Genomic DNA, 237062 nt, shown 5'->3' with positions numbered 1-237062 from the left:
CTTGTTCAATCCAGGTTATAGAATCATAGAAGGTTAGGGTTGGAAGGGGGTCATTTAGTCCAACCCCCTGCTTGAAGCAGGACCAATCCCCAATTTTTGCCCCAGATCCCTAAATGGCCCCCTCAAGGATTGAACTCACAACCCTGGGTTTAGCAGGTCAATGCTCAAACCACTGAGCTATCTCGGTTCGGGCTCCTACCTGGGAGTGCTGTGGCCAGTAAGTTTCTGTCAATCTCCTGGTCAGACGGGAATCCAGTTAATTGGAGCCACATGTCTATGGTGCTTCTCATGCCCTGCGTCCCAGGAAGCTCTCCAGAACAATAAAATTAACAGCTCGAATGATTATGTGCGAGCCAGGTGAAATTGGCCTATGTTAAGCTTGAGTTTAAGCCCTGAGCGTGTGTTGGCCTCGGGGGCTGCCAGAGGCCAGGATTCCAGATCTGAAGGATGTAGCAGCTGTAAAAGTTCTGTAGCCGGGATGGGGGCGGGGAGGGGCTGATCCTTGGGAGTCCCCAGGGAGCCGAGTGTCAGTGACTCGCACAGAGAGCTCAGGCTCACCCTGGTGATCGCAAGTCACCCCTGGAAATGCCCTCAGAGGGCCCAGGGTCTCCAGCATAGCCTCTAGCTCTGGGTGCTTCAGCAGCTCAAGGGTAGGTGTGCCCCCTCCCCGGTGAGTGTGTGTGACAGGTGCCCCTCTGTCTGCAACCGAGCTGTGTCCGCAGATGCTCTGGGTCCAGTCCCTGGCATGTCAGCAAAGCGAACGTTCTCTCTGAGTGCTGACCTGCATGTAGCCCTGGCTGGGGGTGGAACCTGGTCCTGGGGAAGGCTCCTGCCTGGCTTTTGGAAGAACATGGAGATGAGCTGCTCGGATTCCTAAATCATTCAGTTCTTCTGGACCTTTCTGGCCCCCAGGAAGATCAGGGGTTATTTGCCCTTGGAAGCAAAGGGCTCCTTCCTCATTTCCCCTTGTCGTTCTCCGCAGCCAGACCCCAGGACGACCCTTTCTGCTGCACAGGTGAGGCCTAGGAGTCCTGAGGGAGCCTCTCACCTCTCCATGGACCCTGAGACGTCCCTTCCCCCACAACACCAGTCTCCAGTCCTGTCTGGGGAGCACCGCGGGGCCCCTCCTGAGCAGGAGGCTTCATGGCACTGTCCAAACACACTGGAAGAGACAGTCCCTGCCCTGCGGACCAGACACACCGGGGCTGGGGGGTGACTTGCCAAGGTCTTGTGCAAGGTCAGCGGCAGCCCTGCCCCCTGGAGCGCGCTACGTCTCAGTCAGCAAGACACCCGTCTTGGCAATTGAACCTCAGGTGCGCCTGTGACCCTGGTGCATCCTTTAAGTGGCTTCCATGGTTGGCTTCCTGGCATCAGCTTTCGGTTTGGGGTGCAGAACCGCCCCCCCCTTTTTTTTTAAACAAAAGCATGAGTGTCCTTTTCAACAGGCCTGTCTCCCCTCGGCTGGGATGCTCCGGCGTATCCTGCAGGTGTGTCCGGTTCTCTGGAGCGTGCCTCCTTGGGCTGCCCTGCTTCCCTCGCAGTTCAGGGCTTGGGCCTGTTCCTCTGACACGCTGTTAGCAGCTGTGTCATTCCGTTCTGCTTTGCGTCTTCCTCTCTGATACCCTGGCTTGTCCTTGACCATGCGTGATGGTGAGTTACAGCAGCCAAGTCCAACTGGATTTTGTGAGATTTTAACATGCAGCTTGCTCATTCCTTGCAATTCCATTTACTTACCTCCCTTGCAGACCCAGAAAAGTGAAGCTCCCTGGCAGCATGAATGCTGATTCCCGTGATAGTGGCTGGTTTCCGTATCGCGGCTCCAGTGTGTTCACATCCAACTCGCTGCACAACAAAAATCTTAGGACACGATACTGTGTAAATGCTCCGCCAAACAAAGTGACACCTAGTCAGGGTCTTAATGGGCTTCCTAAAGTGCTCAGGAGCAGGAGGGTTTTGGTTTGATTCAGAAATCCCTGCACTCAGGCTTGGCAAATATATCGTGAAACCATAGAATCATAGAATATCAGGGTTGGAAGGGACCCCAGAAGGTCATCTAGTCCAACCCCCTGCTCAAAGCAGGACCAATTCCCAGTTAAATCATCCCAGCCAGGGCTTTGTCAAGCCTGACCTTAAAAACCTCTAAGGAAGGAGATTCTACCACCTCCCTAGGTAACGCATTCCAGTGTTTCACCACCCTCTTAGTGAAAAAGTTTTTCCTAATATCCAATCTAAACCTCCCCCACTGCAACTTGAGACCATTACTCCTCGTTCTGTATCCATAGATGGGGAAAGTGGCAATGAAATTATTGCATTAGACCGTTAATGCTTGGAGACTGTGGCTTTCAAATGGGACGAGGGACAGTATTATCCAGTGGTTACAGCAGGGGGATATTAGGTAGCTCTCCTGGGGGTTGTATTCTTGCAGCTGATTGGCTGTATGGGCTTGATTAAATCACATTGCTGCTCCATGCCTCAGTTTCCCCACCTGCAAGATGTGGGTAATACTTGCTTATCCCCCTCATTGTGTGTGAGGGTTAATTAATGTTTGAAGAGCTCTTTAAAGGGGAGAAGCACTGTGCCAGAACTGCAAGAACACTCCCTCCTGGCCTCATCTCCTGCTTTTTGGAGAGCGGAGGAAGGCTAAGCCATAATTGTCAAGTTTCTGACAGCTCAGGTAATGCAAGGTTTGAGATCCATTAGAGAGTCTGTAATTATTTATAGGGAGAGAAAATCCTGCATTGTAAAATCAGATAGCATAGCAAATAAATGCTCTGGTGATGGAGAGAGGGTTCTTCAAAAATAAAGTAATTTATAATCACAGATACCCAGCAGTGCAGCATCTCCGCACTTTAATCTTGGCTCTCTGGCCCTGATCCTGCAATCATATCCTAGTGCAGGATTGGGACCTCTCTTTGTGCCCCTTAGGCAGAAGAAGATCCATGTCACAGGGTCACCTGGGTAAATTCTAGTCCCCATTGACTTCATTAGCGGTTACACCAATGTTCCCGAGAGCAAGATTTGCTCAATAGATGCTAGAGCTAGACATAAGCCAGCTGGGTCATCACTTCCATCTCCTGACTAACGCAGGACTGTCCTCTGTCCTGATCCCCCCTAAACTGCATCTGACCCGACAGCTCTCCCAGTGACCCTCTTTGAAAGCCAGTGGGAGCTGGTCTCTTTGAACAACCTGAGCCATCCCTTTTCAATGTGGGGTCGAGCATTGTTTTGTCTTGGCATCGATCTGTAGCAACCGTCTAAGAGCTCGTGTGTGAGCTCCATGTACTACGAATAGTTGGCGTGCCCTGGGATAACTCCCCACTGTCTAGTTCCATGGCTTCATTAGTGATTGTCAAGAGCTTTGAGCATGTTATGCAGAGCATAGACGGTCTTCTCTTTGGGGCAGGAACCACGTCATCTGTGCCTTTATACAGCGGCCAGCACAACCCTGCCCTGCTTAAGGGTTCGAGGAGCTGCTGCAATAGCAAACGCAGGTTTTTCCACTTTGAAAAGACGTTGAGCTTAGCAAAACACACGGCACGGCAGCGAAGAAATCTCTGCCTCGGGGGTGCCCTGCAGTCTGTTTGCTGCAAATGCCATTCCCAGCAGCCAAGCTGTTGCTTCTTAAACACTAGGCACCTTCTGGCTGTTGTGGTTTTTTAAAAAACTGAACAAAACAAAACAACACCGTTGCTTGTACCTCCCTCCCCGCCAGCCAGTGACTGTCTGGTCAATTCTGCCCTCCCTGCCCATGCTCCCAATGCCATAACGTACGCTAGGCGAATAATAAACACGATCTGCAGCCAGATCACAGCTCCACCAGCCAACGAGGCTTTTCAGAGCCCAGCATGGCTGGCTTGCAGCTCTTGCCAATCGTGCCACTTAGGCCTGTCACTGTGGCTAAAGTTTCTGGTTGTAGGTTTTGTTTTTTTGCTGCTGCCCAGAGCTAGGGTACTTGAGGGCATTGTCCCTGTGCCCTGAGGGGAAGAGAAAAGGGCAGGGGGTAGGACTTAAAAGGGACCCAAGCAGTGTCTGACATAGTAAGTGGCAAAGATCCCACGCACTGTATGTAATGCAAGCCTTCCTCCCCCTCCTGCCTTTGGGCTCAGCTGGACCCCGCTGCGTTCCCAGCCACCTCTGCTTCATGAGAGGAACACCTGCTTCACTTCCAGTTTTGGTAGAAATTAGAGGAAATTGTAACATCCTTTGGGGAACAGACCAGGGCCCATGTAGCCCTGCCTCCTCTCACCAAGAGGGGCCATTCCCAGCGGCTTCAGAGAAAGTGCAAGAACCCTGCACTAACGGAATAACCTGCCCCCAGGGGAAGTTTCTTCCTAACCTCTGTCCATCAGGGGTTGACGAGAAACAGGAGTGTTTGTATCAACTCAAAACTCGTGTGTGTTTGTTTTTAAATCCTCAGTATTAAAGCTCTGGATGTTCTCATTATCCATATAAATCTCCAGTTCTTTTTGGACTCTTGCTCAGGTCTTGGTCTCAATGACATCTTGTGGCGGTGAGTTCCAAAGGCTAATCAGGTGTTGTGTAACTCTAAAAAAGCAGGGAACATGGCGGCATCCTGAAGGTCACAGATTCTGACATGTTCCCCTCCCGATAACTCCCTGTTCAGGAGGAACCTCGAGCTGCCTGGCATGAAGCAGGAGGGGCAGCGTGGAGGCCTGTAGGCCGTCCCCGGCCATGTAGTTCCACCACGTGGCCCGTGGCTACTTTCCTGTTTAATTCAGAAGGGCATCCCTCCTGGGGCAGGCGCCCGCACTGGTCTGAACGGAGGCGGGCAGGACGGCCCCTCGCTGGCTGGGGACGTGGTGCTCACCGGGACCTGCCCCTGTGTGTTGGTTTCAGGTGGCCCCCCCAACTTCCTCCAGGAGACACCCCCACAGGCAGGACCGAGGTGCCTGATCCGCTCTGCCCGCTGCTGGGGGCGGGGGCAGCAAGCTGGGGTGGGGCCCAGGAACCCCCCCCCCCTTGTGAGCCCAGGGTCAGCCCCCTCCTGAGGCAGCCCTGGCCCTCCAGGCAGCTCCCCGACTCTGCTCCCTCGGGAAGAGCCCCCCAGTGTCCACAGCGTGGGGGGCCCCGGGGGGCACCCAGAGTTCCCCCCCCCCAGGCTGCTCTCCTGCATCCCTGCCCTACCCCGCGGGGTGCAGGCCGGGGGCGCTGATGGGCCACCAGGGGCGCGAGCCGCGGGCGGGCCGGGGGGGGGCGGGGGGCAGGAGAACCAGCTGCTCTGCTCCGCTCCCCCCCCGGCCCGCCCCTCCTCGGGCGCGCGCGCGCGCTCCCCAGGCCCCAGCGCCCTCTCCGGAGCGAGCGGCGGCGGCGGGCGGGCGCGCGCGCGGGGAGAATGTTGCCCGGCGCGGGGGCGGCTGCCCGGCGGAGCGGCCGGCCAGGTGAGCGGGGGCCGGGCCATGCCCGGGGCTGGGGGGGGCTGCTGCGGCTCCGCTTGCTGCACCCCCCCCCCCCCGGCCCCAGCCGCAGCTGTGCAGAGGGCGAGGCGCTGGAAAGCGCGGCGCGGGTTCGTTAATTAAACTAATGAGCCCCAGGGAGAGGTCTCCGGGGGGGGGGCGGGCGCGTGCACAGACGGGACGGGGGGGGGGGCAGAATAGTTTGTTGCAGCCGCAGCAAAAGTTGAGGCAGCCTGAGACCCGAGCCCCCAGCGCCCGCCCGCCCCTCCGCAGGCTCCCGGGGCTTCGCTCGACGTCCCTGGGGGAGCCGGGGCGCAAGCCCCGACTGCAGGTGGGAAATGCCCCCCCCGGGCCGCGGGCTTCCGCCTGCAGAGCCCGGGCGGCAGGGCCGGGGGTGGGTCGGGCTGCGGAGCCCGGGTGGTTCCGTGGGACGCTTCCGACTCTGCTTTCCAGCCATTTGCTCGGGCATGACCCCCGAAAACACGGGGATGGAGCTGGAGAAAGAGGCCTGATTCTGCTTCCTCGTAGGCTGGTGTAAACCAGGAGATGGAGCTGCTCCACCTGGAGTCAAAGGTGTCAGAGCGAGTGAGGACGGGACACCGGAATCGGGTCCGTTGTTTGCAAGTGGCTGTCCGCAAGGCAGCCCTTTGGAGGCATCGGGTTGTTTTCCTGCTTTGCTGTTGCTTCCTCTTTTGTTTGCGCCTTGCCGCTGGAAATGTCCAAGGTTCCCAGGAAACTGGAGTTTGGGGGCGTCTGGCCCCCTTCACGCTCCCCAGCTCCTTCCACTCCTAACCCTGCAAACTTTCACTCCTCTAAGGCAACACAAACTCTTGCGATCTCAGCATATTTGAATGAATCCAGTCTCCTTGAAGATCACGGTTGGGTTGCTTGGTCTTTTATTTGTGTGTGTGTGTGATGCAAGTGCGGGGAGATAAAACTTTACTTTTTCTTTTAAAAAGTGTGAATTTGGCAGAGAAACCTGCTTTGAAGATCTTAAAAGAAAACGGGGTTCTTTAAACCCCCTTTCTTGTTGCCATGGGTGAGTAATTCATTTCAAGAACCATTTATCTTGGGAAAAGGGCGGTTCGTTGGTGACATCTGTGCAGTCTGGATTTTATTGCTGTGATAATAACTCCCATGTCCTGGGACATATTAGCAAAGTTGTCAGCCTGCTGCAGTAAGTGTGCAAAGTCATGTAATCTACGCACCCTGCAGTTCGGTGGCTGGCTGGGAGGGTGCTCCCAGTGGTAGATTTCATTCAGTAGTGGAATGGTTTATGTAGAAAATCAAGCCTCAGCTTTCTGGCTCTCTCCACAAGGGGTACTCAGCTTTTAAAGGAAAAGCCTTTTGGTGAGTCCTCATGAAAGCATTTTCTGTGAGTGCTTTGGGTAACGAGTGGGGCATTGCTTCAGCCTGCGTAGGAGTGGATTTCCCATTATGAAACAAATGTAATTCTAGCATGTTAATGTCAGTGATCAGCAATTACTTAGTCCCCAGAGTGTCACTCCTGTCCGGACGATTTCTGACCCTCTTGTCCTCCGATATGTTGTTCAGGTCATTTTATTACTCACTTGATAGCTGCATAGTTACTACTGTGAATTTTCCTGGGGATTGTGCGAGTGGTAGGGCTGGAAATCTTTTCCTGAATAGTAAATCGTAAGTATCTTAAAAAGAAGCTACGTGTCTGATTTATCTTTGGCAGAACACCCGAGCTGAACTGTCAGCACTTAATGCCAAACGTATTAGAGTCAAACGGGGAAAAATGAGTCCGTTCCCTGAGTCTGAAAACAGAGCTTGATGGGGTTGTGCAGCTGATTTCTCCCCCCCCCCCTTTTTTTTTTTTCAGAGACAGAAGTTCAAACTTAAATGCATCTGCTTTTACCAAGCAAAATGGGGTGAAGTCTCTGGTTCTGGGTTGAAGTGAGGTCTCTAGGCCTGGTTTCCCGGCATGGGAGGCTGTGTTAGAGGGCTTATGGGGAGTCACTCACCCCAGGCAGAGGGTTAGCAAAATGCCGGTGCACCACTTAATGCCTCTAATAACCTGAGCCTGCCAAGTTTTATGCCTGTGCTTAACCTAACGCACCAGGCATCACCCCTCTGAAGCTGCTGGGGCTGGCCGCATTGCGTAAAGTTAGCACGTCAGAAAGTCTTTGCAGGATTGGATCACTGGAAATTTACATAATGTATCGGTCTGGTGCTTGGTGTCTGCACAGGGTTAATTTCACCCTAGGTACTGATCTGAGCATCTAAGTGTGTGGTTTGGATAGTCTGTATAAGCTTCCATGTTTGCAAATGGCGCGCTCTCTTAAAATAGCCCTGCGCGGCTGGAAGCTGGTGCAAGATGTAAGAGGCATGAAACAGATGAGTCTGTGTCCTCGGTTTCCAGCTTGATTGAGTGTTTCTTCACCAAATAACATCAGTAAATCGCACAATCATTTTTTTTTTTTGAGTGGCTGCAGGTGCTTTCAGATGGAGCCATCCAGCCAAGTGGTGGCTCTTGGAGCAATCTGTTCTGTTTGTCTAGCACAGTGCTGTGGGATACTGAGAACAGAACAGTAAGTATGTTTACTGTGAAATGTAACTCTCTGGATGATAAAATTTGAATGTCCTGCCTTGAATACCACTGAATTGAGCAATGGGCTCAGGGCATTTTGTTTTCTGTACATATATTTAAAATAAATTCTCTTATGCTTTCAAATAGGAGAAAAAATAGGTCTTCAGGATGAAATTTTATAGGATAGTTAAATTACGCTGGCCTATAATTAGTAGGTGAGGATGCACTTGCAAAAAATGGCAAAGCTGTTGCAATTGCATCCTGACGCACTGGCCTTAGCACTCCTCAGCTCCTTCACCAGCTCAAGTGATGGTTTTGCGCTGGCAAGGTTTTTAACTCCAGATGTTCAGAAATCGTGAGCTCCAGAAATGCTGGGTGGCCGGGTTCTTGTTTCCTTCTAATTGCTGAGCCTGTAGCAGGTCATGCTTTTCTCAAGCTTTTCTCTGCGGCCACAAGGGCCAGAAATGTCCTTTTACAATGAAATCTGAGATTCTCCCATAACCACATGACTCCTGGATTTGGGGCTTTGACACCAAATATTTTGAGACCCTCTAAAATCATGACCGCTTCGTAAGAAGCAGAAGCTATGAGCAAAATTCCCGTTCATATTGGTGGGAGCAGTATTGTGCTTTAAAGGTTAAACACATTGATGGGGAGGTCCTATATTTATTGCCTTTAGGGGCAAATTCTTTGTGTGGCTTGCCTCTCTCCCCCCTTGCATTTGGCCCTTTCATTTCGAAGCAGCTGTTTTATGCCATGTCCAGCCTGTCTTGTGTAGGTTCCGTTGTTTGTCATCATACAACACGTGAGCGCGTTAGGGTTGTTTTGTTTTGAACAAAGGCGATCAGCGTGCAATGCAGTTAAACTTGGAGAGCTGGTCCTGCTTTTCCCTCTGCATCCGAACCGCCCAGTTCAGTCCATGAGGAGCAGAACAACTGGGGATTTTCCCTGCCCCCTTATTTTGGATGGCTTCCGCCCGTAAACTGACTCTCAAGGGTCTTGTGCAGAGCTAAATAATAACCAGCAGCAGAAAGGAGGACAAAAATGGCCAAGTACAGTCTGAGGAGGCTGGTTTAGGAGGCAGTTGCAAAGGAGGAGGCTCTTGCACCTGCCGTGGTTATCAGGACCAGGAATGTGGTGGTGTTGCGCTCCCAAGCCCAGGGGGCGTTTTGAGATGGGAGGTTTATTTAGCTTAGGATCAAACAGACAGACTAATAAGCTGGCACAAGCCCTATGGCTGCCCTGTCCTTTAGGAACACACAGAAGTCTGCTGCTACAACCAGAGCTAGTCCCTTTGACCCCCTCCACAGACCGTCAGTCCTTAAAGGGGCAGGGCACAGGTCACTTTAACCTGACATTCCCTGACGGGTGCTGTCCTCGCTCGGATCGGTGTGCCCGCTTGGGGATCTGCACAGGCAGGGGGATCCGACTGTAGGATCGGGGCCTGGGTGCCAAATCCAGCAAAGCTGGGGGTGGGGATCTGGGTTCGGATTTGCAGACTCGAGCTATTGTGTCCTGCGGTTGAATCTTGGTGAACCAAAAGGGAAACCTTTTCAGCAAAAGATGGTGATAGACCATTGGTTAACCGGTGGGAGAACTGCAGCTGGGAGGATGGATTTATTTATATTGCCCTGCAGTGCTCTCCTGAGGCTGCCCAGTTTGGATGGCGATAATGTGGGCGTGTGGGTGCCCCCCTGTAAGCTTGGGATGTCTTCGTCTTCTTTCCCAACCTCCTTCCTTCCTGGGAGAGCTTTCCATAACTGTAGCCAGCAAAGCTCTAGCCACTGGGCCCAGTTCTGCTCCCACAGAAAGTTTTGCCATGTATTTCTGTGGGGTTAGGATCAGGCCCTCAGTCAGCGGAACCTGAGCGCATGTGCTTCATGTCAGTAGTTCCCGCAGAATGGGCTGAATGTCCCACTCAGGTGCAGAGTGTTTAAGCATGTGCCTAAAGTTAAGCATGGGCTTAAGTGCTTTGCTCAATGGGAGCCTTCGTTACTAATCCCTTCCCTGCCCTGCGCCCCCACGTGGGGAGCCTCTCTCCGTTGTTGTAGAGGGAAGATACGAGACACCAGATTCAGAGACTCGGTGTATTTGTGCTGGCAGGAATTAGCGTAAATACTGCAGTTTAACCGAACAATAATAAACAGCTTGAATAGACACGTCTCATTTAAATCTCTGCTGGGCTTTCCTGCCCTGCCCTCTGATCGCTCTAGTTGGTGGTGGTTTGCGTTGTTTTCTTGCTGCCTTCCAGTCCTGCAGCAGCCCATCAAAATCTCCTCTCGGAATTTTTCAGACATGACCTCAGGGCAAAAGATGTTTCTGTTGCCACGGTGCAAGGAGTGTGTTATCTCGGCAGGTTGGCTTCCTGAGGGCGAAGGGGGCTGGCCTTTGAGACCAAAGGCCTTTGTGTTGCTACAGCATGGGCAGCTGCAGCGCGGACTTCTCCTTCCCAGCACGAGCCAGTCCTTCCCCAGCGTGAGCGCCCCGGGGCTGGCGCGCGGTTCTGTCTGTTGTCCAATCCGGCCTTGGCCTGTCTGCTGAGGCCGCCAACAAGGGGTTAGCATGTGGGGTTCCTCACCCGCGCAGTTCAGGAATGGTGCGTTACGGGATCGATTGGCTAGAATTCTGAGCCTGACCCACGACTCCTGCAGTTCCTTGCAGTGCCAGCCGCTCTCCCACACTACACTGCAAATGTTTCCCACACCAGGATGAGCCTGCAGGTGGTGCAGAGGCCCCTGGGATGCCCAGCCGCAGTGCGCCATGCTTTTTGGGATACAGCTGCTGCTGTGTGGACACGGGCAACGTAACTGGAGCTGGTCCAGGTGGCACAGTGTGAATGCGCTCTACCGAAATGGGAGCTTTGATTTCGTGGCACTGGTGTGTCTTCTGTGCGTAGATCCGCACTAAGGTGCAGCCGGATTCTGCTCTCCAGCATGTAGGTGTAATTCCGGAGTAACCGCACTGAAGGTGATAGTTTACTTCTCCCTGTTTATTCCCACACACCTGAGATAGGGTTTGAACTGACAACTCAGGCATTGTGAGGCTTAATTCTTAAGGTGAAACTCTGGCCCCCTTGAAGTCAGCGGCAAAACTCCCACTGACTTCAGTAGGGCCTGGATTGCTCCCTAAATGGTTGAATTAATGTTTTGCTAAGGGGTTCTCATTATGAAGTATTCATAAAGGCACTAATGAAAGACAGCAAGTAGCAAACACACAAAATGAACACGCTTGCTGCTACCTTATTGCCTGCAAAGGAACACTGGATGCTGTGGCTATAATTTGAAATATAGCTACCCTATGAGAGAGATCTTAATTTCCTGGATTCTTTCCTTCTTTTGCTTTTAATTTATTCTTGCAGCCCTGCGGATATATCTATATTTTAAAAGTGTCCGATGTACTGTAAGCCTGCCTCTGAGTAAACAAAGCCATGTGTTCAAAGCTTTTCTACGCTGGACTGAAACCCCGTGGCAGCGTTGCTTTGCGTTGCCTTTTGCTTTGATTTGCTTTTAGTTCTGAAAATTCACTCATGTCTCAACGCATGATTTCTTGGTTTTTCTGAACTAACGAAGAGTCCCATAGAGCTGGTTTTCCGGCACTGCCGCCCTTTGGCGTTTCCACACCTTGAGCCCACTGTTCCACGGCTCTTAATCATTCCATGGCAAAGTAAAAAATGCAAAATGTGCCGCCTGGAGAGGAGGAACAAAGCCCACAAGGTTCTCTTTGTCAAGTTAGAAATAACATTGTGATATACAAAGGCTGTTTCTTTGCCTGATGTTTTTAGATTGGGTCCAAAATAGTGTGGTGGTTTATATGTCAAGTAGCCCCTCGCAGGAATCGATCTGTGCTCTCCAGGAGATTTGGTCAATGGCTGCATGGTAACAAGTGCTCGTTTTTGTTTTTACAGGCACCACAACAATTTACTTGCGAGTCATTTTAAAAAAAAAAAAATCTATTTTGAAGGAGCCTCCTGGAGCCTTGGGAGGTTGCAAAGGCCAGCTGTAGAGACATGCTGAAATGACTGTCTTGCTCTGCGTAATTCCTCATTCATGTGTACCTGCAAGAAAGCTTGCCTCGAATGCTCACAGCAGGATGCCACAGAGGCAGTACTTGCCTCTCTGAATTTGCTTCGTCCATATTCATGTGTTGCAATTTTTTCCAAGTCCCAATGATCTCCTTGTGTTTCTCCCTCGTACCTGTAGCTTCCAGACCTGAACTTTCTGACATTAGCAGGCCCTGGTGTAATGGCACTGTCCAGATGGTCCAATATCCCACTTCAGGCCACACGAGGACAGACAATGGTCCTTCCAGGCTTGTATCCTGCTTTCTGGCACATCAACACAGGCCAGTAGTCGCAGCCGGACAGGATGCTTGTGCTGCATGACGCAGAAGAGACCCAAACTCTTTCAACGCTCCTCTGTGTGCAATTAAGCAAGAATTCATTTTCCAGAATCCCATGGGCCTCACAGGCTCAGTATGTGGGAGGAAGGGTCTGTACTTGCTCTATGGGGCCTCTCATGCTAAAAGAGAGGAAGGAAGGTGCGGTCATTAGACCTCTATCCTGGGGCTTAGGGGACTTGGGTTCAGTTCCCTGTTCTTTCAGTGTGACCTTGGGCTAGTCTCTGTGTGCCTCAGTTCCCCGTCTGCGTAATAGCACTGCCCTGCCTGACGGGGTTGTGTAAAGATTTGGAGATGCTACAGGACCGGGGGCAGCTGTTGTGTAGCCCAGTGGGGCTGGGGGTTGCCTGGTGCTACCACAATGCAACCGACACACAATAGAGAAATGATTGAAGGCGCATACATCGCTGCGAGCATCCTCCGCTCTCCTCGTTTGTTTGGCAAGTCCCATCGGGGCAGGAGGTGGGCAAGGGAGAGGAAGTTTGGAACAGTTGCAATAATAGTAACTTGGGTCCTGCACGGTGGGTTGCTGCCATTCGCATCCCAGCTCTTTGCACAACGGAGACAGGGGAGCAGGTCACGAAACCTCTTCTAAAAACAAAGTTAAAACTCCATGGCAGCTGCGCAGCCCAAGCAGCGGTGAGGCTGGTACCAGCCAGGGGCATCTCTGGGAAAGGCAGAAAGGAAGGGGCAGTTTGCTAAACTGGAGATCAGCCTGGAACTTTAAACTGCATTGGAACAGATTTGCTCTTGTTTGCAAAGGGGAATGTTCCCAAGTCTCGATTTCCCTGCCCTAATTATGGGAACTTTGTTAAAATTAGTTGATAAAAAGATCACTGGGAAATTGCAAGGGAAAATTTTCTAGGTTAAGTTTTAATGTTAATCTATTCCCGCCGCGCCTCCCCCGCTCCGGCCCCGCTGTGTCTATCTCGGTGCTGAGAGCTGCTGCTTCGGTATGAATGTATAAGAAGGCTCATGTAACCCTGATGATGCAGTGGTGGTATGTGAAGGCAAAAGTGTATATGCTATTTCCTGTAGAAAACAGCGGGGTTCCTTTTACCGACGGGGCTTGGAGGAATTAAACCAAACTAGATTTTGCTCAATTTGGCTCCATGGTCAGTCTTTAATTTTGTACTTCACAGGGAATGGAATTTGGATCTGAAGTGATGCTTGTTTTATTCACAAGGAGGGGTGGAGGGCAGAGAGGAGGGAAAGCCGGTTAGGGACGGCAAAAAGACATGGATACTTTTTTGTTCTGTAAGTCTTAATTTGCTGAGCAAGCTGACTGGTGCATTTTCCTGCCCTGGCTGCCAATTTATTAAGGCCAGTCTGGCCAAGCTGTTCCCAACAATTTGGGGCACTTCAGTTTTTATGTCTTCAGGGTGCCTGGATTTCAAGGGGTGGGTGCTCAGCATCTTCTGGAAAAGCCATGTGGCCCCCCAAAATCACTTTTTGGAAACCCTCAACCTCGGTTCCTCCTTTATCAGAGGTTGGGGATGGAGAACGGGCAGCTCCCTGGCAGGACACAGCATACGGTGCTGCGAGTGAGCACCTCTCTCTGGCACCTCTCTCTGTCAGACAGTAGTGTAGCCCCCGGAGGCAGCAGGTCAGTGTCTCTGGCTGTATTCTGGTCCCCAGACAGCTTCTGCGGTGTCAGCTCTTACGAGCGGAGCAGGGTTGAAACTGGCCAGTGTTGTGATGGGAGGTTTATAAGGAAAACCTCTTGTTACTGCAGGAAGAGATGTTGGGGTTTGAGTAGGGGACGTCTTTCCCGCTGCATCAGTGCTGAAGGGAAAGTTTCAGGTCCGTTTTAGGGGATGCTCTATTGCTGACTGTCACCTGGGAACACTTAGGTTCCCTGTGTGTTTTTCCTAAGAGCAGGGTGTTAACTCTGAGTGCACCCCCCTCCCACCACACTGCACCTGCCCGAAGCAGGGATCTTTGGACATTCAGAGACCTGGCTGGGGGTTTGTCAGGACTTGCTCTGTCCTGTCTGTGCTAATTGGCTGCCTGCTCTGACTATCACCCCATCTTCAGTCCACACCTGCCCCTCTTCCTTTCTTCTCCCCTGCCTGCCCCCGTCATCCCTTGTGTCTGCGTGTGTGTGTCTGTCTGTCCGGTTTCAGAGTAGCAGCTGTGTTGGTCTGTATCCACAAAAAGAAAAGGAGGACTTGTGGCACCTTAGAGACTAACCAATTTATTTATCAATCATGGTTTAACAGAATTCCTTCAGGCAGTGGTGTCTGTCCCAGCATCAGCAACCCCTCTGGGTGGCGCTTCCCACTTGAGTGTCCCTCCTTGCTCCCTGCTTGGAAGGAGAGAAGCTCCCTGGAAGGAGTGTAGGGTGAAGAGGTCAGTTCACAGGCTAGATGTCGAGGAGGACTCTGAGCATTTAACAAGGGTGAGAAAAATCAGCCCTGCAGAGCCCTAGCAGCCTTGTCAGGGGCGGTAACTGATCATCCAGCAATAGACGCAGGCACAGCTGAGCTTCATTAAGCCACAGGCCTTTCTGTGAAGCAGAAGTTCTGTTGAAGGGGTAAAGGTGAGTTAGGTTGAAAAGGGCTGCAGTGGTTTGGGGCTCCCTGGTCACAGTTGCTCTGCTAATTAGCATTTCATGTGATCACTAAATCCTGGGAACTTTCAGAGAGTTCCAAAGTCTTGATTTTCATGATCTTAATTATTGTGGATGAGAACGTACAGCATGTATAAATAAAATGAATAGGGGGGAGACTGGTGCAAGGGGAGAGGTGGTCTCTTCAGGAGCAAAGTCTCCCTTAGGGCTTTATAGAGCAAACCAGCACCTTAAATTCAGTCCAGGGTCACAGAGTGCTGCCACGAAGGGTGTGTCTGCACTGTGAACCCTGGGCCGTTTAGCCTTGCTAGAAGCATCTGGGAGGGGGAGCATGGCCCTGCTAAGAGCTTCATCGTTCGCCTTGGTGAAAAGCAGCGGCAAGGGGTCAGCATCTGCATCGACCCTCTTCTAAGGGGCTCAGGCCCTCGAGTTGCAGCTGATCCTCTCTTGGAATCAACCACCTTGTAGAGGACGTCGCTGCTTCATTCTCCTTGGCTCCTGTCCGGTGGGGAAACCAGCATGATTGCTACAGGGGTGACCGAACGGCACAGTGTCTTCCTCACACGCTGTATGAAGAGGTGGGTGCTGAGGTCACGGAATGGCAGCCTCGTGGGTCATCTTCAGCCATCCTTGGCAGGGCACCACGGCTTGTTTTCTGTGCGTTGCACAGGACGGGTCCCTACTCACCATTTCCCTCTGAATGGGCTGGCTTGACGGTGCTGCAGTCCAAAGCCTTTTCCTCAGGGCACCAGGGTTACTTCCTTGACTTGTATGAAAAACGCCATTGTGACCATGTCAGTCAATAACCATGAATGCTCAGGACTTGGTCTTTACATCTCCTCTGAAAGACAGTACCTGCAGTTAGCCCTTCCTTCACTGCTGGGCTTTGGCTCAGTTGGGATTTAGACATTACCGCTCTTCCCGGGCACCAGAACAACCCCTAGGGCCATCGACTCCAACGCAAAAGGGCCGACTGCTGAGCCATCTTCCATCCAAGCACGGATCTAGCCTGACCTCGCTGAGCTCATGAGTTGTGACAGGATCGTGGCCGGAAGTGCCCTGGCTGGAGGCCGTGAAATGACAGAGTTTTTGTTGCTGTAATTGCATGCAGTCTCCATGCCCGACAAACATGCACGTGATCTCGGGGGGTTGCACGAGTGATTTAAAGTTCTGGATGTGAACCTGTCTCAGTGGCCCCAACCACATAACTGCCCTTGGGTTTTTGAGGCTGTGAGTAATTACTGGCACCTGACGTTGCAGAGAGCTCGGGCATGTTGTTCCCTGGATGACTTTGCTTCTGTAATTCGTTGAAAGCACAGGTTGTAATTAATGGGGGTGTGTCTCAAACGAGAATTCCTTGCATGTTAGCAAGAGAAATAATTGAAGGCAAAGTACCACTCCTGCATACGTCACTGCGAGCATCCTCCACACTCTCCTTGCTTAATCAGCAAGTCACGTCAAGGGAAAAAGCTGGAAGGTGGGTAAGAAGGAGGAAGGAGTGGAACTGTAGCAATTAGAGGCGTAAAAAACCCATTCCCCTGTCAGGGCAGAGTGGAGTTCCTCACCAGAAGGGTGTGTCTGGTATACAGAACTGATAGGAGGGGTGCTCTGGGCTGAGACTGGGAATGTGGGTTCAACTCTTTGTGTGACCTCGGGCAGGTCATTTCATCTCTCTGTGACTCAGTTCCCTCTTCCCCCCGCCCCCACCGCACCTCCCAGCCTTTGCCTGTCTTGACTGTGAGCTCTATGGGGCCAAGATGTTCTCACACTGTGTCTGGGCAATGTCCAGCCAATGGGGCCCTGAGCTCAGTGGGGGCTTCTAGGCGCTACTGTGATACACATTGTTCACAGCTGTGACAGCCAGAAGGGGCCACTACAGTGACCTTGTCTGAACTCCCACCTTGCAGGAGCAGAGACTCTTGGCTGGTGATTTCAAACACCAGTTATGGGCTTGATGCAGATTTACATCGTAGCTTGTAGAAAGCCATCCTGGTGTGATTTAAAGACTTCACGTGATGGAGAATCCGCCATGGCCCTAGGACAGCTAGCTCAGTGGTAGTAACCCTCACTTTTAATAACATGTTCCTTCTCTCTGGTCTCAGTGTGTCTGGCTTCAGCTTCAAGCCACAGGATCTTGTTCTGCCTTTTTCTGCTAGAGTAAAGAGCCCACTGCCATCCGAAATCTCTTCCCCAGGTAGGTACGGGCAGGCCACGATCTTGTCCAAGAGAAGCTTAAACCAATAGACGGAGCTGCTTAAGCCTCTAATTCTAAAGCAGGTTTCCCAGACCTGGACTCGTTCTTATAGCTCTTTTCTGAACCCTTTCCAGTTTGTCAACTTCCTCTGTGAATTACGCAAGGACCTGGACGCTGTATCCAGTAATGGTCTGGCTAGTGCTGTGCCCAGGGGTGACATCACTTCCCTGCTCCTGTCTGACATGCTTGTACATCCGACAACTGCTTTTGCCCTCTTAGTTGCAGCATCGCAGTGGGAGTGCATGTTCAATTGGGTGATCTACCGTGACCCGGATTCCTCTGCAGTGTTCCTGGATCCCAGCGCAGTCCCATTCTGGAAGTGTGGTCTCCAGTCTTTGTTCCTAGACGGGTGACCTTGCATTGGCTGTATTCAAATGAGCCGCCTTATGAAGCAATGCAGGTCGCTCTGTATAAGTGACATGGCCCTGGTGCTATTACCATTCCGCTGATCTTTATGTCCTCTGCATATTTTGCCAGCCATGATTTCCTATTTTCTTCCAAGATATTGAATAACTTCAGGCCAAGAACAGATCCCCGAGGGGGGAAGATTTCCCATTTACAATGACTCTGAGATCTACCAGTTAACCATTTAAAATCCATTTATTATAATCACTACCTCTTTTATATAGTGCATTTCATCAGTAGATCAATGTTATCTTCATTTTTATAGCGGGGAAGTGGTGGGGGGGAACTGAGGTACAGAATGGCAAGGTGGCACAGTTACCCAGCAGGCAGAGTTGGGAGTAGAACCTGGTCTCCGGCATCCCAGATCCGTTGTGCTATCCACTAGGCCACACTCATAGAATCATAGAATATCTGGGTGGGAAGGGACCTCAGGAGGTCATCTAGTCCAACTCCCTGCTCAAAGCAGGACCAATCCCCAACTAATCATCCCAGCCAGGGCTTTGTCAAGCCTGACCTTCAAAACTTCTAAGGAAGGAGATTCCACCACCTCCCTAGGTAACGCATTCCAGTGTTTCACCACCCTCCTAGTGAAAAAGTTTTTCCTAATATCCAACCTAAACCTCCCCCACTGCAACTTGAGACCATTACTCCTCCTTCTGTCATCTGCCACCACTGAGAATAGTCTAGAACCATCCTCTCTGGAACCACCTCTCAGGTAGTTGAAAGCAGCTATCAAATCCCCCCTCATTCTTCTCTTCTGCAGACTAAACAATCCCAGTTCCCTCAGCCTCTCCTCATAAGTCATGTGTTCCAGACCCCTAATCATTTTTGTTGCCCTCCGCTGGACGCTTTCCAATTTTTCCACATCCTTCTTGTAGTGTGGGGCCCAAAACTGGACACAGTACTCCAGATGAGGCCTCACCAATGTTGAATAGAGGGGAACGATCATGTCCCTCGATCTGCTGGCAATGCCCCTACTTATACATCCCAAAATGCCATTGGCCTTCTTGGCAACAAGGGCACACTGACTCATATTCAGCTTCTCGTCCACTGTAACCCCTAGGTCCTTTTCTGCAGAACTGCTGCCGAGCCATTTGGTCCCTAGTCTGTAGTCGTGCATGGGATTCTTCTGTCCTAAGTGCAGGACTCTGCACTTGTCCTTGTTGAACCTCATCAGATTTCTTTTGGCCCAAACCTCTAATTTGTCTAGGTCCCTCTGTATCCTATCCCTACCCTCCAGTGTGTCTGCCTCTCCTCCCAGTTTAGTGTCATCTGCAAACTTGCTGAGGGTGCAATCCATGCCATCCTCCAGATCATTTATGAAGATATTGAACAAAACTGGCCCGAGGACTGACCCTAGGGGCACTCCCCTTGATACCGGCTGCCAACTAGACATGGAGCCACTGATCACTACCCGTTGAGCCTGACAATCTAGCCAACTTTCTATCCACCTTATCGTCCATTCATCCAGCCCATACTTCTTTAACTTACTGGCAAGAATACTGTGGGAGACCGTGTCAAAAGCTTTGCTAAAGTCAAGGAATAACACGTCCACTGCTTTCCCCTCGTCCACAGAGCCAGTTATCTTGGTGTTTTGTTTTTTTTTAAAGCATATGAAATATTTAGTTACATTTGTGATCAGACATACACAAGTTCCGGAAAGGAAAATGCTTCACACACAAAACAGATCTTTTGTTTTTTGCCACATAGCCATTAGTCATAATGAAGGTAAATAACGCACAAGAGGAATTGACCTCTCCTCATAGAAGGCAATTAAGTTAGTCAGGCATGACTTGCCCTTGGTGAATCCATGCTGACTGTTCCTGATCATTTTCCTCTCCTCTAAGTGCTTCAGAATGGATTCCTTGAGGACCTGCTCCATGATTTTTCCAGGGACTGAGGTGAGGCTGACTGGCCTGTAGTGCCCAGGATCCTCCTCCTTCCCTTTTTTAAAGATGGGCACTACATTAGCCTTTTTCCAGTCATCTGGGACCTCCCCTGATCACCATGAGTTTTCAAAGATAACACTGCCAATGTTTATTTGACAAGGGTTCTGCATGGTTGTTTTCGTGCAGGACTAAGTCAAATGCCTTCCAGGAGTCGAAGTAACTTGTGTCGACAGTGACCTTCATCGACTGAATTTGTGATCTCATCAACCTCCCAAAACAGTAATTACCAATGGAGGGGAATTTATTCCCCAGGGCCTGTTTAGTTCTTGTTCCCTTTGCTGAGCGTGCCAGGAAAGATGCTGATGGTTCTTGTGATGTGATCTTGTCTTGTGTGTGCTTGGAAATAGAACAAAGACCCAGCACCTCATTAGTTCACATAGCCACCAAGCCGCCATGAGTTGGGAACCAGTCGGGTAGCTGTGTACTCCAGCTCTCTGCTCCTTTGCCCACAGAAGCCAAGTGCCTTTTAACAGGTTATTTATTTATTTGGAAAGGGAACAACTGCATTGGTGTGGTGCTGGATTTGCTTGGGCTGTCTGATTCAAATCCTCCTTTTGAAGTAGTAACACTTCTTCCCATTAACGTTTGTCATCTGTTCTCCAGGCTGCTTGCGCCCGCCCACGTCTCATCTCTCCAAGAAACCCCCTGCTCCCAGAGAGAGCGACACACTTGCTGTTTGTTTTGGGCAGGAGAGCAGCTACTTTGCATTTGTTTGAACTGCTGGAAGCATTTGCAGCACAGAAGATTTACTGTTTGTTCTATGGTTGAAGTTTCTTTTGATGGACTCTGAAATGCTTAAAAATAAATAAAACCCCAGCAAAACCCTCCTTCCTCAGCCTGTTGCTTACATAGCACATGCCAGGAATGAGTGCAAATGCTAGCCCAGTCATGACCTCTTGGGTCCTTTTGAATATGTTGTCCTGTTTAGCCTGGGTTCAGGAATTCATGCTCTGGAGCTGGCTTCCAAGACTTGTTCGTCATTTCCCATATTAATAAATATTGTTGCCCCTTTGAGGAGTGGTAGCAGATTTCAGGGCCTTGCTGGTCGACTTCCCATTAGAGAAGAAATTAGTGAGGCAGAGTGTGGGTGTGCTTTAATGTAACTCGCTATGCTAGTCCTGGAACAGAGATGGTCACAAACAGCATGCAAGCATCCCTTCTTTCAGGAATCTCAGTCCAAAACACTAACACCCAGTTTCTAGGGAGCAAGAATTGACTCTGATTAGAGAGATTAAGCGGGAGAGTCAACTCTCCTATGGTTTTCAACAGCTCCTCCCAACAAGGTCTTCATCACAGAACTGAGAACGATGCTGGATTTTTTCCAAAGACTACCCACGGCTCACACACTAAGAAAAGAACATGTAAGACTGTAACATCTTCTGCCATGACAAGTTCGTTGCCCGAGAGGCTAGCTGGAGTTTGAGCCTGTGGGTGTCCCCAGTCAGAATACAAGTTGGTGATAGGATGCGGTTTTGTTTATTTACAAAGAATGTCCCAAGTCCCATGTTTCTGAACTCAGAGGGAATCAAACAGCAGGAAATGGCTTCTTTGGCTCACCTCACCAAAATACGCTTTTCAGCTTGTACCCCTGTCCCAAAACCTCTCCCCAGCTTTCTTCCAGGGTCAGCCACATGCTGTTAGCTGCTCCGTCAGACCGGGTCTCTCACTCAGTCTGTTCTTGTCTGATCGCACGTGCTGCGAGGTTTCTCTTGCCCTGCACACCCGCCCCCGCCCCAGCACTGCTCTGCCAAAAGCTCCTGTGTGCGTTCACACCCCGGTTTGTCTGCGGTGGGGGCTGATGTCTATCGTTATGTTTTATTGAGGGGTGAGATCGAAACTACCAATCTCAGTGGGGCTTTAGCTCAACCCATAACAAGGTTTCACTTGGCTCATAATGATACTTTGTCAGGGGTTCTCAAACTTAATTCCACTGCGACCCCCTTCTGAAAACAAAAATTACAGTACTACAGGACACCAGTTGTGGGGGGCGGGGGGAGGGACCGAAGCCTCAGCTCTCCCTAGTCCTGCTGCCCCAGGTGGAGGGGCCAAAGCCCGAGCCCCACTGCCAAGGATGGTGGGGTCAAAGCTGAAGTCTAAGGGCGTTAGCTTGAGGCAGGGGGCCTGTAACCCGAGCCCCGCTACCCAGGGCTGAAGCCCTTGGACTTCGGCTCTGGGCAGTGAGGGGTGGGCTTTGGCCCCGGGCCTCAGCAAGTCTAAGCCAACCCTGGCGACCCCATTAAAACGGGACGGTGACCCACTTTGGGGTCCCGACCCACAGTTTGAGAACCGCTGCTTTACGCTTTGCAAAGCGATTTCCGTCATACAACCCTCAATGAATGTGCATTATGCCCATGGGGGTGGGAGCTTCAGGGGAGCTTGAAGGAGTTAGGCACCAATTCCCATTGTCTTTCCATGGGATTTAAGCACCTAAAACTTTTAGGCTCCTTTGAAAATCCCAGCTGAGTCAGTAAGTATAAGTAGCTCCTGGTTACAAGGCTGCGGGTTGGGGGGACCATAGAGGAGAAGTGACTTGCCCATGGTGACACACCTAGACAAGTGGCAGAGCCAGGAATGGGACCCGGGAGGTCTGACTTCCCAGTCCAGCGAAATGCCTATTTAAACAGAAATGTTCTTTGACTCATGGAGTGCAAAGGGCTGTTGGAGGGCCTGGACAGAACAGCTGCAATGCAGAGGAGCGTCAGGAGCCACCGTGACGGGTGCTGTTGGGAGACCCTGGGCGGCTAAAAGAAAAGGAGGACTTGTGGCACCTTAGAGACTAACCAATTTATTTGAGCAGAAGCTTTCCTGAGCTACAGCTCACTTCATCAGATGTCTTTTTTCATGTAGTTGATAGATTTCCACTCCATACCGCTAAATGCAGTGCCTTGCATAATGACAGGTTTCAGAGTAGCAGCCGTGTTAGTCTGTAGCTCACGAAAGCTTAGGCTCAAAACCTGTCATTATGCCTGGGTAGCCAGGGTTTCTGTCTGAATAGCTGCAATGCTGAGAGAATCGGGGTGCTCAGGAGGCAGAGAAGAGCAGAATCTCCCATGTTCCTGGGGAAGAGGAGCTTTTTCCTTCCTGCAGAGAACAGGTGTGTTTTCAGCCAAATGCCTGTCTAGGTTAAATCTGTGTGCTGCGTAGTTCATAGCTCCAGGCAGCTCAGCTGACTGGCTGATTTGCATCCTGAGAGCTTTAGGGTAGTTCGCTCTCCCTCTGTCTCCCTGGCCAGCAGGGTTTTTCTGCTAGCTGTCCATCTCTGGCTGACGCTGATAAAGCAGAGGTGTGGGCTGGACTAGCCCACTTCATCCAGCCGCAGCAGGAGAGCTCAGCTTTAGAAAATACAGTAGCACTTCCCCCAGAGACGTCCAAAGAAGCCATCCTGAGAGCCGCGAGCAGGCCGCTGAGTGAGCGAATGCTGCAAAGGGGGCTTGTTAGCAACGCCCGCAATCCAAGCGGGTGCCTGGCTATTTCCGCCTGTTGTGATGAGCTCTCAAGGACTGTGAACGGCTGCAGTGCGAGGACGCACAAGTGACTCACGGAGTTGGGCTGAGCAGGAGGGCACCGACTGGAAGGGCACCAGTAAAAGTCAGGGGCACAGAACAATACACACAGAGACGAGAGGGAGCTCCCCATCTGAGTAGGGAAACAATCGAGGGCCAGGGGTTCTCACCCCGCGGGCCGCTTGCGGCCCAATCAGCACACCGCCAGGCCCATGGGACGTCTTCCGGCCCGTACAGGTAGTGTACCTATCGGTTGAGAACCACTGGTCTGGGGGACCGGAACTGTGTGCCATTGGGCGTCCCTCTCAAGCCCTGGACTCTGAAATGAGGGACATCGGGGTTTTTTTATTGAATGCACTATTTTACTAAATATATAGAGATCTATGGGTACAAGCGAGCCTGAGACTTCCAATTATTAGTCACCTGTTCTGAGATTATGCTTGGCCTATGCAGAGAAACTCAAAATGCAGCCGAAATGCTCAAAGGAGACCACATGAGGAGAGCTGTCCCCGTCCTGTTTCTGCCCCCCCTTTTCACCATTCTCCCGTTTGGTGCTGAAAAGCAGAGGCAACTGAAATCATTAGTCCCTCACTTGAAAATCTTGGGCCTGGAGAAGAAGTCTGCTCTACTGGCTCACCCTGACAACTAGACCAGGTGGGACTTGTAAGCTCCAATGTAGGCGTTCTAACCCGTACATCTCTCTCTCGGCGAAGGGATGTAGGGACAGGGACCGAGGAAGTCCTGTATGTAGCGTCTTCAGAAACAGCCAAGCACAGAAAAGCTCCGGTTGGTGTGTGTGTGTGGTGTTTGAGTTAGCAATAGGGACAGACTCCAGGACGGGGGGAAGTTTAGGTCATATATCGTGTGTGTTTATGCGGTGACCTTGGGGTAGCTCACTGACCAGTGGCTATTGTGTTGTTATTTATTGAGTTCTGACAGCGTGCTCACCGTTGCACAAACCTAGAGCAAGATACTATCCCCACCCCAGGGACCTTGTCCCACTGGTGCAAATCCCAAGGTCCTTCCTCAAGCAGAACTCCCACTAACGTCCATGGAAGTCTGGCCGGAGGGCAGCAGTGGATCAGGGTATTAGGATTTGAGTGCGTGGGAGCCAGTGGGATTGCACTTTGTCTGGTGTGGCGCGTGTGTCAGGCTCTGAAAACACGGCACGTCTTGGTGGGGCGCCCGGTGGGAAGCAGAGGGGGCTGCGCTTGCCGCTGGAACTCCTTCCTGGATGTTTTATTATCTGCTCCGGGTTGGATTTTCTAAGCACTTGGTACTGAGCGAACTCAGCTGCACTCCCGTTGACTTCAGAGGGAGCGCAGCGAGGCCGCTGCAGAGCGCACCTGAAAAACCCAGCCCAGTCTCTCCGAACAGGCTCATCTGATCTGTGTGTGTCGGGGGGAGAGGAGCGTGTGGGCGCCTTCCTGCCTGCAGGAAATCATCACTCACTGGCAAAGTTTATTAAACACTTATAAAGTTAATGCCGGCACTTGGTTTCTGGCAGTGTCGGCTCTCAGCCTGGTGTGAAGAGGGACTGGCTCTGGGGGGGGGAGTATGTGCATTCAAATCATTAGCTCTGTTTTAGTCCATTCTTCCCCAAAGTTCACAGCTGTTCCTAAACGCAGGCTGTGTGTGTGCAGAACGTGTGAGTAAGGTGCATTCTCTTCCGTCTTCCCTCCCTTCAAGGACGCAGTGGCAGTCAGAGCAGCCCCTCTGCGGCAATCCGGCAGAGCGCCCTTTTTCATCCCATCCCAGAGGTTCAGTTATGGGCTCTGGGGGTGAGACTCTTGTGCCGGGATAAACCAGGACTCAGGAGAGCTTCAAGGCAGATTGAAAGCTGTGACGACTGGGGGCGAAAGCAGGCAGAGCGAGAAGAAACTTAGAGGATGAATTCAGGCCTTCTCTGAGGGGGAAAGGCAGAGCTACCAAGTGACGCTGCCATGGCTTGCTGTGTTTGCAGCAGGCTGAGGAGTGGGCAAGGAGCCCTAGAAAGGGAAGGGTCTTTGCAGAGTTACTCACAAACGCAGGAGAAGCTAGAAAACCATCGCCTTGGGGTTGGGTGTCGCCTGGGCCCTCGCAGTGACCAAGGGAGACGTTCTCCAGGACGTCACTAGACGTTCTGGTCTCCTGTCCTGCAGCGTGGCGGTTGGCTGAGAGGCAGTTAAAGGGCGGGTCATGCTGATCTTGGAGCTCTCGCTCCGGGGAGAGGGTGGAAATGTCGAACCTGCCAGGATGGAAGTTTGAGCCGTGCTGAGAGCTCTGCCGTGATGGACGGAGAGGCCGGGGGGGGTTGTTCCTCCATACGTGCTCGGGAGCAGGGCCACAGTCTCTCTCGTTGTTGCCCCTTGCTCCCAACAAACTGGTAAATCTGTACCCGGCAGCTTGACCCGCTGGACCAACGTTCTAAAGAAGGCAGGTTTGCTCGGTTATTAAGCGGCGCATCTCCAGTGGGTGCTGTACCTGAGCTCCAGACTCAGCCTTGCCCTCGGGTCCCGGGGCTGCCGCGGAGTGGCGTACGCGCGTTTCCGCTCTGCCGTTAATGGGCCGGAGGGGCGGCCGTGTCATGGGGCTCGCTCTGCCCGCACAGCAGCCTTCCTGCCTTCGCCACCGCGTCTGTGCATCCGCCCCTCCCGCGCGGGCAAGCTGGGTTTGCAGCAGTGCATTCTGGGAACGTCTGGGCCGCTGACCCACAGGGCCCAGAGGACTCTGGGGTTCCCTCCGGCGCCGGCCACATACATGTGATTAGGGCCTTGTGCCCACGGCATGCTAGCCCAGATACAGCAACGGTAACTGTCGGCCAGGCCAGGCCAGCTGCAGTGCTTGTTAGCCAGGCCCTGCGCAGACGCACACGGTGCCTGACCCTGGTTCCCTCGGTCCCCAGGTGCAGTGTGGACAGAGCTTTGGCCTGGACCGATCCCCAGGTGCTTTGTCTTGCTCGGAGCCAGCTCCCAATGGTTGGGGTGTCTTCTGTGACCTTTCTTCCGGGGGGGCTTCCATGTGGACGGGTGCCAGCTGTGGGGTTAGCTTGCTAGGGGCCCTTCTTCCCTGGATGCTGCTGCTGCATTGGCCGCGTGTTTGCAGTGGCTTGTGAAGGCTTTGCTTCCTGCTCTCTCTCTTCTACAGTCCAGCTGCTCGGAGAGATGGGAGGATTCATAACCTTGTGAGTGTGCTGTCCCAGCCTGTGTGCTGGTGGCCTCAATGTCGCATCCCACCAGAGCGCCTAATTCACTCCGTGAGCCGCATTGCAAATGCACAGCCCCTTGGAAAGGCCCACAGGCCGGCACGCTGCAGCTGTGCGTGCAAAACCCTATAAGCAGCCTCACTCCACACTTTCGAGAAGTATTAGGAACTGCTTTGGGTTTATTTCTGAGCATCGTTATGAAAGGGCTTTAGGGGATTAAAGGACACTCAGATTAATCTTTGCTCGGAGAGGCAGAGTTTGCTGAATGGGCAGTTCTGAAGCCTCGGAGATGTGGCATGCGTGGAAGGTTGAGGCAGGCTTCTCTACGGGTCACCACAGCTGCATCTCAGCTGGGAAGCTAGATTAGGGCTAGAGGGCTGAGATGGTGTGTGGGGCAAGGAAGAGCCTGTCAGGAGCAGTTCCCAGGCTGATAACGTCCCTCTTTGGGGCCGATCCTTCAGGTCACAACCAGCAGCTTGGTGCAGTTTGTGCCACTTGAACGACATGTCCCTGCTCATTCCTGGTCCGAAGCAGGTAAATAACAAACAGATGTAGCGACTGTCCCACTCCCCTCTGGGAAGCCCGTCAGCAGAGTACGGTACCGAGTATCTTCACCGGAGCCAGTTTGCTATAATGACGAGAGGGATGGTTTTAAAGAAAATGTAAATACAGCATCTCCATAAGCCAGTTGATTGATGCTTGCTTCTGAATTTTAGCAAACAGCAAAGGGGGGAGTGGTACCTAGTGGTTGGAGCAGAGGCTTGGGAGCCCGCACTCCTACGTTGACTTGTTGGGTGACCTTGGGCAAGTTGATTCACATCTTTGTGCTGTTCATTTCATCGTTCATTTGTGAAATGGGGCTGAAGCTCCACTCTCTGGGGGGTGGGGACAGGCGTTTGGGAATCCTCTGGCTGAATGGGCCAGAGGGGAGCTGAGTGTTATGGATCCAGGGTTGTCGCAATTACTCCATGCACCCAGCAAGGGGCGCCGAAGAGCTCACAGTGTAATGGACAAGCCGGACACTGGGTGGGAGGGGAACCAGAGGCAGAGAGATGGAAAGGGACTTGCCCAAGGTCGCACAGCAGGGCAGTGGCAGAGCCAGGGATAAAACCCAGGTGTTTGGAGAAAACAGACCTAGCTCAGCTACCAAGGACAGCCCACTGGTCCTCCCAAATTCCCTGCTCCATCACTGATGCCATGGCTGACCTTGGGTAAGTCTCCTAGTTGCTCTGGGCCTCAGTTTCTCATCTGTACAGTGGGACAGAACACTGTTCTACCTCCTGGGGAGCTGTGCGGATAAACAGTCAGGCTTGTGAGGCTCAGCTATTACGGTGATGGGTGCCGGGCATGTACCGTAGGCAGCTGGCCTGCCCTGGGGCACGTGGGGACAGAGGCGCAGGGCCGAAGCTGTCTGAAGAGGGGCAAGTGCTGTGAGCCCTGGCTACGTGGCAGTGAAGCCTTGACACTAGGAGATCTTCCCTCTGGAACAGTCACTAGCATGTGTTTGGACACACTTAGAAACTGGCGATGCAGCAGATGGCCTGGTGGCGACGCGTTCTTGCCGGCGGGTGGGTCGGCGCCCGGGAAGGAGCTGGGCCAGGAGCAGAGGCAGTGGCCTGCCGCCACGTGGGTGCATTATCCATTTCCCCTCTTCCCCCCCCCCCGCCCTTTCCTGGGACATGTGAGATGGGACGGAGCTGAGCTTGCTGGGCTGGAGGGTGACGCCTGGTTTCAGTAGAATGGCTGGCTGATTGCAGCTGGGGCTGGATTCAGGCCACCCGGGGATGTGAGCAGGGAGACCCAGGAGCAGCAGCAGGGGCCCTTGGGAGCAGCTGGCATCTTCCCTTCCAAGCTGCGGTGTAGCCACACAGAGTCCCCTGCTGGGTAGGACTGGTAGGATTAATGCCCTCTTGAGTTGCTCGGAACAGTTTCCTTCCGAGTATGTGTCCGAGGCTCTTGGCAGACTCCGGCAGGTGTTGCAGGGTCGGTCGCTCACCGGTCACGTGTTTAATCTTTTCTTCCTGACCACGAGGTCTAGAACTCGACTTTCTCTTCTAAATGGATGCTGAAATTGTGCTGGAGTTGGAGCTGTAGGTGTGGACCTGCGGTGCCTTTGTCTTAATCCATCCCTGGCCATGCTCCCTTTTAATACAGGTGTGTGCCCCCTGCTGGGACCCAGTGGTTCCTGGTCCCAGAAAGCAGTGCTCCATCTGGATGTGACCCAGGGCAGAGAATCTTCGATTTGCTTCTCTCGTCCTTGGAAGCGGAGAGCAAACCGCGGGAGAAGCAAGTAATTCCCAGTTGCTCTTCATGCCTTCGGCTAGGGATATCACGTGGTGCTGCGTAGCACCTTTCATCCCAGGGGCTGTCAGAGGTAAGCCTGTGTCCTTGTGTCCCATCTCTGGAGCCCGCCATGATAATTTCCATGTTGCTACCAAAGCCAAATTTACGCTAGGAATAAAGAGTGTGTGTGTGTGGTTTTTTTTTTTAAAGGGGTGGGGAAAAAAGAAACTAAAATACCCTGGGTCAGAACTTCTGCAAGGAGAGCAGGGCTATGGTTATAGCAGGGGACTGGGAGTCAGGATTCCTGGGTCCGATTCCTACCCCTGCGAGGAGGAGGAGCCCAGTGGTTAGAGCTGGGGACTGTGCTGGACAGAACTCCTGGGTGACCTTGAGTGAGTCACCACTTCACCTTTCTGTGACTCAGTTTCCCTTTGTGCAAAATGAGGAGGTGAATACATGCCTCTTTCCCAGGGGAGGGTTATTTGTGAGGATCCATTAATACCCGCAAAGCAGGACATGATCTTCAGATGAGAGGAGCTATAGAGAAGGGCAAGTTCGAGCAACAGATGGTCTAAGGTCTGTAGAAACCCAGCAGCCACTTTCTCCTGGGGATGCTCATGGGGCAGGCTGTTTTAATCACGGAGAGCATGTTGGGTTTGTAAGTACCCACACACGCTGGGGAAGAAATCTGGGCATTTCAGCCAGCAAGCTGGGCTTTTCTCTAGCAGTAAAAACCCCACATCTGTGCGTGGGAGAGAAGACACATGAAATTGGCCAATTCCTATCAGTGCGAAAACACTTTTTAAAAAACAGGTTTCAGAGTAGCAGCCATGTTAGTCTGTATTCGCAAAAAGAAAAGGAGGACTTGTGGCACCTTAGAGACTAACCAATTTATTTGAGCATGAGCTTTCGTGAGCTACAGCATCCGATGAAGTGAGCTGTAGCTCACGAAAGCTCATGCTCAAATAAATTGGTTAGTCTCTAAGGTGCCACAAGTCCTCCTTTTCTTTTTTAAAAAAAGTTTCTGGTTCCCAATCGTCCGAACCATTAGGAGAAATTCGACTTTTCCTCTTGTAAGCAAAGGCCCCTGGGGCAATACTGGTCCCGTGCAGCCCTTCCTTTACGCCTCCACTGAGCTCAGAAACAGTATGCGGGGAGCAGCAGTTTTCATCACCGTCTGATACCTAAGTTCTGAAGTCGCTTTGTTTGCCAGGAGCCCCGTTTCCACGTGATCCCAGGCAAAGCTAGTGTTCACCCAGTTAGCTCTTCAGTAACAGTGGGGGGAGGGGTAGCTCAGTGGTTTGAGCGTTGATTGTGAGTTCAACCCTTGAGGGGGCCATTTAGGGTTCTGGGGCAAAAACTGGGGATTGGTCCTGCTTTGAGCAGGGGGTTGGACTAGATGACTCCTGAGGTCCCTTCGCACCCTGAGATTCTATGATTCTAACAGAGATAAAAGTGCCCTGGGGAGTAAGAAGGCAGCTGATCTGCGTGTGGGGCAGGACAGATAGAGCGACAGGCCGAAGTCGAGTTTCCATTCAGCACGTACTCTTTGGGGCAAAGGCAGCTGAGTGGGGCCCTGGCTTGAGAGAAATTGCTGACCTAGACTCTTTAAAAACGGTCAAAACCGTTCCAGTGCTAATTAGAAAATGGAGCATAAAACTCATTTTGGGGGGGGATGCTCGGAACTGATTGAAGGGAGACGGAGCCTGACTGCAGGACTCACGGGGTGCTCGGAATTCGCGCACAGCGGCAGCGTTCCCGAATCCGAGACCGAGGTGCCTGGCGTGGTGTTCGGAGAGCAGGTCCGGCTTGCCCAGTGCCAGAACTCTGCCTCGCCAAGCGCTGATGGCGGGGCTAAGTGCCAGGAAGGACGATGCTTTGCCCCGAGAGCCTTGCTGGGTGCGCAGGCTGGGAGCTGGCTCTCGGAAGGACGGTTGTGTGAGTGGAGGCTGCAGAGACACTGCTGTGTTGTTCTTGGGGCTCCGGCCGTGCGGGGAAAGCAGTGAAGCCACGAAGCTGGCAGCCTGTGGCGGGGCCTCTCTGCTTTCTGGGCGAGGAAACCATGCCAGGAACGCGCTGGGTTTGTCCGCACCCTGACGCCTGCGACTTCCAATTCATTGCAGGCTGGTGCGTGCCAGGTGACCCTCCGACCTCTCCTCTCTGAGCCCCCTTTATGAGCCAGGTGAAGAGGGGGATTGTGCAGCCCGGGCTGCGAGGCCAGGTTGGGAAGGAGCTGGACAAGGAACAGACGAAGTGGAGACAGAGGCCCGGTTGTGGGGCTCTGTCCCAACCTGCTGCCTGCTCCTAAGTACAGGAAAACTCTTGTGAGCAGGCTTGTTTGCGGGGATCAGGACCAAGAGGCTTCTGTGGAGAATTTGGCCTCTCTCTAGTTTCTGGTCCCACAGCAGCTGCTGTGATCCCATGTCAATAGATAGATAAACAAAGTGAAGCCTTCCTGACCTGCCCCAGAAATGGCACAGACCCTCGTCTGTGTAGGAAGCTTAGCCCCCAGGCGAGAGGGAGTGGCGCTGGAGAATCTGAGGGCTGCGTTTGTCTCTGTGGCTACATGTTTCCACTTCGGTCAGCCTGGCGGGACATGTCAGAGAGGGGGAAACCACTGGGGTAAAGCACTGCTTGGACCTGGCCCCGTTCCCTCTGCAGGAGCTGGAAAAGTGGAGTGACCACACGCGCACCCCCTCTCCAGCCTGTTGTATCGGTGAGAGGGTGGGGGTGCAGGGTGGGATGGGGGTCCTGGCTGCAGGCTTGGTCCTTTGCATTCAGGTAACTTGGAAACCAGGAGGGTTTTTCAGTCTCTTGCTAATGAGACAGCTGGTGTGCTTTGAGCGCTGCTCACCACCCTCTGGCTGGTCCCTTGTGCCCCTCCCCATCATATACACAGGCTGTAAGCTCTCTGGGGCTGTTTCCAGTCTGTGCAGCTCCTAGCGCGGTCGTTCGTCATAACCCCTGGCTCTGGGGAAGCATTTCAGAGGTGTTGTCCTTGCTGACATGCCGAGGTCACCCAGCCGGTCAGTGGTAGAGCCAGGAGTCGAGCCCAGCTCTCCTGAGTTGCAGTCCAGCGCACGACCCACTTGGCCATGTCGTCTCCTTTGCTAACCCCCACGGGGCCTCCCGGCCTCAAGGTGCTACCGCAGAACAGATTCTGGCTGTGCCAGGGCTTGGCAGGATCGGGCCCTTCTGCGTCCATGTGATTTTCCCTACTGGCAGCTCTGGGGACTGACGCTTCTGGGCCGCCCCTGGGCATGGGCACCAGCAGGGCAAGCTTCTCCCAGACACGGGCACTGCCCCACTGATGTCTCGCCCCTGTGTGCCTCTCTGAGCCCCATCCGCTCCTTGGCGTCTCAGCTGGGGCCACCAGCCAGTCTCTGTTTGTGAGGCCAAGTTACTTTTGAGAGATGACGACTTGCCTGCTGGGCACCGGACCTTTAAAACGGGGCCCCGAGCTGACGTCATCCCTGCGGAATCGAAGCCTGGTCCTGCCGGATGCTGGAGCCGTCGGCTCTGGTTGAAGGCAGCCGGTGCAGGGAAGGCTGACCATGCAGGAGGGGTGGGTTTGTTTCCTGGCTCTGCCCCAGGCTCCCCATGTCCCATTTAGGTCCCCATTTCGCAAAGCACTCAAGCCTGCCAACAAATCCCTTTTAAGGTTCTGCTTAAAGTGAAGCATGTGCTTAGATGCTTTGCCGACTTGGGGCCTTAATCTCTTGGTCTCCGTTCCCCAGCTGTACGGTGAATTGACAGTCCCTCCTCTTGTCTGCCTACCCTGCAGGGTCACCAGGGGAATGACTAGCTCACTAGACACCCGTTCTGTGTGCTGCACAATGGGATCTGGATCTTGCCAGGGTGCTGCAATGAGGGTGCACAGCACCTGGCAGGATCCGGCTCTTGGGCCAGGCTTGAATGTGGCCTGCAGCCACTCTGGACCTGTAGCATCTCCAGGCTTCCTTTTTCCCCCCGGTGGCTGTGATGCTCAGATTCCCCTGTATTCACTCAAAGAAAAGGAGGACTTGTGGCACCTTAGAGACTAACAAATTTATTATTCACTCAGCTACTCTGGCCCTGACCGTTGTGCACTCATCCAGGGATTGGCAAAACCTTTCCTGAAATCCTGAGCCATGGGGCATCTTGGGGTAAGTCTGCACTGCAATTAGCCACCTGCAGTTGGTCTGTGCCAGCTAATTTGCGGGCTTAGGGGCTGTTTAATTGCTGTGTTGACATTGGGGCTTCTGCTGCAGCCTGAGCTCTGGGTCCCTCCCAGCTCACAGGATCCTGGAGCGATGGTAGGAACATTAGGGAGGTGGGTTTAGCTGCCTGCACCCACTGAGAACACGTTAGGGAGGTGGATTTAAAAAAGAAAAAATCAAATTAAGATTTGTAGCAAGTGATTAAACTGGTGCCTTTAGCTGTGTTTATGGACACGCCAAAAGTAAATCGGCTCCTAGACTGAATAAATATTTTGCTCAGGCAGGCGAGATTTTCAGTTCATCTGTCTTAGAAAGACTTGAAGCGAGAGGGGAATTGATTTTCTCCAGCTTGAACAAAGCAAGCGGCTCTGAGAACTAGCCAGCTCGTGACGTCCCATTATCCGTTATAATGGGGAAAAAGCAGCTGGGAAATCATTGAAGAGAAAATGAAAAGGAAGGTGCCTTGTGCAGCTAAGCACAAGTCCTCCCCTTCCCCTGGCCTCTTTCCAGGTGTCTCCTTCTGAGAGTTTGCTGGTGCTGCATCTCCTGGGAATTCTCTGGTGGGGCTTTACCAGTCCTGATGCGTAACCTCAGGAGAGTGTTTGGTAAGGCTGGCTGAGGCTGTCCATTAGCCCCTGCCCTGAGGAGCAGTTGTGGGGGTTCCACCTCGGAGACACTTCCTGAGAAAAAGAAAAGAGCCCGGGGCGACTGGTCCCAGTGATATGTTCCCTGCAGACCTGCTCTGGGGCTCTTCCCAGCCGCCCCATGTGGTGTCCCATCGGTGTGCTTTGGTCATAAGAACAGCCAGACAGGGTCAGACCAAGGGTCCATCCAGCCCAGTGTCTGGTCTGCCGACCGTGGCCAATGCCAGGTGCCCCAGAAGGAATGGACAGAACAGGGAATCATCACGTGATCCATCCCCTGTCACCCATTCCCGGCTCCTGGCAAACAGAGGCTAGGGACGCCATCCCTGCCCATCCTGGCTAACAGCCATTGATGGGCCTATTCTCCATGAATTTATCTAGTTCTTTTTTGAACCCTGTTATAGTCTTCCTCTGGCAAGGAGTTCCACAGGTTGACTGCGTTGTGTGTGCAGGGGAAAAACTTTTTTGTTTGTTCCTTTTGTCATGCCCTGGAGCGTCCTCTCTCAGTGGTGTGAAGGAGCTCAGAACTACAGCAGACAGTTCTGCAGAAGGCCTCCTGTTAACACACAACTTACTGCCAGGATGCGTCCTCTGCTGGTGAGGAACACGTAACCCCTCCCTATGGGGAAAGCTGCTGAAAAGCTGAGCTCTGTTCCCAGACCTGCTGGGGGACTCTGGGCAAGTCTCTTTTCCCTCCCAACCTGTGTGTGGCGTGCACGTTGTCTCCAGGGTTGTGTTTGTACAGCACCTAGCGTGGTGTGGCCCCAGTCTCAGTTGTGGCCTCTTGGTGCTCTCTGGAATGAAGGGAATTTGGGGTGCCGAAGCAAAGTCCCAAGGTTTCCCTTCTTCCTGGGATGTAACTGGGGACATACGTGTAACCAACGCCCACTCGGCAAGATGCTCTGTCCCCTTCGAGAGGGGTGTGGGCCTGTCACCGCCTCGGCTAACAGATGGATCTTTTCGCTCTGGCAGTGGACTCTCAAGTGGCAGCATCCCAAAGGTCCCGTGTTTTCTCCATCTGCCCGTGACCCGGCCAGGTGTGCGGCGTTCCATACAGGTTGTTACATCTGAGAACTGGTTAAATACTTCTCTGGTCTGCCAGGGCCTCGGGGTAGCCGATCCCACATCTGTACTGCAGCGTCTTGGGTACTTTGCATGGTGGATGCTGACCGAGCGGGTGCAGGGCTGGCTCATGGGGTGATGCTGACCTGGATGCACTTGTGTGCTGGTGACTCGGCTATTTCCAGTAATCGAGGGCGTGTGGGGAGGGGGAAGGTTGGAGGATTTGTTTCCAGTCACTAAAGTCATGGATCACAAGCTGCTTCAGACTCAACTGCTTTGGTGGAGACCAGTTGGGTCCAGTGCCCCTCCCGGTGTGCGCTTGTAAATGGTGCGTTTAAAAGGTTCTTGCCCTGGCACTAGGTTGTTCCAGAGTAGGATTCCCGTTCAAACTGATAGTAAATTCCAGCCAGCGCTCGGTATTTTCAGACATCCGTTACCACTAAGACAAGGGCGTAGTGCTACCCCTTCACAGTAAGGGCTGTCAGGTCGGCATTAAGTATGGGCAAAGGCTCGTTAACTGCAAGCACCCACAGGAATTCCAGGGCTGCCCGGTGTCTTTGGTTAACCTGTGAGCTGTTAATCAATCCCCAAAGAAATGCTGTTTTTTAAGTACACAGGCAGTTTCTTTCTCCTCCTTTCCCAAGCTGTCCATACCCAAGGCCCTTTAAGGACAGGGTCAGAGGAATTAAATACATTGTTATCACCATTGTTGTCTGTCATAGTTAAAGCATGTCAATTACCACAACCATCTTCAACTTTCTTCTCCTGCTGTCTGCGAGCTTTGATCCCGTAGTATGGGAGTGGATGGGGAATGATCTTGTGCTCCCAGCGTCCTCTGCCCGTGTTCCACTTCCAAAGTACCCCAGCGAATTAATTGGCTTGATGGTTCTGTATCATTTGCTTTGTAGAGATGATGCAGGACCAGCTGCAGGAATGATGCAGGGTGAAATTCTCCAGCCTGAATTATGCAGGAGGTTAAACTGCATGATCATAGTGGTCCCTTATGGCCTTAAAAATGAGGACTCGGTGCTCACTGATTTCTGTTCTTTTGAGTTGTGAATGGAGTTAGTTGCAATATTGGTGGTCGGGCTGCCAAATTTTAAACAATGCCAGCCGCTTTCCGTTTGCAGGGTTTGAAACCGGCCGACCTTCCTGTGATTTGAGGTTTTTGTTTTAGCAGAATGTTGGCTTGAAGATTTTCATTTTGAAGCCCTCCCCTTCCTTCTCCCTTTTTAAGTTTCCTTTTTCGCCACTGAAAAAAGGGGCAAGCGAAAGGAGAAGGGATAAGCTGGGAAAAAACCCACTAACATTTTGTTGAAAAAATGGAAAATTTAAAAAGAAAACAAGGTCAAACATTTGTGCTAATGTCTGAATTCGCAAGGAGAGCTCTGTTTTCCAGGGAACACGTTTATTGTCACAAAACGTTGACCGGCTCATGGTGACTGACTTGCTATTAAAGGTAGACACTGCTGTGGGCGGTTCCAGTGTGGCTCTCCCAGATTGCCCCAGAACAGTCCAACTGCAGAAGGGAACAAGACTCCGGCATGTGAGTCGTCAGCCCCGTTTTCATGGCACGTGGGTTTTCACACCCAGAGTGCTCACCCATCCCGCCCCTGCACCGATCCACCATCTCAGGTGCCGTGGCACGGATAGCGCTTGTTTCTTGCATGCTTCAAGTTGCCATAGGGTGACAGTGAATGCTGAAATCTCCAGGGCACTTTGGAGCCCAAATGCCATTTTTGCTCACTTCTTTGCCTTAAAATCCGTCTGTTCCAGAGCTGGGATCTATGGGAAGTTTAGCCTGGGCCTGATGCTGAGTCCTGTGCACGTGAGGAGAGGAGTTTGCAAGGCTGCGTATTCTGTAACTTGCTTGCTGCTGTCTGGGCTCCCTCCCCAGTGCTTTAGAGCTCTTCTTATCCACCCTTTGGAGGCTGAAGTTTGTTGTATTTGAGCCTCTGAGCTCACCTCATGCGTTATGAAATCACGAGACTTTGCAAACAGTTGATGCTGTTTCTTTGCCTCCTGGCCTTTGAGCCTGTCAGGAATCAGGCAGTCAAGCTTTCCTCCGTAACCCCAAGGGCTGGAAATGTGCTGCTTTTTGTAAAGGAAAGCTGAGAGTCTCATGCAATCACCTAACTCCAGCAACAGGGGTTTTAAGAGAAACCTTGAACAGCAGGAGTCTTGGGATAAAATCACAGGAGTTGGCAACATGTGGCTCGGTTTGCTTTCAACCACAGGGTCCCGTCTGCCAACCCTATCGGGTGTGCAAGGCTGCAGCAGTTCCACTCGAGACAAGTCCTTATCTGATACCTGGTGAGGTTCATGTCCTTTATTACTTGAATTTTGGGAGCACCAAATGGCCCCAACCAGGACCAATACCCCAGTGTCCTGGGTACCCCATGGAAAAGTATTGGTATTGGTACCCAAAAGTATTGGTACCCAATAGAAAAGGTGGGGGAGTAGCACTGTATGTAAGGGAGCAGTATGACTGCTCAGAGCTCCGGTACGAAACTGCAGAAAAACCTGAGTGTCTCTGGATTAAGTTTAGAAGTGTGTGCAACAAGAGTGATGTAGTGGTGGGAGTCTGCTATAGACCACCGGACCAGGGGGATGAGGTAGATGAGGCTTTCTTCCGGCAGCTCACGGAAGCTACTAGATCGCATGCCCTGATTCTCATGGGTGACTTTAATTTTCCTGATATCTGCTGGGAGAGCAATACAGCGGTGCATAGACAATCCAGGAAGTTTTTGGAAAGCGTAGGGGACAATTTCCTGGTGCAAGTGCTAGAGGAGCCAACTAGGGGGGGCGCTTTTCTTGACCTGCTGCTCACAAACCGGGTAGAATTAGTGGGGGAAGCAAAAGTGGATGGGAATCTGGAAGGCAGTGACCATGAGTTGGTTGAGTTCAGGATCCTGACGCAGGGAAGAAAGGTAAGCAGCAGGATACGGACCCTGGACTTCAGGAAAGCAGACTTCGACTCCCTCAGGGAACGGATGGCCAGGATCCCCTGGGGGACTAACTTGAAGGGGAAAGGAGTCCAGGAGAGCTGGCTGTATTTCAAGGAATCCCTGTTGAGGTTACAGGGACAAACCATTCCGATGAGTCGAAAGAATAGTAAATATGGCAGGCGACCAGCTTGGCTTAATGGTGAAATCCTAGCGGATCTTAAACATAAAAAAGAAGCTTACAAGAAGTGTAAGGTTGGACATATGACCAGGGAAGAGTATAAAAATATTGCTCGGGCATGTAGGAATGATATCAGGAGGGCCAAATCGCACCTGGAGCTGCAGCTAGCCAGAGATGTCAAGAGTAACAAGAAGGGTTTCTTCAGGTATGTTGGCAACAAGAAGAAAGCCAAGGAAAGTGTGGGCCCCTTAATGAATGAGGGAGGCAACCTAGTGACAGAGGATGTGGAAAAAGCTAATGTACTCGATGCTTTTTTTGCCTCGGTTTTCACTAACAAGGTCAGCTCCCAGACTGCTGCGCTGGGCATCACAAAATGGGGAGTAGATGGCCAGCCCTCTGTGGAGATAGAGGTGGTTAGGGACTATTTAGAAAAACTGGACGTGCACAAGTCCATGGGGCCGGACGAGTTGCATCCGAGAGTGCTGAAGGAATTGGCGGCTGTGATTGCAGAGCCATTGGCCATTATCTTTGAAAACTCGTGGCGAACCGGGGAAGTCCCGGATGACTGGAAAAAGGCTAATGTAGTGCCAATCTTTAAAAAAGGGAAGAAGGAGGATCCTGGGAACTACAGGCCAGTCAGCCTCACCTCAGTCCCTGGAAAAATCATGGAGCAGGTCCTCAAAGAATCAATCCTGAAGCACTTGCATGAGAGGAAAGTGATCAGGAACAGCCAGCATGGATTCACCAAGGGAAGGTCATGCCTGACTAATCTAATCGCCTTTTATGATGAGATTACTGGTTCTGTGGATGAAGGGAAAGCAGTGGATGTATTGTTTCTTGACTTTAGCAAAGCTTTTGACACGGTCTCCCACAGTATTCTTGTCAGCAACTTAAGGAAGTATGGGCTGGATGAATGCACTATAAGGTGGGTAGAAAGCTGGCTAGATTGTCGGGCTCAACGGGTAGTGATCAATGGCTCCATGTCTAGTTGGCAGCCGGTGTCAAGTGGAGTGCCCCAAGGGTCGGTCCTGGGGCCGGTTTTGTTCAATATCTTCATAAATGATCTGGAGGATGGTGTGGATTGCACCCTCAGCAAATTTGCGGATGATACTAAACTGGGAGGAGTGGTAGATACGCTGGAGGGGAGGGATAGGATACAGAAGGACCTAGACAAATTGGAGGATTGGGCCAAAAGAAATCTGATGAGGTTCAATAAGGATAAGTGCAGGGTCCTGCACTTAGGACAGATGAACCCAATGCACAGCTACAGACTAGGGACCGAATGGCTAGGCAGCAGTTCTGCGGAAAAGGACCTAGGGGTGACAGTGGATGAGAAGCTGGATATGAGTCAGCAGTGTGCCCTTGTTGCCAAGAAGGCCAATGGCATTTTGGGATGTATAAGTAGGGGCATAGCCAGCAGATCGAGGGACGTGATCGTTCCCCTCTATTCGACATTGGTGAGGCCTCATCTGGAGTACTGTGTCCAGTTTTGGGCCCCACACTACAAGAAGGATGTGGATAAATTGGAGAGAGTCCAGCGAAGGGCAACAAAAGTGATTAGGGGTCTGGAACACATGACTTATGAGGAGAGGCTGAGGGAGCTGGGATTGTTTAGCCTGCAGAAGAGAAGAATGAGGGGGGATTTGATAGCTGCTTTCAACTACCTGAAAGGGGGTTCCAAAGAGGATGGTTCTAGACTGTTCTCAATGGTAGCAGATGAGAGAACGAGGAGTAATGGTCTCAAGTTGCAGTGGGGGAGGTTTAGATTGGATATTAGGAAAAACTTTTTCACTAAGAGGGTGGTGAAACACTGGAATGCGTTACCTAGGGAGGTGGTAGAATCTCCTTCCTTAGAGGTTTTTAAGGTCAGGCTTGACAAAGCCCTGGCTGGGATGATTTAACTGGGAATTGGTCCTGCTTCGAGTAGGGGGTTGGACTAGATGACCTTCTGGGGTCCCTTCCAACCCTGATATTCTATGATTCTATGACACGTAGGGAGAGGTGGTCCCACCCCCAAAGAAGATCCTTGTCCTGTGAAATAATGCATGTTATTTCCCAATAGAAAAGCCTTGTGTCTGTGGTGCGTCTGAGCAGCTAAAATCGGAGTTGTGCGTCTAACGCTTTGGTGCTGTCGGATGTGCTTATGGATCCACTTCTCGTGGACAGGCTTTGCCAGAGCCACCGGGCAGTGTCTGCTGAGTGAGATGTTACAGAAGCAACCGTGCGTGGCCGTTCAGTGCTCTGTGTGGGCCGGAACGTGCCGGCATCTCTGGAAACAGGTGCATCCATCGTGCAGCTGACAGGCAGGTCTGTGCCGTTGTTTCTGGTCTGGAATGTTACCTGCCCGTCTGGCTGTGCCGGCCGTTCCCCTGTTCCGTTCTCTCCCCCGAGTGCCGTGCGTGCGGATCGGGCGAGGTTTAAGTTCGGGCTGACTCCGATCTCAGACTGGGTGGCCTGAAAAGCAGCTGAAAGCTTAGGGAGCGACTGGGAGTAGTGAGTGACTGTGCCCAGCAGGGGTTTGCAGAGTGAGTTCTGTCCATGTGGTGCTAAAAAAAAGCCACAAGATGAGCAAAATTATCGACTGAGTCACAAATAATTCACCCGCCGCTTTAGTCACCAGCGGATTCTAACCCGGCATTAAGTGTGCTGCTGAGGGTGCATAACCTGAATTCTAATCGTGTTAAACTGACGTGACTGAAGGAAATAAAGGGCTGCTCTGCCGTCCGCAGCTCCAGCTGGATCATCGGGCTCCATGTACGACCTGCTGCCGCTGGATGCTCAATTAACGATGATCCTTAACGAGGAGCGCTGATTAACAGCACCGGAGGAGGCATTGTCAGGAGCCGAGGTGCGGCCCTTAAATAGGGGAGGGATGGTTAGGCAGGGGGTGTACTGCCAGCCCGGCTTAGTGTTGTCCTGCTGTTCCCTCGCGCGCCCCCCTCTGTCTGTGTCCGCCTGTCTCTTGTCGTTCGATGCGGGCTCTTTGGGGTGGGGACCGTCTTTCCGTGTGTGTATGTGTGCACGGTGCCCAGCACGGGGAGGTGCCCGTCCCCACCCGAGGAGCTGCTGTGACGTCAATCATTGAGTTCTGAATCCGAAGGGTGAAGGTGGGTTCTGGATTTCTAGACAAATGCTTTTCCTGCTTGAAGGAGAGGAGTGGGATAAGTGGGGAGGGGGGTGGGATAAGTGGGGAGGGGGCTGTCTGGCAGTCAGGGCTCCTCCGTTCTCCTCCTGCCTCGGGGAGGGCTGCGTGGTCCACAGCTAGAGCGAGGAACGGGTAATCGTGGTGTTCGGGTTCTAGTCCCGGCTCTGGGAGGGGAGTGAGCGGGGCGGGGGGATCAGGACTCCTGGGTTCTAGTCCCGGCTCTGGGAGGGGAGTGAGCGGGGCGGGGGGATCAGGACTCCTGGGTTCTAGTCCCGGCTCTGGGAGGGGAGTGAGCGGGGCGGGGGGATCAGGACTCCTGGGTTCTAGTCCCGGCTCTGCTATTGGCAGAGCAGCGGCTGGTACTCAGGACTCCTGGGTCGCTCCCCCACCCTGCCGGCACCTCCTGCTGTGACTGCAGGAGGGTCCCTCCGCTCCCTGTCGTGGGGCTGCACAGCGGTTATACGAGTTGCCCCTCCTCCTGGGGAGCACATTGTGGGCTGCTTGAGTTGCTTCCCCACTCTGAGGAGGAAGGAGAGATTATTGCTCAGGTGTCAACAAATGGCGGCAGCTGAGACGGTCCGTGGCCCCCCCCAGACCCCACTTTCAGTGAACCCGCGTACCCAGCACTCCGCAGGTGGGAGAGCGTCGTGCCAGGAATAGCTCACGTGGGCCTGGCAGGAGTGGGGGCGAGAACGAAACCCACCACAGGCTCGGAGAGGGCCCAGAGGCTGAGTGCAGGGGCGGCCCCGCCGCTTGGGGGTGCTGGGCGCTCACCGGAGAATGAGACCACGACGGCTGCAAGAGCACGTGGGAGGGAATCGGCTCCGTCCACATTTGCTGACAGGGACCGTCTTCCGCCCCTGGGGAGGGACCAGTTGGCGCCTGATCACGTGGAGGGATCCCCTCTTCACCCTGTTTGCTGCCATGTGTCCTGGCTGTGAGGGCTGCTGGGAAACCAGAATTCCGCTTGGCGGGAGATTTCAAGGTCTCAGTGTTGGATTTTGTCCTGCAGCAGGACGGCACTGAGAGCTTTCGATGGTTCTGGTTAAAAACTCTTTCTTTCCCTCCCAGGATAGCCCAGCGGCGAGGGCGCTCCCCTGCGAGGTGGCTGAGCCAGGATCAAGCCCCTGCCACAAATCCAGCAGAGCATGGGCTTGACCCTGGTTCTCCTGCATCCCCGGTGAGTGCCCTAGACAGTCCTGGGCTGGGTTTGTCTCTCTTCCACCTCCCACCCCGGAATTCCATCCCGAGAAACCTTCCCGGGGGAAGCTGAGTTGAAACCGAGGCTTTTCCACGAAGAATTTCAACTTTGAGGAATTGGCATTTTGGATTTTAAACATTTTTTTTGTTGAAAAATTCCTGACTAGCTCTTATGGTTAGTTTTCTGTTGGTTCTGTGGTTAAAGTAGGAAACTGGGAGCCAGGACTCCTGGGTGCTGTTCGTAATGCTTCGGCAAGGAGTGAGGTCTTGTGGTTACAATAAGAGGCCAGGGAGTCCGAGCTCCCGGATTTTATTGCCAGCTCTGTAAAAGGACCATGCTCAAGTGGCTAGAGCCAGGGGGCTGAGAGTCCGGATGCCTGGGTTCTGTCCTGTCTTCTGGTCAAATATTCTCTGCGTGATGCTGGGTGAGTTGCTTTCCCTCTCTGTGTCTGTTTCCCCATAGAAGTGACAACACCCCTTTCACAAAGGTATTGGGAGATTTAGTAAATGAATGTTTAAAGTGCTTTGAGATCCAGGGATTGCTGGTAATTTGGAAAGGAGACATATTAATATTATTGTCTGCTTCATTATTAGTGACATTTCACTAACCTCCCAGCCGTTCCTTAGCTTTGCTTCATGGCCACTTGCTTCTGATGCTTAAGATCCAGGGAGTTCCTCATAGCTCTGCTCCATTCAGAACTTTGTAACCCACCTGAACCAGCAGAAGCTCCCGGGATAACTTTGCGGTGGAGCTGAGCGGTGTTGTCCCTGGAATTGGGAGTGTCTGCGTTTGATACATCGGGCTGCAGCATGAAGCTGTTCTTGTCGCTTTTTACCCAGTTCCGATGAAGACTAGTTACTCCTAAGAAGTCCCTTTTGATTGATAATTTTGTAAGTTTTATTGTTTGTAAGTGGAAGTGCTTGGGGTTAAATGTAGGACAGGTCAGAATGTTCCATTAGAAATGTGTTTTGATGAAAAATGACTTTTTCATCCAAATTGAAATTTTGCAGACAATATCCATTTTCTATGACATGTTCCGATTTTCTTGAAGGCTTCCCCCTCCCTGAAACCTCCCCCCCCCCCCGCCGCTTTTGCTGGTTGAAAACTGTTTTGTTTTGTTTTGATGGAAACATAAAAACTTTTGAAGAAAAATTTCAGTGAAACCAAAAACAGTTTTGGTTTTTCATTGTTTTTTTTTTTTTTTTTTCTTTTGGCAGCTGTCGTAAAAAGCTTTCTGAAAAATTCCTGGCAGAGGCAAGTGCTGAGTAGGCCCCTGGGAACCCCAGGGATGGGGCATTGTATAAAACCCTGAGCAGAGTAGGTTCAGGTCATCCCAGGAACGGGATTTTTCTAAGTACCTCTTCAGCACGGTCGGCAGCCCAGCCAAAACGAACAGCTCACGGATGGGGCTGGGCGCCTCTGCCAGCCGCCTGTCGCTCCAGGCAGGAAACCCTGTTGGTGAGCGATAGGAGGAGAAAGAGGCACAGGGTGTAGCTTGTAAAACCATGCTCTGAGATACGTGCCCCAGCAGCCCAGAGGGTGAGTGCTCCCAGCATCGCTGTTGTTTGTGGGAAGGAAGAGGCAACAGCTGGGTCTGTTCGGATGCGGGTGCGGAATGGCTCTAAGAGGCCAGTTTGAATGCAGCCTGGGTTGGGAGGCACCAGGAACCACGATGGTCTGTCTTGACGGCTGTTCGATGCCCTCAATGTGGGATGGAGCCGTGGGTTTGATGCGGTCGGTAGCCAGCAGGTGGGACTGGTGCAAAGCTCCTGGCTCCATGGGTTGAGATGGCCCCTCTAGGTCAGGACTGAGGCGTGTGGGCTGCTGCCCATATCTTCCCTGTCCTGGGGCTCATGAGGGTCTTTCGTTCTTAGCACACACAGCACGGCCTCCATGGTGCCTTGCTTTGGGTCTAACGGAGGCTGCTGTCTCTGTGACCCCCATTCTGACCCCTCCAGCGCCAGCCGGAGCTGCTCTTGCGTGCCAAGAGACCCCCGGCTCTGCAGCTGGTGGCTCTAACAGGCTCTTGTCCACTCTGGTGCCTCAGCAGGGAGAGGGACCTGCAGGGCAGGGTCATCTGCTGACTCGCGATATCCACAGACAGCCCCGTTCAGCCTGGCGGCCGGGGGACTACAGCGGGCCCAGAATAATTTCTGCTCTGTGGCCCCGTTGCTCCTGTCTCCTGCGTTGAACCGTTGGTGACGGTGTCTCCTGGTCTCTGATCCCAGCTTTAAGAGCTTCCTTATTCCGCTTGTCTCTGCGGCGTGTCAGAGGGGCTGTCTCCGGGCAGGGAGGAGTCCGAAAAGGCCGGTTTGTGTGGCTGACTCGTTGCAGCGTTTTCAGGCTTGGCCTTCGAGTGTTTTCCTAATGACAACGTCCTTCTTGCCCCCCCATGCCTGGCACCGCAGACAGCCCTTGGCCTCTGGGCTCTGCTTGAGGCTCCCCATTAGCCCCTTCTGCCTTTTGGGGGCCTCCTGCCCGTGACTCGGGCATGGCTAATCAGGGCAGTGCTGCAGCCAATCCAGCCACGCACTCACCCGCCCTGGGCACGCTGCAGAGAGGAGTCCATGGGCGGCCCCTGTTCAGCCTGGCCTCTCCTTGTGAGGGAGAAGAGGGGCCTGTAGAGTGCAGTGCTCCTTAGACGCGAGGCTCTCTTTGGGGGCGTCTCCGTGGGACTGCCTGCCTGTCTCCCTCCCGTGTGTATGCTCCCATGCGCCCTTCCGAAGCTCAGCTCCCTGCCAGAGCGGAGGAGCCCCAGATCGGCCAGTACGTTAGCTTTCAACTCCATTGGCGCTTCCCCTCTCAAAACAGAAATGGGGGGGCTCCACACATTACTCCCACCCACCCCCCCTTCCCCACCAGTCTCCCCCCAGCCCAGACAGCAGGAAATCCCCCTGCAAGCCGCTGCGGCGGTTCTGGGTTTGGTGAAACGTTTGCAGCCCAGAGCTGATTGAGTGGCGACCTCTCACCATGGGGCACCTGGCGTTGGGGCTGGGCAGCCCCTGGGATTCCCAGCTGGGATTTCTGCCTGTAGCGCACACATCAGATGCAGTTTACATGATTGTTTCTTGGCTGCCTGCGCCCATTCTTGTCTGTGCAGGTGGCATGGTGCCCACTAATGAGCTGGTGCAGACCCTTGGCTCAGGCAGGCCCTGCTGCCCGGTGACAGTGCATCCCAGGACAGGGAGCAGGGCTTCTGAGCAACCTGCCAGGGGCTATGCTCTGGCCGCTTCACCTCCATCCCATTGTGTTTCCAGGTGCCTGTCACATGTGATGCATGGACTGTAATCTATTTGCTGTCCCAGCATTCAGGCTGCTACATCCTGCACTTAGCTGGGGCGAACAGCTGATGGGCAGCTTACAGCAGTATATCGGAAAGGCTCTTTCCTCTGTTGTGTCCAGATGGCATGGACTGTCCCCGAATATCCTTTCTCCATCGTCACTAACTGGGAGCATCCGGGTGTGTCTGCGTGAGCCGCTCTCGCCCTTCGGTCTGAATCGTGCACAATCCAACATCTGTCACTTCCCAGACATCACACATGCTGGGCTGGGCAGTGCTTAATTTGTGCCAGGGCTGAGGCCCGGCCCCTCTGGGCCTGGCAGTTCAGAGCCCCGCCCCCCTTTCATTACAAATGACGCTCTGGGGCTGGGGGAAGAAAGAGGAGGTAACAGCCTGCTTTCCCGTCAGCGTGGTAGTGTCCTGCGGTGACCAAGGGGAGCTGAGCCTAGCTGGGCTCTGCAGGGCTCCAGGCAAACCAGAAACTCCCAACAAAGCCCAGATGAACCAGGCAAGCTGCCTTGGGTTTGCACAGACCCAGAAACGTTGCTGCGTTTCAGGACAAAAGCATGAACTCCGGGGACGTTTGCTTCTCTTGGCACAGCCACTGGCAGAGCAGAGTGCTGGTTTATGCACTGAGGTCAGCCCTTCCTTCACCCAGGAGGCTCCGGGGGTTCTGAACCTGGCCAGACGCCCTGGGGGGAGCCGAGTGGATCCCCACACCAGGCAAAGTCTCCAGGCAGGGGCAGTCCGCTCGGGAGCGTGCCGTAGCTAAGCCATGGAGCAGCACAGAGCTGTGATGGCCCCACCCTACTCAGCAGGTTTTACTGTCTCCTCTGGAGACGCTTTGCAAGTGTTCAGTGGGACGGGCTCAGCTGGTTCCTGCGTGTGGATTTAGTCCTGCAAACAGCCTGGCGACATGCCTCGAGCCCCCCCTTGCTCACTGCACCCCTCAGTTGCACTTGGCCGGCCGTTGTCATTGCCAAGCCATTGGGTCACTGGCCAAACACGAATCGGCAGCAAGCAGGTGTGGGCTATGGCACTGCACTCCCTGGCAAGGCTTCCTGGCATTCCCTGTTTAATTAACCGGTGCAAACGAGTTGGCAAGATGTGTGTAGACTCTTTCACTGGGACAGGCTCTTTAAAGGCTCTTCAGCCAGGAGGCGAGGAAATGAGAATCATTTAGTGTTGGAAATCCACCAGGTCAACAAGGCTGTGCATGGAGACTTGGCGTGCAGGGCATAAACCGGGCTCTTCGGGGTAGTATTATGGTAGGTCCTACAAGTTCCAGACCCCGTTGTGCCAAATGCTGTACGCACACGGGCTGAGACAGGCCCTGCTCCATGGAGCTCACCGTTTAACAGACAAGCCAGGCAGAGGGCGGAGAGGAACGAGGCACAGAGAGGGGAAGAAGTGACTTCTCAGGGTCACCCAGCCGGTCAGGGCCAGAGCTGGGAACTGAATCCAGATCTTCTGCTCACTAGGTCACACTGCCTTTCAGAGTAACCAAGTGCACTGACTAGTGAGCAGGGCACGGCATGTATGGGGCTGTGGGATCCAGTCGGGGCCCAAAAAAGGCCAGCTTTCAGAGGAGAGGGAGTGTGTCTAGGATCCATGGAGCTACAATGGGAAGCAGGTAATACTAATAAGCAGGATGAAGTTGAGCAGAGCAAAAAATGTCAATTGGTTCTTGGTAACTCTCCTACTATAATAGCTCCCAGGTCCTGTGTTCTCCCTGAACCCTGCCGAAATCTGAGATTGTGGTGGCAGAGTTGGGGTTAAGTTACAGATCGGCTGAGAGTTTCTCGGCGCTGCAGGCTCACCAGTCTGGCGCGGCAGGAAGCGGCTGAGAAAAGCGGGATGGTAGGTGTGCTCAATGCCGCCTTTTTGTAGCGAATGCCCGCACGTTTTCTGTGGCAGGGAGACAAGCAGCTTTTCATGAATATGGTCCTTTCAGACAGGAAAGCTGAACTGCTAGAGCTCGTTAAACAACGTGATGAGTGCTGCCCAAACTCAAATCCCGGAGCCGCGACCTGGGTTGCTAGTTAATACTGGCTTCCTTTTGGCCTTGCTTTAGCTCAGGTTTTCCAGTTTAATTTGGACACTCATGCTTTTCCTCTTATGCAGGCAGCCTTTGCCAGCGTAGCTATTCCTTGTTCTAGCAAGTGATATGTTACGACCATAAAAAAAGGGGATGGGTAGAGCCAACCCCCGAAGGGAGTTAGAACTACGAGGGCCTGTCCTCGGGCCGGTTTTGTTCAATATCTTCATAAATGGTCTGGAGGATGGCGTGGATTGCACCCTCAGCAAGTTTGCAGATGACACTAAACTGGGAGGAGAGGTAGATACGCTGGAGGGGAGGGATAGGATACAGAAGGACCGAGATAAATTAGAGGATTGGGCCAAAAGAAATCTGATGAGGTTCAACAAGGACAAGTGCAGAGTCCTGCACTTGGGACGGAAGAATGCCACGCACTGCTACAGACGAGGGACCAAATGGCTCGGCAGCAGTTCTGCAGAAAAGGACCTAGGGGTTACAGTGGACGAGAAGTTGGATATGAGTCAGCGGTGTGCCCTTGTTGCCAAGAAGGCCAATGGCATTTTGGGATGTATAAGTAGGGGCATTGCCAGCAGATCGAGGGACGTGATCGTTCCCCTCTATTCGACATTGGTGAGGCCTCATCTGGAGTACTGTGTCCAGTTTTGGGCCCCACACTACAAGAAGGATGTGGAAAAATTGGAAAGCGTCCAGCGGAGGGCAACAAAAATGATTAGGGGTCTGGAACACATGACTTATGAGGCGAGGCTGAGGGAACTGGGATTGTTTAGTCTACGGAAGAGAAGAATGAGGGGGGATTTGATAGCTGCTTTCAACTACCTGAAAGGGGGTTCCAAAGAGGATGGATCTAGGCTGTTCTCAGTGGTAGCAGATGACAGAAAAAGTAGTAATGGTCTCAAGTTGCAGTGGGGGAGGTTTAGGTTGGATATTAGGAAAAACTTTTTCACTAAGAGGGTGGTGAAACACTGGAATGCGTTACCTAGGGAGGTGGTGGAATCTCCTTCCTTAGAAGTTTTTAAGATCAGGCTTGACAAAGCCCTGGCTGGGATGATTTAGTTGGTGTTGGTCCTGCTTTGAGCAGGGTGTTGGACTAGATGACTTCCTGAGGTCCCTTCCAACCCTGATATTCTGTGATTTGATTCTATGATTTGGAAGTAATGGGGAAAGCTGAGACAATACGGTAAGCACAGAAGATTAATTCAGGCTAGAACGATTTTACTGATTAAATTAAGGTTTTTAATCCCTCCCCTTCCTTTTATCCTCTAGCCAAAGAGCAATGTATAAATTTATTAGCCCACATCCAGGAGACACTGAAAGACGTGGACAATTAATTATCATCTGCCCCGTTTAATTTCCCTGCCTGTTGGTACAAACAGTACAAAGACCAGTTGGCTTTTAAAGTGAGTTAGAAATGAATTGAGGCAAAGGGGCAGCGTTCCTGCTGTGTGATTTCACCAGACGTTGGGGCGGAGGGATTGTGTAGATTTGACATTAGATTCTCGGGGCGTCGAAAAGTCCCAGAAGCACCGAAGAGGTGCTCGGTGTGACCTGGGAGCCAGTGGGTTGTGAGAGGAGAACTGAGGCCCTGGAGGTTTTAATAGCACTGTGATGACTGAAGCGGTGCAGCGTTTCACCGTGCTGGGACGAAGGGTCTGCTGTCTGACGGAGGGTGACACGCATCCCAGGGCAGGGGGCCAGCGCTGGCCTCCGCACCAGGTTTTCTAGATATTAAATAAATATTCCCATTCTTGTTCTCCCTGCCAACCCCAAAATCCACATCCTCCCTCCCTGACAGCTGCTCCATGTGTCTGTACTTTGTCACCTCCTGGGGCGAACAGGGGCAGTCGATCGTTGATTTCCAACTCTTTTTAGAATTTCAAAATCTCCAGTCGCATCTGCTCAAAATCCTTGTTACAACCCTCTGGAAACTCACAAGTTCCCAGGTTCTGGGGTGCGCTGTGTCGGGGATCAGGGGAGGTTATGGCGGGGGTGCTGTGCCAGGGAGCAGGGGAGGTTATGCGGGGGGACACCGTGCTGGGGAGCAGGGTGGGTTATGGGAGAGCTGTGCAGGGGAGCAAGCGGGAGTTGTGGGGGGGCATGTCCAGGAGCATGCAGGGGTCGTGCAGGGGGCCATGCCGGGGAGCACGTGCCTGTTTGATTGGCTCTCTGCAGCGAGAGTGGCTGCATGACTCCTCAGAGACCTGAAGGATTCAGTCATGGTCTAGAAGGTTTAATAATTCCACTAGATATGCACAAACACCATCACTGGCTTAAGCAAATCCCCCCCCTCGGGGCCTGGCCGCCAGCCAGCGAACATTAGCAGCCTTCATGGGGTACGTGAGCCAGCCAGTGCCAGAGTATCAGAAGCAGCAGAGTTCTCGCGCTCCAGGGTGAGCGAGAGTCATTCAGGTGACCGTGAGGCTCCCAGGTTGTGGATGATAAAAGCAGCGGGTGGGGTGGAATTAGCCCATTGCTGAAATATTTATTGCCCCAGGAAGCAAGTAAGAAGCCAGCAGTAACCTCCCCAGGGGGCACATTTATAAATCAGACATTGTCTCTAGTCTGGAAAATGTTTCCTGCGATTGGCTTGCGTGAAACAGACCTGCAGGGGAAAGCAGAGAGTCTGTTGTTCCAAAGACGTTTGCATCAGAGTTTCTAGGGCCATGTTTCAGAGGTGGTCTCTTGAATGATGCTTTGTTGTTGTAAGACAAGTAGCACGGCTTAAAGCCCCTTGCAGATCAAGGTGCTAGGTGCTGCATGTTATGCTCACCGTATACGTGCAGCGAAATTATGAAAACCCAAAACCACACTAGCTGGAAGGAGGCAATGTAACGACTTTGTCAGACTTCAGAACAGTAACAGAAAACCCCAAAACAGAGAGAGATGAAGCAGGCTGCTCCCTAAAGCAGAGAGGCACAACTCTCCCCACCTTCTAGACTGTCTGGCTGTGACTGAGTCTGATCACACGCAATCAGGACTAGGAATACCCCTACAAATTATGGTGCTAGCTTGTAATTTCAACACAGTTTTTTTCATACACCAGGTTCATAGACTTCAAGGCTAGAAGGGACCATTGTGATCATTCTAGTCTGACCTCCTGCACATGGCAGGCCACAGAACCTCACCCACCCACTCCTGTGATAGGCCCATAGAGCAAGAGACAGTACCTGCCCCAGAGAGTTTGCAATCGACGAGGCAGACAAAAGCATGGGAGAAAGGAAGTTTTATTATCCTCATCTGTAAAAAAAAAAAAAAAAAAAAAAAAAAAGGGGAACTGCTGCATAAAGAGATGAAGAACCAGGTTCAGGAAAGCACCCAAGCGTGTGCTTAAAGCGATTCTCTGATTCCAGACCTCTGAGACTTGCACTGGGTCACACAGGGAGTCTGGCAGAGTGTGAAATTCTCTGACCTCTGTATGGCACCAGCCCTGACGCTCATGTTGATTCCTTCTGGTCTTGAACTCCATGAGCCAATGACCCGTCCGGCTGGGAGGGATGAAGATTTGTTGCCGCTTTTTGGCCTTCTAAAGCTGATGAATATCCTGCCGCCCAGTTCAGCCAGTTGGATCTTGATGTCGATCCAACTGGTTTATAAATAGCTTGGCAGCTTGCTGGTGGCACGTCACAGAGAGATAACAATAGTGGGCTGGAGGGAGTGGCCACAGAAGTGGCTTGATACCTCGTCCTGCGGCTGTCACCTGCGGGGCTGACCTCTAGGTGATGACTCAAAGAGGAAATGCTGTGAGAATGTGCTGCTCTCCCTCATGAATAACTAATGCAGAAGTTCACTTTGTCTCCTCGCGGCTGCTATAGGGATGGCAAAAACTGGGCCGCACAAGAATAAGAGGGCAGTGTGGTCCATTGTACAGACCCCCTGGGCTGGGAATCAGGAGAGCTGAGTTCTGTTCTCTGCTGGCTGACTCTGGGCATGTCGCTCACATGTCCCCTCCACCTTTGTCTATTTGATCTGTTTAAATGGTTAGCTCTCTGTCTCTTTCTCTATGTTTGTACAGGCCCAGCGTGACGGGGGCCCCAATCTCTGTGCAGCGCCTTGTACCTGGGCTCCCCAATCTCAGCAGGGTCCTTTAGGCACTACCATAATTTAAATAATACAGATTTTCAGCATGACACCAAGAAGGTGTGAAAACTTGTCTGGTGAATCAGTAAATAACAGGTAAAGTGAATAAAACCCATTCAAAGGGAGATGATGTAACTTCTGTCTATTCGGAGGCTACGCAAAGAAAAAGGGGGGGAAGTCCCTCTGTTAGTGAAAGTAGCGTGTCTGCGTAGGAGAGTGCCACCTCTCCCTTGGCTTGGGCAAACGAGTACTCGTTTAATGGGAGGCATTTGATAAATATCCCACATTTCTTTCAACGAAGACCAATAGGCGTTGTTGCAGCCCTCATTGCTCGTGGCCACTCCGGTTAACGGCTTGGTTGTAAGGGAGGATGAGGAGTCCAGCAATAAGGATCAAGGATTTAGCACAAGTGATCTCTGTGGCGTATGTTTGAATTTTGCTGTGTAGACCTACCCTGAGGGAAGCAAACTGCAGGCCTGCTTTCTGTTCTGAGCTCAACCTCCACTCCCCCGCCCTGCTGTCTGATCTAGCCAGCATTTCTGCGTTCTGACTCCTGAACAGAGTTGTCGGAAGCCCCTAAGTGAAGTAGGAGCCCTAAACCCCTTGGGCTTTTGAAAATCTGTTTGTCTATGGCTCCCCTTTCCCTTCCCCCACTCCTTTTGCCTTGTGTAGCTTGTAAGCTCTTGAGGGCAAGGACTGACTCTTAGCCACGTACAGTATCTAGCACAATGGGGCCCTGATCTGCAGCGAAGCCTCCTGGCGTTATCGTGATACGACCCATAACTTCTGCGGCCCGCTGCTCCTGGTGGCTTGGAACAGATCTGCAGACAGCCCAACCCGGGTGCTTTAATCCCGCGCTCCCGTGCTGGCTCTCGCTTGTGTTTTCTGCCCGTGGGATCCCAGCTGGGCCATTGTGACACCGATCGGTGCCTGTGGAGGAGGGCCTGGTGTTTTGAGGCTTGTTGCCTTTTGTGTCTGTTTAGCAGGGATGGGAAGGGAGAGGAGGGAGGGTCGGACTATGGAGCTATCTGCTGGAGGCGGTGGAGGAGCAAGTGCATCCATTGGGATGGAAGACACTAAATTCTCTGTCATCTCCACTCCCAGTAAACTCATTGTCTTTTCACACTGACGAAAACCCCAGGCCCTTGCTAGGCTGGTAGCTAAACAACGCACCGGACATCAGCTTCCTGTGTCATCCAGCTTATTCGTTCCCTCGACGCCCTGCCCTTCTCTGAACACCCTGAGCTATTGCAGCCTCCTTTGTGTGGTGGGGTGGCCCCTCTGGCGAAGGAGAGCCCCCAGGTTAGAGACTGGCCTACTCTGCCATAGATCCAAACTCTAGCTGATGGGGGCTTGGAGGAAAATTGCCCTGGGAGGTAAATTAGCTCATAACTGCAGAGCTTCTTGCACCTTGCTCTGAACCGTGCGAGACTGGCCCCTCGGATTCCGGAGAGAGAAGCAGCGATCCAGTCCACTCAGTGTTTTCCTTCGGTCTCCCTCAGCCCCTCGAAGGACGCACCAGCCTCCTAGATGGTTTCAAACAACTTGCCTGCCCAACAAAAAAATCTTGATCCAAAGTAATTAAATTCCTTGGTTGAGTGATGCCAGAGCTGGCCCTCTTTTGAGGGCACTCTAAGCTCTGGTGACACCTGCTTGCATTTATAGCACTGGGCTAAAGATAGTAACAAGCCCAGCAGAGAGATTGGGGCCCGTACAGTATAGTAGTTCAGATGCTGGTTACTAATTGCCTCGCAGGAAGCATTTTTCACAAGTTTCTTTCATAGGGAAAGATAAGCAAAGACTTTGATTTAGCTCATTTTTTTACTGCTGAACGAAGCGGCTCTTTGATCACGTTGGGTTGAGGCTCCTAACAAGCCTCTGTGTTTGTATTATGGGGCTGTCAGAGCAGTGACATGACAGTGTGTCCTCTGCACAGCTCAAACAAAATGAATTATTTCTTTCACTCTCTCTTTGTACCGTCTTCGGGAAAAACGATTGCTCCCGGGATTAGCAGATGGGCTTGTCAGCCAGCAAAGTATCCGTAAACTCGAAGATTAGATGCTGCCCAGCACGGAGCGCGGAATCCGGTCGCTCACCAAGGCTGAAGTAAAGGGCTAGTGGGGAGCATTGCCGGTAGAGCCTGGAAGCAGATTGCTTCACCAGTTTATTTTCTTGCATTCATATGAACATATTTTCCTGAAAACGACGAGATTTTATGAAGCCTGGCAAATGTGGGATTCTTTTCATTTGTCATGTGGCTTTTGAGCTAGAGTCAGATTTCTCAGGCATTTCTGTGCAACCGTTGTTGTTATTCTTTATTTGTATTATTGTAGTGCCCCGGAGCCAGTCATGGACCAGGACCCCCCTGCGCTAGGCGCTGTACAAGCAGAACAAAAAGGCAGTGCCTGTCCCAACGAGCCTACAATCTCAGTATAAGATGAGGAAACAGAAAGATATGGACAGGGAACGGCAAGATAATATTGTCTGACCAGACCAGATAGATGCAGGATGCGGGTAGGGGTTTGACACACAAGCAGAGGGAACGGCGTGATGGCAGCAAAAGCCATGAGGGATGAAAACATAGGGCCAGATCCTCTGCAGGTGTAAATTGTTTTAGTTCCACAAGAAGTTGCACCCCCTGAGGAGCTGGCCTTTTCGCTTTTTTTTAAACGGAAGCTGAGATTCTCACGGCATCACTTGTCTCCAGGAGCTGGGGCCTTCAGGGAAAATACCAACTATCGCGAGAGTTGGCAACACCAGGAAGGCATTTAGGTGGATGTTTAATTCCTGTTGAAAATGGTGGGATTAGGCACCTGGTTTAAGTGAAGCATGTGCAAAATAATTGTGAAAATGAGTATAAAAAAGATTAGCCTTTTAATATAGAAACAATCAAAAATCTGTTTTTAACATACTTGTTGGATAATGATTTTCTCTCCCCACAGACTGTTAACCTTTTTGAGCCCATATTTGATACATTTGCTCATGGAAGTTGTGACTTCAGCAGGGAAAGGGTTACGATTTTTCAGTTTGATTCTGCTTTCCATACTGTTGGGGCGGGGGATTAGTTGTATTTAATCCTTCTTTGCCTCACTGAGGAAAGCATTAGTGTAGCAGGTAATTTGCTGGAAGGGCGAATATGTGCTGGAATTTATGCTGAGAGGCACAAAAGTGTCTCAAGCTGCTACATCAGTTACAGTCCCCGGATCCTGCAAAGGAATCCACACGTGCACAAGGGATGTCACCCACTCTCACGATTTTATTGGATGTTTCAGGGTGTTTGGTGTTTTCCTTGAAGTCAGAGCTCCGGGAGTCATGAGATAACAGGACGCTCTCAGCTTTACTGTTTGTAGGTTTCTAGACCGCATGGTTATAGGGAGAAACTTGGAAACACGAACCCTAAAGGCTCAGAAATCAGAAGGCAAGTCTAAATAATGCAAAATCTCTTTTACTGTTGTTTTTATCATCATTTTGGGGGCCTGATTCGCAATTTTTGAACACTTGCGGCTGGCGATAGTGCACAAGTCTCTGCCTAAACGGGTTCCTTTGCCATCTGAAAGTTTGTAATCTTTGCAACCTGCAATCCAGTTATCCAGAGGTTCATTTGGAAGATCAGTTTTGGTTTGGTTTTGTGAATACATCTTTTTTAATAAAGCATGGATTTATTGTTAAGAGAAGGATTCTAAATGCAATGAGGACTTAAATAAATTCCGGCATAAATATCTGTACCGGATCCAGTTTGGAACGGGATGTTAAACGACATGCTTTGTAGCATTACATATTTAATTTTGGTTTTATCTGTTTGTACTACAGTAGCACCTAGGTGCCCCAATCTACCTGTGCCAGGCAGCACGACAGACCCAGTCCCTGTCCCAAAGAGCTTGCGTTCTAAGTAGACAGGGTGGGAGGGCACAGGAGGGGAAGGGACTTGCCCTGGGTCACTCACTAGGTCTGTGGTGGAGCTGGGGTTAGTCTGTGGAGCTCCTCATGTGCTTGACAGTTATAAAGTTGCATTTGGGGAAGGAGCGACAGCAACAAATTAATTCCTAAAAATGTTCCCCTGCGAGCATACACCTGGCCCTTCAGGCCCCAAATTGGATTCCTTCCAGTGACCCTGCTCACGGTTCCTGTTACGAGCAAGGATCATGATGCCCTGGCATCGATAGTGGCCCCAGCCTCGGTCAGCAATTTGCACGACTGGGAGAGCGGCTGCTGCTCTGTTGATGGGATCACTGTTGTATTCATGGTGATTCCATGGGCGGCGAATGGTTGATGCTGCTGCTTTTCGGAGCCGGCAGTCCTTAGTTGGTAACGGCTGCTTGTTTCCAAGTGATGCTGACCCTTGTCTACAGTTACAAGCGACACATGTGGTGGAAATCGTAGAACTGTTTCAAATGTGGCACTCGCGTTTGTGTGGGCTGGAAAGTCAGTACGGTACACGCCGCCCTGTCCCCACTTTCACGGACTCACAGGTGGCAGAGCGCAGTGTCTTGTGCTTAACAGGTGTGTCACGGCACTTCTGAGACAACGTTATTTCTAGTAAATGTTGGGGCTTTTTGCTAGCTAGAAAATAGAAGCTGTTTGTCCTGTTCATATGGGCGCGCTCTTGGCTTGGCTTTGCCTCTCTTTAAACGGGTACAGCACAAAAAAATAGCTTAGTCCAGGCTTCATTTAGTAAGGAGGGTTCGTTGCCTCTCCTTTTGAAGTAAGACTTTTAAAGTCCAATGTGAGGCTCTCGCTCTGATTCCGGCAAACACAGAATCCAGGAATATACTGACATCATCTCCAAAGTGCCCAGAGAGAGAGCACTCGGCGCGTCCAATGCTTCATCGGTCTAAATTTGTGTCCTTGAGGCATATGTTTGCCTGTATTTTCTTGAGAGGAAAATAGTTCTGGCAGGTTCACTAAGGATACAGGGTGTTGACATGGATTCCAGGGGCTGCTCTGCTGTATTTTAATGGAAACTATTCTGTAACTTAATTGGAAACAAGAGCAGCTCTGTGGGAACACGTGCCATGGCCGCAGTGTCTCCTGCGAGTAATTTATAATAAATGTCACCACTGCCTTGGGCTCGCTCAGTCAGGGGATGAGGCTGCTCACGGCATGGGCCAGACCATTCCCCAAGTGCCCAGAGGTGCTGGGTGCCTGGGGCCTGCTATTCAGAGGCGCTGAGCACCTGCAACTCCAGCTGAAGCTAATGGGAGCTGCAGGAGCTCCTCACTTCTGGCGGGGAGGTGGGAGTGGAAACAGGCTCCATTTGTCTCATGGTGAGCATCCAGAAGTCATTGACCGCCTCCAAAGTTGTTGGCCTTGGGCCTGATTCTGATCTCCTTTACACCAGTGTAAATCTGGAGTAACCCCATCAAAATCAACAGCGGTAGGCTAGACTGTCCAAATCACCGATGTTTAGGGACTGAGATCAGGCCCTGAGTGCAATGGGAACTGTGCCCCTGGGTTGTAGAAGACTGAAAGGACGATGACTAATGGATGTTTGTGTTCACTGAGTATCTTTATCTATGCTGAGGTTTTATAGTGCCACCCATCACCGTAGTATCTGGCCGTCCAGTGTAAAATCAGTAACAATGGCAAAGTCCCTAGTGGATGTCTCCTTTTTCAGGGTAAGACTTCTGGGTAGGGTAGGTTTTTTTCTGGGGGTGGGGAGGAGGTAAGGGGGCATCAGGGTAGGGATTCAGGGTGAAAGGGGGCATCAGGCTTGGGTTTGGAGGTAGAAGTGGTGTCGGGGCTGGGGTCCAGGGGAGTCAGGGTTGAGATGTGGGTCGGAAGGGGTGTTTTTCTGGTGAGTCTTTTATGGCGGAAAGGCTTTTTCAAAGAGGGAGGTTTTATAATGTGTTCTGCAGGCGGTTTTGCCTGGTCTCGTCTGCGGGTTTGTTCTCACAAAGCTCCCTTCCTTTTGGGGGTGATTCTGTAGGCTTTAAACCTGACCCAGAGGTACTATTCAAGTTGTCTGCTTTAGGCGATGGAGGCTCCCCGGGGCTGGAGTTGCATGGGAGAACTCAGCCCCTTGTAGGACATGGCCTCACAGTCACAGTGCTCGGCATCCAGCGGCTCCTGTTGTGCCCCTTATGGAGAGTCTCCGGATGTGCTGAGCCCTGGTGAACGTGTGGCCCTCAGTGGCCAGGCTCATGAGGAGAGCCGCTAAAGAGATTGCGGGGATTACTGTGAATGGGACACTGAGAAGAGCAGATTCCTAGAACTTAAAAAAAAAAAAAATTAAAAATCCCTTGTCATGTGTTTGTGTCAGGCTAATTATTTCTGGATTTATGCGTGGGTCGCCGTGAAGGTCATGCTTTATTATACTGACCAGAGCCAACTCGGCATCCAGAGGAGGAGGCCCTGCCATCTCCCAAGCGGTGTCAGGATTTAATTTCAGGGGGATTTTCAAACCTGTTTGTAGCGACTGAGAAGAGCCTTGAAGGAGCAGCGTGGCCAAAGCATGCACAGTGGCTGCATCAGGTTGCATGCCTCTAATCTATTTTGAGAGGCCGGTGGTACAGACAGTGGGGAGCTGCCCGATGCCATCAATTGTAAAAACATGACAGCAATCAAAGGATTCTTCCAGCAGAACCCCCGGGATCGGTTGCCCCCTGGCCACATAGGCGGTGGCCTGACCGTTCTTCCCAAAAGTGTGTCTTTGCCATGTGCTGTGCCCCTGTCTGAGGGGAACGCTGCTGATTCCCGCTGGGCCCTAAATTATATCTGCGTGCGATGGGCTAGCTTGCTTGGGTGATCAGTGGAGCAAGGGCTTTCCGGCAGATCCTTGAGTTATTCTGTGCCTCGGTTTCTCCCTGGTACGATGTGGATAATAGCCTGCCCTGCAGGGGGGTTGTGAGGTGCCCAGATGCTGTGGTGACAGGGGTCTGTGAGCCCCTCAGATAGAGAGTTTAAGGTCCCAGTTCAGCAAAACAGCTAAGCAGGTGCTGAGCCCCACTGATTCAAACTCGTGTTCAGGTGCGTTGGTGAACTGGGGCTTGGGTACATCTGTGTTGCCAAAAAAGCCAACAACCCTATTCCATGGCAGCGAGTCTCCGAGACAGGGTCTGCACCCTCAGGTCCATGCAACGGTGCGAAAAATCGCCAGGTATTCATTCCCACCCGGGCGCCTCCGTGGGTTTCAGAGCCCGAACGGGAACGTCCACGCTGCTGTTTTTAGTGCCACAACACAAGCCCCACCGGCCTGGGCTCTGAGTCTCTTTCCGCGGGTGTTTTCTTGCAGTGTGGACACAGGGACTTGCCCCAGGTCGTTAAAGCAGAGCTGGGACTGACTCCAGAACTCCCCGGGACCTTAACCTCAACCTGTGGCCTTCCCTACTGCTTAGCCCGAGGTATGGAGAGAGACCACAGCAGCATGATCCCGCTCTAGGCCAGCTGCACTGACAGTTACGAGCCTCCACTGCGGGGTTACTGTGACCAGTTCAGCACAGTTCTTATGCTCCTCGTCTGCTGGAGTCCTTAGCAACTGATCCTGAGTGTAGGGAAAAGAGCCACGGAAGAAGTAACATAGGCTGGTTCTATTTCATTTCCCCCCAGCTGACAAATCCGGTGTGGTCAGGGAGTATCTTTCCTACTCCAGAGACAGCGAGAGAGCCGCCTCCTCTCTTCCGTCTGGTCTAGCGGGTGGCAGGCTCATTCTCTGCCTGCTGGCAAGCCTGATCGGGGGGACAGGTTTTCTGCGCGGCGTTTGCTGGCCACGGCCGAGATGAACAAGGGCTGAGCAAGACTGAAGTAGATGCCCTGGAGTTCTGGGAGAAAGATGCCGAACAACAGCGGCTTTTGCCACCTTCCCCTGTGGGTGTAAAGGTGCTCGGGAGGGGTTTACGGAGGTGACGTGACTTTGAGGCATGGTTGGCATCGGATTTTTGCCCCCGTGTAGCTGCCGGTGCAATCCCCGAGTGTAAACTCACTGCCCTGGTGCAGAAGGGGGCTGGCACCTGCGCCGCCTACTCTGCTTTGAAACCCTCAACCCTGGGGCACAGCACTGCAGCCCTGTGCTCGTGTGTAACCAAGACAGTTCAGGGTGCAGTGGGTTGCTCTGCTCTGTCCTTTGTGCTGATATACACAAACTGGCAAGGATCTTGCGACGCCTGCCCTAAAAGTACTGTCCCGCGCTGTTCCCTGTCTGCAGTCTGCATGGCCGAGGCCAAAGGGAACAACAGCCGGATGATGAATCTTCCTCTTCTCCATCTCTCTGATTCTGCCTTTTGCTGCGGTGCTACCATTTTCAGCTGAATCCGTTTGGACTAACTGTCAAACTCTCTGCACACACATTGGCTCTTGCTTCCCCTCCCTGCTGGATGCGAGAGAGACTTGTGTGTTTCCAGGATCTGTCAGTGTTCAGGCAAGATCCGTGTTCCCCGGCCTCATAACAAGTTGCCAGAGGAAATAATGGAGCTAATTTAGTGATGCCGGAACAGGCCATTCCACGCACAGGACAGCGCCCCTTTACCAAACCCACTTTTCCCTCATTTATGATTGTAAAACAGAAGTAAAGTCCTACACACTCTGCCTGGCCTTTTACCGCATCCTTTACGCTCTCGCTCTTTACCCTGCTCCCCCTGGTCCCTGCTGGTCCTTGGTGAAGCTCGTTAAGCAGCTAGGACTCAGTTCTCTACTGCTCCACTGTCTACACCAGTGCAAAGTACTCCCAGAGCGGAATGGGTCAGGTTTGGTGTCGCTCTGGGGTACCAGGGCATGGTGACTGGCCTGGGTTGGGGCCCAGTGGCAGCCTCCACCCCATGTAATAACCCAGATTTGGGTAGAGGCTCCCAGCATTACCAGTATGGATGCTGCTCTGGTTGTTGCATGCAGAAGAATGCGCATGGAGCTGGCCTCCTAACAGAATAAGTGAGACCTCCAAAGCACCAAGGAAGTTATCAGAAGAGGTGAAAAAATTAACCCCCCGCCACCCCAGTGAGTATCCTTCTGGCCTGCTGTGGTTTGTCCTGAGTTAATGCAGAAGACAGCCCACATCATGCTGGTTTTCTGTTGATGCAGAACATAAATAGCCCTGGCACATTAACAACGTGAGATTCACAACCGAGAGTTGGCGATGGTCCCCAGCTGATAGCCACACAGGCATGTCTCAGGACTGCGTTCTGCTCTGTTCCTTGGTGGGGAGAGTTCAACATGTGGGGGAATGTCTGCTTGGAATCACAAAGGTCGTTTACGGATAGGATTTGGCCTGTGATAGTCCTAGGTCTGCAAAGGAGCCACCGCAAACCCCCAGTGCCTTTCTCAGATCTGCCTTGTTGTTTTTAATTTTGGAAAGCTCAGTTAGTGGAACTGGACTCTAATCTCGATTGTCAAGTAACATCTCTTATATTATTGACAATTTATCAGACAAGCTTAGAAAGGGGGGAAAGATGATATGGTTAGATTTAGAAGGAGGGGATAAATATGTCACAACACACGCTGTATTTGTAAATAAAGTCTGTTGCTGTGAATTTTAGCCTCCCACAGAAGGGGAAAGTCTATTTAGGTGGAGGACTGTCTGTTTGTTTGTCACTTGTGGAATCATTGGACACAATCAAGTTTCCTGCTACAGCAAGTCTGATTGTAGTCAAGATTGTTCTGTTTGAAGAAAGGGGGAAAAAAACAGTCCCTCAGCATGGAACTCGGAGGTCTAACGTCTTAATAAACCAGGTTGGTGACTTAGGCCAGTGCAACAGAGTCCCAGCCTGTTTCCCTCTGGGCAATCCTCCTGACCCCAGTTCTCGTGGTTAGAAACCTTCTGCTTGTGAGTGAGTTGTACCCTCTTTGAGCATTTAACCAGGTGTCTGTCCAGAGAGGAGCATTACTTATTTGTATCATGGTAGCGCTTAGGGGCCCGAGTCATGGACAGGACCCCTTTGGGCTAGGCCCTGGACACACCCAAAACACAACATCGCTCTCTGTCCCAAGGAGCTCGAAGGGGTACAAGGATGGCCCAGGCACTGTTGGGCTTGTTGACTCTCCATTGAATCCCAGGACCAGAGAATCCCAAATCTTGTTCGCTGTCGTGGGATGGGGAGAAGACCCCGGCAGAGGGGTGAGGTGACAGCCAGTGTGGTGCATCTTAGGTGATTGCAGACAAAGTCCCGTGTGAATGGCCAAAGGACGAGGAGCAGAGTGAGCTGATGGCTCCTGGGCTGCCAAGCCGCTACCTCCCATGTGCCGGCTTTGGGCCTGGGCTGCTGCTGCCGGATGGGGGAAGGGCCCTTGGGGAAGGGCTCGGGCCAGGCTGCCAAGTCGGGGACGGGAGCAGTCCAGCCAAGAGCTCAGCAGAGGGTTTGCGCCCAGCGCCCAGAACGTCTCTGGAGCGGGGAAAGTGGCGCCTGGATCTTCCATGTGCTGGGCTGTCCTAGGGGAAGCGTGGGCAGTCCTGGCTGCCCGGTGACCTCCCCGCCCTAGAGCCTGCGGACGGGGGCCAAACTGAGTGTGGTTCAAAGCAGACCCTGCGCCTCGGTCCTGCTGTGGTGCCTATCCCTCAGTCTCGGGAGTGCTGGGAGCTGTCACAGTAGCTCTGCGTTCGGGGCCCTGTAGCAGCAATCAGCGTTTTCCGGCCAGGACCTCAGAGCCGGTGCAGGGAGCTTCCCATCTACGCTCTCTTACGGAGCTGATGGCAGGTGCATTCTCCCCATTCTTGGCTCAAGGTAATTGCTACAGTTACAGCCGCGTGCCAGTTGGCACCTGCTCTCCCATGTGATGTTCAGGGCTTTAGGGAAACTTGAGGCACCGAACTTTCACTGTTTGCCCGGGGCTTTGTTCGCAGCTTGCTGTTAACAGCTGATTTAGTGGTGATCGAACCGTGTCCAAGTGCTCCTTGCAATATGAGACACATGTCAGAAATTCTCCCTGGGAGTCTGTTGTCGGGGCGTCTCCTCTCCTAACTCTCTTGCCTCATATAGGAGGAGCGGGGTGCCGGGAAGCACCCAGGCAGGGAAACCGGTCTGTTCGGTGCCATTCAGGTAAGAGCCTTGTAGTGCATTAGATTAATGATGCGAAGTATCGCCTTTTTAAAGCCATTTGTCCTGAACGAAGCTGGGATGAATTTGCTGGAAATCTATCTGTCGTAACTGCACTAAAAGCTACTCCTTAAGTAAAGTGATTGTAAAAAGAAATGGCCGGATCCTTTGCAGTGTCAGTAAGAAAAGCTCCCAAAGTAGCGTTTAATATGGATTTTCTGTTCTGATGGACTTTAGCATTGGGGGGTTTACGGTGGCTTCTGCTGAACTGTAAGCATGTGTCTGTTCTATCAAGAAGAATACATGTTTCTACTGTGTATATAGAAGTTAAGATATTCTAGTACTTCCACAGTGCTTTAGTACCAGGCTTTACATCTTCAAAGTGCTATAAAAATATCAGCTAATTACTTGCTATATGCAAACCGCTTTTAATGGGAATACTTGATGAGCTATAACTGTGATTTACTTCACAAAGCACAAACTGTGAGCCAACAATAATATGAAACCGTTTGGGTTGCATTCATTAGGATTTTTCTTGGTTTGTTGTATATTCCTGGCTTCCTTGTGAGTCTTTGTAAATACAAATATGTTTAAAATTCAGATGCCAAAGGTTTTGTCAGAAGACTCAATCTGGATCATTTTGATTCAATCCCAAATAATGAAAATCAGTCCTAGTTGTTACTAAATTATGTCTGGACTTAAACCACGTGATTTAAACTCCTAGCCATTTTAGCCAGGACTTCGGCGTTTAGCTAAAGCCTGTTGTGTTTGTCCCATGCTTCTTGTCAGAGCTGAATGCTGGAGTAGAATTGGTTTCAAAGTTACTAGTCGTTTGTGGGCCAGATCCTCAGCTGGTGTAAATCAGCACCACTACATTGACTCGAGCTGAGTTATGCCAATTTGCACCAACGATGTGGCCCACTGTTTGTAATTAGCCCGAACTGAGTACCGCAAAATGCCCTCGTGAGGCATGAATAGATGCATCGGATTCTGCACAGATTAAAGAAAGACGAATGTGTCTTCACGCTAGATGGGGCAGTCAGCTTTCAGTGCACGGGGCAATGAGCCTTACACGTGTCGGCATGCACCTCCAGAAAGTGGCTGGAATAAAGCCTTTGCTTGAGAAGGAAGATGACCACAGTTCATGAGAACCTGACCGGATGCTCCAGGGTTTTGTCCGGTAACAGGCCTTCCCTTCCAGGGACACTGAGTGAGATGCAGTCCAGGGAGATCGATTCTTTTAACACATTTGTCCTTTGATCATCTGTGTGTTACTTTCTTGGTGCCTCGGCTCATGTTCATGGCGGGGTGGTTGCCGTGGATCTTCTGTCTAGCACCAGCGATGGGATTGTGTGGTCAAGATTTGAAGCAGGTTAGTATGAAAGCGTCTCTTTGCTGCCTTAGTGCTTGATGCACTGAATAGAAATATGGGGTCCTTGTCATCCTTAACACCATGCACAAGCTGGAACCCACCCTCCGGTGCTCTAGTATTTTCCCTGCCGTTAAATGGGAAAGCCAGCAGAGAGGTTAAGTGACTTGCCTGAGGTGATCCAAAATCAGAGCTGGGTGAGGAATTCAGAAGTTCTCAGCTCCCTGGTGTGCACTCGGGCAGTAAAGCCAGAGAACTTTCTCTAGGATCGTTTCCAGAAGCTGAGTCTGCATCAAAAGTATATTGAGGAACTCTCACTGTTTCTGGGATGACTCTGCTTTGCTCATGCCGATTCAGAGGGACGTTCTGCCACCCGTGGTACTGGAGGGGTGCGACTTCCTATTTGAATGATTTATTATTGGTTTGACCTAGGCGCTCTATTGTGCTTGGAACCAGATTTTCAGGTTCTTGGCAGCCACTCACAGGAGTAGCTAGTCCAAGGAATTCCACTCCTACCTAAGCGCTGAAATAAAGGCCAGGCTTTCCAACGGGCACCCGATGAGCTGAGCTCTCCGGAAAATCTGGCCACTTGCTTAACAGCCTAAATGAGAGCGGCGCCCTCTCGAAAACTGGCCCATGGAGCAGGCCAGTCTCCACCCCAGAGCCGCAGCCTATGCCAGGACACATGAGCGGACGAGGGCAGGAGCCGTGAATCTGCACTAGCAAAAGCCAGCTGCCTAATTCAGCGCTGGTTTGGCTCCAGCGAGGGGAGCAACGGAGGAATCAGTCGCTGGTGCTGAATTTTGCAGCCGATTATTGCTGCTGCAGTCCAGGGCCTGGACTTCACCTTGCTCCGGCTTTCGGCTGCTTTCATCTGCTCCCACCCTTGGTTTTGCTCCTGAGGTTAGGAGCTGTCATCTGCTTCCCTCCTGAGGCCGGTTGCAGCCAGGGGGGAAAAGTCAGGAAAAGAGACTGTGTTTATCCACAGAGCAGGGCCAGCAGGGCGGGGGGTGGTGCCAGCTGCCCCACTGCCCATATACCTGCAAGGACAAGCTGGGGGTGGGCACGGAGACTTTCCTGGGCCTTCCTGCTGGGAGTCACAGCGAGGGGCAGGTTAGCCTTGCGCGTGGCTGCGTGGAACCTCTGCTGATAGATTGGCCTGGCCTCCACCATTCCACACCCAGCCCTCACGGGGTGGAGGTGTCCGTTCACCACCAAGCTGGCGGGGGGGATTCAAACTGGTGACCTAGATGGGAACGAGAGCTCGTTTCTGCTGACTTCGTTTAGGAAGGATGGGCTTGTGCTTAAAGCACTGGACTGGGACTTGGGAGATTGGGTTCCGGTTCTGCCACAGCCCCCTGTGTGACCTTGGTCATGTCACTTCATCTCTCTGGACCTTTGCTCCCCCTGTGTGAAATGGGGTTGTCACTTGGTTGGGGCCGCTAACAGCACTGCTGAATATGCTGTGGCTTCCATTCTCAGGGCTGAAGCTGCCCTGACTCCAAAACTCCTGAGAGGATAAAGATGAAACCGTCCCAGTCTGTGTCTCTAGAAAATCAACCACAAATTGGAGTTGGCCTGTACGCCCGCTGCAGCCCGTATGCTGAAATGCAGATGATGAATGCTCTAACCTGCTGTTCCATAGTCATCAAGTTCCGTACATTTCACCCCCCATTAAGTCCCAAATCAATATGACTGGGATTTTCAGCTTCAGGTTGATTTGGCAACTCTCTGGTGGCATCGTAATGGCCCATCGGGGTAATTTAACCCCTGTGTCTGTCTCATACGGTTGGACAAAGATGTTGTGAATCTAGTGAGTCAATTAGGCTTGATAATAGGAGAATGTCCAGAACCAAGAGGGGGAGTTGGGTGAAATCCACTGTGTGTGTTCTTCGTAGGACGGGGCTGGGCAAAATGCAGTGCAGCGCCCCAGCAAAGCTAGTGCAGTTTCGTGATGCTTCTGAGGAAGCTTTGGGAGCGTGCTATGGTGCCTCACCCACTTATGTGACCTGAATTTCCAAAAATAATCCCCCGCTGGGCCTGGCTTAGTAACTCGGAGTTAATGCGGCCGAGCGGGACGCCTGGGGGCTTGTTCTGTGCCTGCTTGGGCCCGCTCCGACAGGAGCGTGGTGAAGAGCCGCGCTCGTTGCAGGGTTGCATGTGCTGATACAGGCACCCTATATAGCATCCTTCACCCAGAGATCCCAGCACGCTTTGGAAACTTTAACAGAGCCTCACGACTCCCCTGCTGGGTAGGGAATTGTTGTGATGTGCATTTAAAAAGGGGGTAAACTGAGGCACAAGATGCTACAGTGACTAGTCCCATGATCAGAGGTTGAAACTCACTCCTGCCTAGAACTAGGCTGAGGCACAACTTAAGCCACCGAAATAAGGCTCCAAGCTTCAGTCCCGTCTAGACCCTGTGTGCAGGGGAGAATTTCGCTCTCAGTAGATAAGCAACAGAGGCGGGAATACAGCCCAGGAGTCCTGCCACCTTGGTCCCACGTACAAAACACACATGGAGGATAAGTCATGATGTTGGGTGGGTGAGAATGTGAACCTCTCTGGGGCTAAACACAGCCTGCTCTCCGGTGGCCTCAGGCAGTTCAAATCCAGGCTCGTGTTCACTCGTGTTCAATGGCTAGGTCGGAGGTCGCTTGAGCATCTGAAAATTCAGATCCCAGACCTAGGAGAGATTTAACTCCATACCTTTCCCCTTAATGTCCATCTGGCTGCTCCGTGGGGGGAGGATGAGCTCTGCAGTTGAGCACTGTCTATAAAATAGTCCATTTCTTCATTTTAGATGTTTAATGCCTCCGGTTCTAAATTCTCTCTCGCATTTGTCCCTGCATTACACCCTGTTGCGATGTGTGCTTCTGGAGTTATTTAAAGAAGAGAGAGAGAGAGACCCGAGGTTATGGACTGTGATACAAGGCTATAAAAATGGCCGTAAAATGATAAACTAGCTGCTACTACGGCATGAAGACTTCCCTGCCTCATGGTTTCTTACTGTATTCAGGGTCTGGAGATGAAGATGTACCATGGAAATCAGCCAAGATGCTGGTGGGGGTTGTAATTCTGCGTTCTTGACTCGGCCTAGCTAATCCAGCTTCAAACAGCAGTGAGGACATAGCAGCTTGCGTGCCAGCCCAGGCTGCGACCTGGAGTTAAAGCTGACGTGCTGTACCCTCACTGGGTTAGCTAACAGCAGTTAAGAACACAGCTTTGTTTGCAGTGGGGATGTAGCCTGAGTCACAATGAGATTTAGGCTCCTAAGTCACTTAGGCACTTTTTGAAAACTTTATCCTTTGTCTGCTTCCATTTCCCAGCTCAGGCTCCCTGAGCAAAGCACAGCAGTTCTCATTCCTTCGGTTTATTTCTTGCTGCCCCCTGGAGCTCTAACTGTGTCTCTGTCTTCCAGGCTCCTGCTGTACCCTCTCCTAGATTTTAAGGCAAGGAGGGATTGTTCCGATCACATAGTCTGACCCAGGCTGGAGAATTGCACCCAAGGGGAGAATATTTATCCCTCTTATTACAAATGGGGAAACTGAGGCTCCAAGAGATGAAGTGACTTTGCCAAGGTCACATAGGGAGTCTGTGGCAGAGCCAGATCTCCTGAGTCCCCAGCCAGTGCCTTAGCAGCAAGACTCACTGTCCTCACTTTGCCTCCCCCCCCCCCCCCCCGGCAGAGGTGGGGCTTTCCCTTCCCTGCCCTGTCCATGTTGGCAGCTCAGACCTGGCTGTTCACCAGGCTTCTGCCCCTCATCACACTGCGGGCATTGGCTCATGTGTGCTGGGCAGCCCAGCACCTGCCCCTGGTGCTTTCTCACAGCCTCACCCGTAAATGCCCCGCGGGCGTCACTCTGAGGAGAGAGACTCATGGGAGCACTTAGTGCCTCACTGCCAAGATCTCTGGTGGCATGACGGTCCAGTGACTCTGACCTTCTTTTATTTCAGAGAGATTTAGACATCTGTCAGGGAGCTTTTCATAGCTGTCAGGAGACCGTGCCCCTGTCTTGCCATCTGTGGAGCTAGGGAGGCAATTTCTGGTCTCCTGGGGACCAAAACCCATCGGCTCCAGGGGGGAAAACGCATCTGTCCGCTCTGCGCCAATGTGGAGCTTTTGCTGCCCGCCTGTGACCAGATCTGTCGGTCGACCTGGAATGGTGGCTAAAGTCTCGTGTGTAAAAGCTGTTCCATAGGAATTGCTGGAGGCCCGTCTAGCCCAGTCCTGTCTCCCGTGGCAGCTGCTTCAGAGGCAGGTGTAAGACACCCTGCGGGAGGCAGCCTTTGGATAACCTGCACCCAGAGTAAACTTTTTCCTACCCCCCCATTAGCCAGAGGTTTGTGCCCTGTCTCGGCCTCTGTGCATCGTGTAGCTACAGGCATCGACAAATGCAGAAGCTGACACCGGCAAGCGGCTGTTTAAAGATTGGTGGTGGGAGGGGGGTGAGTAGTGGAAACCACACCTGTTGCACTCAAGCAACCACTGATCTTATTAAGAATCAACTGAAGTTGCAGATCCCCTTGTAAAGTTGTCTCCTGCTGTGAGCCAAGGCCCCCCAAACCCCTCCAGAGGAGAAGGGTGGTCTAGTGGGTTAGGACACTGGGCGGGGCTCCAGCGACCCGCATTCAAATCCTGACTCAGCCACAGATGTCCTGTCTGACCTTGGGCAAATCACTCAATCTACTCTGTGCCTCAGTTTCCCTTCTGTGTACTGGGGATGCTATCTGCCTACCTCACGTGGCGTCGGCGAGGATACACTCCAGTAGTGATTGAGAGGGGCTCAGATATGGGGATGGGAAGTGCCTGGACAGTTCTCTTTTTGGGCCCAGCGAATGCATGTAGAGGACTGAAGGGGTGCACTCTGGCTGGGGTGAATTTCACCTATTTCAGCCAAGCAGTCGGCAGCTGTGAAAACACGAGTCTCCGGAGCTAATCCGTGGGCCCAGATGGGCAACTAATCACCGAATTACAGAGCCGACGCCTGAGGAGCGGAACGAACACGGGAGGCACTGGAGAAGTTAAGTGAATGAGATAGGCGAGCATACGGCTGGAGCAGGCGTTTTCAGTCTTGTAACGAGAGCCGTGACGGGGAGCTGTGCTCTAATCAAGGCAACAGCGGGGCCTTTTTTTAAGACCAGTGAGATTGTTGAGATATTTAGTCCGGATAACGTTCCAATTTTAGCTTGGCTGCCCTGGCTGCAATCATGGTGAAAATACCCAGAACGGTAAAAGGAGGGCATTGGAGAGAGAGACACACACACACACACACACATACACGTACGTCTTGCCACGGCTGCTGTGTCGGGACATGTGAGGCTGGGCTGCTCTGTCCCCTCAAGGTTCACTGGTGTGTTGTCATGCATCCGTCAGGCCCAGATTCCAGACCCTCGTCTCCTCAGAGTTTGTCTTGCTTTGTTGCTGCTTTGTTTCGGCTGAGGCTGGAGGGAGAGGGCTGGGATGCTGGTCCCACGCCGCGGTGGGCTGCAGGGAGCAGCAGGAAAAGGCCCTGTAGTCCCCAAAGCGCTAAACTGCCACTCGAGAGACCTGGGTTCAGTTTCCAGCTCTGCCACAGACTTTCACCTTGGGTGACCTTGGACACGTGACTCCATCTACCGTGTGCCTCTCAGTTCGCCGTCTGTGTCCAAGCTCACAGAGGGCTGTGAAGATCAGATCCAGCAGTGATTCACAGGGACTCGGCCCCCGTCGTGCTGACAGCTGTATCATCAGTAGCACTGTGCCGGGGGCCAGGAACAAGCTGGGGAGATTGACAAATCCCAGAGCTCAGTCCGGTGTGTGTTGTCTGACCCATGGCCATGGCACCGTGGGGCATCTGCACAGCTGCCGTAGCCGGGTGGTCAGCGAAGGGCTGGGGGGGGGGGGGGGGGGAGGAGCTGTTTCTACAAGGGGGCAGGACTCTGAAGCCCCTGCTGCCCAGGAAGGTGCAGAGGGTGTGCCCAGAGAACGCCAGCATGCAAACAGCGAGCGGTGCTCGCAGCTGGGGGTGCGAGCTGACTCCCCCTCTGCAGGTGCTGTTCCCCAGTGTGTGAAATTCAACCTGGGCATAGGGCCCACCAAAGGCCTAGATACCACTCAGGTGCCACCCAGGCTCTCAGAATAGGGCATAGGTGGTTATCGTGCCTAGACCCCGTGCTTGCCGTCTGCCTGGGAGGGATTTCAGGATTTGCCGCACAGGAACCTCGCCTCCACCTTTCTTACGAGCCTGGCAGAGTTACTAACGGCCCGGCTCTGAAAATTCGCCCCCAGAGGCTTCCTGGCAGTGCCCCTCCGAGACCTTGTGTAGTTAGTTCCCGCCTCCCCGGCCTGTTCTGCCACGGTTGTGTTCTCTTGCTTTGCCTTCAAAAACCAGAGGCAATGGGAGGGAAAAGCGACGAACTGGAGAAAGGGTCACATGAAAAATAAAAAGGGGGGGCAAAAAAAAAAGGTTAAAAAAACAACCCCACCCAAACCCTAAGAGTCCCTCTGAAAGGAATCAGAGGCAGAAAGCGAGAGCTTGTCCTGTGTAAATCAGAGAAATGCACCCGGAGTGGATCCTTTTCAATCACTTGTCACAGTCCCTCTTTCTGCCCTGTCCTTCTCTCTGCTGGCTGCTCCTGGGTGTACAAGCAGAGGCAAGCAGCAAATCCCAGACGTGTTTGCTGGCTGCTGGGTCAGTCGATAATGCCTACCTGCCTCTCAAGCACCTCTGAGCATCCCAGTGCAGCTGGCACCATGGGTTATCGTGCATTGTGGTTAGGTACCGTACATTGCAGGATTCCAGAGTTGGCAGAGCAACGGTTTTGTTGTTTAACTCCTTGCTCTTGCAGCAGGAAAACTCCGTTCCACAGCACCTATGGCAATCACAAGTGTTCAAAACCCATGAGTCAAAAATCACGAGACTGGCTTAAAAATCGTGAGTTGTTTTTTTTTTAAATTACATTGTGGGTTCTTTTATTTTGAGCCTTTGGAGGAGGTCACGGTTTAGTTTTCCTCCACCAGGGGTAGGTACTTAAGGGAAGACCCACAATGCCACGAGACTCGTGATAGACTCATGAGAGATGACTGTGACGAAGCAGGACTGTTCTTAATGTTTCCTCTGAATAGTGTGGGGGTGCCTCAGTTTCCCCTAGGCAGTTCTTAAGTATATAGGGGGTGGGGTGTGTGATCATTGCAGAGCCCTAGAGGGCAGGTGTGTGCAGGGGTCTGGACACAGAGAATGGCCGACACCCTGTTTCCTGGCAACTGATGGCCTGGGCCTTCCCTCTCTGCAAGGTGAGAGCTAAAGAGTTGGAGAACAAAGGAATCAGGTGACCTCCTGGCCCGGGGAAAGGGACAAAGCCCAGAGGAGGAGGGGCTGGAGGGTGAGTCAGTTTGGGGCTGGCTGGGACATGGAGTGAAGTCTCCCATAGTATTCTTGTCACCAAGTTAAGGAAGTATGGGCTGGATGAATGCACTATAAGGTGGGTAGAAAGCTGGCTAGATTGTCGGGCTCAACGGGTAGTGATCAATGGCTCCATGTCTAGTTGGCAGCCGGTATCAAGTGGAGTGCCCCAAGGGTAGGTCCTGGGGCCGGTTTTGTTCAATATCTTCATAAATGATCTGGAGGATGGTGTGGATTGCACTCTCAGCAAATTTGCAGATGATACTAAACTGGGAGGAGTGGTAGATACGCTGGAGGGGAGGGATAGGATACAGAAGGACCTAGACCAATTGGAAGATTGGGCCAAAAGGAATCTGATGAGGTTCAATAAGGATAAGTGCAGGGTCCTGCACTTAGGACGGAAGAACCCAATGCACAGCTACAGACTAGGGACCGAATGGCTAGGCAGCAGTTCTGCGGAAAAGGACCTAGGGGTGACAGTGGACGAGAAGCTGGATATGAGTCAGCAGTGTGCCCTTGTTGCCAAGAAGGCCAATGGCATTTTGGGATGTATAAGTAGGGGCATAGCGAGCAGATCGAGGGACGTGATCGTTCCCCTCTATTCGACATTGGTGAGGCCTCATCTGGAGTACTGTGTCCAGTTTTGGGCCCCACACTTCAAGAAGGATGTGGATAAATTGGAAAGAGTCCAGCGAAGGGCAACAAAAATGATTAGGGGACTGGAACACATGAGTTATGAGGAGAGGCTGAGGGAGCTGGGATTGTTTAGCCTGCAGAAGAGAAGAATGAGGGGGGATTTGATAGCTGCTTTCAACTACCTGAAAGGGGGTTCCAAAGAGGATGGCTCTAGACTGTTCTCAATGGTAGCAGATGAGAGAACGAGGAGTAATGGTCTCAAGTTGCAGTGGGGGAGGTTTAGATTGGATATTAGGAAAAACTTTTTCACTAAGAGGGTGGTGAAACACTGGAATGCGTTACCTAGGGAGGTGGTAGAATCTCCTTCCTTAGAGGTTTTTAAGGTCAGGCTTGACAAAGCCCTGGCTGGGATGATTTAACTGGGAATTGGTCCTGCTTTGAGCAGGGGGTTGGACTAGATGACCTTCTGGGGTCCCTTCCAACCCTGATATTCTATGATTCTATGATTCTAAGTGCAGATGGGATTGTCTGGCTCACTGCCCCCCAAAATGGACCCAGCTGAGGGGTCCGGTTCTCTGCACCTACAAGCTCTGTGTTAGACCATGTTCCTGTCATCTAATAAACCTTCTGTTTTACTGGCTGGCTGAGAGTCCCGTCTGACTGTGGAGTTGGGGGGCAGGACCCTCTGGCTTCCCCAGGAGCCCCGCCTGGGCGGACTTGCTGTGGGAAGCGCACGGAGGGGCAGAGGATGCTGAATGCTCCGAGGTCAGACCCAGGAAGGTGGAAGCTGGGTGAGCTGTGTGTCCTGCAGACAGGCTGCTCACAGAAAGGAGACTTCCCCAGAGTCCTGCCTGGCTTCATGGGGAGCAGTTCTAGAGCATCGCCCAGGGACTCCGTGACAATGACAAATGCTCTTTCCAACTTCACGAGCAAGAGTCTGAAAAAATTAGCCTAGCGGTGGGCTCCTGAGTCCCTCCACCAAAATAAGTGGCCCGATTTTTAGCAGTGCCACATACCCACCAGTTCCCATTCACTCCAGGGTGCAGCGGTTTTCAAAACACAGCCGCCTGTGTAGCTGGGTAAATAAGGATTTAGGGATTACGAGCCTGCCCGATTGTATCACTTGAACGGTACAGCTGTAGTGAAGCCGGTACAATGCTTCTGTAGACAAGACCTCCCTGGGCCCAAAGCAGGTACCAGAAGCCAGCGTGTCCGCTGTGTCCAGCGGAACAGCAAAGCTCCAGGCCTCTCCAAGCACCATAGCTCATTCTACAGCTCGAGAGCCGCCCAGGCTTCCTCTGGAGTTTGTTGTGATTGAGATATATCAGGGCCTGGGCCTGGGAATATTGGGAAAGCTCTGAAGTGGGCTAATGATGGATAACTCCCCCCGCCCCCATCGCCCACACCATAAGGTTGATTGTATTGTGGAGTGGCATTACAGTACGGTTCTAATTATTGTTCCGTGTCACTATTATTGTTCCGTATCACTAATTCATCTAACCATGTTCTGTTCTGTGAAGGTTTTTATACCACCCTTAGCGCCGTCGTTTCTGAGAACGTTTCCGTCGTGCATTAAGTGACCGGAAGGACCTCAAGTGACTGATGTCAGTCACTTCTCTCCGCTCTGCCCAGGGGAGAAGTGGGGGAGCAGCCTGCTGTTTGGGGTTTTATTTTGGGGGCAGTGATGTGGGCACCATGCTGTGTGTGTGAGCGAAAGCTGGTCGGAGCAGCGCGCCTGTCGCTTGGAGAGGATGGTGCTGCAAGGTTGGATGGTTCTTGGTCTCTACAGACGTTCGTCTCCTGTCTCACACTGGTCCCTGGGAAAGCACCGTGTCCGTGCTGCGGACAGCTCTCCTGTGCCTGGAGCGTGGGGTTGTCCACCATGTTCCTTGTCCTGGAGCTTCAGATGATCTTAGCTTTGGAGATAAAGGCCAAGACCTTGCCCGTGACTTGCTGGTCCCTGGAGGGCTGGCCTAGGGGGCGTAGAGCAGGTGGACGTGCTGCGATGTTCTGTACCGGTTGGGCTCCCTGGGGGCGATGGCTTCGTGCCCAGGTGTAGCGCGTTGCTGGAAGCTGACTGGAGCTCTCTGAGTCACCGTTGGCTCAGGGTGAATGCAGCCACTTCCCTGCAGGCCTCAGGCTGCAGATGGCCCATCCCCTGCCACTTGTGCCTCCCCGCAGCCTAGTTCACCATTGCCGCCTTGTGCCATTGCGTCTGCCAGCAGGCAGTGTGACGTGCTGCCGAGTCAGGACGATGGTGTTTCACGCTTGCTTTGCCCTAGCATGAACCACAGTGTGTGCTGCACAGTGACGCTGAGCAAGGCCAGTGGCCATGCCCCATGTTCTCCCGTCCCCATTATTGCCAAGGGACACGTGCTTTGTTATCTCCTGTTTGTCCAGACGACTCCTTCCCTGGCATTGGGAGGCCGCTTCGAACAGGGTGGTTCAGGACGGTCACCCAGCCGTGTACAGACCAGGATTAATTGAGAGGTCGTCTTTTACCAAGGTCGTCTTCTACCTTGATTAATGGGCCTCCTTGGTCCTCTCTCCCAGTATCTTCACACGAGCTTTTCCTATTCCACTAGGGCCGTGTTAACTGCCTCGGCTTTACTGCTGCCCTGCTCCTTCCCCTGCAGCCATGACTAGCTCAGGATGCTGCACCCCTGCTCCTCCATTGGAGGTGTGAGTCCAGTCACGTCCGCATGGAGACGTGTTGGCTGCTGCTGCTTCCTTGGATTTCCCCTTTGCAGCCTGCTGTGACTTCATGACGGTGCATGAGATAGAAACATAGGCTCTATGTTTGTACAGCACCTAGCACATGCCTGGACTCCTAGGTGCTAACACAGTACAGAAAATAATAATAATAATAATTTGGGCATTAAGTCTCATAGCACATGTACTACAGACCCTGGCTCCTGGAGTCATGGGAGTACACCGGCTCTCAGCCTTCATTTCACTAGCTTTTATACTTGCAAAGGAAGGCTGGAAAATGTGATTCGAGTGTCACCGATGTGGCAACATCTGCCTGAGTTTGCAGAGAGCCTGAGACAATTGCTCTGAACTGTGTAGTGCATTTCAAGAGGGTGTTAACTCCAAGACCGCTGCTCTGGGGGGTGCTGGCAACCCCAACCCAGTAGAGGACTGTGTGAGTGGCAGTAGGGGGAGAGTGCGGTGGGCATAGCCCCCACTCCAGCAGGGACAAGCAGCTGGTGGGTACATGCTGCCTCCCACACCCCCTGCTGCCATTCCTGCTGCTTTCCCTGGGGTTCTCGTGTTGCTGCCCTGGCCTCTTGGGGTGGGAAGCCCCTGCCACTCCTAGTGGAGGGTGGGACAACGGGGTGGGGTCTTGGGGGAGTGACTCTGTCCCAAGGGGTTCCAAGGCCCCCTATTGCCATTTGCCAGACCTGGTCCCAGCCTTGCCCACCCTGCTCCCTTTCCAGCAAGCTAGGCACACTTACAACTTTTGCCATCTCAGGGGGAAAAGGAGAGTGTTTGCTCCCTCTTGAGGCTGCTGGGAGGTGCTGCGCCCTTGCAAGGGAAGAGCTGCTGGACGGGCGCTCGGGATGGGACGGCCCAGACCGTGGGTTCGGTCAGTGCCTTTCTCTTGCTGCTCCTCCCAGGGTTTTTAAGCTATTTCACCAGTGCAGCGGTTGCTGGGAGTCTTTCCAGCTGAGCGGGGCGTGAGCCGTGCCAGCCAGAGCCGCCGGAGGGGCTCAACGTCTCTGAAAACCTGGCTCTGCCGGCGTCCCAGGGTGGGCTCTGGAAAAGGGAGCCCCACAGAGCGTGTGGGGTTGGCGAGGGCGTAGGGGAGGTCATGGGTCTCTTTGTCAGTCACCTCCTCTCCCCCTTCCCCTGCTCCGAGAGGCCTAGAGAAGCGTTTCGGAGCAGAGGGAGTCGGTGCAGGGGTCGCTGGGGGACAGGCTCAGGCCTGGGTCGTACAGGAAGTCGGATGAGATGGCCTGGAACTCTGTGACCCTGACAGGAGACACCCCGGCTCTGCAGATAGGGTGGGGGAGGCCTCTAGACCAGGGGGCCGGGCAGGGCAGGGCAGCCTCTGACCTGCGCTGGTCACCGCGAGAGCTCGCTAACGGGACACAGCGCCGCCGGGCTCAGGGCTCCTGGGTTAGCAGCACTGCCCGGCGGAGGGCTCCTGAATGGGCCCAGTAAGGGGTGTCGTCCTGGGCCTGTATTAACAGCACCGCTACTGCTCGGTGCTTACAAAAACACCGTCCTCACCTGTGCCAGGTGGAGCTCGCCCCCCTGGTGACGGGACTGTTCCCAGGACTCCAGGGATGGGAGCAGGTGACTCGAAACCAGGCCTGCTGGGAGTTGAAGGCCAGGGGGGTCCAGTTCTCTGGGGCTCCCAAGCAGTGAGGTCTCTGCAAGGGGCCTGGGGAAGGCTCGGCAGCAGGGTCTGACAGGGATCTGGAGCCCAGCTGGGAGGGCTGAAAAGGACTGTAGGGCGGGCGGGTGGGGAAGCCCTGATAAAGCGCTAGGAAGCCTCTCTGAGCCTAGTGGCAGCTGCTGACGTGGCTCGCTGGGGATATGAGGGCTGGATGGTTCTGTGGAGTGTTTGATGGGGGTAAACAACACCCACAAGGGGAGAAGTGTGGCAGAAACACCAGCTGCCGTGGTTTGTTTGAGGCAAAATGGAAGGAAACTGAGGCAGGGCCTGGAGCCAGACCTGGGAAGCCCTGCTACAAGTATCTTTCAGCAAAGGGCTTTTAAGAGCCTTCAGCCTCACAACCCCGCCACTGACTGGGTAACACAGTGTCCCTGTTCGGTGAAGGGGCTTGTCCGAGTGCCCCAGGTTAGATTCAGGACATAGCCAGGAACAGAGCCTGGAGGTCATGGACTAAAGGCTAGAAACTGAAGCAATCCCCGGCTCTGGGAGGGAGTGGGGTCTGGTGGATTAGAGCAGGAGGGGCTAGGAGCCAGGACTCCTGGGTTCACTCCCCGGCTCTGGGAGGGAGTGGGGTCTAGTGGGTTAGTTTGGGGGGGGGGGGGCTGGGAGGCAGGAGTTCTGGGTTCTGGCTCTGTGTCAGAAAGGGGAATGGGGTCTAGTGGGTTAGAGCGGGAGGCTGGGACCAAGTGTGTTAGGCGCTGTACAATCCTAGAATAATAGACAGCCCTTGTCCAAAGGAGCGTGCAGCCTAAGCAGACAAGATGGACAAAGGGCAGGGAAAGGGATAGAACATGCAAGGAGAAATACAAACTTACGTTCAACCTGAAGTGACAGGAATCCCCGATTCTCTGTCACATCCAGGAGGTCAGACTAGATGATCAGAATGGGCCCTTCTGGCCTTTAGTTGGATGAATCTAAGTGCCCGGTTCTGTGCTCTGACCACTAGACCCCCCCCGGGCTGAGTAGCTGCTGCTGAGCCAGTCGATCCCATATAACGCTTCCTGGTCTCAGGCACGAGCTTGTCTAGTAGGATGCAGGGACCTGCCTCGTGTCCCACAGACAGTAGCAGAACCCCTCTGTCCAGCTGGTCTTTGCGCTCCCCCCGAGGTGTCTCAGGCTGTCTGTACAGTGTGAGTGATAAACACCAGCTGGGGCTCTATCTTTCTCACCTTTTCGGGGCCCGCCTTTCAAGGGTGGCAAATGTTCCACGGGCCCCCAAACTGGGGTGCAGCCGAGCTGCTCCCTCAGTGCTGGCACATCTCGGAGGGCACCATTTTTCATTGTCACAGCACCACTGGGTGAACGAGCTCCTCCCTGGGAGCGGTTTCCCGGCTCCCCCTCAACTATCCTGTGCAGGGCTAGCTCCTGCCGACCCCCCAGACACGGGGATGCCTGCGGACCGAAGATGATTTCAAGCTCCACCAAACATGGCCAAAGTACCCCAAAAAACCAACCCCCAGCTCAGCCCAGTGTTTGAGTTGAAAGGGGGAAAGACCACACACGGCACAGAAGCGTGTGGTGGGGGCGGCCATCCTTCTATTTAAAGGGGCCTCCAAGTCGGAGCTGCAAATCTTACCTTTTGGCACCTCCACAGTGTCAGAGGCGGCATTGGGGACGTAAGGGCCAAATGGAAGGGTTTGGGCTGGCAGGTGCGATTAGCTGTGAGTGCAAAGCAGTGCCCCACAAAAGAGGAAGCTGTGATGGGCGTGAGGGTGGGTGAAGAACCCCCCATTTAGCACAGGCAAGTAAACGATGTCCTTGCAGTGGACGCTGAGCTGGCTTCAGGCAGGAGCCTCTTGTACTCTGCTTGCTCCCTGGGAGAGATTAGCTACTCGCCTCCAGAAAGCCAGAGGACACCGGCCATCCCTGGGGAGCTTAGAGGTCTGTCATTCACACCAGGATTGTTGCTGGTGTCAGGGAACTTTAGGGAAGTTCCGTCTTTCCCCATCCCAAGCCCATTGTATCCTCCCGGAAATGCACAGCTACCCACAGCTTATGCATTAGGTAATGCCTCATGCCTAATGCCAACTCCCTGAGCTGTGAAGGCTGTTCCTGTTGCTTTGGGAGCCTCTGCCGTACCCCTTCTCCTTAGACCCAACTCAGAGCGAGACCCTAGGCAGGCAGAGAAGCCAGGCAGGTGTGTGACCTAAACCTGCCTTGTCAGTGCAAGGTAATTCCCACCTTGCCTGGACTCAGTCCCTTTAAAATCCAAGCACCCGCTCACTGGGGGTGGGGGTTGTGCTTCCTCCCGTAGATATGAAACGACCGCTGAGCCTGCCCCACTCTGCTGAGAACAGGACCCACCTGGCCGAGACGGCGGGGAGCCAGTCGGAGCAGCGCACGAAGCGGGAGAAGAAGCACCAGTCGTTCACGCTGTGCGAGGTCTGTAACATCCAGCTCAATTCGCCTGCCCAGGCGCAGATACACTACAATGGAAAATCCCACCAGAAACGCCTCAAGCAGCTCAACAAAGGGAAGATGCCGACGGGCCAAGGTGAGGGGTCGGCCGGCAGGGCTACCGGCAGGGCAGCTGGAGCCCGGGGGCGCTGGGAAGGGCTTGCCTCTGTCGCCCGGCCCCTGTCCTTATGGGCGTAAGTTGGAGTGACGAACGGCCCGGTTGCGTGGCTGGGGTTGCTGCCCTGGACTCCGACTGCTGTTGCATATAAAAACCTACCGTCTCGGCCATCGCCAGCCTGCCCCAACAAATCCAGCCAATCAGGGGGTGGGAGTTAGGGGGATACCCCAAGCCCCCAGATAAAGGAGCGTCTCCGCCTCCTATTGGACGCCGGTCGCTCGCTAGGATCTCTGAACCCAGATGTCTCGGTGACCGTGCGGCCTGAGTTTGCCGCTCTTCGGTGTCCGCGTGCTGTTCCCGTGCGTACACGAACGCGGTCGCCAGCCACTCTGGTTTGGTTTGGGTGCCTTTTGCGCAGCTGCTGGAACTAGAGGTGCTGTGGGGGCTGCCGCGCCCCCTGGCTGGACGTGGTTTCCATCATATCCAGGGTTGAGCGTTTGGTTCACTGGCTCTCAGCCCCCCCACTGAACACATTGGCCCAGCACCTCTGGCCTTTTGTGCACAGGAATGGCCATGCCGGCCGCCCTGGGGGATGGTGTAGCTGTTACGTGGCCAGGTTGCCCTGTTTGGATTCGGACAGTCTCCTCCCCTGGCGACAGGGCTACCTGTTTAGTGGCGTCATTTTATGATCTAGTTTCCCAGCACACCCATCTTTTGTAACTACCTCATGCCGGTTACCTTCGGCTGGCGAAACTCATTCCGTGTTGGTGCTAAGGGTGAAGGGTCAGTTTTCACAAGCACCGACATCACTGTCACAGGCAGGTTGGCCCTTGAAGGGGAAATGGGCCCCACTCCCCCGTGACACGACCTATTTGCTGCACCAGGTGGGGAGAAATGAATTGTCAAGCGAGAGCTGGTCCTGTGACAAACCTGGGTGCTGCATAGCCATCCCTGGCCAGGAGGGGACACTCGAGAGGTGCCTGACCCTGCTTAAATGTCCCTTTTCAAAAGCGAAAAGTCAGTGGAAGTCATTGGAAATCAATAGGACCTAGGTGCTTCTGAAAAGTTTCTCCTGCAATCCTTCTGCCCAGGGGTTTTGGAAGTGGTGACCTTAATAAAGCACCGTGAGGTACTGTGCAGTATTCACACAATGCTAAACGTAGATCCCTTAAATCCACCACAGCTGTCTTTTATGTTAAATTCTTTGCCATTTGTACTTTTCTGCTGCTCCATTTGGCTGTGCGTCGTCAGGGCTCAGCATGGTGTTTGCACTGACGGGTCAGTGGACTGCTGACGGGTCATTGGTGAAATGTGTGCCGTTGTCTGTTGTTAGCTCATTTGGAGTCTCATGGTAAGCAAATAGTGATTTGTGACCTGCTGTGACATTGTCACTTGATATGTTTATACCATAAACTGCTCAGTTAAAAGCCAAGAGGTAATCTTTCCATTTAATTCAAACAGCTCTGCACCTGTGTTAGACCCAGGGCTATCAGGGAGTTCATGTTTTCCATTTTTGCTTCCTGTATTTATTGCCAAATTCACAGCTGCATAACTTATCTTAGCTGGCAGCCATCATGCTTGTCCTGAATAGAACTTGGTGGGCATTGCTCTTTCACTTCTCCATGTCCAGATAGCCACTGGGTTGTGCTTAGTACATCTGATTTGGTGCCATATGGTACTGTGATGTAAAGTCCTTCGCAGAGAATTCCCATCGTGTGCAGCAGCTCCTCGTACAGTCCCAGTCAGACGGTGCATGGAGGTGTTCTGGTTTTCCACCTAGAATTCTTCTATCAAACTCTTGTACGGTTGGGTCACTTCGTGTTTCTCATTTTGTTTTGCGAATGGGGAGCACCTCAGTTCTCTTCAAAGGCCTTTTCCTGCTGCTCCTCGCTTTCGCTAGACCATAAAATGCATCCATTGACGCGAAGCTCTTCACCAGAGCCCTTGTTTCACATTTACCCAGTGTGTTTGCAACTTCCTGCCCATTTTTCCGCAGTTTCTCTGTAAGGCCTGTTTCTGCCTCCGCTGATTTCAATGAAACCGCTTACAGCCAAAACCAACCAGTTGCATTTCATAGAATCATAGAATATCAGGGTTGGAAGGGACCTCAGGAGGTCATCTAGACCAACCCCCTGCACAAAGCAGGACCAATCCCCAATTAAATCATCCCAGCCAGGGCTTTGTCAAGCCTGACCTTAAAAACTTCTAAGGAAGGAGATTCTACCACCTCCCTAGGTAACGCATTCCAGTGTTTCACCACCCTCCTAGTGAAAAAGTTTTTCCTAATATCCAACCTAAACCTCCCCCACTGCAACTTGAGACCATTACTCCTTGTCCTGTCCTCTTCTACCACTGAGAATAGTCTAAAACCATCCTCTCTGGAACCACCTCTCAGGTAGTTGAAAGCAGCTATCAAATCCCCCCTCATTCTTCTCTTCTGCAGACTAAACAATCCCAGTTCCCTCAGCCTCTCCTCATAAGTCATGTGTTCCAGACCCCTAATCATTTTTGTTGCCCTTCGCTGGACTCTTTCCAATTTATCCACATCCTTCTTGTAGTGTGGGGCCCAAAACTGGACACAGTACTCACCAATGTCGAATAGAGGGGGACGATCACGTCCCTCGATCTGCTCGCTATGCCCCTACTTATACATCCCAAAATGCCATTGGCCTTCTTGGCAACAAGGGCACACTGCTGCCTCATATCCAGCTTCTCGTCCACTGCACCCCAGGTCCTTTTCCGCAGAACTGCTGCCTAGCCATTCGGTCCCTAGTCTGTAGCTGTGCATTGGGTTCTTCCGTCCTAAGTGCAGGACCCTGCACTTATCCTTACTGAACCTCATCAGATTTCTTTTGGCCCAATCCTCCAATTTGTCTAGGTCCCTCTGTATCCTATCCCTGCCCTGCAGCGTATCTACCACTCCTCCTAGTTTAGTATCATCCGCAAATTTGCTGAGAGTGCAATCCACACCATTCTCCAGATCATTTATGAAGATATTGAACAAAACCGGCCCCAGGACCGACCCCTGGGGCACTCCACTTGACACCGGCTGCCAACTAGACATGGAGCCTTTGATCACTACCCGTTGAGCCCGACAATCTAGCCAGCTTTCTACCCACCTTATAGTGCATTCATCCAGCCCATACTTCTTTAACTTGCTGACAAGAATACTGTGGGAGACCGTGTCAAAAGCTTTGCTAAAGTCAAGAAACAATACATCCACTGCTTTCCCTTCATCCACAGAACCAGTAATCTCATCATAGAAGGTGATTAGATTAGTCAGGCATGACCTTCCCTTGGTGAATCCATGCTGACTGTTCCTGATCACTTTCCTCTCATGTAAGTGCTTCAGGATTGATTCTTTGAGGACCTGCTCCATGATTTTTCCAGGGACTGAGGTGAGGCTGACTGGCCTGTAGTTCCCAGGATCCTCCTTCTTCCCTTTTTTAAAGATTGGCACTACATTAGCCTTTTTCCAGTCATCCGGGACTTCCCCCATTCGCCACGAGTTTTCAAAGATAATGGCCAATGGCTCTGCAATCACAGCTGCCAATTCCTTTAGCACTGTCGGATGCAACTCGTCCGGCCCCATGGACTTGTGCACGTCCAGCTTTTCTAAATAGTCCCTAACCGCCTCTATCTCCACAGAGGGCTGGCCATCTATTCCCCATGTTGTGATGCCCAGCGCAGCAGTCTGGGAGCTGACCTTGTTCGTGAAGACAGAGGCAAAAAAAGCATTGAGTACATTAGCTTTTTCCACATCCTCTGTCACTAGGTTGCCTCCCTCATTCATTAAGGGGCCCACACTTTCCTTGGCTTTCTTCTTGTTGCCAACATACCTGAAGAAACCCTTCTTGTTACTCTTGACATCTCTTGCTAGCTGCAGCTCCAGGTGCGATTTGTCCCTCCTGATTTCATTCCTACATGCCCGAGCAATATTTTTATACTCTTCCCTGGTCATATGTCCAACCTTCCACTTCTTGTAAGCTTCTTTTTTATGTTTAAGATCCGCTAGGATTTCACCATTAAGCCAAGCTGGTCGCCTGCCATATTTACTATTCTTTCGACTCATCGGGATGGTTTGTCCCTGTAACCTCAACAGGGATTCCTTGAAATACAGCCAGCTCTCCTGGACTCCTTTCCCCTTCATGTTAGTCCCCCAGGGGATCTTACCCATCTGTTCCCTGAGGGAGTCGAAGTCTGCTTTCCTGAAGTCCAGGGTCCGTATCCTGCTGCTGTCCCTTCTGCCTTGTGTCAGGATCCTGAACTCAACCAACTCATGGTCACTGCCTTCCAGATTCCCATCCACTTTTGCTTCCCCCACTAATTTTTCCCGGTTTGTGAGCAGCAGGTCAAGAAAAGCTCCCCCCCTAGCTGGCTCCTCTAGCACTTGCACCAGGAAATTGTCCCCTACGCTTTCCAAAAACTTCCTGGATTGTCTATGCACCGCTTTCTGTTGAGGAAGAAGGGGGATGTTTAGCTTGTCGCTCCGGCGTATGGGTTGAAAGTTCTGTGCGTCCTGTTTGTTTGTACGAGCCGCAGTTCAGATCAGGGCCCCATTGTGCTCGGAGCTTATGGACACATAGTCCTGACTTAGCTCTTTTATTCTAAAGCTTTTCATCTTTATGTCTCAAAGTGCTTTCCAACGGAGGGTCAGGATCATTACCCTCATTTTACAGATGGGGAGAATGAGGCACGGAGACTTTGATTTGCCCTAGGTCACTGAGCAGGCCTGTAGCAGAGCCAAGAATTGAACCCAGGTCTCATGAGTTCCAGTCCACTGCATTATCCATGCAGCCATGTTACCTCTCAAATATGCCGAGTGTTTCGTGGGCAGTGTTTTCAAGCTGCCTGTTGAAATGGAACCTCTTTAGAAAGTTTGTTGTTTTTAAGCAGCTTCTCTTTTTGGAGGTCCAAGTTCCTGGAATTGTTTGTTGTCTAACTAGTATAAAAGGTTTCAGAGGAGCAGCCGTGTTAGTCTGTATCCGCAAAAAGAACAGGAGGACTTGTGACACCTTAGAGACTAACACGTTTATTTGACCATAAGCTTTCGTGAGCTACAGCTCACTGATCGCTGTCTGCTTCACAAGAAAACATGGAGTATCCTCCCGGCATGCAAGGTCACGTGTCCACTGGATACTTCTGCTACCAGCAGTTCGCAGTGGTGCAGAATTGCATATTAACCAATTGCCAGTTTGCAACATAAATAAGTGAATACATTTCCCTGCCCCTGGACAGAGCCCCTGCTTAAATACAGTCAGCTTGATCATTCAGAGTCTTCATCTTTGATTTCCTGGCTGGAGGCAGGGACGTGCCCAGCATCACCCCACCGGTAACTGACAGAGCTGGGAACAGAACCTAGGTCTGACTCCTAACCACTGGGCAGTGCTGTCTCTCCACACCTCTCTCCTGTCTCAGCAGCTGTTCTCAGGAGTTCTCACGGTGGCTGTGATATGTCAGTGTGGGGAGGGCGCCTTCTTCCCGGCCAAGTGGTGTTCCTTGGCGATAATAAATACAGATCAGTGGCTTTTTCCGGGTGGGAGGTAGGAGCCATTAGTTCTGCATGAAGCTTCGAGGCTGCTCGTTGGCGGGGGGCTCGGTTCCCTTCAGTACTGTGCCTTGAGCTGGTCACCCTGGGCTCGGAGGCTGGCGCTGCCGGTTGAACATGTAATGTACGTTCCGTCCTGCAGGGGGTGCTGCACCAGGAGCCCCCAATCGCCTCCCTTTCTCCCCAGCCTAGACACTGCCGGGGCAGGCTCGGGGCCGTGCCTGAATGGGCTGGGCTAGAGATGGGGTCCTACCAAATCGTCACGGAGGCTCACTGGGAGGGACTGGCTGGGAGAGGGAGTAGCCGGTGGGAGCCCCCTGCTCAGCATGTTGATCCACAAAGGCTCTGAACCTGCTCCGGTCCTGTTGCTTGTGTGGTAGCGGCTCACGGTCCCAGGTTCCGGTCCGTCTCATCCCTCCACGCAAGCAGGGTCGGAGTGGGTTCCCTTTGCCTGGTCTGGGGATGCATTGAAGATTCAGGGCTGTCAGCTCCGTGCCAGACGCATTTGATACGTTTCGATAGAACTGCAGTGGGAATGGCGCGGTTCTGCTGTGCTCTCCGCGCCCACTGGGCCCCCCACACCAGACCTCGCTCCAGATGCTCTACGAACCCTCCGTTGGTGCTGCTGTACCTGTCGGGGCTCACCTCCACCGTGCAGCTTGAAAGCAGAGTGTGGAAAAATCTGGAAACCAGTGCAGTGCAAAATGCTCCTTCTTCTCTGCCAGACATCAGGCCAGATCCCCAGGTGGTGTAAACTGACGTCAGTGGAGTGACACAGATTCACATGAGCTGAGGAAGTGGCCGTCTGCACTTAAACTGAAGAGTCCAGTGCTGCAAAGGGCTCTGATCCTGTGCTGTGCTGGGTACCACCCAGAACGCGAGCTGGACTCAATGGGATGCAAGCCAGTTGCAGGGTTAGGCTGGACAGCACTAAATTGCCCTCGAGATCAAATCCTTCCTGGTGTGTTCACAGTGCCCAGAGCTGGTGTCTGATTGGTAAAGGGTGCAGGGCCTGGTCGACAGTGAAAGGACTCCTTCTGGAGAGGTGAGATCAGGCTGAGGGGGAGCTGTAAGGAGACGAGATGATGGCCCTTTGGGAGAGGGCCCAACACAAGGCGTGAGAGCCCCTTAGGTCTTCAGACGAAGGCTCAAGAGGGATTTGAACGGTTCTTACACCTGGTGAACTTCACCCAGTGCAATTCCATAAGAAATGAGCGAACTCGAATGCAGCTTGTTTGTTAAAGTATCGAAATCAGAGGGCTTTAAAAAGAGAGAATAAATTATATAAAATAATATGAAGTTGGATAGAGACTGAAAGTTCTTCTGGGCCAGAATTGTATCCTGGCAGACAGCTTGTCTGCAGCTAAATCAAAGGTAGCTTTTATGGTTCCTGATAGATTTTTCTCATGATCTCCCTCTGGCTTCTGGGATTAATTCCACAAAGGCTCTAATCACTTACGTTGTGCAGCAGAGAGCCGTGGAAAGAATATCTCGGCAAACAGATACAATAATCAGCACTGTTACTATTTATTAACTGCACCCAAAAGTATCCCAGCGAAATCAAATGATCAGTCACTGGGGATTTCCTTGTCGGGTAAACCCTGGATTTTTTGCTGTCTGACATTGGATTTCAATGCAGGAAGAAGCTGGGAAGTTGGAATGAGGGACGTTTTCGTTCCTAGGCTGCTGTTTCAAATCCAGCCTGGGTTAAAGTGACTTGTGCTCTTCAGTGCTGTTGCAAGTCCCATCCATTTTTATTTGGGTGGCTAGAAGCCCCAGCCAAGAGCAGGGCCCTGTTGTGCGAGGTGCTGTACAAACACCATGCGAGAGACAGTCTTGCTGCCAAGGAGCTTCCAGTCTAACTCGATAAGACAGACAAAGGACAGGAGGGGAAACTGAAACGGTCACAACTGACTGGTCACAACACAACCCAGCTCTCCCGTTACCCGTTCAGTGCCCTCACCGCTCGACCGCACGTTGCTACTGGACGATGGCTCTTACATGACTGATGAAAACCAACTTGGTGGGTCTCAGAGCAGTGCCTATATCTGTGTTGCCCAAAGTGCCACATGCAAGGAGAGATTCTCGGGTCTACTCTGTGCAGGTCAGACTGGCGACCCCAACGGTCCTGTCTGGCCTTAGACTCTATGAATAACTGGCAGTTTGTCAGCAGGGTTAGCAGAGAGGCTGGGGACTGAACAGGCCACAGAAACGGAGCTCCTTTCCGAAGCCTAGACGGGCTCCACCTGCGTCGGCGCTGGGGGCTGTACGTTTGGGAAGGCTCTGTTGGTTCTGGGCAGAATGCACCGTCTGTATGGGTAGAGAGACCTCCAGTCCCCAGAGCTGTCGATGTGACCCCGAAAAGGGGGGAGAACCTGTGAAGAAGCAATCGGATTAGATTGGTATCCAGTCGCTGCTGTAATTCACGGCCCTGCCCTGTGTCCATGGCGAGGACTGATTTCCACGGGGTGGTAACGTACTTGGATGCCTGGAGCTTGGCACATTCCAGAGGAATGTTTTTTCCATCCCATTCGGGCAGGTTTCGGGAAGTTGATGCCGTAAAGAGGAAAATATTAGGAAAATCCTTTGTGCATTTCGATTCCTAGTTGCTGTTTCTCTCCTGCGAACATTCAGGGGATCTTGCTATAGAGACCCCTTGTTGAGGTGTTGGTAACATTTATCTGTGCTGCACTTTGGCTTGGGTCTCTCATCAAGCGTTCACGACTCCCAAGGACTTGCCCTGTTAACTATCTGACAAAGGCACGTATACGGCCCCCTTCACCATAGCACAACTCACCCCATCAGGCAGGGCAGGGCTACTGCTCCCATTTCACAGATAGGGAACGGAGGCATGGAGAGACTAGGTGACTTTTCCAGAGTCACACAGGGAGTCTGTGGCAGAGTAGGGGATTGAAGCCTGGCCTCCCATAGCCCAGGACAATGTGCTAACCCCAGTGTGCCTGGGAGAGCGAGCATGGCGCAAACCATGGGTGTGGATATTCTAACTGTGCATTGAACTGTCACTCTCGTCTGTTCACCCTGCCGGTGATCTGAGCTTTTCCAGCATTGGGCTCCCCATATCACAGCATCCTGTCTGCCCAAGCAGTGTAGCCAACTTCCATTGCAGGGTGCTGCCCCGAGTCCAGCTCCGGCATCCTCTGCCTCTCGTTATCTCCTGGAAGGAAGGCCGTTCAGTCAAACACCAGCTCTGGTTCGGGCAGCGAAAGCTTCTGCTTCAGCCGCCTGCTTTTCTGCGCTGGCCTGGGGGTGGCAGCAGTACCCTGCACGCCGTGACCCGACGGCGCTCGCTGAGATCCCAGCCCGGATGCAATTGTACAAATGATGCCGATGCTAATGTGATTTGTTGTAAACAGTTCAAAGTACGAAAATTGCATGCTCCAGCTGGGATTTCAGAGCCTGTATCCTGCCCTGAACCGAGAGCTAATCGGAAAGACGGTGTTTTCCCAGCAAAGCGGTACGCAAAGAATAAAAGATGCTGGGTCTGATCTATTTTTTTTTTTCCATTGCTCTGTGCCATCGTTTATACCCCTGCACTGTGGATGCATGTGAAATACGGCTCTGACACCCACTCTGCAGTGGTGTGAATGATGGTACAAGACGCAGGGGAGTGGAGAGTCAGGCCCACTGCATGTTTCCTCCTTCTCTGCACAATGAGCCATCGACAGGTTGGAGGTGCAGTGCCGAGCAGCCCCTTGCAAACAGATCCCCCACACATGCTGCCCTCACGTTTCAGACCTAGCATTCCAGCCGCCTGGAGTTTCCAGCAGAGCCAGAATTTACTCCCTTGCTGTTTTTGGCTCCTGAAATACAGTCCCTTTTGCCAGTGTCCCAGAAAAGTCATGGGATCTAAGCAGCCGTTGCGGCCGAGTTCCCAAAGCAGCCGTCCCTTGGGCCCTGTCAGCTCCCATCTTGCTGGAATGCAGCGAGACGGAGCATTCTCATCTCCCGGCCCTTCCACTCAGATGCAAAATGACGTGAACTTGTCCTGTCTCCCTCAGCTTGGATATTGGAGGTAACAAATAACAACCTTTACTCTGAGCCGTTGGAATAAGGCCCTGTCCAGTGTCTTTTCCAATTCCAGGAGTGCCCTCTCTCTGTCTCCTACCTGACGCTCTGCTGGCATTGCCCACTTCCAGCCCCCTGAGAATCCGTCCGAGCAGTTAGCACCTGCATTGGGGCATGCTTCTTGCTCTTCTCAAAGCTGATGCTAGGTTGGGACAGATAGACGCAGATCCCCAACTGGTGTAAATCAGTATAGCAGCTTGTCAATGCTCCTCGACACAGCTGCTCCCTCTTGCCCCCTTCGGGGTCTGGCCACAGGCATCATAAAGCCCCTGGGTGCTTTGGAATCAGATTCTTCCCCGACCAGATTTGCCCCCGGCTGTGTCTAGGCATGGAGCCGGAGACAGGCCCCACCGCGCTAGCTCGGATTGAACTGGTGCGCGAACAATAGAAGGTCACCCCAGCAGCACGCGCCACCCGAGGACGTACCCCGGGTCTCGGCCGGGATCGTGCCCTCCTGCAGTGGGCTTGTACGACTCCATCTTGGGTCTGCAATCCCCAAACGCCCCGGCAGGGTCGACTCACCAGGTAGGTGACCTGAGTCCCATGTACAGATCTTCCAGGTGAGCCCCTTCAATTCACGTCCCCTCTGCCCCCCCCAAGATCCAAGGCTGCTGCGGTCTCCTGGGGGGGAAATTCCTCCCCGCCTATGCAAAGGCACTGGAAGGGCCCAGCCTTGCTTCCCAGAGCTCGTGGCATCTCCGCTCCCTTTTAATGCTGTTTCCTGACGTGCCCCACGGAAATACAGCCTGGAACTTACTTGCCCTTGACAAAGGGAAAGAGGTGGGGTTTCTCCAATTAGCTGTCAAAGTGTCTGCCAGGGCTCATTTGCAGGGCAGCAGAGTTGAGATGAGTGAAGAAATCCATGTGATGGCTCGGGTCATTGTTGCTCTGCACTAACGGTCGTGGGCCATTGGATACTGTGCGTATAAAACGAGCCCCCATGACGCTCCGGCTACCACACTAGTTCCAGGAGTGGGATGGGGGCTCATGCCTGGCCAAATTCTGTATGTGGAATAACAATCTTCTGTTCTATTGTATTGTTCTCTCAGCACTCACCAGGGGACCAGCAGATTCCAAAGCTCAGTGTGTTGCCGGCAGACTGAGTGCTGAGCTCTTTTGGAAATTCAGCCATTTATTTAGGTGCCCCGGGGAATATAATCTCTTTGGAAAATCTACCTGCCTATGAACCTGAGGGCAGGCACAGCCCCAAATCCCACTCTGCTCTTGCATGCTGGGCTTCTGCAGGTGCCTGCTGAGTTGGTGACGTGCCCAAGTTTTGGAGGCGAGAATCCAAAATGCCTCAGCAAAGGACGGAGGCTGGATTTCTGGGGGAAGGGGGGCTGGTAACGCCTTAGGCAGCCTTGTCACTCTGGATCAGGGATGCAGCTTGGCGAGGAAAGATCTTCGTGTGTTTAAGGCACTGGACAGGGACTCAGGAGATCTGGGCTCAACAACTTGTTCTGCTCCTGGCCTCAGGAAAGTCACTTAATCTCTCAGGGTAAATCCTGGTCTGGGGGTCCCGGGCTTGTGGACTCAAGTGTTTCCAATCCGGCACTTGAGTGTCCACACAGCATTGGAAACCTTGGGTTATAATCGTGGGATCTGCGTCTGAGCCTCGTCTCGTGTGACTGTGGCCCCAAAGGCAGCAGTGACCATGTCCCTCTTTGGGATTAGGTCACTTTAGTTATTACCTACCAACAAGAGCAATGCCAACATACTGGTTTTATTCCCTCTATGTACAGCCAGTGAATTGCCTTTAATAGACAGCAGGGGCTTCATGTGCTCTAACTGGCTGTGATCAAACCCAGTGTGTTGATTTAAACAATAGGCAAAGATACAGGATTGCAAACTAAGAGGTAAATGAGGCCTTCCAGGCGCACACGATTTGCCATTCAAACAGCGTCCTTAAAATCTGTAATACTTCCCGCGTGTGCCCTGGCTGCCGGACTGGGGAAATATCGGCGATGCTGGGCGAGCAGAAGGTCCGCTCCCCCTGCTGATCTAAAGTTACAGTGACGGACCAGAGTCGATCCATTTACCAGCCCCCCCCCGGAAGTCCAGGGTTCACATACAGTTGGACCCAGAGCCAAATCAACCCTGGTTTGGGTTTCTCAGAATCCCAACCAGCCCTGAGAAAACCCTGGGCTGGATAGTCGGCGTGTGAATGGGAACTTTTACAGAGCTCAGGGGGTGCTGGGCTCTGGGTTTGGTTTGGGTTTGTCTGTACTAACAAGCCTGCTCCAACTCACATTAGAATCAAAGGAGAGACGCCCATTGGCTTGAGTGGGGGTTGCATCTGTTCCTTCTACAGCCCATTGCAGCCAGGAATCTCAACAGCGCTTTGCAGACATTAATGAAGCCACAAATAAACCCCTTCCCTTGGCCTGAAATTCCCATTCTGGGCTCTGCCCTGTGACCTTGGCTCTCTGGCTCAGCCTAGTTCTCCAGGGAGTCAGGTGGGAACGTACCAATACAGCCAAACCCGCAGTGCAGACAGAGCTCTCAGGGATCAGCCCCCTGCACTGAACTTCCTGGGAAAGGAGCCCGGTCATGTGTTCTGGGACTTGCTGGGCTCTGCCATGTGACAGCCTGGAGCCGCACCACAGAAAGATCCAAATGGGTTTTGTCGTGTTCCTGTGCAGGGAGAGAGGTGCAGGAACCTGATGTGACAGATCCTTGCTGATGTTTGGAAACCCATCTTCTGAGATGCCAATAGCCCAAGCCCAACTGAGCAAGGACAAAGGTGCAAATGCATCCGGTGAGGCTTCAGTAGGGAAAATTAGCTTCTCTGGCTTCCCCCGATTCCCACAATAAGTTATTGCTTTCCTGCTTTTGGGACTTGTTTGAGAAATTTGGCAGGACACGCAAAGGGTACAGCTGGCCTCTGAGACATGCTTGCAGCGCTCATTTGCCTGGCCTGGCTGAGTGAGTTTGTGATTATGATGTCTGCTGACAGGTTTAGTTAGAGATACCAAGGCAAAAAGAACAGTTGGGAACCTAAAGGCTGATGAATGGGGATAGGGCAGCGGGGTCTCCGAGGGGACTGGGCTTCCTAGACCAAGTGAAGCTGCCGCATGATCCTTTTGTAAATTCCTCCTTAAAACGTACCTCTTCCCTGATGGCTACGGATCCCCCTTCACCCCCCCATCCAGCACTGGTTGGCAAGCAGCTCGCTGTGACTTCTGCTCAGCTCTGTTCACTTTGTCACCTTGGCCGCCCCATCCTACCCCTTCCTCCCGCCTGTCTGGTAGTGTGTGAGTGCGCCAGGCCGGGGAAAGTCATTGGAGAGGAAGGATGGTGCAGCCTGGGAACGGGGAGACCGGCTCTGTCGCAGGACTGGCTGTGTGTCCGTGAGCCAGTCACGTGGAGTGTCTGGGCCAGAGATGTCCAGGCACCAGACTCCTGGTGGGTTCAGTGGGCATTAAGTGCCTAAATACCTTCAAAAATCCATTCCTCTGGGCCGCAGGTCATCTGTGAATGATGGAGATAAGAGCATTTCCCTACTGCCTTGGGTGGCGGGGGGGGGGGTTGTGAGGACAAATACACTGACAATTATGAGGCTCCGATTCTACAGTAATTGGGGCCCATTAAGTACCTACGGCAGGTAGGTTTGTTGCGGTTTGTCTGCATGGAGCCCTGCACAGTCCTTGGCTGGTATTCCGAATGCTACTGCAACCCAGTTAAGAGGAGTAGGTTATTCCTCGCACACTGAACAGGGAGGTCTTCCCATTTAGACTCGATTCCCTCGAGCCCCGTCTCTGGGTGAGGGTGGAGAAAGCAATGGTCATTATCCCCAGCTGAGGCCCAGAGAAGCTGTGGTGGAGCTGAGAATGAAACCCAGGCATCCTGACTCCAGGTCATACACTTTAACCAGATCCCTCGCGCCTTTCAGGTAACATTTCGCCACAAGCTGCTGCTCTTCTGTGCGTAAGTTACTGGTTGGGCTGGTTTCCAGCAGCACCCCTTACGTGTGAATGCACGGCCAGGCCCAGCTCTCGTTCAGAAGACAGAGATGGGGTGGGGAGAAGAGGCACAGGAAAGTAGTCAAGTAGCCATGTTTTCAAAGGTATTTAGGCATCTAATTCTACAGATAGATGCTTCCTGGGGTTAATAGTGAGAGTGCCCCCTGAGTCTTAAGGGGTCTTTAATATACTCCAGGCTTGCCCGATGCAGCACCTTGTGCTATGCGTCATCAGTACTGTTATGTAAACCAGTTTGGAGCACGAGTCCCCATGGCTCGTATTTTAAGCTGCTGTAAACTTGGTGAAGGACAAATGTACAGAATTCTGCTGCTCCAATAGATTTGGCTGCTCCATTCAACTGCAAGCAAAGACATCTGAAAATAACCTTCCAGGTTGGATTGGAACAGCCCAGAATCTCTGCAGGAGAAATGGATGTTCTCTCACAGTATGTTTTCCTTTCTGTTTCTTATGTGGGATTTCTTCCTTTCCTGGTTGTTATGTGCAGTATGGTAGCACCTGGTGGCTCTCAGTGAGATGAGACCCCATTGTGTGGGGTGCTGTGTACACACGCACACGACATAGCTACTCTGCAATCAGAGGTGTGATGGGCTTGTGTAGGCTAGCTTTAACCCATTAACTTCTATTGATGCATGAAAGCAAATTGTTGTTGGAGAGGGAACCTCTCCACAAACTGTTACTGGAAAATCAGACTGGAATCAAAATGCTCTTTGGGGGAGACCCCTCTGCAGAAGGCCAGGGTAAGCCCAACAGGCCACTCAGGACCCAATTAGCCCATGGGCGTTACGCTGGACCTCTGCTCAGGGTGTGTTTTGCTCTCTAACGCCCCCCGCAGATGCTCCATGAATTTTGCAAACCCTAATAAAAGTCCTGTCCTTTATTTCTGATGAATTAATAAATGCATCGTAATTTGTCGTCCATTTTATTATTGCAGAGTGATTTTCAGATGTACAAAAATATACATTGATTAGCTATTGACGTGTGCTGGGAGGTTCTTCCTGTAAACTGGGTTGCACAGGAGATCGGCCCCTCTTTCTCTGTGCATATGGATTTCAGCTTAATCATTTCAGAGGCTTTTACGGTACAGATTAGTTCATAAACTGTCTTTGGCATTTAAATGTGTTGGCCAAGGAAGATGAAGTGAAGTTACCAGCTGCCGCTTACCGCCAGCGTAGTTTGGGCAGGCTGAACAGGGCATGATGGGCTAGATGCTAGCAGGTTCTGTGCACAGGTGACTGCCTGAAAACTCCCATGAAGTGTGATCAAATCCTGCCTTTCACCAAGCTCCACCCATGTGAGGTGTTCCACAGAGCATCCCAGAGCGGGATCTAAGGAGAAAGGAGCCAGTCCAGCATGCCACAGCTCCCTAGAGACCTGAGCTAACCCGGTGCGGATGATTTATGCTCCTGGCAGGATGATCCCACAGTGGCTGTATCTGGCCACGATGCCTGGTTTCTGTGATACCAGCTGTCGGTGCTGTGGCCATTGGTGATGATCAAAAACATCACGAACAGTGAAAGAAGCAAGAGGAAGGAGGTCTTGGGGTGCAGGCCTTGGCCTGTGAGGCTGGCAGAGCTGGGTTCAGATCCTGGTGCAGCCACGGCTTCCCTCCGATGAGTCCTTTCACCTGTCTGCGTCTCCCTTCCCCATCTGTAAAATGGGGCTAAAAAGAGTGCTGTGGTATTTGGTGTTTGTCTTACAGCTTCAGCTGCTGGAGGCATATGCTGAGCCAGGGATCTTGGCTTTCAGCTGGAAAAGAAGAAGTTTCTAGCCCTTGTGGTTATGGAGTAAACCTTAAACTGGAGCGTGCCCTAAAGGCTCAGCCTAGAAGGTCCCTCTCCCCCTCCACCCCCTAAAACAAAGTTTGGGTTTTTAATCTTTTTTCAAGCCTTTCTCATGATTGTTTGAGAGACTGACTCATGATTTAACTTTGTGTTTGTCCGATGTGTCTATTTAGACACAAAGCGCTTATAGTCTCTTATGATGTGGGTGAGCAGCAGCTAGCGCAGGGGGCCCTGGTTTCGGTTGGGGTCTCGAGATGCTGTTGTCATAGACAATAATTAATAAGTAAAAGGGTCCATTTCCTTCAGTGAATGAAACGGTAAGGAGTGGTGTGATTTCCTGATGCAGAATAACGTCCCTTTGAAACGAATCTGCACTGTACCCTCTTGTAAAGTGAAATCCACTCTGCTCTATACGAAGCTGCTGGCTAGGAATGAATAAAAGCAAATCACTCTAGGGATGCTGAGAAATACCAGGAAAAGCTCTTCCTAACTTGATTACAGAACTGAAAGTGACACGGAAGGTGACAAGCAACCGTAAATACCGAGATGGGAAAAAATACAGCTATGCGAATGCAGGAGGGATGCAGATCCTTTTAAGGACTGATCGTTGTCGGAAACAGTTCAGTGCATGTAAATATGGAATCGCGGCATTTCTGCCGAGTCCTTTGCTACCTCCGTCTTTAGGCGGAATTCCCTAAAATATGGGGAATAAAGGGGAAAGTCACTGGCAGTCATTCGTGACTGAGGAGGGAGCAAAGGCTAATCTGTTAGCACTGGGGTGTATTTGAAAGGAAAAGAATAAAAACAGGTCTGCAGGTGTGCCGCCCAGCAGAGACAGCAGATGGAAAGAGACAACTGGTGTCATTCAGATCTTCCCAGACTGAGGCAAGAATCAAAAGCCCAGCAAGCTGTGACAGGTCTGAGAGCTCCCGGAAGAGTCTGGTCTCACTACAGCAACACTCCCTTGTGACAGGAAATGTTTGTATCGCTGCCTCTGATTCCAGAGAGGAGGCGATCGCTCACAGCCCCGCCATGAAGTCTCTGAAATATCATCTCCACCTGGAGAATCTGAGGAGGCGGGGTTGGGCTTTGGGTTTTTGGGTCCCCCCGGCACATGGTGGAGAACACGCTGCTCTGGGAGTTGTTAGGAGGAGGGCAGCGTGGGATTACAGGAAGTGAAAGTTACTGGGCATGTGGGTTCCATTCCCAGCCCTGCTGTTGACTCACTCTGTGACCCTGAACCAGCTGAATTCATGGTGCCTCTGGCTTGCCTGTCAAACGGCTCTGATCATTTCCTGCCTTGCAGAGATGCGGGGAGTCTCAACCTCACATTGCAAAGTGCTTGGAGATTTCTGGGGGGAGTGAGCTCTGCCTGATCCTCAGGTCTTGTCACGGGTTTGGAAGAACGGATGGTTTTAGGTGAAGAAGGCAGCACCTGCTCCAAGGCAAATTGCTTAAATCTTTGTGTCCGATACTGTGCTGAAAGGGGCCACATAGGTGCCTGTACATTCATCAGTGCATCTTCAGAAAATAGAGGTTTTCTATTTGCCTGTGCCGAACTCCCTGGGGAGCCTTCAGAAATGTGCATCGCAAATAACCTAACAATAAAATAGGTACACTCCATCAGTATTGACATTTTCTCAGGGCCCTATCAAGATTTATAGACTCGAGAGAGAACTATTGATCCAGGAGAAGCAGAGGCTGATCTGTGCTTTGTTAAGGTACATGACATAACAGAAAGTTTTCCCAATACCTGGGAATCCATTCTAGACTGTTGCTGAGGTTGCAGGGAAGGGTGGATGAGTCCAACTGGCTAATGCACCCACCTGCTCCCTAAATGTACTGCGCCCTCAGGACAGAGAGGGTATGTCTAGAGGAAGACAAAAGGGTCAAGATTTAATCAAGGTGAGCTAACCTTGACCTAAACCCAAATTTTTCATAGTCTAGCTGCAAGGAAACCCCTCATGTCTTGAGTTTGCTGGTGGAGGTGGAGAGCGATACCTGTGTCCACACTAGGAGAAAGGTCAGGGTTAGCTACAACAGGTTAGCTAACCTCGGCCACTCTTCCTAGTCTAAATATTCCCACTGCGGGCAGGTCATTGTGGTGGAAATCTCCATTTGTACCCACCTGAGCCTGCTGGTCCCCAGCTTTGTAGCTTGTCCTTAACCCCGTGCAACACACTGCCGAATCAGAGCAGTTGCGTTTTAGTCTCTGCCCCAAAGAACTTATAGTCTAAACAGACCAGACAAAGGGCGGGCGGACATGCAGAGGTGGAGGGTGTGGGGAAGAAGCTTGTCCGAGGTCACTCAGACCCTGGGTCTCCTGAGTTCCCAGTGCAGTGCCTTCATCCGCTGGACCAAACTGGCTGCTCCCTCTGTCCTCTTTCCTACGTGTTTTGGGCTGTGCCCTTCAGAGGGGAGGAAGGCAAGCGGTAGTAAAAAACCAAAACACAAACTAGGGCGGGGGTAGGCGAAAAGGCCGAGTGACTTGGAGACGCACGAGCAGAGATTTGTGGGTAGTGTAAAGCTGTCACTGTGAGTTAGGCCTGGCTAGTTAACCTGTTTCATGCGCACAGACAGCAAGTCGTAAGCAATCTAGAGTTTCTGTCTGAGGAGATGCTCTGTCCTGGCCATGCTTTCTGTCCCTTTTCTCGGGGTGATCTCTCCTCTCGTGACGTGACGCTATCGCAGCATCTTTTTGCAGAGGGGAGAAAAGTGGGTCCCATTGGCTGGGGAGCTCACACCGACACAGTGTGTGGGAGCCTGGTGTCCTGTCGCCCCATAGCTGGGGCTTGCAAAGAGGAAATGTTTAGCTGGAGGGGCCCTGTCTTAGGTGGCCCTTGACTGTAGTATCTGAGCCTCACAGTCGTTACTACCTTTGTCCCCACAGCCCCCATGAGGGCAGGCAGTGCAGCTATGCCAGCTTCACGGTGCTGGGCAAGTGACTGGCCCAAGGTCTGTCTGGGGCAGAGTAGGAACTTGACCTTGGGTCTCCAGAGTCTCAAGCTAGTGCCGTCCCCACTGGGCCTTCCTTCTCCTTCCGACACACCTCATGTTGCAATGACTATTGTTAATGGGTTTTTTTAAACTAATGAGGGCAGGGAATATCCTCCTGTGTCTTTGCCCATGCCTGGCACAGTGGGCCCCAGTCCTGCCACGTCAGCAGCAGCAATCCACCTTTATAAAGATCCTTGCAAACTCAAATGCTGGCAGTACCCTTGGGAAGTAATCCGCCCATTTTACAGATAAGGGGAGTCAACGTGCACAGGGGATGTGACTTGCATAGGTTCACACAGCAAGTTAGCTTCAGCTAAATTGAAATAAGCCTGGTTTTAACTGAATTAGGTGTGTCCCCGTGGCCTTTTGAACAGGTCCAGTGAAACCAGTTTAAAGTCACATTTGTGAGGCTTTGTCTACACAGAGATTTGCACTGGGGTAATGAAAGAGGGGAGTTGAAACCGATTTGGTTAAATCAGTGCACGCCCCTGTTTGGATGGGCACTCTTATTTTGGTTTGAGCATGGCTTATTGCCGTTTAAGATAAACTGAAATAAAAACGTCCACATGTGAGGTTTGCATCAGTTTAACTAAACTGATTTAATTAAACTGGTGCAAGTTTTCTGCATGTAGACAAGTCCTGACGCTTCCAGACACTTGACTGCCACCGAGAGCGATGCTTCTGCCTGCCTTGGGGGAGGGAGGCTCCTGGAGCCATCTCTGAGTTACGGGATCCCAGGGGAGGTTGTAGTGGGGAAGGGAACTAACTGCCTGCTGAGCTTGTGAGCAGATTCACCAGTAGGGGAAGATGAAAACAAAGTTCCCAATTTATAAGTTAGTTCAAGTCCTTTTCCTTGGGGCTGGCTTTATTAACACTCCTAGGTCCCAAAATAGAGCAAAGCAACTCAAAAGCACTTGGTAACAACCACAGCATCCGGCTGGTGTGATGCCTGGCTGGGTTGTTAGCAATGGGGATTGACTCTGAAACCTCTGATCTAAAAGCACAGACAGCTACTTCCTGAGCTAAAAGGCCCTGCTCCATCAGATGTGTATCTGCACAGAAAGCAAATACTGAGTACTAACGAGCTCTTTACTCAAACAGGGAAAGGCAGAACAGGACCCAGCAGCTGGAAGCTGAAGCCAGACGAATTCCAGTTAGAAATAAGGCAGCGGTTTGTAACCGGGCGGGTGACTGACCACTGGAACAAGCTCCTCAGGGCACTGGTGGGTTCCCCATCTCCTGAGGTCTGCAGACCCAGACTGGTTCCTTTCTGGATGATGCTTTAGCCAGACACAGGTTACTGGGCTCAGGACAGGGGGAACTGGGTGAATGTAATGGCCTGTGATACACAGGTCAGACTAGCTGATCTAATGGTCCCTCCTGGCCGTAAACGCTACGAATCTGAGCAATCCAGGCTCATCAACCTCTCTATGTGGCCCAGCCAGGACTAGAGGTGCACAGAGCACCCCACGCAGCAGGTACGGGCCACAGCAGGTGGGAGGGAATGGGACTGGACAGGCCCTGCCCTTGCAGCCGCTTTCCCTTTCCATATATAGCCACATTCCAGATCAGCCATGTGCTAGGAAGGGCAGCCGTGCTGGGAGCTCCTCTCTGCCTTGTCACGCCCACCACCCAGCGTGGGTCCGAGAATGGCAGCAGCTCCTGCCACACTCAAGGGATCGTGGTGTTGGACAACGTCCGCATTTGGCACCTTGTGACGGGGCTGCTGCTCCCTGCCTGGGATTTGTCCCTGCTGCGTTATCACAGTGCTTTTGAATAGCCCCGGCTCCCACTCCGAATGTAGGGCTGTACCTTTGTGTCTTTAGAGGCAGGTGACAGCTGCTGTCTGTGTTTCCAGGGAGATACGCAGCTGGGATGTGATGGGTAGCGGTGCCGTGCACTCTTGACCAAACATCTTATTCATCCTCCCCGGGGTCCGGAGGGGAGGGGGGGTTTTCTGCCCAGTGGCCCTGTCAGCTGCTTGTTCTGCTTGCGTAGGAAGTGGCAGGGCAGCGCGTGCCCTGTTGACTCACCCTCTGAAAGGCAAGGAGGAGGCTCTCATTGGACAAACCAGAGATGAGAAAGTGGGAGCGTTTCCTTGTGTGGGTTTGGCTTCTCTGCAGCTAGAGAATGGCCCCAGTACCATAGTCCCCCTCAGCAATCTGCTACATGCATCAAACTAAGCCAGCACTGCTCCCAGAGGCAACAGCAGCCCAGCTGAAGGTTAACTACGGTGTCTCGTGGTCTGCCCACCTTGTGTTCTCCTCCCCCGAACCGGCAGGTGCTCTCCGCACCATTTGTGTGACAGCAGCATCCAGGAGGCCTCGGCGCGCTGCACAGTCATAACTAATAAGATCTACTGGGGATGAAAATACTGAAGTTCAGGGGCTCTCCGATCGGAGTGATTCATAACAAAGCCTCTGGTTTCTCCCCCTGGGTGGCCACTCCTCCATCATGGAGTGGAGTTCAGAAATGTGTCTTCTGCTGTGACAGGGGGTATGGGAAATGTTGAGAACCACTGATCTAATAGACATGGTCGTGTGTCATGTGCAGAGTACCAGGACCGAGACCCTTGTTTTTCATGTGCATTTGGACATGGGGTAGGGGAGGCAGTCGCGTTTCATGTGCAGTATAACATGGCAGAGACAGTCGCCTTCCATTGGCACCTTTTAGCAGGCTCCATGTTCTACTTTACCAAACACTGTCTGTATCTGTTGGCCTGCACAGACTGGTTTTTAAGGTCAGGGCTTGACAAAGCCCTGGCTGGGATGATTTAGTGGGGGATTGGTCCTGCTTTGAGCAGGGGGTTGGACTAGATGACCTCCTGAGGTCCCTTCCAGCCCTGAGATTCTAGGATCAGACCCCTCAGTCTTTGACTTGTTTCCTGCTTCTCATGGATGCGCTGAAGCTGAGACCAGAGGCTTCCTTGTCCTTCAGCGAGCTGGATTCCTTGGCACTTGGAAAGAACGCTCCCTCGTCCCCTTCTCCCCACCAGCTGGTCTGTCATTGTGACCTTCAGCCCCATATTTTTATTTAAAATGTGTCTGCTGACTTCTATGCCTCAGCTGCTCCCCTGAATTATCCCCTCCTGGGTGTAAACATGCTCTCTCGTAACAAATCCAGCGTGAGCCATCTGAGCCAGAAATGCTGCTTATTTTGATTTTGTGATACAGTAATCCATGTAAGAGGATTGCAGTTCTTCCATATTCTCTCTTTCTGCCAGGACTAGGAAAACTGTCTTTTGGATCCTAATTTGGGTCCCTAGGACCCATCAGCATTTGGGCAGGAGGAGGGGGCAAGCAGATGTCCCTTCCATTCACCTCCTGCCGTTCAGTCCCATACCAGCAAAGTGCACGAATTGGTTATTTGAGGCTTCCTGCTGGGATCACTTTTAGTGAAGGACCATGTGCATGGTCCAGCCATGACCCTGGGTTGCTTGCACCCTGCATTCGTGACCTTTGTATTTTTGCTGGCATGAGAGGTTTCAAGACTTGCTCTTATCCATGTTTAAGCTGCAATTTATACACAGTGACCATAGTTGGGCAGTTGATAACACATTGCTGCTCGTTCGTGTAACTGGAAGCGTAACCACATGACGTACTGACTTGTATCTCTTCAGTGTCCTACCTTATCCGGGTTCATTGTGTCTACACTCAGGCGTGCCGTTAGCTTTCTTCTGTAATGAATCTGTAGCATTTGGAGGTTATCAAAGCAGAATTGCTGTGTAATTAGAGTGTAATTAATCACTGTATTATCAAATGTAGCCTAACTTTGTTTTCCGTCCTTTTTCTCCCGATGATTTCTATGACTGCGCTCTTTGGTATTGTCCTGCCCACAATGTGGTTCTGCTACGGGGTTTGTGTAGCACCGGACACGCCCAGACAGGGGAGGGACAGCCCCCCTTGCCTCAGGACCTTTACTGTGTTTATCCTCAACACCCCCCTGTGAGGTACGGCGGATGACCCGTGCCTGGCAATAGTGGTGGGGCAGAGTGAGGGCAGCCGACTTCAGCAGTGTTACTGAGCATGCTCAGTACAAGCCAAGCAGCAAAGAGTGGGAGGGATGTGACCCCCACATGCTCCCCCTCTTTATTATCCCCACTGTACAGTATGGGAAACTGAGGCACAGAGGGTAAATGACTTCCCAGCGTCTCACATGGTGTCTGTGGTGGAGCCGGGAATTGAACTTGGGTTCCGGGCTGGTGCCCGAACAACTGAACTATCCTTTCTGTTATCTCTAGGCCCCTCTGGCAGCTCCAATATCTCCTCTCCTGAGTCGCAAACTTCCATTTGCCGGCAGGGGGCCAGGGTCTGATCTCACTGACCCTGGTGTCTGCTAGAGTCCTACTGACTTTACAGCCCAGTGACCCAGTTCTGAGTGTGGACACTGAAATCACGCAGTGTTCGCCCTGCATGCACTAAATCCTCCACTGCACACCCAGGGTTAAGCCTTTTCTAGTGCAGTGCATCAGCAGGGGGTGTCCGGGTGGGGAAAGGGAGTGAACTCAGGACTACGGCGTGCTGTTGACACCACCGAACCAGACCCCGAGGAGAGGAGAGCTGCTGAAAGCTGCTATGCATCCCCCCCCCCCCCCGTCCCCACTCTCAGCTCCCATGACAACAGGCAGCCGGGTGCAGATGGGTTAGCAGCTGTGCACACAGCTGTATGCTGATGCCATATAGGTGCATCCACTTGCATTTTCTTCAATCAGCCGGCAGCCCAGTTTTACTTCGGGGGGGATGCGGAGGGGGCAGAGCCATTGTCCCTGCACCGTTTGACACAGAGAGAGCAGCCTTCCCCCTGCCCCGCTGCGACTGAATGTGGCGCTCAGCTGTGCCTGGCTAGCCAGCCGCCGCTTCCGAGGTGCAAGCAGGAGGGACAGATGTACAACCCGGGAAGCGCTCCAGGTTCACAGCACAAGGGTCCCAACAACGGCCGTGCTGAAAGCAGCGTCCTGCTGTCTGCAACACTGACCCCAGGAGCCATCGGGAGGCCTCCTGGGAGGTGACTGAGTGGGGCAGTCCAGCTCCCGGAAACGCCGTCTGTTTAAATAGCGTAAGAGAGAGAACAAGGAGTCCTTGTGGCACCTTAGACTAACACATTTATTTCAGCATAAGCTTTCGTGGGCGACAGCTCACTTCATCGGATGCATGCAGTGGAAAATGCAGAGTGGCCAGCTGCCTACGCTCTCAGAGCTTCACATGGCGTGTAGCCACAGGGAGGGTTTGCTGCAGCAGCAGCTTGGCCTAATGCTTGTCTGTTTGTATTTCATGCCCCCCCATGGGAGACCCCCTAAGAGGCATCCAGGTGCATTGGCACCTGCTGCCCTCGGGTCCATGAGTACAAGGGCCGAGCCTCCAGTACTGGATCTGCCAGTAGGAGAGTGCTACCAGCGTGACCGCACGGTTCTGCCTGCCGGCTCCCAGGCCCATCCTGTGCCATTGTCCTGTCTGGTCTCGAGGGGGCACCTGCTTCAGGCCATGAATTCACAGGCTGGCAACAAGGTTCTTGCAGGTGAAGGGGGCAGCCACATACGCCCTTCACCCTGGACCTGCTAGGGGGCTGTGACATAATGGCCTTTGGGGGCGACCTATTTACAGATATCAAGCACCGCAGCCCAGCAACCATAGGACCGGGCTGTTGATGCTCAGGCTCATTCTGAGTGGAGGCTGCTTGGACTAGGACGAAGCATTAAGTCTCCACTGGCCACGTTGCTGTATTAATGACGAGACCAGCTGCCATCTGCTCCATTTAAACCACATTACGCTTGGCTGCTCGTGTTCTGCAGAATCTGCCAAGGCAGCCCTGAGCTGGGCAAAATGTAGGGAGCCGTGATTTAAAAGTTAGCTTACTGCAGCTGCTCCTCTTCCAAGTGAGAAACGAAGCCAGGACGCCAGTGCCGCTGAGCTCCTGAGTGACCTCTTCACGTGGTTGGGCAATGTTAATTAAATTGGCGATAAGTCTGCAGTGCGTGGAGGGGGAGGGGGCATCTGGCTTGTCCCATCCTGGGCACACAAGGGCTTTGTTCTGTCCAGAGCAGCATAGGTAGCCATTTTGGGTGGCCTGCCTGCTGCAATCATGGAATCATAGAATATCAGGGTTGGAAGGGACCTCAGGAGGTCATCTAGTCCAACCCCCTGCTCAAAGCAGGACCAATCCCCAATTAAATCATCCCAGCCAGGGCTTTGTCAAGCCTGACCTTAAAAACTTCTGAGGAAGGAGATTCCACCACCTCCCTAGGTAACGCATTCCAGTGTTTCACCACCCTCCTAGAGAAAAAGTTTTTCCTAATATCCAACCTAAACCTCCCCCACTGCAACTTGAGACCATTACTCCTTGTCCTGTCCTCTTCCACCACTGAGAACAGTCTAGAACCATCCTCTCTGGAACCACCTCTCAGGTAGCTGAAAGCAGCTATCAAATCCCCCCTCATTCTTCTCTTCTGCAGACTAAACAATCCCAGTTCCCTCAGCCTCTCCTCATAAGTCATGTGTTCCAGACCCCTAATAATTTTTGTTGCCCTTCACTGGACTCGCTCCAATGTATCCACATCCTTCTTGTAGTGTGGGGCCCAAAACTGGACACAGTACTCCAGATGAGGCCTCACCAATGTCGAATAGAGGGGAACGATCACATCCCTCGATCTGCTCGCTATGCCCCTACTTATACATCCCAAAATGCCATTGGCCTTCTTGGCAACAAGGGCACACTGCTGACTCATATCCAGCTTCTCGTCCACTGTCACCCCTAGGTCCTTTTCCGTAGAACTGCTGCCTAGCCATTCGGTCCCTAGTCTGTAGCTGTGCATTGGGTTCTTCCGTCCTAAGTGCAGGACCCTGCACTTATCCTTATTGAACCTCATCAGATTTCTTTTGGCCCAATCCTCCAATTTGACTAGGTCCCTCTGTATCCTATCCCTGCCCTGCAGCGTATCTACCACTCCTCCCAGTTTAGTATCCTCCGCAAATTTGCTGAGAGTGCAAACCACACTATCCTCCAGATCATTTATGAAGATATTGAACAAAACCGGCCCCAGGACCGACCCCTGGGGCACTCCACTTGACACCGGCTGCCAACTAGACATGGAGCCATTGATCACTACCCGTTGAGCCCGACAATCTAGCCAGCTTTCTACCCACCTTATAGTGCATCCATCCAGCCCATACTTCTTTAACTTGCTGACAAGAATACTGTGGGAGACCGTGTCAAAAGCTTTGCTAAAGTCAAGAAACAATACATCCACTGCTTTCCCTTCATCCACAGAACCAGTAATCTCATCATAGAAGGCGATTAGATTAGTCAGGCATGACCTTCCCTTGGTGAATCCATGCTGGCTGTTCCTGATCACTTTCCTCTCATGCAAGTGCTTCAGGATTGATTCTTTGAGGACCTGCTCCATGATTTTTCCAGGGACTGAGGTGAGGCTGACTGGCCTGTAGTTCCCAGGATCCTCCTTCTTCCCTTTTTTAAAGATTGGCACTACATTAGCCTTTCTCCAGTCGTCCGGGACTTCCCCCGTTCGCCACGAGTTTTCAAAGATAATGGCCAATGGCTCTGCAATCACAGCTGCCAATTCCTTCAGCACTCTCGGATGCAACTCGTCCGGCCCCATGGACTTGTGCACATCCAGCTTTTCTAAATAGTCCCTAACCACCTCTTTCTCTACAGAGGGCTGGCCATCTACTCCCCATGTTGTGATGCCCAGCGCAGCAGCCTGGGAGCTGACCTTGTTAGTGAAGACAGAGGCAAAAAAAGCATTGAGTACATTAGCTTTTTCCACATCCTCTGTCACTAGGTTGCCTCCCTCATTCATTAAGGGGCCCACACTTTCCTTGGCTTTCTTCTTGTTGCCAACATACCTGAAGAAACCCTTCTTGTTACTCTTGACATCTCTTGCTAGCTGCAGCTCCAGGTGCGATTTGTCCTTCCTGATTTCATTCCTACATGCCCGAGCAATATTTTTATAGTCTTCCCTGGTCATCTCCTCCTTGAGGGGACTTCTCTAGCAGCCGAGATGTCCTAGCCGAGATCAGGCCCCATTGTGCTAGGCGCAGTCTGTACCCATAGCGATGCTTTGGCCCTGCCTCAGAGGGCCGACGGTCTGAATGGGAGGGGGTGCGAGGGGACGGGGCTCGCCCCAGGTCCCTTCCAAGGCCAGTGGAAGAGCTGGGATTAGACACTGATCCTGAGTCCTAAGCCTGTGCTCTGCCTACTAGATCTGCTGCCTTCCTCCTTTCCTGGCTCTTGTGAATGAGTGAAAGTGTCCCCCAACCTTTCCTTCACTTCTCCCAGTTCCAGCCTCTTCTCCCTCCCCCTCTCTAGGTTTTCCTACCATGCCCCTGGCCATAGTGTCCAAGTCCCATACAAACCAATCTTCCCGGTAGTCACCCAAAGCGCCAGCGTCTTCTCTGCCCCCACACCCAGACAAGCAAGACACTGTTGTTTTTCACCCTGCCTCATTCCTTCCCTCTTGGCCCCTCCATACGATGCTGTTGATACAAGTGCCTTCTCCTTGGGAGCCTCTCTGCCTCCATCAACACTTAGATTGTCAGCTGTTTGGGGGTGGGGTCCTTTTGTTCTGTGTTTGTACAGCACCAAGCGTGGTGGGGTCCTGGTCCGTGACTGGAGCTGCCTGCTTCCACCGTAATACAGATTGTAATCGCCTTCCTCGCTTACCTGGGCCTCTTCCTTTATTCCTCCTTTTGTGAGCAAGTTCACACCGTCTAACTGCAGGCTGCCTCCCCGTTCCCAGGAGCGTTGGAATTGCCGGTCCTGATCAGCCGCCATCCATGTAGTCCAGGCTCCCGTCCCCAACAGCGGCTAGTCCAAACAGCTTCACAGGAAGCTTCAAGAAACCCCTGCAGAGACGCTGTTCCTCTGGCCGAGGAACCGGCTTGTGTCAATACTTTTACTCAGGGGACTCATCACTTCAGTAATGGACTGCAACCGGCCCCGCAGCTGTAACCCATGACGCTTCCCCAAAACATTTCGCAAGGGACACTAGCAGCCCAGCTCTCGATTCAGTAGGACGCTAAGTGTGACTAACTTCCCTTGTAGGATCCTTTCCAGCCCTAGCCTACAGGTTTCTGGTGGAATATTTCCCACTCCCCTCCCATTCAGCCTTCGCCCTCGGCTCCGCGGCTGGCAGACGCTGTCCTGATGCTGCTCATTTAGGGGGAGCTGGCAGAAGAGCTGCTACCCCCCGCCGGCGACCGAGGAGGGAATGCGAGCGGCGTGGCAGGAACACGGGTGTCCGCTGCAGCTATGGATTCTTGGGACGACTTGCCCTGGGAATCGCCACAGCGGGCAGCCGCTCTCCCCACGGGGCGCTGGCCGGCCGAGCCAGGGCAAAGGGGAGGCTGACTGTGTCATGGCTTTCGGTGGCCCTGGTTTAAAGGCAGCGTCGGTCATTTTGTCACAGACCAGCCGCACAAAAGACCCTGTCTTCTCTCTGTGCAGCTCCACAACTTCCCTTCACGCTCCTCTGGGGGAGCTGAAATCCCCTTTGGGGGATGTCTCAATTCAGTTCCTTACAACAGCTGGACAGTATCGTCAATGATAAAACCCACAAAGGTGTCTCTCCCTCTCTCTCACACGCATCCTCCTTAAAAATAAAACCTCTCCTCCTTTAACAGTCACTTTTGCAGTGGAATGCCACATGCATTCCACTGCAAATGCATATGGAGCCTCAAGTTTGCCATGGCTCCTTCCTGCCCCCTGCACTAGATCTGCCCTCCTGGCCACCCAGCTCTTTCCTCCGCGCCATGGGGGTTGGAAGCAATGAAAGTTTCGCAAGACGGTCATCCTGCGGTTTGTGAGAAGGAGAAACCTAACCCAGCTGTTGCCTTGGCCCTACTGGCCAGTAGGCATAGGCAGGCCCTGGAGAACTCTGGCCCTCCAGAAACTGGTGGGCAAAGCTGTCCTGGCACCCTCCAAGTGTTGAACCAAGGCCGATCCTGCTGTGAGAACCAGCCCCCCAGCCCTGGTGTTACCCCTGGTTAATTAAACAGAAAGTAATCAGCCCGGCAGTTACCATGCGAACCCCTTCACTCAAGCAGATACTGGCCAATGTGTGGGATTTGAATAACTGACCCTTGAAATCTGTTAAGGGCGGATGTGATAATAATGACTGCTAATTACACACACTTAGATAGCAGTAATTTATCTTCACCGTGGTTATGCATGTGACATTCCACTGCAAAAGTGACTGTTAAAGGAGGAGAGGTTTTATTTTTAAGGAGGATGCATGTGAGAGAGAGGGAGACACACCTTTGTGGGTTTTATTATTGATCATAACGTCCAGCTGTTATAAGGAACTGGATTGAGACATATGGTATATCTGGGGTAACTGGACAAAGCGATAGGGACCTATTCCAGTAGCAGAGAGATTTGAAACCTCTAGACTGTGTTTCATTCTATATTGCATGTGACCCTCTTTTATTTTGATCAGCAAGGCACACTGCACCAGAAGCCGCAGGCGCTGCCCCGAGGTTGTGCATTAACACAACTTGGTCATAATGCAGATGACCATACAAGGGCCGAGGCAGCTGGAGAGTCAGGTCCCTCGAGCTTTTAAAAAAAATAATCCAAAGTTTGAGATTGCCCGGTGTGGCCCCTGGAGCAGCAGCGACTGGGTAGGGTCGAGGGGTGAAGCTATGAAGCAAACGAGCGAGTGCCTCTCGTCAAACACTTTGCAAGACGGGAGCTTCCTGAGCGGAGGCTTCGCAGGGGGATTTTGCCACAAGCCAGAGCCATGCCCTGCTCTCCTAGACATAAATACCTGGGGGTGTGATCCAGGCTAAGGCGCCGGGGAGGAACTGCTCAACGTCTTTCATGTGTCACAGCTGCCTAGCACTTAACTAGAAGGCTTAAGCAAGATAATACGTTTGCCTTAGGCAGTGGCGGTGTGTCCCACCTCTCTGGAGGGATAAACACGAGTTAAATGTGCACTGTGTATGCTCAGACACCGCAGAGATGACAATTGTAACAGGGTGCTTGGAGGGCTGGGTGGCCTAGTGCTTGGCGCACCTGACGGCCAGCCCCTTGGCTCCCTGGCAGCGGGGCCTCAGTCCATAAGGAGCTGTGGCAGGGGGTATCTGGGTGGGTGGATGGGTAAATGGCACTCTTTAAGGGCCTGATTTGCCTCTCACATAGGCCACCTCAACACCAGTTTAACTCCATTCATTCCCCTGGAGTTGGCCCCTGTGTAAATCTGATCAGTCAGGCCTAAGTGATTAGGTACAGCTGGGCTGGAATGGGAGACGGGGAGCGAAGTCCTGACAGGGACCCAGTGAAACGAATAAAAGAGAAGAAAACCTCCAGGCAGCCCCACTTGCTGCTGCCAGGGGAGAGGGTCCTGGGCTCCTGTCGGACTCCTAGAACATTGTAGGGGACCGGGGTGCCTAGGGGTAGATCAGCGTGGCTCAGGGATAGACCCACTGCAGCCAGAGGCCGTCATCCTCTTCAGTACTGAGGCGCTCCAGACCCCAGCACGGACCATTTCCACCTGCTTCAAGGAGATGGCGCGTGGCATCCTGGGAGCTGTGGTCATTTGCATTAAAGAGAATGGCAGCCGCAGCCTGCTGCATTTTATGGTCTTGCTGTGGAAGGATTCGATGCTCCTAGGAAGCGGAAGGGGGAGAGAAAGTAAATCAGTTTTGCAAATGTCACGTCAATGCAGCAGCTCTCAAATGGGACTGGAGGGAGCTCAGAGGAGAGCAATGAGAAAGGGCAAAGGCCTGGAAAAACTATCCTATGAAGAGAGACTGAAAAACTTGGGATTGAAAGGAGACTTATAAGAGGGGCCATGATAAAAGTATATAAAGTAATGATTGGTCTAGAACAGGGAGATCTGGAGTTTCTGTTCTCCCTGTCTCGTAACACAAGAACATTCCATTAAATTGAAAGGGGGGGAGAGAATTCAAAACTGATAAAAGATAGACTTTTTCACACAACGTGGGATTAGACTCTGGAACTTACTGCCACAAGAAACCATTGAGGCCAAGAATTTAGCAAGATTCCAAAAGGGAATTATTGTTTATAGGCATCAAGATCGTTCAGAGGTGTCCTAGTAAACGACAATAAAATACCTGGAAGGTATATTAGACCTCATGCCTCAAGGTTAAGCCAATCTCTAATATTAGAGACCAGGGTGAGATCTCTGTGGAGGGCAGATTATCCCACATCAGCGACTGCAGGGTTCTTACACCTTCCTCTGAAGCATCAGACTGGAAATAAGGCATACATTTGTAATGGTGGGAGTAATTAACCGTGGGAACAGTTTACCCAGGGTCGTGGTGGATTCTTCATCACTGACCATTTTTAATCCGAGATGGGGTGTTTTTCTACAAGCTCTGCTCTAGGAATTATTTGGGGGAAATTTCTGTGGCCAGGGTTACACGGGGCCAGACTAGATGATCACCGTGGTCCTGTTTTGGCCTTGGAATCTGTGCATCTGGCTGTCAGAGATGGGCTACTGGAGTAGAGAGACGTTGGGTCTGATCTTATCTGCAGTTCCTGTTTTTATGAATTCTCGAGGCAGTAAATCACCGCAGCATCTTGGAGTCTCAGGATTTAAAAGAAAGCAACAGGTTCTCTGCCCAGCACACAGATACCCTGGGCTCGGTTTTGTGTGAAGGTTTTTATCATGCACTTAGGCACATCTCTATTTTCAAATTGGGCTCAGCTGGTTCTTGGACTGGAGGAACTGGATGCGATGCTCTAGCTTGTGTTATGCAGGAGTCCAGATTGGATGATCTGATGCACACTTCTGGCCTTAAAATCGATGAAACTCATGAAGAGATGTTCTCCGTGTATAAACGGGGTCTTTGCCACTTTGCTCTGAATTCCTCTTCTCTCGTCCCCTGGGTCCTTGCGTCTAATAGTAATCTGCTGCCCAAGGGGGCGATTTACCTCATTTGTCCCAGTCCTGCCACCAGATGAGTGACCTGCCACCTGTTCCAATTCTACCAAGCCACGAGCTTTCCGTGGGTGGCAGCTGGTGCACGTAGAACATGATTCTGAGCCCACTGAAGTTGGTGCAGAGACTCCAGTTGGCTTTTATGGCTAGGATCGGGCCCAGCGTACTTCCCAAATTCGACTTTCTGAAAAATGTTTGGTTTGGGTCAGAAATAACGTTCAAATCATCCTGTTCCCAAGTGGAAAACCTGCAGCGTTTCAAGGTGTTCTGCGTGTGTTTTTCTTCCTTCCTCAGTTAAACCGGATGTGTTTCAGAAAATTAGAAAAGATTTTTTTTAAAATACAGTAGAACCTCAGAGTTACAAACACCAGAGTTATGAACTCACCAGACAACCACACATCTCATTTGGAACCGGAAGTATGGACTCAGCCAGCAGCAGAGACCCCCCCCCCCAAAGCAAATACAATACTGTGTTAAATGTAAAGTACTAAAAAAATAAAGGGAAAGCAGCGTTTTTCTTCTGTATAATAAATTTTTAAAGCTGCATTAAGTCAACGTTCAGCTGTAAATTTGAGAGAACAACCAGAACATTTTGTTCAGAGTTACAAACATTTCTGAGTTACAAACAACCTCCATCCCTGAGGGGGTTCATAACTCTGAGGTTCTACGGTATGTGATTTTCTTTTTTGAGGTTTCTAATTTGATGTGAAATTCCCATCCCTTCGCCTCATAATTAGTTAAATATGTCCGTTTCTTCACTCCATTCGCAAGCCTCTTCTGATTCCCTGGCCACCTTCTTTAACCTTCTCCTTTGAAGGATTTTCTTTCTGCGAGGATCTGATTAAACAATAGCAGATGAAACAGGCCAGATTTCATTGGGCCAATTCCATGGTGCTGCTAAAATGTACACTAGCTGAGGATCTGGGCCCCCCGCATAGCTTGTCTTAAAGTGGTCCCTGGAGTGTACTAACTAGTTGTCTGATTTTCACTCAGTCCTCTGGTTGATCTCAATGAGAGCCACAGGTGCTCAACACTTCTGAAGGCCGGGTACTGCATGCCGTTGAGAGAGAAGACTCCCTCCCTGAAATGGAAATTGTTTATCCAGGACCCTAGTCCTGGCAGACTTCTTGCAAGCGTCTTGCATCTTATACTCACACAGAGGAGCTCATTCATAGCAGAGGAATGTTTGAGCAGGATAATATATTGAGCAGCCGCTGTCTTTCAGCAACCTGCCACACATCCTGTAACCTCTCAGGTGCATTACTAGAGGGAGTTGAGGGGCATCTATCTGATACCAAGGAGATGAATGCCTCTATTTAAAATCCCAAGACTCAAGGACATTAGTCTCCTGCTTGACGTTACTATTCTGTATTTTAAACCCAAGCAGACATAATGGTAACTTTGTTATTAAATCTCTGAGAAAATGAGTTTTTTAAAATGAGGGATAAAAAAGTTTCCTTTTCCCCCAAAATCACAGAAAAAGGATGTTTTAACTGCTTTCCTCACCAAAAAAAGAACAGAAAAAGTTCTTAACTTTTTAGTAGATTCTCTCATATTGCTAAAGGCTGAGACTTCTCATAAGAATCCCAATTAATGGGTGGGTGGGTGGGGGAGGGGGCATTGTTCTCCACTCCTAAAATAGGTCAGATTCTAAGAACAATAATTCTCAAAAAGGAACCCTGAGCGTTCTTGAAAAACCAGAGTAAATAACCAACAATGGCATGACCAGACCAGACCATCCCTTCATGAAGAAAATTGAGGCTAAATGTCACCTTCCCAGCAGGACATTCTCCCATCTGGTACCTGGCGTCATGTCAAAACTCAGCATTAAACAAAAGACCTTTCTTTGCCCTAAGACTGTTGCCAGCGATAGTCCAACTCTTCACTTCACAACTAAACCCACCATTAACTTTCCTCGTGCAATTTGCTTCTCGTAGCTGAGAATCCCCTTTTCAACCAACGTAAATCAGTAAGGAATTCTGCTTTTACTTGCAAAAAGGGAATGTCCCCCATTTCCCTCTCAGTTTATAACTTTAATTCTTAGTTCATAAATGTAATTAATCTAACATTAATATAGTGCCTTTCACCCCAATTCACTTTTCACTGGGGTTACCGTGGCCACCTCTGGGGTGAAACATGACAAGTGTTTAACCGCTCACAGCAACACTGTGAGGGCCTGATCCAATGCCAGTTGAAGTCCATGCAAGTCTTTCCATTGATTTCAGTGGGATTTGGCTCAAGCTTCCATTTACCAGAGGAAGAAATGCTGCTCTTAAAACTGCGGGGAGAATTTAAGGAGGCAGAATGTAATGACACAGTCTGGAAGTTTGGACAGCAGCCCTAGCACCTAGTGAAGCTTTCAGACTGCAAACCCTGGAGACGGGGAAGGATTATCTGTCTTCTAAGTATGGAGCCCAGTGGGATGAGGCTGCAACCCCTATTTGAGGCACTGCTGTAATATAAATAATTCTATTACTAATTATAATAATAACCAGAACATTAATAGCCATAAGTGATCTGGTGGTGCGGAGCACGGGTCTACTCGAAGGGGAAAGGACTTGGTCATAGGACATTTATTAAAACATTCAAAAACTCAAAGCCCCATCAATCTACAAACCCCAGGAGGTGCCTGAGGGAGAAAGGGGAGTTGGCAGGGCTGCTGGGAATCAAGGCAGCTTGGTCCTTCATTTTCTGTGTGGGAAACCCCCAGAGGGGGGAAACCCAACCCTTAATACATGTTATCTTAAAAACACTTGGTCTACACTGCAGCAGGAAAGGTCACCGTCTGGCTTCCTGGCCTTTCAGTGATCAAAGACTGTAGCATTTTGTCCCACGCCTGAGTCGTTTTGCTTATGACTGAGCTTCCAATTACAGAGGCAGAGGAAAAGCTATACGGGTCTTTCAGGTTTATTAATTTTGATGCTATCGAACATCTTTCGCTCCTCAATTATACCCTAATTCTTCAAACAACAAAATTCGCCTGGAGGGGGACCAGTGAACCTGAGTAAGCTGTGGGCCGGGTATTTTCCCCCCTCCCCTCTTCTTTGCTCCTGCATTTGCAAGTTCTTTGCAGAATCTAAGGGTCTGCAGTTAACATTGGCCAGATTTCCTGCCTGAAGGTGCATTTGAAAAGTAAGGACTCAGGGTAGAAGCCTGACCCTGTTGAAGTCAATTTCAAAACTCACCTTGACTTCAGTAGAGCCAGAATTTCACCCCAGAGTCTTGAGCCTCTCATGCTTGTCCTTATTCTGCTGACGTCACTGGGACTGCTCATGGAAGGAGGAGTACTCCCTGTGAGCAGGGTACCAGCACCTACCCCTGCGGGTCTTTGACCTGCCCCATTGTATGCTTGTGTTGCAGTACGTGCCCAAGGGAGCCCCACAGGGCATAGCAAAGGGCACCTGCTCCACTTGTTTATCTGCTTCCGAGAGGGGCCGTGCTGCACACGCCGGCTGCTCGTCACCGCCGTGCAGTCAAGGAGAGCCCCAATCTGCAGCACGCTCCGTGCAGTGGGTGCTGGTTTAGTATTCCCTGCGCTTAGCCTGGGGATGGGTTATCTGCTGTGGTGGTACGTCTCCAGGTGCGTTCACCACGTATGTGACCATCGGGGGGACAATTAGGAGGCCAGATAGAGTTGTGCAAAACGTGACTTTCATTCAAAGGGCTGTGGGCAGCTGTGCACCCCAGTGCAACTCCACAGCCGTCCGTGGGGGTCACTGAGGGCCTGCGGAATTGAAAGTCATTAAGAATTCATATGCCTCCCAGCCTGTCTTCCCACTGTAGTGACAGTCGCCGGTCAGTCTCGTGCAAGGGGTGCATTGTTCTCACGCACTGCTTTGCTGGACTGGCTCCCCCAGCACGGCTAGCCCCTCGCCCCCAGTGTGAGAATTGGGGAAGAGGCGAATGCTCGTGCCGGACCCAGCAGTTCTCTGGCTGCAGATATGTCTCCATTTCAAGCTGGGGTGTAATTCCCAGCCCAAGGAGCCATACCTTTGTTTGCTCTGGTTGAGCTGGTGCACTAAAAACAGGATAGCCACGACGGTCGAAGGACCCGTCCGAGACACTAGGCGCATTCTCGGGGCCGCTAGCCTCTCCCGCTGCTCACGCCGTGGTAGCTATTTTGTGGCTCGGTCACAACTAGTTATGTCTCCTTGAGCTGCAGTTCATACCTCCAGCTCAGAGTGCAGACGCGGCCTTCATGACAGCAGTGCTGTCCGCTGAGTCGCAGAGACACGTGGCTAGCGATGAGCAAAGAGGCACCATTTCATTTCATCCAAAAATTCCCTGACATTTTAAAGAACCGTTCCATTGCTGCCTTCCCCCCAGCCCCATTTTGTCTGAATTTTGCTTGCCTGGATTTCAGGCTCCTCCGTAACAGGCGCACTAAGGCAAGCTAGAAAAGCAGTGAGGTTTGGGGGTGTTTTTGCAAGTGCTTATCGCAATCCAAAAATTCCCCTCTTCCGGAATGCAGACAGTAAGCTGCAACATATTTGCTAGGCGGGGAAGAGCTGCGAATCTCACTGATGCTGATCAGCTAAAACCTGTACTACTCCTCCTCCATTACTTGTTATCCTGTCTCCCCTGCACTGCCCCGGCTCCCTTGTTTGCTGCCTCTGTAATGTTATGGTAGCATCTCCAGGTGGGGCTGTTAGACATAGCCTTCCAAGTTCCTTTCCTTAGTGTGTGAGCAAGTTTTGACTCTTGCGAAGACATGGGCCCAGATCCCAGGGGAATTAGGCACCTAAATAATTTTGGGGATCTGAGCTGTTGTGTTACCTTTTTTGTGAGGAGGCAGCTTTGGGGGAGAGGAAGCTGCATGGGTAGTGAAGGGTTTGTTCTCCGCCCTGGGACGCAGTTAGTTCTGGAAGCACAGCTGCTGCCTGGGACCTGGGGATGGACTGAGATTTTTGGGAGACGGGCTCACTGCTTTTGCTGTTGGACTGTCTTGTTCCAAGACTGGTGCACGTGGGTAAATAGAGCAAGTTATACTAAGAATGTGCCCAAACTCTGCATGAATGAGTTCTCCTTCCCCGGGACGCCAACCTGCAAGGCCTTGGACATCTGCCATGGCTGGGCAAGGCTGGCGCCAGTAGAAGGGGCAACAATAATAACTATCTCAAACTGTTACCTGCAAGAGGCTTATTTCTGCAGCTGGTCCTTAGGGTCCAGCCCCTTCAATGCAACCTTGTCCTATTATGATCTCCCCTTCCGAAGTGCACACGGGATACCCTTGAATCCATTTGAAGCACATTCAGTCAATTCCAATCAGGCACGCCCTGGCACAAGAGAGGAGCTATCTATCTAGGTATGAAATATCTCAGGAGACCAGCCATTCAGTGAATGGCCACAGCCAAAAAGCAAGTCCATACTCAATGCCAAAGCTATAGCCTAAAACTATAAAACTTACTAGAAGTCACATCTAGGATGGCGATGAAAATCCATGGCGGTAGCCGAGTGTGGGTTTGCAACCTTTGTCCCAGTGGATACCCGACTCCAAGGCTGCGTGCTCGCTTAAGGAGGAGGGGAGAGAAATACCATCTGCCAGAGTTGTGGGGTGAAATGCAATGGCCTGTGATAGGCAGGAGTCAGACTAGGTAATGGATTGTCACCCTGAGCGTCACAGCCCCCTGGCGGTTAGGAACAGGTCCAGGGCGGGACGCCACCACCACTTCCTTTGTGGCTGGATGGGAGGAAGTTCCACTGTAATCTCGGGTAAGGCAGAGTCACAGCACGGAAAAGCTGAAGAAACCACAGGGCTGTAAAGCCATAATCGCCCTTCTGGCCTTAAAATCTGTGACTCTCCAGTGTCCTCTTTCAGCTTTAGCGTTTGCTTACATTAGTCACTGCCAAACTGCTGATGACATGAAGCAAGGTAATCTTAAACTTAAATAGCCCAACAAGGACCTGGTAACAGGCCGTCAGGGGCCAGCTGTCAATGGCCGATTAGCAAGTATCCAGTCTAAATTTACTGTCACTATTGTGAAACCAATACCATGGGCGTGTACAGACGCGCACACAGGAGCCTGTAAACGGTTTTCTGATTCAGTCCTGGGGCAGGTCTAGCTCTTAACGCTTTTTACAGCGAAACCCAGTTCCCTGCAAAACAGGCAGGGGGAGCATGAATGATCCTGAAGTTAAGACCAATAGCGGCCTGTGTTTTAATATGTCAAGATCGGTCCGCAGCGCTTGATAATCAAGGCTGCCTTAGTCAGCATGTGTCAGTGCGATGCACTGATGCTCAGTGTGCTCTTGCATTCATTCCGCAGCAATTAGTTGCCATGAACTCTAGTTACAGAGCTTGGATTTGCCATCTGAACTTGCTGACGGTTCCCGAATATCAGCTGGATGTCTGCTTGATTTAAAGAAAAGAGAAAGCCCAGAGACACCCAAACTGAACTGCACTGTGCTAAATGTTTCTAGTGGCTTCAGGCATTTTACAAAATGTAATAATTTCAGCGTTTGCATTAAAATGTGACCTGTTCTAAATGAAGCTGCGTGTATCCATGGATGCCCTCTGAAAAGAGTTTGCCTTCTTGTTGGTTGGTTGTTTTTGTTTTTAAACTGAAAGAGGCAAATTTTTACCAAACTCTCCCAATTATCTGATCTTCCAAAAAAAAAAAAAAAAAGTCTTAGATCTTCTCTCGTGCTTTTCATTCATAGATCACAAAGCATTTTGTTGCAAAAGATGAGTGTCATTATCCCATTTTACAGATGGAAACTGGTGAAAGGAAATACTTTTTCGATGCCATGCATAATTAGACAGTGGAATTAATTGCCACTGGGAGTTGTTGAGTCCAAGAACGAAGCAAGATTGAAAAAGGGTCAAGACGTTCATATGGATAGCGAGACTATCTGGAGTTACCATAAGCAATACTAACAAAAATGTGGAAGGAATATTAAATCTTGTTCTTCAGGGCTGAAGCCAGTCTCTGTTAAAGACCAAGATGAGATGTAATGTGGGGGGCAGATTTCCCCCATCAGCTACTGCAGGGTTCACCTTCCTCTGAAACATCTGGTGCTGGTCACTGCTGGAGACGGGCTGGACCAGAAGAAACTCAGGTCTGTTTCATTCTGGCTAGGCCTGTGTTTTTAAACGGTGGCACAATGTGGGGAGAAAGGACTTGCTCAAGGGCACCTGGCAGCTCAGTGGCAGAGCCAAGAGTAGACTCCAGTTCTCCTGTCTCCTCATCTTGCCCACCAGCCCATGCGGTGATTCATGCCTCTGATTCATGCCCTTTTCCAATTTGCCCTTAGATGCGCCCTCAGGGGCCCACTGAAGTGTCTGGGTCTGCAGCAGAGAACAGAACCAGGCCCCAAGTGGCCATGATGAGCTAGACACTAGGCAGAGTGTGATGTATCAGAACACTGTGCCCTGGGAACAGATCCCTGCTGCTCTGAAGGACAATCGTTTCTAATTATCTCTAGGTAGGTTAATTGATACCCACTCATGTCTGGCTTTAATCCCCTTTCTGGTTAGCGGGGAATCGTGTGCCACAAAGACACTGGTAATCAGGCAAGCCTTAGCGAGCTGGAGAGGGACTCAGGGCGGAATTGAATGAAGGCTCCAAGATCAGGTTTGCTTTGGGGACTTTGGGCGTTGCCTTGGTGGGCACAAATGCGCCTCGAGGGGTTCGAAGGGGATGAAGCCGTGAATCTGAGCCACGTTGCACAATCACCCTACCAACAGCGTGCATGGAAGTGTGTGTGTGTGTCTGGAAGAGCTGCTGGCGACCCTGCCAGGGCACCGGAGTCTGGGAAAACGGTCCCAGTCTGAGCTGTGGCCAGTCCCTTCAGTACCAGGTTTACGTTCGGGCTCGGTGGGTGGATTGCGCTGCCCGCAGATCCTCACAGCTTTTTGCCCCTGTCGCTGGTGTCTAGCTGGGGGTACTAGCCAGCCAGCTGCTCCGGGGGTCGCTGGGTAGCGTTGCCAGCAGTTGTCTCATGGAGTTGTCTGCAGACACTAATAATAATCATCGTCCGGCTCAGCCTTTGAGCCCAAACCCCTCCTCTTGGCTCCTGTCCCTGCCTTTCCTCTCTTCGACCCTGAGCACATCTGGCTGGCAGATGGGGAGCGGCGAGGGGGACACCTGCTGTTGTTCCTCATCTTATCTTTGCAGCAACTTTTGGATGCAGCCTTTCAAACAGAGGGGAGGGAGGAAGCGACGGGGCCTTGGATGATGGCGGGCAGCCAGCGTCCTCTGTGTGTGCGGTGGATGCAGGGTGCAAATGTCGGCAAAGGCTCCCAGCAGGCAGTTTGGAACCACTGGCCCGGCGCAGTGGTGGGGCTTAGAAATTAGTCCTGAGCAGGTCTCAACCCCAGTGTGCCAGGCGCTGCGCAAACACAGTGCCCCAGTGAGTGCACAGGCGAAGCCCGACATCCTGCAAATTCCCCTGGGCTTCATGTTGCCCCCCGCGAGTAATCCCACCGCGCTCGCCACAGCACGGAAGCAGTTGTGGGGTCAGGAGACTGGTTTGGCCTCATTTGCATTCTGCTGTGGGAGAACCTGAACCCAAATCGTTCCTGGGCTCTTGAGCAGAGACAGCATCGCCAGCCCCAACTGTTCAAAAATCACCAGATTGGTTTTAAAACCATGAGTAGGGCTCAGTGCTTGTCGTGGAGGTCGCGGATTCTGTGACTTCCTGCGACCGCCGTGACGTCTGCAGCAGCGTGTGTGGCTGACCCCAGGGCTGCCCAAGCAGTTGGCCCCGGAGCCAGCCACTCTGGCCGCTGCTGGAATGGCTCTGCAGCCAGCCGCTCGGGTGACCCCGCAGCCAGTCGCTGCTGGAGCGGTCCGAGCCCCGGGGCCAGCCGTGCTGGCCGCTACTCTGGTGGCCCTGGGCAGCAGGCCCTGGGGACTGCCTGATCAGTGGCCAATGTGGCTGTCTGTGGGGACTGCCGGAGCAGCGGTCCCAGGGTGGCCAAAGCAGCTGCTGGTCCGCCAGGGCTCCCCCCATGGTGACAGCCGGAGCAGCCACTAGCCCCCCAGGGCTCTCCCCTGGCAGCGGGCCCCCCGAAGCCCACCACCACCGCTGGTGCCAGGAGCCCCCCCCGGCAGCGCACCCCCACCCAAGACTCAATCAGGGGCATTTATGGTATCAGTCACGGGCTGTGATTTTTTTGTTTCCTGCCTGTGACCTGTTCATGACTAAATCGTAGCCTTAGGCATGAGATTCTGTGAAAACAATAGATGTGGTGTTCTTTTATTTGCCTTCTGCTCTTTGAGCCTTTACGGGGTCCTGGGGTCACATTTTGAAGCTTTTTCCACAGCCACACGAGGGCTGGAAATGTACCTTTTCTTTAAGAACACAGGCTGGAATCATCACAGATCCACTTGACTCCAGGAGCTGGGGCTTTAAAGAAAACAGCCAGTCTCAGGAGACTCATGACTCTTGGCAACACTGCAGAGAGCAGGGAGCAAAGCTTAGCAGGTGACTCTGGAACCTGCCCACCTGCCCCTGGCCGCTCCATCGTGCCCTCCCGGAGCGACACTAGCCCCCAGAGAGGAGGACGTTCTGGTCGCTAGCAGGGGGCGAGGAACTGAGCGACTCCTGGGGGTGCGTCTGTTTCCCGCTCAAAGTTTCTTTGCTTTGGCAGCCTCGGGGTTGACTTTGAGCCAGCCTTGGAGCGAGAAGGGCGCTCGTGTGTTCTCTCCTCCTGGGAAGGGAACGAAGAGAGCGCGAGCGAGCCTGCGAGCGAGCCTGCGAGAGGGAGAGGGCGGGGGGGGCATTCTCACTCCAGATCCTCTGATCCCCCCCTCCCATCCAATTTTCATGTTAATACCTCATCTCTGGGTGCTGGGACCTCAGCTGGGAGAGGCTACAGTTGTTACTTTGCCATCTGTGCTTCTGATTGGGCTAAGGAAGGGCCAGTAAATACGGGAGCGTGGCGTTTCCCTCCTCAGGGCAGGGCTCGGTAGGGCATTAAGCTTTTAATTGAGGTTTAAGTGGCTCCGTCCGGGGAAGGCGCACGGCTCTGGAGCAGGCGGCTGCTGGCAGTCCATGCAGCCGCATTCACACGCGCAGGGGGAGACCAGCGGCGAGCGGGCAGCGCAGCCAAAGCAAAATGCTTTTAGGTAAGTGAAATGCAACTTTCCTTCCCTCGTGCTTCCCACAACGGGCAGCCTGCGCTGTGGCCTTTTGGGTCACGGCGACGTGAAAGCTGGGCCGCCCCCTCCCCAGGTCCCTGTCGCAGTCGGCTTTCTAATCAGCGGGAAGTGGGAAAGCTGTTCGCTCCGATCGTGCGGCAGCTGGAAAATCGCGGGTGGGTTTAGAGGGAAGCTTCTCGTGGGTGCGTGTTACGCAGAGATCACAAAAGCTCGCAGCGAGCACTGGGGGGGCGGGTGTTTGGCCAGTTTTGCAGCAATGATGGCAAAGAAATTGAACTAGGACGAGCGCCACGAAGGGATACCTGCGAATGGTTCGGGAAAGTCCAGGCTGCTAACATCCCAGGTGCACTCCTCTGTGCAGAGACGGCGCAGCCTTTAATCACCCAGCCACCTGCAACGGGCTTTTATAGAGTCCCCTGAGCCCAGAAACATGAAATCCAATCAAGGTGCAAGTTGTAAAAACTGTCCTGTTTCCTCCCGATCTGAGGCCAGTTCAGCTCAGATTACGGACCCCGGAGTGTGTTTCCCCTTGTGAGCTTGGCCAAAGGCTTGAGGGTCAGTGCAAAAGATCCTGATATGAACTATTGTGCTGTCAGGAAAGAGCCGAGCAGACTCACGGAACTTCCTGGCTTGGAAATGGTGCCTTGTTCTAGGAGCATGATCCCTGACTATCCTCTGCCTAATGAAACCTGTCGGATCCTCCCTGAACCCCTCGATCAGCACCGTGCAGTCCTAAACGGCGTTTACAAGCCAAGTGGATTCATATCCTTCCCCATTTCCATCCCTCGAGAACCCATTTGAACGGCGGTTGTATCTTTGTACTTAGAACCAGTTCAGTCTTGCATCAGTACACGCTCAGAATGGTCGGCCTCCCCCAACCATACGCGCGCCCCCTGTTTCTTCACCTCCCAGCTTTTGAATCTTAATCACCGGTGGCTTTCAAGCTGAGCTTGATTCACTGCAGCCTATTGATTTTTCCCAGGGCTACGAGAAACAGGTTGCATGCTGACGTGAGCTTTATTTCGTCCTCTCTTTTCATTTGGGGGTCAGCTTTTACTTTGGCGCATCCTCCTGTGTCTGTTTTGCTTGCCTGGAAGATGAGGCCAGTGCGCTGGGCTCTTCATATGAAATGAGGTTTGGTGGGGGAGAAGACAAGGCAACGGCTTTGAGGAAAACACAGTTAAAAAGCTTGCAAGAAGCTCTGCTGATCCTGGTTAGTTGGTGTTTTCTGGCTGCAGAAGGCTCATTGAGTCAAGCTGCAGCAGCAAATAAAGTGTAACTGGAACGCTTGTGTACAGTAGGAGCCGTGGTTCTGTGCTTTGAGTATTATCATTGTCAACTTTCTACCGTGCCGTTAAATGACACAGCTTGCCATTTGCATTTCACGCCCATGTCTTACGCTGTTGTTTTTGTCGTCAGTGTTATGGATGTCTGTACAGCTGGGATCTATAGGATGGTTCCTGCTCTCTCTCTCTTTATGTGTGTGTGTGTATATATACTGTATATTTATAGATTATTACTATATCACCTACATGGGCATGTTTATGTCTGTGAGTGTTTTATAAGACGGTTGCGTCCAAGGAAACACGGATGGTATTAAGCTGGCACATCTGGCTGGGTTTTTTTAACTACGGCATTGCTTGTCAGCTGCCTTCCATAGATCACTTTCATTTTTTTAATCATTTGAAAAACAATCCATCTTTGATGAGCTGTCTTTCCCTGTGTTTCTGGAACAAGTAACAGTTCTCAGGATATTTATCTAGGATATTTGTTAGTCAAAGCAGGTTTTAAAAAATATAGCTTACCTTTACCTTTGTTGCTTAAAATATGTAACTAATGTTCTGAAATCTCGACGTTTTTATTTTTTAAACTTCAAAATACAAACTATTCTGTGTTCTGGCACATGATAACACGCTTCCTCTGGATATTTTCCCTTATTCGCCACCACCTGCCTGTTCTACTCTCTATTTCCTTTGCCTCTCTAATTTTTCAGTATTCCACCTCAAATGACAAAACAATGAGAATAATTTTACTCCAGAAAATTTCTTACCAGAGGGCACTGTGCAATAAAGTAATGTATCCTATCAATGCCTGGTAGTTTAATGGAACCCTTTGTATAGTATTGCATTCCACTGGGGTACCCTGACATTTTGGAGAAAAGTCCAGGACTGCAAAGGTTTTGTTAGCATATATTCTGTTGGCCATATTTATTCAAGTTTTGTTTACTTCCTGACATGTGTAAAGTGTCCTCCTCTTCTGAAGCAGTGTTTTAAAGCACACAGAGGGAGAGTGAAGCCTCTAAACCAGAATGTTCTGAATATCTAAAGGATTTGAATAAAAAAATTCTATTTTCCTAGGACATTTTAGGGCTAAAGTGCTAGCATGTGGAGTTAAAAGCTGGCCATGAAAGTTCTTAATTAGCCAAAGTGACGAGTAACTTTGTATTAATGCATGGGTTCTGCAAGGTTCTCCACCAGTGCGTCAATTATTAGCTGCATTGTAATTAAGGCTTTTGAATCCTATATGAGGCTTTGTCGTTGTTACCACTTTGTCAAATTGTCGTACTTCCACCGAAGTCAAAGGCCTGGCGACTGTTTACACTAGCTGTGGGTCTGCCCCGCTTACTCTTTTTGATTTTTGTCTTGACTGCTGCAGGCAGGAACCCTCAACAGGTTTTTTAATTTGTGTTTGTTTTCTTAATAGAATGAATATGAAATAAAACGCACCCAAAGTCAGAAAAACTTTAAATTCTCTTACGGCTCAAAATGATGCTGAGCCCCGTTGTCTCGGGCCATGCAGACATGTGGGCTGATGGCCCCACGCTAGCTGCTGAATGAGTTGTGTTGCCGTGCAGGTGCTAAAGCTGATGGCTTGTGATGAAGACCTTTGCAGCAGCACTGTGCCTCGAGGGACTTGAGTGCATCTCGTTGAGTCCAGTGGGGCTACCCACGTGCTGACAGGCAGGCATCTCCTTACGGGCCTGGCTGAAATGTCCCTTGAAGTCAACATTGGCTCGGGCACTTTGGCTTTGGGCAGGTCTACACTTCAAACGCTGCAGCCGTGCAACCATACCACTGTGGCACTTTAGGGACGTGTACCTGGGATTAGCCTGGATTCAGCAGCCACTGGCCAGCAGCTGGCATTAGCGGAGCCAGTGTAGACAAGGGAGGCCGCAGCTTGCAGTTCAGCGAACCACCTCGGTCTCGAGCAGGGGTGGGCTCGACTGATGCAAAGTGAAACGTTGCCTGTTTGCACTGCGGGTTTGCAATGGTGCAGCTGCCCCGGTCGCTGGACTCCCGCTGTAGAAGTGGCCTGGAAAAGCCGGCAGTAGAACGGGAGTGTCTAGGAGTATGGTTGAGGGCAGCACTGTCCCTTTGTGACGGGGTCAGTCGGAGACTGCTGGCGTGTGGTAGCAGGAAGCCGCGTTGTAAATTGCCGGGAGGTGTCATGCTCGGGTTCTGAAGACATTTGGGGTTTACTGATTCATATTTTATTTGGCTGCTTTTAATTGGCTGGGTACTAATGCTTTCTGTTCTCTCCAGAAGAGTAATGTCTCATTAAACCAATAATCTTCCTATCCATCTGCAAAAGGGCCTGCAGTTATAACGCTTTCTCGGGAACATCTTTATGTGTGGATGCCGCAAAAACCAACCACCACTATTATCTCCCCACAAACGGCTTCTGTTCTTACTTCTCCATTATTAACTACTTTCAAAACCTGGGGATGTTGCTCTTCTGTCATTGCCAGGATTTAATGGAGGAAAGAATTAATCTGGATGCATTCTCAGCATAATGTCAAATGCATCATTTTCCATCCCACTTCAGTTGCGGGATTTGGTTTTCAGGGTCTCTTCATCAAATGCTGGAACCTTGCTTTTTCTGGTATTCTTTGGGGTGAATTTCCCTAGCAGTTACTTTTATCAGAGGGGGCTAACTCTTGGAAAGGTCTTGGGGGAACATCTATTTTCTAATTTCAGCACTCAGCTGTCTTAAAAGACTGTGCTAGTGAGTCTATTGAACCACATTTCCTCTGCGGGCAGCCCCTTTCATAGATTTTTAACATCAGGGGCAGGGCGGGATCACTTTCGACTCTTGTATAGCCCAAGCCAGAGGATTTCACCCAGGGATTCCTGCATCAAGCCCATATCTTCTGGTTGAGCTAGAGCAATCTTGATTTAAAGATGCCAAGTGATGGATAATAATGGATTTCTAATAATAAGTATTTCAAGCAAACCTGAAAGTTGTTGAAATTTTTAATCAATTGTGCTCCTGATAGCAAATTGAAGAGCCCTCTCCCACTGTTCCCCGTACTTCAAGAACTAGCTGAAGCAATCTCAGAACTGTTAACAATTATCTTTCAGAATTCAGGGAGAATGGGTGAGGCCCGAGAGGACCGGAGAAGGGCAAACATAGTTCCTATCTTTAAGAAGGGGAACAAGGAGGACCTGGGGAATTATAGACCCTACTTTGATACCTGGAAAGATACTGGAACAAATTATTCAACAATCAGTTTGTGGGCACCTAGAGGATTATAGGGTGATAAGGAATAGCCAACATGGATTTGTCAAGAACAAATCATGCCAAACCAAACTAATTTCCTTCTTTGGCACGGTTACTGGCCTGATGGGTAGGAGGAAGTAATGGGCATGATATGGCTTGATTTTAGTAAGGCCGTTGATGCAGTCCCACATGGCATTCTCATAAGCAAGCTCAGAAAATGTGGTCTAGATGAAATTGTGCACAGCTGGTTGAAAGACCAGACTCAAAGTGTAGTTAGCAATGGTTTGCAATCAAACTGGTATCTAGTGGGGTCCAGCAGGGGTCAGTCTTGGGTCTGGTACCATTCAATATTTTCATTAATGACTTGGATAATAGAGTGGGGAATATGCAGATGACACCAAGTTGGGAGTGGTGGCAAACGCTTTGGAGGACTGGATTAGAATTCAAAACGATTTTGGCAAATTGAAGAATTGGCCTGAATTCAACAAGGTGAAATTCAAAAAAGTCAAGTGCCACGTACTTCTCTTGGAAGGAAAAAATCAAATGCACAGCTACAAACTGGGGACTAACTGGCTAATTGGTTGTACTGCTGAAAAGGATCTAGGACAGGGATCTCAAACTCAAATCACCACAAGGGCCACATGAGGACGAGTACATTGGCCCGAGGGCCACACCACTGACACCCCTCCCCCCGCTGGCCCCGGCCCTTCCCCCACTCCACCCCTTCCCTAACCCTATTCCAACCCTTTCCCCAAAGTCCCCACCCCAACTCTGCCCCCTTCCTGCCCCTATTCCAACCCCTTACCCAAATCTCTGCCTCTTCTCTGCCTCCTCCCCTGAGCGCGCGGGTCCCCGCTCCTCCCACCTCCCTCCTGGAAAGTGCTAAGCACCGCCAAACAGCTGTTTGGCTGCGGGAAGCGCCTGGAAGTAGGCAGAGGAGCGGGAACGTGGCGCGCTGGGGGGGAAGGGAGGCAGTAGGGGAGGGGAGCTTTGCAGCCGCAGGAAATAATGCCAGGGCGGGGAGCTTGGTGGGCCGCAGCAAATAACTCCGTGGGCCGTCTGTTTGAGACACCTGATATAGTGCATCACAAATTGGATCTGAATCACCAATGGGTGATCTCATTCTGGGGTGTATTAACAGGAGCGTTGTAGGTTAGACACGGGAGGTAATTGTTTCACTTTGCTCTGCTCTGGTGAGGTCTCAGCTGGAGTTCTGTGTCTAGTTCTGGGTGCCCCACTTCAGGAAAGATGTGGACAAAATGGAGGGAGTCCAGAGCTGAGCAACAAAAATGATCCAAAGCTTAGAAAACCTGATCTGGGAGGAAAAAACTGGGCATGTTTAGTCTTGAGAAAAGCAGGCTGAGGGGGACCTGATCACAGTCTGCAGACATGCAAAGGGCTGGTGTAGAGAGAACGGGGGATTGTCTAGGTTTACATGGTCCTGTCTCAGCGCAGGGGGCTGGATTTGACGGCTTCTTGATGTTCCTTTCAGCCCCACATTTCTGTGATTGTCTCATAACGCTCTTAGGCAGGGCCGGATTAACGCAGGGGCTTTAGGGGCTGCAGCCCAGGGCCTCAGGCTAAGGGGGACCTCAATCCTGGAGCCTCTGCCAGTCGATTGCGATCTCTGGGCTGCTAAAAGTCCAGCGGCGCAGCAGGGCTCAGGCAGGCTGCCTGCATGCCGTGGCCCCAAGCCACTCCCGGAAGTGGCTGGCTGCTGGCACATCTCTGCAGCCCCTGAGAGTGTGGGGGAGGCGGCGCCGCATGCTGACCCCACCCCCACTACCATCCCTACAGCATGCGGGCATGGGCAGTGCATGGAGACATGCTGTCCCCCTTCCCCCCAGGGGCGCGCAGAGATGTGCCAGCAGCCGGCCACTTCCGGGAGCAGCGTGGGACCATGGCATGTAGGCAGGCAGCCTGCCTGAGCCCTACTGCACTGCTGGCTGGGAGCCGCCTGTGGTAAGTGCCTCCTGGCCGGAGCCTGCACCTCGCACCCCCTCCTGCACTCTAACCCCCTGCCCCAGGTCAGAATCCCCTCCTGCACCAAACTCCCTCCCAGAGCCCGCACCCCTCACCCTCTCCTTCACCCCAACACTCTGCCCCAGCCTGGAGCCCCCTCCTGCACCCAAACTCCCTCCCAGAAAGAAACTAATAAAACAGTTGTTCTAAGGTAAGAAGTAGGCTATTTTGAATGAATTGAACTATATTATATATGTTTTAAGACTGAAATGTAACCACAGAATGGCTTTATGTTGATTAAAAGGCAAGTTTAGTATAGTGTTAATAGCCACAATGCCGTAATTGTGATCATTTTGTTGTAAATTAGGAAAAAGACTTGTATACAGGGGCCCCACACAATCTAATAGCCCTGGGCCCATAGGAGAGTTAATCCGGCCCTGCTCCTAGGTGGGTTCATTTCATCATCCATCCATGATTGTTAAATCTGTAACTAATAACTGGAATTGTGCATTGAATAGATCTCTTGGATTCTTTTGCCTCTTCAGAGCTAGATGGTAGGAAAGTGAGTCTTGTTATGTGTTTGTCTGTCTTAGGCGGATATGTTAGTACAGTTGGGGGGTGAGGGGGGTTACAATGAAATATTAGAACTAGAAATCTCATTAAATAATAATGACAAATGTGTATTTGATTCCAAGCATGGACCATGGCCTGTCTAGCTCTGGGGCAAACTTAGAGGAGTGGTATATAATTGCGCAGCCATTACAAGCCCCATTTTCAAGGCTCTGTGAAAAGTGGCTCTAGGCCAGTGGTTCCCAAACTTGTTCCACCGCTTGTGCAGGGAAAGCCCCTGCCGGGCCGGGCCAGTTTATTTACCTGCCGCGTCCGCAGGTTTGGCCGATCGCGGCGCCCAGTGGCCGCGGTTCGCTGCTCCAGGCCAGTGGGGGCTGCAGGAAGTGGTGCGGGCCGAGGGACGTACTGGCAGCCGCTTCCAGCAGCTCCCATTGGCCTGGAGCAGCGAACCGCGGCCACTGGGCGCCGCGATCGGCCAAACCTGCGGACGCGGCAGGTAAACAAACTGGCCCGGCTGCCAGGGGCTTTCCCTGAACAAATGATGGAACAAGTTTGGGAACCACTGATCTAGGCAGAAACTTGATGAAAAATTCCAAAAGCGAAGAGCAGTTGACTGTTTTACAAGTCAGAGGGAGAACCGAGCTGGGTTCCCTGGGTCTGAAGGTCTTTTCCGCCCTCTGGAACTCTCAACCCTGAAACGGACTCTCAAAGCCACCTTGTGGTCCTCCTTCAAATTCCTCCTTCAGTCTCTTCTCTGCTGTGATGCCTCGACAGCCCTGGACAATGGCTAGGCAGCTGGTTATCTATGACCATTGCTTTTCATACTGACCAGTATCATCTCATGATTTTCTTGAGCTACCCCTGCTGTGGGAAGGGACTGCCTCTTTAATTGTATGTTTGTACAGCGCCTGGCACAATGGAGCTCTGACTTCCAGACGTGACCGTAATACAGATAAATATTTTAAAATGAAATTTCTGCAGGCTGGTGCCCCAGGTCATTGTGTGCCGCCGTATCTGAAGTCTGAGCTGATGATTGGAAGCAATTCTAATTTTTCTGTTTGTCCCCCCTCCCCTGTAAGCCTCTGTGGTTGGTTTGTTTGTTCAAAAAGAACTTACCCGGAATGCTTTTCCTAGGCACAGTGCGGGATTCAAGGGTCACTGTTGTGTCTGGTTCTGGTGATTGGGTTACTAAAGGCCTCCATCAGGACCAGGGTCCCTTTGTGCTGGGCGCTGTCTAGACACACAGCGTAGGTGTCAGCCCTTCGCCAAAGAGCTTCCAGCCTAAATCGACACAGAAGGAGAAGAAACGCAGGCAGTTATTAGAAGAGCTGGGAACAGAACCCAGGCCTCCGGATGCCTAGCTCTCTGTGTTAACCACTAGACCACTCTGCTTCTGCAATTCGCCTCGGACTTGAGTGCGACAAGTATCTAGGCCGGTTGATGGTTTAGGGTGGACGACGTCAGAGTGTCACCGTTCTGCCGGTAAGGCACAGAATGATGCTCTGTTCTAAATGTCTGTTCCCGTACATACACGCCTCTGAGGCTGCCTGTGTCCACGTCCACTTGCATGAACCGTGTTCCACCATAACCAGAGCACTTGCCTGCCCTCTGGCTGAGAGCAGGGCAGGTCCACGGTGGGCCGATATTAAGCGAAGAAGAGATTGACATTCCGTCATTGTAGTGCACGCTACAGTCCCATGTCACTAAGTGCAGCTATATATGGTCCTGGCTTGTTCTGCGTGTCCTCTTGCCCGGTCATCTTTCCCCGTCGGCATGGGGTGTGTTGTGGGGGAGGGAGTTTTTTCTTTATTTGCTTTAAATATCTGGGCCATTTTGGAAGTCTCGCACCTGAAGCAGCTCCTTAGTGCTGGGCCATTGCCAGGCCGTACGGGGTCGCGTCCTGGTGCGAATTGCACCCTGCCCTCCAGATAACTAAATGGTAGTGTGTAAATGGGGCTGATCCTCCGCTAGTTTCCACCAGTGTAAATTGGGAGTGCCTTGAAGTCAATGGAGCTACGCTGCTAGGACACTGGCCCGAGAGGTGAACGGATGGTGTACACGTACCTAGAGCACATGCCATGGACAGGGCACCTTGTCATTCAATACTGTTACTTGCCAAAGGTGCTAGACCAGTAAAAACAAAACCGCTCACCGGTGCTTTGTCCGTACACCCCGCATGTAAATAATGAGACAGATAGAGATTAAGAGCAAATTTTCATCATCTGTCTCTAAATGTGCACAGACAGGTTTTCACACTCAAGGTTTAGTCCATGCAAATTTGCTTGGGTTTGCATGCAGTATATTCCATTCCCCAGTGCAGTCTGCATGCATGTCCCCCTTCCCCTGCAGTTAGTGAAGAGGGAATTGCAGAGGCTGCATTGGCCCCTCTCTGGACAGTCAGAAACACTGAGCTAAACCTTGTTCTAAATCCACTTGTCTCTTTGTGTGTGTGCCCCTAACCTCTTCAGAGAGACTCACTATGGTCTAGTGGGTGGGGCAATGGCCTGGGCATCAAGAGATTTGCGTTCTGTTCTTGGCTCTGACCCTGACCTGCTGTGTGACTGTGGGGAAGCCACTTCCTCTGGTTGTGCCTCAGTTTCCCCTCCCACTCAGTCTCGTCTAAACCTCTTTGGGGAAACGACTGTCTAACTGCTTAGCACCAGCGCCTTTGGGTACTACAGCAATAGAAGCAATGAAGAACAATAGTAGGTAATTGAGAAGGCACTGCAGCAAGAGATCGGTGCGCTCGCGCAGGCCAAAGTGGTGGGAGGGAAAGGAACCTGCTTAATTTGCTCTGAATCAGTTGTTTCACCGGAACGGTGAAAGAATCACAATTTAAATTTCTTTCCTCCCTTTTCATTTCCGTCAATTATTCTTTGGCTGTAACAAATTGGACTCGGTTAGAATTTATAAATTAAAAAGAGCCGGGAACAGAGGCTGAACTGATCGGGGGATTGTTTTCTCTTCTTTCATGAAACATTCCTTCCCCTCCACAAAGGAAAAAAAAGAAGGGGGGAGGGGTGATGAGGAGGGGAGAGAGCCTGCCTCAGGGTGTAAAGGAGACAGAATTAGGATTTGACAGTTACCTCCTCCTTCCTGACTCTGCCCCAGGTCAGGATTAACCATGCGTCTTTCCTCTGTTGAGAAGCTAGTTACCCGCCACAAAGTTGCATTCCTCTGAGGAGACAAGTCAGATCTTTGCTCCAGTGGTTTGTGTGAATTCAGGGAATGAAGGCTGTCCAGGATGAAATCCCAGAGAACTCCTGGTCACCTTGAAAGGTCACCAGGCCACCTTGAAAACACAGGAACTCCAAGCCCTTCCCAGGTGCAGGGGGGTGGGGGGGATTGATTTTAGGGATGCATTTCTCAAAGCCAATTTCCAACTAATTAGCTGGTGGTTGAAATGGCCGTGGTTACAAATTAAGATGTGCAATCAAAAAGTGGCATTCTCAGTGCTTTATTCTGCACTTTGAGAGAGGAAACTCCTACATCTAGAGAGATTTGAGCTGATTTTTGCTTTTTTGTCATCATTTTTTGGCTATATTATTCCTAAATATGATTTGCTCTATAATGCTCCTCCCTAGCTGCAGGGGCAGCAAAGGCAGCGAATTGCCTTGCAATAGCCCGTAAGGTGTTGTGAGGCTGGGAATAAGATAGAAGTGGGAGGAAGTGCAGGGGAGGACATGATCTGATTCAACAAAAACTTCCCTTGTTGCTGGGCTGCACCGCAAGGACTGTACATCCTGGCTCCAGCTCAGTGAACGATGAAGTGCTAGGACAGGCGAATATGATTCAGTCCTCTAGCAATGTCCGGGTTTGGGTGGGAGGAGGAGGGGTTCAGAAGGCCCCTCTGGCATTCTGCGAAGCATCATGAGATCACAGCCGAGTCAGGACAGGAGTTGCTTGAAAAGTCTGGGCATTTCAGTAAATAGAAGAACTCCCCAGTCCCTCCTCCTCCTTCCCGCTGGCCCATGCTTTGGCGACCCTTGGAGGAGATGGCTGAGTGGGTCGGAGCTTGGGAGAGCTGACTCTCAACGGGACATTTCTCGTCCTGCTGCCTGCACAGGCCCTGGGCTTTGGCGCAGAGCAGTACTGCCAGGAGGCAGGTTAATCACATACACAGTGACTGGGATGCTCCGAAACAGCCTGGGAGCTGCGGTCGCGGGTGGCGGACTCTGTGGGTCTGGTGCTAGGGAGGCAACGAGCTAACCAGGCCGCTTGCCCAGTAACCTCTCTCCGAGGAGCTTATCTGGTTCCCGTCACCATAGGATCTGAGCCTCTCTACTGTCTTTGTCCTGCTGACAGGGAGTGGCGGTAATTCCTCATCTGTAAAATGGGGCTGAGACCTAGCGCAAGTGACTGGCCCAGGGCCACACCCAGAGTCTGGTGGAGCAGGGAACTCACCCTGGGTCTCCCCAGTCTCAGACCACAGCCCTAACCACTGCTCTGCCCTTCCTCCGCCAGGCGCCAGCAGCTCCTCCCTTGTAACAGCTGGCACGGGCTTGTTGTGTCGGCAGAATGAAAAGGGCTTTGACTCCAGCAAAGGGCTCCCGCCGCGCTGCGCGTCTGGGCACTGTGTGCGCAATAGCTGCCAGCATTTTTACCCCCAAAAGACACCGCGTTGGGTGCTGTCTCCCGCGTGGGTGGGGACTCCCTTCACAAGCCAGCTGCCTGCCCGCCTCCTCCCACCCTTCCTAACACGCCACGACTGGGTTCCGAGGGCTGCCAGGACCGAGCGACCCAGCCGAGGAAGTTCCAAAGTGGGCGGTGGCATTTGGGGCTCCTGCCGGTCTCGAGCATGTCCCGGGGGGCTTTCCCTGGCTCAGATTTGATTTTGGAACACAGCCTTCCTGTCGCCAGCTGCGGGGTGGCTTGGTAGAAATCCTCCAAGCTGGGCACTCTGGAGCCACTGGCAGCCATGCTCACGCCTTCCCCTCTTCCCAGAGAGCCGCTGGCGCAAAATGTAAACTAGCTCCCGCAGAAGAGCACGTGGATCTCTGCGCCACTCGTTATCCCTCATTCGTGCCCAGACAACAGAGGCATCTTGTGCCCGATCCCAACAGAGAGACATGTCGGCCACAGTTGGCGATGTTATGCCGTGAGGCGGTGTTATGTATTACTTTGCTTGCCGCGTGCTCGTGTCACAAGGGTTTGGGTGCGTAGGACCATAGACGCCGCCAGTCTGGATCAGGCCCCAGCACCATCTGCTCCAGCATCCTGCCTCTGACAGTGGCCAGTACCAGGCAGTTCAGTCGAAGGAGGCAGTTGTGGGATAATCTGCCCTCCAGGGGGGGTCTTGCCCTGGTCTCTAATACATATTGGCTGAAGCCCTGTAGCACGAGGTCTCATATCCCTTTCAAAAATGTTGTTGTAATTAATGGTAAGAACTGTGGATGTTTTTATTATCCATATAAATGCCCAGTACCTTTCAGAATCTTTTTGAGTTCTTGGACTCAACAACTTCCTGTGGTACTGAGTTCTGCAGCCCATGCTGGGCGAAGTTGTGTTTCCTTCTATCGATTTTTCATCTCTCACCATTTAATTTTGCTGGGTGTCCCATTCTCATGTTACAGTTCAGGGGGAACCGAAAGTCCCAATCTCCCTTAGTATCTCCACCCCTCTGAATACACCCCATGGTCCCACTCCAGTTATTTACCCAATAAACTTGGCTCATCAGCACGTGGGATTTTCTGACCCTTTGTCTCCCCGCAGTGGAACAGAGGTGGAAGCCCAGCTGGTAACAAGGCATTTATGATTATTTATTATTTATTATTATTCCCATAGCACCTAGGAGCCCCAGTCCTGGATCAGGACCCCATCGTGCCAGGCGCTGTACCCCTAGTCTGTAGGAACCCTGTGGGCTTAAGAGAGGGGTGGGAGGGCAGTACAGCTTTCCCAGCACTACAGAGCCGCCTTTCTGATGCCCCCGTGTTTGTTCCATCTGTTAACGGAGGTGGCTAAGTACAGACCATCAGAGACCCTGACCCAAAACAACCAGCTGCCAGATAAAATATGCAGGCAGAGCACATCATTAAATTCAGCGCCGCCGGAGCCTACAGGGCCAGCCCTTGAGAGACCACCAGGGGCCTGCCAGCTCTTCTCTCCCGCTCCCCAGTGCGGCTTGACCCAGGCCTCTTGGCCAGGGGCAGAGGAAGCAGAGAATCCGTGTCAACGCAGCCTGTGTTTGAGGCTGAGCGCTCTTTGCATCAGCTTGACAGAACAGAGCCAGGCGGCCCCGTGGCCATACTGGGCTGCTCCTGCAATTCTGGGTCACTGGCTCTGCCCTTTGGAAAAACCCCTGCAAGGGAAACGAGTGGGGACTGCACATGGGTTTGGGGAGAGACGAACACTGCTCCGCTCAGCAGACCTTCCCCTGGGTTGTGATCCCCACGTGGGGCCTCTTCTTGCTGTGGTTTGGGGGTGCGGGGAGGCTCTGTCGTGCTGGGGTGTCGGGGAATCAAGAATTCTGATTGGGCTGCGGCGGGGTGCAGAGGATGCGTTCCAGCTGGGGACTGGAGCGTGTAATGTCCGCTGAGGAGGGGCTCTCTACTCCATGCGTGTCACGTCGGGTTATGTCGATCGCAGGGCGCCTCCGACCCAGAAAGGAAAGAAGGGTGACAGCAAAGAAAAAGAGAGAGGGTTTAACTCATTCAGGAAATAAAGGGAAACATGACTTCCATTAACGGCTTCAGAAAGAGGCACCTTTCTGGCATCGCCGCCTCCGAGTCTTCAAAAGCCAGGAGACTTTGTAAAAAAATAATACTTTGTTTGGGGTTCTTCCTTTTGCCATCTGGATTTTGAACCTTTCGGTCACACTCAGATCACGTTTGCGGGAGGGTGTTTTTCCCTCTGCAACGACAAGGGCTAGAAAGTAGAACTGGTTGGGAGTTTTCTGACACCTGTTGTTTGTTTGTTTGTTTGTTTGTTTGTTTGTTTTTTAAATCGGGGCGGGGGGTTTGAAAACGTCCCATTTTGACACTTTGTAAAAATCAAAACGTTTCATGCCACAAAGACTTTCTGTACAGACATTTGCCATGTTCTGTTCGAATTTTTTAAAAATAAAAAGGTTGAAATCCAAACAAAACAGTTCAGATTTATTGAAATAAAATATTGTGATTGGCGTAAGATGGAGAAAAAAAATTCAGATTTTGTGAAAAATTTTGAGATTTGGACTTTTTGTCCCAATTCAGGATAGGAAAAAATGTTGAAACCTCAAAATTTTTTGTAGGGCAGGAAATTTGTCACAAGATATCATGACTCCAGGAGCTGGGGCTTTTAGAGAGACACCAGATATTGTGAAACTTGTGAGATCTAGCAACCCTGGGTGACAATCTGGCCCCATTTGGAATCAATGGCCAAACTCTCATTGACTTCAGCAGGGCCAGAATTTCACTCCTTGCATTTGTTTCACAGTAAATCTATGTGCTAGAGATGGCATCTTCCTATCTCCGCCATAAGATCCCTTCTAGGGTATAACCGTGTCCCAGGATGGGTAGTGTAAACGCCGGTCATTGTCTCTGTGCCGTTTCTGAGAACGCTGTTCCGCGAGATTCAGGTCATTCTCACTGTGAACTGGGAAGAATCCCTCTGTGCTATCTGTAACCTTGAGCCTGTGTGGACAGCTGAGAGGGCTTCTGGGCTCGAGTCCTGCCTGGAGCTACAGAGCAGGTAGGCCAGCAGGTATTTCTCGGTGATGGGAGCGATTTACCAAAGAACCAGCTCCTCTAAACCGTATCGCACGAAGGGAGCAGGAGGAGGCTGACGGGAGGAAGCATTCGCTGCCAAGAGGGGGTTCTGCAGGCTGAGAGGATGGCAGTGCCATGTGCATGTCTGCGTCCCTCCTCTGAATTGTGAAAGGCTGGGAATTCCTAGGGACAGGGAACATTTCCGATATGGAAAAACACAGGATTTGTTATTAAAACTGTCTATCACCAGAGCTTGGGGAGGAGCAGTTTACTCTGCAAACTATCCAACATCCAAACACCCTCCAATTAGGGTAAAAGGATGCTTTGGCCAAGAGCTGTTTAGAAACCCTGTCAGCTTGAAGCGATCTGTACGTGGCAGGTCCGTCCTATGAAAAGATGGCTCCTACTTGTCCCCGCACGCCTCTTTATTTCCCCTTTCTCCTTTCCAACCAGCAGCAGGGGGGGATGTCCTGTGGATAAGGCACTGGACTGGGGATGCCACAGACTCCCTGTGTGACCTTGGGGCAGTCACTTAGTCTCTCTCTGCCTCAATTCCTCAGCTGTAAAATGGGGATGGTACTTCCCTACATTAGCGGAGTGCTGGATGGATAAATACATCCCAGGTTATGTAGTTCTTGGATACTAGGGGAACAGGAGCCAGGGCATTTCTTTAGCTCTTCCAAAGCATCCAGTGCCCCTTTAACTACCAAGGTAAGTGGCCAGATTTTCAAAAGAGCCCAGCACCCAACATGCCTGCTGAAAGTCTGGCCCCAGAGATGGGGGCTGAGCCCTTGGAAATCAGGTTGCTCAGCACCTCTTGGAAGTGTTCAGGACCTTCTGACTCAGGCCCCGGAGGAGCAGTGCCCTTGGTTCCTGATCAGACATGGAAGGAAATGCCGTAGTAAACCATGTTTATTGTGCTGAATCTTAACTTGGCTCCTGTGCCCCAAATGCCCTTGCCTTCCTGGTGAGGGCTAATTGGGAACCTCTCTGAGCAACTCATGTTCCTGCTCTGTAGAGCATGTGACGGTGCTGAAACCCAATCGGTGATAACAAGGGGGAGCAGCCGGAGGCCTAGCTAGAAACACAAATCTCCCACGGCCAATTCGCTAGCTAATCTCAGGGCTTCCCTTTTAGCAGTTGTGGTCTCCGAATGGAGACAAGTTTAAATTACAGGTGCACTTCTGAGAAGGCTGCTAAGAATCCTGCTGCTGTCCCAAGGAGACCTGCGGCCCATCTGTTGTTAGAATGATTTATGACATGTAGAGTGCCCAGAAATGTGGCAGGCATGTTACAGAATGGAGAGACGAAGGTCCCTGCCCCAAACAGCTCACAGTGAGGTAGGAGATGTAACGTGACAAGAAGGGGCATGGGAAGGAACACGGAGAGGTTGCAGCAAGAAGATCGCATCGAAATTCAGTTTAAGCGCATACACCCCTTGGTGAGTCGACCGGATGTTAATGGTTTGGGGTGTTGCTGCTGGGGTCATTCTGGAGTGCGTGAGTCTTGCTGAGGGGTTGGGATGTTGACTGGGGGCTGCTGGGTAAACAAAAAGGTCCGGAGTTGTCCCAGGGTTTTGGAGGGGATAGAAGTTCTCCTGCGTCGGGGCACGAGCCCATATCTCTCTATTGATGGCCAGGAAGAAATTTCCCCTGAGAGCGAGTTACCCTGTAACGGCAGGGTTTCTTGCACCTTCCTCTGAAGTAGCGCTGGGCCTAGATGGACCCTATAGCAATTGCTATGTGCTGTTTGCCCACCAATTCTGCATGTTTTCAGTAGGGTCTCCCCTAAGATCTGGTACCCTATTAGCCACCACTTCCCTCCCACCCTCCAGTGGAATGCACAGTAGCCTGCAGGACTGAATGTGGCTAATATCATTTTCCAGATCCCAGGGAAAATGTAAGCAGTTCCCACTTCCTGGCTAGACCAGGCTGCTCCATCCCTGGCAGTGGGTCCTAGTGGAAGGAGGTTCAGTGCAAGGACAGGGAGAGCGGAGATGAATCTTTCCTGCTGTCTGTTGGAAACTGGGTTAGCCTTTTGCGCTTCCGGACGCCTCTATTTCCCGGTAGGGTCCTCTGGACATTTCTGTTCATTAGCCCTGGAGCCAAATGATCTTTCAAGTTCTAATGTGGGCTCCTGTGAGACTGGAGGAGGAGAGCGCTTGGTGCAGCGAAAGTGATTCAAAAGACCAAGTCCTCTCTCTCACTTGCCTGAGCGCATCTTCCAAGCCCCCGTCTTTGGTTTCATCTCAGGGCCCGGTAGTGCGAGGCGGGAGCTAAGGTATCCGGGCGAGAACATTCTGGGACAAGGCGTCTCTTGCCAGCCTGTCTCAGATCTTTAAAAAACCCTCAGAGAGAGGAATTCGCTCTCCAGGCTGGCAGCCTTCCCCTCCCCGTTCCAAGGGCTAGCTTCCGCCAGATACAATACAGCTCCTAATCCAGCACATTCCACCCAAGTCCCTGCCCCACCTCCCTTCATCTAATTCTGGCTCCACACCAGGAACAGGTGAAGCAGGAGGCGAGAGCCACGTCTCTGCACCCCACAGGGGCTGGACAAGATGGGGCCGGGCAGCGGGGAGGTAAAAGCAGGTACATGCAGGCTCCTCTCCTGAAGGGTAAGCCCTGGGGGTGTGTGTGTGGGGGGGTGTAAATCCCTCCAGCTGTTAACGTTCCAGAGCGGTCAGGCGTCCTCACACGGGAGCGGGTCCCCCTCCAACCATCCAGGCAGGAGAAGAGAACGTTCCGGGTCCTTTGCCCTCGGGGGCAGGCCTGTGCCACACCGCACCCCGCCATTCCCCTATGCCCAGTGCCCTCCCGCTCCGAGACTGCCCCCCCACGCACCGCTCACCACGACTGTCCAGTGCCCTGCACACCACCGCCACTACCCACAGTCATCATGTTTTACCTGTCCGGGTGTCGGCACGCTGGTCTAGCTCTCCTTAGTGCAGACGCAGTCGTATCGGTATATTATGATTATTATTTACTTACCACGTGTATCACAGCAGCACCTAGCAGCCCCAATGGACCAGGACCCCCTGTGCAGAGCTATACACCCTCTGCCCCGCCCAAGAAACCCTATTCCTTGCCCCAAAGAGCTTACAGCCTCGGTAGGAGCTTTACACCAGTATAGCTAAACCTAAATGGGAAGGAGAATAATATCTCCTGGTAAAAGGCACGTTTAGGCTGGTGTAACTGCATCCGCACCAGCATCGTGCCTGTTATAACGATTTTGGTAACAAACCACCTCCCCTACCCCACTTAGCTGTAGTGGGACAAAAACTGTCTGTGGGCCAAGCCTAAACCTCTCTCCTTCAGAGCCGTGAAGCTGGGAGAAACATAAATGAGTGAAGTTTACAAATTATAGGCAGTGCTGGCAGCATCAATAGTTAAGGTTGGCAGTAGTTAAGGTTGCCTAACGGTTTCCATGATAAGCCCCTGTTTTGTGTTGCCTCTAATGTGATGGAAGATTTTTGATGTCTCCTGAAATTACGTTGCAGAATTTTTCATCCCAAGAGGGGATACTCTTGAGCTATTGCTCTATCGAGAGCGTCTCCAGCAAGAGAGATGTGGCAGACCTGCCCATGATACAGTGTGATCTTATGGTATTATAGAGCCATAGGACTGACTTAATTGTTTAAAGGGGGAGTCAAGCTGGGAGAGGTAATATCTTCTCTGCACCAACTTCTGTTGGTGAGAGAGACAAGCTTCCACGCTTGCACAGAGCACTTCTTCAGGTCTCAAGGGGCAGTGTCGTTTTCAAAATTGTGCATGGTAGTTTTTTGCTCACCGACAGACAGACCCTTACCACATTAAAACTTCCTTTTGACCCACCATTGTTTGTACCACAAAACCAGACTAGTCTGTTTCATTTTGACTTGTGAGTCAGTATCTATAATAGTTGGGGGGGAAATAGGCTAGTTTCAATCATCAGCTGATCCATTTCTGTTATCTGGCATCAGCTGGGGCTGGCCTCAGTGAGAGCCAGGATACTGGACCTAAGGGATTTTGGGTCTGCTCCAGGCTGGCCATTCCTTGTTCCACTTTCCACTTTCCATGTCCCATGTTTCCCTTTTGGGTTCAGGTTGCCAACAGCGATGCCATGTTTGGATTGCAAACGCTGCAGGAGGATGTATGGTCTGGTCTTGTTTTGTTTTGTTGGGTGTTTGTTTTTTAAAATAAACGTCCATCCTTTGGAATTTACAAATGAACAGTTAATGGAAACCTTTGGATTGCTTTCTTCTGCTGAGGTTTTTCTGACGCATCCAGCACTGTAGCTCCAGCCTCATACAAAAATCGGGGAGGGGGAGGGAGAGGGGGAAATGAGACCTGCCTGCGTTGAGGTTAAAAGCCGTTTCCTTTAGGTGAGATTTGTTTTCGGCTGGGGAAGGGGGCAGGAGTCTGTTTTTGAAGGCGTATAGACGATGCAGGGATGGGTAGTTCTGTAAAGCAGAGGAGCCCAGGGTTCGATTCCTACCTCTGCCGCAGGCTCCCTGTGGGACCATGGTCGCCAAGCTCGGAGCTGGGTTTCTCCAAAGAGCTCATTGCCCAGCTAGACACCCCGGGGGAGCCGCTTCGTTTATGACTGCTTTATACAGGAGCTGACCGCCTCTCCAAGGGGCCCATGGCGTCTCTGGGGACCCTCCCTTTGTCTGTCTTGTAAACTCCTCAGGCCTGGCGCTGCCTCTTACCATGTGCAGCAGCTGGCATACTCTCAGCTGGGCTGTCTGGGTGCTCTCACGTTGCACATCATTAATCCAAATAGCAGCTCACAGTGTGGGCGATGCCTCAGCCTGAAAGGGGTTTTTTTTTGGAAGGAGGTCAGGCCTGTGGCTTGGGGGGGAAATAAATCACCTGGGGAGAGACAGGCCCCTCCAGTAAATCCCCCCTCCCACCAGCCCCCCCTTTCCCCATCCAGCCCTGGCCACCGCTAGTGGCCACTGCAGCTGCTGGCAGCTGAGAGCATCTGAGCAGGCAGAGAGTCCACAGAGCAAGATGGCTGCTCCCATGTCCCAGTGAGTGTGTGCAGGGCTGCAGGGCTTTGTCTCCACACATCCCTGCCTCTCCCGGGGCACCGCTTCCTTGGGGCAGGGGGGGCTGGGCTTGGCAGCAGCCTGCAGGGTTCTGCCCCTGATGCCTTGGGAAGTCGCTGGCTTGGGGCGGTGGGGGGCGTAATTTTTGGTTTACAAGTGGTGGGGGGCTGGTTTGATTGTTATTTTCTCTATTTAAAAAAAAAAATCCGGGAGGTTTGCAAGCCCGCCCCCCCCCCATCCCAAATCCTATGGCAGCTTTTCAATGGTACGTATCTGGGGGGCTGGCTATGCAGGGGGGTGGCTGTGGGGGAGGATGTTGCTCTTCTCTAAGCAGTTATCCAAACCTGGTCAGAGATCAGGAGCCAGGTGGGTATGTCAGCGGTGTGTTTGTAATCTGGCCTTTGGCTGGGGTCTTTGAGGCGTGGATGTCAGGAGAGGGGCTTATTGTCTTCAAAATACATCTGCCCAAACCTCTCTCCAGCCAGGCGAAATGGGGGGGATGCCCCAGAGGGGATGGGAAAGAATTTGGTCACTTTCCCCCCCAGACACACACACCAGCCTCATCTGAGAAGGAAACATGGCTTTTGATTATCTGCCTAGTTCACAGCTGTAAGGGGAGTGAGCAGACCTGGAGTTCGCCCACACCAGCTGCTCCGGATCCAGGAAATGCAGGACGAGCTGCTGCTTTTCACTGCACCTTGCCCACCCCTCGCTTTCTCCGAGCGCTTTCACTTTAGCAAGGAAATGGTTGGATGCATTTTTACCCATGTTTTAGCCCAGGTCCCCCCCCACCGTCCCCCAGCTCTGTGCATTGGAGAGGCAAATTCTTCGGCTGATCCTTGCCTTTGGGATGGGCAGTCCTGAACATATTTTTGACTCTTTTTTAGGCTAGTCCTTTTTAAAAAAAAAAACAAAACAACCTGCTTGATGCTCTTTGTAGAGGGTGAGAGGCTGTGAAGTCAGTTTGTTTGTTTTGGAGTTTGGGAGAGAGCAGAGAAAATGGAAGGTTTTATTGTGATCCGTGATTATTGTGTGTATTACGGTAGCACAGAATTCTCGAGATCCTCAGGACTGTAGCAGCTCAGGTCCCTCTGTGTAGGGAGATACCTGGGGCTGGAGGTTCTAGTGTTGGGGGCTCAGCTGCCCCCATTCTTCTTATGTCACTTGTTCCCCCACGGAAGCTCTGCTGAGTGCTCCCAGGGAGGCTATGGAAGCGGGTCGATGCATTCGCACCCCCTGTGAGTTCAGAGAGCTAGTCATGGCCCATGCTACCATCCCAGGGAAGGCGCAGGTGGGGGTGGACGCTGGGGCAGACTAGCGGGGGGAATGGATGGGACCCAGTGCTCTGGGAGCTAAGCGAGTTTGAGGGACCCTGAGCCATCTCACGTGCTCTGAAGAGGATCAGGGTCTTTGGGGTGGAGAGACTTACCATGACTGCCCGAGTGTTAGTACGGTGAGCAGTGACGTTCCCTGTTGGGTAAGCGGCGGTTAGGGGGAGCGTGGGCTGTTGTGGGGACTGTGAGCGGGGCTGTGTCCTAGGACCCAAGACCTTCTCTTGCTGGGCTACCGGCCCCCACTCTGCTGGGTCTTTCCTCCCCTGCATCCCGTGCAAAAGCTGTGTCCCACTCAGGGAAGAGGAGTTACCTGGCACAGCACCTGGGGGATGGTTGGGAGCGGCTGCTTCTCAAGGAGAGTCTTGGTGAGGCCGCCAGGCAGCTGGAGACAGGAGACCTGGTGGAGCTTCCCCAGGCGCTGTCTGACTGGCAGTGGCCGAGGAGACATTTAGCAAGAAGCTTTTGGCTTTGACCCTTAGACAGGCAGGGCCATCATGGCCTCCCAGGAGGGGACATTTCTCTCTCCTTCCCAGGGGAGCTGAGGGTGAGGCTCTTGGGCTTAAGCTGGGCAGGAAGGCTGCAAGCTTTGCAAAAGAGCCTCTCGCTTTTGGAACCTTTTTCCTGGGTGCTCGCAGCTGCACCAGGCAGAGGAGGGGACAGGAGCTGCCCCAAGGAACCCTCAGTCTTGGAAGAAAACAGAATGGCTACATTAGATTTAAAAGGAAATCAACCTTCATGCTTCAAGGCACGAATACCCTGCAGTGGGGAGGAAACCTCCCCTCTGGGCAGGTGGGCCCAGTATCGGGTTTCTCTTTCCTTCCTCGGAAGCATCTGATGCTGACTGCTGTCAGAGACAGGCTCTTGGACTAGATGGACTCTCGTATGCTCCAGTCTGGCAGATCCTTTGCTCCTGCTTTAGCACCTGCTCCAAAGCTCAGTGAAGTCCGTGGAAAGGCTCCTGGCTTTCGTGGGCTTCGGATCAGGCCCTGAGAGGGGACAGTTCCACGTGCCAAATGCATCTAGGTGCAAGACAGGTAAATATTGTTCCTGGTACAGTTGGTGGGTGGGCAATTGCAGGAGGCATGTGCTTGTGTGGGAGGGTTTTGAACAGGGAAGAGTACCAAGGGTTAGGAGCTTTCTCCCCAGCATGAGGGGCTGTTAAGTAGCAGAGTCCAAATTCTGCTCTGCCTCCTGCCCAGAACATCCACACAGGCTTCCAGGTGGCCTTGAGGCCAGCATGGGTAAAGATGGGGCAGAACATGACAGATCAGGTCCCTTGGCCTGCCGGAGTAGAACAGCGTGAAAGTTTCCTTTGGGTTGAATGTTTTTGGCCGGCTGGAATGGCCACGTGTTGAGACCTGGGTCTCACCCATAGCATAGGTGGACTAACGGTGCTTAGCAGGTGCATGGCTCTTCACAGACATCCTCCCATACCCCAAAGGGAGGCAGGGAAGTACCATTCTCACCATGCTACAGATAGGGGAAACTGAGGCAGGTTTGCTAAGTGAGGTGAGGTCACAATGGGGAGGAAGTGACATTGCCAACATTGGAACCCAGGAACTCCTGACTCCCGGTCCGGTGCTCATCCCACTTGCCCACACCTCTGTTCACCCCTTCCCTGTCCGCGCAGGTTCTGCTGTAGCTAAGTCCGTTCCGAGTGTCCGTGCGGCTGGGTGACAACTCACCTTTGCTGGGGGATGCCCTGCGCCTCTCTGGCATGCTCAGCTGTGGCTGTCTTCCAGTGTACTTCCCCCCCCTCGGCTGGGCTGAACTGGTTACATGTGCTCGGAGAGCAGAGACCAGTGGAGTGTTACAAAGAACAGATTTGATGAACAGGGTGATTACGGGGGGAAATTTAGAGTACTCGGAGCCTTGGCACAATTGGCTGCCATCGGGAAATGCTTCTGTGCCAGAAGCCCCTAGGAACCGTGGCAATTCGAGGGCGAGTCTGTGGGCAAGTCACAGCCCTTTGTGTTTCAGACAGGAAATGGTTGAAGAAATATACTGACATGGGAAAAGACTTGCTAGTTCGGTGTTGGCTTAGGATTTCAGAGGTCCGGTGGGCGGGAGTGCGAAGAACCCATAAACCAAGGGGAGGCTGCAGTGCCCGGCCTAGTGTCTCCTGGAGCAGCATTCTCACTGGAGCCAAGGAGAAACCGAAACCCGCACAGCATCGAGTGGGGCTTGGAAGGGGATGGGGGGGCCGCACAGTCCATAGCAGAGGCCAGCGTGCATGATTGTGGCACAGATGCTATGTTCCATCCAGTAGGAAGTGGAGCTTTGGGGCACGCCCTCTCTCTGCTGCTGGAGACTCTCCCCTGCTTTCCTCTCCTGTGGGCTCAGGTTTGGAGGCAGGGCTTGCCGGTTTGATGAAAATGTTAATTATAGTAACGTCAGTTCCCTTCTCTCCTTCGTTCCCCCCATGCCCTTTTCCCCTGTAGTGCCCCATGCTGCTTCCTTTCTCATTGTAATGAAGTAAAGTCAGCACCCAGTGAGGGGTGTTAATGGGTGGGATAACCTGCCTTTTGGGAAATCCTAGGAGCAGATTCACCCGCTAGCCACAAGGCGTCCTTTGCAAGGGTGTCAGTGGGAAATGAGGACTGTAGACCATTGCATAGAAGACTTTCCTTGTCACACTTGTACTTCCTTATCCCTTTCTTGAGCTGTCTGTAAAATCCCAGCACTGCAGAAGCGAGCCGCGTCTGGGCCATCCACAGAGGTGGGAACTAAATGCATTTGCTAGGGCTTCGGAGTTGCCTTTGACTTGCTCGCATGTCATAACCTAGGCCCATCGCCCAGAACTGTGAACAGCTGTAACGCTCGTCACTGCCGTGCATGTGGTGGGAAGCCTCCAAAGGCGCTGGGGCAGGGTGTGCCCAGTAGGGACGGGAGAATGCCGAGGGGGGGCTGATGCAAAGGGGATAAAGGGAGGAGCAGCTGGATTGTTTGGGCTTCCAGACATGCTTTGTTCAAGGGCCCGTTTTCATGGCAATGAGAACCAGCCATTGGGCTGCATTATCTCATGACCTGGTGGGAGGGGGGCATTACATGAACTTCCTACTGCTGGGTGAGGCTCCACGGTTAATAGCAACACTGGGGGCACCCACATGGGCCAGCCCATGGAGTTTTAACCCCTGGGTTACCTAACCTGGCTCAGAGGGGTGTAGACAATTTGCTGGAACCTTTCCATGTGCTCACGCTCTTGCCATTATTACCCTGAGCTGCTGGTGATGGCAGCCAAGGGAACAGATGGGGTGGAGGAGGCTAGCAGAGATGAAGCCCTGGTAGCCTGCACCTTGCCCTCGCAAAGCATGCTCTGGGCCAGGGTATGACCCCTCGCCTCGCCACCTCTGGATGGTGAAGGGGAGGGTCTGTTGGCCAGGGAGGACAGAAGCGTAAAGGAATCTCTCTGAGTGGTCGGCCTGTCCAATGGCGGCTGACACTCAGTTGGGCGCTCTCTGCGGTCGTTTAGTGCCGCCGTAACCCGGCGTTAAAGACAAGAATAAGTAATGAGCGAAGACAAAGGTTTGCCAGCGCCCTAATCCCTCTCCCCTTGTCTCTTTCATCTCCAGTCGAACCAGGAAAGTGGTACTAGACCTTCCTTACTAAATTAAATGTAGAGGCTGCTCCTCCAAGGGAAAATTCAGTTCATCCATAGTGTTTGATTTCCCAACCACAGCAGTATGGTGCCTCCAGGGAAAAAGCCAGCCGGGGAAACTTCCAATTCCAACAAAAAGTGCAAGCGCTATTTCAATGAGCACTGGAAGGAGGAATTTACGTGGCTGGAGTTTGACTATGAAAGGAAACTCATGTTTTGCATAGAGTGTCGCCAGGCACTGGTGAAGAATAAACATGGCAAAGCGGAGAATGCCTTTACCGTGGGCACGGATAACTTCCAGCGCCATGCCTTGCTGCGGCACGTCACCTCTGGAGCTCACCGCCAGGCGCTGGCGGTTAACAGAGAGCAGCTGGCTTTTGAAGCTCGCGTCCATAACCACCAAGAGCTGCGCTCCGTCATCAAGGTGGACGTGAACCCCGCCAAGATCGCTGTCCTCACCACCGTGTACTGGATGGCTAAGGAGGAGATCCCAGACGAGAAGTGCTCCTCCCTGCTTGAGTTCCAGAAGTTCAATCTCTGCCAGGCGTTGCTGACCTCGGAGCACAATGACTGTTACCACCCCAGCAGCGTCAAAGAGATGCAGGTGTGTGTCTGAGCCGGGCACTGTTCGGTTGTGTTTTCTGTCCTTGTGCTTGATCGCAATGGCTTTGGGCTGCCCCCCTGCTGGCGACATGCCCACCAGTAAAGACACCTTAATGCCCCCAGTTCAGCAAAGGCCTGACACCCATCTCCAGCAAAGCACCTGGGACCCAGTTTGGGAAAAGCATCCCTGTACACAAAAGCTCTTTGCCTGTCCTTTACCTAATCAGTGGGACAGGAGCATGTACTTAAAGTTTTTAAAGCATTCCGGAATCAGAGCCATAAGCACATGCTCCAGTCCCACTGGACGTGTCCCTAAGTGCTTTGCTGAACCAGGGCCTAAGAGCCACCTTTTAACAGGGAGCCTCCTGTCTTAAAAAACTACTTGAAGGTGTCCACCATGTAGGTTCTGGTATAATTTTATGGACCGTTAATCATGATGCCTGGCACTCTTACTGTGCTCTATGTTCTCCTAGTGCTCTGCCGGCGTTACTTAATCAGTCCTCACCAAACTCACTGGGAAGTGGGTAAGTAGTAGTGTGGCCCCATTCTACAAGTGGGGAATCTGAGGCACTGGCAAGTTAATGCAACTGCACAAGGCCACTCAGCTGTTCAGGGCCTGCAAAAGGCCTCGGCTTATTTGGTGCACAGGTCTTGTTCGCTGGCCTCTTGCAAACGGGTGAATTCCCCCTTGGGGAATAGTGGCAGAGTCGGGACAAGAACCTATGAGTTGCTTGGGGTCACCTGTTGGCTCAGTCCATTAAGCCATGTGGCCTCTTGGTCTACACTAAACCTTCACATAAAACCACTTGCAACTGGCGATCCTTCCTTGGTGTTCCTTTGGTGTGGAGGCTCAAGACAAGTTTCTCAGTATTAAAAATTGATGCAACATCTTGTTGGTGTCGACAGCTAATTAGGCAACGAGGGCATTCCTAGGAGTTCGTAGAAAGTGATAGAGTCCATCAAAGACTGGCCTTTGTCAATAAACAGGGAGTTTTGCATTCGTTCACATGCGTTTAGTGTACATGGGCAGCCAGTGGACTTTAGAAGGAAGTGCAAAGAATCCATTTTTAAAATCGGAGACATTTTTTTTCCTCCCTCCTGTTTGAATGTGCCAGATTTCACAGTAAATTAATGATGAATATTTTAATGATAAAAACCTCAAGAGATCAATTAGCATACCAGAGCACCGTGGGGGGTTTTTGTCCTTTTTTTACCCTAAACTGGGTGATCAGGAAGATCAAGTTGAAGGCAAAGAGTTCAGAGAGGATTTTCTTAATTTTACAAATGTTTCATGCCTGTTAAAATCAAATTAATTTGTAGTGAATTTTGGCTGTTTGCCAGTCATTTAGCTAAATAAAGAACCCTATTTTACTGCAGCTAAACTAACCCACTAATTAGATTTCTCAGCCTCTAATGGTACTTGCAGCATTTGGGGGGAAAAAAGGATGTTTTTTTTCAAATCAGTGGTATTTTAATGAAAAGGGTCAAATAGAATTAAGGAGAAAAAGACAACATGAAGTTTCATGGCTTCTTCAGCATGTGATTTGTTTTTAAAGCATGAGAGTAACTGATGAAATTATAACAAAATAAAAAAGCAGGTCTTAGGTATGTTAATTATACTCTAACGAGGATGAGATTCAGGAGTCACTATGTAGGGTAAGGGGGGAGATTCAGGAATGCATTCCTATTTGGGATCCCACCTAAGCAGGTGCTTAATGTTAAGCATGTGTTTATGGCTGATTGAAATCAATGGGACTTAAGCACAAGCCTAAAGTAAAGTATTTGCTCAGGTGCTTTCCTGAACAGGAGTGTTAGCCTGAGTTTTCAAATACCATTTTATCAAAACGAGCAGCAAGTTCCCTTATTTAAAAAAAGGAAACCAATTTGGAACAGAGACTTCAATTTCCTGTATGTTTGTTCAGCAGCAAGCACAAAGCGGCCCTGCCTAGTTGAATCCTGTGGGCACTCTCACGGTATAGATATTAATGAATAATACTGCCGTATTTTATAGTAATTGGCAAGAACAGCGCTGTATCAGTGCAGCGGATCTTGGGTCTGATTTACCTCTCTGACGCTGGCATGAAAGGAGAACAAGGCCTAAAGAGACAGTAGAGTAGGATACAGTCGCTTTTATTTTTTTTAAATAAAGGTTGCCTGGATAATTGTCCTCGTAGTTTCCATGTAAAAGATTCTGCTCGATGCTGCTCTGTCACCCCAGTGTAAAAATCCGGAGGGAGTCCTGTGGAGTTACTTCAAATTTAGGCCTCAGTTCAGGAAAGCTCATCTATTCAGGGGGGGAGTTTAAGCATGTGCTTCTCTTTGAGCATGTGTTTCAGAGTAAAATTTTCAAATGTGCCTAAGTCTCACTGACTTCCATCGACTCCTAAGTGACCTAGGAACCAAAAGGTAACATTCTGAAAGCATCTAAGTCCCATTTCCAAAAGTGATCTAGGCACTTAGGAGCCTAAGTCTCACTGAAAGTCAGTGGGGTTTAGGCCCCTAAATCACTTAAGCCACAATTTTAAAGCAATTTAGGCACCTAGCTCCCTTTAAACATCTGGATCTTGGAGCAACATTTTTTAAAAAGTGCCCAAGTACCATTGATTTTCATTGACTCCTAAGCCACTTCTGTGCTTTTGAAAATGGGATTTAGGCTAAGTCATTTGGGTACATTTTGAAAATTTGACCACAAGTCTCATGGAAAGTCAATGGGACTTAAAGTTAAGCCCGTGTTGAAATGCTGTCCTGAGTCAGGGCTCTACACTGGGTTAAGTGAGATCAGAGTCAGGACACCTTGCAGCTTTTAGGGGTATTTTTAAGCATGGTTCGAAATTCATTTTAATTTCTTTTTTCCCCCTGCCCACCCCGATGCTGCTTCGTTAACTGGCTCAGGCAGCGATCGTTAAAGTCCTTCACAATGAGGACAGGCACAAGATGAAAGCCTCGCCATTCGTTGGGCTGGTGGTGGACGAGATGGTCGACATTTTGGAGCACAGGAACCTGGTCATGTTTACAACCACCATCTCCCCGTGCGACGGGCAGACCTCCATCACATTCCTGGGCAGCTTTGAGCTGCCAGCTGGGGAGGCCTACACTGTGGCGGACAAAGCGGTCGAGGTGATGCACTCTTTTGGCGTTCCCACCATGAAGATCACGTGGCTCAGCTCTGAAAGCTCTTTCCTGATGGCCGATAGGCTGAATGGGGTGGGGACCAAGCTGAAGTCCATCTGTCCTCTTCTCACTGAGATGCACTGCATGTCCCACAGGAGCTCCCTGCTGCCAGCTGAGAGTGTTGTAAATATCGAGTATGTCCGTAAATACGAGACCACGGTGGATGCTGTCTACCGACTCTACTCCAACTTCAAAGGGGAGAGCAACAGCCTCCAGGAGCTGCAGAGTGTCCTGGATCTATGCGAGATAGACCTGGAGGGCCCCAAGACCATCCACTGGACTTCCATCTTCCCAGCTGTGGAGGCAATTGACTCCTCATGGCCTACGTTGGTGCTTCTTCTGGAGAGTGAGTCGCAGAGGTCCCCCGTGGCGTTTGGCCTCTGCGAAGAGCTCAAGAAGTTCCAGTTCGTGGCTTTCACAAAGATCCTCCTGGATGTCCTCCCCGTCTTCCAGAAGCTGAGTCGGTTCCCCCAGATTGAGGACTTCGATCTCTCCATCCTGAAGCCCATCGTCTCTGCCACCGCCACCACCCTGCAAGCCCAGAAGACCACAAGCGGCCAGAATTTCCAGGAGTTCCTCAACGAGATAAATGAGCATCCTCGAGAGGACCAGGAAGATGAGAGCCGTTTCTACTACAAGGGGGTGGAGCTTGCCAGCTGCTCCAAGTTGCACCTGAAGAACTTTGAGCACTTGAAGGAGACCTACCTCGAGAGCGTGCGGGGCAACTTGCTGGATAGGTTCCCTAGCCACGTTCTTGAGGCTGTCAACTCCTTCTCCGCCATCTTTAACCCCAAGTGCTACCCCCAGTCTTTGGATGATATCGGCAGCTATGGCATCACCGAACTGAACTTCCTCTTGCAGGCTTATTCCCGGGTGGTGGTGAGTGAAAGGGCACTGAACGATTTCCCTCTTTTCAAACGGATAGTGTTCAGCCTCAGCCAGTTATCCTTCAAGGACCTGTGCATCAAGCTGGTTTACAGCCATTCCGAAATGCACGAGCTCTTCCCGGACTTTGCTGTCCTGGCTGCCATTGCTCTGGTCTTGCCTCTTGGCTCGGTGCTCTATGAGAAGATCAACCGGGGCCGGGAACTCATGAAACGCAGCCAGTGGCGCTATGCGAAGGACTCCAGCCTGTCCAACTTCATGAAAATCGCTATAGATGGGCCCACCATTAACGAGTTTGACTTTGCGTTAGCCATCGAGTATTACGAAAGTCTGAGAGAATCCGATTTCATCATGGCACAGGTTAAATAAGATGAAAACCAAGCCACCTTTTGGGGTGATCAACTGTGAAAATACGAAATATTTTTGACTCCAAGATGAAGTTACCCTGCTGATAGGGTGTGAGGCCTTACATTTAAGCAAGAATATCTAAGGGTTGAGTTTTGTTTTGTTCTCATTATTACGATTTTCCCTTCGCTTTACCACTCTCATCTCTTCCATCATTTCCGATCAGCCAGCCACACAAACGCGCTACAGAATCTAGGGCTAAGTGTGGAATGTTGCAAGAGTATTCTGTTCAGCGCCGGGAACTTTTGAGCAAGTCCTATTGTGAAGCAGGACAAGGGAGCTTTTTCTTAAATTCATTTCGGTCCTGCTATCTCAAAAGAAATTTGATTGAATTAGCTGAAATGTTTAATATCCATTTTTCCTGCTGGTTTTAGCCACACTATTAAATTTCAAATTGTGTTTAGATTCACTTTATCTTTCCTTCAAAAAAAAAATCTCATATCTTGAGCTCAAACATAATGTTGCTTACGCACACCGTTCCTGGCAGCTTTCTCTTGATGTTCTGTTCTGCAAAAAATATCCAATTTTTTCTCTTTGGAGCCTAGAGAATGAACACTGAAGAGACAGCATATCTTTCTGGGTCCGTCACACATCTCATCATGCCTAGCAGTGTCTTGTTAAAATTCCTTGCACTGAGCACAAAATATTTTTAGTGTTGGAATCAGCTCATGATCCTTACAAATTCAAGTAATTTGGAGAGTGATTTTGTAATCACCAAGGAAATAGAAACTTTTAAATGAATCCTTGTGTATATATGTTTGTGTGTGTATATATATATATATATATAAATTTATATAAATATAGATATATATTAAATAAATATATCTTCACTTTCCTAGTGTTAAAGTACAAAGATATCTAAAAGGACTTTGGTTTTTTGTTTTTTTTTTTTGGTGCAACGACAGAATAAATTATATACAAGGGTCCAAAAAAGTAATAAACAGTGAATTCCTGGTCTTTTCAGAACAGTGCATTGTCCCTAACCTTTCCGTTGTAGTCTAAGCCTTCTGCAATCTTACAACCAAAGAAAAGGTCCTTTAACATCTACCTTATGGACAAACTTGAGTTTTGTTTCTATTGATTTTTTTTTTTAAACGTTCCCTCGCCTTGGAGCGAGTGACATTGGGACAGTCAAGTGTAAGATGGCTCCTCTGTTAGTATGGGGTCGGTACACAAGTTTTTAACCTTTGTAACCATGTCCGGATAGAGTCTATGTTGCATGGCATGTGTCCTCTTTGTTAATTACATGGGCTTATGTTTGTTTTTACCTTATTTGCGGTGTTTTTCTTAGTTTGGGGGAGGGAAGGGGGAGAAGACCCTTATTACTGGTTTTAATTTGCAATAAAGTCAAAACATTCATCTAAAGTATCACGTCATTTTAATGCTTGTGCACCCTGACAGCTGTGCTCGTTTAGCAAAGGGTTTGGGCATTATTAGCTGTACTAGGAGGTCAGAAATCCCCCAAGTCTCCAGGTTCCCATGCTGAGCAGCACCGTCCCTGTTACCACCAGGCAGAACCAAGCCTCATTTCATGCATCAGGGCACGTTTTCCCACTAAGGATCCAGAGCCCAGTGAAGACGGTGGGAGTCTATCCACTGACTTCAGTAGACTTTGGATCAAGCCTGAATTCCCAGTGTTAGTGGGTGACGCCTGATGCTTCCCCAGTGTCGTTCCTGGGGGTCCAGACCTGACATTGTCCCCAGGAGCGTCTCTCCATTGCCACCCCCTGTACTTGTGTTTAGTGGGGTGTTTCTCCTCCAGGAGTTTGGGGGCTGGAGGTGTAGCTCCAGGTACATCTACACTGCGGGTGCTGCAGAGGGACAGCCACGGTGCTGCAGCTTCGTCACTCTAGCGTAGACACTTGCTAACGCGACGGAAGGGGGATTTCCATTGCTGTGGTCAGGCCACCCCCTCGAGAGGTTGCTGGGTCCGTCGACCCAGCTGCGTCTACAGTGGGGCTTCGCCACACTTTGCCACACAGGGTGCAAAATTTTTCACACCCCTGAGTGATGTAAGTTGTAGGTGTAGACCAGGCCGAAGAATCCAGCTCTCGCCACTGCATTAGGCCAAATTCAGTCCGAGAGCGAATGAGTGTAACTGCGCTGACTGCAATAGACTTGCACCACTTTGTACGTAGCCCCATTTGCTCCTCGGTGCCCACTGTGCAGTAATAAATCAGCGACCCGGTCTTGCTGAGATGCTGATGATCTGTGTCAGGGATCAGCACTACACTGGGTTATGCACCGTTCTCCCTTACAATGAAAGCAAGCCTTTAAATCTGCTTCTGTTGCCGTGCTGTCCATCCCACGCACCGCACAAACAAGGGGACTTCAAAACGGCCAATCTGAAAGTCACCTGACTTACCTGAAGAAGAGCTCTGTGTGAGCTTGAAATCTCATGTCTCTCACCAACAGAAGTTGGTGCAATAAAATATATCGCCTCCCCCCACCCCATCTCACTAAATTCCCTGGGACCAAAAGCAGCTGCTACAATGCTCCATGCTTGTAAAGTAAATCCAGCAAGTAAAACCCTTCAGACCGCACTCTCCTTTTCATGTTTTGCTTCGTTATTATGTGTATTCCAGCAGCACCAAGAGGCCTCTGCTGAAATCAGGGATGCATTGTGCTAGTCAGTGAACAGACGTTTAGGAAAAGAAAGTCCCTGCCCTGAAGAGTTTGTAACTAAAACGAAGACACAGGCTGGGTGACAAGAAATGTAGTGATGTTGAGAGACACAATTCATCTTGCAGTCTCCTTAGACTTACGACTTTTGGCTACAGAAATAAGTTGTTTCCACCATAATAAATATTCTTGGGTTCTAACCAGGTTTGAATTTACAGTCACAATCCTTGGGTTACTCCAGATGGTGACAATGGTTCGGTGTAATGCTTTCACTCCAGAGTCCTTCACTGCCTTACATATGGTCTGACTCATCAGGGATGCGCTATATGCCGATGGAGCAGGGCAGTTCATTGCCATCCCTGTCTGTCTTTTTCTGCTCCTATATTTATACCCCACTGATCACCACACTACAGTATCTGAATGCCTTAAATATTATCCTCACCTGACAGATGGGGAAACTGAGGCCCAGCAAGATGTAGTGACTGGCTCAAGGCCACAGAGTCTGTGGCAAAGCCAGTGGCTGAACCCAGATTTCTTGAGTCCCAGTTCAGTGTCTTAACCACAAAACCACCCTTCCCTTCCCTTCCCTTCATCTCTCTCTTAGAGTAAATGAAGCAAACACTTCAAGGTGCCATCAGTGATTATTATAACAAGTACAGCTGTGGGGCCTGTGTAGTTCCAATTATTATCCCTAAAGCTGGCACAGTTCTGCCCCTTGACTTCTGCCTCTCTCCCTAGGTATTTCTCCAGCAAGCTGGTAAAGGCATTTCCTAGGGAAGCGTTTGCTCTTCTGAGAATGTATGGCCTGGTATTCCATCTGTCACTATCCGCCTCTTCTCAGAGCGGGGAACCTTCAGGATAGCTCGTGAACACACGAGCTAAAGGAGAGTAGGGGGCCTTGGTGAACTTTATTGCATATATGTGGAAGCGAGGTTTGCGTTTAACAGATTGAAAATCAGGGGCTCGCTCTGCCGGTGGAGCGAAACGTGACAAAAAACAATGCCATCTGAGAGCTGGAAAGTGTTTTGAGGTTCACTGTGTACCCCACTTCCTGGATTCCGGCCACCCGCCTGCTCTGGTGGAACATGCACCATCAATTGGTCTCTGTATCTTCTGAAAAGGTTATTCTGAAAAGTGACTCTGCAGAAGTGATGGCTCCAGATCAGAACTGAACAGCTTAGAGGCAAAAAGACCACGATTGGGTCCCTAACTTACCTCTGCCTATTCTTCAAACTCACCCAAGGATCCGACAGTCTGTTTGCGTCCTGTGGGAGTCACAGGTCGTGGCCAGCGAGAAAGACGCTGCTGGCTCATATTCTTCCTCCGTTATACCCACACAACCCACTGAGTCCACATTCTGGTTGCAGAGTCATCACTAAGGGTGACATGTGACCTGCCTGCTCTTCATTATTGATGACGATGCATGAAAAAGGAATTTCCTAAGTTGACTTCAGCTCTCAATGTGGAATTTGCAGATGTGGCAGCTGGGTGGGTGGGAAGGGAAGTCTCTTACTTCTAAACTCATTGGATTTTATATGAGTGGCAAGACGCAATAAAACACCAGGGTAATTGTCAGAGCAGAAGAGCATGTTCTTGGGTTGCGTAGATGCATGGAAAGCCATTTGTCTGGAATAATGAAACCAAGGATTTCAATCTTCAGTGCATGTTGAAAGGGGTGATTGAGTTAGCCATGTCCCCAGCCCTGTTCTTTGTTATAGCTGTTAATATCAACTAGATTGCAGCTGTATTTTGGTGGATAGAGCTGCGGGATCATAAGTGATTTTGCACTGAATGTTCAGATCTTGGCATGAGCTCATCTCACTGACCAGACTTTGCTACCATTTGTTTTCTCTCTAAAATGCGTAGGTGAGGGAAGAGAGCAGCTGTTACTCGGTCTTTAAGGAGTGGAGAAGGGGGAGTCATATGGAGTATTAGCAGAATAGAATTTACTCCAAGTATCAGCCACAGATGTGGGGAGAGGGGTTGTTCCACATGGCTTCGGAATGGATACCCAGTGCCCCATCATTGCAGGGAAGATCTCTGCTTTGAGAAACCGGCGCATCTTTTGGTCCCAATCCTGCAGTGAGCTGGGCAGTGAAGTTAGTGGCAGGATATGGGCCTTCTGGTGGGCCTCCACCGGAGCCAACCCCGTTGCCTGTGATGGTGGTGGAATGTTGGAATATTGGCCCCAAACAGCTGTTGTGTAGGGGAGTGTGACTTCGCTGAGCTGGGCACAGCCCCAGCCTGCGGACCCCAGCTCTGAGGAGGAATCTGTGACTTGTCAGGAACCCCCAGGAAGTTGCAATCTGCTGACTGTTGCTAAAAATGCAGTGGGTTGCACTGTTGATCATCTGGGCCAAACCCTGAGAAGCTCAGCGCCCTTTCAGGTGCTCAGGTCCTTTCACAGCACAATGGCAGCCATGCGCCGTCTCATGCTTTGACCCCCCAGCCTGTGGGGAGTGGGGACAGAAAACCATTCCCAAAGGTCTGATTAAAGTAGTTGAAGTGACATTCAGTTCAAGCTACTAGAGGGCAGAGATTTTAAATCCTGGGGTAGAGAATTGGAGAGACAACAGACATCGTTGGGAGCGTCTAGAGAACGAGAGAACCGGATTGTTTCCGTGTAAATAAACTGCTGCTGTCCCCACATGCCGTGGGTAGAGGCTGTGCCAACTGTTGCTCATGGCAGCAGTGGGTCCATGAAAATGTGTCCTCGAAATTCTGAGACGAGTAAGCCCCCCGGATTGACGCTCATGCGGTAGGGCGCAGGTCTTAGCGAGTCACGAGTGCACGGGCAGGATGGTCCGCAGGGCGGCTGCTACACTGATCTGTTGGAAAAGGAGCATGGGGGGAAATAACGTGCAGGAACGAATGTGGTCTGCGGGAAAAGTGCTGGCCAGAGAGCTCCAGGACCTGGAGCCTTTCCTGATTGTGCTGCGTGGCCAGCAGCAGCATGTGCTTCCTGCACGCTGGCCCCGAGTGAGCCAAGTCACTCCGTTTGAGAATGGTCGGGAAGGTGGCTTTGAATAACCAGCAAGTTTCAGAAAACGTTTGAATTGCTCCCAGGCTGATTCCCAAGCGGGCGGAGGGTAATTACCCATTGGAACAACTTCCCGAGGGACGTGGGCAATCCTCCGTTGCTCGGAGTCCATAAGTCAAATCTGGAGTCCTTTCCGACACCCGGGCGGGAGGGCGAAGAGCCGTGATGCAATGGGGACAGGAATTCCTGGGGCAGGGCTCTGGCCTGCGCTATGCACAAAGTCAGACGAGGTGATCACAGTGGTCCCTTCCAGCCGTCAGGTCTGTGGATCTGTGCGAGTGCAGGCCCCCCTCGGCGGGAGGAGCATGATTTCCAAAGTTGGGAGCCTAAGGCAGACCACAGGTAGGATCTCAGGTCGGCTCAGAGGCTCTCCAAGATTCTCCCCTGGAAGGTGCTTTGCTAGTTAGGTGTATAGCACTGTGTTTGCGACCTATGTGCAAAGTTGGGCAATGCTGCCTTTTGGGCTCAAGCAGGAAAATTTGGGCTCATTCTCTGGCTTCTCTGCCTCAGCTGCTGGGGCCTCGGCTTAGAATTTCAGCACATCACTAGTCAGCGAAATACTTAAGCCCACTGACTTCAATGGTGCTGAAGTTGGTGCGTAAGTGCTTTCCTGAACTGGAGCCCAAGGGCAGGGGGCCTGGTATTTATCCAGCAAGCGGTGGGTTCTCTGCCGAACCAGAAAGCAAACCAAGGCCTGAATGTCACTCCTGCACCAACCTGCACTGAGCCAGTGGGAAACAGGGCGATCTTTATCTCGGAGGATCCTGTATCTACGCCCTTCATCAGCAAAACGTCCCACTCCTCTGAATGAAGCTCTGGGCTCTGCCATTTTTGCCAAAGCAAATCATTTTAATGGCGTGTCTGATTAGTAACCGCAAATACGGCCCCCCGCTGCTGCCGGCATCTCGCCCCCAGCGAAGGTAGGGCAGAGCCGGCATTGCGAGCGAGGAAGTTGTGCAGGAGGGTGACCTTGTTGAAGGCAGCCCGAGGACAGGAGCTGGGGAGTGCCAATTTGCCGGTGTTTAGGGGCTGGTCTGCAGTCAGGAAGCTGCTTGTAGCTACCCCAGCATGCCCCCCCGCTGCAGGGCGTGGAGCGGTTCACACCGTCGCTGCTTGGCACCAGAGCAGTGTACCAGCATTCGAGGTTGGTGCTGGCGTAACGATAGCCGCCTAGATGCAATGCTGCAAATTGTCCTTCCGGTTGACGGGAGCTGCTGGGTTCCTGGAGGGCAGCGGTTCGTTGAGGGGTTAGGAATGAGCAAACCCCTCTGAAGCCGGGGACGTTCCCCTGCAATGCAAATCCCATTCCAGGTGGAAGTGAGCCCTCCAGCCCCTCCCCCATTACTGAGCCGACCAACGCTGTGCCATGGCTCCATCACCATGCTATAGAAGCCCAGTTCCTGTGATGACGGGTCAAATCCCTACACACAGGGTGTTTCCTGCTGGGGCTGGGTCCCTTCCTGTAACAACCTGCTTAATAAAGAAAGATCCAAAGGTTGACGGTGGTCCCTGTTCACAGAGGGAATGTACGCTTAGCCTAATGCAGGGGTTGGAAGTTAGGACGTCTGCATCCTACACCTGTGTGACCGAGGATGTGGGTTTTCAGCTGGGAAGGTCACGACTGCCCTGCCCTTCCCCTATTGTGAAGGGGAAGGAGGTCCCAGCTAGATAGAAACGGGTGAGGGAGATGTCTCAGGATGAAAAAGGTCAAGAACTACTGTTTTAAGAGCAGCTTGGGCCTCAGTTTCCCTTTCTGGGGGTAGATAACGCTTCCCTGCCTCTCTTGCATGTTGTGAGGCTCTGCCAGCCAATGTCTGGCAGCTCACGAAGCGTGGGAAATTATTCCCATGTTTACAGCTGTGCTCACTCCTGTTATTCCAATCCCGGCAGTTTTTCCGCTCCGACAAGCGTCCCCCTCGCCTCCCTTTTTTAGATGGGGGGGACGCATTGTTACAGGTTTTATTGTCGTCTTTCGTAACCTTTCCGAGGCCAAACCGGGACGGCATGGAGTGGAAGCTGTGAGGCAAGCTGTCTAGCTGGATCATCAGCTCAGGTCTTTCTGTGAGGCTCCAGGTTACAGACACATGGTGATACAGGAGAGAGACAATTCGTCTTGCAATCTGCTTGGACTTCTAAGCACTGGGTGCAGAAACAAGCGGCTTCCACCCTGAGAAATAGGCTTGATTGCACAGTCACAATCTGTGGGTTACACCAAATGGTGACAGTGGTTCTGAGTAACCTGTTCACTCCCGAATCCTTCTCTCTCTAGTTATGCATACTGCACCAGATATGACGTATGGCATTTGGGGGGTACGTTATCTGCAGATGGATCAGGGTGGTCTGTTGCCATCTCTGTCTGTCCTTTTCTCCAGCTGCATTTATACCCCACTTGTCACCACAGTACAGTATCTGAATGCCTCTAATAATCCCCTCTGGGCAGTTAGGGAAACTGAGGCTCGGAGAGGTGACGTGACTTACCCAAGGACACGGAGCAAGTCAGTGGCAGAGCAGGTAGAAGAAACCAAGAGTGCTGGCTCAAACCACTGTGCTCTAACCACTAGATAACACTGCTCTGTGCAGCATGAGTAATATGGCCTGTTGATCAGCCTGACAGACTCAAGGGGAGAGACAGAGAATCTTGTGTGGAAGATGCTGCACTGAGATCGGGGAGGAAGTCTGGAGTCTGTTCCTAGCTCTGCCACAGACTTGCTGTGTGACCTTGGACAAGTCCCTTAACTCTGTGTGGCTCAGTTCCCAGCTCTGCAAAATGGGGATAAGAATATTCATACTCAGCTTTTCTCCCACTGTTTGTCTGCCTTGGACGGCTTGAGGGTGAGGGACAATCTCGTATGTATTTGTATCACACCCAGCACAATGAGGTCTTGATCTAGGGTAGGTCTAGTGTACTAAGAATCACCTAGGTACCAGTCCCCCTCCGGGAAACGAGAACCAAGTCCCTGATTCAGCCAAGCACAGAAGCCCAGGCTTAAGGTTCAGCACAAACGTAAGTGTTGCCCGTCGTTATTGCTCGCAGACAGAACGTGCCTGTTACTGTGGGTTTTCCCAGGGAGTTCTTTTCTGAAAATTGTCCCCACCAAACCATGCGACTGTCTGTAGCTTAGTTACGAGCACTCTTCTTGTGGCAATAACGACGCTCCCGGCCCCACACGTCAGGGGCACCGAGCTAGCAGCCGCCACGTTTCACCAGCGCTGCAGAGCTGCAGTCACTGATTAGCTCGTTAACCGTCGACAGAGGCAGAGCCAATTCACCGGCATCATTCCTCACCAGGTGAATGTCAACGTTCTTTACAAATAACAAAGCAGAAAAAAAAACATTTCGAAGTTTACAGACAAAGGTGAGCAGATGCCCTCGCAGCCCAGTCCCGAATCCAGTCACACTGATGCTGCTTTCTGGTCTAGTATTATAATAGCATGTAAAAGGGTGGGATGCGGGGGCCTCCCTAGGGGGCACCGATCCGGCCGGATGCTGTGCCACGCCAGCTCAGACGATGCGATGCAGAAATACCGTTTCACGCCCCAGAACATTCATTATGTGCCGTTCACCCATTTTTTGCTGGGTTTTGCCTTTTTCTTCTCTCCTTTCCATTTATTTATTTATTTGTTTGTTTATTTTTAAGCTGTTTCCCAGATTTCCCTCCTGGGTGACTTTGGAATTAATTCAATCAATGCACGCCTGATGAAGCAAACTGTAATTTTTACCCTGGAGTTAGAACTGGCTCAGGGATAGCGCCTATAAAGAGAAAGAAATGAATATGTGCATTCTCCCAGAAAGAGGTCACTTTTGCCTGGAGGGCCAGTGTGTCACGCTTTTTATTCTGAAATTCAACAATCTTGCGAACTTGGAATTTCAGATTTTCCTCTTGGCTCCCCAATACGCCAGGCTGTTGCCAGTGAGGAATCTGAAATACATGGAAAGAACGGCCGGTGTCAGGTGAAGGCCCTGGTTTGGCAGAACAATTAGGCACATGCTTAAGTGCGTTTCTGAACAGGCATGGGATGCTGGAGTGGAGTCTTCGGGTCTGAAGTGACTCTGGAGGGGGAGTACGAAAGACACAAGTGAAATCCTGGCCCGGCTGAAGTCAATGGGTGTTTTGCCGTTAATTTCACCGGGGCCAGGATCTCACCAATGAGATTTAAATGCCTCGCTGCCACTTGTGCCTTTGAGGAGCGCCCCCGCGCCTGCTGCCGTCCCAGTAATAATGGAGAGGCAGTGGGTAGAGATGTGGGTCTTGTTCCCAGCTCACGTGCTAGCCTGCTGGGGAACCTCGGGTGAAGCGTTTCATGTCTTTGTGCCTGTGTTTTTCCCAGCTGTAAAATGGGGATAGCGTTACTGCCCTCCTCCGGAAAGCGCTGGGAGATAGTGGATGAGCCGTGATCTATGAGAACATGGGGTGGGGGGTGGTGGTCTAGTTACTGCACGTTCTGCTCCGTCACATTTCTTTCGGGTGAGGGAAAAGGTTTGTGTTCCTGTAGCAGGCCCAGAGCTTCTCCGCGGCCTTACAGGTTGGAGAAGTAGCCCAATGCGTCTTCTTTGAAATGGGGCGACCAAAGCTGAACGCGGTGTTCAAAACCCACCTCCTTTCTCTGGAAGGACCAGACTTTTTGCAAGCAGAGCTGCAAAGATAAGACCTCGTCCAGACCCCACTGTTAAGCTTCTGATGAGCCTCCATGCTGTCAGTCATAGTTCTGCTGTTATGCAAATACAGCAGCCGTGCCAAGCTCATTGTATGGCTCTGTTAATGGCATGGCTGTGATTCTGGAGATTCATTTAAAGCCACTGGAATCTCTTTAGAACAGAAATGTGTCTTGTTATATTGGAATGTCTCTGAACTCTCTGAGCGTCTTTGTGTGATTTAAAGCTGGTTGTCAGCTCCTGCCTCCCCTCTAGTTATCTGTGGCCCGGCCCGGGGACGATGCAGCCAGCTTGATTCGCTGTATCTCAGCGAGCACGCGGGGCAGGACAGCGCTCGTAACGTTTTCACTTCTGCAGTGAACGGTGGGGTTTATGGCAACAATAAACGTAGCACTCCACGGTAACAAGCCAGCATGCCTTCATCAGCTGAGGAGTTTTCAAAGTTATCGTCCAAGAAGCATTGGAGACAGGAGGCCTAAAATAAACTAACCCTAAAGGGGAAAGGTAGACGCTGCGTTTTCCTGCCGAGAGGGTCAGTGGGTACTTATTCCTTGATAAGCAAGATGGGCACATGGGAATTTCCATAGCGGAACAGGTCCATGGTCCAGTCACTTCAGTCCCTGCTCTCTGACAGTGGCCGGCACCAGCTGGGGAGAGGAAGGTGCAAGATCCCCTGCTGGGCAGTTATGGAGTGACCTGCCCAAAAGGGGAAATTTCTTCCTAATCCCCACCCAGGGGTCGATTGGGGAGAGCAACAGTGTTCTTCCAAGCTCTGCCCACAAAATAAGCTCCACCCAAAGAGCCAGCACTCCCAGGAGCCTGTGCAGATGTTCAGAATAGGGCTGAATGGGCATCCCTGCTCAGCTTGGAGGGCGGCATCCTCTCCTGCCGTGTCCAGACTGGCTGTGCAGTCTCGGGGGGCTCCCCTGCAGCCTCTCTGCAGCGGCTCTTCCAGCTGATAGCCTGGAACGGAGGCCTCAGCCCCTTCACCGAGGGCCCCTGAACTCACTTGAATGTGTCTCTGCCAACCTCCTCCTCTCCCACACTGGACCATGTGGGACCAGAGCAGGGATCCTGTCCAAGGTGCAAAGGGCTCCCCACACAGCCCCATAGGTGGGGGGTGTATGTGGGGTGGGGTGCCTTGGCCTGGCTCCACACCCTGCGGGGAACGCTTTGCCCAAGGGACTCCCCAGCACTGAGCCTGGAGGGGCCCCCTGTGTGTTTAGGAGAGTGAAGTTCCCAGGTTGCTTTGACCGAGCCCTGCCCGCCTCACCCCTTGGCATCAGGGAGCCGGATCCTGGCTAACGATGTGACCCCTCTTTGCTGCCAGAGCAGCTCGGGTGTTTGAAGGGACCTTGCAAAGGGGGGGCCTGAGAATCATCTCTGCACAGGGGGGCTCCCCTGGTGGCATCAGGGCTGTACATCTGCCCTGCTCACCACCGCTGGCCTAGGGCGCAGCTCAGGGACGTGGCAGGAGAGAACTGTGTGATCGCTGTTATCGGGCCTCCAGGGAAGCAGAGCGATGTTAGAGCAGCCCTGACGCTGCTCTGACTTACAGCAGCCAGGGCAGAGGGCGGGAAGACGTCATCTCAGCCCATGCCCCCAGCACAGCAGCCACGGCACTGAGGCTCAGGCCCAGCAGCTCTGTTACATCAGTTGTCCATAACTCCTGGGGTCAGTTCCCTTAGCTCATCTGCACAGAGTTGGGAAATCCGGGCTCCTTAAAGTCTTCATGCCCCTTCCCCTTTCGTGCTCAAACCCAGGTGCTCTCTGGGCTGAGCAGCCACACAAGGAATAAGTGGAATTACCAGCCCTGCTCCAGCTGTATTCACAGCAAAGCCTCCCACCAGGGTGGCATGGGGAGGTCCCGTGCACTGTGCCTTAAGCCGCACTCAGAACCTCCGCCTTACAGCTGCTGAAAAGGAACGAAAGTAGCAGGCGAAGCAAAGGGAGGAAAAGCAGATTCAATGGGTGAGGGGCAGTGACTTTGATTTTGATGCCATGTGACATTCGTCTTTCAGCTCAGATCTGGTTATTGAAATCCAGTTTCTGCTCAGGTTCCAGAAGAGCCTCTGGCTGCTTAGAACCTATTCGGTTTTCCCCAGTTCCTACAAAAAAATTTTTATTTACTTTAGATTATTTTTAGATCACACACCAGTGCTCACCGTTAATTTGCTGGGGAGGGCGTGCAGCAGCCTGGGGAGCTGGTTCGTGGGGCTCGGGATGTGGCTGTTTCTATTATGGACGCTAATAACCCATCAGGGAGGGCTGGTGGGGAGAGGCAGCGGGCGCACACCATCAGCTGTATTTCTAACCCTAGCTAGTGACGGAGGAGAACTGAGGCTGTTCCCCAGTGCCTAAAGCTCAGATGAGGCATTCAAAATCCACTGGAAGTCAAACTCCTTTGACAATCTTAGCATAACCTCCTAGCCAGGGGACATATACCTCCCTCCTCCTCTGTGACTCGCGAGTCTAGCTACTGCCTCTGCATCTCCATTGCTTTTCTTACCGTGTTGGCTCTAGAGTTTTAAGTGTCCGTGTGCTCGGAGTTGGATAAGACTCAAAAGAAGTCCAGGTCCCCGCCCCAAGCAGCCTACAATCAGAGGCCCCAGCCTGCATAGGGTCTGCGAGAGCACTCCCCTGTGCCTACTCAGAATCCCCTTGGAGGGGGAGAGGCCCCAGGATTTCGCGGTGGGCATTGTGAAGGTTACTAGAGCTAGGTGGGAAAACTGGGATTTTAACATGAGAAACTTAAAACAAAAAGACCGTGGTTTGAAATGTTTCCGTTTCCCTGGGGGACACTTTGAACCAATTCAAGGCACAAAAATTCCCTCTTCATGTCAGTATCATGTAATTTCATGTATTTAAAACAAAACGCCAAAACACCATTTTAATTCAAAGTTTCAGAGTCTGCATTTGCCCTTTTCCAGGTGATTTAATTAAGAAAAATCTCAACGTTATGTCTCCTTCCCTCGCTGTGTAGGACCATCTGGGCACAGCAGCCCCCTCCTAGCATCGCTGTCTATTCCTGGGCGACCCCTACACCCGCCACTGGACATCAAGCACTTCCTGACCTTTAGACTCAATGGGACGTCCCCGCTCAACCTGTTCCCCAACTTCAACACGGTGAGTTATTGCGGGGCTCAAAGACCTTTCAGGCTGGAATGGGGGAGATCTGTGCTTCCGCATCTGAAACACAGCAGCCCACGGGTGCGGGGGGGGCGGGATGCCAGCAAGGACAGACAACCCGTCCCTGCTCACAACGTAACCCCGTCAAGTGCTTCCCATGTTCAGGGAGTGGGGAAGGAATATTCCAAAAATGAGGGTGTGGTGAAAAGGAGCACGTTGGCCAGGGAATAACTGTTCGTTGGGCCATGATGCCAGTCGCTCTAGGTGAGCACAGATGGACTCAGGGCATCACTCCTGGGAGATGCTGGGAATCTGGCTTTGGAGGGAGCTGGGCTCCCTTCCCGGCAGGGTTTGGCCTCTGGGCACCCGCTGTTTTCAGAAGCACTAAACTCCCACAGTTTGGGCCAGATTGACAGTCCAGCAGCTCCTGCCAAGAGCAATGGGAGCTGGACCCTTGTGAAAGCCTGACCCCCACATGAATACACACTTGGCTGAATCAGATACCTGGGTGCCCAGACCGAAGGTGCCCGTTTGCCTTTACCCGTGACTGGCAAAGTTCTGTGCCAGATGGTATTGAATGGGTCCCAGAAAGGGCAACAGGCAGCATGACTTGTTCACGGTCACAGAGCACATTAATGGCAGAGCAGGGGACAGAACCCAGATCTCCTGTGTCCCAACTCAGTGCCCTACCCACTGAGCCAGGCTGCCTTGTTCTCATTAATCCCATCGTCCTGTAAATCCCTTCTCGTGCAGAGCCCTTATTGTTCTGTTCGCTACCAATCACAGGCTCACCACTCTCCGCACCAGCCCGCTAATTTCCTGGGTTGCCAAAGGGGTCTTCTGAGCGAGACACTGCCCCCGCCAGTTTGTGCACTTGTCACTCTTAGCCGGAAGGGTCGCACGTTTGCAAAACTCTGGATGAGAGGGCTCAGTGGGTCCATTGCTGCAGAGGGAGGCGGGCTCTGACGCTGACCAAGGAGACACACATCTTTTGAAACAGGGATGCAGCCGAGATCAATCCCACAAGGCTCCATTCATCTCTATTATAAACAGACGTTTTTAAAATGCTTCATTTCGACCAAAATCAATTGGGTTTTGCTCCCAGAATCAATCGCAATAAAGTAGCTTTGGAGAGTAATTTTATGAGTTTAAACACAGAAAAGAGCATCTAAGGGTACAAGGAATCCGTCAGCTGTCATCTATCCAGGTTTTGTTGTCAGTCCTGCTTTGCTCATTGCATAATGTCTCTTGTTAGCTTACTAATGTCAAGGTCAATCTGCAGGCGAGCCCTGGCCTCGGTTATGTGATACTTATATAATAATGTCTCAGGCTTCTAATCTCCTCCTCCTTTGCCCCTTAACCATCAGGGAATTTCAGGGGCCTCTTCCGGTAGCTGGTTGCAAAAAATTTCATTTAAACCTTTTTTCCATTGGAAAATGGCTTTTTCAACTAAATGGAGATTTTCACATTTCTCTCCCCGCACCCTCCCAGCACAAGGTTGGTTTTAAATTTTTGGATTTCATATGAAAATTTTCAATTACACATTTTTTTGTCAAAAACTATTATTATTTTTTCATTAAAACTTTTCGGGGGGGGAATAATTTGCCAGCCAGCTGTAAGGAAGAATCTGGACTGGTGTTTGCAGTGATGGCCCATGGGATTCAATGGGGATGCAGCATGTGAATGGACGCCCATAGGGCAGCTGAGAAAGTGAGTCGATGGTGCTTGGAGGACAGCATGAAAGAGAGCCAATCCCAATTTTGCATCCTCCATTGGAGACTCTGTCCTGACTTGCTGGGAGACGGACTTGACCTGTCCTAGTAGGTCTTTCACATCTCTGACTTGATGGAATAGTAGACGTTAGAAATACAAAGACTTGGTGAATCACCTCTTTGAAGAGGAAACGTTGTGGTCTAACGGGCTGAGTACAGAGACAGAAGACCTGAGATCTGTTCCGGACTCTGCCCCGGTTTGCTGGGTGAACATGGGCAAGTCAGTTAGAACAAACTTTGCAAACATGTCGGCCAAAAGGGGAATGACTCCAGGGCTGTGCTCTGTCCCGTGCTATGCAGGAGGTCAGACTAGATCATCACAGTGGTTCCTTCGGGCTGTGTAACCTATTAAAGTTACTCACTGAAATCTTCACTTCCCCGGGAGCTCTGAGTGCTCAGCACAGCTGAAAATGAAGCTGCACTCGTGTGGCTACTTAGGCACCTTTAGGCCTCTGATTTTGAGAACACGAGTGGATTCTGAACCTCACTGTGCCTCATTCCCCCTCTCCTAGGCAGAGGGGGCGACACTGACTGTCCTCTTGTAAATTACTTTACTTCTATGCTATGGAAGTGCAGGTGATTATTGCTGCTTATTTAGGGGAAGATTTTCAAAGATGTTGGGGGGGGGGTAGGCTCCCAACTCCCACTAACTTTGGGATTCAAGCCCCAAACTCCCATGGACTCCTTAAAATCCCAGCTTTAGCCCCTCTCTCTCCGGGGCTAGAATGCCGGGTTACAGTAGAAGATGGTTTTGCTGATGCTATTAACAGCCATTTTTGCCCATGTTCCTTTTCTGAGCAATCAGAGCCAGCAGCTAAACTGACCCAGTCTGTTCCTTATGCTCCTTGGCTGGCCCTCCCACCTCCCCCAGGCACGTGTCCTGTTGTCATGTTGTTGTTTTGTTTTTAAATGAAACTTTTGAAAATTCCTTTCCCCTGTGTTTGCTTGAAACACCATCTCCGCCTGCAGCATGAGCCGGTGACATTCCACTGCCCTTCTGGCAGGAAGGTCTTTGGTGGTGGGCTCACCTCTGCGAGGTCCCTTCGCTCAGCAGAGACAGTTGCTCCAAACCTGGCTGAGATAGGATCACACTAAGCTCTTGAGCAGTTTGCCATGTGTGTGCGTATTTGTGCAGGGGCTTTCCTGGTCTCGTTGAAAGTCTGCAGAGCCTCAGGGGGAAACAAGGACTCACGATCAGCTCTGCTTCTGACCCCAAGATGTTTTCATGCGAGTCCTGCCAGGAGTAGGTTGAGGGAGAAGGGCGTAAGTAGCTCTAAGCACAGTGGGAACCTGTGATAAAGCTGTCTGCGCTCAATGGAAATCTTACAGCACTGGGGGACCCGTTCAAATCCAGCCCTGGCTGGGAGTTGGTGAAAGTCGTTCCCACCTGACCTGTGGCTGATGGGGCTGTAGTGACTCAGCTCCCCTGGCCCTTTGGAGAGGGTCTCTCCGAGGCAGGGATCAGGACTAGCAGGAGCACGCCCTCTCTCCGCCTGCTTTGTCCCTCCTCTGTGCAACGAGGAGTCCAGGCTGCAGGGACCTCAGCTCACCCCCGGACCCAGCACCGTACTCACTACAGAACAGAATGGTGGAAAATCTTCTGCGCCATCCAGCAGGAGGAAATTGTTCCAGGGAGGAAGGAGCTAGCCTCTGGAGCAGGCCTACCAGAAACAGCAGCCGGGTTCCCGGCTCAGCAAGGCTGAGCCTTCAGCTTGGGCAGGGGTCAGATTTAAAGGGATTTTCAGCCCTTTTCTGGGTCAGGTTCATGCCAGTGCAGAGACTCAGCGTAGGGCCTACGAGATCCTCCAGGCTGGATCCCGGGAGGTGCGGTGCATTCTGGCCTCGATCCAGCAAAGCTCTTAAGCATACCCTGAACTTGGAGCAGTTTTCTGCCCAGCACCTCGCAGGCTCGAGCCCTTACGTGGGATTTAAGTGGCGCGTCAGCCTAGTGCTGCCGCAGCACATGGGATGGCTTCCATGCCTCCTGCAGTTACTGCTTACCCGGACCAGACGTGTCCGCTGCAGGGCGCGTAGACCCCTATTGAGTAATCTGCTCCTCCGGGCCTGACAGAAGGTGTCACAGACTTCAGCTGCTTCTGTGTGGAAGCGTCCAATGTGATAGTCCTTGGGCCAGGCAGGGGGGATCCTTGTTACCTCCTCCTTGGGCTGCCCTTAAACAGCCCCGCTCCCTCCATGCGTGGGGGAGGTTGAGGAAGTGAGTGGAGCGACAGGACCTACGTTTGGAACCGGCCTGGCTTCCTGGAGTGGCTGAGACGTCCCAGCTGCAGAGCAGCATCTGATGAAGCCCTCAGGCTGGCATTGCAGGAGTTGAGGCAGGTCCTGGTCGCAGCAGGAATAAGGAGGAATTTGGCCACACGGAGGAAGTGGGGGATGAAGCACCGACCGGGGGGGGGGAGGGGGCAGAAAGTTCAGAGGCCCCAAAAAGGCAGGCGGCTTTACAGAGGATGACAGCAAAGGCCTTTTCTTGGAGGGCAGCTGGACTCCAGCTCCATTTATTGCTTCGTTGCACCAGGGGAAGTCAGCCTGGTGTTCCCTTATCTCCCTTTCCCATCTAATCTGCCATGCCGACAGCTCAGCGAGTCCATCTGGCTGCTGAGCCTCAAGTATACGCTAAGGGAAGAAAGAAAAGCTGTTCGTCCTTTAGATTTCAGATTTCCAGCTACACTGGGTCATATTCAGAGTTGGTGCAAGGAGAGAGCAACTCCACCCGTGTCAGTGAACTTGCACCTTCTGACCCCAAGCCCATGTGCTGGCCCTGCTCCAGCCCAGGAAATGTTCTGTAATAGTCACCCCCACCCCACTGGAACAGCGTCGAGGGAGAGTTGCTTGTTACCGCAGAGCTGAATCCTTTGCATGCTGGGCAGGTCACAAGACTCTCATGAACCCAGCAGATGTTCTACTGTGGAGCAAAGCAAATCTTGCCGAGCTGTGCGCTCTTGCTCCTTAGAGCAAAAACCCAGTATAATAAAGAGACAGTGGATCGTGTTCAGGAGGCACTCTCTGGCTGTGACTGCATTGAGTTCCCCAAAATCTAACAGTGTCTTGCAAAACCACAATACCAGAAGGCACAGTCCAAACTGACGTTGTCCCTCTGAATTCCCATTTCTGACCTCGGTGGCTGGCAGGAAGTTCAACGAGGAGATCTCTATTTATATCAAGAGGAACATCCCGGGGATAAATTGAGTAATTTGAGTCAATAGGAATTGACTATAAAGCAGAGACATTTGCTCTCTGGATGCACTGTACCCAGAATCGCCTCTCTGCTTTCATGTGAGTTCTCTCTGGAGATGGGGACAGAAGACTCCTGATGCATTCCAATTAATTCTGCTGGAATCTGTAAATGAAAATCACGTCAGACCAGACACTCCTGAGCCCTGGGAATTGGTACGTACGCTCTCAATGCAGAGATCCGTCAGCAGAGCTGTATTTAGCATAGGCCAGGAGAAGTACATGGTGTCACATTTTACTTTTCCAAAGGTGTTCTTGGTGCCACAGAGAATAGACTGTAGGGGGTACAATCCAGCACTCATCTGTGGGAGGAGACTAGCCAGGGTTATGCCAGGGCTTTTCCAGTCCAATGTCTGTGGCTGCAGAAGTTGGAAGAAAGTTTTTTTTAAGTAGAAGCACAAGAATTCTCAGGTGGCATCAAAGTGTCGGAACCATTCAGCGTCACCCACCGAAAGGAGTCGTTTTGTGCTTCTAGCAAAGTTCTCTGTGTGCTAAAAACACAGTTCTCTGCCGATCTGCCTGATGGAACAAAGATGCAGAGACAGAGTGTCATTCGATATCTGCAGTGCAGGCGGGTGACTGGAGCAGACCGGCTCCACAGAACAGCTATGCACTGCATGGCCCACTGCCGAACGCCTTTTCAAAACTCAACATTAGATTTGACTTTTGAATACAAGAAATGGTGAGGGGTGAAACAGCTATGAAACCCTCAGCATCTGCAGCTGCAATAATTCTTGGCTGTAGAGTGGAGCGTTGTTCCAGGGGTCTAGGAGCCAGGACTCCTGGGTTCACTTCCCCGCTCTGACTCTGAGGAGGGAAGTCACTTTACTTCTCTGTACCTCAGTTTCTCCATCTGTGACATGGGGATCATTCTGGCCGGCCTGCTTCCCCAGGGCGTTGCACGGACGAGCGAAGGAGCGTTTGCACAGCGAAGTGATAGTGCTAGATGTGAGTTAAGTGTTTATTGTTGTGAAGGAGCCGAACGGTGGGGATGGCCTAGTGGTTAGAGTGCGAGGCCAGGTCCAGTTCCCTGGACTAGTCCCTCAGTCCCCCATCTGTAAAATGAGGATGACCAGCACTGCCCTGCCTCACAGGAGGGTTGGGGAGGATCAATGCGTATAACAGATTGTGAAATGCTCAGAGCCTCAGTACTAGAGGCCATGTGACTAGTGTAAGTCGATAGAGGGAAGGGACAGATGGCATCCCATCGTACATATGGGACTTACTGCTGCAAACAGCTTCATGTAACCCGAGAGCAGGACCTGTGTCCCGGCATTCTGGGAAATCTTTGCATATCTGTGTCCAGAACAATTAAATGAGCTGGCAAGAGACATCAGTTGGGTCTGATCTCACTCAGCGTTGGATGGGACGTGGCAGTGGCTGCAGGGATGGCCGAGGCAGTGGTTTCATGCCGCGCTTTCCAAACTTCATGTCTGGAAACAAGGTCTCTTGAAACGGGGTGGAAGCTCCCTTGCCCCAAGCATGTTTTCCCTTTGGAGTTAGCCAGTTCAGCGCTGCTCCCCGGGCCCAGTGCAGGGGCAGAATGGGTTCTTGCCGTGAGCCCCACATTAGAGATGACGGGTCGTGTGGGAACACCCTCCCTACAGGTGTTACTCCCTACAGATGAATGGTGGTGGGAGCAGCAGCCAGTGAACGCACAGCGCTCAGAGGTACTTGCCAGCAGGGAGAGGAGAGGAAGCCACCCCTAGGAGCCTCAAACTTAAGAGCTCCGTGTGCTGGAGTGCTCAAAAGAGCTAATGTGATCCTGGGATGCATAACCAGGTGAATGTTGGCTGGGTGGAGAGAGGTTATTTAACCTCTGTGTTCAGCACTGGTGCGACCGCTGCTGGAACCCTGTGTCCAGTTCTGGTGCCCACGATTCGAGAAGGAGGTTGATAAATTGGAGAGGGGTCAGAAAAGCGCCACGAGAATAAGAAAACCTGCCTTACAGCGATAGACTCAAAGAGCTCAGTCTATGTATCTGAACAAAGAGGAGGGGTGAGTTGATTACCGTCTATAAGCACCTATCTGGGGAACAAATAAGTAATAATGGGCTCGTCACTCTAGCAGAGGAAGGTCTAACGTGATCCAATGGCTGCGAGTTGAAACTAGACAAATTCAGACTGAAAGTAATGCTGAAAATTTGAACAGTGAGAGTAACGACCCAGGGGTCGTGGAGGATCCTCCGTCACTGTCCGTTTTTAAATCAAGAGTAGCTGTTTTTCTGAAAGCTCTGCTCTAGGGATTAGTCTGGGGATGTTCTGGGGCCAGACTAGATGATCCCAATGATCCGGCCTTGCAATCTAGCAATCTATGAATCAAACCACTTAACAAACTCTTAAGTACCCACAGGAGCCTGGATGTTGTTGCCACCATTCTACAGATGGGGCAGTCCAAAGCCAAGGGGTTAACAGGTCTGATCTGGAGCGGTCCTGAGTAGCCGCAGCTGGTATCAGTGGCAGTTGTGGGTGCTTATCTCCTCTGAAATCCAGCTCCCTGCACAGTACAAGGCGTGTTCAGGCTCCTTTAACCTGGCTGTAAGTAATCCACACTGGGCTCTTCTACACAAGAGCAGATTTTGCAAGTGACTTGCCCCGGGACACATAGGAAATCATTGTCAGAACTGGGAGTGGAACCCAAGAGTCCTACCCCCTTGTGCCTCTGTATAACAGAACTTTACTGCAGGGTCATTTATTAGTCATGTCTCATATGACATAGATCCAGTGAGGCAGGGAGTTCCCTGGTGGGACGTGTAGGAGACTGTGTGTCTTAAGGAATGGAACGGAAAGCTCAGGCGAATATCTGTTGTCCAGCCGATACTCAGAGCTGCCAAGAGCCCTGTGGCTTCCCCAAAGATGTCTGGGAATGTGAAGTAATGACTTTGGGATGTGCCACTCCTCTGTTACTCTGAAAGAACCCAGCCAGTGAGGGCAGAAGATCACGTGATGGGAAGACACCAGAAAAGAGCATGATGATGAAGTGGTTGTAGAACAGTGTGAAGACCCAATCTGCTGGGAAACGGGCCGTCCGTTTCATCTCCTTAAACAAGTAGTTTAAGAATCCATCTGGGGAAGGGGTAACTTTTCTTTAATTGCCCCTTCATGGCTGCAGACTGGGGCTTCAAAGGGTTAGAGAGGCAGCTAGGGCACATCCCCAGATGCTGAATGAATTCATGATGAACTAGCGCAATTAAAGAGAATATGAACTGAATAAAAATTGATTGGACAGTTAAAATGTCCTGTGGTTTTGACATTAATGGAGGATACTTTATAGGAAGAGTCCAAAATGGAAAGTGAAGCTTTCTGAGAGGCTGTAATTTAGTGTTAATTAATAGGCGTGTAAACCTCTAGCACGTAGCATCAAGGACCCTTGATCATTAAAATACCAAATTGTCTAGTACCCTTTTGTCTCTGTGGTGTGGAGCCTGCATTCTCATCACCGCCCCCTCAGAAGGTTCAGTGTAGTAATAAAGAGCCAATCAGATCTGTTCTCCCCATGGGTTGGATTTTTTCCCCCTTTGCTATTAATCCATCTGATTTAAATAGTTGAACAATCTTTAACAAGTGCCCGCAGAGCCTGTCTCTCAGCTGCTCTGCTGGTCTCAATGAGTGTAGCTCTGTTGGAGTCGATGGAAAAATGCCCATTTAAACCCACTGGGAGTCTGGCCCAAAGCTTGACCAGGCATCAAAATCTGGTACTTTTATAATAAAAATAATAATCATTTGCCCACCTTCCGGCCCCAAGTCTCCATGTATCTATCAGGCATTGATGAATTTCCACAGCTCAGCTCTTCTCTGAGGCAGGGCAGTGTCACTATCCCCATTTTACAGTGGGGGAAACTGAGGCACAGATAGAGGAAGTGACTTGCAGCAGATCAGTGGAAGAGCTGGGAATAGAACCCAGGAGTCCTGGTGCCCAGTTTGGAGCATTAACCACAAAACCATCCCTCCTTCCATACATATGGCAGGACATATGTGTGATGCCTGCAGCTGGCTGAACTTTTGTCATTAAAAGGTTGTGGTGTTTTTCCCCTCCAAACAATGGCATTTTGAACAATTCAAAAATTTTCTGTGCAAATGCTTGGCTTGCTCAAAATGTTCCTATTTTTCATCAGAATGAAACAAAAAAATTTGAGCTGAATTTTAAAAATTCAGTGTCCTGTTTTCAGTTTTCCCGTATTTCTGCTTTTCCAGTGAAAAAAGGAGTGGAAAGGGGGGGAAGAGCGACAGCAACAAATTTTGGGTTACGTTTCAATGGAAAAATGAAATATGACAGCAAAAAACTTCCCCCGGAATAACAATATTTTGCTTCTCTCTAAAGAAAAACACAAAAAACTTCACAAAAAACTAGGTATATTTCAGCCACCCTAGTAACAACCTCCGAACTGTGTCTAGGTCCGTTCCGTGTTTAACAGAGGCTTGGACACTACACTCTCATATGGGCATGTTACAGTGATGGGAGAGAAGAATCTGTTTCATTCACAGTCTCTTAAATATTCCCCATTTTCCGCCAGCCAGTGCAAGGCCAGCAGGCACACTCGTGCGCTCGCACATTCATGCTTTTGGAGCCAACCTTTTCTACTGGTGGAAGATCTTGAGGCCATGTCTCGACTCCGTCACTTCGGTACTGTCTCTGCAGCTGGGCCGGTGTAGCGCAGGCTTTTCCTACAGAAGGGGTTTCTCCACCCCTGGAGTGAATCCGCCTTTCCGAGGTAGCTAGAGAATCCTTCTGCTGACCCAGCCACCTTTACAGAAGGGGTCGGGCCGACCTAAATATGGCTCTGAGGGTGCGACATTTTTCCAGGGCGTGTGTCACATTCCTGGGACGCGCCTAAATGTCTGTGAAATCCTCGGCTGTGATTTGTGGTTCTCATGGTAGCAGCTAGAGCCTCCAACTGAGATCAGGGCCCCCTGGGGCTGGGTGCCGCACAGCCCCATCGTGAGAGACGGGCCCTGCCCTCAGGAGCTCGCAGTCCTACTGGACCAGGCAGTGGAAGGATTATTACATTTTTCCAGCTGAAGAACTGGGGCAGAGAGAGGTTCTGTGAATTGCCTAATCAATGGCAGGGAACTCAGAGCTCAGGAGTCCCAGTCCAATGCCTCAACCCAAGCCCATCCTTCCTCCCTGAGTTAATTATGGGCACTGCTGCCTAGAACCACCAAACCCAAGAAATATCTGCTACCTTCCTGAACTTCCCACCCATGGCATCTTCTTAGATCTGTAAATTCCACTCCACCTTCCTCCTGACATCTCCAGTTCTTGGCTCCCTCCTGAGCTGCTAGACATGGGGGATGAGCTCCTTAAATGCAGAAGAGCGGCAGCTACCAGTTAAAATGCTGGGGAGCCATTCCGGCAAGGGAACAGCATGAACACAGCACCTTGATGCAGCACTGCACGGAGGAGAGAGATTCCTCCTTGTTTGCACTGTGGGGGTGCTGCTGTGAGCGGACGGCAATGTTTGTTGTCAGAGGTGGAGCCGCGTCTTTGTCATCGCTAGAGGCCTCTGGTTCCCCCATCACAACCCAAATGCCTCTTCATTTATATTCCAGATAAGTGAGTAAAATTTCATCGCAAACAGGCACTTCATTAATCACTCGATGTTACCATTCTGTTCACTCCTGGAATGGAATTTGGGGTCTTGATAATGGCTCTGTTGTCCAGGCATGTGCCCTGAAGACTGATGCACCTGTCTCTGCTACTAAATAGCTTTGCAGAGAAATATGATCGCCTAAAAACCCAAGGTTCCACTGACAGCAGGACACAGATAAGATAATCTTCCTATGCCTCCAGGTAGCGGAACAATCCTTGCATTATAGATTACAGCGTCACTCCAACAAAGAGATTATTCTTATTTTTCCCCCTTTTGCATTTTGCTTAAAACAATTATGGCTTTCGAATAGGTTTACCACGCCGGCTGAGGCATAAAATGACGCTGAGCGTCAGGGAGAGACAGACCCACTGGGGGCTGTCGTTGGTCTGTGTGCGCCTGCCTCATCTCAGAACCTCTGCCCTTTGATGAATCGTCTCAGAAAGACACAGCCCATTACAAATAGCCGGAGTTCTTCTCGTTCTGTGCAGAGCAAGCGCCCTGTGGAATACCCGGGGCGAGGGGATTCCTCGGCCAATAAAAAAATGTTACCGAATAATTGTGATAATAGTTTGATACAGCATGAAAAGTAAATGACTTCTTATAGTGCAGGCCCCAATGGAGATTGGCTGGTGCTAGGCGCTTTCCTTACCCGTAGAGGGAGCCAGTGCCTGACAAGTCAGACAAGGGGGGGAAAGGGTCACTACCCCCATTCTACAGATAGGGACCTGAAGCACAGAGAGATTGTGAGCTGGCCCAGAGCACATCTGGGGGGATTCCCCTCCCTGTACATTGTTCCTGGCATGTGAGCAATTCAGCCTAGATCCCAATGGCAGCAACCTGTCGAAGTGCTCCCAAAATTGGCGGCCCAGCGAATACGTTAGCTGTGGGCTGGGCAGCTGACTAGGCATCAGAGCAGGGAATTTTCAGGGTTCCTTGTTCTGAGCTCCACCCCAGTCGGTGGGTCTGCATCTCGTAGGATGTCACAACGACACCTCATTGTGAGGAGAGTGACGTGTTGTCACGAGGGTGAGATTCGCTGCAGTGCAGAGGGCAAAGCACAAGGTACAGGTGCTGTGTAAACCCTGTAGTGCTTAGGTCTTCTGCTGGCCTTGCATGGGGGTGAATTTTATTCACTGATTAACAGCAAACAAAGGGTTAATGACTGGCGACTCGTTTTTATCACCTCCGAGTCTAAACACTGAGACCCTATTTCAGTGGCTGAGGTTCCAGCTAAGTCACCTGGCAGTGCACCTGTTTCATTGGGCTGATGAGGAGGGGCAGCTGGGGACCTCAAATTAAAACCGATAATTTGCCATCCACGACATTGACATCTGTTGTGAACGGAGAAGGGATCAGAGAGGAGGGAGAATCTGAGAGCTTCCTGGATCTCTCCCTGAACAGTTAGCCTGGGGGACTAGGTGCCAGGACTCCTGGGTTCTATTCCTGGCACTGCTACTAACTTGCTCTGTGTCCGTGAGGAAAACTCACTCTTGGTGTTTCTGTTTGCCCCCTCTGTAAAAGGGGCGGTTATGATTCCCAGCTCTCAGAGGCATTGAGATCTGTGGGTGAAATGATGAGAAAGAGGAATTATTTCTCCCTGGTACTGGGGAAGGGGTCGAGTTACTCAAGAGCCAGGAGAAGGCAGGAAAGCTCCAGAGGCTGGGGGAGAGGAAATATTGTCACCCCTCTGCTGAGCAAATGCAGATCGTGGGGCCCTGCAGGTTGGTTTCCGATGGAGAGACACCAGTGATGCAAAGTCTGCACGTTTTCTTAGTGTAACTTGCTTTATTTACACCGTGTGCATCAGTCCTTCAGCAAAGGTGGTCACAAACAGCATGCAGGCACAGCCGCTCTCTCTGAAATCTTGGGCCAACACCAGGGCCCGGTTCCCCAAGAGCAAGAATTGGCTCTAGTTGGAGAGACTGAGGCAGAGACCAAAGTCTCCTGCTGCTTGCTACAGCTCCTCTGAAAGAATGAATTGACATTGCAAAATGAACAACGAGGCAGCATTTCTTCTAAGGCTGCACGCAGCTGGCAGGCGAAGAAAAAGATCTTGCGAGACTGTGTAACAGCGCCCTCTTGGGGCTCCTGCTGTAACAATATGATAAGAGGTAGCAACATTCGGGCTGCCGGGCAGAACCTCATGGTGTGTTGGACATCGGGGGCTGGGGACAAGTCTGGATTCTGCCCGGACAACACCTGGAGGACAGCACGTGCCAGGAGCTGCATGCTCTAGGTGTTGGCAGGGCCCGTCAGCAGTAGCCGAGGAAGGAAAGGATTCAAAGCACAGTATTAAGTATTAAACACCGAGTAACCACGTGCCCTCCCTCCCTCCCCTTCCAGATGGATCCCGTGCAGAAGGCCGTGATCAATCACACCTTTGGTGTCCCCTCCCCGCTCAAGAAGAAGCAGTTCATCTCTTGCAACATCTGCCACCTCCGATTCAACTCCGCGGTAAGCTGTGTCTGGAAGGGGTGGGGCGGGCAGTGCCGAGGGAGAGGGGGCTTAGCAGCCGGATGGTCGAGACAAGGAAGGAACAGGCTCCTTCCCAAAATGGGACAGTGGGCCAGACCCTCCATTGCCAGCAGCTTACATGGGGTACAGCCGAGGAGGGGGCTGTCCGGAGCCGTAGCTGTCCCAGCCCAGGAGCTCTGGCGGCTGCTGCAGCAGCAGCTGGCTATGGCTGCCCCAACATCAGCTGGGCCTCTTTGTGCTCGCCCTGCCTGCCCCGAGGTGCCCATTGTGCTGGGGGCTTCAGGGAGGGTGGTTTAGTGGGCGGGTCACTGGACCAGGACTCTGGGGACCTTGCTGCAGTTCTTGGCTCTGCCACAGAATCCCCATGTGACCTTGGGCAAGTCTCCGCCTCTACTTTGTGCCTCAGTTCCCAATCCGTGAAATGGGGATAATATGCCCTGATCTCCCAGAGGGTGCTGGGGGGATAAAACCCATTAGTGATGGTGAGTGCTCGCCTGAGGTATGACGATGTGGGTCAGCTGAGTATCTAGATAGGGAGGAGCCAGCTCTGCTGTCTATACGTGCAGGGGGTATTTCCAGTCCGACCTTGCAGAAAGTTTCTGCTTCCTTTGCACCGTTGAGAGTAGGTCATCCAGAAAGAAAGCAGAAGGCTGGGGGTGTTGGGGGGTGTTCCTCAGGACATAGGGAAGCCCCAGGGGATTTCTCTTGTCTTTCAAAGGGAGTTTGAATAAAAAAATGTCCTGATGCCTAGGCCAGTCCCCCTAAGGCTAAGGCCTTGTCTATACTAGACAAATACAGCAGAAGCCCAATAGTGCTTAGGTGAGCAGCTGGCCCTTGTGGGTGGGTTTCACACACAGAGGAACAGCAAATGGAGGAGCTCTTGACATGCACCGGTTTCATTAAATCAATTTAAAAATGGATCTAGTGACATTGGGGCAAAGCCCAGCCTAATGTACATACATATAAACCACTTTCCCCTGTGCTCATATTGATTTTGCGGCATCTGACACAAGCCAGGTCACCACAGAGTTAAACAAATTGAAGTGCATCTGCATTAGGCGTTTGCACTGATTTGACTAATTGAGTTTTAAATCCATTTCATCAAACCGGTTCAAGTTTGCTAGTCGAGACAAGGCCCAGCAGAGCTCTCTGAACAGGCTGGGAACGTTGTCAGAACTCCAGTGCTTAACTCCCCGCTGGGCCAGCCCCCTGCTCCCCAGCGCACCAAGCAAGGGCATGTCTGGGTTACTTAACCCCACACGCATAGTTTTAGATACAATTACAAACTGTGAACGTGCTTGCAGAGGAGTCGCTCCCATTTATAGCTTGGGTGAATTTGCCCTGTAGCATGGAAACTGGCCTGGGTTAAGTCCCCTGCACCGCAAGGGAGATCGGTCCAGGAGTTCCTCCCAAAATAGGGTTGGTCATCATGACCTTGTGTCTTTGCGTCATGCCCCCCGTCCACCCTGGGAAGGGCAGGTTCGGCCTCGGGTATGTCTCATCACAGCCAGCCCCCTGCAGCGGGAAAGCCCTGCAGCATTCAATGGCTTCCCTAGCTTTAATGGGAGGAGGTGTTGCCTAGTGGTTTGAGCAGAGGACTGAGACATGGGAGACCTGAGTTCTATTCCCAGCTCTGGCACAGGCCCGCTGGGTGACCTTGGGCAAGTCACTGCATCCCTTTGTGCCTCGGTTTCCCCATCTGTAAAATTGAGACCGTGATGTTGCCCTCCTTTACAGAGTTTGAGATCCACTGATGAAAGAAGTTAATTATTTATTATTATGGAAGGGCAGCAAGTTGTAAAGCCAGCCTCTCTCCCTTTCCGCCGCCCCCTCTCTGATACGCAGTGCCGTCAGAGGTCTCATTTTCGCAGCCACGTTCCAAGGCACGGACACAGCTTGCACATACCCTGCACACGTGGTGCTGCAGGTGGATTTACCCCTCTCTGCTGCCCTCCAAGTTGCTCGGCACCGCACCCTGCCCCCTTCTGGTTCTTTCACCCCGTGCGGCTCCATGAGGCCGACTGGCAGCTGCGCCCTCCCTCTCTAGACACTGGAAATGCCACGTCTGATCCTTTGTCTTTCCGCTGCTCTTCATTTCGCTCAGGTCCGCTCCGGCTGCCTCGCTTCTTGGCTTGCACCCTTAAGCTTCTTTATCAGCCCGTGCAGTTCGTATGTGTTCCTCGGGAGCTGAATGTAATCTTTGCCGCCCTGGCTCTGCAGAGCTCTGATGTGCTGGATGGGTTGCTTGGGGTTTTTTTTAGCTTTTTCTTCCAAATCAATCAAACATCTTGTCGAGGGGAGGAAGGTCACTTTCATTCGTCCCCTGCAGTAATGAATTGTACCCAGCCGATCTCTTGGGGGGGGGAGCTGATTAGAAGTTTAAAAGGAAATTCTCAGTCAGATCAGATGCTGCAGAAGTTGGGTGGATCCCCAGCAGACAGAGGTGAGGTTCTCTGCTCTGGGACACTTGGGAGGCCAGACTAGATCCGGCCTTACTGTCTATGGCCAGCTGAGATCTGCTCTGCAACCTTCCATGAAGAGGTGACTGACGGTGGCACCGGCCCAGCTCTTAACTCTCATTCCAGTCGAATCTCTTTGCCCTGTCTCAGGGTTGTAATGGTCGTTGTGTACAGAGGGCCGAATCCCAGTGTGTCATTCTCGGCCCTGGATGGGCTCCACACTCCTCGCCGCAGTCTCCAGGGTGTTGATAGGAGCCTTGCACAGAGGTCAAGGGATAGAATAAGGCCCTGAGGGAGTAATTAACCTAGCAGGAATCATGGCATTGTCCCATTCAGACCGTGTTGCCAACCCTGGCGGATTTATCAGGAGTCTTGCAATATGTGGTATTTTAGTGCCTGGAATTAGAGGATTATGGGAAAATTTCATCTTGGAACTAGGACCCTAGGCTGTGGAAAACCCAGAAGGCAAAGAATCAGCACCTGGTGTTTATCGTCTTTTCGAATCTCATGATCTTTAACCCAATCTCATGATTTTTGTGCGCTTGATGCTGGGCGTCATTCACCAAGGGCACCTGGGCGGCTGCAGGCCACTGCTGTGCTGCCATTCATTTCTCCTCCTTCCCCATCCTCCTTTTTCCAGTTTCTCCCTCTTCCATGTCTCTATATGTCTGCTCTGTTCTTCCTTCTGCATTTCCCTTTCTTCAGCAGCTCCCCATCTGCCCCTGCTCCTGTGGGCCTTTCCCCTGCTCCCTGTTTGCTGAAATGATCACCTGCAGGCTTTCAGTGAAAACTGCTCAGCAGGTTACTCTCTCCAGCACCCAGACACCCAGATCCAAACCCCAAATAAATCTGTTTTACTCTGTATGAAGCTTGTACAGGGTAAACTCATAAGTTGTCTGCCCTCTCTAACACTGATAGAGAGATATGCACAGCTGTTTGCTCCCCCAAGTATTAATCACTTACTCTGGCTTTACTAATAAACAAAAGTTATTTTATTAAGTATAAAAAGTAGGATTTAAGTGGTTCCAAGTAATAACAGACAGAACAAAGTAAGTCACAAAGCAAAATAAAACAAAACACGCAAGTCTAAGCCTAATATATTAAGAAACTGAATATAGGTAAATCTCACCCTCAGAGATGTTCCAATAAGCTTCTTTCACAGACTAGACTCCTTCCTAGTCTGGGCCCAATCCTTTCCCCGGTACAGTCCTTGTTAGTTCCAGCAGACATCTCAGGTGGTAAGCAGGGGCTTTCTCATGACTGGAAGCCTCTTTGTCCTGTTCCACCCCTTTTTATAGCTTTGGCACAAAACGGGAATCTTTTGTCTTTGGGTCCCCACCCCTCCTTCTAAAGGGAAAAGCACCAGGTTTAAGATGGATTCCAGTATCAGGTGACATGGTCACATGTCCTGCAAGACCCCAGCCTCCATTCTCCCTGGGCTGGCCCACACGTACCCAGGAAGGTTTGCAAGTAAACAAAGCCATGTACAGGTCACTGATTCTGACACACCCTTAATGGCTTCCACTTAATAGGTTTACCTCAGTGATACACGTTTGTCTCTTATTCTCCTGACTCCAGACCTAGTAATAACACATGCAAACAAATGGGGTGACCACACTCTGTAGATCACAAGCTTTGTAATGAGACCTTCCAAGAGACCCTTTGCATAAAGCATATTCCAGTTGCATCATATTCACAGTCATCAGCATATTTCCATAAAACATACAGAGTGCAACGTCACAGTGGGAACTGGAGTCAGACTGGTTTAACCCCCCCATGTGGACGCTCTTAGTTCTGTGTAAGGGCCTTTGTCCCGCTTAGTTTACATGGCTTGGGAAGGGGTTTGAGGTAAACTGAGAAAAAGACACAGTTGTTCTGGGATAAGTGTATCCCTTGTGGGGAGTGAAACCGGGGTAGCTACATCAGTGTAACTGTACCCTTCCCCTGTAGACAAGCCCTTCAAAGCCAGGTTAATCTCCTAAACTCTGCAAACAAAACTCTATTTATTTTTAAAAGCATCTGTCAAACTCTAACTGCAGCCTGTGTGCTCAAAAGCTAAGTGTCCCCTCTGCCGACCCATACCAGTGTCTCCTCCCCCCGTGCAATATTTAGATCTCATGCATGACAAGCACCCGACCAAACAAATATTTATTTGCTGGTTGCAAAGGCAGGGGGACGCCATAGTAATCTCCCTGCCGGTGTGGCTGGAGAATTGAGCCTCTGGCCAGCACCCGAAGTGGGTTAATGAGCAGCCACATGGCTCCTGCGCCTACAGAGAGAGCAATTAGCCTCTTTATACTTTGCTCCTGCTAGTTGAGGCTCAGTAATCATGCTAGCGCGCTTGCTCCTTCCCTTCTCCAAACGGAGGAATAGGGCAGGAGGCTATAGGGGAAACCACTGTTTCTTGGCTTTACTGAAAGCCATGATGGTTCCACAGTGTTTGGGCAGGGCCTCATGGTGCCAGGAGAGAAGGTGATTGTTGGAGGGCAGGGGAAGAAAGTTAATTGCAGAAAGAGGTGATTTGTCACCAAGAAATCACCAGATCCTCCATCTAGTGTCTTACATGCAGGGAAGCCCAGCGACTCCCAAAATGAATGGCCGACTTTCTGTCTCAGGACTTCGGTAGCCCCTCATCCCCATAGGCTGGGAGAGCCTGGCGGATCACCCCGATGGTGTCCTGTTCACTAGACCACCCTCCCTGCTGTAAAGGCCGCGAATCTGACCCCCTGGCTCTCACTGCATGGTGCCTTGCTCCACGATTAGTCCCATAGTCAGTGTGAGGGAAGGGAGCAGCATAGACCCCGAAAGGATTTGGGCAGCATGAAACGCAACACCCCAGAGCTAGTGTGACAAAGGGAGATCGCTAAGAAAACGCCAGTCCTTCCACGCCTCCTTGTGCTTTGCTGCAGATGACCTCAAGGCAGAGAACGAGGCCAGTCGGTAGCTTTCCTGGCGCATTTCTGAGGAGGAGTTTGATGCACTCAGCTCAGCGATCAGCCGCTGGAACAGGCCACACAGACACAAGGATGTGGATAGTCCCTGCTAGCCTGGGAACCTGCACAGCTCCGCCTCTTCCAGAGGAGAAATGCAGCCCCCAGCTACAAACCCTGCAGGAGGCTGGCTCAGAACAGAGTCCCAGTTCAACTTGTCTGTGTCCTCAGTCGGCCTCATCACCGAGTAACTGGGAACATGCAGGAATCGGCTGCCGTGTAACTCACAGGGCATGTTCTACTGGCTAATGCAGGGTCAGCCTGTTAGCCCCAAATGCAAACGCTTGTGCTCTGTCCCACTCGTACACACTCATGCCCACTATCTTTCTGTCTCACTATCCCAAACGCTCACGCGCATCTCACGTGCGCACGTGCTTCTTGTCTCTCCGGCACTGTTGTCCCGGCACTTGTTCTGTCTCCCACTCGTTTCTTTCACACCTGGGCTGTCTGTCACTCACACGCGTACTCTCCTGCCCTTCCCACCCCTTCTCGCCAAGGCCACATCTGGAGTGAAATCACCTCGCAGTTTACGCTGTAACGCTGGTTCGATTTCTGCACAGGATGGCAAAGCGCTGGGAGCCCTAGTTAAACTCCAACTCAGCCCTGACCAAATTCCGTTACCTGATGGAGCATCTTCGTATTTGCTTCCTGGTGTGAGCCTGGTGGGTTTTCATCCACGTATCCTGCCATCGATTCTGAATTCGGACACCCTCATTTCTCTCCCCTTAAAGGGGGGATTGGAGGGTCTGGTTCTACCTTGTAAGTTCTAGCAGCCTAAATTGGCGTCCAGAATTGCCAGGCAACTTAACCTGCCTTGCTCTGCTACAGTGTCTTGATTCTTTTGGGATTTAGTTTCCATAAATTGCTAAATTGTGGTTGCTTTTGGTGACAACACTGCCTTGTCCCCAACTGCTAAGGACACAAATGTTTAGGGCTATTATCTTTTGTGTATGTTTTTATCAGGACCGTGCAGGCATGCACCCACTGCTGTGCACTTCATTATTCAATGTTCACTGGGAGAAAGAAGACGGTGAATGGAAATTGCATGTTAGAGGCCTGTTAGGTTACAATGGGAGATGTGTCCTACCCGCGAATGTTTTTTTCCTAACAGCAGGAAATTTATTGTGTGTTTCTGAAGTCAGACATTTTGCCTGAAAGCGTCTTTTGAAAGTGACTTGGCTCATTTAATCAGCAAAGAGCCCTTATCTCAGCCTTGCAATGCAGCGATGTTGAAGCAAAATGATACCTCGGCTTGGATCGATTTGTATGCAAAGCAATTCAATGAAAGGCTGAAACCAGAGCTTTGCAACACACTCCCCCCCAAAATCTCACCTTGGTGGAGGTCTCTGGCTCTGGGGAGGCCAAATGATTTCAGGGCACCGTGTTCTTCTGGCAGCAGATGCTGGTCGGCACCCGCAGATGTAACAGATCCTCCTTCTCCACCTGTAGTCACTCACATCTATGTCCATCCCAGGCGGCTGGCTCTGCCCCTGGGCTCCGTTTGGGTCGGACTGGGCAGGGCTGAGTCGGCTGGTGTTATTTATTCACTAGTTTGTATCATGGTAGCACCTGAAGACTCCTGCCCCAAATTGCTCAGGGTCTAAATCAACAAGCCAGACACAAGGGTGGTTGGGCGGGGAAACAGCAACACAGCTAGGGGAAGAGTCACACAGCAGGTCAGGGTCAGGGACAGAGCTGAGAATAGAGCCCAGTGCCCTGCCCCTAGACCATGCTGTGTGTGTCCCTGTCCTCTCTGCAGTTCTATGTCACAGTGCTCCATAGGAAATCTCCCCCCCCCCATGCCTCCCGGGACTTGCTTTGGGTTTCAGGTTTACACCATGGGCTCATCCAGAAACCCAGAGCTCCATGGGGGTCCCTTGAAATCCACTTGCCTCTGGGCTGCGCCTCAAACCGCCAGCCCCCAAACGGGCTGGCCCGTCCTGGGAACCTGGCCGGAGTGGGAGGATTGGAGTGGAAGCTGAGGCCGGGCTGGGTGGAGATATTACGGCCAGCACAGGATCCAGCCATGGGTTAATGGACTCTCCCTGAGCACAGACACCACCCCCAGGGGCAGAGGGAGCCCGCGCGGGCGGGGACTAGGCTGGGCTCATCTGGAGCAGGTTAGGTATCCCGAAGGACTGTCCAGAGCCTGAGGTTTGGAGAGATGCTCGGTCTAAGCTGCACTGCACCAGCAGCCAGCTCCCCTTCCTCCTGAGCCCCCGTGAGGAGCAGCTCAATGGATAAAAGCCAGGTGGTCAATCTGTTTAGCATATGCAGATTGAGAGGTGACTGGATCAGTGTGTAAGGAGCTTCCCAGGAGCAAACGCCAGGTTCTACAGAGCTCTTGAGTCTAGCCAAGAAAGGCAGACCAGACCACAGGCTGGGAGCTGGAGCCAGACAAATTCCAGTTAGGAATTCGGTACCATCTTTTAACCAGTTGGAACAACGTCCCCGCAGTGGTGAGTTCCCTGTCTCCAGGGGTTTGCAGATCCGGACTGGCACCTTTCTAGCAGATGCTTTAGTCAAATACACGTTACTTGGTTCAATGCAGGGGGAACTGGGTGAAATGTAATGGCCTGTGATGTGCAGGAGGCCAAACCAGCCCATCGCAGTGGTCCCTTGTGGTCTTCAACTCTGTGTATCTATGCAAATGAGGCATGGGACTGGAGAAAGAGGATCACCTTATCACATGGTGACTGGCCCCTTGAAGAGGGGGCAGGGTCCAGTGCACCTGGGCCGCCTAAAGGCAGACAGACATGCCCAGCTGCCTTCCCATAAGCCCCGCTGGGCAGCCCGCACTCAGCCACAGATGCTTCGTCACTACGTCGGTTTAGGCCCCGATTCAACAAAGAATCCCCACTCAGTGAAGCACTTAAATCCCGTTGACTTGGATGCTGTTCTGAGTCTGGGGCCAGGACTGTAAACTCTTCATGGCAGGTCCTGCCCTGCACAGGGGGTCTGAGCTGCACTTCACACTAAGTGGCCCAGTCTCAGCTGCGGCCTCCCAGTGCTACTGGCAAATAAATACAAGAGGGAAGGTTCTAGGAACACTCGTTTGCCTCTGCAATTAGCTGTTCCCCAGCTAATCACCAGGAGAGAAACCCTCACCCACACCCCCAGTGTGACTTTTTCCTTCCCTACTTTATGCTACTCTTTCATCTCCCTCTCCTTTTTCCTTCTGTCTCATGAGAGTCTGGTGTAAACTTGTGACCAGGGAGAGGCAGCTAAATGCAATGCCTTAGACAGCCTGATGCTGGTACGAGTTTGCCAGGTCTTGGAGTGGCTGATCAGAGCGGGTGCTGGGCCTGGGTTTCTCCAGAAGAGAGACTGCACCAGAGACCGAGGTTGTATTTTTTCTCTTTGCTGTTCTTTTCTCTCCCCTAACAAACTTCTAATTAGACGGGGGCTCACCTACCTACAGAGATAAAATGGCTCTAATTAGACGTTTGCAAAGCGCGTTAAGGCTCCTGAGCTGCAGAAGAACAAGGGATCCTTGCTGTTGGTCTCAGAGCAGCCTTTCCTTTCCTTCATCCCCCTCCTCCCCAGCCCTGTCTGTCTGTCTGTCTGTCCCTTCGTACATTGTTGCAGCATTGCGTGTGCTCTGACTTGACCTCTCCCTGGTCCCTTCCCTAGAACCAGGCGGAGGCGCATTACAAAGGCCACAAACACGCCCGGAGACTCAAAGCCATAGAAGCTGTGAAGAACAAACAGAAAACAGCAGTGGCCACCAGCCGGGACATCCCAGCAGACTTCCCTGCCACCCTGGACGTCAGCGGGGATCCCCACAGCACAGGTATGGCCATAGCCGCCCTCCCTGGCCCCGGACACCAGAAAGGGGATTTCCTGCACCCCTGGCTCTCGGCCGTCAGCTTGTACCAAACAGTTGCTCTTAGGGAGTAGGAGGTGGCCGAGTCTGTGCATCCCCTGCAGTAATAATTCCCCTGGGACGAACAGCAGCATGATACTCTTCACGTAGCTCGATAAGGAACTGCGCTGCTCTCCAGATATCAATTAACATCATGCTGGCATGGGTCAGAAACAACATCTGCCTGGCGACTGACAGCACCATGAGCAAGCAGGAGGCCAACAGGGTTGGGAACAGGCTGCAGGGCTCCTCCTTGCTTGGAGACTGGTTTGCCTGGGTCATTAGCTGTGACCCCTGTATGTGGGGAGCTGGGACAGCAGTCTGGCTCCCGGTCCACTGGTGTCTGTGTCCCGGCCTGCCCCTTGGGGGCACCTGTGGGGCCATCTACACTGCTGCTGGGGGTGTGACTGTGAGCCGGGTAGCCCTATGCCCGCTAGCCATGACTCTAGTGTGCTAAATGTAGCAGGGTAGCCATGGGGGCACAAGCTAGGCCCCCCAAGTACCAGCCTGCCCAAGGCTCTGGGTCTGTGTTCGGGCAGCCAGCCCAGCTGTCTTCAGCGCACTAGCTGGATCTAGCGTGTGTACATCTGTCCATGCCAGAAGTGACACCTCCAGGTGCGGTGTAGAATCACCCTAAGCCCAAACCCCCTCCCCACTCGCAGCGCTGATTGTCACCCAGCTGGTGGCCTGGCGATATATACCACAATCTCTACTGCAGTAGGCCAGGGGCCGGCTCCAGTCAGTGTCCCCCACTGCGGATGTGTCACACATTTCGCTCATCCCTCCCCCATCTTAGCCGGAAGGGTGAGAATAAGGGTTGCAAATGAGCAGACAAAGGGGGAAAGGCCCAGATCAGCCTTTAAAAGGGGGGGTCTGTCATCGTAACTGACAACTCTATTGTTAATTACCTGGCCTTCCTCAGACATCATGAAGGGCTGATTAAGCCCTGAACCGGTGCCAGTTATTTACAGTGGCCTCGCTCTGGGAAGCCATTGATTGTTAGGGGCTAATCAGGCTAAAGAGGGTCCTGATTAGTAATGCAATAAACTCCAGGTCATAAATGCACCCACTGCAAGGATGGCCAGAGCAAGTGGCACTTTCTTCCCTCCTGGTGCCTGAGTGTCGAGATCGCTTTCCTGTCCATGAATTGGAGCAGTAGAAACAGCCCAGCTGGGCTCCGTGTACTCCGTGTTGTTGTTCGTGGTAGCACCCAGCTGAGGATCAGGTCCCGTGGTGCTGGATGCAGTACAGATGTGAAGAAAGAGACAGTACGTGCCCCAGAGTCCGAACAGGGAGAAGATGCAGGTGGAGGGTGGGAACAGAGAAGGTGATGGGAGTACAAGACAGGGAGAGCTAATCGTCTGTTGGAGACAAAGGCTGGACTCGAGATGAAGGCACTGGTTTGGACTCTGATGATGTGGGTTCAGTTCCTGGCTCCTGTGTGATGCCGGGTGAGTCTCTCTAGGCTGCAGGCCCGTCTATAAACACTGCTGCCTTTGTCACTACGTCAGTTTAGGCCCCGATTCAACAAAGAATCCCCACTCAGTGAAGCACTTAAATCCCGTTGACTTGGACGCTGTTCTGAGTCTGGGGCCAGGACTGTAAACTCTTCATGGCAGGGCCTGCCCTGCACAGGGGGTCTGAGCTGCACTTCGCACAAAGTGGCCCAGTCTCAGCTGTGGCCTCCCGGTGCTACTGGCAAATAAATACAAGAGGGAAGGTTCTAGGAGCACTCGTTTGCCTCTGCAATAGCTGGTCCCCAGCTAATCACCAGGAGAGAAACATTCATCCCTTCCCATCTTTGGTTGAGGGGAGACACATGGAGCTGAGGAAGAGCTCTGTGTAAACGCAAAAGCTTCTCTCGCATCAACAGAAGTTGGTCCAATAAAAGCTCTGACCTCCCCCACCTTCTCTCTCTAATAGTCACTTGACAGACAGGCGGCCTTTCTTCAGAGCAGCTTTCACCTGCACCCAGGAGAAATTAATTATGATCTCAGGAAAGCACCGATTTCACTTGCTTGCAAAGAAGCTGGCGAGGGTCCCATTGTACCTTTCTGTTGAGGCACAAAGCAACGCACCCCGTTTGATCTGATTCAAAGGGTGGCTTTTTGAACCAGAGATAGCTGCTGTAGCAAAGGATGCATTTGCTGCTCCTGCTTGAACTCAGCATGCCAGATAACAGCTGAGTTATCCCACTAGGGCTCTTCCTTTCGTGTTGGAGGGAAGAGGCCGATAGAACAAGTGTCTCTCCCTGGAGCCAAGGAGGGATTGGAGCTAATCATGGCTTTTATGCCGCGGCCGGTTCTGATGAGCCGCAGATAAAAAGCGCTAATGGGAAAGGCCCTGGGTAAATCAGGATCCGTGAGGCAGGACCAGAGCATGGCTGTGATGTCATGGTGGGGCGGGGGCCTCGTCGCTCTTTGGAAGCCAGGAATTCTTTTCAAGAAAGGAAAACTTTCCCTTCTGTCTCTTTTGCTAGTTCAAGCCAACGGCCTCCTGGGGCTGAAGGAGCCGGACGCTGAGCGTAGCAGCCTCATGCTGACGCCCACCTCGGAGGAGTCCTCAGCCGAGCTGTCCGGCAGCGTCCCAGCCCTGGTCTCCCCGCCTGTTTCGGAGCTGTCAGAGGGCCCTTCGGATGCCGCCAGTGTGGCCTCTTTGCCAGCGCCGGGAGCTGAGACGCCAGCCACTGAATCGAGCAGCAGCGTCGGCTCAGCCCCTGACCGAGAAAAGGAAGGGAAGAAAAGCAAGCAGCACCTCTACTGCCCCACCTGCAAAGTGACGGTGAACTCGGCATCCCAGCTGGAGGCTCATAACACAGGTAAGGGACTCAGCCACTAGGCCGTGCCCTGGCCTCCCATGTGCCCCGTGCTAGCGAGGGCCCTGTGGCGATACTTTCCCATAGCTTAAGGACTCCTGGGTTCTCTTCTGAGCTGTGTGAGGAAGTACAGCCCGGTGGTTAGACCAGGGGAGACTGGAAGTCAGAACTCCTGGGTTTAATGGTTAGAACAAGGGGGACTGAGAGCTAGGACTCCTGGGTTCTATGCCTGGCTCTGGGAGGGGAATGTGGTCTAGTGGTTGGACCAGAGCACTCCTAGATTCTGTACTTGATTCTGCCACTGACTGACAGTGTGACCTCAAGCAAGTCATTTACCTCTGTGACTCAACTGTAAACTGTACAAACAGAGCCATACAAACCTTGCAGGGGAATCGTGAGGGGTAATTAATATTGCTTTAATTAGAAGGGGTAAATTAAGGTGCTTTGCAGATAGTGGTGTTGGTATATCTAGCTCATGCCTGCAGGGGTGGATTTTAGCAAGGTCGAACGCTCTCCTGTTGTTCATGTCACTTAATTAAAGACATTTTCAGATACGGTTAATCAAGTAATTGGAGGATATTTGATACTCCAGAGTCGTTTTCCTGTAAGTTAATTTTCCGAAGTGACTTGGGCTCCAAAGTGTCTAAGCCACTTTTGAAAATAGAACTTTGGCTCCTAAGTCTAGTAGGGGCTTTTGAAAATCCCCCCCTCCATTTCTTCCCCTCCCCCACCCAAACCAGACACTTGCTCACATTTTTGTGTTTGCAAATTATGCACATCAGAAAAGACCACGACTCCGTGAAGCTGGGGAGGATTGTACATTCTGGGGGGCAGGGACAAGCTTTTGGTCCTGTGTTTGTCCCACCCCTAGTGCAATGGATTCCTGATCCGTGCCTGGGCTCTGAGGGGCTGCAGTAATACAAACAATAATAAAACATTGCCTGCGGAAGAAGCATGATTCCAACATTAGCAAAAGCTTCTTGTGCCTCAATTTAGGAGCAATTATCACCCACCTGGGGCACAGGTCGGGGGCTGTGAGCAGTAATTAGTTAACGCCTGTAAAGCAATTTGAATGTGAAAAATAAGCCCTGTTATAATGTTCCTTTCTGCTCTAGTATGTGGGAGGCTGAGAGCTGCGGATAGACACACACAGCATTAGGCATGCAGCTTTCCAGTTGGCATACGGCAAATTAGCCTCTTTCCGAATGCAGAAGAGTGGCAACAGACCTAGCCATGCTGCTAGTTTGGGGGCTGCCATCAGTGACCCTGTCTAATCTCTAGAATTACTTGGGGTTGAAAAATAACGCGGAATAAGATCACATTTACTGGGGTAGCCAGCGAGTGTTGGTTTGTTCCTTCACAGCTGCACTCCTCTGTAGCAATGGTGACACCTAGTGGCTTTTGAATCCCCTGCAGCTCCATGCACCTCTCTGAAATTTTTCTTCATGTGATGCTTAGAAACAACTACCCTGCAAACGAAATAGAAAAAACAAAGAACTACACCTGGGTTTAAAAGAGAGGGGCCCCCAAATTCAGTGAAAGTTGGAAATTAAATCGTCCAGCCCAGCGAACCCTCTGAAACACAGCCAGATTCTGCCATGGCAGTGCTCAGGAGCAGGAAGGTCAGCTAAGGACAGTGGCTCAGCTTAGCTGCAGACATGTCCTTTTGCTTTTGTCAGCTCAGCTTACAAATGTAGGAGCTGATTTGAGGAAAAAGAACCAACCAACAAACAAAATGTTCAGGGTTTTTTTTACTGCTATAGCAGAGAAGCCGGGCACAGAGTCAGTGGAGTGTCAGGTTCCTAGTTGGGAGCTTAACAGTAAAAAAAGGTGGGGAGTTGCTTTCCTGTTTATTTCATTTCAGTTGTTTATGGGGGGGTCTCTCTGAAAGGATTCGCACTCCCTAAGGTTTACCCCACTCCAGATGGCTGAACATGGTCTTTATAGGGGTTTGAGCAGGGGAAACTGGGAGCTAGGATTCCTGGGTTCTCTTCCCAGCTCTGAGTGGGGTGTGCAGAGTGCCTAGAGAAAGCGGGGGAATGGGAGTCAGGACTCCTGGGCTCTATCCCTGATTCTACCACTGACCTACTCTGTGACCTTGGGCATTGCTCCTCTGCTAGGCTACTGACAGCCACTTCCATGTACCTCCCTAGGCCACAGTTAATGCCGACACACTCCGTGATGCGCCCTAGTAAATGCTTGAAAGTGCAGTTTTGCCAAAGCTCTTTGTGGAGGGATATTCTCTGGCAACTAGCTGGACTGGCTGAGACATCCAGCAAGCCTCCGAGACTGGGGAAACCACATAGGGAAGGTCTTGAGAGCAAGCCAGCATGCCCTTCGGTTGAGTCAGTTTTCGCTGCTTGAGCAATAAATAAAAAGTCCCGGTCGAGGGTTTCTACGATGCCTCTCTGGAACTCTAGAAACGTAGGGGAAGGGGGGAAATGCTGCCGGGGGAGACATGGAATGTGCAGGATCTGCTGAGAAATCGTTCTGGAATAGAAATCACTGCCTGCAAAGAGGCAGCGTGGCCGAGTGGTGAGGGTATTGGATAGGGTTCTGTTCCCAGCTCTGACCTTGGACAAGGCCTACTCTGTGCCTCAGTTTCCCCACCCATAACATGGGGTAATGGTACTGCCCTTTTCGGTAAAGCGCTTTGAGATCTGTGAGGGAAGGCCTTGACAGAAGAGCTACTGAGCAGCCCTGCCTCTGGAGCAGGCATGTCCACACAGCCCAGCCCATTCTGGGGCCAGACCTGTGCTTTCTGCATGCGCAGGCCTCGCCTGCTTGGAGCCAGGTCCCACTAGCTCAGTCCGTGGCAGCTGTACCCGGTCAGCCGAAAGGGCAGAGCTGAAAAGAGACAGGGGTTGCCTGCCCCGGGGCCGTGCTGAGCTGGTCCCAGCTGCAGCCGGGAGTCACACACGCACCCTGGGCCGAGCCAGTAGGAGCCCCCTGGAGCTAGCCCGAGTTAGGAATCACTCTGTGTAGATCTTACATTCCTCTCCCCTCTGGGAGCATTGCTGAGCTTGGCTCACTCCCCCCCCCCCCCCCCCGGTTCTGATTTTTTAGTCCCGCCAGCTCTTGAGCTCTTGGCAGATCTCCTGTTTTATGTAAAACCTGCAGCATGCGGTGTCTGAAGGCCGGTGAAGCCCTTAGTCTAGCGTGAGGGAGAGCTCAGACCGCAGGCTGGTGGACGTCACGCAGAGGACACTCAGCAGAGACCCAGTCTCTTTGGGGCCTGGAATCATCCCCTTCAAAGCCAGCCCCGTCTTCTCCTATTACACATGCCCAAGATCAAAGCAGGCTCAGTGCTTCTGTCCAGAACCTGAGCCCCAGGAGGATGCGAGAGCTTTGCCTAATGGCTCAGAGATTGGGCCCGGGAAGGAATGCTGAGCTAGCCAGCGCTGTGACCGCCGACACCTGGGGGAGCGAGAGATCCCAGAAACGACCTCTGCTCATAGTGACTCTGACACCACATGCTGGGCACCAGGTGTCAGGCTGCAAGGCACAGGGGGCAGAGAGATGCCCTTGTGCAGGGAGGAGAGCCCAAGAGACAATTTCCTCTGGCTCCTAGACCTCCCTTAGAGCCAGATCCTCCAGCAATTCCAGTTCAGACTCTTATACTGTCAGGGATTATAAACTGGCCCTAGAGGTTTTGCTCTGAGCTTGGCCGTGGAACATCACACGGGAGGTTCGGATTCTGGGCTTTGGCAGCTGTTTTACTAGCTTGCTCTGAAGTTCTGCTCCTGGGTGATGTCTAATGGGTGGATTTCTCATTAAGGGACAAACGTCCGAGCTCTGAGAACAGGGATTGTTTGTGCTTTCCCTGGCAGCCGCCAGCTAAGTGCTGCGAGCCACTGGGCTTCAGAGTCAGGAGACCCGACTCCTATCCTGGCTCAGTCACCGACCCATTGTGTGACCTTGTGCAAGCCCCTTTCCTGCTCCGTGCCTCAGTTTCCCCTCCCACCCCGTGTCTGTTGTGATTATTTAGTCTGTAAACTCTTCAAGCCAAGGGCCATCTCTCACTACGTGTATTGGGGCCCCAGTGTCAGCTGGGGCCAGTACCTGCTAATTGAATGCAAATAGTAGTGACAAACACTGCCGGCTGCCTGCCAGAAAGTGACTAGAAGCAGGAAACTAAATCTGAACAATGAGCAGGACAGAAATAACAGCTTCCCAGCGGGTGGAAAACCCCTACGATTGATTAAATTAACCACATGAGATGGCGCTAATGTAACACCAGAGCTCGAGTCCTACCGGCACGCTCTGAGAGGCCGGTCTGGCACTTTTGGGGGAGCCAGAATAGTGGAGTGCGACACTTCTGGTCGTTGTGTTCCCCCAGCACTCACCCACTGTATAACACCCTGGCAAAGAGTCTGGCGTCCCCCTCTAGAATCGAGTCCATGGAGGGGAACAGCCTACCACTGCTACCAGCGAGGGGAGTTAGTCCTGTAGCAGGGGTCTATGTTCCTCAGTCCGTACAGGGAGAGCGGGTGGGGTGGGGAGAGTCTTACATGAGTAACGCCGCAAGCAGCAAGATTTCCAAATGCGTCTTGCGCCTCCTCCGGAATACTGCGTTTTTCAGCGGTGTCTTAATCCAAACGCGGGCCGCGTGATCCCTTTGCTGAGGGTCTGTCGTTTTTCCTCTGCCATCCAGGGGCCAAGCACAAGTCTATGCTGGAGGGTCAGACCACCCAGATGCGGCGGGGCCGGGGCAAGGTCATCCCCAGGGCGGGGCACAAGTCCAAAAGAATTGGCAACAAGGGCAGCGTCCACATCCAGAACAAGGCATTCCGTTGCCAAGTGTGCGAGATCTACGTCAACTCGGAGACCCAGCTCAAACAGGTGATACCTCCAGCTCTCCCACCTGCGGGGAGGGGGGGGCTTTCTCCTTGGCCTCTCCCCTCGCTGGGCAGGGGCACGGGGTCAGTCTCAGCACCCAAGCCCCTGAGGTTTTCATGAGTGCCAGGGGGTGGGGAGGGTCCTGCCCCACAGCCCCCCAAAACATCCTTAGGGGGTCGCTTGGCAGGATGATCCGTGCGCTCCCAGATCCCCCAGAAAAAAGCCCCCACTGCAGATGGCACCTTGCAAAGCGCAGTTCTGTGGTGCAGTGGGGGGGCGACGAATCCCTTTGCCTGGGCCCGGTTGCTCCTCCCCTCCAGGGGAAGAGAACAACACTTGCTGTTTTCATGAGGTTTGCAGAGCCGGGGTGGAGGGGCTGGGTGGCTGGGGATTAGGAGATGGAGAGACGCAGGGATCAGACGATGGAGTGAAATAGGTGCCTGGCACAGCTCCAGATAAGTCAATGTATGTATATTCAGTAGTGCCTTGTTCAGAAAGAAGCTGCCAGGTGGGTAACCCAGGGCCCAAGGTATTGAGAAAAGCCATTCTGGGAGCAGGGGTCTTCCGTGGAACACAAATGCCCCATGCGAACCATCTCTTCACCTCTCGTGACTAGACCGTGCACAGAGGTTTATTTCCATGTATATTTGCTACTGGCTGCAAGCTAAGGGACTCGATTGTGGAGCTCAACCACTAACGACTGATGCTCTTCGCTCCAGAGGTCTCGGGTTCCGTTCCTGCAGATGATCAAACAAGGACCATCGTTATACATACATGCAAATTCCAGAACCCTAGAGACTGAAGCAAAGGCTGCATTTCGTAATTACCGCGAGCGAGCTGAATTCCCAGGCGGAGAGCGTGGCTTTGCAGGGTCACTTCGCATGCAGTGGGTTTGTTTGCTGTCCGCGTGTGTGACTCTGTTTTCCATCTGCAGCATGTGAGCAGCAGGAGACACAGAGACAGGCTTGCTGGGAAGCCACCCAAGCCAAAATACAGCCCGTTCAACAAGCTCCAGAAGAACGCTGTCCTCGCAGTGAGTATTCTGAAGGTATCTGTCTCCCAGAAGCCCTCTGGCCATGGTGCCTGTCTGAAATGTTGCTCACACTGTTTGTCAGCTCATGGGATTTTATCACGAGGCCTGTGATATGTGGTGGTTTCTGTTTTCAAAGCCCCAGCTCCAGGAGTCCTCTGATTATGTCAGAATCTCAGCTTTCATTGAACAAAACAGTGAGTTTCTAGCCCTCGTGAATGTGGAGGGAAGGTTGGAAGGGAGATTCTTACAGTCTCTGATACCACAAAGCAAAGAAGAAGAACTCAGTGTTTTTTATTTTTAAAAGAGGATGATATTTACCTGAATCCCATGGTTTCTAGGGGGGCTGACTCACAATTTTTAAATGCTTGGGGTTGGCAGTGTTTTTGTTCAGCTCATGCCAAGTTCCAGGGTTCGTTCACAGAGTCACGAGTCTGGTCTGCAGTGCAGCCGCGGCTAGTCCTGTCCCAGTGACATAGCGCTAACAATCGGCTATGCTGGGCCTTGTTTTCTGCTTCCTGTCCCGAGGGGGGAAATTGATGCTTTGATGGTCATTTCTCAGGTAGGTTCAAGCCCAGACTCCCTGGCCGCATCGGTGCTGTGCTCTGATGCCATATACAGAAAAGGGTTCTGCTAACACTTACTAATAGTTTTGTACAGAGCCATTCTCGAGCCCCCTACTCCCAGCTGATTAGCTGCTTTAAGACCAGTCCTGGCCTGTCTGCCCTGTGAGCTGCCACCAGATCAGTTCTTGACAAATGGCTTTAGAAGGGTTGCTTTGGTGGGGAGACAGGGCCTGAGTGGGGAGAGGAGTAATTCCAAGTGCACACCGACCCCTGGCTGGAAACAAAACCTGGGACACTTGAACTCCGGCGCATCAGGGGTCACTGAGATCCGGGAAGAATTCTCAGCATCTTCCTAGGACGCAAAGTGCTCCATAGTTTCCTGGTCTCCCAGATCAGCAGTATCCTGTCTGCGCAGGGAGACAGGATGAAATGCTTTTGGAGGTATCCTGCGGCCGCATGTCAAGTCCTTTCAAGGACAAACCTGATACTGGCGGCTCCTTGACCCGATGGATTCCCACCTCAGTATTAAAGGAAATAGCTACCTAGATGGACAGGGGTTTAAGGCCAGAGGGAACAATTAGGATTGTGTAATACTCTGACCTCCTGGATAGCCCAGGCCAACAGCCCCACCCAAGGATCCCTGCCATGAACTTCAAAGGGGAAGCTAGAGTAGATCTGTGAGAAAGGCCTCTGGCTATCAGCTGTGAACCTCCCTGCACAGGTGCAAGCTTCGTGGCTCTCTCTACTATGTAGGAAACGTAGGATGGAGGCTCAAGTTGAGTCCCCAGAGTCACCATTGTGGATGGATTCTGGGTTGGGGTTAGTGGTCTGCATTCGTCTGGCCCAAAGACCAAGTCCAGGATCCACTGAAAGCCAGAAGATTCAAAACTGAGACCTAGAAATATGCCTCCCTCCGACACACAATGAATGACTGGCCTATGGAACTCATGTCCACATGATATCATTGAGGTCAGGAGCCTAGCTGGATTCCTCTGAAGGTGCAGGCTCTGGACTAGAAGAGTCCTTGGTCTGATCCCCTGGGGCAGTTCCTATGAAATAGAAACTGGGTGACTATTGGACCCCTGTCTCCGTGCCCACATGCCTGTTATCAGACTAACCCTGAGCCCAGGGCTGGCTGCTCCACTCCCCCGCAGAGCCGGCGATGCCAGGATCTCTCCCCTCCTGCACCAAGTGGTTCACGTGCTTTGTCTCTTTTTCTCTCTCTCTCTCCCCCTCCTACAGTCCAAGCTGGCTTTGCAGAAGCACCTCACCAAAACCTTGGCCACCCGCTTCCTCCCGAGCCCCCTCACCACGGCAGCCATGTGCGCCATGCCTGGCCCACTCACCCTCAGACCAGCCACCGCCCTCTTCCAGGCCCCGCTCCTTGGACCAGCGCTCTTCCGAACCCCGCCAGGCCACGTCCGCACCACGCCCGGCCCCATCGTCTTCGCGCCCTACTAGAGCCTCGCGCCCTCCAAGGCTCCGTCTCTCCCGGACGTGGCGAAGAGCCCGGGGAGCTATGCAGCAAGGGGCAGCACTACTGGACAGGGCTCTGTTCCGATTGAAGGCAAATGATTCTTTGTAACCGTTGATCGGCGGTCAGGGGGGTTCTTTCACTCCCAGCGGGTTCTCACTGGGCTAGGAGATTCCCCATCTGACTGCTCTGCCAGGCCTGGCTGTGCCCCCGTTACCCACGCCCAGTGCCCCAGTCGGTTCTGCCACCCACTCAGTAGCTCTCCAAAAACACAGCTCCATGTCTGGTTTGATTGGATTCAGTTAAAGGGACAGTGCCAGGATCCCCCAGGCCCATTGATGCCCATGGCCAGCGGGTGCCCCTCTTTGGCTAGTGAGTTTTTCATTCATCCCCTTCCCAGTGATTCATTTAAACCAAACCAGGGAAGGGGCCTGGCTGACCCTCTGGAAAGGGAGGGCCTTTCTCTCAGACTTGCTGGTTCAGAGCCAGCCCAGGTTCCTGGCGACCCCCAGATCATAGGCCCTGCTGGAAGGAGTCTGTGGTGGATCTCAGGCCAGTTTCCAGTGGGAGAAACCTCCCCAGCACAAATTCCACCTGTAGCAGGGAGGACACAGCCTAAGCCCTGCGTGGGACATGAGGCACGTAGGCAGAGAGCCGCGTGGTGGAAGATTGCCCTTCCTACTGCCTGAGCCATCCTGGATCTGAGGATGCAGGGAGTGTTACTCTCCAGCTCCTCTGGTCGGGTCCATTTCAGCAGCAGGAAATCCAGAGGGAAAATTAACAAAAACAGACACCGGCAAACAGGGACAGCGTTTTCCCATAGAACAAACAGTTGAACCCCGGGGCTCCTTGGCAGCAGAGACCCCTTTGCTGCTCACTTCAGAAAACACATTATCATCCAATGACGGAAGTGCAGCGGAGGGCCACTCAAATTGGATAGGAGTGTTTGTCTAGAGCAGTGGTTTTTAACCTTTTTTTAATTTGCGGACCCCTTTGGAAATGAGATATAGTCTGAGGATCCCCAGGGGTCCGTGGACCACAGGTTGAAAACCACAGGTCAAGTGGTTAAACAACAGGACTTCTGGATTCTCCTCCCAGACCTGGGACAGGGTGTAAGAACAGGACGTGATGAATCAGGACACCTGGGTTCCATTACCAGTTCAGCTAAGGCCTGGAGTCAACTGGTTAGAGAACGGCCCTTCTCCTTGGCATCTATTCCCAACTCTGCCATTCACTCCCTTGCACCACGGTGCTTCACCTCTTAGTGCCTCAGTTTCCCCCAATTAAGCAGGGGATAGCTCTGTCCCTACCTCGCAGGGAGGCTGAGTGAAGGTTCATAAAGCATGTTGTCCTTCCATAGCGCCTTTCCTTGGAGAGCTGCAAAGCATTCCTACTGTTAACAGGCCAGCAGACACAATCCAGTCACCCAGCCCCCTTGAAACTAGGAGCTTCCAAGGAAACTGGGAGGATTCCCTGTTCGTTCAGCCCGACAGCCCAGAATCAAAGAGCAGGTTCGTTTAACAAGCCCGTGGCGTTGTCCCTCTTATATTCTGAGTGCAGCTTGCAGACCGTGGGGCTCCAGGGCCCACGCTAGGCGTTACGGGAGCAATGGGTTTGTTTTTCGCTGTGTTAAAAGACGGCGCGAGGACCTGGTCTGAACAGTCACCGAGCCGCTCTGGGCTCCGTAGCGCGCTGTAAATAGAAATATGCAGGAAGGTTGCGACCCGCACGGACCTTGTGCCGGAGTGACCCCCCGTCCCGATCTATGCAAATCCGAACGGAGCAGCCCGTCGTCGTGGTAGCCGGGCTGCGTCCAGCGGCGGTGCCCGCTCTGTCTGCACAGCGAGGAATGTTGGTCGGAGCAGAAACTGAACCACGCACCTCTGTGAGAGAGCCCCCTGCTCCCCACTGCACAGGCTGTGGGCCCCCAGCGGAGCTGCCCTCCGATTTGGGCAGCTCGCAGTCCCCACGCACAAGCACACCTGTCCGATGACTGAACTTGAACACACCAGCTGTGTGGCAGGAGGCGTTTGGGCAGCACAGGGAGGATCCTGCCGCTCCCCCGAAAAACCCCCCACCACTGGAGGCTGAACACGGTTTCCAAACACCATGGGGCCGTGAGATTGTCACTTCCCCAGAGCTCAGGGGCAGTCCCTGGGTGCTTTGGGCAATACGGGTCTGTGTGTTTCATGTCCCCGATCCACAGAGGAGGTGGGTCGGTTATAGCTCAAGCCGGAGCATTGTGCTTTCAGTGCTGGAGGTCCCCAGTGCAAGGCCTGATGGTGCTGTCCCACAACCCCCTCCCCCTTGGCGTGGTCACCAGCGGGGTTTGACCTGGGGCCGACAGCACCACAATGCAGATTCCTACCGCTTGAACGGGCAGTAGTAGTGGGTTGTTATCCCCTATAGGCCCAGCCCACTAGAGGGGGCTGTGCTAAGAGCTCGGACAGCGTATTACAGGAGCGCACTACAGGGGGACATGGCAGCTCTCAACACGTGAGATATGCCGGGGAGACTGTTCTCCCCCTCCCCGCTTGGGCGTGCGTGGAGCTGGTGCAGGATAGACTGGCCTGCCTGGGGTAAACCAGTCAGGCCTTGGGGCTGAGAACTGGGAGAGCCAGCCCTGGGGCTGGGGGGAGGGGCACATTTTGATGCCAGTTTTTCTGGGCACCTGAAGGTGAAACCTTGGGGGGTTCTTTTTGGGGGGTTTAAATGTGTCCTACGGAGCTTTGCAATAACCCCCAGTGCCAGCCAGCTGTAGGGGACCAGCTCCATCCCTTACAGCCTCAGGGTGGGCGAATCCTCCGCTAGGCGTCCACAAGGGAACGGAGCCCCGGTGGGGGCTAGACCCCCCCCAGATCACAGGAGCCCCTTTCATAAATCCCATTGCGGGGGCGGGGGCTGGTGGTGGGATGCCACTGGGCAACCCGGCCCCTCACGAAGCTTTAGATGGGGAGAGGGAGGGATCTGGACACCTCTGTGTGATGCCGGTCATCCCCTAATGCCATCAGCCCCCAGGTAACCTGGGACTTGCCCTGGCGCCGGCTGTCCAGCCCCGCAGCAGCCTCTCCTCCATCTGCCTCTAGTTGGGTTCGCTCCCTCCCGCCACCATCCAGCTCCAGTCTCCTCCGCGGGGCCGCAGCACCTGCTGTCTCTTGTGCAGTGGTCGTTTTAGGAATTCAGGAAGCACAAAGCTTTAGCCACGGCCCCCACTCCACCCTGAGAGACTCCGGTCGCTTTCCCCAGAGTCAAACCTGCCCTCAGCCCAGCGGCGGGCTCATGATACACGAGGACACTTCGCACTTTAACCCCTTGAAAGCCATTCCTTCCCGTCACATCCATCCTGCAACGGGCTGCTTCAGAGCACTCTACCGTCTCCCTCACCTCCGGACCCCCGCACGCTGCCCCCTGCGCTAGCCAAAGCAGTTACCGCCTCTGAGTTCGCATACGCTGTGGTAGGTCACAGGCCCTGGCGCTGACGTGTGCCCCTCTGTAAATACCCTTGGCGTGATGTGAACAATGTTTGATTTTCACAACTAAAAAGCAAACAAAATAAACAGCCTCTAGGGACTTGGCCAGTACCCCCCCCCACCACCCTCTGTACTGTCCAGTGTATATTTTTTGATGTACTATAACCGTTGGGGGGGGAAAGGAAACTATTTTGATAATCGAATCTCATTGCTTTCTTGTGTTACTCAGTAAATAAAAGGAACCTGTATAAATGCTCCTGGACTTTCGCGCGCCATCTTTAGTTGGGACCGTGAGGTTGGAGCCTGCGGAGGTGGAAATCGGAACACATCCGCCACGACGGATTGCCAAAGGATCGTTCACCCTGTAGCCAGCAGCTGGGGAAAACCAGCCACATCCCCAGCCAAAGGATGGCCTGGCTCAAGCTTTTCCTGTAGTTTTCAATGCAAGGCTGGACCAATAACAAATTGTTAGTGTGTAACAGGGCCTGGGAGCTACTCGGCCGCAGGCGGCCCTCGCTAGGCCCCGGTCGTAGTGCCATGTCACCAGCCAGCCGTGTTCCCAGGAAGCACACCCGCTCCGAAAGCAGCTGAGCTGAGTTTATTGACGGCGCTTGCTGACCAGGAGGCATGTCATGCCTCTAACATGAGATTACATCCATGCAATCATTAAAAAAAGAAACGCTAGCCAGAACGTGCCCTGCTGCAGGGTGAGCTAATCCAGGACACCCCAGCGAGCCCCAGTCGTGCCCCACAGCAGCCAAAGCACATTCCCTCCCATCCCAGATTTCTGGCCAAGGAGAATCTCGGGGACCATCTAAAATTAACCCCCTTGGTTCTTGGCCAACTGACCATTTTAATGGCCTGCTGAGGCCACCTCGGCAGCCCCACCCCAGTTCCGTCCAAAGAGCGTCAGCCCAACAGAGCCACAGGGCGGAAACGTGTCTCCCAGGGGCCAGCTGCTCCTCAGCAACGAGGCTGAGCTGAGCTGCACCCGCCTAACGAGCAATGCAAATGGCTGGTGTGTGGCCTCCCTCTAGCGGCTGGCCCACGCCCAGGCTTCTGCATTGAGCTCCCCCCGCTGGGGTCTTCAGCTCAGGCCGTAGCGGGATCAGGGGCAGGGGCGCAACCCTGAAACCATGGCTTGGCCTGGCCTTCGGCCTGGGATCACAGCATGGGAAAGCTCTGACGTGCTTGGACACTGACGAGGCTCTAATGAGCTTAATGAACCTAAACCCAAGCTCTGCTCGGCCTGGCCTCACCCGAGCTCCCCAATTCTGCTGCTGCAGAGGGGCCAGGTGCAGTTAAAGAGCTGAGGGGGACGGGGGGCCTAGGAGCCCAGCAGACAGTGAAGGTTCTGCAGGGACCCAGGGCAGTCCTTGCTCCCCACGATCTTCAGGGAGGCAGCTACGGAGCCCCCAGGGAGTGAGTGCCGCATGCATGGGGCTAAGAGCCCAGCAATCTTGGAGCCCCCCTCCACCTTCCCAGCTGCAGGTGCCTGTTGGTGGGCGAAGAGGCCTGGACGATGAGCGCCTTCACCCCTCGCCTGTAGCTCCAGCTCCAGCGTACTCAAGGGACTAGTTCAGGAGCCCAAGGGCTCCACAGCCGGGGACTCAGAGCCCACCTTCCGGCTGGGCAGCGGCTCCAGCACCAGCCTGGAGGAAGGAACTTCGGGGAGCCAGGCCAGGGCATTCTGCGGCACGGGGGGAGGAAGGAGCTACGTAGTGCCACCATCTTCTTGTGGAGGGAACGCTCCCCTCCAGGTTCAGGGCAAGGGTTACAATGGGCCAAATGGAGTTTGGAGCCCGTGAGGCCTTTGCAGGCCTCCTGCTGCCCACGCAGCCCCCTGCCAAGGCAAGGAGTGTGTTTGCCAAGGGCTCTGTCTCACCTGTGGTTTGGGAGCAGAGACCAGGCCAGTAGCTGCCTGTTCGCAGGGCTCCCGGGGCACGGTCTGGGCGAATCCCGAGTTCAGACCAGCCGCCCAAGGCTGCCCTCCCCTTCCAGGCAGCAGGGATGGGCCAGATGTCCTCACTGCCCCCAGCGACCATCCCTGGCACTGGGTCCTCGCCATGCTGCCTGGTGCAGCCAGGGGCCAAGCCCCCGCCACCCACTCGGCACCTCCCTTCACCAGGCTTCGTGCCAACACCCCAGAGCTCAGGAGAGGGTGGATGCGCCGTGGGAGCAAGGTGGCGGGGGGAGGGGAGGCCAGGCCTTCAGCCGTCCATGGAACCGCTGCCCTTGTTCTTGCGGCTCAGCGGGAAGGCGGACTTGCTCTGCGGCTGCGTCATCTTGCTGGCCAGGTAGGTGAAAGGCTCGATCAGCGTCCGGCGGTCGGCCACAGACACCTCCCACAGCTTCACCTTCTCGCCCTTGGCCCAGTGCTGGGCCGCGTCATGGTCCACGCGCCGCTGCTCCGGCAGGTCGCACTTGTTGCCTAGAACCACAATGGTGACCTGTACGAATACACACAGAGCACACTCAGGGCTGGCTGCCTGGCACCGCAGCCTGGGGCAGGCCCAGGGACAAGGCTGCTGCGGATTTCACCCCCAGCACTGCGGTCTTTCTGGTGAATGTCTCTTTCCCTTTGGCGCCTTCCGTCCAGATTCCCTGCTGTACTTGGGCTGGGCTGTGTGGCTCCTGGCCCAGCCTTCGCCCCCACCCATGTGGCCAGCTGAGCAGCAGAGCTGATGGGCTCCAGAGAGTCCTGTCCAGTTCCCTGTGGCTGGAGCTTGGGCAGAGGCTACATGGGTCTTTCCGAGGAGGAAATAAGGGGATTTGGGATTTGCCAAACCGGATCAGACCACTGGTCCCTCCCGTGTGTCTTCCCCTCCGCTGTCACCCCCAGCCGACACCGAACAGCCCGTGTTCCCTCCCTTCTGCTCAAGCAGGCCTGGCCAGTCGTGCAAGGCTGTAGGTGGCAAGGAGCAGTCCCTCTCTGAGCCAGCTGGTGCCCTGAGGACTGATTGGCTTTCCAACCCCAGTTTGCAAAGCGACAGAGGTCAGGGTGTGAGCACAAGCGCCGGCTGAGCACTTGCAAACTCAGCCACTTGCTGGCTGACTTAAAAATCCGGGGGGAGGGGAGGGGCAGGGCAAGGAGAGGAGAAAAAGCAGAGAGACCTTGAATGTGGTGCCGGACTGACAGCGCTGGAGACCAATCACCTCTGACGAAAAGGGGAACTCCAAGGAGCAGAATGCAATACCCCCCCTCAAGCCACCCCCCCCCACACACACAGCTGGCTGCATCCCCCCCAGCTCGGTCTCTATGGCCTGTTTGCTCACAGCCCCTGTGCTGAGTATCCAAGAAAGAGGGCAGCCGGTGGCGGGGAGGGGACCCCCCGACTCACTTCCTCCAGGACACTGACAAGCCACCAGAAGGACGCGCTCGCCCAGTTGGGCAGGATGGGGAGCTCCGGGGAAGGAGACTCCATCCCCCATACCCAGCCCGCCCCGCTCTCCAGTGCCTGGGGAAGCCTCCTCTGTACCTGCCCCTGCAGCAATGCCTCACCTCCTTCTTATCCTTGCACTTGTCGATTTCCTTCTTGAGCAGCTCCACCCTCCGGAAGGACTCCTTGCTGTCGATGCCGTACACCAGCACGTAGCCGTCCGTGCAGGAGAAACAGTGTTTGGGGAGCTCCACGCCCTCCCGCAGGCCCCGGGTGTCGTAGAACCGCACCTGCTCCCGCACCCCTCGGTCCGTCTCGATCGAGCCCACGTAGATGTCCTCCTGGGTTTCTATCATCTCGGAACCTGCAGGGAGGCGGGCGGGCGTGGGGTAACGTGGGGAGCTGGGCTGCGGAGTCTGCCGTGACGGAGGACTGCGGCAGGAGCATCCTCACACTGTTCCACTGGACTGGGCGTCGGGAGGACTGTGTTCTACGGCTGCCTCTGCCACTGACCGGCTGAGTGCCCGTGGGCAAGTCCCTCCCCTTCCCTGTGCCTCAGTTTCCCCTCCTGGCCTTTGTCTGCTCTGTTCAGACTGGGAGCTGTTTGGGGCAGAGCCTGGCACAATGGTGCCCCAAGCTTGCCTGGAGCCCCTAGGTACTACCACATCATAACAGCTCCTTGCCCAGGCCAGTCTCATACTCTGCTCCTTGCTCATTCAGGTCTCCCGCATCTGTGGGTAGAGCAGCCCTGCTGGGGAAAACAGCCTGTAGAAAGGAGCTGCTGGAGATGGCATCTCCAGGTATTTTTCGATTTATTCTCCCCACCTGGGACACTGGCAGCCAAACCCGCCTGTCCCCATCCCCGGTCTCTCACTGCACCACCCTCTCTGCCTCCATCATGTGCTGACACTCATCCACGTTAGTTGCAGAGGGCAGGGCAGTTCCACTAGAGTTTGTTCTGGACCGCTGGGCGGTTGATGCTCATTTGTTATTGTAGGGTCTCTCGTCAACAGCTGGGCTAGGCACTGATTTGTTATTGTCAGGGGGTTGGTCTTTACAAAAAGCCAAGAATGAGGGGGGCTGCAGGACGCCCCCTTGCTGGTCACCCGCCCTGCCCCCACACTTACCAACCACATGGTTCCCATAGAGGACCTGCTCCAAGATCGACGTTTTCCCGACTGAGGCTTGGCCGCAAACCACCACCTTGCAGCTCTTCCCCATCTGGGGTCTCTTTCCTGGGGACCGAAGAGTGGGACGTTGGAGCTGGAGGAAGACGTCTTCTCAAAGTCAAGTCAACTGGGCAAGGCCACGTGGGCTGGAGCTCGCAAGGTTTCCTGGGCCCTGCCCAGTCTCCCCAGTGCTCAGCGCTCGGCGCTGCCCCGGGAGAGGGAGAACCCTGGAAGCCTAGGGCTGGAAGGGGATGCCAGAGGTCAGCTCAGCCACCCCCTGCACCGAACCTGGTCTCTTACTCCTTGGGCTGGGGGGCCGCTGGGGCACGTGACCCTGAAGTGACACTAATGGGCCCCTTCCACAGATGGTGGCTGGGACACAAGCCCAATGGGTCACTGCCCAGGGCTGATGCAAGGGGCAAACCTAGCATTACATTAGGCTGGAAGGAATAATGAGGGGTCCGAATCGCAGGTTTCATCCCCTAATCTCTCTGGAACCCCGGCTTTGCATCCCAGCATGGTCAGTCCTTGAAGGTCCCCTCATTGCTCCCAGGCTGAGCTCCCATCTGTGGGAGCATTTAACAATTCCTTGGGACACTTCTGGTAAGAGGCAGGACTTTCCTGGGGCCCCTGGCCCAAACTCCCCCCTCTACCCAAAGTTGTGCTGCGGGGTTGCCACCCTCCTCCCCAGAGGAAGCTGCAGTTCAGGGACCGGTGAGTGAATTGCGAGGTACATGTGGCCGGGGGGATGGTAAAATGGTTTTCACAACCAGATGAGGGGGTTGGGAGAAATTCGAGCCCAAACCCTGCACAGGTAGGGGGCAGAAGGGAAGACAGGAAAGGTCTGGCACTGGGCTAAGGCTCAGGAGATTGGGGTTCAGTTCCCAGCTCTGCCACAGACGTCCTGGGTGACCTTGGGTGAGTCTCTTCACTTCTCTGTACTCCGGTTCCCCATCTACCAAAGGCGGGCCCTTCTCCCCTTCCTCCATCAATGGTTTTGGGGCTCACATGCTACCAGGCCAGGGGCCAGGAAAGCAGCTAGAACAAGGCACTCCGTGATCCACTCGGTCTTTTCCCTCTCACCAGCCCCCTTCTCCCCGTTCTGTGAGCCGTGCTGGAGCGCCCCCGGCAGTATATCCGGCTGAACCCCCGTGGCCTACGCACGCACACGCTCCTTCGGGAGTTTTCGGCCCGGGAACGAACCCACCACCTAAAATCCTGCCGAAGCTGAAGAGCGGCTGTTAAAGTGAACGTGGGCAAGAAGGCCCAGGGGGCTGGGCATTCCGCAAGGCTGGGGAGGGGGAGCTCAGTGGTTTGAGCATTGGCCTGCTAAACCCAGGGGTTGTGAGTTCAATCCTTGAGGGGCCATTTAGGGAGCTGGGGCAAAAATTAGGGATTGGTCCAGCTTTGAGCAGGGGGTCGGACTAGATGCCCTCCTGAGGTCCCTTCCCACCCTGAGAGTCTATGATTCTATGATCACAGGGCCTAGGCTGCCCGGGGACCCGGCTGCCACTGCAGCCTTGGCATGATCACGAGCCCAGCTGGCCTCTGGCTACACTGGGACGCACAGAGGCAGCTGGCTCTTGCTTTATGCATCTGTGAATCGTGTCTCTCCCCCTTTCCCCCCACCCAGATGGCACAGCGAACCTCTGATGGGGGGGGGGGCAGGGTCCTCTGCCTACCTTCTCAGGACAGCTGTCTGTCTCTGCTTTCTCCTCTTCCTAAATCTTCAGGCTTGGCTGACTCACCTCGCCACCAAGGAAGGGGAAATCAGAGACAGCAAGGCAGGGCACCCGAGAGGCGAGACAGCCCGACAGCAGCAGGACAGCACCATCTAGGGTTGCAGAGGACAGGCTGTGTCGTGCTTCCCTTTTCCATAATGACAGCACGAAAGCTTAGGCTCAAATAAATTTGTGAGTCTCTAAGGTGCCACAAGTCCTCCTTTTCCTTTTCCATTGGAGCCCGCCGGTCTCAGTACGGTGGAAAAACAAGCCAGAGCTGCATTACCTAATAATAGGTTTCAGAGTAGCAGCCGTGTTAGTCGGTATTCGCAAAAAGAAAAGGAGGACTAGTGGCACCTTAGAGACTAACCCATTTATTTGAGCATAAGCTTTCGTGAGCTACAGCTCACTTCATCGGATGCATTCAGTGTGCATGATAACACCCATTTTTTTCATGTTGTGTGTGTATATAAATCTCCTCACTGTACTTTCCACTGAATGTATCCGATGAAGTGAGCTGTAGCTCACGAAAGCTTATGCTCAAATAAATGGGTTAGTCTCTAAGGTGCCACTCGTACTCCTTTTCTTATTACCTAATAATCTAACTCCAGACGCACACCCAAAGGTTCATCCGTGACCATGTTCTTAGTAACTTCATGGCGGGGGGGAGGGGAAACCTGCAAACTCTTTCATTAGCATTGAAGATGCAATTGCCAGGCAGACTTGTAGGAAAGAGATCTTTATTGAGCTTGCGTAGTGACCAGAGTTAACGGCATGAGAGATCTGTGCTTGTCTGGCAGCCTTCTGACCCCCAGCTTGCAGGCCTGCGGCCCTGGTGCCCCACTGAAGCGGGTCTTTCCTGAAACCCTCCCCCTTCCTCCCCATCAAACTTCACCAGCCATGGTGCAAATATGACAAGAAAAACGGAAACCAGGGCCACTTCAGGCAACTAATGGCCACTAGGGCCACATCATCCGTTTAAGGAAAAGCTTTTTAAAGAACCAGCAACTTTCATGTCTGAAAATATGGAGGGAAAGTACCCCCACTCGGCTCTGATCTTCTTGTCTTTGAGATTCCAGATGGTTTTGAAGAAAGCGAAGCTTTCTGGCTGCAAATATCCTGAAATCTAGCGTGACAGTCTAGCCCCCACTCAGTTTAAGGATATTTGGGATGACATCTCAGTTGCCAAAGGCTCACGTCAGGGCATTGTTGTGAGAGAAAACAAGACATGCGTTTTAAAAAGCATCATTACGATGACTAATTTTTTTTTTTTTAATGATACGTCAAGCACCTGGAGGAGCGCTAGGCAGCTCCCAAAGCGAGCAAAGACATGCCTCCTGTTCTAGAGAGCACACAATCCTGCAAGGAGAACTGCATGGGCTGATCCCTGCTCCTGCGTGGAGCCCCGCTGGAGGCAATGGGGCTCTGTGGGCGTGCAGGGGTCCACCTGCACAGTTCTCTTTTGTAGCATGACCTAAGCCGGCAACACCATGGACAAGGGCAGGCAAGGAAGGACAAGGGTCACAACAGAAAGATCACACAGATATGCAATAAAGACCTGATCCTGAAATGAGCTCTGTGTGGGAAGGCCCCTGCTGAGCCTCCGCATTCATTGCAAGCTCAGGGCCTAAGGCCGTGGTTCTCAACCCATTTACCACTGTGGGCTGCACATGCAGCTCTCTGTGTGTTATGTGGGCCACATCCACTCCATAGATACACTGCCTGTGTGGCCTGGAGGATGTCACGTGGGCCGCAGTAGTGTGCTGACTGGGCCACAACCAGGCTGCAGGTTGAGAACCACTGGCCTAAGGCATGGGCACAGCTTGATGTTTAGGAACCTAATTATCTGTAAGTGGTTGTTATCTGTGAATGTGGTTACGGTAACAGTTTGGTGCCATGGGGCGGTGGTTTAGCGGGAGGATGCCTTAGCATGGCAGTTTACTATTTACACCATTATCACTGCCATTTATTATCAGCAGTGTTACAGCAGGACCTAGGTGTGCCCTTTGGGGGTCAGGGCTAGGCGCTGAACAGCCACCAAGAGCTCGTCAGGCTGCACGGCCGGATGCCCCACACGTCCAGTGTCGCTCTCCACCCAGCAGCCGCTCCACGTTGGGTCAATCTCAGGTGCCCTCTGCAAGTCACCAACATGGCCCCCTTGCCGCCTCCCAGGCAGGGCTCCCCCATTCCCATTCCCACCCCTCCAGGGTGGCCAGGGTCTGGGCTCCCCCCAGGCTGGCCAGGGCTCCCCCCCTTCCCATCCCCCCAGGCTGGCCAGGTCTGGGCTCCCCCCTTCCCCCAGGGCTCCCCCCTTCCCATCCCCCCAGGCTGGCCAGGTCTGGGCTCCCCCATTCCCATCCCCCCAGGCTGGCCAGGTCTGGGCTCCCCCATTCCCATCCCCCCCAGGCTGGCCAGGTCTGGACTCCCCGCTTCCCCCAGGGCTCCCCCCAGGCTGGCCAGGTCTGGGCTCCCCCCTTCCCCCAGGGCTCCCCCCTTCCCATCCCCCCCAGGCTGACCACGGCTCCCCCCCCCCAGGCTGGCCAGGGCTCCCCCCTTCCCATCCCCCCAGGCTGGCCAGGTCTGGGCTCCCCCCTTCCCCCAGGGCTCCCCCCTTCCCATCCCCCCCAGGCTGACCACGGCTCCCCCCCCCCAGGCTGGCCAGGGCTCCCCCCTTCCCATCCCCCCAGGCTGGCCAGGTCTGGGCTCCCCCCTTCCCATCCCCCGCCCCCGGGAGATTGGCCCTTCTGGCCCCTCATGCGCCCTCTCGGTGGCCCCTCCCCTGGCGGGCGGCGGGCCCCTCTTGACGGACCGCGGCGGCCTCTCCTCGCTCCCGGAAGTCCATGTCCCTTCCGGTCCCCCCCACCCCCCGCCGCCCGCTCTCTCCCCCTCCCCAGGTGCCCGGCCCGGCGGTAAGATGGCGGCGGCGGCCGAGTGCGATGTGATCATGGCGGCGCCCGAGGGAGCCGGGCTGCTGGGCGGCGAGGAGGAGACTCGCAGGTAGCGGCGGCCGAGGGGGGCGCGGGGCCGGGCCCGGGGCGAGGGGGGGGCTCAGTCCCCGGCACCGCCCCCCCCGGGGTGCCCCGTTCCTTGGGCCTCTCCCCCGTTGTCTCTGGGGGGGGGCCGGTCTCAGGGTCGCGGGGGGGGGCCCGGGGAGGCAGGACCCCCCCCGTGGGGGCTGCAGCGGGGGGCGGCTGCCGGGGGCGGGGCGGGTCTGCCCCGGTGCCTGGCTGGGGACAGTGGGCGCAGCGAGGTGTTAAACCCCCACCCCCAGTGCGGGGAAATCCGCCCCCTACGGCCGGGTGACGGGGGGTGTCCCGGGGATACTCGGGGGGGGGGGCCTGGGTGAACAGTCCGGGTCCGGGTGCCTTTTTCTGCCACCCCCTTGAAATGTCTTTGTAGCCCCCCCCCCCCCCCGTGCCCCTTGCGCTGTGCCCTGCGGGGGCTGGGGGCTGTACGCCAGGTCCCTCGCGCCGGCCACGGAAGGGAAACGTGTCCAGGCACCTCGACTGCGCCCAGCCGTCGCGGCCCCGTCTGGGCAGAAGGGCCCCGTCTCCACCAGCTGCCAGCCCTGGGGGTGGCCGAGCGGCTGCCCGGGGGGGTGGCCGAGGCTATGCTGCCTTCACCTGGCCCAGTCCGAGGACCTTTCTTCGCGCTCCGTGTGCTGGGTCTGCAGGAACGGGGTGCTCGGAGCGGAGTTGGACCACGGCCGCCCTTTCGGGAGGGAGGCGTCGTGCGCGTGCGGTATGGGGAGAAGGGCCTGCCGCTCCCGGCATGTGAGGCTTCCTTTCGGGATGGCTTGGCCGCATGTCAGGTGCGAAGCTCTGTGGCCTTGGCTGGCCATGTCCTAGTACGAAAGGCAGGGGTGGTTCCAGTCCCTGTCTGTTTTATAGAAAAGGTTCAATCTCCTTTGGGCCAAACTTCGTGCAGTACAGCAAACCCCAGCCCGCTGTACGGTGCCAGTTGGCCTACCACTTAGCTATTGCAGTGATGGGCGCCACAGAAAACATGGATAGGTAGCAAGTCTGGGCTTCCTCGAACTTGGCTTTGGTCTTTATCAGTGTGTTCCACCATTTCTGCCTGGGGCAGTGTTGACTAGGGCCTGCAGAAGCCTTTCTCTGCCAGATCGAGGTCTGCCCCAAAGAGGGAGTTAAAGAGTTAAACTATGCATGTGGTGGCGGACGGGGGGTCCTCATAGTTCAGAACCCTTGAAGAAGGTTCAAATTCTTTTCCCTTCTCTAACTCCTTTGCCTGAGGACTTCACGGATACTTATTAATTGCACCTACCTGCAACAGAACAGTTATTGTTTGAGATTTTTGATGGAGTCCTGCTCTCCAATACCTGTCCCGTGCTCCGTGGAAAAATGGTCACTGTGCACATTGGTTCTCTAAAGTACACTATGTATTTGAAGGCAGGATTGGGTGTTGAAAGTACTAGGGCAGCTGCGTTCTTCTCCATCTAGTAATTGCTGAAAGATCAAACTTCCTTCATCCCTAAAGCTAGTTGGCAAATTTTGCTCAGCGGTGAAGATGCTGTCTGAGCCCGGGCGTGGTGAGGATCCCAGCCCTTTCCTCTGGTAAGTCATCTTCTTTCCAAGAGCAAGTGCTTTTGTTACCACCTGCTGCCACAATCACAGCAGGGGATGAAGTTCCTAGATCCTCCTTTAGGAGGCACTATGCTAGTTCTAGTGTGCAAACCTGGCAGCTGTGTCTCAGCAGTCTGGTGTCTCCAGGAGGACTACAACATCTGGGAAGGGGTGGCTGAGCCTGCCACTCTGGAAAGGTGGTCACCTGACTAAAGCAGGAGGACAACATGAAACTGAAAGGGGCCTCTGGGTAGTGCCAGTTTCAAAACGAGGGTGAAGGCCTGAGGTACGTGTGCTGCTTATTAGCTATCAAAGGGTGAGGGCAAGGGCATGGCGCTGGGAGTATTGTAGCACCCTGGTGTGGTTAATTAAATAGATAAATGACACTGTTAAAAAAGCACCTGAATGCTGCGTAAAATATCCGAGTATCATAGCGTTACAGAAAATACTAGTGCAAGGAGAGCCCTGCTAAGTTTCATGTGATCCACACCCTCCCCTGGGCTAATGTGCGATTGCTCCTTACGGTATTTTCTCCAGGGCTTTGCTCACTTTTAAATGACTGGTTGAAATATTAAATGTCTCAACATTTAGAAATCACGAACTGGGCTCAGTCTTCCTACTCCAGAGTTCTCTAGCACCAGCCCCTCTCCTCCTCCATACCTGTGTGCAGAAGGAAATGAAATGGTCATGAATAAAACAATCCCCATAGAAAGGACTGCAGAGTCCCAGAAACAGAAGAACTTTGACATCCTCGGTGGGGGGGTTGGTTCCTGGCCCACTCCAGATAGAACCCCGGGAATGGAGAGCAAAAGCAACCTAGCTCACTCAGCTGTCTTGATGGGATAGGGCCAGTACCTCAGTCCCGAGTCATTAAGTTTCAGTCTTTCATCCAGTGGTTGTCCTTTTGAGGGTGGGATCCCCAGGCCTTTTTTTTTTTTTCCCGTTGGGGTGATCCTGTCTTTTAATCTGATTGAGGGGTGGCAGGGCAACACTATTGCAGGGTCACCTAGAGGGGTGGTGTTGAAGGAAGGAATTAATATGCTACTTCCAAGATGCTCCCATCCCCTCTTGGTAGCTCAGAACTTGGAACCTACATATCCGTCTTCTGTATGCCAGCTGGTAGCCTCTTGGTTTGAGCAGATGCCTGCAGTCAAGAACTTCCTGAGTGTTAATCTTCTCTTTGCCATGAAGTTCCTCTCTGGGTTTGAGCAAGTTTTTTAGCTTCTCTGGCCCAGTTTACCCATTTGTAAAATTGGGATACTGCTCAGCTGTGTCAGAGAGGGTGTTTGGAGACTTAGCTAATGTCTGTAAAGCCCCTTGAACCATGCAAAGTGCTATAAGAATGGCCATACTGAGTCAGGTCCATCTAGCCCAGTGCCCTGTCTTTCAACCATGGCCAATGCCAGGGAATGAACAGAACAGGTAATCGTCAAGTGATGCATTCCCTGTCGCCCATTCCTAGCTTCTGGCAAACAGGCTAGGACACTATCCTTGCTAATAGCCATTGATGGACCTATTCTCCATTAATTTATCTAGTTCTTTTTTGAACTCAGGTATAGTCTTGGCCTTCACGACATCCTCTGGCAAAGAGTTCCACAGGTTGACTGGTCTATGTAAGTGCTTAGTGTTACTGGACTTAGGCAGACTAGGCATTGGAACCTGATGCTTCACTACAGCTTTTGTAGAGCGCGTGGGTAAATTTGTTAGTAAAAAACCCACCCCACAACCTCCATAAATTGTTTTGATACAAATGTGTTTTTGGACTAACCTTTGCCCGAATGTACTAAAATGGTTCTGATGGCTGCTTCTGCTTACCGAGGCTGGAGGAAAAGATAGACGGTAGCAAAGCAGTGATTTGTATTTCAGCATAATTGTCCTGGCATTGCACTGAAACAGCTGCAAATAAACGGAATGTGTCATTTGCAGGTTGTTCAAGAGACGTGTCGGGGGAAGGAGTGGAGTATGGTCATGGGGTAATGGTTGCCTGCTGTTGCATAAATTCCAGGGATACTTATGGAAAATGATGGATGTAACGGCACTAATTTTATCTGGTGGTGGTGCAGTTAGTGACAGTTATTGTTGAACAGCTGCATTCTGATTGGCTAAAGTTCTGTGTTCTGATCCAATCACAGATCAGCATATCCACAAGAGGGGGAGTTTTTTTAAAAAGATTTCTAGACCATGGAAACGGTTTTCTTGTGGCTCAATTGATTTCTGAAGCTTTATTTCACTTCATTTTTTGTCAGATAAATAGTTTCTCGGTCATCTGCTTGGCAGCTCCAGAGTCTATCCGTTGTGCATATATGCAGGGGGATGTTTCCCCTCATTCTTCAGTGCTGAATGATGTGGAAGAAGTATCTTAAAAAGAGGTATCTTTAAAAAGTCTCATTGCTAAATTAATATTAGGATTAACAGTTCCTTGATCAACCCTTTTCCTTTACTATTTGGTACCAGCTTCAGAGTGGCTGTGTTCCCAGAAGGTGCATCACAGTTACCTTTGTAAAATGGAGAGGGTGAGATTTACACAATGAAGAAAAAAATGTGCCAAACCAAAGCATTTGAATTTTCCCTCATCTTGGGGTCGGAAGGCTTCACCTTTAGGTGGCCAGTTCAAATACAGTGTAGCTCCATAGTGAGGGGATCACTGCCATCTCATGTGAAATGAGTTGGTGGGTCTCCAAGTGAACAAATCTCATTAATTGACTCTTTTGTTGACAGCGTCAGCAGCAAACTAAAGGTTTAATTGGCCATGAAGCCTGAAGACATTCTGCTCATAGATAAGGTACATTGATAACATTGGTACTGTACCTGTGCTGTGAATAAATAGGGCTTCCAGTGGTCAAGGCCAAAATGGAATTCTTTTTTTAAAATAACCAGTGGTGCTGAAAAGAATTCTTCACACAAATACTAAACTAATATGAATACATAGTGCACTACAGGATTTGAATAATTGTGTTTATAGAATCAGTGTACAGTAGGTGTACAAAAATTAAATATTTAATACATACATTTTATGTAGAGCCTTACGTCTTCAAAGCATCGTACAAGCTCCTTTGTTTTGGTTGAGGAATCCTATATTGTAGAGGATGAGCATGGGCTTATCATAAATGTGTGTTGGTTACTTATTAAACCCAGTCAGTTCCCTTGATTTCAGTTGGTCTTATCAAAGGGCTCTCTGGCTGCACTCTTTAAACCTCTAGCGCCACAATAGTTCTGGGTCTATGTCCATTTCCATGAAAACAAAACGGAAGCAGAATATTCCTGGCACTAGGCCCACCTGCGAATGTTATAAAAGTGGCATAGTGGGTGTTGTCCTCACCAGAACTGATTTAGGGCCGTGATTTTCAACCTTATTGATACCAGGGGCCAGCTTGCTGCCTTCCTAAACTACGTCAGGGAGATCTCAGGGACCGGCACTGGTCCACGGACTGGTCGTTGAGAAACAGTGGTTTAGGGAATTCCTGTGGAATAGGCTGAGCTGCTTCACACACACCCCCTTGGCTGCAGCGTTATATTTGTACTTAACAATGGAATTGAAAACCTCCAATGCCCTTTGAAGTGAATCGGTAGATAAACACAAGCATCTGCCTGCACAGCGCTGGATTTCCCCACCTTCCTTCCTGCCTATTGTGAGCTGTAGGTCCTCTTTCATCAGCTCAATACCCTGCACTAAGCACCAGGTAGCAGCATTGCTCCTTGATCAGCAGGGGGTACTGCTGCACAGAGGAATCTGCCGCTTGACATGCTACAGAGCTGCTTTGTATTGTAATGAGGCTGGCTCCCAGATGACGTTGTCTAGCTGAAAGAAAAGGAGGACTTGTGGCACCTTAGAGACTAACCAATTTATTTGAGCATGAGCTTTCGTGAGCTACAGCTCACTTCATCGGATGCATACCGTGGAAACTGCAGCAGACTGCTGCAGTTTCCACGGTATGCATCCGATGAAGTGAGCTGTAGCTCACGAAAGCTCATGCTCAGATAAATTGGTTAGTCTCTAAGGTGCCACAAGTACTCCTTTTCTTTTTGCAAATACAGACTAACACGGCTGTTACTCTGAAAGTTGTCTAGCTGCAGGATAAGATCATGATTTAAGTTTTAAAAAGTCTCCTTTGAGTTTAGAGCGATGTGAGAGGCTGGCTTGACCGGCCTGAAGACAGCAGTATGGAAGTACGCTATAAGCTTTACGTGTTGCCTCCACCCTCATTTCCCAGCCGCTGTTTCTCATCCCTGACCTGAAAGAAGCATCTCTTGGGGGTGAGAGAGGAGACCCCGCTCTGTGCTGCGTGTGACCCATTCATTCCTTGGCTTCTCTGCTGAGACTGTCAGCATGCCAAGGGGAGAGGGCTGTCTAGTGCTAGGTAGGATGGCTGGTTTTAGGCTGTAATCACCTAACCACTGTGAACGGCACTAAGATCACCAAGCTCATTTCACACAGGTAAGATGAAGATTTTATCAGCATGACGTTTACTGAAAATAACCGACAGGTTGCACAGGCAATAAACAAAAAATCACTGGCATCCATGACCTGTCTGTGACTTTTACTAAAAATAGCTGGGGGGAGGAATGACAGCTGAAGCAGGGGGGACTGACAGCCCGAGCCCCACCACCGCACAGCCCCGGCTGCAGCCAAAGAAGTCAGAGGTCCAGTAAAGTCACAGAATCTATGACCTCCATGATTAAATCATATCCTTACACAAAGGTAACTGAATAGCATCTGATGGTAGAGGTCTGGGCTGGATTTCAGCTGAAAGGCTCCATATCCTGTAGCAAAATGCCTTGAATGCATCAGTGAAGCAAGTTGACTGTGGCCTTTTGCCCCTGCAAGTGACTAGAGGGGTTGCTTGGACCTCTTGGGGATTCACTATTGCCAGCCCAGAGAGTTTGGAGATGCAAACAGACCGCTGCATGGCAGGGCACTAGGCGAGCTGCCTGGAAAGCAAGTCAACATGTGAACTGCCTGGAGTGTCTGACCTTGTAGAGCCTCCTAAACACAAAGCTAAGCACTTGACTTCCTGGAACTTTTTCCCAGCTCTTTAGTTCCCAGAGAAGCTTAAAGTACTTTGCAGTAGAGGCAGGAAGTGAAAGGGGAGTGAGGGCTGTGGGAGGCGTTGAGTCTGCCACCTCAGTAGATTGTACAGACCTGAGTTACACATTCAGAGATGTGGATGGCTGCAGAGTGCCAGCCAGGCAGGAAGGCTAGTGCAGCAGCTACGTTTGGGAGGTGGTGTTCAGACAGAGCTCGGAAGGCTCTGGTCATTCTGGAAATGACTTGTTCTTGGCTGTGCCTCTGTTTCTGTGCTATGAAAATCATGTATGCAATTTGGGTGATGCTAGTATGTTAAAAGAGGGTCGCAAGCTAGAGCAGCGGGAAATCTGTATTAGGATTTATATGGTGGTAGGAGGCAGATGAAAGATGCTGCTCAAAAAGTAGATGATAAAGCTCTTGGGCTAATCTGGGACCATCTCACTGTTGTGCAGGGTGAGTTATCCGTCTTGGCAGTTTGTTCCAAGGGCTAGCAAGGGTTGGGATTGCTGCAGAGGCAGGGTGAGCAGAGGGCCTACCAGCCCCTCCAGCCACTGGGGTTGAATAGTTCAGAGGGGAGTTGTTGAGGCCACTGCCCTTCTGGAGGAGGGCACACGTCTCCAGTGAGGATGTGGCAGATCCTAGGGGAGAAGGTATCAGGAATGTTCTTCCTGTGAAAGGAGTCCGAGGAGCCTTTCAGGTTGAGCTGGGCTGTGGAGTAGGACTGCCTGCAGCACCTGGAGAACTGAGAGCGCATGACAAGCTTGTTAACCTAGCGGTTCACCACATTTCAGGAGAAGGGAGGAGTTTCAGACAGCTGGCTCCTAGCAGAGCTCTCAGTGCTTGCAGGCAATGAAAGAGACTCTTCTTAGTGAGTCCCTTGGTGTGGCTCTGTTCCTCCCCACCCCCTGGGTTCACCACGGAGAGGCCCTCAAGAGACACTGACCTCTCTGAACAAAGGAATCCATTCAGGCCTGGATTGTATTTTTAGCAAAGCAGAAGTGGGGAATGCAGCCTACATCAGTGTGAGATGCAGAATGATCTCATTCAGGCTGCAGCATCTGTTTGGATTGAAACAATTACTAATGATATCAGGAGATCTGCATTTGTTTTGTTAGGATAGCCAGAGACAGTGGTAAACAAGAACAGTTTTCTGTGTGTTGGGCTATGTTGTTAGAACACAACTGGGGAGAGACGCTGCCGTTCTGTTCCTGGGCTCTCACGCCTTGGATCTTGCAAACCTAGCAACTCTGCCTACATGTTTTGAAGTCACTTTGATTTTCTTGCAAGACTTCATCATTCAGCTTTAAAGGCATGTAAACAATAAAGGCAGCCGGGTTTACTTCCTCTCTGGTAAGGTTATCCAGCCACTGAGGTTTGACATGTCAACAAAGTGCTGTCTAGTAAACACTACAGAAAGAAACCCAACCAACGCTAAACAGAAACAACCATCCTCCTACTCTTCATCCTGCTGTAACGCCTCATCAGGTTATATCAAAGGGCTTTATAAGCACTACTGAGCCTTACAGTTCTCCTGTGAGGTAGGTCTGTATTTAACCCCCCGTTTCACAGATGGGGTAATGAGGCGCAGTGGTCAGTGACTCACTGGCGGTCAGGGAATAACTCCAGGAGTCCTGGCTTACAGCCCTACAGCTAAAAGAACAGGAGGACTTGTGACACCTTAGAGACTAACAGATTTATTGTGAGCATAAGCTTTCGTGAGCTGCAGCTCACTTCATCGGATGCAGCTCACGAAAGCTTATGCTCTAAGGTGCCACAAGTCCTCCTGTTCTTTTTGTGGATACAGACTAACACGGCTGCTACTCTGAAACCAGCCCTACAGCTGTAACCACTAGAAACACTGCAGTGCGTAATGACTGGTAAAGTTGCTTGGTCTGATTTGTAAATCTTTAATCTGCTCACTTCTAGCAGGTGGCTCAGCAGGCCAAGAGATCAGGTTTTGCAATGATCTTTGCTGCCCTGTTCTTCAGAATACGTAACCACAACAATAGGACCCTAGACCAGAGGTGGGCAAATTACGGCCCGCGGGCCACTCCTGCCCGGCTCCTGGCCCGGGAGGCTAGCCCACGGACCCTCCCCTGCTGCTCCCCCCAGCCTCTGGGTGGCGGGGCGGCAGACCCGCAGCCTGGCCCGGTGCTCTGGGCTGTGCGGTGGTGTGGTGCTGCCAGCCACCCGCGCAGGGGGGGTTGGATAGAGGGCTGGGGAGTTCAGGGTGGTGGTCAGGGGGTGGGGCGGTCAGGGGAGTCCCGGGGAGGGGGGGGAGAATCAGGAATGGAGGGGTTGGATGGGGGGGCCCTCAGGGGACAGGGAGGGGTTGGATGGGGCAGGAGTCCAAGGGGGGGTCAGATGGGGGGGGGGGCCATGCCTGCCTGTTTGGGGAGGCACAGCCTCCCCTAACCGGCCCTCCATACAATTTTGGAAACCTGATGTGCCCCTTAGGCCAAAAAGTTTGCCCGCCCCTGCCCTACATGCTAGAAAGCAAACTTCTAGGCACCACTTCCTTCACTGCCTTCTGAATGCTTCAACCCTCCTCATCTTCAGAAGTGGCCATTGTGCATGGGTGTCTTATCTTATGGAGTGAAAATCCCCTCCCGATTCGTGGTACAAATCCACCCCCTTGGCACGAGTTACTGAAACAATCACTACTCCAAGAGTTGAGAGAGAGACCGACAGCCTGGCACCGATGAGATGTACATTGCATGTGTCTTCTAAACTGCCCGGAGGAGCACTGTCTGTCGGGACAATGCCATTTTAAAAAGTGATTTTTCATTTTGCTGTAAATCAAGTAGGGGGCATATTTGTCTAGCTCTGCTTCCGTCTAGAGCCAGTGCAGTGCGGGTGGGGAGTTCTGCTCTGACACTTGCCACGTGTTCTGACGCACTCCAGGGTGCATCTCCCCCGGCTGACTTGGTTGTGCAGCTGGAGATTACAGGTTTCAATCACAGCAGCAGAGGGTTCATTTCTGTTGGCAACCTTGGCATGATGCCCTTCCTGGGCATGGGTGAGGAGGGCATATTGGCAGCTTCCCACCAGATAGAGATGAAAGCTCATTCAGACCAGACTCAGGCTAGGGGTTGGATGGGAACTTATTAGATACCTTTCAAGGCCCTGAAGTGAATCCACTGAAACAGAGGGAGAGGGATCTGGATCTGTTGCGTTCCCAGCACTCCCACTTTGGGACATGCGCTCTCCGAGCACCACATGGCAGCTCACTGCTCTGCCACCCAGTCGCCCCTGGACTCTGACTGATTGTTTTAAATAGTACTTAAACATACTGGGCCAAGGGTATCCCTGGTGTGTCTGACCAGTGGAGTGCCACTAGACCTGGGTCTTGCCCATTGTCAGCATCCCGAGCTGAACCTAATTGGGAACAAGATTAAAAATGAAAGTGAGCAGCACATATTTTAGCCCTGACCCTGAAGGCCCTTGGAGTGGTAACACTCTGTATCTATTGTTTTGCCAGCTGACAAACTTGCCTTGTTTCTGTGAAAACAGCCCAGTGCATCAGAGTAACAGCCGTGTTAGTCTGTATTCGCAAAAAGAAGAGGAGGACTTGTGGCACCCTAGAGACTAACCAATTTATTAAAGCTCATGCTCAAATAAATTGGTTAGTCTCTAAGGTGCCACAAGTCGTCCTTTTCTTTTAGCCCAGTGCATGAGGCAGTTTTGTGGGAGTGGCCAATGGCAAGCCCGAATGAGGTTAAAAACATGTTAACTTGCCCCCACACAGTTCCCTTTGTTCCTTTTTTAGTGGGCTTGCCAAACATAACTCACATTGTTCGCTTCAGATAGCCTTCAGCTCAGTGCCCGCTGAAATGCCGTCCTTTGGGCAGAAAGGGGCCATGGCAGTGTTTCGCTCCTTACAGAGAGGGGCACGTGGACAGCCAGGGTTTTGAATACCCAGACCAGGATTTATTCTGTATCAGATGATGATTTAATCAGGGGTGGTGTTGAAAGGTGTCTTCAGCTTGGACTCTCTGGCTCACGGACTGTCATTTACTGGGTCTGTCCAACAGCTAGCACAAAGGGCTCCGACAATGTCAATGTTAAATAATAGGCTCTGGACCAGCAGATCTCTGACTTTCCAACCTGCCATGCCTCGTCTGATGCTCAGGAGGGTTGGCATACATCCGTTGTAAAGGTACTCCATGTGGCTGCAATGGACTCTTATTTGGCTACCGTGATTTAAGCCAGCCCATATACCGTCAGTGGTGCGCATTCCCCGGCTGTCCTGGACCATGTGCATGGCACCCAGCCTTTACCTGGCCAGGATGTCATGAAGGGTGAAATCGCTGCTTTCCAGAGCTCGCACAGTGTCTTGGCACCGCTTCAGTCTCACTCAGGCCATCAAAAGAGGATGGCAGAGGGGTGCCGCTTGTTCAGAGCCTGAGCCGCACCAGACGTTTGTAAATTAAAATGGAACCAACTGGAACACCTGCTTACAGCTTCCTTGACAGATTACACTGCAAGCGCCTCAAGATAGAGCTGACACCTGCCGATGAGTTTGTGGAGAGTTTGTAGTGCAGAGGGGCCTGATCCTGATTTGGGCCTCTGGACACTACTACAAAGCTAACAGCGATAGTAGAAATTGCTTAAGTTCACCAGCAGTAAAATTGGTTGATCAGCTTTGGGCCAACCATGTGGCCTTACAGGGAAGGAGGGGGCTGGGGGTAGATCTAATAACTCCTTGGGCTGCCCGTTCTGTACACCCGTGCTGCTTGCCTTGGCGTATGAAAGCTAGTTTCAGTGCTATATGTCTGCCTTGGACTTCACAGGTCATTTCTGTAACTCTGGGCCCTGGGTTTTCTGAAAGTGGAGAAGCTCAGCTCGGAGCCTGTCTGGTGTGGCCTGAGCGTTTGAGACTGAATGTGGAACTCTGCTCTAGCAGGCTGGAATGGCCCCTTAGCTATTTTAGTCCCATGGGCCTTTGCCCCGTTGCTGCTGTGAATTCTATATAGGGAGCAGTTGACTGACATTTCCTTTATGGGGAGGAAGGCGTCCAATGCCAGTCAGCTACGCTTGCGGTAAGGAAGGAGTTGCTTACCATGTGCAGCAAATATCTGTGGCTGGACTAGCCCAGTGTAATAGCTCTCAGTACCATAAGGACTGTGCTGGGCTGGAATCCAAGTGATACTGTATCCTTAATGCGAGTTTGGTCATTAATTGTGTACTCTGTAGACTTGCCCCCTGTTGCTTGATTGCTGAAATTTGCCTTCCTCCAAGGAAGAGGGTTTCGAGTTGTGTACATTGTGGGAGTTATAGTTCGGAAGGACTGAGCGTAATTGGAAACCTCGGGTGCTTTCATTTCTGAGGCTCTGGGTGCAGTGGTGAAGACCCAAATGATTTTATCCCAGTGCTGATTGAAATACATTCTAGAACAGGGCAAGTTTATGCTTCTAAAGCCTCCATCTCCATCAATGGCATAGAAAGGGAAACAAAACCATTCACGTTAATTGGACCTGAACTTGGGAAGCCCTGGTAGCTAAACTCCCGAAAGACCATATGTAGACACTATTGCTGTTAAGGTTTGTCTGGGTCCTGTTGAGAGGTGACGCTGCTTTGGAGAAGCCGTGCAGGGTAGGAGAGCGGGTGGCCCACCAGACAGAGGCCGTGGTAAGAACTAGCACAGAGGTGGGCAAACTACGGCCTGCGGGACTGTCCTGCCCGGCCCCTCCCCTGCAGCCACGTCACTGCACAAGTAGCGTGGCTTGCACCCGCCCTCCTCCCGGGCTTTCCAACAAGCCTGTCCTGCCGCTGTGAGCGGCCTGGTGGGGGGGGGGAGGAGGTCCTGGGGGTAGTCAGGGGACGGTTGGATGGGGCGGAGGTTCGGGGGGGCGGTCAGGAGACAGGGAGCATGGGGGAGTTGGATAGGGGGTGGGGTCTCGGGCGGTCCCGGTGGGGGGGACAGGGAGCAGGGGGGGTTGGATGGGTCGGGGGTTCTGAGGGGGGCACTCAGGGGGCGGGAAGTGGGAGGGGGTGGATGGGGGCAGGGGCCAGGCTGTTTGGGGAGGCGCAGCTTTCCCTACCAGGCCCTCCACACCATTTCACAACCCCCATGTGGCCCTCAGGCCAAAATGTTTGCCCACCCCTGAACTAGCAGCTGGGACGTGGGAGACGGAGCCTTTGTAAATGTTAGTCAATGCTGCTGTTTCAGCAGCAGAATAGCAGCAGATGCAGTGACAGGGCCCGGTTTTGCCTGACTTATGCCGCCCCAGAGAGTTTGTCCCTCAGTGCAGTGTTTCCTAACATGTGGGGTGCAAAGGACTGGCTGTGGGGCATGGAAGGGTGACAGTGCATATTCCCTGCCGTGCTGCCCTGCCAACGTGGTGAGATGGACGGTGGGTGCGATTACTTCTGTTTTTCTGAGGGCTCAACTTCCGAGGGCTTTGGGGGAGATGCATCAGGCTGAACGTGGAATATTTTAGGAGATTTAAAAACCTGACCCTGCAGCCAGGCCTTTCCTGGGCCCCTCCTCAGCCTGCCAGGCACCCTCCATTCCTGCTGACTTCAGGAGACCTCTCCAGTGGTCTGGCCCATTCCTGCGTGGTCTGGAGCTGCTCCTGACAGGTGGTCAGCACTTTTGGTTTCTGCTGATTTCAGTGGCAGTTGGGGGTAAACATCACCTTGCAGGATCGGACCCATAAATTCTGTTAAAGCTTCAGCAGTTTTCTTGGTTTCTGAGAATTCAGGAACAAATACCCTTGGTTCAGTCCGTGCTCACGGGGCCAGAGTCGGAGCGGTGGCCGTGTGCAAAGATGCTCTGAATCCATCATGAGCTTCTGTGATCCTTGGCTGGCCCCAGTACAGCGTCAAGTAGCCAGCTGCCTGTGGCCCCAAAGGCTATTCCAGCAGCCCGCAGTCCCCTGGACATGGGGTACCCTCTTTCCCCGTGAGTACCATCGAAGGGGGAATTCTGTAGTGGCCAGGTAGGCCAGCTTTAGAGCCATGTGTAGCCAGTAGAACCGTGCAGAGCTGTCCTGAGGCGGCTGTGGCCAGTCAGTGTGTCTCTGTTCATTTCACGGTGGGATATTTTACTCTTTCAGAGAAGCAGAGTCTTTCAAGGAACAAGGAAACGCCTATTATGCCAAGAAAGATTACAACGAAGCGTATAACTACTACACAAAAGCCATAGGTGAGAGCGACTGTTTGTGACAGTGTTCTGGAGCTCGCTAAAACCGAATGGGTTATGGGGGGAGATCACCCAGTATATTGCTCAACTCGCGTTGCTAACGGCACACGTGGAAGAAACCTCTTCCAGGCGTCCCGGTGATGCAGATGTGTTAGTTACCGTGCAAGGTCTCACCAGATTTACCGTGAACGCTTGTGAGTGCTCGGGATAGCTGTATTGTAGCACCTTGTCGATGTCTGTTCCAGCCAGGCTGATTGATTGGGATCTCCGTAGTGTTAAGGATTGCACAGTTCCCTCCCATGTGGGCTCAGCAGTGTTACCATGCTGATGGGCACTGAACGGGACACTGTTATTTCCAGGGCGCTTGCAAAAGGGAACTCCGATCCCTCTGGGTCCTCCTATGTATAAATGGTGGACTCCAGGTAATTTTTAAGCTGCTCAGGCAAGGTATGAACGTGCAAACAGGGAATGTGATTTTGAACCCAGTAGTGACCTTGTAATGTGCTCTGTCTACAACCTGTGTAGCCCTTTGCATTGCTCTAACTGGGATTGCTGTAATGTTTTCTCCAGACGCATGTCCTAACAATGCCAGTTATTATGGTAACAGAGCAGCCACCCTAATGATGTTGGGGAAGTTCCGGGAAGCACTGGGAGATGCCCAACAGTCTGTCAGACTGGACGATACCTTTGTAAGGGTAGGTGACCAGCCATTCAGTGTATCATTGTTACTAGCTTTTGGAACACCCACCCCCACCCACCCACCCCCCGCGCGTGTGCCAACTATTGCCACATTTTTAACTATCTTCTCAGGGACACCTACGGGAAGGGAAATGTCACCTGTCTCTCGGGAATGCCATGGCCGCCAGCCGCTGCTTCCAACGAGTTCTAGAACTGGATCGTACAAACCCTCAGGCACAACAAGAGGTAAGAAACTCTCTGAGATCCAAATTTCCCCCTCATGGGGGCTGCCCAGGGGAGCAGGATTGTGCTATGGAGCCTTTCGCCTCTGGGCTGCAGAAACAAGTGTAGCTCAGGTTAGAAGTGACTAAATGGTGTCACTGTGGGGAAGCCATCTGATGGGGGGAGAGGTGAAATGAGTTGGGGGTTCTCAGTCCAGTTTTCATTAGACTGATACCCTCTCTGCAAAACTGCTGTTGTGTGCGCTCTCCTCCTTGGTTGAGAGGCCGAGGGCCGAGGAGATGTGGGAGCTAGACTGGGCAATCGGGGGGAGTGGTGAGGAGCGGCGGTGGCTGGGGGGCAGTGTTGTCTGTGGTTAAGCAGAGGCCTTCGTTCTCCAGGGCGATCAAGCCAGTCCAGTCCCAGGTGCCCGCATTAAACTGGCTTTAGAAAAGCAAGGGTAGCTCTAGAGTACTGTTGCTCCCAGGGCTGCTCTGGTGTCCTGGGCACTGGCTGGTTTAAATGCCACCCAGCGGAGGTGCAGACCCGTCGAGGCGAAACCGACTGTGCCCTCCTTTCTTGCAGTTGAAGAATGCGAGCGCTGTGCTGGAATACGAGAGAATAGCTGAAATCGATTTTGAGAAACGGGATTTCAGGAAGGTAAAATCAACATGGATCTTTTTTGTCACAATATGACCAGAAAACACTGATCTGGCTGGCTCAGCAGGAGTCAGGGACAGTGTCCCTCTAATTTTTTATGTCCATGTGCAGAATGAATTTTGTTATGTGCACCAATATGGCTGAAATGTGTGACACATCACCTTCCTATTGGTGCACATAACAAAATTCATGGGGGAGAGGGCACAGGGCTGGGGCAGAGGGTTGGAGTGGGGCGGGATGAGGGCTCCGGCTAGGGGTGAAGGCTCATGGATGAGGGGTTTGGGGTTGCCGGCTGTCCTGGGGCTGCAGTGCGGAGAGAGGACTCCTCTCAACACAGCAGCTTGGGGCCGGGGGAGAGGCACCGCTCCCTTGCGGCAGCTCCGGCGGGGCTTCTCTCCCCAGCAGCTCTGGTGGGCCTGGACCAGGCCCTCTCCCCCAGTAGTGGCAAGTCTGGGACAGGTCCGTGTTGGGGCCAGCAGGGAGGGGTGCCTCTCCCCTGGCGTGGCAGGTCCGTGCTGGGGGAGAGGCATCTCACCCTGCTGCAGTCTGAGCCCCTGCCTGGGGGTTTATTGGCAGGCTGCGCAGCTTAGAAGGAACTTAGGTAGGGAATGCTGGCCCTTAGCTGGAGTGCGGGAGAAGGCGCCCCACAGCCAAATCATGCCTTGGAGTCTATAACTCCACTGGGCTGTTGGGGCACACGTGGGCTGCCCTGTGAGGAAGGCAGAGCTATGCTGATCCAGCACTGACCCAGCTAACTTGCCTGGCGGGAATAGCCTTAGCCGTGCAGGCTGGGCAGAGTATGGGTGGGACTGGGGTGTTGGCTGTGGGCGTTGCTCATCAGATTACATTCTCAGCAGCTGTAAAGCAAACACTGGTCCTATAAGACATCCCCAGGATCCCTATTCACAAAGCAGCAGGTTCCCTGCCAGTGTTAAAGAGATAAAGGGGGAATGCATAGCTATTCACCGTATCCTCCACTCCTGTTTCTAAGCCTCTCATGGGCTGGGTGCAGCTGGTACTGCCCTGCCTTAGTGAGAGTAGCCGTGAAATCTGAAAGACACATTTGCCCTCCGACACCCACATGCGACTCTCACCCAACTGCAGTTGCCTTCAGAGGATGTATGCGAGGTCAGGGTTTGGCTCAGGGCAGGAGACCTTCTCTTCATCACATCAGGGTTAAGAGCACTATTCGTAAGTGTCTGCAGGAGGAGATGCCTGAAGCCCAGGCTCTGGATTCTGTAATGGTCAATCCCAGCTCTGCCTCATCCGATTGTCCCACTGTGCCAGCTGCTCTTCACAATCTGGATTTTGTATCTAGGAATAACTCTGCCTGTGTCTCCGTCCCTCACTTCTCCCATCTCACTTCGCTAGGGACGTTGTCATGAAACAAAACCTTTGTTTCTGGAGAGCTGCTCCTGGTCCTTCCCCACCCAGAAGGCGGGAGACTCCTCAATCTGTAGCATATCGGTGCTCCCCACAGCAGCTAATTGTGATGTCACAAACGGGGGATTGAGAGCCCGGCCCCAGGAGCAGATGAACCTTTGTGGAACAATGCTCCCGTTCTCATGCAGCTGTCTCCACCAGAGAAACCAGAGCTGGAAAAGACCTATTAGGTCACCCAGCCTATCAAAGGCCAGTGCAGCTTTGGTCCCTGCACTGGCATCTTGTGCTTTGTTCAGTCCGGTTCCAACTGTCTCTGTCGATTGAGTTTCCACCACTTCCCACACTCCCTACCAATGGGGAGAGAGGAGAAGTTCAGGAAACGTGGGAGCATAATGGTCTGTCTCAGGCACCTAGAAAACCCTCTTTCGCCATAGCATCAGAGGGTTTAAAAGGGCTGGGTTTGGTCTGTTGCTGTCCATGGGGCACTTTGTGACCCTTCGTTGTGTGTGTGGTGCTTGGATACCCTAGAGATGGGCTCACGAGCAATACAAGACGAGCTGCAGATCTTCATAAATGAGGGGCCTTTAGGACCCTACACATCGGGGAGGCTTCTACTGAAGTGTGTTTTCTGGGTCTGCATGGTTCAGTTTGAAGACCAGTCTGCCATCCCCGCTGGTGCAGAAATAGCACTGTCTCTCAGCTCTGGCTCTTGGCTGTTTGCTTTGTTCCCACTTGCTTTTCTTCTTCCGCTAGGTCGTGTTCTGCATGGACCGCGCTTTGGAGTTCGCTCCTGCCTGTCATCGGTTCAAAATCCTCAAGGCCGAATGTTTGGCACTGCTGGGTCGCTATCCAGAAGCACAGTCTGTAGCTAGGTAGGAACACTTGACATACTAACGAGCCCCGGGTGTCCCAAGAGCACTAGCTCAGTGTGAATTTGTTCAACCTAGCCCTGAGAGGGGAGTTCTGTGATGGAAACACACGTGTAATAACTTAAGTTCCTCTTGAAGTGCAAGATGTGGTTAGGACAGATGCTCAAATTCCACCCCTGCCATTTAGTCTTACTAAGGCCACCTGCTTAAAAACCATGCTGGGTTTCCCACCGTGTCACTCACAGGCCTGCCTGCGTTTCCCAGTGCAGCACCCTGGCTGCAGGCTTGGTGAAATAGCTAACGCCTTGGTGAAGCGAGGCTTTTCTTGATGGTTAGAAGGAAATGACATCTCGAAAGTGCTTAGACTGGATTCTGAATGTGCATGTCTGGCTATTCCAGCGACATCTTACGCATGGACTCCACAAACGCAGACGCCCTTTACGTCCGAGGTCTTTGCCTGTACTATGAAGACTGCATCGAGAAGGCTGTGCAGTTCTTCGTCCAGGCACTCAGGATGGCTCCTGATCACGAGAAAGCATGTCTCGCCTGCCGAGTAAGTACCGAGACTGGGGAGCCAATGGCTTATAATGAATCTGTTCTGCTCAGCTGAACCCTCCCCCATTTCCTGCTGTTCTTCCCCTCCCCTCTCCCAGACGCTTTAACCCTCCACATATCTGCTGTAGCCAGCGCATCAGGTCCATCCTGAACTCCACCTGCTGCTTCCCTGTGGGGTAGCCACTGATAGACCTCTCCAGGGTTAGGCCACGCTGTGGGCTGCCCCTCCTGCCTGTTGTTCTCTGGAGCAATCGGAGATCACTCTCTGCAGTCCTGGATACTAAGTTTCTAGCCTCTGACTTCCAGTGAAGTCTAACGCAAGCTGTCAAAATGTGAAGATCTGCAGCTTGACTTGCATTTGAAGTGTTTTTCCTCTCAAGTTCCTGCCCCGTCCTCTCTTCTCCAATCTAGTTCTTCTTCACCCACCTTTTCAGGCAACACTGAGCTGGGTAAGATGTAAAATGTTGGGTTCCTTCCTTTTTTATAATACAACTGTTTCCTTCCCTGCTACATTCTGACCTTGAGCTTTAACTGGTCCCCTCGTCCCACGGGGAATGGCTGCGATTGACACTGGCTGTTTCTTAGCAGAGAGGAGCTGGAGTGGTGACAAAGCTGCAGCTTGTATGGTCTGGGGCTGTGTTTGAAAGCAAGTTAGAAAGTGTGTCTTGGGATCAGTGAGCCTTGGGCTTTGATGTCATAGAGTGTCTGTCCTCATCCCAGGGCACTTTCTCTTTCAGAATGCCAAAGCACTTAAAGCAAAGAAAGAAGATGGAAATAAAGCATTTAAAGAAGGCAATTACAAACTAGCATATGAACTGTACACAGAGGCACTGGGGATAGACCCAAATAACATAAAAACAAATGCCAAACTCTACTGTAACCGGGGGACGGTTAATTCAAAGGTAAGACCCAGGCAGCATTAAAGGTGGGCGTTCATCCTGGGAGCTCAAGGCACTCCCCAGTTATAAACTGCGTTGCCGTGGAGGAGAAACCCATGGGATACAGACGAGGGATGATTCGTTCCAGAACGAGGCATGGTGCCAAATTTCTCTTTTGTTTAGGCTGGTTTGGCAATGCTTCTCCATCCCTGCTGGGCTGTCTAGTCCCTGCTAGTTCTGCAGGCAAGGAGCTAGGGTTCATGTTTGCGTGGGTAGGTGCTGTTCCAAACAGCATGGGACACAACTGTCCTAAAGACATGAAACCCAAGCCAGGGGAAGTGTTAGGCCTTAGATCCCCTTCTCCAGCTGAGTTATTTAATCCTGTCCTGAGAACGAGGAGACTTCAGCGCCCACAGATCACTTACTGTACTTAATTCCATCTAAAAAGAAAGGACACCTGTCCAAAGCCCTGGCGCCCTTGCCAGACATCCAAGAAAACTATAACACAGGAGTTACCAAACCTAACACCACCCCGAGCAATTCCTTGCTGATCATGTGACCCACACAGCGTGAAATCCCACCCTCTGCTGCCGGAGCAGTCGCCGATGCCTGCTCAAACCAGTGGGCGTGGGAGCCTGCCCAGAAGGCCGTTCCGGCCATCGGGCTGTGGGAGTGGGGAGCCAGATCTGGCTCCAGTTGTGTGATGCTCACACTTGAAAACTGGTAACGTGGTTTCTCATCCCCGCCCCTTTAATTTCCTTAATTTTTGCCAGTTTGTAATCCCACCTGGGAATTAGTGTGGGGCCAAGTCTCGTCCCCTCTGCCTGCACCCCCAGCCCCTTCCAAACGCTTCTTCTAAGAAGCAGCAGTGAGTGGTTTATAAAAATGAATTTGCTGCTTCTCCAGGTGCAGTCAGAGTTCCAGTATTCCTAGGGAGCACGAGTTCTGGGCTGGGGTGGGGAGCAGTGTGTTTTGTCTCCTTTCAAGGCAGAGTCCTGGCAGGGAGTTCACCTCCAGGCCCTTCCGTGAGGCAGAGAAGCAGGTTCTAAAAGGGGATGTGCCAGACAGGTGGAAAGAGGCGTCTCCAGATGAGCCATGTATTTGTGGCTTTCGTTTTGCATGGAGATTGTAGCTCCATCTCCGCAGCTTCAACATAAATCGTGTCGAAATCCATCCCCTCTCAAGGGGATTCACGAATAACTGTATGTCTGGCTTTGTAGCTTAGGAAACTAGAAGAAGCAATAGATGACTGCACAAATGCAATAAAACTGGATGACACATATATCAAAGCATACCTGAGGAGAGCACAATGGTAAGCAGGCCGGGGCTTTGAACACCCAGAGGGAGGTTCAGGTTGGGGACCAGCTGTCTGCAGTGCTGCTTGGCTGCCGGAGCTGAGACCAGTTGAATGGGGATGAAAGGCAGCGTCGTAGGGAAGCGGTGTGTGAACGCAGGCTCCTGTTGTAGCCAGGTGTGTGCCTGGTGGCTACGGGAAGCCTGACAGCACCGTCGTGGACCTGATGCCGTGGGCTGCCAGTCACATTTAGCCTTTGTTTGTTCTCCCTTGTAGCTGGTGATTTAATCAAGTAGCTTAAAGCAGTGTCCTGTCCCAGAGTGGTTGAAATCTCACTCCATTAACCTGGCTTACAGAGCCTGCTGTGAAATGGGGCTGGCTCTGACCTGTCGCAAGACCTGCCTTTCATGCCTCCCTGTAAAGGGCCAATATCTCTCTTCAAGGATAGTGGCTATGCCACCCTGTTCTGGGTGAGGGTCTCTGAACCCACAGTGACTGGCACCCAGGGCACGTGGCACAGCCTGGGCAGTGAACGCCAGCGCTTGGGACCCTTGCTTTAGTGACGTTGCCGCTGCTTGGAGGGTTGGCTGTCCCTGTACAATGCATGCTCAGCTGCAGGGGCTGAGGGCTTGCTGCACGGAGACCAGTTTTAATGTCTCTTCAACAGTCTTCATCAGAAATTCTGCATTCCCCTTCTCCTGGGCCCCTGGTGTTCCTCCTGGGCAGTGGCAGAGTTTCTTGGGCACTTGCTGTGCTGAAAGGGCCCCTGGGGCCCCCTGTCGGATCACTCTTTAAGTTGAAATGCCTGATCTTTTCCTTCAAGTTGGCTGCCCTGCCCCACCCCCATCCGGGGCTCGGTAATATCTGGTGATGGGACAGTGCTGCCTGTTCTTCAGGCAGTAACCAGCCACCACTGAGCCCTCTGGTAACGGAGGGTATTAACCGAAATGTCTCATCACTCTTAACCGCCCTGAGACCATAGCTAGTGTCTGACTCTGCGTCAGTTTCCCGGAATTCCCAGCGGCTGCTGGTAGTTCCTGCACCTGGTGAATGGGTGAAGCGATTCTATGCGGGATGGCTTCTTGACCTGCTAGGATTCATCCTGCACAACAAGACGGCAGATGCGGGTCGGGGCCGGAGCACAGGCTTAGTCTGCCAGGGTTTCCTTTGTGGGTCACCCCTGAGAAATGCAGGTGGCTGCATCCCACCTTGGGCTCTCCCTACGGAGCCCCTTCATTTTTGCTTCTGCAGGTCCTAGGCATATCTTTCCCTCGGTAGTTTTATCCCTCCAGAAGCCTCATAATTTAACCCCTGCTGCTGTGGTTTTTGTTAGTCTCTGTAAACTATTCCATTGTAACCGTTGTTTCCTTGCATAGTTACATGGACACAGAACAATACGAAGATGCTGTGAGGGATTATGAAAAAGTTTACCAGACAGAGAAAACAAAAGGTAAAAGCATCAGCCCTCGCTTTCTATACACATGACCTGCCCCTTGACAGACCTGTTTCTTGTAAGGCGGCAATGCTGGTAAACACCTGAATTGCCATTGTACACACGGATCTGCCCCCTCTTGCTTTAATGCTGCCCCTTGCTTTGTACGGATATTGGGAAAATCCCCAGAAGCTCCAGGACAGCTGCTTAATGGAATCGTGTGAGAGTTTGTTCTCTCCCAGTGTTGGAGAGCGGGGTAAAGCTTGGTCAAGTGGTTAGCCCTGGACTGACATCCAGAAGGGGGTGGTGTCAAATCCTGGCTCTGCCACAAATGCCAAGTGCCGTTGGGCAGGTCACTGGATCTCTTTATGCCTTGGTTTCCCCATCAGTGAAAATGAGGAGGATGACACGTCTCCATCTCCAAGGGGAACTGAGGATAAATTAACATGTTTGGGAGATGCTGGGATACCACAGGGATCTAGAGCTGCCTGTATTATGGGCTACTTATGTGCCTGTTACTAGCAGCGGTGTCATGAAAGCCTCCCCAGTTCCGTTGATCTCTGCAGCACCAGGGCTACAGTACTATCCAGGGCAGGAAGATGTTTGGTGCCAAGGTTTTATTGACACACTGAGGGTGTTAACATTTCCCCTTGCATAGCAGCCAGAGGTGTTTTAAGATACTGCCTGGTGCACCAGGCACCACCAGGGGCTCAGGGAAGTGGGCGCCGCTGCTGAAAGGACATTAACATTGAGTCGGCTTGGGCTGGAATTTTCCAAGGAACCAGAGTTAGGTGCCCACACCCCATTGACTGAGCAGTTCACACTTCTCTGGAAATTCGGCCATCACTGACCCCTCCTGTTGGAGCCATCTCCGAAGTGCCAGGCCTGAGCACAAGAGTCTCCTCTGTTCTCAAAGATGAAAAAATTGGCTCTGTCCCCACCCCAGGGTGTTGCCTTACAAGCAGAAGCCACGCGCGATGAATGGTTTAGTTTGGGTATCGCACCTAGCGTAATGCAAAGGGATTGTCGTGTGAGTGAGGCTTGGCCAAAATCTGACATGCAGAGTCTCGAGAGGCTATGGCTGGCTGGGTAGTACCTAGGCCCCCGTTTCCCAAACCCTGGGGGTTAAGTATAATGACGTGAGTGCATTTTTCGTTAATGGAGATGTCTCGCTGGGGACAGTGAAACAAAACGAATTCTTTAATTCTAGAAGGATGCTTTCCTTCTGTTGCTACTAAGGCTGCATGTGATACAAGGCTCTTTCCTTCTGCCTTGCTCTTCTTTCTAGAACACAAGCAATTCCTAAAGAATGCACAGGTGGAACTGAAAAAAAGCAAGAGGAAAGACTACTATAAAATCCTCGGGGTGGACAAAAACGCCTCTGAAGATGAGATCAAGAAGGCGTATAGGAAACGGGCACTCATGCATCACCCAGGTAGAGAAATGTTTTCTGCTCTTAGCATGCAGCTCACTGCTTTAGGTTTTTCAGAGAGCAGAAGTAAACGGAAGAGAGAATTTCAGAGGAAACATTTTCCCCGTCTTCAGAACCTCCCACTGGGCTGTATCGTTTGAGGTCTTTAATGACAATTTCAGCAGGATGACCATGGTGGTACATAAAAGTCGATGCTTGGCTGGAACGTGTAGTGTTTTCCAGGTTTCAGAGTAGCAGCCGTGTTGTTCTATATTCGCAAAAAGAAAAGGAGGACTTGTGGCACCTTAGATACTAACCAATTTATTTGAGCATAAGCTTTCGTGAGCTACAGCTTACTTTATCAGCGACGCTTGGCAGCAATTGAAAGCTTCTTTCCTACCTGTCTTCGCCCCTTAGACCGGCACAGTGGGGCAAGCGCAGAAATACAGAAAGAAGAGGAGAAGAAGTTCAAAGAAGTCGGAGAAGCCTTCACCATTCTGTCGGATCCCAAGAAGAAGGCTCGCTACGACAGTGGGCAGGATCTGGAGGAGGATGGCGTGAACATGGCAGGTTAGTGTTCCCACAAACATGCGAGCCAGGATGAACTTGTCAGGGTAAAAGGATGCCAGGTCTGCCTTCACTGCTGGAGGGGCTGTCCCTTACCTTGCTTGTGTTAAACGCCTGCTAACGTTGCTGTGTCCCATGGCACCTGTGAACTGACCATGCTCCTGCTGTGTCGACGCTTGAGGGGGAGATGGCCAAGGAACACCTGAGGGCTGCCCCTAGCTGTTGGTGATTCAGCAGCTTCCCTCAGTCAGTACTGAACCAGTGCCCCAGCCCGTAGCTAGGGGGCACTGTTCTGCTGAAGAGACTGTCTTCCATGGGTGCTGAGCACTCGTGGTCCCTGTTGGTTGCATGATGTTTATCCCAGCGATCAGCCCGTTGGCCCGTAGTGTCCAGACCTAGCTCTAGCACGAACTCCATTTGCCTGTGTCTCTGGTGACTCCGGCAGTCTGCACTCTGCCCTAAACCCCTGCAGCGCTGCTCCCTGCTGCTGCATTTCCGTGGGGGGTAAAGCGAGCCATGTGTGTATCCATTTGTAAAGGACTTTAGGAGCCTTTGTTTAAGAAGACTGTACAAAGACGTGAAATAACACAAGCAGTGTCTCTAACTTGCACCTCTCTTCTCCCTCCGCAGATTTTGATGCTAACAATATCTTCAAGGCTTTCTTTGGTGGGCCAGGCGGCTTCAGTTTTGAAGGTAGGTGACACGTCTTTCCACCAGCGTGAGAAACGTGTGTGCTGTTCATATACGTGACGGTCATATTAACGTCCCCGCCGTAGGTCGGTGGTCGAAAGGGTTCATTTGATTTAACTGCTTGCGTGCCTCTGGGCCCGCACAGAAGGCGTGGTCTGTGCAGTGCCCCAGCCGATGGCTGCCTCTGGGGCCTATGCAGAGAAAAGCTTCCCCCTCAGGGTGTGAGGAAACTTGGCACTAATGGTGTTCTGTTGCTGAGAAATCTGCTTGGCTGTCACTCAGGCCCACACCTGCTGGGTCACTGAATCTGGAAACGAGGGTGTCTGATCAGACACGTTGTATAGTTAGTCTGTACTGCCTCCTGTTAGACAACAAGACTCCCGGGAGCCTTCTGGAGGCCCCGGCCTATTGTCGCTGCATTTTGAGTTGGCCAGGGGATGTTGCAAATGGCTGTTATGCTCCACACTGACCATCCTTCTCCTGGTGCATGGTCCGCTCACCATAGATTGCAAGCCTCTTGGCACAGGGATGGCTTGTACAGCGCCTAGCATCTGGTCGGCACCTTAACCAGCATTAATACAATCCAGGGGGGAAACTCATGGACCCCTGACCTGGGAAAAGTCTTGTTTGCAAATTACTCTAGCCCTTGCAATCCTTTCTCCAGACCCCTTTAACTTATCAGCACTGACCATGTGCCAGCTTTACTCCGTTCCCCTCTTTGTGTGGCAGAGTAAACTGCCCGGAGCCCCTCCCTTGTGTGTGTCTGTCCAAGGGCTGCGTTATGTGTCCAGCACTCCACGGATGTTCAAGAGCATTGTTCTGGAGAGATTTCAGAGTAACAGCCGTGTTAGTCTGTATTCTCAAAAAGAACAGGAGGACTTGTGGCACCGTAGAGACTAACCAATTTATCTGAGCATGAGCTTTCGTGAGCTACAGCTCACTTCATCGGATGCATGCCGTGGAAACTGCAGCAGACTTTGTATACACACAGAGATCATAAAACAATACCTCCTCCCACCATTGTTTTATGATCTCTGTGTGTATACAAAGTCTGCTGCAGTTTCCACGGTACGCATCCGATGAAGTGAGCTGTAGCTCACGAAAGCTCATGCTCAGATAAATTGGTTAGTCTCTAAGGTGCCACAAGTCCTCCTTTTCGTTCTGGAGAGAGACTCACGAGCTCTAATATTTCTCACTTTCTCTTTCAGCTTCTGGGCCAGGAAATTTCTTTTTCCAGTTTGGCTAAAATAAAAACCTACAAACCACATACACACACCTGAAATGCTTGTTTTAACCTTGAATACGGACATAATTAGACTCCTGCCTTCATCATGTCTCATTGTACTTAGAGCAGTTTCATTTTCTCAGTTGGAGACCTCTCTGTTGTGTGCTTTGTGTGAGAAGAGGAAACCAGCACTGAAGAGAGGGGGCGGGGAAGGCTTGTGAATTTTGTTTTACTGTTAACTTTATTAAAAAAAATAAAATGGTTTGAATCTTTTGGTCCCTCCATGCTGGCCCGTGTTTTCAGACTGTTCGGACTTCCTCCAGGGTCCTGTTGCTGGAAACCCAGCTTGTCAGTGGGGCGAAGTGTTCATGGCTCCTTTTGGTTGGTTCCAGAGTACAGGATGGCGCCACATCAGGGTTTCTGGAGCCCCATTTTCTCTTGTAAGTAATTGAATCGTAACAGGGTTTTTATAACACCCGAGCAGCTATGTCCTGTTTGCCAGCTGCAATTTTGTTTGCCGTGGCTACACGAGAATGTACACCCGGGCATTAATGTAAATGACAAATAGCGATCTTAATGTTTTCATACTGGAGAGAAATACTCCTTCAGATTTATGGGAGCAGCTGATATGAGAGAACTCCCTATGGGGCAGCTAGAAATACGTGCTCTAAATGCTTCCACTCCAAGATGCCCCATCTTTGTTTAAGAGGATATTTAATGTGGTCTGGGGTGAATTTCTTTTCAGTTTTTCTCTTTTATAATTAATTCACTTGATCATTTAATTGCAGCATATATGATTAAAACATGGTTTTGCTAGGTTTGGATTGGTTTGTTTCTACAGTCTAAAAACACCCTTTATGTTTGACGCTTTCCATAGTGCAAATCTATAATGCGGGCTGCCTGTTTCCAACTTGTGAAAAATGTCTGAAGACTGGTTACTGTGGGCGCAGGGACCTGTTGGTGGCGTTTACAGAAAGTGATGTCTGTTTTTAATGTAACACAACTGTGAGTTCTAACTGGCATTCCAAGTATTTTACAGGAACAAAGAGATTCTAAGTTATGGCAGAAACTCTGGACTGATGGTGCATAACTTTCCTCACTGCCTCTTTGTGACAGCGTATGTGATCTGTTGACGTGCTGAAGCCGGAGTTGCATGTTGTCACGCTACCCCGACCTCAGAACTGAGGTGCTTTTAGAGCGTTTCCTGACTTCTCTCAGTAATACCGCCCTTTGCTGTTCACTGTGGATTTGGGGTCATAGCCTGAGATTGGCTGTGAGGGGGGTACGTCTTTGCAGAACAATTCCTTTTTCCAGATAGTAAAGAGCTCGTGTAACTAGCATCCTCTCCGCTGAATGGATGCTCCATCCAAGTCAAGTACCATCTGTGGAGTAGTTTTGGAGCTTTTCACAGTAGCCTTATAGCTGATGGGATTTTCAGTGGCCTTTACCACAGATGTGGCGTTTTGTGTCTGTAGAAAGTCACTGGATAATTGCTAGATAAGTGCTGACCAGCCCTGGCCCAAAGGGGCAGAACCGTTTTAGAGGAAGAGTCTCTGGTGACTGTGTTAAACTGCAATTGCTGTAGTGTAGAGACAGTTGTTGAAAAGCTGGCTAAGAGAACAGATGGGTTGTGCATAAAAGTAAATTTAAGGATGGGTGTACTCCTTAGAGAAATCTGACGCAACTGTTTATCTAGCAGATCGGACTGGCTGACAGATTTTGTGTGTGGTATTACAGAAAACAAGGTTTACAATTAAATTATAGCATAAAATAATTTACGTTCAATTCACATTTCCTTAATATCTTCCCTCCAGTCAAAGGCTAGGCCACTCCTTCAATTCTCAAATAAATTGGTTAGTCTCTAAGGTGCCACAAGTCCTCCTTTTTTCTTTTTGCGAATACGGACTAACAAGGCTGTTACTCTGAATCCTTCAATTCAGTTGGCTACAGGATGGCCAGATGGCAATGCCAGGCGTGTGTCTCTCACAGATGGCATAGAAATGCAGGGCACTGCCACCAACAAAAGTAAGTCCTGCTGCTACTTCTGTCAGAAATGTGACCATCTGCTTTCATGGAGGGAAGATTTAAAGGCTTAATTCCAGTTATTGCAGCCCAGTATCAGCAAAGGAAGTTCAAAAACCAGTGTTTAAACTGAGCCAGCATTGAGAAACGTTTTAGAAGAATGAGACCCCCCCACAGCCTTTCTTCTTCCCCCTCACACCCGTGTAACTTGATGGACTTAACCTTGTGACTCTGGCGTAAGTGAGAGCAGAATAAGGTGCTAGAATCTTATCAGCTCCCTTCGGTTAAATGTTTTGGGGCATAAAAATTGGTCTGAATTTTGAAACTTGCTTTGGTTCTTATGGTTCTCTTGCAAATCCAAGTTTACATGACATCACTTTG

General features: G+C 52.0%; 3 protein-coding genes across 23 annotated transcripts; 2 read left to right on the top strand and 1 right to left on the bottom strand.

Moving 5' to 3' along the window:
* Window positions 1–5332: 5332 nt before the first annotated feature.
* Window positions 5333–200029, top strand: LOC140904058 (zinc finger protein 385C-like). 18 transcript variants are annotated; one of them, XM_073326279.1, is made up of 10 exons: window positions 5333–5399; window positions 5943–6023; window positions 78311–78550; window positions 163033–163175; window positions 176133–176243; window positions 185347–185506; window positions 188058–188396; window positions 193048–193235; window positions 194167–194265; window positions 196071–200029. In XM_073326279.1, exons 1-10 carry the CDS (start codon window positions 5354–5356, stop codon window positions 196287–196289), a joined length of 1626 nt encoding a protein of 541 aa, XP_073182380.1. In that variant the 5' UTR covers window positions 5333–5353; the 3' UTR covers window positions 196290–200029. The 18 variants fall into 18 exon arrangements, with proteins under 18 accessions (XP_073182380.1, XP_073182378.1, XP_073182385.1 ...); XM_073326277.1 differs by having other exon boundaries at window positions 194167–194280; XM_073326281.1 differs by lacking the exons at window positions 5333–5399; window positions 5943–6023 and adding exons at window positions 61901–61949; window positions 62205–62264 and having other exon boundaries at window positions 194167–194280.
* A 326-nt stretch (window positions 200030–200355) lies between these two features.
* NKIRAS2 (NFKB inhibitor interacting Ras like 2) lies at window positions 200356–206081 on the bottom strand. Of its 3 annotated transcripts, none has more exons than XM_073326293.1 (4): window positions 206004–206081; window positions 204280–204387; window positions 203275–203516; window positions 200356–202222 (listed from the first exon to the last, which is right to left on the bottom strand). In XM_073326293.1, the coding sequence occupies exons 2-4, from the start codon at window positions 204371–204373 to the stop codon at window positions 201983–201985; spliced, it is 576 nt and encodes a 191-aa protein (XP_073182394.1). In that variant the 5' UTR covers window positions 204374–204387; window positions 206004–206081; the 3' UTR covers window positions 200356–201982. The 3 variants fall into 3 exon arrangements, with proteins under 3 accessions (XP_073182394.1, XP_073182393.1, XP_073182392.1); XM_073326292.1 differs by having other exon boundaries at window positions 204280–204562; window positions 206004–206072; XM_073326291.1 differs by having other exon boundaries at window positions 204280–204415; window positions 206004–206072.
* A 2821-nt stretch (window positions 206082–208902) lies between these two features.
* Window positions 208903–234939, top strand: DNAJC7 (DnaJ heat shock protein family (Hsp40) member C7). 2 transcript variants are annotated; one of them, XM_073326322.1, is made up of 14 exons: window positions 208903–209039; window positions 222713–222801; window positions 223369–223493; window positions 223609–223722; window positions 224281–224355; window positions 226492–226610; window positions 227007–227160; window positions 227900–228064; window positions 229261–229352; window positions 230711–230784; window positions 232055–232201; window positions 232595–232747; window positions 233375–233437; window positions 234643–234939. In XM_073326322.1, the coding sequence occupies exons 1-14, from the start codon at window positions 208957–208959 to the stop codon at window positions 234678–234680; spliced, it is 1491 nt and encodes a 496-aa protein (XP_073182423.1). In that variant the 5' UTR covers window positions 208903–208956; the 3' UTR covers window positions 234681–234939. The 2 variants fall into 2 exon arrangements, with proteins under 2 accessions (XP_073182423.1, XP_073182422.1); XM_073326321.1 differs by lacking the exon at window positions 208903–209039 and adding an exon at window positions 212816–212994.
* The last annotated feature ends 2123 nt before the right edge of the window (window positions 234940–237062 follow it).

The sequence above is a fragment of the Lepidochelys kempii genome, chromosome 27 (assembly GCF_965140265.1).
Source record: "Lepidochelys kempii isolate rLepKem1 chromosome 27, rLepKem1.hap2, whole genome shotgun sequence".
Lineage (NCBI taxonomy): Eukaryota > Metazoa > Chordata > Testudines > Cheloniidae > Lepidochelys > Lepidochelys kempii.
The sequence above is the reverse complement of the archived record's forward strand: the minus strand, read 5'-3'. Positions and strand labels throughout refer to the sequence as shown.

Bases quoted from the DNA above. Each gene is read 5' to 3' on its own strand.
- LOC140904058 (XM_073326271.1), top strand. From the start codon at position 119,885: ATGCAGCCGCATTCACACGCGCAGGGGGAGACCAGCGGCGAGCGGGCA. The intron at 119,959-144,750 runs GTAAGTGAAATG...TCCCAACCACAG, and splicing joins CCAAAGCAAAATGCTTTTAG to CAGTATGGTGCCTCCAGGGA. The intron at 145,274-148,164 runs GTGTGTGTCTGA...TAACTGGCTCAG, and splicing joins GCAGCGTCAAAGAGATGCAG to GCAGCGATCGTTAAAGTCCT.
- NKIRAS2 (XM_073326293.1), bottom strand. From the start codon at position 204,373: ATGGGGAAGAGCTGCAAGGTGGTGGTTTGCGGCCAAGCCTCAGTCGGG. The intron at 203,517-204,279 runs GTAAGTGTGGGG...GCCTCCCTGCAG, and splicing joins CTATGGGAACCATGTGGTTG to GTTCCGAGATGATAGAAACC. The intron at 202,223-203,274 runs GTGAGGCATTGC...GTATTCGTACAG, and splicing joins AGTGCAAGGATAAGAAGGAG to GTCACCATTGTGGTTCTAGG.
- DNAJC7 (XM_073326322.1), top strand. From the start codon at position 208,957: ATGGCGGCGGCGGCCGAGTGCGATGTGATCATGGCGGCGCCCGAGGGA. The intron at 209,040-222,712 runs GTAGCGGCGGCC...TTACTCTTTCAG, and splicing joins GGCGAGGAGGAGACTCGCAG to AGAAGCAGAGTCTTTCAAGG. The intron at 232,748-233,374 runs GTTAGTGTTCCC...CTCCCTCCGCAG, and splicing joins GGATGGCGTGAACATGGCAG to ATTTTGATGCTAACAATATC.